This window comes from Dasypus novemcinctus, chromosome 1, assembly GCF_030445035.2.
Source record: "Dasypus novemcinctus isolate mDasNov1 chromosome 1, mDasNov1.1.hap2, whole genome shotgun sequence".
NCBI classification, from domain to species: domain Eukaryota; kingdom Metazoa; phylum Chordata; class Mammalia; order Cingulata; family Dasypodidae; genus Dasypus; species Dasypus novemcinctus.
Window position 1 is genome coordinate 79,048,400 of NC_080673.1, and position 226,472 is coordinate 79,274,871.

Genomic DNA, 226,472 nt, shown 5'->3' on the forward strand with positions numbered 1-226,472 from the left:
TCTGTCTGTCATGAGGAGTAATCAAGAATCAGTGAGATTTTGACAGGGGTAAAGTCTGTAGAGATAATAGGATCTTCCATTTAATCTAATCTAAATGACCCCTCCCTATTTGTATTACCCTCCCAAGTCTGACAGGCCTTCCTGCTTCATGAGATCAGACTAGAGTATCAACATCCCCTCATGAACGGACATGTGACTCTAAGCCAAGGACAAGGTTAAGACCATTTTAGAACGTTTTCAGTTTATGTCAGGCTATTTCTACCTTACTAATTTGAATAGTTTTATTACCAATCCTCTTTTAGTAATTAGTAATAATTGATCTGATCGAGTGGATGGCAGCTCTGCATGCCCCACTGGAGATGAGGGACACCTGCAGTGACTGAGTGATGTGCTTGTATATGCTCAAGGGGGAAGGCGGCTCTGCCGTGAGCAACCGTTGCTCCTGTCAAGCAGATGGGATTAATTAAGATTTAATGTCTCCTTCCTGTTTATAGTCTTTTGGGATGGAGATACATGCCAAACACATGCATGCAAAAAGCACAAAAGGAAACATAAACACCTATATGCAAACAAACGAAAGTGGAAATATAAACACCTACCCACAAGCAAGAGGAGGAAAAGGAGTGTAGGTGAGGGATGAGAGATGGCCGGTGAAGGTGTCCTTGACTTCTACAACGGTGGCAATGATTTTCTTGCCTTCCCTGATTTTTGTAAAACCTCAATGTCACTTAAGTCCAGGATTTCTTCCAGTCTACTACATGTATCTGGGCTACATCACATAATGTAGTTAAATTCTCAGGTAGTACACTATCTTTGTTTCTTGTTATTTGGCAACTGATTTAGAGGCAAATTCAAGCAACGGAAGCAGCTGTCAGGCAGCGTTAAGAATACTGGATTTGGAGTCAGTTTTAGGTTATTTTTAAATAACCTTAGGCAATTCACTCCTTTTGTGTTTTATTTTCTGATTCTGTAAAATGAAGTAATTCTGGCTTCAAAGAGGTCTCATAAAGATTTAAAGATCGTTCCTCGAGGAAGGGTATAAGCTGACACCTACATGGGTGAAATCTATGATAAGCTGGAGGTAAGTATTTGTACAAGGAAGGGATAAAATGGGGGCATAGGGTTACCTTTGGGTGGGGCTTTGCAGGCTTGAGGGGGGCTAGGGATGGGAGGATGGGTAATATTGCCCAAGAAATTGGGGGGAGGGTGGGGCAACATACGAACATAGGAGATTGTCAGGTACTTGGTTGAGCATATAATGCTGAGTAAACCTTTTCAAAGACATAATAAGGAAAGTTACCTGTTTAAGGTGTTTAAAGGGGATAATCTGACACAGGACAGGCTCCTAGGGAATATGTGAATGCTCATTTTGCCATAGTGGCTTATATCATTGGATAGAGACCCATATAATGAGAGTGAAGGTATACCCACATCCTGGGGAGGACTGATGCCATCAAATAGAGGGAACTGTATCTCTCAAGAGAAATGGTGGCTCCCAGTGCATTAGGGCAGTTGAGCATGTCAAACCCTCACCACTGTTGCAAGTATCTCTGAACATGGCCCTTCAAGCAATGAAGATTGATTGTCACTGTGGGCCCTAAGGGGAGGGGGAAAGAGGTATTGAATAGATGGAACCAATGTAACTGTGTGGGCAATAGAAGTGTTTCACAAGAGTACGCAAGGATGGATATAAGACATGTAAAATTACACCAAAAATATATAGGGGCTGATAGGCTAAAATATAAATCATAATGTAAAACATAAGATAACTAAAAATTTAGAAAATTATATAGTCTAAAATATAAACCACAATGTAAACACAAATGTTACCTTGTTTGAAAGCTATTGTCTCAATATCTGTACATCAGTTTCAGTAAATATAGTATGAATATGTAAAAAGATTATTGCTGTGGAAGGGAAAAGGTTTTATGTTGGATATGTGGGAGTACTATATATTGTATATATGAATTACTGTGATCTAAAACTCTTGTGAAGATAAGCTTAATAATTAGAAAAAAGAAAAGAAAAGGATAAGACGTAGACAATTTTTTGATACCCCAATTTATTTTTACCGTAATTTTTCCAAAGTAATATGTATTCTATATCTAACCTTTAAACTCATCGCTATATTCCATTTTACTATTAAGGGAAACTGGCAATATATTGGGCTTCACTTTTCAGGAGGTTTTGGATCACAGAGAGGCTCAACAATGGCAGTGGAGGAATACTGGTGTGGGATGTTAATGACAGGGGACACATGGTTGGCAGGGAGTTCTCCAAGGGCATATATCCAGGGTACATAAAAATATTTGGATATTTTCATAGTGGATACAATTAAAAACAACAACTGAGGGAGTGCCGAGTTCCTAGCCAGGGAAGCTCTATCACAGTCCCTAAAGGAACAGCAACAATCCCCCAAGAGCAACGGCAAAGACCAAAAAAGAATGAAGGCCCAACAATGAGTCCTTGATACTAATGACTATGCTTGTGAGCCTGTGCACCTGAAATAAGAACAAGGCCTAGAGCTGCAGGGGCCTAAGAGTTACCTCCTGAGAGCCTCCGTGTTGCTCAAATGTGGCCAGTCTCAAAGCAAAACTCAGCATGTAAATGTGTTGCCTTCCCCCCAGCGTGGGGTTGACGTCCGGGGATAAGCCTCCCTGGCGCCGAGGGATTACTACCAAGTACCAGCTGATGATGTAACTAGAAAATGACCTTGAATAAAAGGGTCAACTTGGACCAGCAGAATATCTCAGTCTACATATAATACCAGGAGTTAAAAATACTTTTTGACCTGAATCAAGGGGGTAATGGAAAAGACAAATGAGTTTATATGGCTATGAGTCTCCAAAAAAGAGCTGGGAGGTTATCAGAGGGGTTGCCCTTATGCACACCTCAGCAGAGTCCCAGAGACAGATAAAGTAGATATAACCCCGGGTTTTGGTTCTTCTTAGGGCTACAGAGACCCACAGGTTCTATGGTCATGGCAGATGGAGTTCAGTGCCTTGTCATTTGGCCCTTCTTTGGAGTTTGCGTTTCTGTGTGATGGAGCTGGACTCAGATGTGATCTTTTTTCACAAGCCTCTCCTATTACTTTTACCAGTTGGTGCTGGGGTTTAATCTATACACAGGGGATCTGAACCTCTGGACTGACCATATGATAGCCAGGACCTGAGCCTCAACAGACTTCAGCTCCTACACTCTGGTTTATTGGACTTACCCCACTCAGCTAACATGGAGCTGAAGAAGGTCAACCACCACACCAGGGAGCCAAGTGTGCCTACAACTGAAAGCAGAAGGATTGCATCCAGCATCCATGTGGAATCTAAGCCCCCTCTTGATGTAGATGTAGATGTGGAGTGGACACAACCATTCCAAGGTCCATAGGATGGAGGAATAGAGTATGGATTAGAGTGGATTTACTGATAGTCTATTCATGAACTATTGTGATTAGTAATAGAAGAATATGTGGCATTGGTGTGGAAAAAGTGGCCATGGTAGCTGCTGGGTGTGGGGAATGGGAGGAAGAGATGAGATGTGGAGGTGTTTTCGGGACTTGGAGTTGTCCTGGGTGGTGCTGCAGGGACAGTTACCAGACATTGTATGTCCTCCCATGGCCCACTGGATGGAACGTGGGAGAGTGTGGGCTATGATGTGAACCATTGACCATGAGGTGCAGCGGTGCTCAGAGATGTATTCACCAAATACAATGAATGTCTCATGATGATGGAGGAGATTGTTGCTATGGGGGGAGAAGTGGGGTGAGGGGGTGGACGGTATATGAGGACCTCATATTTTTTTAATGTAATATTAAAAAAATAAAGACGAAAAAAGATTTAATGATCGTTTATGTGAAAACGCAACACAATCACGTCATCAATCACTCTCTCATTAATAGGACCTCTTTTACCACCAATTAATTCAGGATTTATTATCTGAGAAGGGAGAGAATATTTGAAATTTGAGCTGCCATTGAGAATCCTGAAACATGGTTAGTCGTCTTTTTCCTGATACCATTCTAACCTTGCTGGGGATCACACTCCCAAATAGTTGGATGGTTTCTAAATTCACACATGAGGTACCTGCAAAATTCTCTTTGCCCTTGGACCCCCGTAGAAACGCAGGCTCGTAAATATGAAGTCCACTTTAACAGGGCTGTTTCAATGGGTTAAATCAAGTTAAGTGTAAAATGCTAGGACAGTACAAAACCCACCCAAGAGCGCTTCCTAAAACCATGGTATAGGAATCCAGGGAGAAGAGGGACGTGGACAGGAGATGGCAGGCAACGCACAGATCCCGCCTAACCGGAAAAGTCGGCTTCAGGCAGGGGACCGGCCAGTTTCCTTCACCCCGCGGGGCCCGGGCGGCGCTGTGCGGGGCGGGGCGGGGCCCGGGCGGCGCTGTGCGGGGCGGGGCCCGGGCGGCGCTGGGCGGGGCGGGGCGGGGCGGGGCCCGGGCGGCGCTGTGCGGGGCGGGGCGGGGCCCGGGCGGCGCTGTGCGGGGCGGCCCCGGGCGGCGCTGGGCGGGGCGGGCCCGGGCGGCGCTGGGCGGGGCGGGGCCCGGGCGGCGCTGGGCGGGGCGGGCCCGGGCGGCGCTGGGCGGGGCGGCCCCGGGCGGCGCTGGGCGGGGCGGGCCCGGGCGGCGCTGGGCGGGGCGGGGCCCGGGCGGCGCTGGGCGGGGCGGCCCCGGGCGGCGCTGGGCGGGGCGGGGCCCGGGCGGCGCTGGGCGGGGCGGCCCCGGGCGGCGCTGGGCGGGGCGGGGCCCGGGCGGCGCGGCGCTGGGCGGGGCGGGGCGGGGCCCGGGCGGCGCTGTGCGGGGCGGCCCCGGGCGGCGCTGGGCGGGGCGGGCCCGGGCGGCGCTGGGCGGGGCGGGGCCCGGGCGGCGCTGTGCGGGGCGGCCCCGGGCGGCGCTGGGCGGGGCGGGCCCGGGCGGCGCTGGGCGGGGCGGGGCCCGGGCGGCGCTGGGCGGGGCGGCCCCGGGCGGCGCTGGGCGGGGCGGGGCCCGGGCGGCGCTGGGCGGGGCGGCCCCGGGCGGCGCTGGGCGGGGCGGGGCCCGGGCGGCGCGGCGCTGGGCGGGGCGGGGCGGGGCCCGGGCGGCGCTGTGCGGGGCGGCCCCGGGCGGCGCTGGGCGGGGCGGGCCCGGGCGGCGCTGGGCGGGGCGGGGCCCGGGCGGCGCTGGGCGGGGCGGCCCCGGGCGGCGCTGGGCGGGGCGGGGCCCGGGCGGCGCGGCGCTGGGCGGGGCGGGGCGGGGCGGGGCGGGGCCCGGGCGGCGCTGGGCGGGGCGGGCCCGGGCGGCGCTGGGCGGGGCGGGGCCCGGGCGGCGCTGGGCGGGGCGGGGCCCGGGCGGCGCTGGGCGGGGCGGCCCCGGGCGGCGCTGGGCGGGGCGGGGCCCGGGCGGCGCGGCGCTGGGCGGGGCGGGCCCCGGGCGGCGCTGGGCGGGGCGGGGCGGCGCGGCGCTGGGCGGGGCGGGGCGGCGCTCGCGCGGCCACCACTTCCTGAGACGTGCGCTGCGCCGGGGCTCTGTGGGCGCTTCCGGCACCGTGACCGGGCAGGGCGGAGCGCAGGCTTTCCTGGCTGCTCGGGCTGCCGTGTGGGGAGGCGAGCGGGATGGAGGTGAACGCGGCGGCGGCTGACGGCGGGGACGGCCTCCGGGAGCGGCGCAGCGTGCATGAGCCTGGGAGGCCGCAGCAGAATCCGGTTGTGCTGCCTCAGTCCGGGGCCAACGGGCATCCGAAAGTCTCATACTGGTTAGACCTTTGGCTCTTCATCCTCTTCGACCTGGTGGTGTTTTTCTTCGTGTATTTTTGGCCCTGGTGAGTATTCTGGGTAGTTCTACAGCCGTAGCTTGGAGGTGGGAAGGCGTCTAGAGACCGCCTACTCGGTTGTGTTTTCTTTAAGGGGGGAGTGGGGGGAAAGGGGAACTGAATTCCGGAGAGTTGATCTAGGTCCGCAGGTCGCACTGCTGTGGAGTGGCGAAGTCGGGTGGCCTGGGGAGTTGGGAGGACTGAAGTGACAGTGCCCTTTCTTGGCACCCCAGTGGAGGTCCTGGTGGAGGGGTTTGGGGGAAAATTTGGCTTCATAATTTTTCTGTTACGAGATTAAACCAGCTGGGTTTGACTTTCTGCGCTACAACTAAGAAACCAGAGAGGTAATTTATCTTCTTGGGGCCTTATTTTCTCATCTATGATTTGAGACTAATGGTAACCAGATCATAAAGGATGTGTTGAAGATGAAATGAGAAAACGCGACTTGCCGTTTGCCTGGCAGTAGTAAGTGCTCAACTAAGCTGTTGTCACTATACAACTCTCTGACGGTGAGCTCCCCGCAGTTATCTTCTCCATCATTATGTCCAGCACTGCACTCTTAATATTCTTATCCAAATGTCCTTTTCCTCCAGCGTTCTCATCTCATTAAATGACAGTTTTATCCATCCCTTTATTCCTGCCTGAAATCTGGGATTCTTTTTGACTTCTCCCTTTTCACACACTCCATACATCCCCAAATACCAACTAATTAGTCACAAAATTTTCACTGCCCCTCATTCTGAAAAGGCACTCCTGGCAGTGAAATAAAGGAAGGGAATTCACAGAATGGCGGGGAAGCGGAACAAGAAGAGGGACACAGGACTCAGATAATTAATGATCAGGGGAAACGCTACAAATTTAGGAGAGAAGCAGTGAGATGAGGGGGCTATGGAAGAAAAGCGTTGCAGCCCGTTTAGATGTTAAGCAGCTGTCCTGGACTTTGATTGTTGAGCCTCAGATTTGGGCATAAGCACATCGTATTTCAGGCCCGCTTGTCTCTGATATCTTGGATGGTGGCACGTTAGAAGGCAGAGGGCTGAGTGGGGAGAATGGAAGGGATGAACATTTCTATAAAGTCCCATCAAGCCATTTGTAAAGAGTGTCATCACCACCACCACCCACTCACCCCTCCACCATCACCTCCTTTTGAGCCTGTTATCTTCAAGTAAGGTCATCCCACCCACCCCACCCCCCGCAATGACCTGGATTTTCAGCTCTGGATAGAAAATGGAAGCCTTACTAGAAATAGTTCAAGCATTTTTTTTTCTCTTATTAAAATGTAAATAAGCATAGGCAAAGACAAAATTTTTGGAAATTGGCATAAACTGTTAAAATTCAAAAAAAAAAGGAAACATTGCTGACAAATACTTGGTTTTTGCAGAATGGTTTGCCTGATATCCACATTAAAATGTTGTCTTCCGAGGTGGATTCTGAAAATGACTACAAACATTTTGAATGAAGAAGGCAGGATTGCGAAGCAGAAGAATTTCAAATCAAGGGACCTTTTTATTTCACACATTCCATTACTCGTTTTGGGGACTATATGAAATGGGTAGTGCTCTCATCCATTTATAGCTAAGTTCTTAAAACTAGACTCTGGATTGTGTTTAAATTCTTTTCAAACATTTGATGGCTTTACAGAAGCTGAATATGTTAATTTGTACTTAAAGGTTTAATGTATTCATTAATAAATATAGTAATGTCTTTAGCATTACAGAAAATGCAGACCCATAAGTATTGGCTGTAAATATCCAGTTTAATTTTTAGACTGAGAATGCTATGAAAAGTTAGGTTATGGTTGATGGAATAATAAAAATATTAAAGTTGATAATATCTGTGGCATATATGATTTTGTACTTTTCCACCAATGCTTCCAGTTCTTTCCCCTTTCCAGTTGCAGCAGTATTCACTTCCTAAATAGTAAAGATGTTTGCAAATTTGTGGTTAATTAGCAAACCTTGTATCAAAAATGCTTGACCTTTTCTTTTAAAACACTATTGGAACATATGTTCCTTTGACTGGGCAGTTACCCTCATATAACTAAGTCTTTGCATAGTTACTGCATATTGTAACTTCTGCCCTAATAAACATTGTGAACGTTGTTCCCACACAGATAAATGTTATGAATATCTCTTTGTTACATGTCCAAAGCATTGCATTCTTTAGAATCACACTTCCCTTCAAGTGCTTTCCCCATCTGCATGTAGATACGTACTATAAAAGACCCTTCTCTTGTGGCCAGCGCAGATGGTCGAACTTGGAACTGTTGTCTCCTCCTGCCATCGAGGATGAGGACCCCATGTAAGGCCCCCCCCCCGCCCCCCCCGAAAACGCTCACTTACTTTGGTAAGCTGGATTTGTCCAGGTCATACTTTGATCTGACATATCCCTCTCGGTCTGATGGAAAGCTGAGGTTTTACACAGTCCCTCACTACACTCAGGACAACATTCAATATGGAAAAGCTAGCACATACATCCTTTAAAACTATTCCTAAAATAGGATTCTGTGTTTGAAACTTGTTTGTTTTTGGTTATTGTGGTTGCATTAGGATACTTGTGGTCAAACTTGTTTTATAATGCCTATAATTTACTTCAAAACCTCAGCAGCATCAGTGTGATATTTACTTAATTTACAGATAAATTTGAGTGTTTAGTATGGGCCAGGCACTGTTTTTAGACAGAGGCAAAAGTCCTTACCTTCTTAGAGCTCACATTTTAGGTTTTATTTATTTATTTTTTTAAATCTAAGTGTGTATACTAGTTACCGAGACTTTACATTCTAGGGGTGATCAACTAGCATTTAATGAGAAAGATACACTTCCAAAGCAGCTACTAAAAGCACTTCAGAAGCTACTCCTATTTGCCCTGAACCTTTATATAAAATGGATATTAGAAATGGTCTCTCACTAATAAAATTAGTGGCATTTAATATATGTGAATTGGTTAAAATATTTTAGAGATATCCTGCTATAAGCAGGGCATAAGATCTGGTAAGTTCTACATCCTCTCTTTTAGAAAGGCATTTAGGGCTAGAGTCAAGTCCAGGATTTGAGTTTGGAGGATTTTAATTGCCTAATGCAGACAAAGGTAAACAATTATGCCTTCAGGTTGTTGCTGCATTTGCCTAAAGAGATCCTTTATGCAAGGTGTAGTTAAAGCATTTAGAGATATACAGAACTGGTATTTCATTGAGTTTACCAAGTAAGTATTATGAACTTTTTGTGTTGCTTGCTCATAATTTTGTCTAATATTTATTAGTATAACTGAATTTGATCTGATGTGCTTTTTTTTTTTTTCAAATGTGCTGTGCCCTGGCTTCTTTATGATTTTTTTTTTTTTTAATTTTTTTATTTTTTATTGACTTTGTAATAATATTACATTAAAAATATATATGTGAGGTCCCATTCAACCCCACCCCCCCACCCCCCCTCTCCCCCCCCCCAACAACACTCGTTCCCATCATCATGACACATCCATTGGATTTGGTAAGTACATCTTTGGGCACCTCTGCACCTCATATACATTGGTTCACATCATGGCCCATACTCTCCTCTATTCCATCATGTAGGCCCTGTGAGGATTTACAATGTCCGGTGATTACCTCTGAAGCACCATCTAGGGCAGCTCCATGTCCCGAAGACACCTCCACCTCTCATCTCTTCCTGCCTTTCCCCATACCCTTTGTCCATTATGTCCACTTTTCCCAATCCAATGCCACCTCTTCTATGTGGACACTGGATTGGTTGTGTCCATTGCACCTTTATGTCAAGAGGAGGCTCAGATTCCACCTGGATGCTGGCTGCAATCCTCCCATTTTCAGTTGTAATCACTCTAGGCTCCATGGTGTGGTGGTTGTCCTTCTTCACCTCCATCTTAGCTGAGTGTGGTAAGTCCAATAAATCAGATTGTAGGTGCTGGAGTCTGTTGAGGCTCAGGATCTGGCTATCACATTGTCAGTCCAGAGATTCAAATCCCCTAAATATATCTTAAACCCCAACATTAACTGCACCTCCAGCACATTAGCATGAAAGTCTTATGAAGGGAGATCCCATCTGAGTCCAGATTCATCACACATAAACACCATTTCCAAAGAGGGGCCATCTGCCCTGGTAGTTAACCCCATCGGCCATGACCATAACTCCCATGGGTCTCTTTAGCCCTCAAAGGAACCAATATCTGGGGGTTGTATCTGCTTTATCTGTCTCTCTGACTCTGCTCAGTTGTGCATGAGGGCAAACCTTCTGCCAGCCTCCAGACTCTTTTTTAGAAACTCGTAGCCATATAAACTCATTTCTCCTTTCCATTTCCCCCTTACTTTAGGTCAAACAGCATTTTAAAGTCATGGTATTTTATGTAGACATGGATATTCTGCTGATCCGCATTGAACCTTCCGTATAAGGTCATTTTCCAGTTGCATCATCAGTTGGTAGTTGATAGTGGTCCCTCGTTGCCAGGGAGGCTCATCCCCGGGTGTCATGTCCCACGCTGGGGGGAAGGCATTGCATTTACATGCTGAGTTTGGCTTCGAGACTGGCCACATTTGAGTAACATGAAGGCTGACAGAAGGAAATTCCCAGGCACAAAGTTGCTCTAGGCCTTGTTATTATTTTGGGTTTATCAGCTCACAAGCATAGTCATTAGTATCAGGGGCTCACTGTTGAACCCTCACTCCCTCCCGGTCCCCACCACTGTACCTGGGAGACTGTCGCTGCTCCCCTAGGGACCACGACAGAGCACCACTGGCCAGGAACCCAGTACCCCCCCTACTGTGGTTTTTAATTGTTGCCACTATGAGTATATCCAAACATTACCATGCACCCTGGACATATGTTCTGTACAGCTCCCTGTCAGTCATATATCATCTGTCATTGGTATCCCATACCAGTATCCCTCCATTGCCATTGTTGAAACACTCTGTGATCCAGAACTCCCCGAAATTTGAAGCCCAATATAATGTCATGGTCCCTTACTAGGGAATGGCATATAGCGATGAGTTTAAAGGATAGATAAAGAACTTGGATAAAGTTAGATAAAGAACTTAGATAAAGAATGTTGACTTGAAAAAATTCCACATCCTATTTTTTTTTTTTTTCCCCCCCCCCCCCCAATTATTCAGCTTTTCTTCACAGGAGTCCTAGACCACAGCAATGTATATATATAATATACAGCACTCCCACACATCCACCAGAAAACCTTTTCCCTTCCACAGTGATACTCTTACGCCCTATTCATATCATATTTACTTAAAGTGATGTACAGAGTCTGAGACATTAGCTTTCTAACAAGGTGACATCTGTATTTACATTATGGTGCATACTTTAGGATACACAGTTCTTTACATTTTTAGTTATCCTATGTTTTACATTATGGTTTACATTATCAGTCTGTCATCTCCTATATGTTATGGTGTAATATTACATGTTTTATATCCATCCTTGTGTACTCTCAAGAAACTCCTCTCTTACCCCCCATTTACTTTGGTTCCACACATTTAACGTCCATTTTCCCTTCCACCTTGGTGCCCTCAGTGATAGCCAACCTCCGTTTCCTGAGGAGCCACTTCCAGAGATAGATGGAATAGTGTTCAGGGCCTAACTTGCTCAACTGCCCCAATGCCCTGGGAGCCACCCTTTCTCTCGAGGGATACAGTTCCCTCTATTGGATGGCATTAGTCCTCCCCAGGATGTGGGTCCACCCCCACTCTCACTACTTGGGTTTCTACCCCATGGTGTCACCCACTCTGGCAGAATGAGCATTTAGACATTCCCCAGGAGCCCGTCCTGCATCAGACCCTCCCCTCCGAGCATTCTAAACAGGTAACCCTCTTTATTATATTTTGATATGATTTTCTCAGCATTTTACTCTCCACCAACACCTGACCCTCTCCTGGTTCGTATGCTACCCCTCCCTCCCCCCACTTTTGGGCAACGTTACCCACCCGTCCCTCCCCAGCCACCCTCAAACCCGCAAAGCCCCAAGCAAAGGCAACCCCTTGCCCCCCTTTTATCTCTTCTTTGTGTTCATACTTACCATTCTTTATGATTTTTTAAGACAAGTTGTGGGTTTACAGAAAAATCATGCAGAAAATATAGCATTCCCATATACCTCCCCAGTTTTAACACCTTGCACTTGTATGGTATATTTGTTACAGTTGATAAAGAGTATTGTAATTGTAATATTAACTACAGTCCCTGGTTTACGTTAGGGTTCATCATTTGTGTTGTAACATATATATACCTCTTTTTTTTTTTTTTTGTAAGATTTATTTCTCTCCCCAGCCCCGTTGTTTGCTCTCTCTGTCCATTCGCTGTGTGTTCTTCTGTGTTCGCTTACATTCTTGTCAGGTGGCACTGGGAATCTGTGTCTCTTTTTTGTTGAGTCACTTTGCTGCGTCAGCTCTCCGTGTGTGCGGTGCCACTCTTGGGCAGGCTGTGCTTTTTTCGTGCAGGGTGGCTCTCCTTATGGGGCACACTCCTTGTGCGTGGGGCACCCCTACGTGGGAGGCACCCCTGTGAAGGCACTGCACTCCTTGCATGGCAGCACTGTGTGTGGGCCAGCTTACCACAGGGGCCAGAAGGCCCTGGGTACCGAACCCTGGACCTCCTATATGAGTAGGCAGATGTTCTATCAGTTGAGCCACACCCGCTTCCCTATATACAACCTAAAATTTCCCTTTTGACCCACATTCAAATACATGATTCAGTGCTCTTTTATTTTTTTGACTTGTTTTTTTTATTTTATCTGGCAGTAAGGTTGTGAGAGGCCCATATCACTCATTTACCTTTAAATTTTAGAAATGACTACTCTCTTAAAGGACCTAACAGTTGTGCATATATAAGTGACTTCAACTCATAACAGTTCATATAACTCAAGTTGGGTCATAAAGCCTAAAATATTTACTGTCCGGCCCTTTATAGAAAGTTTCCCATCTTCCTTAGGAACCATGCTTTGGACTTTGCAAGAGTTCAAATTGTAGGAGCTTCCTGTACTGACATTTTACGATCAGTAAAATTCCAAGTTCTCCTGAACTTTAAACTGACTTAACATTTCCCATAAAATACATGGGAGGGGGAGGAGGGGGAGGGGCCACAGTGCATAAATGCAATGAAAAGTCCAACAATATTAACTTAAAAATCAGTTTATCTTAAAATTTTTTGAACCATAAGAAACTGATTTCACATAAAAATATAACATTCTGAAGATAAATATTTTGAACATTACAATTATTGGTTCATTATTACAAAAATTCTTATAAGCTTATAACGAGATGAAAACATTTATAAAAATAGGTACCCCACAAGGAAAATTTTTTCATGTCAATGATTAATTAGTAACTATGTATTCAGTCTATATTTGGAGTGTCAACATAAAACGTTAGTTTATAATTTGTTCAGTACTATTACATGATTCAGGAAGTTTCAGCATGGACAGTACTTTAAAAGTCAGAATGAGACATTTTGATCTGATGTTTGCCCTCAGTTGTGATTGGCAAAGATAAATCTAGGAGATTTCTGTAAATGTCAGAAATCAGTTTATATATTTCAAATAACATTTTCAATGAGACATCTTAACCAATTAGAGAAACAAAACACAAAAATCTTACACAAAGTTTCTGAAAGACGTTAAAAATACTTGAAGCCTATTTTTTTAGACCTATAAAAATGTTATAAAAGTACACTGATTTCAAATATAATTTTACAAACTTTATGTAAAATTGTAAAAATAAACTTTAAGGATAAAATTTAAGTTGATATTCAAATATATCTGAATTAATAAGATAAAGTAATAATTATTCATTGTTATGGTTAGAAAAGGCTTAAAAATGAAAATTTTCTACTGGTGGAAGCCATAGTTTGGCCAAGGTTTGGTAAATAGGTGAGGTCAGTCTTTTATAAGCAATTATTTGCTATTTACCTAAAGCTACTCTAATATTATAATTTACAATTTGGAATATTTTAACACAATATGAAATTGGTCAAGATATTGAATTTACTAATTTACTTCATAGAATTATTTAGTTATATCTATAAAGTATGCACTTACAAAAGTAATAAAAATTTAAATTATATAGTTCTCTGGAGTGGACACTATAAAATTCTTTTCTAAACAACAATTAGTTTACCAGTTTAGTATAAAATAAAAACTAATGAAATAAGGCAATTAAAATAATTTATTTTCACCCATAAGGTCGCCATAATATTGGAAAATTCTTTTACTTTTTTAATCTTTTTTTTTTAAAGATACATAGATCCTTTACTTTTTAAAACAAAATCCTCTCCTGTGAAAGTAGGAAAAAGGGGAGAGATACTCACTGATAACATTTCATGAAAATTAAACCCTGTATATGAAAGGCAGAAATTTAATCTTGAAACCCAGATTCTTGAATCTGAAAATCAATAAATTGGGTTTACAGCCTATAATCAGGTAAGATTACAGCAGGGGAAATTTAGGCAGTCACAGTGACATTCACAATAAGAGGGCCCTAGGTTAACTCCTAACACTAGTTATTAGCAGCCCCAAATAAAACCAAACCAAAATAAAAACCTTTCACATTTAATATAAAATTAGAAACAAATGTAACAAGATAAATATACTAAAGTAATTTCCATTATTTTTAGCTTACATGGCTGAGGTAACGTTTATACACACAATAGACAAAAGCCCAATTTATGGAATTAGGCATTCTGAAAATAAAAATTCTAGGAGTGAAATCTTCTGTTCTGACCTTGAGAATTTAATTTAAAAATTGCTAATCATTAAGGCATTTCTTTTCAAAAACTATCAATTTCATGGGTCATTTTTAAGACAAAGGGATCATCTGTAGCAGACTATCATAGAAGTCAAAAACAAATGGGTGAAGCCCTCTTTCGGTTACCCACTAGAAAGTGCTTCATAAAGCTAATACTGTTTAGACAAAATATGTATCACCTGATATTTTTCAACTAGCATAATTTACCTATCTACATACATGATTATGGTTAGTTTAATACTTACGTGTCTACTAGTCACATAAAAGAAGGACAAATATTTATTCAACTGTAGCATATGGCAAATAATTTATTGCATACTCCCTGGTTTATTATTATCTGAGGCATGCAAGACTATTCAACAGGAACTTCCAAAATGTACATTGTTGATCATCACAAAATAATATCTATAGATGTTTGTGTGTATACATATAAAACATAAAGCGATTGATGGCTTTTAAAATGCCACAATTTATTTTTCTTTATCTTACTAGGTTTGGTCAGTAGGTTCCTATTTCTCATATTTTAATGGCCTCTTCTAAGAAGTATGAGCTTGCCAATTTCACACTCATCTATTACAGTGTATATTAGGTTTATATCTTTGCTCAGAAAGGCAGTTTGAACCAAGACTATTATGTAACACAGGTACTAGCCCTCTTTCAGTCTGAGATAATGAGTTATCATGACAAAAACCACTGCTCTCTGGAAAACAGAGCTTAGGCCTCTGATGGTATTTTAATCTGTATGTATCAGTCATGCAGCTATCAACCGAAAAATAGGTAGTTAATGTAACTGTCTTGCTTGGAAATGTAGAACTAGAATCTGATTGGCAAAATGTATCAACAACTGCATCAGACCTTGCCTGAAAATCATTAGTTGAAGAGCTGGATGGATGGTTTGGGGTACTGCCAACTCGTTCTTTCACTTGAAATGTTTCCTTAAGTTTTTCATCATTCATATATATATTCCCTTCTAAACCTGGTTCTGAAGATACACTGGGCTTCAGAACACTAGAAGAATTAACTTTAAACATCTCTGTAAATTTGACCTCAGTTGTAGATTCATTTTTCTCTGACTGTGACACTCTGGCTGTAACATATCTCTTTGGTGGCAAAGGAGGCGGTGGATTATGGCAAACAAGTTTTGGCGTTTGATGACCATCAGATCTGTGGACTGACTGACTTACATATTCCCTGGATACAGAGTTCTCAGAGCAACATTGTTCCATCAGATTTTGATGTTGCATCAGCGGAGCAGTTTCTGGCTTTAACCCAATAATTGTCACGTTTGACGACTGCAGTGGATATGGTGAGACTATTTCGTTATTGTTCACTCTCTTTCCAGAAGCAGAGTTTTCATCAACATGAAAAGGCAAACCTGTTCTCTCAGCATTTTCTACATTAAACCACTCAGAAAATTTGCATTCACTTAATTTCTCAAGTTTCTGTTCAGCTGACTGGTGGGTACGCTCCCTTGCAGTATGGTCCCTAAATCTTTGTGGACTGGATGAAGGGCATAACTTTCCATTGTTTTCATGTGTATGTGATCTGGAATATGAAAAGAAAAACAAACCTAAAGCACCATATGCAAATAAAACAGAGGAAAAAACAATCATTTGTCTTAAAGTTTGACTTCCCAATACAGTTTTTATTGTTTTTGTAACATATCAACAGAAGAGGGAAGATATTTGTAACCATTACATTTTATATTCTCTTCAAACCCAAAATATTTATGCCAAAATACTCAAATGCATACCAGAAACATCTGTCATTAATGCCATATTTCTAATAATTAGAAATAATGTAATTTCAAAAACTCATGTCAACTTACAAACACTGAAGTTACATTTGTGAAAAAATGAAGCACAGCTACTATGGGACATATGTTACAAACAACTCAAAATCTTAAAATACTTCCCCACTAATACAAGGAAGTTTAAAGAAATCAAGGTACTTTTATTTTGATATACAATGCTATAATGATAGCATACCAATTTAAAAAATTTATTAATCAAGATTAACTTTATTGAGGTAATAATTTCTAGAGCAAAGATAAATTATATCACATTGTAAACATATTTTATGACTAAAGTATTTTTCTCACAAATTACCTGAACCAGTGGTTCTTGAGTTACAGCAGAATCGCAATGAGTTGAGGCTTTGCTATATAGAGCGAGCCAGGTTCAAATCTCAGCTCTGTAGCTCTAGGCAAATGACTTAATCTAATCCCCCAATTTTCTCTTTAAACTATCACCTGATCCATAGAATGCTATGGGGATTAAAAGAAACAAGTATTGCACATGACACCTTTAATGGTTTCCTATAAAGAAAGCATTATACTGTTGACCATTGCTGTCAGAGTACTAATATGTATTTATGCCCTTTCAATAAATAAAAGTTCTTATATATACACATTTAGGATAAAAGGTTTTACTCTTTCTAAATTTCTATGATTACCTTTTTATCAAAGGATTTTTTATTTGTAGATGTGATTCTGGGTGGAACTCATGAGTATTATAGCTTACTTCCAAGTTCTTGAGTTCTTTCCTAAAGCCTGGGGGTAGGAGGAAACAAAATTATTTAAATCTTTCAGAATTCTTTCAATTTATACTTTTTGATATTTAGATCATTCTCTATAAACAGTTAAAAAACAAAAACCTAATTCTTCAAGACTCGACTCAAATGTACCTCTTATCTGAAACTGTAATGCAAAATTAAATTTTTTCCTAGTTTATTATCACTTCAGGGTGTTGGCAATGCCAGGATAGTGCTATTCCTGATGGGCTATGTGGAGCTGTGGATGTGTTCCTGGGTTAAATGAGACATGATCTTTATTAACAAAGTAGTGTGGAAAAATCCTCAAGTGAAGATAGATGGTTGGGCTGAAGTTAGGATTCAGTACTTTTTGGTAACTTCAGGCAACCCTCTTAATCCTGTTTAATTTCAGTTTCCTCATTTAATATAATGATATCTATTTTGCCTACCTCATGGGAATGTTAGGAATTGAAGTAGGCAACAAGGTATTATGAAATGTTTTACCACTACTAATTAGGTACTACTTATTGTCTGCTTATTCAAGTTATAAGAAATTGATATTAAATTATATACTTTAATCTTTACAATCTTATGGGGGGAAAAAAAACTATCATTTCCATTTTACAGATGAGGAAACATGCTTAGCAAGGTTAAGTGACTTACCCAAGGTTGCACAGCTACCAAATCAGAACCAGGTCAGTATGAAGCAAAAACCCATACTCTTAACCATTATGCCATATTACCGCCCAATAATTGATAGTTATCTTCCAGTTGGGGCATATAATAGACACCAATAAATAGTTTCTGAATATAATTTTCATAAGGTCCTATGAAAAGAATTATACTAACTTATAATGTGATTCTTACTACTTCCAGGCCTGGTACATAATAAAGATTTCAGATTCCAAATTAATCATTTTTCCCCCTTTTTGACTGTAGCGATCAGGATTAGAGCCCAACAGCCAATATGGTGCCACATAAACAATAACAAATATGGTTCTATTTCCTTCTTAATGATTCTGTGAGAGGGTTCACTGAAGGGACTTTAACAGAATGTCCAGAGTAAATCAATATCTACATTTGTGTCTCTACCTACAAAATATTAAACTAAAAGTTGACTCCTTCTAATCTTCAATAAATGAAAAGAGCTTCCTTACTATAGATAATGAGACACAAACAAAATCCCTGAAAGCTAAAACTCATTTTGTAGGGGAAAGATGGAGAAAAGAGATCCGAGTCATTTGGCTGTATAGAGGAGCTTTTCTGAGACCATCCCAGTTTTTGACACCCTTCTGGGAGGGCAGGTGGGTTATGAAAATCTGAAGGACTAGAGGAGTATTTTCTGTTGCCAAGCATGAAGGACCAGTATACTGATAGAAAAATCACAAGCACCAAGGTATAAGCCAAGTACTTAAGTATCTTCAGAGTTCTGTAAATTACTCTTGTGAACAACATATCACCAGCTTTTCATAGATATGAAAATTTAAAAATTATATTGTTTTAGTCATTTATCCTCATGGAAATAATAGTACAATTTAAGGAATACCCAGTATGTACCAGGTCTTCTGTTATTCATAAAATGTGATACATGGAGTCCCTGAGATCTTTTTAGGGGCTCCATGAGGTCAAAACTTTTCATAATATGGTATTTTTCTAGGGACTGAATAACATAGTGAACCCAGAGGTGGATGAGAATTGTGGTTAATAGTAGAAATACAAGAATGTCTTTCTATGAACTAGAACAAATGTATATTACTATTGCAAGGTTGTAAGAATGTAGAGAAGCATGGGAAAAATTAATGTATTTTAGGTTTATGGACTATAGTTAACAGCAATACTGTAATATTCTTGCATCAAAACCAAAAAGATGTATTAATCATAGGGGGATATGGAAAAAATATACCAAAATGTATGCTATAGACCATAGTACTAACATAGTCTGATGATATTACCTCATAATCCGTAACAAATGTTCCACAACAGTATAGTATGTTGTATGGGAATTCCACAAATGTTCATGATTGTTTTGTAAGTATACTACTTCTCTAATAAAAATATATTTTAAAAAAGATGGTAGTTGTTTTTTTCACTGTGTTTACTTTTGCATTGATCACGTAAAAACATTGATGGGTAAAAGTGCTAACATAAATTAAGGCAAAGAAACCAAGCTGTAGTAGTAGTAATTGTACCCTTCACCACCATACTTGTGACGGGGGGAAAAAATCAGTTTCACTTAAGAATGGTTGATGAGGCAGTAAAAATTATTTTATTAGTTTACTTAATTTACATATCTTTACACATCTTTTTAATACTCTGTGAGGTAATGGTTAGTATGCATAAAGCACTTTTGCTGCATACCAAAGTACAAGGGTTCTTTCAAGAAAAAGCATTTGTGGGATTGAGTTGTAGGCTAAATTTAGGTGGTTTTATCATGGAACATCATGTTTCCTTGAAAACCTGAATGACACACTTTGCTTATTCAGATGTGATTACAATGGCAGATATTTTCTTGAATTTTGGAAAACTTTGCAATCTCCTAATACTTACAAAGACTTTCTGCTAATATTGGTGATGATATTAACAAGCATGGGTTTTTTTAGATATTGCATAATGAAGTTTATCAACGTTTGGAAGACTTGAATAACTCCCATGACACCAATATTTTCCAAGTGACAATACACGATGTTACAAAATTATGCATGATAAAAGATCCAATGTGGTGGTAGTGTACATATAATAGTACAATTATAATAATGTGCTTTCATCTATTATTTGCAACACACATTCATATACCACATGAACAAATTGATGGGGAAAAAAACCACATGATTCATCTCAAATGATGCAGAAAAGGCATTCAACAAAATCCAGTATCCTTTCCTGATCAAAGCACTTTAAAAGATAGGAATAGAAGGAAAATTCCTCAATATGATAAAAGGCATATATGAAAAAACCACAGCCAGCATTGTACTCAATGACGGAAAAGGTGAAAGCTTTTCCTCTAAGATCAGGAACAAGAAAAGGATGCCCAATGTCACCATTGTTAGTCAACACTGTATGAGAAGTTCTAGTTAAAGCAATTACACAAGAAAAAAAAGAAAAAGGGATCCAAATAGGAAAATACGAAGTAAAACTCTATTTGCAGATGACATGATCCTATATTTAGAAAATTCTGCAAGGCCTACAGCAAAGCTACTTGAGCTAATAAATGAGTTCATACAAGTGGCAGGATACAAGATAAACACTAATGTTTTTGAACTTTAGTAATGAACAATCTGAGGAGGAAATCGGAAAAAATTCCCTTTACAATAGAAACAAAAAGATTCAATACCTAGGAATCAATTTATCTAAAGTATAGGACCTATATGCAGAAAACTACAAAACAATGCTAGAAGAAATCAGTGAAGACCTAAATAAATGGAAAGACATTCTGTGTTCATGGATTAGAAGGCTAAATATAATGAAGATGTCAATCCTACCCAAACTGATTTATAGATTCAATGCAATACCAATCAAAATTCCAACTGTCTACTTTACAGAAATAGAAAAGGCAATTACCAAATTCATTTGGAAGGGAAAGTGTACCCGGCCAAAAGTATTCTGAAAAAGAAGACCAACATGGGAGGAATTTCACTGTCTGACCTTGAAACATATTGCAAAGCTACAGTGTCAAAACAGTTTGTGGTACTGGCATAAAGAAAGACACATTGATCAATGGAATAGAATTGAGGGTCTAGAAATAAACCCTCACCTCTATGGTCAACTGATTTTTGACAAACCTACCAAGTTCATGTTAAAAGGACAAAACATCTCTTCAACAAATGGTGCTGGGAGAACTGGATATCTATAAACATAAGAATGAAAAAGGACCCCTATGTCACTCCCTATACAAGAATCAACTCAAAATGAATCAATAAAATGGCTTAATAAATAAATAATTGCACAAGAATAGCTAGAAATAGCAGCTATATACAGCAGGGGAAACAGATTGAGAGGTAAAGAATTTTCTTGCTTGTTCGTTATTATTATCATCATTGAAATAATGAAAATATTCTAATAATGATTGAAGTGATAAATGCACAACTATGTGAGTATACCAAATACCAATGATTGTACACCTTGGATGAATAGTATGCCTTATTAATATGTATCCAAAAAATTGATTTGTTAAAAAAAGAATTCTATAAACTAAAAAAAAAATAAAGTTCACTGATTTATCCCAGAGAGTCTCTCTATAACAGGGGTTCTTAACCAGGGGTCCAGGAGCTTGAACTGAATTTCAAGAAAACATTATTCTTGTGGGGACATGTTGGTGTGGGTGTGATATATTTCTTAAATAATACACAGTATAGTGTGGATTTAATAAGGGGTCTGTGGTTTTTACAAGACTGGCAAAGAGATCCATAGAACAAAAAAGGTTAAGAACCCTGCTCTAGAAGGACTTTATTATTTTTCTGCTTAAAAACATAGTTGTTTGTAAGCCTGAGGCTCAAAAACTGTATCAATCTCTTATACAGCTAATTTATTATAAAAAAGTAAAGATATTAAAACTAATCTTGATAATTTCTTTGTGTGTTTAAAGCTTAAAAAATTTAGGTTGAAGTTACATTATAATTTTCCAACCACTGTGATTTTTAAACTTTAGAATATTTTACTTCTTAGTATATTCATAATTTCAAGGTTAATATTCACAGGTACAAGCAAAAATACTTAATTCTTAAAAAATAATTCTTTACTTTTATTAAAGTTTCTACACAATGGGCAGCAGGAGGCAGCAGAGCCTTTATAAACATATTTGAAAATTTAATATTACTATGGCAGGCATTCAACCAATTCAGAATTCCAACTAACTTAAAAATAGATGTGTTATTTTTCCCTTCTGCTGACATTGACATCTACATGTCTTTACTGGGAATTTTGGCTCCAAGTCCTTTGCAAATCTGAGATAGTCTGATTTTAACACTTGGCACAGAAGAAACCCCAATGCCACGGCAAGAAGTTTTAACAAATAATGTGGATTTTGATATTGTATACAAAAAAGCAAGTTCAATATTTAAGAAATCAAAATATATATTTCATCTGAAAGGATGACCTAGTCTTAAAACAGACATCTAGAGCAGTAAAAACCAAACTGAAGGTTTAGATAATGTAATCTGCATCCTTATTATATAAAGAGCTCAGAATATAATGGTAATAATGCAATTACAAAGCCTAAACATTCAAGGAGCAATAATCCAACCAATCACTTGACATTACAATAAAAAGATGTTTAAGTAAAATATGAATACTTTAGAAAATAACCAAAATTTAACTGGATAAATATCTTTGGCTAAATTTACCATATATCAAAAGGAATTGAGAGATACTTAATTATGTAATATTCTACACTATAAGATAGCTAACCTTCAGAGGATACCAGGAAAAATAAGGCAGGAGGTTAGTAACTTCTTTTCTCACTGGGATTACAATTTGAAGAAAAAGAAAAATTGCTATTTTGCTTCAAATTAAGTTTCAATACCAGAGATTTATAGTTTGAGTATATAAGAGACAGTCATTTGGTAGTGCTGGGTCATAGCAGGAAAGAACAAAATGTGTTCATACATTGCCTCTCACTAGTTTATGAAGCTCTTAGGGAAAATAAATTTAATATGCATGCATAGTAACAAAACCAACTGACAAAAGTAATTCTCTAGATACACCATCTAATGTATTTATTTTTATGCTCTTAAGTTTGCAAAAAAAAATCTTAGAAAATCAAACTTATGTATATGCACAAACTCTTCCAATAATTTTTTTTCATTTGCAAATTCTAGAATAGAACATTAAGGATTATACTTTTCAATTAAGAAATTGGAGATACAGACTTTTTTTTTGTAATAATCAAGAGAATTAATAGACCTTTTGATCACTGATAACATCTTTTACTTTTGTCATTTCTAAGATCAGGATTCTCAGTTTGAACTAATTCTGACTTTTAGAATTACCCAAGATTAAGCTAAGTATTGCAGATTCTAAAAGCCAAATGGCAAAAGTTCTTGAAAGATCAAATAATTCCTTTGTGATCTATTTGTAAGTGAATACCCTAACCTATATATTAATCTCAGTGGCTAACCTTATTTATATACATTATCGAGAAGAGATTCATTAGGTATGAATTATTACCGCTGCCCCACCAGACACAAATACACATGCATCAGCTCATCTATCTTTCCCATCACAGAAAAACTGCCATTCTTTAATTCAAAACCTATCTTTCTACCCTTCTTTGTTTCCTTCTCATTCTGCCTTCAGGGATTTTTCTCCTCCAATTATTGCTCCATTCTTATTTTTACATCTTTCCCTCTGTACATTACTAGATCTTTATTTTCTTCAATATAAATGCACAATTCTCTCCATTAAGAAAAACACATCATATAATTCAACCAATCTGTGCTCATATATGAATCTTTCTGAACACTGGAGAAACAACTGAGTTTGTTTTTAGGATTCAATGAGATAAATGTGCCTGAACAGAATTTTTAGAAGTAATGCTTCCAATATTTGCTAAGCTGCCTTTTTTGTCTGTCATTTTATTTTTTGAAGTTGAAACAAAGTTTAATTAAAAAAAAAATCATGTCCACCAGAACATGGGATGTGACCTTATTTGGAAACAGGGTCACTGCATATGTAATGGATAATGGTAGGCCCTATATCCAATATAACTGGTCTCCTTACAAGAAGAGTGAAAACTGGACTCAGAGACACAGTGAAATGAGTATGATATAAAGGAAGCAGGGATTGGATTTATACTGTCATAAGCCATGGATTACCTGGAGCCACCAGAAGCTGGAAAAGGAAAGGAAGAATTCTACCCTAGAGCCATCAAAGGGAACATGAATGGACTGACACCTCAATTTTGGGCCTGAAGCCACAGAATTGTTAGAGTACACTGATGTTGTTTTAATCCACCCAGGTTGCGGTAATAAATGTATGGCATGTTTAGAAAGCTTAAAAACAACAAAAGCAGTGATAAGCTCTTGGTTTTATCTTATTCTCAAAATACAGCATTTTTTTCTATTCTTCACAATAAAGGTTTTGACAAACATGCTAAATCCATTTCCTCAGTTCTCAAATAATTTTTATTCTACTGTACTTTTAAAAATTTTATTCAGAAATAATTTTGAGGAGTCCTATGGATTTGCCTATTTGGACATGTCATATAAATAGAATTATATGTGTTCTTTTATGACTGGCTTTTCACTTAACACAATGTTTTCAAGGTTTCAAGGTTCATGTCGCAGCATATACTTTGTTCTTTTTTATGGCTGAATAATATTCCATTGCATGGATCTTACCACATTGCTCTTATCCATTCTCCAGTTAATGGACATTTGAGTTATTTCTGTTTTTGACTATTATGAATAATGCTGCTATAGACATTCATGTACAAGTTTTTGTGTGGATGTGTATTTTCATTTTTCTTGGGTATATATCTAGCAGTGGAACTGCTGGATCATATGGTAACTATGTTTAACATTTTGAGGAACTGTCAGACTGCTTTCCACCATGACTGCACCATTTTACAGCGTATGAGGGTTCCGATTTGTCCACATGCTCATCAACACATATTCCCTGCCCCTTCCCAAAAAAGTTGGCCCACCCTAACCAAGAAGGCTGACAGTAAGATACTTTAGCACTCAGTACCCCCACAGAAGCTTTAAACCCAGGAGAAACTGGCAGAAACATGTTTCTCAGGGTGCCAGAAAACAGCTAAAAGACTGCAGTAATGGAGAAAGTGTGAAATCAAGAAAAAGCCTTAAAAGTAGGTAGGATCTCGAGGCCCTGGCTTGCCTCTTCCACACTCCTCACCAGTCCAGCATAAAGCCAGCCCATGCTACCAGTATGGATCCCTGGTCCCGGTTCCAGAGGGAGCAGAGTGGACCTCGAGAACATGCTGGGAGCATGTATGTCTGGCCCAATCTATCTGGCGGGACTCAACATCCCAGAACTTCCCTGTGTGTACAAAGCATTTCTGAGAGTTTTGCTGAGGAGAGCTGTGGAGAAAAGTCAAATTGTGCTGTCTGGGGAAAGGAACTGCTGGCTGAAGACTACAGTGTTTAGGATCATGAGGAAATGGGTTCCTAGAAAAGAAGAGACATTTGTAACCACATACACAGGGAAATTCCTAGGGACACATCACAGTACATGCCCAAGGCAAGACTCAGCACAGAAAGGATCAGGGAGGCATTCTCTCCCAAATCTGTTCCTTTTCCCATATCCTTGCCTTTTTTCTTTTTTTTTTAAAGACTTATTTATTTCTCTTCCCTTCCCCCACCCCGGTTGTCTGTTCTCTGTGTCTGTTTGTTGCGTCTTCTTTGTCCGCTTCTGTTGTCAGCGGCACAGGAATCTGTGTTTCTTTTTTTGTTGAGTCATCTGGTTGTGTCAGCTCTCCGTGTGTGCAGCACCATTCCTGGGCAGGCTGCACTTTATTTTGCGCTGGGTGACTCTCCCTACCGGGCGCACTCCTTGCGCGTGGGGCTCCCCTACACAGGGGACACCCCTGCGTGGCAGGGCACTCCTTGCGCGCATCAGCACTGCGCATGGGCCAGCTCCACACGGGTTAAGGAGGCCCAGGGCTTGAACCGCGGACCTCCCATGTGGTAGACGGATGCCCTAACCACTGGGCCAAGTCCGCTGCCATGCTTGCCTTTTTGATAAATAATATATCTAGTTATATTAGTCCCAAACATAAGTATCTTCCCAGCTTCCTCGCTGTTCCTCATTCTATATATCTGTAACAAAAGCCAACTGAATCTACTGCCCAAATATTCTTGTACTCACTCTCCTCTTCTTTCTTGACACTGGCACTGCTTTAGTTCATGTTTTCATCTTTTCTCTCTTAGGATACTACTACAGACTGCTCTAAAACCACACTCTACATTACCACCAAAAAGACTTTTTTAAAATGCAAATTGGAGTATGCCTATCTTCTGGGTAAAGTTCTTTGGGCCTCTCCATTTCCTATAGGACTAAAAATAGCAAGAGGTTTATCATGATTTTGATTCTACCAATCCCTCTGTCCAAAATTTTGTAACTTCCATTTATGCACTACAGCTTCTACAAGATAAACTACTTATATTCTTGGGATGTGTCAAATAGTCTAAAGTACGTGATGTGGAGAAAGTATAATTTTTTTCTGCTTTGAATGTAATTTAAGGCATTTGAAATTCCTACCACTAGAGACCCATTTTAAAAAAAGAGCTAAAATAATCTAAATGACATTGTATAATTCCAAACTTGTTCCCAAATAAAAGCTTTTGCAATTGTAGGGGTGGTTTTTTGGCAGCAGAACCCATGATGACATAAGCAGACAAGTCTATATAATATCTCTATCAATGAAATAATTACAATAGCCTTATAAGTTTCCTATGACCATCTATACTTGTCTAGATTAACATTAAAAATTTACTTATATGGTAAACCAAATATGAAAATAAAAGAATTGCTGAGATTCCTTACCTTTGAAGTCTTTTAACTATTGATAAAAGTGATTCTTCAGGTCAGTAATAGAATTGTGCCACCATTTTATAAATGAGAAATAGAAGAAAGTCGAGAGAATTACACCAAATCAAAGTACTAAATAATTACGCTTTATTGGGGGGGGAAAAAAAACCACCGAAAAACCATGCAGGCCAAGTTTCTAGTTTGAGAAAGACATTTCTATACCACTTTTCTATATTTTTTCAGTTCTGGACTGGGGGAGGGGAATATACAGAGAGAAACCACAAGGTATGAACATTAACAAAGGTTCTCAAAGCAAAGACTGGCTGAGATTGTTATGGTAGGTTTCAAAATTTATTAAATAAAAATCACTTTAAAAATAGTGCTTGCGATGGGACCTCACATATATATTTTTAATGTAATATTATTACAAAGTCAATAAAAAATAAAAAAATAAAAAAAAAGAAAAAAGAAAAAAGAAAAAAAAAAAAAGAAAAAAAAAAACCAGGTTACGTACTCTTATATATTGGAAACCCATGCCTAACCTCTTAAAGCCATGCACTTTTGATCATCAAAATCTCTATGACCTTATGTTTTTATTACCACCAGGAAGCAAGCACCACTTTGTAAAGAGTACTGGATTTGCAGTTATTGTTCAATCTCACTGATTTCTACTGTGATTTCTGGCCAGCCCTTTACTGTTTCCTGTAATACTTGGTTACCAGACTTTTATCAGACTTTTAAAAACAGGCGAGACATTTTAATAAAAAGGGAAAGGAAGGTTATTTCCTTAATATAAGTGTTTCCTTCTGATATTATACCATTTAATGAAACAAAATAATTTAACATTTAAGCAAATTCACTGTCTGCAATCTCAATCTCCATAAGCCTTAAAGATGATAAAGAAAGCACATTTTAAAAGGTGTTTTTCATGACTATTTATTATGAAAAATTATATCCCTTCTACTCCACTTAAAGTTTGAAAATATAGTCTTTGATTGTGAATTCAATTATCACCTTGCTCACATTTTCCTTGACCCCTTCACCCCTACTCCTTCAGGTATATTAATCTTTTTAAAGTTAGTAAACTTTATTTCAACTTCAAAAAATAGTGATAATAGGCAGCTTAACAAATTATGGAAGCATTAATTTTTAAAAATCCTGTCCAGGCATATTTATCTTATTTAATCCTAAAGACAAACTCGACTTTTTTCTCCACTGTTCAGAAAGATGAATAAATGAACACAGATTTGTTAAGTGATATGACCAAGATCTTCTTTTTAATGAAGAAAATGGAAAAATAAAAAGCTTGATCATATTCACATCTCATAAAACTAAATCCCATGTTATTTTTTCTTTGACCTTTAGCACTTCTCTAGTACCTTCTTTCCCTTTGCTTCAAAAAGTATTACAATATTACTGTTAACTAAAGCCTATAAGTTATGTTAGTGGTATTTTCCCCCAGTATCAACATATTCTTAATGCCTTGTAATAAACAAACATTCTTGTATTTGTAGTATTAACCACAATCCTCATCTACCACAGAAATTATTGTTATAGTCCCTAGTTATCCTCTAGCTGTCTTTCAGTTTTCAGCCACAATCATATTTATAAATCATCAGTGCTAGTTATACTCATTATAATGTGCTGCCATCAACTCGATCCATTTCCACATATTTATATTCAACCTTTTAAAATTCTATATTCAGCATCCGCTCCCACTTCTCAATCCACATTCTGTCTCCCACTAACCTATACTCTATGGTTTAACTCCACAAATTTTATTCATCATATTTAGTTCCTATCAGCAAGACCATATATTTGTCCTTTTGTTAATATTAATCTTGTATCCTACATATGTTCAAGCATTTAAATTTCTTTGCTCTTTGGGGTGCTATGCAGTGCTAATCAATCACCCAGAATAATGTAATAATGTCATACCATTACATATTTGTTGTTTCTAAACTGAACTTTTTTCCAGCAGGCTGTTTATCAATCTTTTTCCTATCTTTAACTACGATGGTAGTCATTAAGGCAGTTCACATATTTTAGGCATTTTCCAGGTACTTGTAAAATTGCACTTTTCTGTTCTCTTGAAAATGAGGTGAGGTTATAATGCTTCCCTTTACAAATGAGATGTGGTGGAAATGCATTTGTGACTTTGGATGAAGATGTAAGGTTTTTTATATGATTTTCCATGTTTCTGACCCCTACTTTCACCCTGCTGCAATGATAAGAGAAGCATTTGTGGAAAGGGAGTTCCATTAGCCTGAAGCCTTGAGTGATTACTAGGGAGATTCCATGGAGGCCTCTACTAGACAGGAAGTGTGAGAAAGAAGCAAACTTGGAGAAAGACACTGAGATTTTGAAGTTATTACTGCATAACCTAAAACCTACCTATATTCACATCCTCCTTTTCTCATTCCCTGCAGTAGCTATTTCCACTCTTTAAAAATCTTTAAGTATAACTCTCCCAACTTTCCTCCTCATTACCCACAGACTTATCAATAAGTAACAGGACCATTCTTATCTTCTTCATTCTTATCTTAGAGAAAAACTAGTATTTTCTTTCTGTGGTCACCCCACACACCTCTGTTTATTAAAAACAAACAAGCAAAAAAGGGTGTGTGTGTGTGTGTGTGTGTGATAAAGTCAAAAAGACTAACAGACTATAAAGTTCCTAATCTATGAGATCATGGCCTTTGTAAATATAAAAATGTGCCTTTTAAGTAAAAGTAAAATGCTAACAAGTTGCCACAGACAGAGAGATAACCCTGCCTCCAACTGAATCCCAAAACATTAGTAATGGCTAACCAAAAGTAATGTGTTCAAGGGTCCCTAGTATAGAAAGGCAAATTCAAGCTCATTGGGAAAAAAAATGATTCAAAGATTAATTTATTATCTAAAAAGAAAAAGTCCAAGCAGAATAATGTGAGCAATCTAATGCTATTAGTGTTATATCAAAGACCTGTCTAAAAAGCATGTCCCAAAGGCTACAGACTTCAAAAAGCAATATTTAGCTAATCAAATAAAGACAAAAAACATATTAACTTTGTGAAGCAAATGTGAAAAATATAGCATGGACAGTGTAAACATACCAAAAATGAAAGTTACTTTCTTTCTTCTTATACATGCTTTATTAAATCATGATATACATATTAAGTTAATAAAAAATATTTTATTGATACTCTAAAGTTATCTTAAAATAATTTTTATAGTAATATCAAATGTTTTATAGTAATATCAAATGCAATATACTACTGCAATTGATTCTTTATTGAGACTATTACATTATATGTAAACGAAATTTCTACCTTCCAAGTAGTTTTTACTTTGAGAGGTACAATCCACACCTTCTATATTTAGGTTGCTTGACTTAATCTGGTCACTAGAAAAGAAAGCAAAACATGAACCAAAAATATCCACAATTATTTTTGATTATTATCTTAGTTTATCCTAAGAAAAAGGTAGGTACATTTGTTAATTATTTAATGCCATGTGCTGTTCTAGAGGCTTAATGTAAATTAGTTAATTTACACCTCACAACAACACTTTACACATTGGTTGCCATAGATCTTTGCTAACTTTCAGTTTGTTCCTGATATTATCTTAGGCTATACTGCCATTTCTCATACACTACAAATTACCCTTCCAAATAAAAGTTCCCTCATGTCTTTATTGCAATTATTTTTTAAAAAATATAAGCAGTTGATTTTTTGCTTATCTAGCTTTTTAATAGCAAATGTGATTAAATACCAGCTAACATCAAATTAAGATATTTTAGAAAGATTAAAAGCAGAAATAGTGACTAGATTGACTTAAGAAATCAGTCACTTAAACTGTGATTATATTTCAGAGGTCATATAAAGAAGTTAAAATGTACTGCTCATAGTAATATATGTGCTAATTAATTATTTGAACACAGTTATTTGGCAGCACTCTTTTACATTCAGCAAAGGGAAAATATCTACTCCATGGAATTAGGCTGTGATAGTAGAAATAGCTCCAGTTGGTTCTGAGTTATAGATGTTAGAGATGAGATAAAGAGCATTAAATAGAATGGAGAATTAAACTATTAACATCATGGCTAAGATGACATCATCTGCTTTAAAACCTGTAGTATATACCGAAAGTTGGCAATGAAGGCAACAATGATTTCCTATTTCAGTAACATTCCAAATTTCCTAAAAATAAACAGCTATTATTTTTGGAATCAAGAAATAATTTTTTAAAAATAGAAACATGAAATATCAAATGTCCTGCAATATCTCAGGTTGCTATGTGCTCATGCTCCTTCTATGATATTTCATTATGTCCTATTATGTTTCAATGACCCCCAACCTTTAAAAACTACTTTGAATAATTAGCAAGCGGGGTATCATTCAGATGATTTGTATATTACCTGAAGGATGCTGTTTCTTTAACACCATTGATATCCATTACAGTACCATTTCCATAGTTAACAGGTGAGTCCAAATTAGTTGATCCATTACTGATATGGTTTTCATATCCAGATTCAATCCTTTGCATCTGCCGATTGTCATCATGAACTTTAGTCTCTATGAGGCCTTTATCTTTCTCTGTTCCTTTTCCATTAGATTCAGGTGAATTCCTGCTTCCTATTTCTTGCTTCATTTCATCTTCATATATAGTCATTAAACCTTTTTGCTTTGGATTTTCTTTTGGCCAATTGTTAAAACTATGATCTTTGCTGCATTTAGTTTTGATACTTATATTTGATTTATGCCTTGGACTGTGCTGCCTTTTTTCACTTTCACTAAAAATGCTATCAACATTTAATGTTTCTCTCATAGGTTTCCAACCTCGGTTCCGGCCTTTACTGCTACTATTACTGTTGCTTCCTTTATCCCTAGACTCCTGGCTGCTGTCTGTATCATATCCAGTGCCACTGTCACTCTTAACTTTGCTAGATATTTTCTCTCCTGGAGCAAGAATCTGGGATTTACTTGAACTTAACATTGGTGCAGAAGTTTGACTCTGATGGGCAACTCGGTCATGTTTACATGTTCCTTTTCCTTGACTATGATACAGATGAGGATTCCCATATTGTCTAAAGCCATTTGGAGCAGGAGGTGATCCAGACTTGAAATATGAATGGTCTTCATCAACCAAATCTTTAAAAATAAATAAATAATTTAAGATACAAATTAACTTCTCCTGGGAGTCACTTTTTCAGTCACAAGTCGAATCACCTTGTTAGTTTAAGAAGAAACATTAAATAGTAATAGGTAAACGAGAATTAGAAGGAATTAAATTATATCACATGGTACTTTTTCAGTCCCTATTATGTTAAATGAGGGGAGGCATTTATAAAAGAAATGATTATATATTGACTTGAAACACTGATCTATAAGGTAGATAAAGCAGTTTTTAAAAGAAAACAAATATTCACTCACTCCTAATTAAAAAAATGAAAATTATGAAAATGAAATATTTTCCACCACTTATATTGGTAAAGATTTAACAGTTTGTTAAACTAATTATTGCTGTGAGTGTGAAGAAAGAGACATTCAATCACTATTTGCAATATGGGGTTACAAACTGGTTTGGTTTTTCAGAGAGCAATGACATATCTATCAAAACTAAAAATAAACATACACTGATCCAGTGATATCTGAAATAATTTTATGCTATGGATATGCTCAAAGTGTGCAAAAGTATATGTAAAATGATATAACTGCAGCAAAAAATCTGAAATCAGTCTTTAAATAAATCAGTTAAATGATAGTATGTCCATAATGAAAAGTACATAAAACCATAAAAATCTGACATACTCATAATTAACTGCAAACTATGAACAGTGGAAGGGAGGAAGGATCAGGTGTTGGTGCAGAGAAGAAGCCTTTTTCATTTAATTTTGTAAGCTTCCTTATTAATTGAATATGCCATATGGTGAATTGCATTTATAATGAAAGGTAAAGGTAAAATATCACAACATAAACACAAGTATCCTAGACTAGAATTAAATAAGAACCAGAGAGATTCTGCATTTAAAATTTTAGTATAGCTATATTAAGAAATGGATTGTTCAGTATTTATAAAATTCTGTTTTAAAATAAGATTTTTAGCAGTCCCCACCCCCACCCCCACCCTTAAAATGAATCTGCTATAAGTTTTTAAATTACCTCTGTGATGGCCCAAATCCTTTCTTTGTCCCCTCTCCAAATCTTTCCTTTGTGAAGAAAGTAAGTTTTTCTGTTCAATGGCTTTCAAAGCACATTCTCTGGAAATGTCTTTCATCTTTTCCCTTTGGTCATTGTGACTTAACTTAACTGTGAAAAAAGCCACTCTTTCAATGACGCAGCTCATTTTTCAAAATGCTCAATAAAAGTACAAATTGAAGCATATAAAATTTTAAGACTTTATACATTAAAAATAAAACATAAAGTATAGCAAAGCTGATTTTATGCTTAACTAAAAACTAAATGTGATTTACCCTGACATTGTATATGCATGTTATCTCTTACAACTTCATGTATAGTCTCTAAAGAAAGTGTATAGGAAAAAAGTGACCCACAATTAAAGTAATAAGAGCTAATGGTAACTCAGTGGTCACTATGTGTTAACTCATTTATCCTCTGAGGTAGGTACAATTATTGTCTTCATTTCAGATAAAGAAACTAAAGCACAAAGAAGTTAAAAACTTGTCCAAGTTTATAAGTTATGGAATCACTGTTATAAGTGATGTCCAAGTTTATAAGTGATGGAATCAAGTGATGGATTATTAACACAAGCTGTCTGGTTCCAATGCTTGTGGTTCTTAAACACATCCACTATTGCTGGGCTTTTATTAAAAGTAGGTGTCTTTTGAAAAACATACAATCTGATAATTTAAAGCTATAAACAATCAGGGAAAAAAGGTATAGTTTATGAGGTTCTCCCCCTCACCCCCATTAAGAGTTTTAAAATCTCTTTGTTGATGATAATCATTAATTCTAGACCTTACTACCCTTTATTAAATGGGTTAATTTTATGGTCAAACTCACTCCACTAATATAGTTAAAAGTTGTTTATAAATCATCCTGAACATTCACTCAATTAGAGTTTTATGTTCTAAACCATAGCTATATACAGTACTATAATGTCTAATTTTGGATCCGAGACATAAGACTTGGCTTGTGAAAATTAATGTCATGGGATGACAATAACAAGAAAGTTTCATAAAAATGAGGTGAAGAACAAACCATGGCTATCGCAACTTTGAGGTAATGCTACATCCACTAACTGTAAATTTAATTTTGGCACACAGGCCAAATTATTAGCTCATGTGTTTCTTCTCCAAGTTGATTATTAAATCCTTGAAGGAAGGCCATTATAGATCATTTTGGTAACTGTCCAGATTGCCTTGGGCTACCATGGTTCTAAGTAAATGAAAACACTCAAATACCAGATGAATCAAATTTTTCAAATGAAACTAAACCTTTCAGAGAATGAATATAACGAAAGACAAAATTTTGTATTATCTACTTGATATTTTTACTTCATGGCTGTAGCAGTTTGATATGTTGATGAATACCAAACAGAAATATTGGATTATATTTGTAAACTGATCTTTTCCTCTGGGTCTATTAGATTATATTGGATTCATAGGTTTACTTCATTAAATAATTATATAAACCTCTTGTGCCAATAGGCATGCCAAAAGGCATGGATGGCAAAGGACAGAGTTGAGGGTTCTTACTGTTGGAGTTTTGATGCTGGAGTTTGATGCTGAAGGTGGAGTCCTAGCAAGTGAGGAACTCTGGACCCAGAGAGAAGCAAGACCCTGGAAGGGAGGAACCCAGGAAGCCTGAACCTTCACAGATGTTGGCAGCTATCTTGCTCCAACACGTGAAAAGAGACTTTGGTGAGGAAAGTAACTTATGGTTTCTGACCTGGTATCTGTAAGCTCTTGCCCCAAATAAATACCCTTTATAAAAACCAAACAATTTCTGATATTTTGCATCAGCACCCCTTTGGCTGACTAATACAATGCCTAAGGCAAACTAGTTAAACACCCTCCTTTTGTTTGGTTCTCAACAGGAATTATAGACTCATTAAATAAAGAAAGTGGGAAACTTAACCAACCAGGGACAATTTAAACACACATACCTGGTCCTCTACCTCCACTTGTCTGAACATGGTTCCGATTAAATGATGAAATATTATCTGTTTGAAATTTCTGACTTTCTCTCTGCTTTGCTTGATCACCAAATCCATTTTCTTTTAAATTATCTGATTTGTAAATTGAGGGCTTTTCACATCCTTAAAAAGACAAAGAGGAATGTATTATCCCCTTTTTCTATCTACCAGGAGAAGAGATGTTTGAATCATCTATTTTCAGACACTTTTAATACTATAGTCAAAATTACTTAAAAACTTAGAGGACTGATATTACTTAAGGATTTCTATATAATTTATAAGGTATTGAAAAAAGGCCAAGCTGCTTTAGACCTTTCCATTTTCCTAAATTACTTTAAATCTCAATATTTATTGCTAGAAATACTTACCGTCCCCTTCTATGCTTGTGAGTTCATTATATTGGTTGATTCTTGAAGGTATCGGCCTTTCTAAAGATTAACTCAGAGGACTAGAATTTCACTGTACTCTACTTTACCGAAATTAAAATTTGAAATTATCCTTGACATTTATTTTCTATTCAGTATATTAACCCTAGGTGATTGTGATAATAGAAAAATACTAAAAATATAAAAAATAAAAGAAGAATTACCCATATTTTCTGCAACAGATTTATAATGTGACCAGTGGATGACCTGTCTGAGTGCATCTTCGGTAGAAATTGCTGTGCCATCTGGGTTTGCATAAAACAAAAGCAATGGCTGGAAGTGGCATCGGATGCACTTGGAGACTACATCTTTCCATCTAGTTCCAACCTAAAAGATGGCACATTTTCAAAACCACTATGAATAAAAATAAAACCCTTTATTTTATTCAAAATAAAACACATTATAATCAATGTGTAAAATGAAAAGGCTGAGACTCTGAATAAATTCGTATACTAAAAAATTTTAAAGACATTCTTGCAGTTCAACTGTCCATCATTTTATATAGCTAATCTCATTTTATTTAATAACTTGTCTAAATAAAAATCCATGAAAAACTGATGGGAAATACATAGACTCTCTATGTCAATAGGTCAAATTTAAAAAAGGTTTTCATATACATGGTTGATTGACCTTTGACAAAGATTTCAAGACAATTCAATGGGGAAAGATAAAGTCTGTTTAATAAATGGTACATTAATTTGGTACACATATTAAGAAAAAAAGAAGTTTGGCCCCATTATACACAAAACATAAAAATTAACTTACTGGATCATGTAAAACTATCAAGCTTATAAGAAAACAAAAGATTTATTATTTTACTATTATTCTTTTATAGACACTATTATTCTAGCAATGGAAGAACTTGTATCATTGATATAAAGTCAGTGGCCACCAAGGATCTGAGGGAAGGGAGAGGGAAGGATAGGTGTAACATGGGGACATTTTTGGGATATTGGAATTGTTCTGCATGACACTGTAATGATGGATACAGGAGATTATATATTTTTTCAAAACCTATAGAATTGGGTGGGGCAAAGTGTAAACTATAATGTAAACTATAGTTCAATGTTAGTAGCAAAACTTCAATATGTGTTCATCAGTTGTAACAAATATACCATACTAATAAAAGATGTTGTTAAAGGGGGAAAATGTGTGAGGGGAAGGGGGTGGGGTATATGGGAATTCCCTATATTGTTGATGTAACATTTATGTAATCTAAAGCTTATTTAAAAATAAAAAAGATATTAAAGATAAATAAATAAAAGTATGCTATTTAATTTCCAAATAGTTGGGCATTTTCTGGATATGGTTATTTCTGAGTTAATTTTGTATTGTCAGAGAACATACTCACTATGATTTGAATCCTTTTAAATTTTTTGTGACTTCTCTAAGGCTTATAATATATGGTCAATATTTCATGAAGTATTCTGATGTTGTTGGGTGTAGTGTTCAGTAATTGCTGATCAGCTCAAGTTGATAATGCAGTTCAAGTTTTTCCTATCTACTTGTTCTATCATTTCCTGAGAAGGGAGTATTGAAATATCTTGCTGTAATTGTGAATTTGCCTATTTCTCCCTTGCATATCACTTTTTGATTCATTTTGAAATTGTTATTAGATACATAGTTAGGATTTTTCTATCTTCTTGATGAATTGACCCTCTCATCATTATGTAAAGTCCCTCTTTATCCCTAGTGATAGTCCTTATTCTGAAATCTACTTTGATATTAATATAGTCACTTCAGCCCTACTTTCATTAGTGTTGGTATGGTATATTTTCTTCCACTTTTAATCTTTGCCTTTATATTAAACATAGGTTTCTTTTATGCACATAGTTAGGCTTTGCTTTTGATGCAATGAGATACTCTCTGGCTTTAGAATATTAAATATTTATATTTAATATTATGGATAGTCTGGATTTAATCCTATCATTCTGCCAATTTTTTTCTATTTATTACATATTATTTTATCCTTTTTTTCTTTTTCCCTACTCTCTCTTGAATTGTGTATTTTTTAGTATTATTTTATTCTCACTATTGGCTTATTAGTTACACCTGTTTTATACATATTATTTACATTAATATTCATATCAATTATATCTTATAAATAAGATGTACGTATATATATTACATACATCTTACAGTCTATTTTCAAATAATTTACCGTTTCATGTATAATTTAAGAACCTAATAATAGTAAACTTCTATATACCCTTCCCAGTGTTTGTTCTGTTGGCATACATTTTCCTTTTACATTACAAAGCCCCGCAAGATCTTACATTAGACAATTATTTTTAAAAGACTTTAAAATGAGAAAAAAAGTCTTTTACATTAAGGCACATGTTTACCACTTCCTGCACTCTTCCTTTCTAATGGAGACGCGGTTTTCACATGGTATAATTTCTTTCTGTCAGTAGAACTTCCTGTTTAACAGTACAAGTCTGATGACTGAATTCTGTCAACATTTTTGTATTCTTTTTTAAAGATATTTTTGCTGAATATAGAATTCTAGGCTGACACTTTTTCTTTAATACCTTGAAGTCGTTATCTGTTGTTCTCTGGTTTAAATAATTTCTGATGAGATGCCTGTTATCTTTTTATTACTGGTTTTCAGCATTTTTATTATGATGAGCACTGGTATGGTTTTCTTTAGGTTTATTTGGATTGCAGTTTATTGAAATTCTCACATCTTTGGTTTAACTTTTCATCAAATCTGAAAAATTTTGGGTCTTTATTTCTTCACATATTTTGTCCCCCTCATTTTCTAGGACTTCAGTTACATGTGTGCTGGACTACCTATATACAGGTAGTATATTCTACCTGTAGGATACTATTATGTTTATTAGTATCCTACAGGGTACTAATCTTCTGTTCACTTCTAAATAATGTTTTCCTAGCTATGCTTCATTTTAGATAGTTTCTACTACTATGCCTTCAAGTTCACTGACCTTTACTTTTTTTTTTAAAGATTTATTTTTTATTATTTATTTATTCCCCCCCCCCCCAGTTGTCTGCTCTCTGTGTCCATTCGCTTTGTGTTCTTCTGTGACTGCATCTATCCTTATCAACGGCACTGGGAATCTGTGTTTCTTTTTGTTGCATCATCTTGCTGTGTCAACTCTCCATGTGTGCAGCACCATTCTTGGGCAGGCTGCACTTTCTTTCATGCTGGGTGGCTCTTCTTACGGGGTGCACTCCTTGCGCATGGGGCACTCTTTGCGCGTGGGGCTCCCCTATGCAGGGGATACCCCTGTGTGGCATGGCACTCCTTGCGCACATCAGCACTGTGCATGGGCCAGCTCTACATAGGTCATGGAGGCCTGGGGTTTGAACCGCGGATCTCCCATGTGGTAGGTGGACACCCTATCCATTGGGCCAAGTCCACTTCCCTACTTTTTCTTTTGAAGGAGGTACCAGAGATTTAACCTGGGACCTTGTACATGCAAAGCAGGCACTCAACCACTTAGCGACACCCACTCCTCTGACTTTTACTTTTGCAAGCCTAAGCTGTAGTTAGTACAGCAGATTTTTCGGTTTGGATATTGTATTTTTCATATCTAGAAAATGTTTATATTTTCAATTTTAATTTATTTTTTATCTTCTTTTTCTTCCTCATCATTCTGTTTTGCTCTACATTCTTGAACATAAGGAGTACATGTTCCATCTTTGTCTATTTTTATTAATTCTTCTCCTGGTCATAGGTCATATTTTCCTACTTCTTTGCATACCTGGTAATTTTTTATTAAATGCCATTTTGAAATGGTATATTGAAATTTTACTGAAATTTATGTTGTTGGGCACTGAATTTTGTTGTCTTCCTTTAAAAAGTGTTAGACTTTGTTCTGGCATGTAGTCAAGTTATGTGTGGTCTGCGGTCAGTTTGATCCTTCCAACACTTGGCCTTAAGCTTTGTTATAGTAGGTCCACAACAATCTTTGGTCTAGGGATGATTTAGCTCCACTATTAAGGTGGTAGTTTTCTGAGGGATCTACCTGATGCCCTGCGTATTATGTTTCTCTAATCTTGCCGGTGAGAATGCAAACTATTCCTAGCCCTGTATGAGCTTCAGGAACTGTCTGACCTTCTGTCTTCTGGTGGTTCTTTTCCCTGCCTTGTGCAGGTTTGCCTCACATTTATGTGCAGATCAATATTCAGACAAAGATACTATGGAACCCTCAGCTAATCTTCAGAATGTTCTCTCTGTGCAGCCTCTTTTCTATATTCTGTCCTCAAATTTTAGTCATTTTAGCCTTGCTGAACTTTAATTTTTGTACCCAGAACTCGGACCACCTAGGCTTTGTTTGGGCTCCCCTCCCTGTGTTATAACCTAGAAACTACCTCTAGGTTTAGGTAAGTGTAGGGTTCATCATCTTTGCTTCTTCTTTCTCTGTTCAACTGCCTGCTGTCTAATATCTTTTAAAAAGTTATTTCATTTTTTTGTTTGTTTGGCTTTCTAGTTTTTGTTCATTTTTATTATTTTTTTGGTGGGAGGGGGGAGGTTTAGTTTTTAACAGTGGGAAGGCAATTCCATAGCAGTTAATCCTTCAAGGGACTGAATGAGAAGTCCACTAAATAACACATATTTAAGATTTTATTGACTTAGTAAATGATAGTGCTGATACATGTCCCCTTGTTATGTATTAAAATGAAAGTCAACTGAACGCTGCATCATTTGCTCTTAAGTTGTATTTTTCAATTTATTGTTTAATAATAGAATCCTCACTACCAGTAAACCTGAGGATAATATCATCAAAATCAACTGTTTTCAAGTCTTTCATGTCTGAATCATCTGTGGAACTTTAAAAATATTCAGATATCCTGTCCCTACAACCACTATATCAAGAATATGCTTTCTGAATCAATATATGCTTTTAAAGATGCTCCACATTTGATTCGGACATACATTATTATTCACTTGTTTTTAAGGTAATATTTATATATACCCAAAATAAAATAGATATATCTAATTTCAAATACCATACTCAAAGTTTAAAATGACTATCATAATAATTTTTAAAAAGCAAGTAGGTTTTAGTCACTAGTTATACAATGCTACTGTGGATAATGCAAAAAGAAGTACATATGGCAGCTATGTATTAGACTAAAAGACAATCATATGTATCACTGACAACTACATATTTGTATATTAACATTTATTAGCCACCTTTTTATTATTGCGGAAGGGGCCGACTTTAAGATAAGCCAAGTTTCAAGAATAATAAAAGGAAGTTTTACCTTTATGGTACTATTATATCATTTATTCCTAAAAGTAAAAATTTCAATAATTATTTCAGTTAGTAAAAGTGACACTTACTTCCTTCACATTTGCATCATCAAAAAATACCCATTTAGAACTCTTGGTATGAAAAGCAAAGGCACAATAATGTCGGCTGGTGTAGCAGATCATACCAACAAGGTGAAGTTCACTATTTTTGGCATTTTCATCAGTAACCCTATAAAAAAGCTGTTTAGAAAATTAATGGTGTATATTTAATATTGTATCTTTAAAAATACAAGAAACTATAATTTGAAAAATCATGTATTTGATTTGTTATGAAAATATTTTCCATGCCTACTGCCCCAACATAATATTAGTACTGAAAATACCATAGGTATTGCAGTTAATAGAATTAATACTTTAGTCTGTAAGAAACATTAAGTCCAAGGAAATGAATTCACTACACAATTTAGTTCAAATATCCAGTAACTCAGAATTGACTCTTGACATATATAAACTTAAAATGTGGGATAAATCACACACTTTCTGAAAATTCTTAACTGAATCACATATCTGAACACACATGAAACAAAGTATCTGAAATATTAATGAGTTTAATTTTAACAGAATCCAATTAAAAATATATTGAGAGTAATAATCAAGCATATCAAGAGATAAGTGTTGTAGATAAATTTTAAGTCTAAACTTTTCCCAGATTAATGCTATTTATAGTTATAATCATGATCATATATATGTGTGCATGTATATATACTTATTCTGGGGTGAAAGAAAAGTAATTGAAAACCATTTCTATTCTATGCAAGAAAGGCATTCTGGTTAGTCTGATTTGATTAAATGTACTTTTATCACTGTTACACCTGACTATCATTTTCTTTAGAAAGAAAATTTAGTTTGGAAAAATGAAACTAGGTATATCATAATAAATGAGTATGTTTTAGAATAATTTAAAAAAGAAAGGGAAGAGAATAAAAACAGATGAAATACCCCGGGAAGATAAAGATGTGTTGCTAGATTCCGAACAACATCTTCGGTCAAGTCAGAATGTTCAGAATCCCAGACTAAACCAATTGTAACAATCTCTGGGCAATTCATTAAAACACGGCGAATTTTTATTTTTTGGCCACAATTACTCTAAAGAAAAACACAAAGGAAAGTTTTGAAATTACCAAAAAAGATATACCACAGGCAAAGCCTTCAACAGTTTGCATTATGCAATGACAAATTTTAACACACACCTGCATTTATTCCTTCAGTATGCTAGAAATGGGCTTGTAACAAATTACTTGTATTAACTCTTGACTAAACAAGAAGTTTATTTTAAATCAAAGTACTTAAATCAATAGATTTTGCATACCTATTAAAACCAGAATTCAACCTATGAAAAGTACAAATAACATTAGATATCACTAATAACATGAGAAAATAATACCACCTATTATGTTTATTTAATGAAAAAAAAAGTCAACACTTCCTTTTAGTAACATGGTAACTTTCAGAACATTAGAAAAATTTAATCAACATATGCTACCTCAAACCATTTACAAAGTTAAGATAAAAAAAAAATAGTGCTGAGATAAATGGATTACATGGTATAGTTACCTAAAATAATGTTGAAAAAATATAACCATAAAATTAAGTCCATAAACTATACATAGAATTAGTATTTATATGATAATTTTTGAATGTCTATTTCTGGATTGACAAACATCTACTTATATTTGATGATGTAGACTCACAGGGCATTTTCTATAGTCATCAGTTGTATTTGCTGCTTGCAGCAATTCAGCAAACATTTCAGGCTTAAAACGTTCATGCCTTTCCAGCAGTCTTTCAACTTCATTGCTAGGAAGGAAAAAACAGTCCTAAATAGGGCCTAAGAACTCAAGTCAGATCTAATAAATCACACATTAAAAAATTAAATTCTCATGACATGACAGGTTGATATCACTTTTTTCTGTCTCAATTCATGATGATGTCTGAAATATTAGCCATAAAATAAGTTTCCATAAGTGAAATACGAAAAAAAAATCTAGACAAAGAATGTAAAAAATAGCAAGAAATTATGCTTTTGTTTAGAACTTCATGACAAGGGCAAGATGCTTTGAAGGTAGTTCTAAGTTAAATGCTTCTTTTAAAATATTACTTAGCTAATAAGGACTTGAGCTTAAACTGGCCTAAAAAAAAAACACAAAACAATAAAATATAAGAAAGGTTCCCTCTCTGGCCCAAAGTTCCCAGAAATAAAGTGATTACCACCTAGGTCAAAAAGCTGTACTGATTAAGTGCAGAAGGCACAACCAAAGTTTTCTACTCAAGCTTGTTCCTGTTATGAATGCTAATCATTTCATTAGGGCCTAGGTGGGTTTTCAGTATACTACAGGATGGCTATGACTCTCTTCATTCAGTCTTCTAAGTACTTCTGAAAAAGAAATTTAATGTAAGCTGAAACATGTTTACTATTTTCTATTCTATATTCTGTGATTCTATTTAATTGTAATCTAACTGTTCTAGGGCTGGATATATTTTATAATCAACAGCTTAAATATTCTACAAATATTCAATAATAACTAAAGGCACACATTCTTCTAAAGCACTTCCCTAGTATGCTAGAAAGCACTAAAACTAATAAGCTCATTCCACATTGCACATGATGGTTTTGCAAAACTGACAGCATCAGAGTAGTGATTAAGAAGTTGAACAGATCTGGATTTTAATCTAATTCATCCATTTTTCCAGATTAATGTCATAAAAACTATTCATCAACAAAATTAGTATTTTTGGTAAGATTAAAAGAAGCAATTTATGCAAAACCTGGAAGATGGTAAGCACTCTTTAACTGGTATTCAACACATATGACCAATAAAAAGAGATATTAAAATTAAAATGCAGTCTGCTAAAGTCCAGGTCAGCTAACAGGGAGGTGAGGATGGTCAATCACCACACCAGGGAACCAAGAGAGTCTACAAATGCAAGCAGGAGAATCCCATCCATCACCCATGATCTAAGCCCCCTCTCGATTTAGAGGTGGAGTGGACTTCACCATCCGAGTCCTTAGGATGAAGGAATAAAATATGGATTACAGTGGATTTACTGGTATTCTACTATAGAATTATTGTGACTCTAGCAATGGAAGAAATTGTATCGTTGATGTGGAGACAGTAGCCATGGGAGTTGCTGAGGGCAGGGAGAGGGAAGAAGTGATATGGGGGCATTTTCGGGACTTGGAGTTGTCCTGAATGATAACGCAGGGACAGATGCAGGACATTATATATCCTGCCATAACCCACTGAACGGATTAGGGGAGAGTGTAAACTACAATGTAAACTATAATCCATGTGGTGCAGCAGTGCTCCAAAATGTATTCACCAAATGCAATGAATGTGCCACACTGACAAAAGAGGTTGTTGATGTGGGAGGGGTGGGGATGGGGAGTGGGGTATATGGGAACCTCTTATATTTTTTAATGTAACATTTTGTGTGATCTATGTATCCTTTTTAAAAAAAGACAATAAAAAAATGCAGTCTGGGATCCTGTAATCTGCAGTGTGAAACACACAGAGACCAATGGGATTCCAATTCTTATTGTCTACAACACAGCCTCAGATGACTGTGATTTTATATAAGAGTTTCAAAGTAGAATTGAAATTTTACAGTTTTTAATTTGTGGCCTATCCTTCAAAGACCCTTCTAGTTGAAAATAAAATCAAACCTGCGAACTGAATGACATTTAGAGAATGATTATCTAAACCATTGTTTCCTAAACTGTTTTATATATGTAAGAAAGATACTAAAGCCACCCAAATAGTTATTATTCAATAGTCTTTAAGAAATTATATGATCTATTCAAGAAAGCCAGGAAGTTTAATAAAATAATGAAATGGACAAATATATAATATTCACTCTGTACAATGATAATATTGGTAGTATTTATCAACTGTTGTACTTACATATTCTATTGCTAAGGGAGAAGGGAAGGGGATGGAAAAGAAGCAGGCAGGCAGACGTATAGCAAACTTTTATCTAAGGGGAATTTTAAGGCTTCAAATGCAACAATCTAACTAAAATTTATTTTTACTTTTGCTTTTTACCTCTTCTGCTTACCCCAGTTCCATCACTGTGACAGGACATGGTGGAACTGACAAGGAACACAGCTACTACAAAGAAACACCTTAGCAAAAGAGAAGAAACCATGTGCAGTTCCATCTACCACTAAGTTTGCCATTTTAAGCTTTTTCTTCACAGTTTCAAACAGTTGCTATAAATAGATAATAAAAGCATCATTTTAACTATTTTTTTTGTACATTTCATTAGGTGGTATATATATATTAGACTAAATTAGAGAAATTCAAATGAGATAGACATCATGTAGTACCTCTGATGGTATAGGCTGTGACGGGGTGGAGATTTACATATACTATGACTTTATAGGATAAATGTGCTTACATGTGCTACTAATATCTTTGGCAAGTAAGCTTTAATAGGTTCTTACCATAGGGCTGTTGTAGAAATGTACCGTACAAATTCTGTAAAAGGCAGAGGATCTGATGATGCTCCACAGCTACGACACACACACTATGGGAAAAACATATGCTTAATTTATCAGTCACAAAACATAAATATGATCTCTAATAAAATCGTTATGCTATCATCCCACCTGTTCATATAGAGTCATAGCAAACTTCTGGTGAGTGATACAAGACTTAGAGGTACACATGTCTGCATCTTTGCTTGGCACTATGTGAAAATGAATCCTCTCCAATATATTTTCCTAATTAAAAAAATTAAAAAGAGGTTAATGAGTTGTGAGATCAAAGAGGTAAATGATCTTATAGGGGCCACTTCAAAATATAATTCTCTCACTCTCTCTATATATTACAGACGTTGTAGATTTACAGAACAATCATGCATAAAATACAGGATTCCGACATCCCTCCTTATTGTTAACACCTTGCATTTGTGTGTATATTTGTTGCAATGGATGAAAGCACATTTTAAAATGGTACTGTTAACTATAGCTCATGGTTTACAAAAGGGTTTGCTGTTTGTGTTGTGCAGTTCCATGGATTTAAAAGAAATTAAAAAAAAAATTCTAATACCATATATACAATCTAACATTTCCCCATTTTAATCACATTCAAATATACATTTCAGGAGGATTATGGGAAGATGGTGATGGACTGACAGGCAGAGCTGAATGATCTCACAAAAACAATTGAGAAAGAGCCAAAAGCTGTCCACGGGACCTGCTGTGAGGGTCAGCAGACCAGGACAGTGCTACACAACTCCCAAGCAAGTGAGGGACAGAGAGACAAAGAAGCCAAAATGATAAACATGAGTTACCATGACCCGTGGCAGCAGGAAGGGCTCCCTTCCCCCATCCCCAAGATTTTAAGCTGAGATAAAACCCCTGGCTCACTGCAGCACACTGAGAAGGGAGTAGACAACTATCTCCCTGTCAGCTGTTTAAAGTGAAAAGGAAGGGGAGGTTGGAATGCTTTTTTTCAGTGAATTCAGCCAGCAGAGCCTGCTCTGAAGCTCTGATCTGAAGATTCAACATGGAAACACAGGAAGTCAAGACTGAAACACTTCCATGGAAAGGTGCGCTTTCTAGCACCATCTTCTTACTGGTCTGGAAATTGCACAGACAAAAACGGTTCCCGCTCTCTGTATCCAACCTCTGGTAGATAATCTGCACCCCACTAATGAGTCCCTGGCCTGATTTTGAAAACTTAAGCTGGGCAATTTTAAAGACTGAGAATAAGTTGAACCAAATATCAAAGAAGTACTGTGAAAAAAAAAATTGCCTAGGTAGAGAAACTGATCATCAGAGTAAATTCACGAACATATTCAGATGCCTACACATCAGCAAAAAATTACAAGCCATACTTGGAAACAAGAAGAGATGGCCCAGCCAAAAGAACAAACCAAATATCCTGAAGAGATATAAGATTTAAGACAATTAAGCAGTGATATTATACAACTTTCCTAAATCACTTCAAAGAATTTAAAGAAAATATAACTAAAGAAATAAAGGATGTTAAGAACAGTTTGAAAGCCTGCAAAGAAAAGTAACAGACCTTAAGGGAACGTAAGACATGATGGATGAGATTAGAAATATATGAGATACAAAAATGTGTGGGAGTTAAAAACTATAATGTAAACTATAATCCACACTTTGCGGCAATCCTGCAATATGTTCATCAATTGTAAAAAACAAACAAAAAATACATTATAGGCACAGAAAAGCACATTTGGATTGCTTGAAGATAGAATTAGGATTTCAAAGACAGAATACCTGAACTGTAAAAGACAGGAAAACAGAAAGAGAAGAGAATGGAGAAAATGGAACAGAGTCTTAGGGAACTGAATGACAACGTGAAATGCACAAACACATTCACATTATTGGTGTCCCAGAAGAAGAGAATGAAAAAGGGTCAGAAAGAATATGTGAGGAAAAAATGACTGAAAACTTCACAACCCTTATGAAAGGCAAAAATATCAATATCCAAGGACAACACACCACAAACAGAATAAATCTGAATACACCTACTCCAAGATACCTACTATTCAGAATGACAAATATCAGAGATAAAGAGAAGATTTTGAAAGCAGCAAGAGAAAAAAGCAGAGTATTATACACAAGGGAAACTCAATAAGATTAAGTACCAACCTCTCATCAGAAACCATGGAAAAGAGAAGAAAGTGGTATGATGTATTTAAGATGCTGAAAGAGAAAACCTGCCAGCCAGTTTTTGTATCTGGCAAAGCTGTCCTTCAAAAATGAGGATGAGTTCAAAGTCTTCGCAAACAAAAACTGAGAGAATATGTTACCAAAACACCAGATATGCAAGAGATATTAAAAAGGGTGCTGCAGCCTGAAAGGAAAAAACAAGGGTGAGAGATTGGGAGAAGAGTTCAGAAATAAAGATCATTAAGAAGGGTAAACTAAGGAATGAGCAGACAGACAATAGAACGATAGGACAACAGAGAGCCGAAGGACAAAATGGATGACTTAAATAATGTCTTTACAGTAATAACACTGAAAGTTAATAGACTGAACTCCCCAATCAAAAGACATAGACTGATAGAATGGATAAAAATATGAGCTGTTTGTATGTTGTCTATAAGAGACCCACATCAGACATAAGGACACAACCAGAAACCATTATCCATGTGATGCAACAGTGCTCTAAACTGTATTCACCAAATGCAATGAATGTGCCATGATGATCAAAGAGGTTGTTGATGTGGGAGGAGTGGGGTGAGGGGGTGGGGGTATATGGGGACCTCTTATATTTTTTGAATGTAACATTAAAAAAAAATAGAAAATAAAAAAATAAAAAAGTGAAAGGTTGGAAAAGGGTATTTCATCTAGATAGTAACCAAAAAAGAGCTGGAGTAGACAAGATAAGTGTAAAATAGTATTATAGTATATGAAAAATAATTACTTGGTGCAACTGGCAAATTGTTCCTGTGATCAGTGTTCTGTAATTTTTTTCATACAAAATAAACACTTGTTTTTAATTGAATAGGGCTGGAGAAGAGATATATTTTTGGATATTTCATTTTTCTTTAACCCTTTCTTATTTATATTCTTTAATTAAAATAATCTGTCTGGATTAGTAATGATTTAGCAAAACTACTGTTGAACAAGATTTTGAGTTTTTCTGCCTCATAAAATTATGAGTTGGCAAATAGATATCTGTTGTAATTCATTCTAGTAAGATATGAAGAATCCCACAAAGGAATTTGATTACCTAGAAAGAATTATGGCCTAAATGGAAATTAAATAACTAAACCAAGAATTTATTTTCTTCTTAGAGATTATTATGTCCAATAGAGCTGTAACATAAAAATTAGAATTATGTTATAATTGATATCTATTATGTTTGAATTATTATTTACATTTATAAATGTTTGTAGCTAGATGATTTTTTATAATTGCTTATATTAAATCTAACCTGGCTTACACTATCATTTAAAATTTGTAATTTCTTTCAATCTATTTTCTATTTATTTTACAATTTTACAATAAAGATCTTTTTAACAGCTTAAAAAAAAGCCATTGATTATGCATTTTGGATAGATAATATGGTATGTGAATATGTCAATAAAACTGCTTAATAAACAAATAATTGTGCAAAAATAGCCAGAAATAGCAGCTATATACAGCAGGAGAAACAGAGAGATTGAGAGGTGAAGCATTTTCTTGTTTATTTCTCTATTTCTTGTTTATTATTATTGAAATAATTAAAATGCTTTAATAATTATTGAAGTGATAAACTCACAACTATGTGATTATACCAAATATCACTGATTGTACACTTTGGATAGATTGTATGCTTTAATATATATCAATAAAATTGATTTGTTTAAAAAAATATGCATTTCAGTGCTTTTAATTATTCACAATGTTGTGCTAACATCACCACCAAACATTGCCATCGTTTCAAATAGGAACCCTGTACATTTTAGCCTTACCTGCCTATTCCCTATCCCCACTCAGTTGGGGTAACCTATATTTTCTGACTCTATGAGTTTGCTTATTCTAATTATTTCCTATCAGTGAGATCATACAATATTTGTCCTTTAGTGTCTAGTTTATTTTAGTCAACATATCTTCAAGCAAAATATAACTCTTTTTAAGTGAAGAATTTCCTGGTGCCTCCTAAAGGGAAAGACAAGAAGAAAAGCAGACAAGCAGACACAGAAGAACACACAGTGAATGGACAGAGTAGATAGAGAGCACAAAAGGAACAACAGGTGGGGGAGGAGGGAGTAAAATAAAAAAAATAAAAAAAAAATATATATAAATGACAAATGAATTCTAGATAAATTCTACAGATTGGTGTGATATGGTCATGCATTATTTTGCAGGAATGACGTAGGTTGAACATTGACAAAAAGAGAGACTAAGAAAAGAAAGTTCTGATTATTTCAGGAGCTTGAACAAAGGCTGTAAAATAGGATAACAGAAGACATGTTTGAGGAACAGAAGGAAACCATTTCATTAGGAGGGAAAATTCATGGAGGAAATAGGTAAATTGGAGTTTAATTGTAAAGGGCCTTAAATGTCAGAGGAAAGAGTTTGGATTTGAATCACAAAAATATTTGAGAAACAGGCATTAACTAGAAGAAAATTATATTAATTTGATGGCTGTTAAAAATTGATTGTAAAGAAATAGAAAGGACATTAGTAAGGAGACTTAATGCTCAGAGGTCATAATTAATAATTTAGGAGGCCTAAACTAGGAAGAAGTGGTTGCAGGGAAATAATGTGGAAAGAAAAACCTTAAAAAGGTCTGTGATAGAAGAATCTATATAACTTGCTGAGTAAGACAGAAGTGGTCACGTTTTAAACATAGGTAACATCTACATTAATGAAATATTTCATTATCAACATACATATTTTAGAAGGTATATAAAGTATGTTCCTAATAAAGGGAATTCTCTACTTATTAATATATTAATATAGTAGTAACATAGAGCTTCAGAACATCAACTTAGGCAGTGATTCTCAACCTGGATTATGGTATTTTAGAATTGCAGCTTCTGATGGTTGCCCACCAAGATCCTCTTCTCACCCAGTGAAAATCACTGCATGTATTGAGACACGTTATTGCTGGCGGTGTGTTGCACATGTAAATCCTATGCAGACAGAATACCGATTTAAGTTATGTCTTGTTTTAAAAATATTTTTATTAGCTTAACACTCAGTAAAACTTGGGCAGCACAAATACTCAAATTTAAAATACAACATGAAGCAGAAAGACTTAAACTGAGCCAAGCTTGAAGGATGGGTAAGATATGGATCCACTAACCAGTTCTGGTACTTTTCCATTATTATAAAACTTATGTTTCATTTTGTCTCAAAATTTGCATAATTTAAGGAATGTACATTACTATTCCAACTTCTTAAGGACTATCAGAAATACTTACAAAGCATTCTGCAGCATCATCCATAAGGCCAAGCTGAAATCGCTGTTCATCCTTGAAGCTTTCTGCAAGAGCATGCCTTATGTTATCTGAAGGAAGGGCTTTTTCCCGACTGTGCTGAAACTGTGCAAACATTGTCTGGGAATCAACAAGTACATGAGTAAGTTTAGTGCCAACAATTTTAAAAAATAAATTTTTTGTATCAGTTAAGTTTGGAAATGGTTACACCAGCCTCTAAATTGGTGGAAATCAAAGTTTGTTTGCATAGAATTTAAACAAGTCCCATTCTCAGAGATTCTGATTCATTAAGCCCAATTTAAAATGATTCCACAGATAATTCTAATGCAGGTGGCATAAGGAATAGAGTTTTGAGAAAAGCTGCTTTAGATCTAAAAATATACTATGAGAATTAAGGTTACAGTAAACAAAAAACATACATATAATCACATAATAAAAATCAGAATGAATTCACTTACTAGTCTAAAACACTGACACATGTAGCCTAAATGAACTTTTAAAATACTATTATACTATATTACTGTTTTTTTTTTAAAAAGAAAAATATACATTTTAAAATAAGAGTCAGAGAAGAGATAATAAATACTTTTAGTTTTTTAAAAAAGAGGGTTAATTATTTTCAATTGAGTTATCTGTTATCCTCAGAGAATTATTTCTAATCTAAGTCTAAGAAACTCTGGCAACATCCTTCAAAAGATGAAATTATAAATGTTAATCTAGTTTTCTATTTTCTTTAGTGAATCTAAGCAAGAAAAAAACTTTTTAATAAATGTTCCAGTTTTATGAAGATCATCATGGGACTGGGAGTAGGGAAAAAAGAAAGCTTTTCAGTGACAATCCATCATATAGGGGTTAGTTGCATTAAGTTCTACATTAATTAGCTCAAGGGGATACGTTATTTCAAAAAAAAATTTTTTTTAGATCAACATATGTCAGGATAGGAAAATAGTTCAAGAATCTGTTCCACTACTGTAAAAAATTATAAGTACATAAATAAAAGGAGATTAAAAAATAAAGATACCATGTGATATATATCCATAACTATACTTTTTATTATAATTACAAATACTAAAAGAGGAAAAATAATTTTCAGATTTCACCTTTTATTTAGGTAATTAACTTTTCCAGGTAATAGTAAGGTATTAATCCTACACAAGATTATTATTCATTCTTTTGGTTGCCTAGTATATGACAGGCATTGTTCTATACTAAAAAACAAAACTGCCAAACACGGTTCTCATGCAGCTTACATTCAAGTTACTATCATGAGGGGGAAAATAAGTAATCATGTGATAAGTACAGAATGTGATTAATGCAATAGAGAAAATTAAAGCAGTGTAATAGGGACAGGGATGCTGGGGATAGAACAGAGAGGAAGGTTGCTTTTACCTAGGGTAGTCAGGGAATTCCTCACTAATGGGAAAAAAATTGAGGAAAGGCTTAAAAGAAATAAGGGTGTTAGCCATGAGGACATCTGGAGGAAAAGGACTCCAGACAGAAATAATAATGAAAAGGTCTGGAGATGGGAGTCAGCTCTTGAGAAACTGCTGAAACAAGGAAGTTGGTCTAGCTTAAGTACAATTGTGTGTGTGTGGCCAGACAGGTGATTATGTAGGCCTATAAAAGATTTGGGCTAGTCAACTGAACTATTCTTGTTTTCACACGTGGTTAAAACATTCAGAATTTACTGGGGAGTAAACTGAATATGATACTGTAATTTTATCTAAGTTCATTCTTCACCCCCTTACAATAACCTGTTTTTCCATGTTCTAAAAAGAGAATATAAAATTGCCTCCATTGGTAATTTATTCAAACAGCCTCCTAAGAAACAAAGAAACTAAGGCATGCAAATAGCTCCCCCTCCCCCACTGCATGTCTATGTTCATTAAGAATACTCATTAATCTCTAAAATGCATTAATAAAACATTAAATTATTAATCTTATGAACCTCTTAAAAGTTTAAAATTCTTGGGCACATTTAAATGACATAAATTGCTAATATATACTGGACTCTATTTCTGTCTTTCTCTCCCAATTCGCAGGTAGAGGGATAAGATATACTTAAAATATAAGACAGATTATATCACTCTTCCAGTCAAAACAATTCCACAATTTACTAAATCACTCAGAGAAAAAGAAAAAGCCAATGTCCTCATACTGCCCTAGAATGCTCTTAACAATGTGGATGCCTGTTATTTATCTTTTTGTAACAAACCACTTTAAAACTTAGTCATGAAAAATAACATATATTTTTATCACAAATCTACAATTTGTACAAGGTTCCACTCTATTTGTGCTCCACCTGACATCATCTGGTACATTTGAAGGCTGGGACCTGGAATCGTCTGTAGGTCGATTCCATATCTGGTGGTTGATTCTGGCTGTCGGCGGGGACCTCTATTGTCGCTGTGGCCAGAACACCCACATGCATGGCCTTTGCACTTGGCTGCTTGGCTTCTCAGCCTGGTGACTCACATCCAGGAGCGAGTACTCCAAAAGAGAGAGCTAGGAAGAAGCTGAATCACCCAACCTAAGCTCAGATTGTCCCACAGCATCATTTCTGCTACATTTTGTTAGAAGGGAGTCATTAAAGGTGGCCCACATTCAAGGGGAAATTAAGACTCCACCTTTTGATAGAAAGAGTGTAAAATAATTTGCAAACATGTCCCTTTACTTGTCTGAGTTCATCTCCTACCATTCTTCCCCTTGCTCACCAAGCTTCTGCCATCCACACTTCCTGATGTTCCATGAATGTCATGCACATTCCCATATCAGGGCCTTTGCAGCTGTGTTTCTGTTGCCCAGAACACTCCTGTATGTGGAGCCTTTTACTTCACTCAGTTACCTTTTAAGATCTTGACACAAATGTCACTTTCTCAGTTAGGTTTTCCCGGTCACTGAACACTCTTTTTTTTTTTTTTTTTTTTTTTTTAAGATTTATTTATTTATTTATTTAATTCCCCTCCCCTCCCCCCGGTTGTCTGTTCTCTGTGTCTTTTTGCTGCGTCTTGTTTCTTTGTCCGCTTCTGTTGTCATCAGCGGCACGGGAAGTGTGGGCGGCGCCATTCCTGGGCAGGCTGCACTTTCTCTCGCGCTGGGCGGCTCTCCTTTAGAGGTGCACTCCTTGCGCGTGGGGCTCCCCTACGCGGGGGACACCCCTGCGTGGCAGGGCACTCCTTGCGCGCATCAGCACTGCGCATGGGCCAGCTCCACACGGGTCAAGGAGGCCCGGGGTTTGAACCGCGGACCTCCCATGTGGTAGACGGACGCCCTAACCACTGGGCCAAAGTCCGTTTCCCACTGAACACTCTTTATCCTTATTCCGTGATTTATTTTTCCTCCTTGGCACTTACTACCACAAAGCACACTATGTATTTTGCTCACTTATCATCTCCTCCACATACAAGAATGTAAACTCCATGAGAGCAGGGATTTTTATCAGTTTTGCTCACTGCTGTTTTCCTCAGTAACTACAGCAGTGCCAGGAGTTCAGTAGGGGGTCAAAAAACATTTGTTGAATGAATAAAGAATTATTTAAAGTTAATAAGAAATGTAGCATTCCTAACAGTGTTATACCATTTAGAATATTAATCCCCAAAATAGCCATACTGTTAAGAATTAACCTTCAAAACTATAAACCACTTGGCAGTGAACTTTAATTAAAAATAAACTGAACAAATATGTCAATTATCAAATAAAATTAAATTTTGGAGAACTATTTCCTAGTACTTTTTCAGAATTATTAAAAAGTTACCTTCAAAGCACAAAATATGCAGGCATCTCCCTGACAAACATGTCCAGTCAGAACCCGCAAGCTTCGTCGGAATATGTCCAACTGCCATAAAACCTAAAAAATAGTGAGATGTGAAGAAAAGAAACAGCAAGATTTTTCTCAAGGTGATGAGACTTAGATTTGGATGTTGCTTTTAAAATGTCAGAGAGTTAAAACTGAACTCCTTTTAATCACTTGTACATAATCAGACATATAAAACCACTAAAAATAACAGCGAGTATAAAACTGCTAAATAAATATAGTGTGTATATAAACTACTTATTCAGAAGATATTCATATTGATTCACAGCTAAAAATCATGACAGAAATAGAATAATAAAACCCTAACTACTCAGTTAAGTATTTGATACGAACAGGAACCATGGGGTACTAAATGGAGGACCTGGCAGACAAGAAATACATAGTGATTACAAATATTTGAAATAAACTAAAATTAAGGAAAGAAATATAATTGATATTTAAATTCAGAGCTATTAAATAGAAGTCAGGAAAAGGTTGAGCAGAGGCCTATACTGAATGAAAAAAGGGCATCTGTTTGGTAATAGGGATTCAGAAAGGTAAAAAGCAGTAATTTTTATTTGCTATAATTACCCATTTATCATCTACTAATAATAGACTAAAACAAAATAAACGATAGGGATCATAGAAATAAATCAGTCCAGTACTGAAAATCATTCTGAAAAACTTGAAGTCTGTACAATGGAGACAATAATAATTTCTGCTTTATAAGAGTCTTACAAGGTCTAAATATATGTAAATTGTTTAGACCAGTGCCTGGTATATGGTAGACATGCAATGAATGCCAGCTACTATTTGTTGTCATTATTAGTGCTAAGACAAACAATTAGGATCTTCAAATTTCCATTTATCTTTTAGTCATTTCTTCAAATAATATAATGTAACAAATCCATTCCAATCTCTCAATTTTCCCAACTAAACACAAAGGTTAATAAAGATAAATTGACTTTAATTCATTTCTTGTACTTCCAACTTGTCAATAACTAAAGGCCATTTCAGAATTTCCCTTTGAAAGTTGCTTTCTCATAAAGCAAAAATAGGATCCACTTATCTAACAAGTGTTTTGCAAAGCACTTGAAAATGTTTAATAACTTTCTTGCATATCATATCATTTCCACTCATATAAAATCGTATTATAAAAAATATGTTGAAATCCATTTTACCAATAAGGACGATGAAGATCAATGACAGCACAACATTGGGAAGTAACACATCACTGTGGTTAATAATACAACTTTAGGAGGCAGGGGGCCTGGTTTTAATTCTGGCTCTCTTGTTACCAGGTCTTAGGCTGATCTGGGCAAAATACTTTCTGTGACTTGGCTTTCTCATCAGTAAAATGGGGATAATAGTAGTACCTACTTTTTAGAGTTGATTTAAGGGTTAATTTAGATAAAACATGTAATGGGGGAAGCGGACTTGGCCCAATGGATAGGGTGTCTGCCTACCACATGGGAGGTCCACGATTCAAACCCCAGGCCTCCTTGACCCGTGTGGAGCTGGCCCATGCACAGTGCTGATGGTGCAAGGAGTGCCTTGCCACACAGGGGTGTCCCCCGCGTAGGGGAGCCCCACAGCGCAAGGAGTGCGCCCTGCAAGGAGAGCTGCCCAGAGCAAAAGAAAGTGCAGTCTACCCAAGAGTGGTACCACACAGATGGAGAGCTGACACAGCAAGATGATGCAACAAAAAGAGACACAGATTCCCGGTGCCACTGATAAGGATAGAAGCGGTCACAGAGGAACACACAGCGATTTGACACAGAGAGCAGACAACTGGGGCGGGGGAGGGGAAGGGGACAGAAATAAATAAAAAATACATCTTTAAAAACAAAACAAAACATAATGGTAAGACAAGCACACAAAAGGAACACAATAAATGTTAGCTATTAAATATAACTTTATTTTTAACTTAGAGAATTTAAAACTGTATTAGTATGCCATATCTACTTAATTGTACTGCTTTCTCATCAGATAAAAGTTCAAAATATCCAGCTGAAATAGAAAACTCTCTTTAGTCTGTTTAATAAGTTAGTGAAGTAAGTCTTTCAAACATAACTATGTTTTCGGGACTAGCTCAATTTTTAAGTTACACTGGATCAAACTCACTAAAAAATATTTTGTTATCTTTTAAATTGTACATTATTCAATACAATAATTAAAAACCTATTTTAACAAATCTATACCACAAAACATTCTAATTAAAATTAATCTTTATGCTATATCATTTAAAAATGTTGGCTAGGGAGTGGATGTAGCTCAGTGGTTGAGAGCCTGCCTCTCAGTTCAATTCCCGGTACCTCCTTAAAGAAAAAAAAAAGTTGGCTATATTCTACCATCTGTCTAAAAAAATTAAAGTCTAAAATAATGGATGTATTTAAGTTTTTAGCAATATACTAAATTTTCTTTTTCATTATTTGCATGTAGCATTTTAACATGGTACCTAATGAAATTAATGGAATTATTTTTAATATTTATACATGTTTCTTATTGAAATATTCCCCCTATTCATTTATATGCATACACATCTACTACAGGAACATATACATTTTATCACCCTCCTCTTCAAAATAATTTAAAAATAACTTAGAATTAAGTAATAAGAAACTGTATAGATTCATTTTTCTGACTTACATTGGACCCATAGGATTTTTTTTCCCCACTCTAATCTATATTTTATTCCTCCATCCTGAGGACCCTGGGATGGCGATATCTACTCCACCTCTATATCAAGAGGGGGCTTAGATCCCACATGGCTGATGGATGGGATTCTCCTGCTTGCAGTTGTAGACTCTCTCCATTCCTTGGTGTGGTGGTTGACCATTACCTCCTTGTTAGCTGACCTGGGTAAGTCCAACGAACTGAAGAACAGGTGTTGCAACTCTGCTGAGGCTAACGGCCCAGCTGGCACATGGATAGTACAGAGATTCAAGTCTCCTGAGCATACATCAACCCCAGTGCCAACCATAGGTTCAGTAAAAGTGACAGAAGAGACACGTGATTTTAGTAATGTCTGCTTTTAGTAATTTCTTAAAGATGTGTTCTGTAATAAACTTTTTTCAGTTTTTAAAATTATTCATCAAATTACATATTAACAGTTTATCTTGAATTTTAAAAAAATGAAATCAGGCTTTTTCTGACAGAAAATCTATTTGAATAGGTGTTCTGTCAATGAGTACTGGCTTTGCAAATTAGTATTCATGGCAGATATCTGTCAAATATTAATAGGCTACGTTGGCTGCTCTAAGAGTTTTTAAAAAAATACTTTAAAGCACATGATAGAATATAAGCATTATTTAAAAACAAAATAAACTATTGGTAAAGATATATCAAAGTAAATAAGATTTAGATTTTTGAGCATATGGCTGATTAAACAAAGTGCCTTTAGCTGACAAAATAACATAGAGCAAACATTTAATAAATCTTTTTGATAAACTCCCCCCAAATTTAAGTTAATGATCCTAAATCTTTCTCTTCACATCAGGTTGTTTCTAATTCACTGTTTAATTAAGGAAGAGTGCCATTAAATTGTCAGCTGATCATCAAAAATAATTTTGATAATGCAGCTTTTTGTATGTAACTCAAAATTAATTCTAACTCATTCTAATTTCATATTACTTCTTTATGTGAACAAGCTTTTCAGCATTTACATGTATAGAAGTGAAAAACAGGAACAGAGCTGATGCTGGACCATTCTTACATTAGTAATTAATTAGTAATATCTGTTCACAAATATATGGACTTTTTAAAAACCTTGTTCATTCCATTAAGGAATCCATTTACAATAAAATTTAAATTATTTAGCAAAATTTGTAACACTGGGTTTTTTAATCAATATTATCTACTACTAATAATAATGAAACCTAGAAGAAAAGAATTTTAAGACTTAGAGCCTTATGATCATAGACAATTTTACAAATTTAACTTTACATACATTTTTGCAGATTAGTATGAAGAGTGACAAGCATAAAAACATGGAAGACACAGCTATAAAAAGCCTAGGATAAATGTTTTTGGAGAAAATGGAATGGAAACATGAACTGAAGGAGAAAAAGAAATGATGCAAAAATATCCAATTAAGTGCTTTTTCATGTATTCATTCTTAAATGGATGATGGCAGGTATAAAATCACTGTGGTATTTAGATTACATATGATTTTATTTTTAAATGTCAATATTTACAATGTACTGGGATAAAGTCTTTGGAAGCTATTTAAATGAATTTATGATGGGGAAACATACACATATCCAAAACATACGTGGGGCTGTACAGTTTTCAAAAATTATTTTAAGGACTAGGTGAACAAAGAAGTTTGAAAACTACTACCCAAGTGACCTGTTAAAAAAAAAAAAAAACTACTACCCAAGTGACCTGTTTAAAAAAAGGAGCAGATGTGGCTCAAGCAGGTGAGCACCCACCTTCCACATGTGAGGCCCCAGGTTCAGTTCCTAGAGCCTCCTGAAAAAAACAAAAACAAACAACAAATAAAATTTGGTAAAACCAATTCAGGGAAGCCAATGTGGCTCAGTGGTTGAGCACTGGTTTCCCACACATGAGATCCAGGGTTCAATCCCTGCCCCCAGTACCTTAAAAAAAAAAAAATGCAAAGAGAGATGAGTAGAAAAAGAAAACAACTAAAAGAATAAGAGAATAAAGCACATAAAGGTAATATTATATGTTCAGAACAATGATCTACCATTTTGCCTCTGGCTAGATTAAGAGAGATCACTTTTGGAGGCAAAAATTTCCTTCCTTGATTTCAATTTCTATTACAAGTAAACTCAAACTCTTGCCTTTTCATCTGTATATCTGTTTAATCTTTAGATCAGTTTAAATTTACTATCTTTATAAATAATCTATGGTGAGTTTTATTTTCCAACTAAAATGGAGTAAGAGAGATCAGATTTATCCTCCTGCCTAAAACAACTGAAAAATCAGCCCAAAGATATGAAACAACAGCTCTAAAGACATTATACATTGGACAATGAAGGCTAGTAAGCCCTGAGATATGGGAAACAAATTAAATGAGCCTTATGAATGTCCAGTTTGCTGCCTGGAAAAAGTTTTCAGGCCATGGCACAGGAGACATTGTTGGAAATTTAGGGAAGCTAAAGAAGCTAGAATCACAGGATGAAGCCTTGAGTATTCAAGAGAGTATTGATGAGCATATGTCTATGAAATAACTACATGAGGTCAGGAAAGAAGTATCCAAAAGGATTAGAGGAAACAGTACTTAGAGCTCTCACAGGCCCAACAGAGTACCTATTCTCAAAGGCCAAAGTATAAAACTTCGTGTCTTGCCTTAGTAGTAGAGAAATTAATCCTAGAATAAATCCAGGTCTGGTCTTGCTTCACAAAGCGTAAAAGCAAAATACTCAAATTATTTCCAAGTAAATTAACTCTGCCCCAGAATAAAACTCAAGGATATTTTTAGGAATATAAAAATATTTATCATACAAGGTAAAACTTAAAATGCCTGACATTTAATTAAAAATTGCCAGGCAAGCAAAGAAACAAGAAAATATAACCCAAAGGAAGAGGAAAAAAAATCAATTGAAAGTCACCAGAATTTACACAAATAATAGAATTGGTAGACAAATACACTGAAACAATTTACTATATTTTTATTTCATATGCCCAGGCAATTGGAGGAAAGACTGACCATGTTAAGACATGAAAGAAAATTTTTAAAGATTCAAATCAAACTAAGAGACTTCAAAATGAGTCTGGAGGTTATCAGAGGGGTCGCACTTACGTACATCTCAGCAGAATCTGAGAGACAGCCAAAGTAGATAGAACCCAGGTAGTAGTGCTCCTGAGGGTTATAGAGACACCCAGGTCCTACGGTTGTGGCAGATGGCTCTGAAGTTCAGTGACTTGCCAGTGGGCTCTACATTGGAATTTGTGCTCCTGAGTATGATGGAGTTGGACTCAGATTGACTTCTCTACATGTCTCTTCTGTCACTTTTACTGAACCTGTGGTTGGCGCTGGGGTTGGTATATGCCCAGAGACTTGAATCTCTGGACTATCCATGTGCCAGCTGGGCCGTTAGCCTTAGCAGAGTTGCAACACCTGTTCTTCAGTTCGTTGGACTTACCCAGGTCAGCTAACAAGGAGGTAATGGTCAACCACCACACCAAGGAATGGAGAGAGTCTACAACTGCAAGCAGGAGAATCCCATCCATCAGCCATGTGGGATCTAAGCCCCCTCTCGATTTAGAGGTGGAATGGGCATCACCATCCCAGGGTCCTCAGGATGGAAGAATAAAATATGGATTAGAGTGGATTTACTGGTGTTCTACTATAGAATTATCGTGACTCTAGCAATGGAAGAAATTATATCACTGATGTAGAGACAGTGGCCATGGGAGTTGCTGAAGAGAGGGAGAGGGAAAAAGAGGTGTGATATGGGGGCTTCTTTGGGCCTTGGAGTTGTCTTGAATGATACTGTAGGGACAAATGCAGGACATTATAGATCTTGCCATAACCCACTGAATAGACTAGAAGAGAGTTCAAACTACAACATAAACTATAATCCATGCTGTGTAGCAGTGCTCCAAAAGGTAGTCATCAAATGCAATGAATGTACCACACTAATGAAAGAAGTTGTTGATGTGGAGGAATGGGGTGTGTGGGGAGTGGGGTATGTGGGAACCTCTTATATTTTTTAACGTACCATTTTGTGTGATTTACCTTTTTAAAAAAAAATTAAAAAAAGAAAAAAAAAAAAACTATGACTGCATGAAAAAGACACTGGATGGGATTAAAAGCTGATTAGACATTAAAGAAAAGATTAGGAAACCTGAACACAGAGCAATAAAAACTACACAAAATGAAAAACGGAGAGAAGAAAGTCTGAAAAAAAAAAAGGGACAATTTCAAGACACCAAATTATATCTAATTGGAGTCCCTAAAGGAAGGAAGATTCAGAAAAAGTATTTGAAGACATAATGGTAAAAAAAATGTCCATATTTGATTCATACAATAAACCCATAGATCCAAAAAGCTGAACAACTTTCAACACAGAAGAAAAGGATGTCAGGCACATTCTAATCAAATTACTTTAAACCAGTGATAGAAAGAAAATCTTAAAGGAGGCCCAAGAAAAAAAGATACATTATAGGTAGAGGAACAAAGATAAGAATGACAGCAGATTTCTCATCAAAAAGAATTCAAGTTAGAATATGTTAGAACAAAATCTTTAAAGTACTGAAAAAGAAAACTGTCAACCTAGAACTCTTTACCCACTAAAAATATCTTTTCAAAAAACAAAAGTAAACTAGAGATTTTTTTCAGGCATATAAAAAAGCTGAAACAATCATCAACAGACTCTTATTACAAAAATGTTAAAACAAGTTCTTTAAGCAGAAGGAAATTTGGTATCAGATGGAAACCTGTATCTACACAAAGGTATGATGGGCACCAGAAAATAAGTATGTAGATAAATATAAATAATATCCATGGCTCTGTGGAATGTTCATTTTTTAAAATACATCATCTTCATTACATAAGGTTCCTTAATCAGAAATTTCTCATTAAAATATGCTCTTCATCTCCCTATACTATACATGGTATTTTGGGTAATGGCAAACTGTACTTATACAAAGAGGAAGCATATATATGATTGGGAAGGATAAAAAGGAGCAAAAGGAAAGAACAAAAGAAAGTGAAAAATATAAAAGTGAAAAAGAGGTAGAAAAAGGGTAGCAGGAAAAAGATCAGAAATGATGGAAGGCCTTGTTTCATAGCATAATTCAATAAAAAACATTTAATTCTTGGGCCTTTTGATGTTCATTTTCCCATATCCAGTGCCATTTAAAAAATATTTTCCAGCATTTCTCACTGCACATGATGTGAATAAATCTTTGAGCAATTTAGGGTCCCAAAGAAAACTAGAATTAATGTTTCTCTAATATCAATTGCTTTTCTTTCCCTGGGTAAGTTAACTTTCAAGTATGACATCTGTCCCAGGTAGTGGGGACAGGTTTGAGTCAGATATCTGATATCTGAGTCAGATATCTGAGCCCATAATACATTCTACATGTGTTTATTTATCAAATGAGATAACTTAGAAAAGTCACAAGCTCAACTTCAATTAACCAATATTTCTCTCCCTTAGCTTTCAGGAAAAAAAAAAAGTGAGAAAAGTTATTTACCGGCATACCTTGTTTAACAGCACTTGCTTTATTATACTTTGCAGATATTGCCTTTTTCACAAATTGAAGGTTTGTGGCAACCCTGTGTTGAGCAAGTCTATTGGCGCTGTTGTTTCAACAGCACGTGCTCACTTCATGTCAGCGTCACGTTTTAGTAATTCTTGCAATATTTCAGACTTTTCCATTAGTATTTTATCTATTATGGCAATCTGTGATCAGTGATCTTTGATGTTTTTATTCTAATTGTCTGGGGGAACCACGAACTGCACCCATATAATTGATACATGTTGTGTGTGTTCTGACTTCTCTTCCCACTGACAATCCCCCATGTCTCTCCATTTCTTCAGGCCTCCCTATTCCTTGAGACACAACAATATTTAAATTAGGCCATTTAATAGCCTCACATTGGCCTCTAAGTGTTCAAGTGAAAGAAAGAGCTGCACATCTCTCACTTTAATTCAATAGTTAGAAATGATTAAACTTGGGAAGGAGCCACATCAAAAGCTAAGACAGGCCAAAAGCTAGACCTTGTGCGCCAAAGTTAGCCAAGTTGTAAATGCAAAGGAAAAGTTCTTGAAGGAAATTAAAAGTGCAACACAAATAAGAAAGCAAAATTAGCCTTATTGTTGATACGGAGAAAGTTTTAGTGGTCTGCATGGATGATCAAAGCAGTCACAACATTCCCTTGAGCCAAGCCTAATCCAGAGCAAGGTCTTACATCTCTTTAATTCTATGAAGGCTGAGAGAAGAAAGCTGCAGAAGAAAAGTCTGAAGTAGCAGAAGTTGGTTCTTGAGGTTTAAGGAAGGAAACTGTCTCCATAATAAGAGTGCAAGGTGAAACAGCAAATATTGATGTAGGAACTGCAACAAGTTATCCAAAAGATCTAGTTAAAATAATTGATGTAGATAAAAAAGCCTTATTTGGAAGAGGGTGCCATATAGGACTTTATAACTAGAGAAAGCAAAGCATTTTTTAGCAATAAAGTATTTTTTAATTAAGGTATGCACATTTTTTTAGACATGATACTATTGTACACTTAAGAGACCACAGTATAGTATAAACATAACTTTCATATGCACTGGGAAACCAATATATATGTATGATTCGCTTTATTGTGTTGGTCTGTAACCAAACCTGCAATATTTCTGAGGTATGCCTGTATTTTAAATACACCCTTTTTAAGTGTTCTATGGTCAATAGAAAAAATTTCAATACTCTAAATCTTCTTCCTATCTTTAGTACTGCGTAGTCAAGGGTCAGAAAGACATAAGATCTTACAAAATCTGGAACTGCTGAATTAAAACCTATAATACACATTAGAAAGAATAGTCATCTAAGGCAGAAAAGCAGGTTAATATATACTTGTTAAAAGAATCTCAACAAGGACGGAAACAAAATGCACTGAACTTCAACTTAACCAAAACAGTGGTGTCCAAATTATAATTTTCTCTTAGAGGGGATATTAAGTCTGAAAACTGAGAAGGTTAGAAAAAACTCTGTATTCTCATTTCAACCCAAGCAGCTTGTTTTTTTTTTATGTTATTTATTGATATTCTAAGATGGATTTCTTTTTTTTTTGGAAGGGAGTTGGGAGGTTTAACTGATTAAAACAATATTTTGAAGTCTGTGAGTTATAATATCTCAACCCTCTACCAGTCGTACAATTCCATATTCTATTATAATGAGATCTAATTTATTGTAATAAAGACATAAAATTAACTCAGGCTATTAATAAAATGAATCTATAATTTGGTACACTTAGATTTGGGGAAATATTGCGGTGGTGGTGTAATTACTAAATTTTTCTTTGAAATTTGCAAAAATTCCTTTATTTTTTATAATAAACATCAAAATAACACAATGTATATTAATGAACAGGATCCTGGCAAATCAGGTCTTAAGAAGCCCAGAAGGGAAGCGAACTTGGCCCAGTGGTTAGGGCATCATCTACCACATGGGAGATCCGCGGTTCAAACCCTGGGCCTCCTTCACCCGTGTGGAGCTGGTCCATGCACAGTGCTGATGCATGCAAGGAATGCCCTGCCACGCAGGGGTGTCCCCACGTAGGGGAGCCCCACGCGCAAGGAGTGCGCCCCGTAAGGAGAGCTGCCCAGCGCAAAAGAGAGAAAGCCTGCCCAGGAATGGCGCTGCATACACGGAGATCTCACACAGCTAGATGATGCAACAAAAAGAAACAGATTCCTGTGCCACTGACAACAACAGAAGTGGACAAAGAAGAACACTCACCAAATTGAGAGAGAGCAGACAACGGGGGGTTGGGGAGGGTAGGGGAGTGAAATAAATAAAAAATAAATCTTAAAAAAAAAAAAGTCCAGAAAATCTTTTTCCATATGAACACTCCACTACTGCTGATATTTTAAACTTTGGGCTTAAATATGTCATAATTAGGTGAAAATTATAAATTTGAACTTAGCACATCCTTCTTATGTTCTAGCAAGCTTTTGGCCTAACTAGGGCCATCCATCTTGCAAATGCACATAGGTACTCCCTCGAGAGTCAAGGATGGATACACAAAATTAATATTAACATCTCACACTACATGAAAAGACAATCCCAAATGTATGTTTTAGAGTTATCCATGTTAAAGGACAGAATTTTTTATTACATACAGTAGTATGATACACAATCACAAACCAATGTGAAAGATAAACAAGAGAATAAGAGATTTTGATGAGAGTGCTAAAAGAGTGAATAGCGTAAGATAGCGGTATTTATAATATATGCATATATTTTAACATTACTGATTACATTTTATGGGTAATAGCTTCCCTCATTGATTCACAAGTCTTCAAAATTAAATAAAAGTTCCCACAAATTGACTGGTTATTGTCTTGGCACAAAATAGTCTATGTATAATACTTTTTAGAATTAAGATATTATAATATATAATTTACTAAGTAAACATTTAAAGAAAAAAACTTTTATATTATGGTAATATATAATTCCACTAAATAAAACATATTCATTTAATATAGAAACCAAAATACCCAGGCAAAATACTTTTTACTACCATTAAAAGTGATATTAAAAGTCATTCCAATGAATAACATCTTTATTCTTAATTTATGAGTTAAAAAAGGCATTAAACAAGGGATTTTCTGAAAGCACATTTAAAAAAATTTAACAAGTAATTATGGTCTCACCTGTACAGCACTATTAAGAAAGCAGTTGTTTTGTCCTGGTTCATTTAACAAGCCTTTGGTAGGGGCTAGGGATAGCATACTCCCAGGTTGGTAAGCTTTTCCAAGATTGCCACCAGGTTTCCGTAGGAATTTTACCCATGCCATTTTCAAGCAAATTTGCTTGCATTAAAGCTAAGAATTGTATACAATGAAAAAATGGATGATGTCCTGAATTGTCCACTTAAATTCACTGCAGTCTATTATAAGAACATAAGTTTCCGAGTCCATATCTTTCCTGCTGCTGTAAATTTTTATGAAGACTTTGTAAAGTAAAAACAGGATACATAAATGTTGAAGTTGTAAAAGGTAAAATAGAAAGCTAATTTAAATAAGGCCTTCAAGATTTTTATGTGTATTAAATTTTATAGGAGAGTTGTATAGTTTAAGATGAAAGATTTTTTATTACTGCTAAAAATTTCGATGAACAAATCATCCTCCTTTAGGACAAGTCATTTGTCTTGATGCATTAAAAAAAAGATAATACAAAAAGATGTAGAGTTGCATTTGGCATGATTTCTTTGGTTATTTATTTTCCTCATATATTTTAATAAGAAAAAAGACTCTTTCTTTCCCAGGTGAAGATATCAAAGGTGACTCCATATTTCATATCAACATGACCTCAAAGCAAATCTACAAGAGAGGAAAGAAATATATAAATAAAAGTAAAAGCTAATCAAGAAAATTCCTACCTTATTATTGAAAACAAATATTGATTATAGAACTAAAACTATTCATAAAAAGGATTAGACTAAAGTATATAAATATGAAAATAGAAGCATATTTCATCATCCAATTAAAAAAAAATTTCACTCTAACATCAGTCACTGCCTACCTCAAGCTTTCAAAGTTCAATTGATGGTTTCATAAGGAAAACATTCTACAGAAAACTAGAATTAAATTAGACCTCAGGTGTCAACACTTAATTTCCTTTTTCATTAAAACAAATACAGTATACAGGGACTCTATATTATTATCTATCTTACATACAGAATCACAACATTTTGCCAAGAAAGTTGGGTGATTTTGTGTAAACAGATATGCATAACAACGCTTCAGCAATCTTTAATTGATAAAAGAGAAAAACCAATGTAAGGAAAAGGGACAAAAAGTGTATAGATGTGGACAGTTTGAAAATTGAAATAGGATAGTCAGGGAATGTCTCACTGAGCAGGTTACCTTTGCACGAAGATTGGAAAGAGATGAAGAAACCATCTGAGAGAAAGCCTTCCAAGAAGAGTGAACAGTAACTTTGAATCAAAGACACTGAGGTTGCAGCATGCCCAGTATGTCAGATGAATAGTTGGAAGCTCATTGTGGCAGAATTGTGAACAGAGCTGTGAACAGGGAGAGTGTGGATGGAAAGAAAAGATGGAAAACAGACAAATCATTTAGGGTCTCACAAGTCCTTTTTAAGAACTTTGGCTTTAAACTCTGGGTGAAATGGCAAGTTGTTGGGGTTTCATTTTCAACAGCACAAAAAAGATGAGAGGCAGCCTGGCACTAAGGAATAGAGAAGAATATGCCTTGGTCCCTAAAAATTAAAATCAGACGACTTGGCTTCCAGGCCCAGCCTTATCATTGAGGCTGGGCCTGGAACATCATCTTGTTATTAGATAAATTCTGATTTCTCATTCATAGTTTCTTCACCTATAAAATGGACTTATAACGATAACAGCCCTGCTTACCTCACATAGTTTAAATGTTTCAAGAATTATGAAACACTATATTGTGTTCCTTGTTTTCTTCTTTGTATTTTAACTCTACAGGCTGTAGCCACCTCTAAAGTGATCTAAATGACCCTAATAAAATTTTGAATAAATCTAGTCAAGTTTTACATCACTATAGGGACTAATGATATTCTTGTGCCAACAAACATTTATTAGGCACCAAGTCTGTACTGTGAACTATGCACAGAAACATCTCTCCTCTTAAAGCTTAGTTTTGCGAGGGAGTGCAGACATAAACAGATAATTATAAAATACTACACTTCATATTCCTGCATAAGATGTCAAACTAGTATGTGCTCCTGGTTACCTCCCTCCCTTCAACCCAACCCTGAAGATCACACAGAAGTAGAAGGTAATCTAATGAGAACAGGGAGAAACCTTGGGGTACCAGAAGCAAAAGCTAATCTGAGAAACAAGCCTGGGGAACACCAAAAGTACCTGGCTTCTAGAATAGGAAGAAAGCAGCAACCAAGAGATGGAGATGGCCAAGTGTTACAGACCAGAACCATCTCCCTAATTATGTCCTTTTCCCTTCCTCACATTACTCTTGACAGAAAACTGTCCTGTCCACATATAGCAATGAGACAGGAAAGCTCTGGTACCACCCCGGGGCCTTTGGAGGGCAAAGGAGACTATACCATGAGGAAAGCACTGGAGCAGGTTATCTGGAAGGCCTCTATGTGTTCTGTACTCACCCCAACTCCATAAATAAAACAGAGGATAGTGAAATCTGGAGAACATACCTCTGGGCAGGGCAACTGAAATTTCTTTTTTGAAACCAATGCTCAAATGGCATCATCCAAAATCAAGCACCTCCACCCTCATCTCTATTCCCTAAAATCATCTAAAGAAACACAAATTAAAGCCTACCCCTTCACCTTCTCCCCAGGTAAATATTACTAGCTTATAGCTTGGAACTCACGGAATAAAAACAATCAGACACCTGCAGAACACAAGCAAAGAAAAGAACCAACTGGACAATCTATACCCCGCCTCCCTCCCCCCCCACTGAACAGTCCAAAGGGAACACGAATGTTAAAGAAATATAACAAATATTCACTATTTGAAGATAATAAGTATATATATATTTAAAGATTTATTTACTTATTTCTCTCCCCCTTCCCCCCGACCCCGTTGTCTGCTCTCTTTGTCCATTCGCTGTGTGTTCTTCTGTGACTGCTTCTATCCTTATCAGCGGCACCGGGAATCTGTTTCATTTTGTTGTCATCTTGCTGTGTCAGCTCTCCGTGTATGTGGAGACATTCTTGGGCAGGCTGCACTGTCTTTCACGCTGGGCAGCTCTCCTTACGGGGTGCATTCCTTGTGCGTGGGGCTCCCCTACGCGGGGGACACCCCTGCGTGGGGGGCACCCCTGCGTGGCAGGGCACTCCTTGCGCGCATCAGCACTGCGCATGGGCCTGCTCCACATGGGTCAAGGAGGCCCGGGGTTTGAACCGTGGACCTCCCATGTGGTAGGTGGATGCCCTATCCATTGAGCCAAGTCCGCTTCCCTGAGTATTTTTAAAATGCTTAAATGAAAAAACTCATGGCTTAAAAACTAGCAAAATAGAGGGAAAGAACATGTTAGAAAGCAATAAGTTCTGTTCAAGAAATTCTTTTAGAAAGCTTTAAGGAAGAAATGAAATAGAAAATATAAAATTTTTTAAAAAGTTAAGAGAAATGGAAGGAATAAAAATTTCAATATCTATCTAACAGAATAAGAGAGGGGAAAAAAGTAAATTGAGTAAATACTTTTAGAAATGACTAAGAATTTCCTATAATTGAAGACTAAAAAAACCCAGAGAGACAAGTCAAAGATAACTCAAAAATCCAAACATGATATGGGAAAGGAGGGAAAGCAAGACGAAAATTGTGAAACCTTAAAACTAAAAGGAGAGACTGATTTTCATAACCTTTTATAGGCAAACAACAGTAAGAAAATATAAATCCTAAACTAAAATTTTGCAAACACCAATACAATATTAAAAATCTTCACAAGCCTGATAAGGAAAAAACAAAAGAGACATATGGACACCAATACAACTGATAAAGGAAAAATGACCACAAATAGATAAACAACCAAAAAAACTGTAAAAGAGTACTACTTAAATCTTATGACAATGAATTTGAAAATCTAAAGAACAATTATGTAGGGAAAAAAATTACCAAAATTAACCCAAGGGAAGCGGATGTGGCTCAAGCGATTGGGCTCCCGTCTACTGTATGGGAGGCCCAGGGTTCAATGCCCAGAGCCTCCTCGTGAAGGCAAGCTGACCCACACAGCGAGCTGGCCCAAGAGGAGAGCTGGACCACATGGAGTGCTAGACCATGCAGCAAGTGGGCCTGAGTGAAGTGCTGGCCTGTGCATGAGTACTGGTCTGGGCGGCAAGATGGCCCAGGTGGACAGCTGGTGCAGGAAGATGACAAAACAAAAAGAGACACAGAGGAGAGACAATAAGAGATGCAGCAGAACAAGGAGGTCCCAGATCAGTACCCAGTGCTGCCTAAAGAGAAGACAAGCAGACGCAGAAGAATGCACAGTGAATGGACACAGAAAGCAGACAATGAGGGGTGGGACGGAGAAATAAATAAATCTTTTAAAAAAAATTAACCCAGGAAAAAGTGGAAAACTTAAAAAGACTAACTGGTTTAGAAGAAAATGGAAGGATGCCTTAAGCTCTCCAGTGTCAATGGCATCTGGGTCAAATGGATTCAAATTATTTCCTAAGCTTTAAGAGAACTGTTAATTCCCATGTGAATGGCTCACTTCAAGTTCTTTTTTAAAGTATGGTGTTAGGAAAGGGTTGAGATTTACTTTTTCTCATATGAAAATCCAATTTTCCAGGTCACTTTGTAAAAAATACAATGGTTTCTTCACTTGAATAGCTTTGAAATGTTTGTCACAAGTCTTCCTGTATTGTTTCATTGCTATGTGTGTGTGTGTACCCTTACACCAATACCCATTGTTCAGAAAAAAAAACCCACAACAACATTGAGACTTCCAATCAATGAACATAGTATCTTTCTACATTTGTATCTCTTCCTTAATTTCTCTTAGAAATGTTTTGTCATTTTTGGTGTATAGATCTTATATATTTTTTGTTAAATTTATCCCTAGGTTTTTCAACTTTTCTCACGACTATAAAGGTATTTTCCAGTTCCATTTCCAATATTTCAATGCTTGTATACAGAAATATAATCAATTTTGTATTCTGCAACTTTAGTTGGATTTTCTATGCATGATCCTATTACCTGCAAATAAAGATACTTTTACTACTTCCTTTCCACACTGTATACATATATATTTTTTCATTTTATTTTCAAAGAAGCTTTAGGTTACAGAAAAGTCACATAGAAAATACAGGGGATTCCCAAATACCTAGCTCCCTTCCCCTCTCATATTTTGCCCTATTAATAACATCTTATATGAGTATGGTACATTTGTGTGGCCCAGGTGCGCACTATCCTACATTTCCCCCACCCCTGATGCCCTATACAAGTAACCTTCCCCTGCCATATTTGCCAAAAGAACATTCCCACCATTGTATTTTAACCACAAACATAGAAATCCCTAGTTCACTTGTTCCTTCCTTCAGCCCTATTCCCAGTTCCATGAATAGTCTGACCCACTTCCCCCTTCTACTTTCCCTCACATACCAGCACTGGGGACCCACTCACATCACTGAACCACCATCACCCCCATTCACTGTTCAACCAACCCCTTCCACCTTGTCATAGGTTTGCCCATATTGAACATCAGCTCACCATACTCTACTCCCTTTCTGTCTTCTGATAACCTATCTTCCAGACTCTAGCTCTGTGAGTCTGTTCAATTTTTTTAGGTCATATCATTGAGGTCATATTTATCTTTCAGTGACTGGGTTCCTTCACTCAACACAAAATCTTCAAGATTCACCCATGTTGTTTTGTGTGTCAATACTCCATTCCTTCTTACAATGAGTAATATTCCATTGTATGTATATACCACAATTTGCTTGTCCATTCTTCTATTGATGGACACTTGGGTTGCTTCCAACTTTTGGCAATAGTGAATAATGTTGCTATGAACATTACTGTTCATATATCAATTCATATCTCTGCTTTCAATTCTTCAGGGTATATACCCAGCAGTGGGATTGCTGGATCATATGGCTGGTTTGTAGTTAGCTTCCTGAGGAATCGTCAAACTGTCCTCCACAACGGCTACATCATTCCACATGCCCACCTATAGGGGAAGAGTGTTCCCTTTCCTCTACATCCTATCCAACATCTGGAATTTTCTGTTTTGCTAACAGTCACCAGTCTAATAGGGATAAGATGATATCTCATTGTAGTTTGATTTGCATTTCCTAATAGCTAGTTATGTTAAGAATCTTTTCATATGCTTGTTAGCCATTTATATTTCTTCTTTGGAAAAGTGTCTATTCAAATACCTTGCCCTTTTTTAAATGGGTTGTCTTTTTATTTTTGAGATAAAGGATTTCTTTATATATGCTGGATATTTGATCCTTATTGGATAAATGGTTACCAAATATTTTCTCCCATTGAGTAGGCTGCCTTTTCACTTTCTTGGCAAACTCCTATGAAGCACAAAATTTTTAATTTTGAGGAGGTCCCATTTATCTATTTTATCTTTCATTGCTTGAGCTTTGGGTGTAAAGTTTATGAAACCATTTCCTATTACAAGATCTCCCAGATGCTTCCCTACATTATCTTCCAGGAGCTTTATGGTCTTGGCTCTTATAGTTAGTCTCTGATTCATCTTGAGTTAATTTTTGTATAGGGCATGAGATGATGATCTTCTCTCATCTTTTAGATATGGATATCCAGTTCTCACAGAGCCACTGGCTGAAGAAGCCATTCTGTCCCAATTGAGTGGGCTTGGTGGCCTTGTCAAATATCAGTTGACCATACATGTGAAGATGTATATCAGAACTCTAAATTCAGCTCCAATGCTCAGTATTTCTATCCTTGTGCCAATACCATACAGTTTGACCATGTAGCTTTGTAGTATGCTTTAAAGTCAAGAAGCATAATTCCTCAAATTTCCTTTGTCTTTTTCAATATCTTTGTGGCTATTTGGGGCCCTTTGCCCTTCCAAATAAATTTCATAATTAGCTTTTCCCATTCAGTAAAAAACACAGTTGTAATTTTTACTGGGATGACATTAAATCTGTAAATCAATTTGGGTAGGTGTGCTAGTCAGCCAAAGAGGTGCTGATGAAAACACTAGAAATTGCCTTGTTTTTATAAAGGGTATTTATTTGGCATAGGAGCTTACAGTTACCAGGCCATAAAACATCAGTTACTTCCTTCACCAAAGTCTATTTTCACGTGTTGGAGCAAGATGGCTGCCAATGGCTGTGAGGGTTCTGGCTTCCTGGGTTCCTAACTTCCAAGGTCTTACTTCTCTTTGGGTTCAAGGTTTCTTTCTTCCCAGGGCTTGCTTCTTCCTGGGTTCCTCTCTTCTTGGGGCTGGCTTCTATTTACTCTGTGAGCTTACTTCCTGGGGCTCCACGTCCTATGACACAGCCCAATCAAAGCCCTATCATAACTTAATCACACCCAGCTACAAACCAGATTCAAAACATAATTGAATATCTATTTTTGGAATTCATAACCATATCAAATTGCTACAGTAGGATACACATTTTAATGATGCTTAGTCTTCCAATCCATGAACATGGAATATTCTTCCATTTATTTAGGTCTTCTTTGATTTCCTTTGACAAGGTTGTGTAGTTTTCTGTGTACAGGCCCTTTACATCTTTAGTTACATTTATTCCTAGATATTTGATTCTTTTAGTTGCTATTGTAAATGGAATTTTTTTCTTGATTTCCTACTCAGATTGCTCATTACTGGTGTACAAAAATGTTACGGATTTTTCCATGTTCCTTATATCTTGCCACTCTACTGAACTCATCTATCAGCTTTAGAAGATGTGTTGTAGAATTCTCAGGGCTTTCTACATATAGGATCATGTCATCTGCAAATAGTAAAAATTTTATAACACTTCTGCCTTCCAATTTATATGCCTTTTTTCTCTTTTTCTTGCCTAAATGGTCAAACAAGTACTTCTAACACAGTGGTAAAAAAGAGCAGTGACAGTGGGCATCCTTGTCTTTTTCCACATCTTTGAGTGAAAGCCTTTCACATTTCTCTATTGACTATGATGCTAACTGTCGGTTTTTCATGTAGATCCCTTTATCATGTTGAGGAAGATTCCCTTCTTATCCCTATCTTTTGAAGTGTTTTTATCAAGAAATGACGTCGCATTTTGTCAGATGCTTTTTCTGCATCAATAAAGATGATTATGTGATTTTTTTTCTTTTGATTTGTTAATGTTGTATATTACATTGATTTTCTTATTTTGAACCACTCTTGCATACCAGGGATGAAACCCACTTGAACATGGTGCATAATTTCCTTAATGTGTTGCTGAATATGATTAGCAAGTATTTTGTTGAGGATTTTAGCATCCAGGTTCATTAGAGAGATTAGTCTGTAGTTTTCTTTTCTTGTGGTGTCTTTTTGTGACTTTGGTATTAGGGTGATACTGGCATCATAAAATGAGTTGGACAATGTTCCCTCAACTTCTATTTCTTGAAAGAGTTTAAGCAGGATTGGTGTTAGTTCTTTCCAGAATAATTGGTAGAATTCACCTGTGAAGTCATCTGGTCCTGGACTTTTCTTAGTTGGGAGGTTTTTGATGACTAATTCAATCTCATTACTTGTGACAGGTCTGCTGAGTTCATCAATTTCTTTTTTCGTCAATGTAGGATTTTTGTGAGTTTCTAGAAATTTGTCCATTTCATCTAAGTTATCCATTTTCTTGGTATAAAATTTTTCAATGTATCTTCTTATGATACTTTATTTCTTTGGGACAAGTGGTGATATCCTTGCTCTTAATTATTTACTTTATGTACTTGCATCTTTTCTTCCTTGTTAGTCTAGCTAAGTGTTTGTCAATTTTTAAAATCTTATCAAAGAACCAGTTTTTGGTTTTGTTAATTTTTTCTAGTTTTTTTTTTTAATTCTCAATTTCATTTAGTTCTGCTCTAATCTTTATTATTTCCTTCTTCTGCTTACTTTGGAATTAGTTTGTTCTTTTTCTAGTTCCTTGAGGTGTGCAGCTGGGACTTCAATTTTAGCTCTGTCTTCTTAATATCAGCATTTATGGCTATAAATTTCCCTCTCAGCACTGCTTTTGCTGCACCCCACAGGTTTTGATATATTGTGTTCTCTTCTGCATTCATTTCAAGGTCATTACTGATTTCCTTTACAATTTCCTCCTGGACCCACCAAACCGTGGGCCTCCCATGTGGGAGGCAGGCATTTAACTGGTTGAGTCACATCTGCTCCTCTGTTTCTTAACTGACCCTCTGTTGAGATGTTCTAATGGTATAATGGTGCATTAAAGTTCCCCACTACAATTGTAAAGGCATCTATTTATCCACTTACTTTTTCCAAAGTTTGTCTTATGTATTTTGGGGAATACTGGCTAGACACATAAATGTTCATGATCATTCTTTCTTCCTGATAGATTACTTCTTTTATTAATACATAGTATCCTTCTTTGTCTCTCACAATAGTTTTGCACTTAGTCTATTTTGTCCAATGTTAGTATAATTACTCCTGCTGTATTTGGCTATTATTTGCATGTAAAATCATTCTCCAATCATTCATTTGCAACCACCTTGCGTCCCTGGGTTTAAGGTGAGTTTCTTGTAGACAGCATATAGATGGGTCATATTTTCTTATCCATTCTGCCAATCTGTCTTTTGATTGGAGAGTTTAATCCATTAACATTCAAAGTTATTACTGTCAAAGAAGTACTTAAATAAACCTAAAGAAAAAACGGCTCATCTATGTCATACTATGTTTTTATTTCTTTTTAGTTAATCTTCTTTTCTACAATCTCCTCCAACCCTGCCTCTCCTCTTTTTTCTATTCAGTCCTAAGAACTCTCTCTAGTATTATTTCTTGAAGGGCAGGTTTCTTGTTAATAAACCCTCTTAATTTCTGTTTATCTGTGAATATTTTGAGCTCTCCCTCATTTTCTGAATGCCAGCTTTGCTGGACACAGAATTCTTTGCTGGCAGTTTTTTCCTTTCAGCACCTTAACTATGTGATACCACTGCCTTCTCACCACCATGGTTTCAGATGAGAAATCAGTGCTTAATCAAGCTTTCCTTGTATGTAAGGGATGTCTTTTCACTTGTTGCTTTCAATATTCTCTTTTTGTCTTGAGCATTTGACAATTTGATAAGTATATGTCTCAGGTAAGCCTGTTAGGATTTATACTGTTTGGAGTGTGCTCTGCTTCCTAGACATGTACAACATGTCATTCAAAAGAGTTGGGAAATTTCTGGCCATTATTTCCTCCAACACTCCTTCAGCTCTCTTTCCCTTCTCTTCTTCCTCTGGGATGCCTATAATTTGTGTGTTTGTGTGTTCTATGTTGTCATTCAATTCCCTGAGTCCCTGATGAATTTTTTTCTTTTTAGCTATCTGTTCTACTATCAGCCAAGATTGAAAGTGGGCTCAGCTGGCCAAACTCACTAAAGGGAAATGACTCTTTACCCTCTTCCCAGGGAGGAGGACCTTCTTTCCCCTCTTAGTGTCTGCAGTGAGCAAGGGGCTTTACTGAGGCTATTCACCTTGAGGGTGGGGGAAATGTGCCATTCCCAGCCTCTGGGGTGAGTAACTCACATTTTTTTGTTTGGCCTCTTTGTCTCCCAGCCCCTGTCCCTCCTGGATGATATGCAGCCCTCCCCTGGTCTGTAAATTCCCAAAGTAGCTCCCTCAGATAGCTTTTTGCCCTTCCTCTGTTGTTTTTGTGAGAGAGTTGAGCCCTGCTTAGCTGCTCTGATGACATCTTCTTGGAAGTCTCTCTGTATGCCTTTTATTTCTTTTTCTTGCTGTATTACACTGGCTAGGAATCCCAGTACAATGCTGAATAGAAACAGTTAGAGTGGAAATATTTGTCCTGCTTCCAATCGGAGGGGAATCATTCATTCTGTCATTTTAAGTATAACATTAGCTGTAAGTTTTGTAGATCCTCATTATCAATTTGCTGAGTTTTATTGTAAATGGATATTGATTTTGTCAAATACTTTTTATATATCTATGGGCATGATCATACTGTTTTTCTTTTTAAGTTTTCATGTGATGAACTACAATGATTTTCAAATGTCAATCAATCTTGTCTTCCTAATGATGATCCCCACTTTGTCAAGATACATTTTCCTCTTTTTATGTATGTTGGATTTGATTTCTTAATAAATCTTAAAGAATTTTTGAATCTACATTCATGAGAGATATTGGTCTTCAGTTTTCTTTTCTTAAAATGTCTTTGCTTGGTATTGGTATTAGGGTAATACTCACAAAGTCAAGTTAGGATATATATATTCTTCCTCTTATTTTCTGGAAAAATTTTTATAGAATTATTATTTCTTCCTTAAAACATTGGTGGAAGTCATCAAGGCAGTCATCTAGGAGGATTTCAAACTATTAATTCAATTTGTTTGAAAGAAGCTGTTCAGGTTCTTATTTCTTCTTGATTGAGCTTTGATAGTGTGTGTTTTAAGTGTGTTTTAAGTTTTTTTTATCCATTTCATCAAAGTTGTTAAATTTATTGGCACAAAGAACTTCATAACATCCCTGTATTATCATTTTAATGTAGGAACTACAAACATCTTCTTTCATTCCTGACTTTGTATCTTCTCTCTTTTGTCTTGATCAGTCATGGCTTAGAACTCAATTTTATTGGGATTTTCAAAGAAGCAGTTTTTGCCTTCACTGATTTTCTCTATTGTTTTCCTGCTTTCAATTTCATTGGTTCACCTCTTTATTATTTTATTTCCTTCCTTCCAATTACTTTGGGTTTAATTAGATCTTCTTTTTTCTAGTTTCTTATGGTAGAAACTTAGATCATTATTTTAGAGCTTTATTTTTTCTAACACAAATATTTACTGCTATAAATTTCTCCCCACACTGCGTTAGCTGCATCTAAATTTGCTATGTTATATTTTCAATTTTATTCAGCCCAATATAGTATATAATTTCTCCTGTTCAGTCAACTGCTTTCAGGTAGTCCTTTTTCCAGCCTCCTGGATGTTCTCCCCATAAAAGCAAAAGATTGGAAGGAAATTTTCTGTAGTTTTCCAGAGTGCTCTATCTTGAAGGTTCCTCCTCTCTGTTATTCAGTCCTGTAAATTCTAGTGGCATTTGCCTCCCTGAACTCTGATCTCTGTCTTTTCTCCTCAATGAGACCACCAGGATCAGTTCCAGAACTCACGCCATGCTGCAGTTTGAGAAACTGCCACCAGACAGTAATAAGTTGGAGAAATCCCAGGGCACAGGGCTCATGCCATTTGTTCTGCTCTCAAAAGAGATCACAGTCCTGTCCAGTCCTAGAGTTTATGGTCAAGTATATGAAATGTTGCTTTACATATTTTTGCCCAGTTTTCTAGTTCTCTGTGGAGGGACAGAAAGCTCTAGAGAGTTAAGCCTTCATGGGTAGAAGGTGAAACATCTAGGATTTAAAAAATTTTAAATACACAGAAAAATTTTCAGATGTAGGTTCATCTGGACTCAGATGACTGGTATCCACTTTCTTGCAAATTACTGCCAATATTCAATCATAGCATAATACTAGAGTAAAATTAACAAAGTAGTCAATATTGAGGACAGTTAAATTAAGAATAATGACAAGAAGGTAGTACCAACAGTTTTCAATCCAGATCCATTAACAAATTTATCATATTATAAACAGAAATCCTCTCTCCCCAGCCACCCAAGGGACCACAGCTTTCAATCAGATCCATAAAGATCTATAGAGCCATCCCCTCTTTCCAATTCAGTAACACTTAAAATTCCCAGATGGAATAGTTTGGAGGAGGAGTTCTAGGAAGATGGCATCAGAGTAGGTAGGCAGGGCTCAACTCTCTCACAAAACCAATGGAGAAAGGGCCAAAAGCTGTCTGAAGGACTTGCAGGACTTGCTTTAGGGATCAGCAGCACAGTGCTGTGCAACTCCCAGGAGGGCAAGGGACAGAGAGATCAAGAATCAAAATCAACAAATGTCGAGTTACTAAGCCCCTACAGTGGCAGGAAGAACTCCCATCCCCCATCCTCAAGACATTAAGCCTGGATAAAATCTCTGGCACACTGCAGCCAACTGAAAGGGGAACAGACATCTTTCTTGCCATCACCTGTTACAAGGGAAGAGGGAGGGTGCATCAAAGGGTTTCTCTTCAGTGAATTCAGCCAGCAGAGCCTGCTTTGAATCTTGGCTCTGGCCAAACAAAAGATACAGGAAAGAGGACGTTTAAAGAAACACCTCTGTGAAAAGGTTCATCAATGTGTGCCATCTGCTGGCCAGCCAGGAAATTGCATGAAGAAAAACTGCTCTTAGTTCTCTCTTTAGCCCTACCCTTAGAAGAAATTCTGTGCCCCATTAGTAAGTCCCTGGCCCAATTTTGTTAACTTATGCTGGGCAATTTTAAAGACTTAGAATAAGTTGAGCCAAAAATCAAAAAAGTGCTACTATAAAAACACACACACACTAGGCAAGAGAGAGAATGTGACCATCAGAGTAAACTCACCAAATATTCAGATGCCTAGACATCAGCAAAAAATTACAAGCCATACTAGGAAACAAGAAGGCATGGCTCAGACAAAGAAACAAACTAGAAATCCTGACAAATCACAGGATTTGAACCAACTAATCAAAGATAACCACACAAATCTCCTAAATCAATTCAAAGAATGGAAGGAAAATATGATGAAAGAAATAAAGGCTATTAGGAAGACACTGGATAAGCATGAAGAACAACCTGAAAGTATGCAAAGAGAAGTAAAAAAGCTGACAGGAATGAACTTCCCAACCCTTATGAAAGACATAAATATCAATATCCAAGAAGGAAAATTCACCCCAAAGAGAATAAATCCAAATAGACCTAATCCAAGACACCTACTATTCAGAGTGACAAATATCAGCGATAATGAGAGGATTCTGAAAGCAACAAGATAAAAACAAAGCATCACGTATCACATATAAGCAAACTTCAATAAGATTAAGTGCTGCCCTCTCATCAGAAACCATGGAGGCAAGAAGAAAGTGGTATGATGTATGTAAACTACTGCAAGAGAAAAACTGCCAGCCAAGAATTCTGTATTTGGCAAAAGAGTCCTTCAAAAATGAGGTGAGTTCAAAGTCCTCATAGAGAAAAAAACTGATAGAATGTTACCAAAAGGCCAGAAGGACAAGAGATACTAAAGGGAGTGCTGTAATCTGAAAAGAAAAAACAAGAGTGAGAGACTTGAAGGACAATGTAGAAATGAAGATTATTAAGGAAAGCAAATTAAAGAGTAAAAAGGCATAAAATAGTAAAATATGACAATACACGACCAAATGGACAAAGTAAGTAATGCCTTTGCAGTAATAACATTGACTGGTAATGCCTGGAATGCCTCAATCAAAATACACAGATGGATAGAATGGATAAAAAAATATGAGCCATCTATATGCTTTCTACAAGAGACTCACCTCAGACATAAGAATACAATTAGGTTAAAAGTGAAAAATTGGAAAAAAATATGCCATGCAAATAGAGCCAAAAAAAAAAGAGCTGGAGTAGTGATACTAATATTGGACAAAATAGATATTAAATGCAAAACTGCTATACAGGATGAAGAAGTTTATTATATATTAATAAAAGGGGCAATTTACCAAGAAGAAATAATTATACAAAATATTTATGAACCTAACCTGGGTCCCCTAAGACACATGAGGTATACACTGGCAAAACTGAAGGGAGATATAGATGCCACTACATTCATAGCTGGAGACTTCAAAACACCACTCTCAGCATTGGATGGAACATCTGGACAGGTGAAAAATAAAGAAACAGAGAGCTTGAATAAAATGCTAAATGAACTAGACCTAACAAATATCTATAAAGCACTGTACCCAAAACAGCAGGATATAAATTCTTTTCAAGTAATCATGGATCCTTCTCCAGGATAGACCATATGTTGGGTCACGAGACAGGTCTTAATAAATTTAAAAAGATTAAAATTATACAAAACTTTCAATGTTCATAATGGAATGAAGCTGGAAATAAAGAATGGATGGAAAAAGGGAAAATTCTTAAACATATGGAAATAATCAGTGGGTCAAAGAAAGAATTGCAAGGGATTTCAGTAAATATCTTGAGACAAATGAAAATGAGAATACAACACATCAGAACTTATGGGACACTGCAAAGGTAGTGCTGAGAGGGAAATTTATAGCCCTCAATGCTTACATTAAAAAAGAAGAAGGTGGCGGACTTGGCCCAGTGGTTAGGGCGTCCATCTACCACATGGGAGGTCCATGGTTCAAACCCCAGGCCCCCTTGACCCGTGTGGAGCTGGCCCACACGCAGTGCTGATGCGCACAAGGAGTGCCGTGCCACACAGGGGTGTCCCCTGCAGAGGGGAGCCCCACGCCCCATAAGGAAAGCCGTCCAGTGCAAAAGAAAGTGCAGCCTGCCCAGGAATGGTGCTGCATACATGGAGAGCTGATACAACAAGATGACGCAATAAAAAGAAACACAGATTCCAGTGCCACTGACAACAACAAAAGCGAACAAAGAAGATGCAGCAAATGGACACAGAGAATAGACAACCAGAGTGGGGGGGGGGGGAAGGGGAGAGAAATAAACAAATAAATCTTAAAAAAAAAGAAGAGCTAAAATTGCATATCTAACTGCACACCTGGAAGAACTAGAAACAGATGAGCAAACTAATCCCAAACCAAGCTACAGGAAAGAAACAGTAAAGAGGAGAAATCAAATCAACAACAAAAACAATAGAGAATCAACAAAATAAAAAGTTTGTTCGAGAAGATCACCAAAATCGACAAACCCTTATCTAGACTGACAAAGAAAACAAAAAGAAAGAAGATGCAAATAAATAAAATCAGAAATGAAACATACAAACAACCTGCCATGACCATAAAAAAAAAAAAAAAAAAAAAAGACCTCTACAAACCCATCACAAGTAAAGAGATTGAAACAGTCATCAAAAAACTCCCAAAGAGGAAAAGTCCAGGCCTCACAGGTGAATTCTACCAATAATTCTAAAATGATCTAATACCAATGTTGCTCAAGCTCTTCCAAAAACTTGAACAGGAAAGAATACTACCAAACTCACTCTACAAAGTCAATATTACCCTAATACCAAAACCAGATAAAGATACTACAGAAAAAAAAGTTATAGACCATTATCTCTAATGAGATGCAAAAAGCCTGAACAAGATACTTGCAAACCCAATCTAAAAGCACATTAAAAGAATTATACCCTACATTCAAGTGGCTTTTATCCCAGGTATGGAAGGGTGGTTCAACACAAAAAATTCAATTAGTGTAATAAACCATATTAAAAAATTGAAGAAAAATCACAAACCTCTTGATTGATACAGGAAACACATTTAACAAATATAGCATCCTTTCTTGATAAAAACACTCCACAGATAGGAATAGAAGGAAACTTTCTCAATACAGTAAAGTGCATATAAGAAAAACCTACAGCTAGCTTTGTACTCAAAGGTGAAAGACAAAGCTTTCCCGCTGAGAGTACTGGATATACATAGCTAAAAGAAAGAAAGAGGATCCCTATCTCACACCTTATACAAACATTAACTCAAAATAATCAAGGACCTAAATATAAAAGCAACAACCATTAAAACACCTATAAGAAAATGCAGGAAAACATCTTTAATATCTTGTGGTAGGCAGTAGTTTCTTAAACCTTACATCCAAAGCATGAGCAACGAAAGAAAAAAAATAGATAAATGGGACCTCTTCAAAATTAAACACTCTTGCAACTCAAAGGACTTTGTCAAAAGGGTGAAAAGGCAGCTGACTCAATGAGAAAATATTTGGAAATCACACATCCAATAAGGGTTTAATATCTATAATATGAATATCCATAATATGTAAAGAGATACTACAACTCAACAATAAAAAGACAAACTACCCAATTAAAAAAAAATTGGGCAAAGGAGTTGAACAGACAATGTCCAAAGAAGAAATACAAATGGCAAAAAAAAAAAAAAAAAAAGAAAAAAGAAAATGCTCAACATCAGTAGTGATTAGGGAAATGCAAATCAAAACTACAATGAAACATCTTTTCATACTATTAGACTGGCTGGTATTAAAAAGTCAGAAAACTAAATGTTGCAGAGGATGTGGAGAGACAGGAATGCTTATTCACTGTTGGTGGGAGTGTAGAATGGTATGGCCACTGGGGAGGACTGTCTGGCAGTTTCTAAAGAAGTGGAATATAGGCTTGTCATGTGACCTGGCACTACCACTACTAGGTGTATACCCAGAAGAACTGAGAACAGTGACAAGAACAGACATCTGCACAATGATATTCATAGCAGTGTGAGTTAAAATTGCCAAAAGATGGTAACAACACAGGTATCCACCAAGTGAAGAATGGACAAATTGTGGTGTATACACATGATGGAATATTATGTAAGAAGAAATTAAGCTGTGAAATATATAACATGGATTAACCTGGAAAACATTATGCTAAATGAAGCAAACCAGACACAAAAGGACAAATACTATATGACTGCACTATTATGGAACTAAATATATTGTGTAAATTCATGGAGTTAATAATTAGAATATAAGTCACCAGATAACAGAAAAAAGGTAAAGAATGGAAAGCTGAGGGTCAATCAATGCAGAATTAGTAAAAAAAAAAGTTGTTTGTAAATCTTTGGAAATGAACAGAAATGGTGAAAGCAGAACATGAAGTTTGTAACTAGCAGAGCTATTATATCGGAATGACAATGGTTGAAAGAGAAAGTCTAATGATATGTATATTACTAGAAGGAAAGCTAAAAAATGTAACATGGGACTGTTTAACATAGTGAAACCTCACATGAAATACAAATATGGGTAATATTGCATATATAAGACTGTTTTTACAAACTATAAATACAAATAAACTACAGAGACAGAAATAGAGCAGGTCCACTGTACTATCTATTCAGTACTCATCTTATAATTCTTACTTCTTATAGTTTATGTGTCTTTTTCCTCAGATTTCCTTGGTTATTCTGTCTTTCCTCTATAGGAGTATATTATATATCTTTAACAAAGGAATATACAAAGTACAGTGGTAACACAAAGGTGATATAACGTGCTGTCCTTGGCTGGATCAGAAGATAACTACCAGGTGTCCTTTGGGTGAGATTGGGAATGTTCTCCAGGAGGCTGTGTGCTCTAACTCAACATCCAATCTACAGTGCTGGTTTCACCCACAGGCAGGATTTATAGGTCCAAGAATCAAGGAGTAGGTATGGCAGTGGCATCTCTATTATTCCCCTAGTGAGCCACTAGAAAAAAAAAATTGCCTCCTGTTCCTGCAACCTTATGCTTTTCTGGTCTAGAGGTCTTAGTTCCAAAAAGAGGAGTGCTTCTACCAGGAGACACATAAATGTTTAAGCGAAGTTAAGACTGCCACTCGGCCACTTTGGGCTCCTTGTGCCTCTAAATCAAAAGGCAAAGAAGAATTACTGTACTGGCTAGAGGGACTGATCGTGACTACGAAAGGGGAAGTCCATTGTTACTACACAATGGAGGTATTGAAGAGTATACCTGGGATATAGAAGATCTCTTAAGATATGTCACACTATTACCATGTCCTATGATTAAAGTCAGTGGAAAACTGAGAACAACCCAATACAGGCAGGACTACTAATGGTCTAGACCTTTCAAGAATGAAGGTTTGGATCACTCCATCATGCAAAGAATCACCACCAGCTGAGGTGCTTGCTGAGGGTAAAGGGTATATGAAATAGTGGAAGAAGGTATTTATAAATATCAGTTACAACCATGTGGTCAATTGCAAAAACTAGAACTGTAGTGGTTATGAGCATTTCTTGCTTATTTTGTTATGTTTGTATATAAATAAAGCAAACATCTTTGTTTTTTTCCCTATCTAATCCCCTTATCATATAACATAAGTTGCAAACTTTGTCATAGTATTTAAATTACAGGAGATCCAGGATAAAAGTGATTATCACCTAAAAGTTAGTGCATTTTTACTTGTATGCAGGATGGTTGTATTATGTTAGGTAAAGTATGACTATATTATTGTCTTTACTTGGAGATTAAGTATAATTTAAGGAGATGTATACTAGTGCCAAGTTGGCAAAGGGTGGACTGTGATAGTTAATTTTACATGTCAACTTGGCTAGGCTTTGGTGTCTGGTTGATTTATCAAGCAAGTACTGGATGGATTGTTACTGTGAGGGGGTTTCATAGATGGATTTACATCATTAGTTAATTAACTGCAACTAGGGATTATTGCACCTACCTTCAACAAACGAGAATGCCCTTAGCAATGTGGGGACTCTCTTCATCCAATCCACTGGAGGTCTTAAAGCAAGAACAGACGAATTCAGAAATCAGAAAGAAGAAATTCTGCCTCTTCTTCAGCAAGCCAGTTTACTTCACCTTCATTGGAGTTTACAGCTTTTGGTCTGTCCTACAGAATTCAGGTATGCCACATTTCAGAATCACATTTTTCCAAGTTTCCAGCATATGGCCTACTCTACAGATTTCAGACTTGCCAATCACCAAGACTGCATGAACGAATACCTTTCCCCTGACCCCTTTCTCTATATATCCCTTATCAGTTCTACTTCTCTGGAGCACTCTGACTAAAAGGTAAGACTGGGAAGATGATAGGGTAATAGAAAGAGAAAAGCAGCACCACCTTGCAAACACAAGGATATAAGAGAAATTACTGTACCTTTGGAAATTCAGTGTAGTTGGGGGAGGATTGGGAATAGTCAGAGATGACTTAGAAAGTAAAAATTCATACTTACAAGTACTTTATCTTTGTCGTATTACTTTTTTTCTCTACTGCTTAGCATACAAGAGTAGGTCAATAAATAGTGAATAAATAAATTTGCCCTCTAATTCAGAAAAAAATCACAAAAGGGAAATAAAAAATTCCACAGAAACAGTATTTCTTAGAGCTGTTTTTTGTAGGTCAATACTTGTAAAATGGATGACTAATGTAAACGTTTTCAAATTAATTCAAAATGACCATGCACGCTCAAACAGCAGATTTATTTCATTAAAACAGCTAAGATAGAAATATGGTTCATGTTTGCATAAAATTTTATTATCTGACAAATTACAAAAAAAACATGGGAAGCAAGTTTCTGAAAATCTTCAACCATATGCAATAGTTTTAAACTTTTTTTGTGTATCATGGACACCTTGTGGTGGCCTGGTTAAGCCTACAGACTCCTTCTCAGAATAATCTTTGTAAATACATAAAATAAAATTCATAAGATTAAAAAAAAGAAGAACAAAAAGGGAAAACAAATCCAGGATCACAGAGTAAACCAATTTTATTAAAATTCATTTCTAGCCACAGACCACAGTTCTAACTCTGGACCCCGAGTTTAAGAACACCTGATAGAGGGGTTAAGCTGGGAAATTACAGAGCAGGTATTTTTTGCCTAAATTTCTATATCTGCAGTAGCTATGTATTTCTATTACTAAACAAAACAAAACAAAACACATAATGACTTGTCAAGATTAGGAGATTATGTAAAATTATTTAGTTTAAATAACATTTTAGGATTTTATCTTTAGTACAACATGTTGCATCTATTTCTTGTTCCTATTATGTGCATATACTATAACGCAAATGTTTCTGAAATTTTTCATCACTATGAAATTAATAATATACTAATGCTACATTTGTATCACCACTAATTTCTGGATAGCTCCTTAAAATTTACATAAATTAGTACAATTCCTCCCTTATTCCAAAACTCAAGAGTAGGCTAGATGGACTATCTTTCTAGCTCTATTACACCAAAACCATGTTTTTTTCAAAATACTTCCAGATGTAGCATAACCTACCTAAACTCCTACAGGTTGTCCTTGGGCTTTATGATTAAGAAACACTTTACAGTTAAAAGTACCAAATAACAAGGTCTACTGAGTATTTTAGTAACTAAACATTTTTGTGGTATAGTTTATTTACCACTTCATAGAGATCAAACATATTTTTGGAAAGTTGCAGATTCCCTCCCACCCATAGGTGAGTGAGTTGCAAACAGCTCCTCAGGGAAAATAACTCCCATTTTGACTTCTAAACATGTATTTTACCTAAAATAGATCAAAATTTTCATTTCTAACTTTGGGCTGCAAAACAAACTTGTAAACCATATGGTTTCAAATTGTATTCCCTGATACTGAATTTTAATAAACTTTATTAAAATAAACTTTGACACTGTACAATATAAAAGATTTTGAATCATAGTACATATTGAAATCACAAGAGTATTGAGATTTTTTTTTTGTGAGGAAAATAATAAACTTGGTGAAGTGTAGCCTCGTATTAAAATACCTATCATTTTAAAAACTATTTTTGTATCTTTTGAAGACAATAATAATATTTACAAATTGATTATTACTGTCAGGTTCAATGCACTGTATTCAACTGACATAAAGCTATAGAAATTTTTAAAAAGAAAACTCATAGGAAAAAGGAAAAGTTTGCTCATCTCCCATTTTTTTTTGACTACAGGAAAAAAAATACATATAACTACCAATGAGTTTGATTTATGAACAAATTTAAATAAATCACTTCTTGATTTATCAGCAGTGATCATGAACCTAGCCAAACTGTCCAAAGAGTTCATTTTTAAAGTCTCTAAAATGTAAAACAAAATTTCAGATACTAACTCCTACCCAAGTGAGTTTGTCTATTCGGAATTGTCTTATGACAAGGGCAGATAAATAATATACTTCTTAAGCAGAATTAGTTTTTTTGTTTGTTTTTAATTTCTTTTTAAGAGGATAAAGGATCTTTGCTTAGACCATCATCATGGAACTGAAAAGGATGGAAAATCAAGAGACTGACAAGTAAAAAAAGTTGATTTCGATTAGAATTTTGTGTTGCCACTTTCTACTCCTTTTAAATAGCGAGAAAATTAGCATTTTTTAAAAGCACAGACCTTAAAACCAATAAGACCCTAATCACAAAGAATTCCCTAAGTTCACTGTTAAATATAACAAAAAGAGCCTTGTAAATACCTTGCTATATATATATATATATATATATATATATATATATATATATATAATTTTTTCCAGATAATCAAACATTTGGAAAACTTCGCCGTCTTACTGACAAAGCCTTGTAGTGCATGTCCGAAGCATTAATCAGATGTTGCACTGATAACAAAAACCTTGTAGCGGGAGAAACCTCAGTCATGCTCAGATTGCAGGATTTAAAAACCCTCCCTACTACACCTGAGCAAGTACTTCCTGTTCCCCAACGATGTTTAAAGCAGTTTGGTAAATGTCCCATAAATCGCCGTTTAGAAGCTAAACATTAACTTTATACATCACTACAATCACCCAGAAACCACCAACCTAAATTTCTCATGAAACAAGCCAGCCCTCTCTTCTAGGCACGGAACAAAACCAAAAGCTGTGTGCTTCAGGAAAAGGCAGGGACTTGGGCTCAAAAAGTCAGCAGCAGGCGCCGACAAAACCTACGATCCAGACCTGGGCTCGAAGCGATCCAGCAGGGCTCCGGAGTCTGCCCCACCTCCGCCCTCAAGCAGAGCAGCAATAACAGCCACCACCCAGCGAGAACAGCACCTCCACTCGCCGCGAGCGCCTCCAGCCTAGCCACAGGCATCTTCCCCAGGGCCGGGACGCGGCGAGAAAGCTGTGCGATTTAGGTCTTCCCTAAAGATTTGAGGTCGCGGGGCTGTGAGGGGAGAGACAAGGTCTGGGGCTGGAATGAGTCTCCTAGGAAGGCCCGTGGGGTCGCGGATCTTTGGCTCTGCATCCAGGTACTAGTTTAGGAGACTTACCTTGAGCTCTGCACTCCTAGTGCGAAGAGCTGGGGTGCAGGTAAAGGAATACGGGCCTTCCGCTCCCACAGGACTACCTCCCGCCTGCCCAGCTCCGCCTCACGCCGACACAGGCAGACACCAACAGATGCCACCGTACCCGAGGTTCCCCGGGAACTGGAGCAGAGGCGGCAGATACTCGCCGCCCAGAGCCCAAGCCGGAGCATGGAGCATGCGCACAAGCCCCAACTCCCGGGGGCCGGACATGGCAGTGACACCTGCGATCAACAGGTCTCCGCAGACCCTCCCCTTTCTCTGCAGACTCGCCCCTTTTCTCCGCCTCGCGCCCGCTCCGCCTCCTCAGGGCTAGTCCTGCCTTCATGTTCACCGAGCTAACCCCGCCCCGCACGCGATTTCCCGGCTTTCCGGGCTCTCCCAACTCTATTCCCGCGGGGATTCGATGGGGCGCGCGATCCAGATGGCTTACTCGGAGGTACGAGATCCCGCGAGAGTAGGAGCTTCACTATTCACCCAAATGCGGGCGCGGGTGGCCGGCTCTGGGAAGCTGGAGCGGAGGTGGTTGCATTTGGGGCACTTGGCGAGAAGGATGGCGCGGTTTCTAAAGTGGAGGTGTTTTTTTCCGGTGCAATTGGATTTTTTTATTTGATGTTTTCATAGCTCGGAAACCTGGAGCCACAAACTCCGATAGAGCGGGTTAAGGACTGGGCTAAGATTAGGTGTTGTTACTTAAGGATACAGAACTACCTGTACTGGCTGTCATCAAAACCTCGTGCGGATACGCAGTCCCCTTTAGCTTTCTGTGAGTCATATGATTTGTTTGCAGTTAAATGGCTTCAATTGGTGTGAAAGTTTAATTCCTAACTAGATGTTTCGTGACCGTTAATAAAATAGAAATTTTAATAAGCGCGTTGACCCTGTTAATCGTTAATTGTGGCCAGAAGAATTTGGCAGCCCACCTCACCGTGTATTCAAAAAGGCCTAAAGTTACACGCTACTGCTTGCTGAGAACTGGGCTAACCTTCGTTTAAAAACAGAATCTCTTCTTAGGCAGAAGAAAAAGTTTCGGAACTCATTCCAAAGCTAATAGAAGCAAAATATATAGATGATAAATGGATTAAGTGATTTCATAAGTAACATCTCTAAAAGTTTATTTGAGTAAATGGACATTAGGGGTAAACCACTAATGCTTGGGACTGATAGGGACGATAAATATAACCAGTTGATAAGGTTTAAGCCTGAATCAAAGAGGTTATTGAGCATTTATTATGTACCCTTACCTGAGCACTGAAGAGGATAGGAAGAAATTTAAGACCTGGTTCTTGGTCTCTTAAAAAACTTTGGAGAAGAGGGAAAACGGAAAACAAACCCTACCCTACATATGTTTTTTTTCTTTTTTTTTCTTTTAAAGACAAGAGCCACTAATTCTCCCCTTGGTTTCCCTAGTGCCACTCTCATGCCATTTATTTATTTATGTATGTATGTATGTATGTCCCCGCCCCAGCTGTCTGTTCTCTGTGTCTATTTGCTGCTTGTTCTTTGTCCACTTCTGTTGTTGTCAGTGGCAGGGGAATCTTTGTTTCTTTCTGTTGCGTCATCTTGCTGTGTCAGCTCTCTGTGTGTGCAGCGCCATTCCTGGGCAGGCTAAACTTTCTTTTGCACTGAGTGGCTCTCCTTCGGGGTGCACTCATTGCGCATGTGCACTCATTGCGCATGGGGTTCCTCTATGCAGGGACACCCCTGCATGGCAGGACACTCCTTGTGCGCATCAGCACTGCGCGTGGGGCAGCTCCAATCGGGTCAAGGAGGCCTGGGGTTTGAACGGTGGACCTCCCATGTGGAGACCGACGCCCTAACCACTGGGCCAAGTCCGCTTCCCTCGTCTCATGCCTTTTTTAGTAACCTCTTCCTCTAGAGAGTGTCCTGTTCACCAAGTACTTCCAGATACGTATTTTCAGGTCAGACCCTTTTAAGCAGCAGCATCTTTATTTGGATTTCTCACAGGCAACTTAAATATTCACAAGTTGACATGTGCATCTTTACCATCCCTTGCTCTTGACACCATGTCTCTCCCTACTCCGTCTAGAAGCTAGCCCTTTTCCATACTCTCTTTCAGATAATGGCACCCAGTTGCCCAAGTTAGAAATCCATGAGTCCCCTATATTACTTTTCCTTCATTCCCTCAATCTTATTATCTAATTTTCTTGACTTTTATTTTAAGTATCTCTCAAATCCTCCCCTTTTTAATTTCCACTCCACTGTCAATGTCCTTTAAGTAATCTTTCTGACCCTCTCATTTAGGCTACTGCCATATCCACCTAATAGCCTCTAGTTATATCCCACTCCAGTCTAAACTCCCTGCTATTATTAATACTTTTTCTAACATGAAAATATAGTACTCTGCTAAGAATTTTTCAGGGGCTCCCCATCCCTGGCAGGACACTTCATGATCTGGATATAGACTGCTGACCTTGTCTGACATTCTTCCTCATTGACCCTACACTAATCATATTGAACACCTTACTATTCTGTGACCTGCTAGGCTCTCTCAAGATCCTTCTGGTCTCAGTTGAATACTTATCTCTACATGGAACTTCTCTTAACTTTCTCTTTTTTTTTTTTTCTTTATTTTCTTTAATGTTACATTCAAATCTAAACTTTCTCTTAACTTTCTCAGACTTGGACTTCCTTCACCCTCCACATACTGTGGACTTCTAGTTTGACAGTTACATTGTGTTATAATTATTTTATTTGCAAATGTAACTGACATATCAACCCTTACCACCACTCCTGAGAAATGACTTGAACTGTGGATAATAAAGGCCCACACTATCTCTTTTCATTATTTAGGGAGTACAAAAGAATGCCTTCCAGTTCACACCGTTCAAGAATTTGACTAAACCCTGACTGTGCACTCTTTTTAATCATATTATTTCAAACTTTCCACCAGCCTTTGCATATCTGAGTACTGACCTTTAAATGTTAGATTTCTAATAGGTCCCACCTTAAGCATCAAAAGGGCAGAATCTGAAACAAACATGAAAAAAGAGACTTGACTCTGCACCGCACAACAGGACAGGAAGGGATTGCTGTGAGAAAACCTGCAATTAGGAATGTTGCAACGTGGAGTTAAAATGTATTGCCTCTGAGAATTACTAGTTCTCCTTGAGTCATATGTGTATGCATTTGATTTAATACCTATATGTTAGGTTAGTCTATGTTTATGCAGAAGGATCTCTGCAGTTCAGAATGACGCAGAGACCAAGAGAAGGAGAGAGAACTTGGAGTGACAAACAGCCTGCATTGTTCAGCTGAGGCCTAGCCAAAGTTTACACATCTAGCAGCACCTTTTAGTGTTATTCTGAATTGACTATAACTTAGACTTTGGTAAATGTACTAAAAGATAGGATTTGTTTAAACCATAGCTTCTCAAAACTGTAATTTCATACAAAATTCATGATGATCCCATTAAAAATGTAGTTCTCATTCAGTAGGTCTGGTGTTAGAACTGAGATTCCACATTTCCGACAAGCTGAAACTGCTCCCCCAGGGACCATACTGAGTAGCAAGGCTCTAAAGGGTCAGCATTTCTTACTTTTGAGCTTTGAAGATGAAAAAAGCAAAGCTAGAAACTTAGATATGCTGGGATCCTTACAAAGGCTTTCAATTTTTTATTCTTTTCCTTTGGACTATCAGCATTGTCATAGTATGCCTACAGCTTTAAAAGTATTCCCTCCTTGTCTTTTTACAAATGGTCTTAGAACTATAGAATGTGTATATGGGGGAAAAAGTGAACCATGACCCTTACTTTTCACTATACCCATAAAAATTAACTTAAAATAGACCTGTTACCAAGCAAAAGCAGGGTATTCTCTGTCTGAGGCACGCAAATGACCAATTTTTGAGACGAGGGTCTCAAAGGAAAAAAGAGTTTATTGCAAAGCAGGAAGCAGGAGATCAGATGGCCTATGGGCCTAAAAATGTGTCCCAGAACTTTTGGCTATTCTATAATATACTAGAGAGTAAGAAAAAGCATCTGTATAATGATTCAGTAATCATAATCATTTATTAATTCTGAACTCTCTGTTATAGACCTAAACGTAAGGATAAAACCATAAAACTTCTGAAAGACAACATAAAAAATACTTTAGACCAAAAAAAAAAAGCATAAATCATAAAATAGAAAACTGATAAACTGGACTTCATCAAAACGTAAAACTTTTGCTCTTAGAAAGATACTCTTAAGAGAACGAAAAGGCAAGGCCATAGCCTGTGGGAAATTATTTGCAAAATGTATCTAACAAAGGACTTTTATCCAGAACACTAAAAAACTTTTAAAACTCAATAATAATTAAAAAAAATTTAATGAACAAAAGGTTTGAGCAAACACTTTATAAAAGAACATGTGGATAACAATTCAGCATATGAGAAGATGCTCAATATTATTTGTCATTAGGGAAATGCAAAGTAAAGCCACATCACACTCACAGAATGGCTAAAATTAGAGAGACTGAAACCACATGTGAAAAGATGTGGTGCAACTGGAACTCATATTGCTGGTGGAAATGCAAATAACTTACACTTTCTCTGGAATACAGTTCGGCAGTTTCTAATAAATTTAAAAATGCACCTGCCGTATGACACAGCAATTCCACACCCATGAGAAATGGAAACATCCACACAAAAATTCATATATGCATATGAATAGCATCAGTATTCATTATAGTAAAAAAAAACTGGAAACACCCTTGGACTACTGGCACCATCTTTGCTGTGCTAAACTTTGGGTCAGAAAGAGAAATATTAATGAGATGTCAACCCATGCCAATTGTCGGGGTTGCCAGCAAAAGCATGACTCACAGGTTCTGATGGAAAGATGCTTATTCACATAGAGAAGGGACAGAGCAAGGTCAACTTCACTAGTGGACGTAGGACCCGCATGGCCAGCAGTTCCCAATCCCCTGACTGACTAGGGAGCTGTTCTAATTTTATGCACACACTTCTTGTGTGTGTGTACTGTAGTGGAGGTACACTGTAGTGGAGGGACTCTGGCTCCCTCCCCACCAGGGACAGTATACTACGGGGTGTGAGTCAGATGCCATGGAACATGCCTATGCTCTGAGTAATAGGGGAAAGAAAATACCAGCAGTCCCCTTAGTTACTAATGGATTGTTTGCTCTCGCCAAGCTGACACCTGAGCACAGGATGTATTTGTGGATCCCAGGCAAAGGCGGCAGGCTGCACTACACCAACTCTAAATGTGTATTAATTGGCAGATGAATAGACAAAGTTGTGGTATATCAGCAACAAAAAGGAATGAACTACTGAAGAACACAACAGGGATGTATCTCAATGCAAGGACTACATAGATGTGATTCCATTTATGTAAAATCACGAGGGAAATTTTTGTGCTGATGGAAACGTTCTGGGTTTGCAAACTATGGACCCAATCCAGCCTGCTCCCTGTTTTTGTAAATAAACTTTTGTTGGAACACAGCCACACCCATTTATTTATATTGTATTGCTCACTGTTTTCACACTACAATGGCAGAGTGAAGTAGTTGCAACAAACACTGTATGACCCAGAAACTATTTACTTTCTGGTCCTTTATAGAAAAGGTTTATAGACCCCTTGTTGGGGAATCATATCCCCTACAAAGGCATCCTCAGGTCCCAACCACTGGTCCTGTGGGTGTGAACCTATTGTAAATAGGACATTTTGATGAGGTTACTTCAGTTAAGGTGTGGTCCAACTGAATCAAGATGGGTCTTAATCCTATTATTAGAGGCCTTATAAAGAAGGCCACAGAGGGAGAAACCACAAGAAGCTAGAAACCAGAAGCCAATGGAACTTGGAAGAAAGGAGAGAACATTGCCATGGGACAGAAAAGCTTAAGACCCCAAAGATGGCCTGCAGCCAGCCCCAGAACACCACAGTCTTTGGGAGGAAGCACCGCCTTGCTGATGTCTCAGTTTTGGACTTCTGTCCTCAAAACTGTGAGCCAATAAATCCTCTTTTTAAGCCAACCTATTGCATATTGTTTTTCAATGGGGAAACCAAAACACCTCTCTTTTATATTTTGTTTGTCATGGAAGTTCTACTACAGTATAATGTTGCTTTGCTAAAATTCATCTCAATGTTTATGTGAATTTTGTTGTATATAACTTAAACCTCAACAAAGGCTGTTAAAAAGAAACAAATATTTAATATATTGGACAACTATAGGAAAGCAAAACAAATATTCCTGCCTACATGATAATTCCCTTTTCTTAACTCCAATTTTTTGATACAGTTAGCTATACTTTGTGTGAACATATTTTCCAGTTTTCCCAGAATGGTCCAGGTTTAAACTTCCTAACCATTTATAATCAAGACTGCATTATGACTTTCTTTGGCCCTAATCACTTTTGCCTTGGTGGGACCCTATAAAAAATAATAAAAATTTTATTTTATGAAGATTAACATACCAATATTACATGTTAAAACTTTCTCTTTGACCTAAAACTGTACTTACTGTGTCTAGTGGGTAAACCTGGGTATAATGGTTAGTATTCCCTTTCACTATCAAAGTGTCCCAGGTTGGGTGATGAACTATGTGATTACCATACATACAACACTGCACCTCAGGTGCTGATAATATGGGGAACTAAAAGGTAACAGGGCTGCCCCACATTCACCGTATCTCTGATGGCTGGCAGAGTGTGGTAGGTTGAATTATTTACTCCAACAAACACATGCTGTTAACCTGTGCCCCTGTGGGATGGACCCGTTGTAAATAGGACCTTTTGAAGATACCATTTCTAGTTATGGTGTGACCATCTGAACCAGGATGCACCTTAATCTGCAGGCCTTATAAAGAGAACACAGAAGTCACAGAAGCAGAAAAAAAGACATTGCCATGTGACAGGAAGCAGAATATAAGCCAAGGAATCCTAAGAATTGCCAGCAGCCAGTTCCAGATTGTACAGAGTCTAGGGGAAAACAAGTCTTGCAGATATCTTGACTTTGGACTTTCCCAGCCTCAAAACAGGGAGCCAATAAATTCCTGTTGTTTAAGCCAACCAATGTGTGGAATTTGTGATAGCAGCTCTGGCAAACTAAGCATAGGAGTAGCAACTTTCTCCTTTAAGCGCTGTAATCCAATTGTCCAGGAGGTTATCAACAGCTAAAAGTGTGGTAAACAGTGACTGAGCTGGGTGCAGTAGAGTGGAATATAACATAGAGAAGTAATAGCTAAATGGCTGACTCATGATTAGACACTAGACAAACTCCTTTTCCCCTATATGCATTTAGGAAATGGGGCTCAAAAGTGTATTTCCTTACTAACTAAGCTTCTAGATAGCAGGGACCCTATATTTTCACTGTTGTGTTTCTAAGGCACAATATAGTGCCTGGCACAATTCATAACAAATATGTGCTCAGAGAATGTATTGAAAAGTTGTAAGGTTTGTTGATTTCTTAGAGAAAAGAGACATCTTGTTGGAAAGGGCTTCCATAGGATCTTTTCTTTTTTTTTTTAGCAGAATTTTTTTTTTTTTAAGATTTATTTTTATTTAGTTCTCTCCCCTTCCCCACACCCCATCAGTTGTCTGTTCTCTGTGTCCATTTGCTACGTGTTCTTTTTTGTCCGCTTCTGTTGTTGTCAGTGGCATGGGAATCTGTGTCACTTTTAGTTGCATCATCTTGTGTCAGCTCTCCGTGTGTGCGGTGCCATTCCTGGGCAGGCTGCACTTTCTTTTGCACTGGGTGGCTCTCCTTACGGGGCGCACTCCTTGCAGGTGGGGCTCCCCTATGTGGGGGACACCCCTGCATGGCACGGCACTACTTGCGCACATCAGCACTGCGCATGGGCCAGCTCCACATGGGCCAAGGAGGCCCAGGGTTAGAACCATGGACCTCCCATGAGGTAGACGGACGCCCTAAGCACTGGGCCAAGTCCGCGTCCCTCTATAGGATCTTAAAATCAAGCTTTAACTTGGAAGATCCACAGGCAGGCATATTTGAAGGCATTGAAGAAGAGGCATGGCTGTTATGAGAGTAAAATTTTAGAAACAGAAATTAACAAAGCCCGTTCAAGGCTGTAATAGGATCCCTTTGTAAGTTCTTAAATGGGGTGATTAGTCTGGAGTAAGATTCAGAAGCTTCTCAGGGGAAACTATAACTGGGCAAGATGAGCTAAATCATTAGCGTTCCAAAGAAATCTTTGGCTGTGACTTGAGGATGAGGCAGACCAGAAGAATCTAGTCACAATCTGCCACTTCCAACTTGACATACTCATTTCTCACTTTCTGTGATACTATTCTCTTTCTATATCATTGGCTGCTCCTTCTCAATCTACTTTTCTCTTGCACTTCAGTCTAATTTTCTCTTCTATATGAGGAAGTCTTTGGTGCATCGTCTTAAGATCGTATTTAATCTCATGGTTTTAAATCCATTTCCCAAAAACATGTTAACTTTCCAGCTTAAAATTTTTCAGTGACTGCCATTTACATAGAATAAAATCCAAAATCTTATCAGGCCTATAGACCCCTGAATAATCTGTCCTTTCTTCCTCACCTTGATCCAAGGTCTTGCATTCTTTATTTTCTATGCCTAGAATAGTGTTTCTCAAGGGGGATGAATTTGCCCCCCCCTCCAGAAACATTTGACAATATCCAAGGGTATCTTTGGTCATCACAACAAAGGATAGAGAATGTGTTACTGGTAACTGGAAGGTAGGGCTAGGGATGCTGCTGAACAGCCTAAAATGCACAGGAGTCCCTCACAACAAAGAACTATCCAGCCCCAGTATGTCAACAGTGCTGTTATTGAGAAGCTGTCACCTAGCCCACTTTTCCCCTTAGTTTTCAAGTGGCTGACTCCTTGTCTTTTTTAGGTCCAGCTTTAATTCCACCTTCTTAGAAAAGCCATCCTTGACCCATAAGTCCCTACTGCCATTACAGTATCCTGTTTGTTCACCTCATATCATGTATCACAACCTATGATTATTCAGTTTATTGTTTTGCTTACTGGTTTATTGTCTTTCTCACTATCTAGGAGGAAATTTCCATTAAAGCTATGTCTCTCTTGATCATCATTCTATCCACAAAATCTGGGACAGTAGCAGAGTAGGCATCAAAGAGTTATTCAAACTCCTAAATGTGTGTTTGCAATATGTCTCTGGCTGGAAATTTGACAGTAAGACTTAGCTTTTATTCTCTTTCTTTTTTTTCTGTGAAATTAAATACACAGTCACAAAGTGAGCAGAGTGAAGACATCTGGAAAGACGTTGTGACTAACAGCATCCTCTAGAATGCTGCTGTCTTCCATCAGTCCTCAAATGCACTTCAAGAACACCCTTTCATCCTGAGTGCCCAGCTTCTCACTGTAGAAACCAGAAGCAAAAGAACATTATGGCCCAATTACTTATATTATCTGTGAGGTGATGAAAATTGCTTAAGAAGGAAAGAAGAAAGATAAGGAAGAATATTACAAAAAATTAGATAAAATTATACTTTTGACCAAGAGGACTAGAAAAACTAATTTTAAATTATGCACGTATTTGAAAAAAAAAGCTGTTTCAAAAATATATTTGAAAGTGTCTGATTCATATACATTTCAATTCTTTAAACTGAGAAAATGTCAGTTATAGATATGCATTGTATTTATCTTTTCCTGCTTTTAGTAATAGATCCATACCACTTAACCCCATAAGTGGTATAACTCAAAGCATAGTATTTCACCATATTCTAGCTATAGTGATTGGTGTGGGGGTGGTTCAGGCCAATCACAGTCCTTTCCCAGGAATTTTTAAATTGGAGCTTGCAGGAAAGTTTTATTTTTTCTCTGATTGCAAAGCTGTAAAGATATGAGTCCAGAGCTACTTGTAGCAATTAGAATAGCTGGTTTGAGAAATGAGAGAGGAAGAAATATACAGAGAGAGAGAAAGAAATGGTTTTAGAAAATATGGAAATTCAGGAGTTGAGTGTTCATCAGTCTCCTCAAAGTTCTGTATCATGACATTTTGTTAAACATCAAAAGATCAAATTCAAAACCTTTAACACTTTAGCTGACTCTTTCATGGCTGAAATGACTCCCAGTCCTTCTTAAGCCTCTGCTATTCCAGGGTCAACATTTGCTGGTTAACCACAACTAGTGATTTAAATAATGACTTCCCTAATTTTTGCTGATATTGTCAGCTTAGGCAATTTCATTATCCTTATTTGTTATTTCTCTTTGAAGCAACCTAATTTTCTTATCTGTAAAATTGGGGCAAGTAATAGTACTTACATATGATTTCTTTTAATAACATACTAGATGAAAGCAACTGTAAGGTCAACTACTATGTTACTATGGCCATTAGTAGTTATTATGATCACTGGCCATGATAATGTGATGCTATAAGACCCTATGTATTGCTTTTTTTGCTGTAATATGCATTTTATTATAATATTGAAGATGCAGGAGGTTTTGATTTCATCTAGTCCAGCCTCCCACTCACTGGAGGATCGATCATCCCTGTCCATGGTCTTCCAGCCTCTGTTCAGATTCGGTGATAGTGTTTTCAGAAATGTTTTTTAAGAAAAATGTTGTATAAATCTTGGTTCCTAAATTCAGTTCCAGCCATTTGCAGCCTAACCTCCCTACACATGCCTCTTCTGTCACTTTTACTGAACCTGTGGTTGGCGCTGGCATTGGTATATGCTCAAAAGACTTAAATCTCTGGACTGTCCATGTGCCAGCTGGGCCCTGAGCCTCAGCAGAGTTGCAACATCTACTACTCTCCGATTCGTTGGACTTACCTAGGTCAGCTAACAGGGAGGCAAGGATGGTCAACCACCACACCAGGGAACTGAGAGGGTCTACAACTGCAAGCAGGAGAATCCCATCCATCAGCCATGTGGAATCTAAGCCCTCTCTCCATTTAGAGGTGGAGTGGACATTGCCGTCCCAGGGTCCACAGGATGGAGGAATAAAATATGGATTAGAGTGGACTTACTGGTATTCTAATAAAGAGCTGTTGTGATGCTAGCAATGGAAGAAATTGTGTCATTGATGTGGAGATAGTGGCCACAGGAGTTGCTGAAGGCAGGGAGAGGGAAGAAGAGGTATGATATGGAGGCATTTTGGGGACTTTGAGTTATCTTGAATGATATTGCAGGGACAGATGCAGGCATTATATATCCTACCATAACCCACTGCATGTACTGGGGGAGAGTGTAAACTACAATGTAAATTATAATCCATGTAGTGTAGCAGTACTCCAAAATGTGTTCATCAAATGCAACGAATGTGCCACACTGATGAAAGAGGTTGTTGATATGAGAGGAGTGTGTGTGGGGGGCGGGGAGTGGGTTATATTTAAACCTCATATTTTTTAATGTAACATTTTGTGTGATCTATATATCTTTATTAAAAAAAGACAATAAAAATTTTCATTAAAAAAAACAACAACAGCAGTGTATAAGCCAGAAAGAGACAATGTTAAAGGGCAATATGGCGTAAAAGAGCATGGTTTATGGACCTGAAAGATCTAGGTTCAAATACAGTAAAGTAAATAGTAATGAACAAAGGCAATATGTACTATGCTAATAGTTCCAGGAGCAAAAGACAAAGAGAGAGAGAGTTTTAAATCATCGTGAAGCCTTTTGCTAAGAGTTGGTACAGTGAATATCAAATTATTTTTAACTTTTTATTTAAAAAGTGGTTTTTATTTTAGAATTTTAGAGATGAAAAGAACCTCAGAGATTAGTTTGTTAAAATTCTCCATGCCACAGATGAGAAATCTTAACCATGGTGCAATTTGTTATGGTGTGAAAATTTTCCTCTGAAATGTTCTGAGGCTTCCTAGGGGATGGTACAATTTTATTTTTTAAAATATAGTAAAATTTCTTCTATATTCAAGTTCTTATGCATGCTATCACAGGGACGAAAGTTGAAGACGTCATGTTTAGTGAAATTAAGTCAGACACAAAAAGAAAAATATTGTATGAGCTCACTTATATGAATAATTAGAATACGCAAGTACATAGGTTCGGAAAGTAAAATACAGGTTACCAGGAGCCCAGTGATGGTGGGAATGGGGAGTTAATTGGTATGGAATTTCTGTTTGGTGTGATTGAAAAGTTTTGGTAATGGAAGGTAGTGATGGTGGCACATTTAAAAACGGATAATATTTTCTTTACTCAAATTTGGGTTATAATATAATTGGCCCTTTGAACCTATTTGAAAGACAAAGGAAGGGGCACATGAAGAGGAGGTCAAGAGTATTTCACAAGTGTATATTTTCTTTTCTCAGTTATAATATTGATGGTAGTACTCTGCCTTTATGAAACAACCTATAGTGTTTGGAAATTTACTAAGTTTATTTTCTCATGCCTGGGAAACCTAGCAAATCTAAGTCTCTGTGACATATCCACAGAGAAACATCTGCATCTTGGACTGACTTGTTTTTAAAGTAATTCTTCAAGGAATACAGTAGTAAAATCACATGGGGTCTTTTATTCATAGTATATTGGCTGAAACTCTGAACCCAACAGAAGTTGCCTCGGAGAGCACATGTCTTTGTAAAGAGACAAAAATATTCAGGGCACCAGTGTATTCAAGTTGAACTTTCTTTTTTTTTTTTTTTTTTTTTTAATTGACTTTGTAATAATATTACATTAAAAATATATATGTGAGGTCCCATTCAACCCCACCCCCCCACCCCCCCCTCTCCCCCCCCAACAACACTCGTTCCCATCATCATGACACATCCATTGGATTTGGTAAGTACATCTTTGGGCACCTCTGCACCTCATAGACAATGGTCCACATCATGGCCCATACTCTCCTCCATTCCATCCAGTGGGCCCTGTGAGGATCCACGATGTCTGGTGATCACCCCCGAGGTGCCATCCAGGGCAGCTCCACGTCCCAAATACGCCCCCACCTCTCATCTCTTCCTGCCCTTCCCCATACCCATCGTCCACCATGTCCACTTTTCCCAATCCAATGCCACCTCTTCTATGTGGACATTGGATTGGTTGTGTCCATTGCACCTCTATGTCAAGAGGAGGCTCAGATTCCACATGGATGCTGGCTGCCCAAGTTGAACTTTCTTGTTGAAATTTACCTCACAGTCAAATGAGAAGGGAGAAATACAGGTTTATTTTTAAAAAATAGAATAATAAAATTGTTGGAAAATACTCAATGGTAGAAGTAGTGACTGTTTTTGAAGAATTATAGGTATATGTTAATGTATAAATACTAGAGTACTGAATTTATTTCTATTTTTTGCCTTAAATGCTCTTGAGAATTCTCATCTGTAAAGCAATCCTTAAAATTGAAATTGTGCTAGGGGAAAAAACAGACTAACTCTTGGCAAGTAATAGCCACAGTAAGTGTATTAAAGCCTTTTTGTACATTTTAAAATCAAAGTTTTCTGATTGAATTATTTTCTACAATTTTGTTCTGTTAATGTTTCAACTTCATTTAAGTCTGAAAACTCCATCATATTAGTTATAGTATATCATATTAATGTGATAGAAGCAGTTTTATTTGCTAAAATCAAAGCTGGCATTTAAATTTCAAGCAGCAAATAACAGTAGGTAGAAGAAGTCATATATTTTACATTGCGACCTATATGCACATACAGAAAACAAAATCAAAAATTTCATAACAATGCTATTACTATGAAAGATGTACACTGATATTTGATTCAGTTCTGTTTCCTTTTTAAAGCTATGGATCATGACCAAATTAGTTTCTAGACCCTCTAATAGAATACAACTACAGTTTGAAACACATGGAGCAGCAATTTTTAATTGAAAAAAATATTTACTCTTTTCTTTAATACAGAATGGAAATTTATCCCTTTTGATTAGAAAAAAATATATATATTCATTTTGGTTTGCTATTGGCATGTTTAGTCACATGGAAAGCCTTTATTCCCTTGACCCCACATTATTCCTGATTCACAGATTTGTCTATGGTTAGTGTATGTGGTATACAAATTATATGACTACTAGATACAGATATTAAATCATTTATAGCAACTCACCAAAAGATATGTTGTTCTTTAAAAAATAATAAATTTTTTAAAAGTAAAAAAAAAAAAATGTTTGTACTTGTGTGGATGATTATATACTCAAAAAGGCAGGAGAGAGAATAATATAGTAAAAGCTGTATTGGATCAGAAGTCCAGAGACTTGTGTCCTAATTTCAGGCCTGCATTGTGAGATTGGTCTAGGTTTTTATTGTCTCTGGGTTTTATTTTCACTTCTGTAAATGAGGGGCTGGATCTACAATATTTCAAGATAGCATCTAAATTCTTAAGTTCTTTGATCCAAATAAATGGTTGTTTATTTAAACCAATTATGCTATTAACTATATTACTAGAGTGCTGAACATGGCAAAATAGTAAGTTACACTTTGTTTATTCTTATTACTATATCTAAAATGTTAATGTTCTTTTGCTATGCTAACAAGAGTTATGGAAATATCAGGGTATGAAATTGTACAAAGAATATAGTCTAATATATTCAGATAATCAGTGATCATTGACCATAATCAATATATTTTAAAAGGCATACATCTGAAAACATGATACTGTTTGTGAGTAATTGTGACAAGCTTAATATGTAGTGCTCCAATGTAGAGGTAAAGGTTTTTTTAAAAAATGTTTTTAATAGATTTTGACAGTTATGAGGGAACACTGTAATTTATCATATACCATGCTCACATCTCTTCGTATGCATCAGAAGTAAAGAATAGGGTTCCTTTGTGTAAACTGTGTTCTGTGTCCACAGTCAAAAATAGGTGCTGACCCTGGAGTGTGATAAGGTTCAAAAGGAAGCCTTGTCCAGGAGGCCTAGGACTTGGGCAAAACAGCTGTGCGGTAGAATCCTCATTAGTCCCAATTTTTTACATAGTTTGAATTAAGGTGAGATGAATATTAGGAACTGAGTTTCAAAATTAAGCTTAAGAGTGGGAGTCTATGTGGAAATTTTAAAGTATTCCTATCTGCTTTTCCAAGGAAAGGTGAGAAAGGTGAAGTCATTGTTTCAAGTTAAATATGTTTAGGTAACTTTACTGTCATTTTAGCTTCAGCTCATCAAGGAATTGCCTTCTTTCCCTGGTTATGACTTCCAGATGTTTTGGCGGCAAAACCCCAAAGCAGGGGACTTGGGTGTTGTCCTAATTTGCTTTGATGCTGAAAGCAGATACCCTAAAATGTGTTGGTTTTATCTATGGGAATTCATTAGCTTACAAGCTTACAGTTGTGAAGCCATGAATATGTCCATTCTCGGCATCATCACAACATGCTTTCCTCCTGAAGACCCGCTGCTGGCGATCCTGGACTCCTCTGTCCCATGATGATGCCTGCTGGTCTCTCCCTTTTATCCTGGGTTTTGTTGCTTTCACCTTCTTGCTTCTGGGCAGCAATCCATGGGAACTCCATTTTGATTGTAGTAATATATTTCCTATAGTAAATATTTCCTGAAATGGCAGGTTATACTGATGGAAGAAAGTATCTACAACACTCATTTTTTTGTTCTCAAGTGATATATAAAATATGTGAATGCTTACGAGATAAGATATTAACCAACCTCTAAAAAGACTCTCTTAGTGTCAGTTTTAAATCTAGAGAATGGTGCTAACACTTATCCTGAAAAATGATTAGGCCTCTTTAGTGTTTCTGATTATGTATACTCTTTGTTTCAACATATACTAGCTCCAAATCAAGGCCAAGTATATTCATTCCAGAGCAGTTCCAGTGTCATGTCTAATCATAGTTCTAAGTGCCTTTGCTTTCTTACTGTGTGATCTTGGTAAATTTTTATTTTACTAATGACAGTAGCTAACATTTATTAAGCAATTACCATGTCGGGTATTGTGCTTTATAATACGTTACTCTAAAGTTATATACTAATATTATTCAGATACATTTATTCATATAACGAATATTTATTTTTGTTTAGTATGTAAGGAGCAAAGGATACAGCAGTTAGTAAAAAAAAAGGCAAAATCTCTGCCTCAAAAAGCATTCATTTTGATGGAAGAAATAAAAAATAAAGGAATAACTACATGTGTTACGTGCAGTAGCCGTAAGATTTCTCTTTGCAGACCTCTGACTCTACACAGTGCATGCTCCACATTTGTGCTGAGGCTGCCTTCCACTGGCTGCTCCTTAGCCAAGGCCTAAATGTGGCAGGGACACGAAGGCAGATGTGCTCCTGGAAAACTCAGGACCCCTGTGATACGTGACTTGGCTCAAAGACACGCAGGTGGCTTTGCTGACTGCGGGCAGTCTAGAACACCCCCACTCACTCCTCCTTCCTGTCCTTCATTTGGTGTGTGCGGGCTCTCCCAGCCTTTCTCAGCTACCTCCTTATTTTCTCTCACACAGACATTTCTCCCAATAAATTTTTTTTGCCATATTGTTGGGCAGTGATGAGTGCTATAAAGAAAAATAAAAGCACATAAGTGTTAGAAGTGTGCTATCTTAAATAAAGGTGGTCAGGGAAGGTCTCATCTCACAAGGAGCTGACATTTGAGCAGACACCTGAATAAATGGAAAGGGGAGGATCATATAAATAGTTGGAGAAAACTGGGGCTCAGATTGTCAAGTAATTTGCTTGAGATTATATCATTGATTTGTGGTAGATTTCTTACTCCAAAACTGGAACCTTTAAATACAACTGCTTGTGCCACCTAAGGAGAGCCGCCCAGCGTGACAAAAGTGCAGCCTGCCCAGGAGTGGTGCCGCACACACGAAGAGATGACACAACAAGATGACACAACAAAATAAAAAAACAGATTCCGGGTGCCGTTGACAAGAATATAAGTGGACACAGTGAACGGACACAGAGAGCGGACAACATAAATAAAAAATAAACCTCTAAAATAAATAAATACAACTGCATTTTGAAAATATTACTTGTGAGAGATAATGAAAAAATAATGAGACTATCTATTTGAGTGACAATTCACATTAGACAATTGTGTATATGTAGATTAAAACTACTTCAAATAAAGTAAGAGGAAGGCAATTGTCAGTTTTTGTACATGCTAGCTTGTATTTATTTCCTTTCAGTCTACTTCATTATGGCATACCTTTTCCCCCCTCTGCTTTCATATGTATTTTGCAAGAGCTGCAGCTTCTATACTAATTCTTCAGTCAGCAGCTTTAAAATATGGTATGGCATTACATTTATCTTAAATTCCTGTTTTCCTTTTGACTTTTTCCCAGTCCTATTTCCTGAAACCTTTCCATCTCATACCTGACTATGCTGCCATTGAAATGTATTTTAAAATATTATACAATACTGGAAAATAAGCACATCCTTATTTGGGTATTAGAAATAGTTTTCTTTTCCCTTGCTCATATGTACTGAATGTTCCTTTTGAAATCATATTACATTGAGAAGTCAGGGTAAGTTTATATCCTTTGTTGATCTTGAACTTCTCTGTTTAAGGAATTCAAATAGGAACACCAACTTTTATTTATCTAGTAAAACTTACACTTAAGTTTTTGAAATTCTTATACAATTTTAGTTAATTTTTTATTAGTTCTTAAAAGTTTAACTTTTTAAAACATTGTAATTTTCTAAAAATTTCTATGTTTGTAATTTTTTTGGAACAGTTAGCTTGGGATGGATTTCTCTTGCATGTTCTTTTGGCCTGGTATTCTTCCACCCTTTGCAGAAAGCAAATTGCCCTTCTTTCTACAGAAAAGGTCATGTGGAAGTCAAAAGTATTTTTTAAAAGAAAAGATATCTTGAGGTGACAATGTATGATAAAAAGTAGGGCTAGTGAATTAATGAATTTATAAATATCTTTTTGTTACATTAATAGAAAAGAAGCATTTCTTATGTGGAATTGTTAAACCACCTCTGAGCAGTATGCACCAGGACTTGTTCATTAAATGGGCTGCAGAGGGGAGGGGGAGAGGTATATCCAGATGTGTTCATATTTCCATTTGATGCTAACATCAGTGTGTGAGCATCTCTTGGCTATACCATTGGAAAACATAGTTAATTCAATAGAAACACACATTCTTGGTAATAATTCAATATAGATCTGATAATGAATTTTCTTAGAAGCATTATACTTATTTTACTCTATTGCTTTATGTCTCATTTTAAATTGAGCATCATTAAGGGAGCATAGTATTTGTAATTCTTCCAATATCTATAGATGCCTGTTGCCATTTTTGTCTTAGGAAATTTTTGTCCCCAAGAAAGGAATACATTTTTTTCCCCTGAGATGATGTCATGTATTTTTGGTTGTCACAATACCTCATGGCTTTTGGGCTTTGAATTGGTAAATATGTGATATGTGAAAAAGCATGATACATTCTTTGAGATCTTGACCAGATAAAAATGTATGCTCAGTTGTGTGTATACACACACAGGACCTAGAAGATTATGTCAAACTAAACTGCTTGTGATTCTGGATGACTTTTGTGTTCTTTGCTTCTTGTGTTTTTCAGTTTTCTATATTCCACAATTAAAAGTTTGGGAAAAAAAATAAATGTTACTTTAAAAACCTTAAAAAAAAAAAAAGGAAAGGGGCATTAAAGCAACACTTTGCTAAGCTTAATTAAAAGCAGTTATAGCTGAAAAACTGCAATGATGTCATGTAAATTTTACCTTGCATAAGCAGCAGAGTGAGGAAATTCCAGAATTAATAAGTCTGCTGGTACAGCTGTGCCCTCAGTTGGAAAGTTCAGAATGTTCTTTTCATACTCACAGCTGGACATTTTGCTCCACATTAACTTTTGCAAGAATAATTGGCTACCTCCATTTCCAAGTTGCTAAAACATTTATAAATGGGCCTATTTTAAAAATGTAAATTTTAAATGGGTGCAATAAATGGTAACTTTGACTAAGAATTATTCTTTATATTAATATTTGCCTTGATTTTGTAATAACCAATAATTAGTTTTTTAAATTATTAAGTCCTTTTAAATACTAAGAGATGGAAAATAGGAACTTAGGGAAATGATTAAAAGAAGCGAAAAATTTAAAGTCAAGAATAATAGCCTTTTTAAGCATAACTCTAGTTATTAAAGTAGCTTTAGTTAATATCCAGGCAACAGTTGGCCAGTTGATTATCTGTCCTGCCAATGATATAAAAGGAAGTTGGCTTGAATAAAATAAAAGACACAATTTTATGACCCAGAAGTCCTTTGGACAGTAATATGAAATTGGAAATTTTTCTCTAAAGGTTTGAAAAGTAGAAAATATTTTCATTTGAAGGAATAATTTTGATGTGTTATTACACTGGACAATTTCTTTCAGCCTTATGACTTATTAGTGCCATGCATCCTTACAGGGGAAAGAGAAGAAAGATTGCATATTTCAAAAGAGTGCACAATGCTGAACAAAAATGAGCAGGTTTAATCAGAATATGCTTTTGTGCTTCTCTAATTTCAAAATTAAATGCTTGTAGCTTGTTTTCTTTAGTTCATTTTTGTCACAGTCTGATGGTTACATTTTTTTGAGTGCCTATATGACTTTGAGTAGTGACTCTAAGATTACTTAATTTCTAGCTTTATTTGTCCAAAATTAAGAGAATGGGAATTTTTATTATTTGTCCAGACATAATAAAATAGCTTAAAGTTGAATTTTGCTCTGAAAGAGAAGTTGTGAGTCATGAGTTCTGAGAGCATATATCTTTGGAACCAGACTTACCAAATTCTTCCCCTATAAGCCAGGCTTATTTCATCATCTCAGTTCTCTGAGGCTTAGTTTTCTTATATAAAATGTAGATTGTTTATAATAACTTTGCATAGGATAATTATGAGAATAAAATGATATTAAATATGATAGCCTTTATAAACCAGTAAGTATAGTGCCTGGCATTGAGCAGTCCCTCAACAAATATTATTTTCATTCCTTTACTCTTTCTTTTAATTTACCCCCCCCCCCCCCATATTTCTTGTATATTAATGCAAGTGATTGGGACACATGCCACAGTCTCTGCCATTCTAAAGAGGCTACCATAATTCTTCTGATTTGGGGAAGATTTAGCTGTTTTTTCAGCCAATGGAAAACCCATTCAAAATTCTTTCTGAATTCTTAATTGTGTTAAAACTAGAGTGTGAAAATTTGGCACTCCTAAAAACAGCTAAGCTAAAATTAATAGACACTTTCAGGAAAGACAGAAACATGATAGTGAACAGAAGTTTATTCTGTCATTATCTACCCAATCTTAAAACAAAACAAAACAAAACCACTCAGCTCTCTTCCTTTATAAATACTCCTTTATGATGCTGGAGAGTACTGTTCTATAGCTAACATATTTCATTGTTTATTGGCCCATCCTCTGGGGTTGACAGAATGGTGACACTAAACATATAACTTAATTATTTGAAGAAGGTTGAAATAATGCCATGAAATTTCAATTTAATGAAAAAATGTAACTTATTTTGTGATGCTCAAAAAACTAAACACTTTCACCAAAATTTATAGTAGTGGGGTGCAAATGTAGCTAAATGGTTGAGTGCCTGCCTCCCATGTATGAGGTCCTGGATTCAATCGCCAGTACCACCTTAAAATTTAAATATATATATAGTAGAATATGCCTAATTTTTATTTTTTAGAAATCTAAAATAATTAAAAACTGGCATGATAGAACTTCATATGTAGGTTTATCACAGGTGCCAACATCATCATTTAAAAATAGACAAACACCAAAACTTATTGTGTACAATGATTTTATGTATAAACACAATGCTTTGACATTGTTACTTTTTAGGAATTGTATTTTTCATATGCAAAGTTTTTAAATTTCTTTACTTACAAGTCTATAGTATGATTAAAATAACCATCAATTCCAACACTACATACACAGATTCTTTTGTAAAAACGTATCGTTGCTTCCTGGCACTTTCATTTTTCTTCTATACACTCTCCTTCCTCCTATCTGCTGAACTTAATCTGGTAGAGAGTTTTCTATGGATCAGACATTTCTTCTCTGAAATAAGCATCTATCACAGAACTCTAAAATGAATTAAGTGGAATTGTTATCAATTCCTCACTGGTACAGTGATGTATATTTTAGGACAATATTTTTAACTTTATATTAGTTTAGTCTGAGCCTTTTATTCTGATATGTTCATATCTACCTTGACTAGATGTGTATTTTATTACTTTCAGATGCTTTTATACTCTTATATAATATTTGCTTTTGTCTATATTTTATAACACAGACTTTCTATCCTTAAGGATTTGATTAAGGATTCAACAAAGAAAGGTGCCAATTCAAATTACACCCCCACTGTCTCCCTTTCTCATATATTTATTTATTTATATGTATATTAGTATGTACTTTATTTGTGCTTACACTCTTCTAAAAATGCATATGTAAAGTTGAACCTAATCAGAAGACAGCTTTGAGATTTGTGGAACTTGAACTCCACAAGTACTGGTAACTAAAATTCTAGCAGTATGATACTTCTTGAATCATTGTCTCTCAGTCTCCTTGACTTAATGCCAAATGAATATAGTAACCCAACTGAACTGTGGAGAACAACATCCAAAATAATTACCTAATAATTTAAAGCACATCAAAAAATACATATATAAATAAACACTTTAGAACTCCTAAGAATGACTAATGAAAAGATTTCACCCAGACATGCTACTTATTTCATGGACACCAGAATCGAAAAACTGAACCCTCGTCTCTGTAGTAACATTTGTATATCATCTTCCATAGCTAGGGAGTAAATTCTGAATGCCTCTGTATATCTGACACTGTATTTTGATTCTAGATTCCATTTGAAGAAATTATTCAGGAATGAATCATGTTCAATAAAACAAAGATGAAACCCTTTCTGGTCAATTATTCTTCTGAATTTCCTCAGTGAAAAGGCTGGAATATTTGCTCTTGTCCAGACTGGGTAAAAACAAAATTATGAATGCAGACAAATTAGTTAAATGTTTTTAAAAACAAGATTCTGAATTGTTTATTAATACTTGATCTAACATTGAAACTAAAAGCCATTAAAGGAAAATTGTGAAATTGTTATTAAATTATTGCTGCTAGTGAAGAGTATGAGTGAGTGACTTTGCTAGTAAGTAGAATAATAAAATAGCAATTCTTATGTTCAGAAGTTTTTGTGGCATATGCAATCACAACTTTTTTTTCATAGGTCTTCTGATTCTGGTACAGTGGTATCCTCTGTAGTTTCAGTGGTTATCACTATAGGAATATTCTCAGATATCCATCCTTTGGGAGTCCTATTAAAGGACCGCCTGCCAGAAAGAGGATTGGCAAAGACCATGAACCTGGGATCTGTTAAAAGTAGTAGCTCAAAATCTGGAACTTTGAATTTAACCATTTTTGATGCTTTTTCAAAACCTCCAAATGGGGTGGCAACTCTGTGGCAAATGAAAAGAAAAAGAAATATTAATTAATTTTAAAATTTATTTGCTGACAAAGAGAAAACAATTTAATACTCAATTTTATGGTCATGTTGTTATATTCTTGGTATATTTTTCAGTTTTGACCTCTGAGGTAAGCATTTCCATTTAAGGATCTTGCTTTTATGATAAACAAATATTTGATAATGAATTAGTGTAAAGCTCCTTTGTATGTACTCTTAGTTTTGAATTAAACTTATTTATTCATTTTACCCTGACCTCATCACAAACATTTCTTACCTCTGTGTCTTTGCTAACAATGTGTCCACTCCTTAAGATATGCTCTCCCTTCTTTCTCCACTTTTATGTCTGGGCCTTTAAGTTCTAACTTTTTACCTACAATCCCAGCCCACACACCCTTAGCCAACTTCCTGTAAATCAGTTTTTTATGTCAATCATTCAGTGTTTATGTGGTGCTTTGTATTGTCAGCTTCTCTTTTAGGAATATAGTTAGGTTTGGGACATTTGTGAATTATAATTTTTAAGGGAAAGTAGTATGTCTTTCACACCTTTGTGTCTATACCTCAAAACCTCAAAACCTTTCCATTCATCTTCTAAATAAAGTTCAAGCTCCTTGTCTTTTCATTTAAGGCTTAGTTTGATTTATGCACTAATTTAGTCATAAATTCAGTGCCAGGAATGGTCATAGGTGATGGAGATACAGGAGTGAAAAATAGTCAAAATCCAGCTTTTATATTCTAGTGGAGGACACAAACAATAAACAAATGTAAAAAGACTAGAAAAATATCCAATTGTCAAAGGAGTTATGTAGAAAATTGAAATAGGGCGACATGAATAACTGAATAACTATATAGCTACTTTAGATTGACTAGTCAGGGAAGACATTTAGATTACTATCTGAAGGTGAGAAAGTTAACCATGTAAAAGTAAAGCTGAAGCAATCACCATTTCTGGTAGAGGGAAGAACTAGTACAAAGACCCTAAAATAGAAATAATTTTGTAACGTTCAGGAAAAGAAAGAAGGCCTATGTTGCTAGACTATAGGTAAGGGAGAGGAGTAGGGGGGAAAAAGGACAGAAAGGTAGATAGTATGGGGCTTTGTCCAAATGGGAATATGGATTTCATACAGATTGTGAAGGGAAACCATTGCAAAGTTATAAGCAGGGGAATGACTTTATCTGATTACATCACTTGTTTTTGTTTGAGGTACTAGGTTTGGGGATTAAACCTGGGACCTTTTATGTGGGAAGCTGGTGGTCAATCACTGAGCCACACTGGCTTCTCTGAGTTGTTTTTTTTTTTTGCTTTTTTGCTGATGGTTTTTTGGTTTTGTTTTGTTTTTTTTCAGGAGGCACAGGGAACCCAACCTGGGACCTTCTATTTGGGAGGGAGGTATGCAACTGCTTGAGCCACATTCCCTCCCCTGATTACATTTTTATAAAGATCACTCTGACTACTCTTGTTGTGTTAAATTGTGGGAAGAGTGGAAAAAGGGAAGATATTGTAGCAATTCAAGCAAGAAATGATGATGACTTGGATTTTGGTTGTTTTCAGTGGAAATGGAGAAAAGTGGGTGATTTCAAGATATGTTTTAAAGGGAGAGTCAACAAGATTTACTGATGAATTGAATAAATTGTGAGGGAAAAAGAGAAAACCATGGACAACTCCTTGATTTAACAATTGGATGGGGAAGACTGAGAGAGGAACAGTTTTGGGTGTGAGTAGAGAAAACAATTAAGACACCCCAGTGGAGATGGCAATTATGCAGGTGTTACACTATTCTCTTTCATTCTTTGTTACAACCAAGTTGAATGAACTCTTGTTCTTCCCTTTTATACTTTCATACCTCATTGCCTCTACTCAGACCAATTTTTTTCCTCCACGTGGAAAACTCTGACCCCTATTACTACATTTCTGAATCCTTTTTAAGATGGAACTCATATTTACCTTTCCCCTTGAAGTTTTCCCCGATCTTCCACAGCCAGAACTTTCCTAAGTTTTCATGGCACTCTATTTTCACCTCCCCCTAACCCTGTTTTCCATCTTTCATTATTTCCGTTGGCAATGTCTGCCTTATTTCTTACAAGACTGTACTCCATGAGGATTGGAATTGTCTCTGATATATCCTTGTACTCCTCTTTACAATATACCTGTATAGTACAGAAGATCTTCAGGGATCTTTGGACAATAGGAATAGAAGACTATATAAATTCTCTTATATTGTGGAGAAGATTTTTTAAAATCCTGGAAGAGATATGATTTTCTTTGTGACTCAGTAGTTTTCCAGTCTTTCTTAATCTTTATCTTAATCTTAATCTTTTGTGTGCCTTGTATTATATATATATATATGTATATTTTACTCCAAATTTGATTTCATTATTTTCAAGTAGTTTCGATTTTAATTTTTTCTCCCCAAATAGATTTTGTTTTGTATAAAAAGGAAAGGTCCTGTATTCTATTTCTTTTGTACCTCCTCATTGCATCTGATACAGGGTCATGCAATTTCTTGATCAGAAGTTGCCTTTTTGTGACTACTAACTACTGTGTCTAAACTAAGATCTCATGATCCACCAGGTTGGGGATGTGGGAGAGTAATTCACTAGAAATCTCTGTGTGAGACATACCCAAACTCCTGGAAATGGAGCATAACTGGCAGCATTTCAAGCTTCAGACTTTGCATCCTTCACTTGACTAATTTGTGAGAAACTAAATATGTGTGTTGCTGGCAATGATGAGTGTTAGTACAGCCTGTGAGAACGGCCGTTAAAAGTGTTTAATTGTCACATTTTGTTTCAAATTGTCCTCAGTGGCATGAGAAATCATGACAAATGTTTTACATTGTTTTAAACTTATTATGTAATTTGATAGCCACTGACTTCTTTTTACCATGCAAGCAGCAAAGAAAATAATTCCAGAAAGCTTCTGAAGACTGAAATGTCTTCAGAGACATTTGAAAATGTACATATTGATTTGAAAATTCAACATGAAACTTCTAAAACAATAAAATCTTGCTTTAAAATATTCATTGTCTATTTTGTTCTTTTGTGAACTTTTTGAATATTTTTGAATAATTTTAATTTTATAATAAAAATACATTCATAAAATTGGCTTTAAAAATTCAGTATGTATAAATTAAATCTGTTTCCAATTTTGCTAAATCTACAGTCCTTTTTTCAGATATGTAACATTGTAGACTTTGATTATTTTCCGTATGTATTGAATTCTGGTCTCTCTTTTGCAGAAGCCTTAATACATAACATTTTTCCTTCTTTTTCAGTACTATGCCATATTTTTCTAAGTTTAGTATGCCACCACTACTAGATAATATCTTAACCATTACCAGATAATATCTTAGTCAATCTAAGGAAACCAAATGGCAATTATGAATATCAACAATATTCCCAGCATGTGTTAGAAGGAAATAAATGGAAATGGAAGACAAGGTCTTTATTCTCAAGGAACTTGCAATCCCTTGAGAAGATACTGAAGTTTTAGTTTTTTCCCATAGTAATTGCATACTAAATTATGTAGAGGAACTCTCCTAGAAAGCACAAGAGGCAAAAAGTAAAATGAAAATAAAATAAAGGAGGGTCAACATGAAGGATATTCAGCCCTCCAGAGGAAGAAAACAGAACATTAGGGACACAATCGTGAGCCACAGATAAGACAGAAGACAACTTGAGTTGAAGTAAGATGAGCTTGTAGAGCTAAAGGAGTTACCAATGCTAGGCATAATTAATGAGAAAAAAAATACTACTTAGAAATTTCTTTTCAGAATTTTATTTTAATTCTTTTAATATAATGATCAAGGTAGGAAAAACAAAAGGAATGTTTAAGAAGAACAAAAATCAGGGTGGCCTTGATCATTTCCCAAATATTAAATACCAAAGGTAGTAGAACAATTTCTAATGATTGAAGAGAAAAGGCAGTGACCCTTTATAGCTAGCCAAAGAAAAAGAAAAAAATGCCAAGGTGGAAAAAAGTCAGATTGGCGTTCTCCTAAGAAAACTGCTTGAAGACACATTCCAACTAAATAATGGATGGGTAATGACCTCAAGTCCTAATATTAAAAGACTGGCATCAACAGCGAAAACTGCTCTAAAAATATGGACATAAAAATTAACTGCAAAAGGAAGAGACTGTTCTTGGAAAAATAAGATTTATTTAGTTCAAAACATTTATATAAGAGTATGGTAAATATTGGTATCCAAATTAAACTAACAAAACTGGCTGGTAGGTAGGAGATGGCCTTCCCTTCACAGATGGAAGTCAGAAGTTACTGCTTCTTAGAAGCAATTAGAACGATTAGTTACATATGCATCTGGTTAATTTAAAAAGAATAATTGATAGAAGTTAAAGAAGAATCTCCCTTTCAGAACACCACATATTACAAGAGTAAACAAGTCAGAGTTTATAAAGCAGCACATAAAAAATAAAATAGATCAACCTAAGAAATGGAATTTTTGAGTCAGGCTTGCTAACCTGAGATCCCATCTTCATCTGAGGTAAGTTACTTGACCTACAGAGCACCCTAGTCCCCAATCATTAAATAAAATCCATTCATTTTCAATATAGATACTTTTAGGTACCTACTATATGACAGGTATAGTCTTAGACTATACCGGTGAGCAGATATAGTTTCAGTTCATAATGGTTACTTTCTAGTATGGGAAATAGACTCTTAAGAAAGGAATAAACAAATTAATAATTTAATCAGCTAATGAAAATGCTATAAAGGATAAAAGTGAGGAGATAATAAGTACCCATATCTCTGTTGAATTTTTAGGCAAGAAGGAAGAGTGTTATTTAAATATACTGGTGGGGAAATCCTCTGTGTGAAGAAATTTTAGCAGAGCCCTGAAAGATATGAAGGAGTGATCTGCTAAAAATACCTGAGGTCAGAGCATTTCAGGCAAAAAGGACAACCAAAGTTAAGGCCCCAGGTGGAAAGGGGTCTACTACATTGAAGAGCAGTTAGAAGGCTGGTGTGGCAAGAGATGAGTGAGTTTGGGGGAGAGCAGTAAAAATGAGGTTGAAGATATAGATGAGGCCAGAACTGTAAGATTTTGTTGCTCATAAATTCGGGTTTTTTCTATGTGTTTTCTATGTTTTTTCTATGTGTTTTCAAATGGAGGTTTTTTAGCAGGGAGGAGAGGAGAGGCAATCTGATTTTCTTTTGAGTTTTGTTCTGTTTTGCAGTCTTTTCTTTGTAGCTCTGTGGAGAAGAGCCTAAAGGAGGGCAACTGTGACAGCACAAAGTCAAAGTTCAAGTCCTTTGTAGTAATCAAGGTAAAAGAAGATGGTGGTGTGGACCAGTGAAGGAACACTGGAAACACTGAGAAGTGGTCAACCATGTATTGAAGAAAGAGTTAAGGGCTTTGCTGATGGTAGGAAGTATGAGATAGAGTAGAATCCAGTATAAGTCCTAGGTTGTTTACTTGAACAACTATATGTATAAAGATGCCATTAACTGAGATAAGGCAGTTGGGGAAGAAGCTGATTTGGAAGCTGGGTACCAAGAGTTTGATTGTAACATGTTAATTATTATATGTTTGTTAGACATCTCAAGGGAGATGTATGATGGACAGATTGACACTCATGGAAAAAGTCTGTGCTGGGAATATAACTGGAATCATCAATAAGCAGATGCTATTTAAACCTTGCAGTTGCATACAATCACAGCTTAGAATAGGTATAAATAGAGAAGGCAGCACCCCAACATTTAGAGCTTGGAAAAGGGGGAGATGCCAGCAATGAAGGCTGAGAAAGATGAATATCTAGAGAATTTGGTGATCTAAATGCCAAGAAACAAAAGAGGTTCTTGAAAGAGGGAATGATCAACCATGTCATATGAGAGGTTGAGTAAATTGATAACTGAGAATTCAACATTGGATATGATAACATGGGTATTATTTCTTGAAGTGGGGTAATGGGTAAATTTGTGATTGAAATGAATTCAAGAAAGAATGAGACATTAGGAAGTAGAGACAATGAATATAGGACATCCTAGAGGATTATTTTTCTATCAAGAAAAATCATTGAAATTAGAGGTAATTGCAAGGAGATCTTGAGAAAAGAGAGGATTTAAGATGGGAGACATTTTAATATGTTTGTATACTGATAGGAATAATTCATTAAAGAAACAAAAAATCAAATGCAGGGAAGCAGATGTGGCTTAAGTGATAAGACCTCTGCCTACTGTATGGGAGGACCTGGGTTCAATCCCTGTGGCCTCCTGGTAAAAAACAAGAAGAGAAAGCATGCCTATGTGGAGAGCCAGTGCCCACGTGGTGAGCTGAGTGTCCATGTGGGTGACTGTGTGGCAAGCCAAGTGCCCACATGGTGAGCCAAGTGCCCACATGAGTGCCTGCATGGTGAGCCAGTGCCCATGCAAGTGCCCATGTGGTGAGCGGGTGCTGCATGGTGAGCCAAGTGCTTATGCAAGTGTGTCATGCAGCAAAATGATGACGCGACAAAAGAGAGATGAGGGGGAGAGTCAAAGTGAAGTGCAGCAGAGACCAGGAACTGAGGTGGCACAATTGACAGGGAAACTCTCTCCACATCAGAGGTCCCCAGGATCAAATCCCTCTGAATCCTAGAGGAGAGAGACAAGAAGAGAAGACAAAAAGACAAATAGATACAGAAGATCACACAGCAAATGGACACAGACAGCAATAACAGCAGGGCGGGGGAGGGGGAAGGGGAAAATAAATAAATCTTAAAACAAAAATTGAATGCGGACAAGAGAGAGAATACTTTCAGGAGAAGTCCTAGAATGAGTGAGAGAGTGTGAGGACAAGTACACAATTGGAGGGGCTGATCTTAGGAAAAGAACAGGCAATTCATCAGCTGTTAAAAGGGAAAAGGCAGAGCCGTATGTACATCACTTGGTAGATTCAGTGGTGGAAAGATGATGTGGGTCTTACCAATTGCTTCTACTTTCTCAGAAAAATAACGTGAGATCATCATCTGAGAGCAAGGAGTGAGGTGGATATTGGATGTTTTGGGTAGATAGAAGAAGGTTTGAAATTGTCTCTAGGGTATTGGCAGAATGAATTGGCTAGAGAATATTATTAAATTGCCTTGCTGATATTAGTGATTATCTGTTTAAAGTGAGACCATTAGCAAAATTTGAGTGTTTTTCTTCAGCCACATTCAACTGTTCTAGGTGCAAGTGTGGAGTAAATAGAGAGATGGATTTAACCAGAATTGGAGCTTTACCAGTTGAGTACAACAGTTGAAGAGCAAAGCGAGTTCAATGAGGGTATGTACTACGAAGTGGTAATAGTGATTGACTAAAGAATCTAGTTAGGGGAAGAGAAATTGGGGTCAAAAGGGATTGATGGACTTTGAAAAATGAATTAATGTAAATGTAAAGAATGAGCAAAGTGAAGAAAAAAGGAAAAGCAAAGCAATGATAATAAGGTGGTAGAGTGGGACGTTTGAAATTGAGGTTTTTGAAAGTGGCGTGGGTATTGGCCATGACAAACTTTAAGGAAACCCAAGGGTGACTGAGGTGAGGTTAAGAAAAAGACCCTTAAAATTGAGACAGGCAAGGACTTGAGAGAACAGAGAGTTCAATGGGTCACTCACAAGGATGTGGAAGTCACCAAAAAGTGTGACAGGAATAGTGCTGGAAAGGACGACAATGAGCCAGCTATTAAAATCTTCCCTGAACATGGGAATGGCCACAGAGTGGGTAGATGACCTCAAAAGTGGTAGAGCAGCTGTAACTGTATATATTAATATAGAATTTCATGTATCCTAGACTCATAAATTTCTTGTCTTCCAGTATTTTGCTTTCCTCTGAAAAGGAGTATATTTCATTTTCCATTGCATCTCTTCTCAGGATGATTGACCTTATAGGTTTTTCCTCCAAATTTCTATGGGTGATAAGAGGTCACTGACGGACTCAGTAGCCTCAGTATGATGTAGTATCTCAGCAATCAAAATAGTACAGACTTTCACATCCAGGGCCTAAAACCTTTTCACAAGGAACTTTAAGAACTTAGATCATCATTCAGGTACATTATGATTATTAAACATCATAAGGCATAGTAATGAAGAAAGCTAATGTTTATTGAGTGGGTACAACTGTGCCAGGCACTGTTTAAGTACTTCTCAAATTCTATAGGTGTTCAGGTCACCTGGAGCTCTTGTTAAAATTCAGGTGCTGATTGTGGGGTGAGCCCTGAAATTCTGCATTTCTAATCAGCTCCCAGATTATGCTGGTGCAGCTGGTCCATGGGCCACATTTTGAAAACAAGAGCTTTACAACTGTCATTACATCTTCACAACAAACCTATGAGTTAGTTCCATTTATAGCCCCATTTAACGGATATAACTCAGAACAGGTAAGTTAAATGACTTGCTCAAAGTCACCTACCTATTTAGTTGTGGAACCAGAATTTAAACCTAGGTAGCCAGACTTACCTGAGGTCTGCTCACCTAGTCAATTTATCCAGTAGTGAACAGGATAGATAGGAAATTAATAGACAGATCTAGAAACTGGCAAGAAGTCAACGCACCATTCGGTACCCCCAAGATGGCTGCTGGAAGACTCTCGAGATTCTGCCATTCAGAATGAGTTTTCTGCTGGAAGCCAGGAGAAGCCCTGGATATTCCCCAAGGACTTTATCATTGGGCCCTCCTGGGGGATTGATTGGTGGGGATTGATTTGATCAATCAAAACAGCAAACAGCTGGGACTCCTCCTGTACTATTAGCAAATGGACAGAATAATTAATGGTTTAAAAAGCAAGTGTGAAGACTTCTTGCTCTCTCTTGCCTTCGCCCTGTCCTGGTACCTGTCCTGGTACCAGTCTGTGTGCCTGTTCCTGACCTCTGCACCCTGCTTTCACCATTTATCTCCTGCCATGTGGCCACACGAGTAAAACCTGGGTATTTACCATCTATAATGGGGAATTGCAGTCTGTAAATCAGCCCACTTTATCACTTTTCAGCTCCTTCCTCCCTTCCTGGGACCCATGATCTGTTATTTTCTCTCATTTCTCTTTCCTCCCTACCTTAATAAATTACTGGCCTAACTCACCCCTCCTCCCCACCATACTCTTGAAATCCATTTCTCCAGCATAGACAAGAACCTAGACAAAATCCAGTTACACTAGAGAATTCCGAATCACTCTTTTAGAGAAGAGTGTTTAGGAATCTGAGCCTACTAGGGCTGTGTCTGAATGATGTCGAACCTGTATGCTGTCACATTCATGACACAACTAGCTGATTGAATGCCCCACCTTTTTTTGTCATCTGATTTTGTGAAATGAAGAGTCTTTATTACTCTAAACTGATTCAGTACATAATAAAGAGTTCAAAACAAGCACGGAACCCTGTGCAACTGCACAGATTGGATGTCCATCCTGGATTTTAAGAATGAATATTGAGCCATTAGATACAAGAGGCTGGACTTGAGCATTGCTCAGTTTTAAGCTGACTTTGGATTTTAGGCTGAATTTGATCAGTTAATATTGTACTTATCAATCCCAGAAATGAATTTGAGTCATTTATTTATTTATTTTTCTGAATTAAATCAAAGAAGAAATTTTCCTCTGCCACTGAAATCCAATATTTGGGCTTGGCATTGAATGGGTCACTCTTTTCCTTTTTATTCACTTCTGTTTTATTGTTTCCTCCCACTTTATGGGTCATTTTCTTCTCTGGAAAACAAAAGTATTCCCTTCCGTTCCATCACCCATCTCCTACCTCCTCCCGCGGATCCAGTGCAAGGTTACTGTTTGGAAAGCAGAGTTTTCTTTTCTTTTCTTTGGCACTATTGAGACTATATCCTGTTTGCTTGAATTTTTATTGCCCTCAGCACAAAAACTAAACTGAGGCCATTAACAGAGATGTTAAACATTCAAAGTGAGGGACTACTTGTGAGAATTTTAAGACTCCTGAAAACAGTTTCAAATTTTAGTCAAAGTTAGTGAAGCAGAAATTCCCACTGAAAGATTTGGAATAGTCTGCTAAAAGAATGCATCTTATAATTTACATAACATATATTTGTAAAACATAGATCTTGACTTAATATGATTTTTATACTCTGTCATCTATTTAATGACTAATACATCTCAGGTTCACAGTTGATAGAACATCTTTGCTTATTTTAATTGACGAGTAATGCATTTGTAAAAATTAATAGTGCAGGACATATAATATACCTGTGAAAATTACTGATTATTCTAAAAGGTAAAAGAGTAGGTAAGATGGTTACATAGAAATTAAGTAATTTATTCTCCTAAATAGCTAGTACACATAATATATTTTAAAGTATTTAATCATAGAATCAGAATATACTGCAAATTTTATTTTACCTATGAGGAAATGAGGGTAAGAAGAGGTTAAGAGGGAAACAAATGTGGCTCAACCAACTGGGCTCCCGTCTACTATACAGGAGGCCCAGGGTTCGATGCCCAGGGCCTCCTGTGAGGGCAAGCTGGCCCATGCAGCAAGGTGGTCCACATGGAGTGCCAGCCCACTTGAGAAGGTGGCCCCATGCAGGAAAGCCGCCATGTGGGAATGCCATTTCATGCAGGAAAAGCCACCCCATGCAGAAGTGCTGACTGACACAGAGAGCTGGTGCTGCAAGATGCTGCAACAAGAGACACAGAAGAGAGAAAATAAGGAAATGTAGCAGAACAGGGGAGCTGAGGTGGTACAAAAGAGTAATCACCTGTCTCCCATTCCTGGAGGTCCCAGGATTGAGTCCCAGAGCCACCAAATGAGAATACAAGCAGACACAGAAGAACACACAGTGAGTGGACACAGAGAGCAGACAATGGGGGCATTAGGGGAAAATAGGGAGAAATAAATAAAATAAATATTTTTTAAAAAAGAAGAGGTTAAGTGACTTGCTCAAAGTCAAAGCTTTCTTTTTCTAAAGATGAATTTTTTCCCCTTCCCCTGCCCCACCCTGCTGTGTTTTGCTGTCTGTGTCCATTTGCTGTGTGATCTTCTGTATCTATCTCTCTTTATTGTCTTCTCTTCTCATCTTTCTTCTCTAGGAATCACAGGGTTTCCATCCTGGGGACCTCTCATGTGGAGAGAGGTTCCCTGTCAATTGCACCACCTCAGTTCCTGGTCTCTGCTGCACTTCACCTTGACTCTCCCCTTTGTCTCTCTTTTGTTGCATCATTGTCTTGCTGCATGACCCACTTGCGCCGGCACTGGCTCACTGCATGGGCACTGGCTCACCGCACAGGCACTCAGTTTACCATGTGGGCACTGGCTCACCGCGCAAACATGCTTTCTTTTCTTCTTTTCACCAGGAGGTCCCAGGATCAAACCTGGGTCCTCCTATATGGTAGGCAGAGGCCTTATCACCTGAGCCACATCTGCTTCCCTGTCAAAGCTTTTTGAAGTGGAGCAGAGAACAGAATTCCAACCACCTTGCTTCCAGTTTATACAGTTCATACAATATATTGTTAAGGAGTTAAATAGGGAAGCAGACTTGGCCCAGTGGTTAGGGCATCCATCTACTGCATGGGAGGTCCACGGTTCACCACCGGGGCCTCCTTGACCCATGTACAGCTGGCCCATGCGCAGTGCTGATGCGCGCAAAGAGTGCTGTGCCACACAGGGGTGTTGCCTGCGTAGGGGAGCCCCACACACAAGGAGTGCACCCCATAAGGAGAGCCGCCCAGCGTGAAAGAAAGTGCAGCCTGCCCAGGAATGGTGTCACACACACAGAGAGCTGACACAGCAAGATGACACAACAAAAAAAAGAAATGCCGATTCCCATGCCGCTGACAACAGCAGAAGTGGACAAATAACACACAGTGAATGGACACAGAGAACAGACAATTGGAGGGGGGAATAAATAAAATAAATCTTTAAAAAAAGAAAAAAGAAGTTAAATATATATTACTAAATGTATAATACTTTCCTTCATAGATTATGATTTTGTTTGTGATATGGAAATATTTCTTCCCTTTGGATTTTCTTTAAATTCTTTAAAGTCATTTTTATTTTGCATTTCTAAAATGAAATATATGTTGGTACATGTAATGCAGTAGAATTCTGACATTACATTTTATGATTAAAGTCGTGTCCACTTGGCTAATTTATGGTGTCCAATTATTTGGCCAATCAAGCATTGGCCTTATTGTGAGAGTATTTTGTAGATGGATTTAAATATTTAGTCACTTGATTGCATCAAAAATCAACAAAGGAGATTATCTACAGTAGTGAGTGGATTTTCACAGAGTTGAATTAATACAGATCAATGATTGAATTTCCTTTCCTCTTCCTTTTATCATATATTTACATATTTTTCTCTTTTCTTAATTTGACTTGCCAATAGTTTTTTCACTTTTAAAATTATTTTCTAAGGAAAAATTCTGTATTCTTTAGAGATACTAATTATATATCCTGTAAAAACTTGAAATATGTCTTAACCATTTATTTTTATTACTTTCATGCATCAATAAAAGCAAAAAATAGAAACAAACAAACAAACCCCAAAACGACCAATTCCTGAGACATGAGGGTTTCAAAGAGAGAAGGAGTTTATTGCTAGCATGTCGCAAGGAGATCAAATGGCCTAAAAGCCTAAAATCTGTCTCCCAGAATTTGAGAGTTTAGGAGTTTAGGGGTTTTATGGATTCAAACAGGGGAGGGTAGGGAGGTTACCATCACAATAGCAAGTACACTCAAGTGTGAGCCTTGTTTGGAATACCCATAAGCAAGGTTGTGGTCAGTCTAGAATAAAACTCACAATACCAAGTATATAAAGGGTTAGCTTATGAGCCTAGTTTGTAATTACCATAAATAAGGGTGGGACCTTATTTCAGGTATTAATATTAATATTTCAGGTATTAACTTTTGGCTATTCTATAATATACTGGAAAAGTAAGAAAAAAGCATCCATATAATGATTCAGAAAGCATACTCAATTGTTAATTCTTAACTCTTGGGTACAACCTTGCTAAATTTGCGTTTAATTTTAATGATTTATTTGCAGATTCTTTTGATTCTCTGTGGACATAATTATGTCATTTGTGAATAAAGGCAGTTTATTTTTTCCTTTCCTCTATTCGGACTGTTTATTACTCTTGTTTTATTGTCTAGTAGGGGTCAATAAACAACTTCTTAGGTGTGTATGTTTATTTTTATTTTAATTTTTACTTATGAAGGATATTTTCACTAGTTATAGAGTTATAGATTGGCAGTTATTTTAAAGACATTACTCAGGTGGCATTTATCCTTTCAGGTAGGAAATCAGCTGTACTATTGTTCTTTTAAGATATTTTGTCTTTTATTCCCTAGTTTTAAGATTTTCTTATTGTCTTGATTTTCAGCAGATTTACCATAATGTGCTTTTGTGTGATTTTCTTTGCATCAACTCTTCTTGTGTTCTGTAGCACTCTTAAATCTGTAACTTAACACCTTTTGTCAATTTTTAAAAATTCTTGGTCATTATATCTTCAAAGATAGATTTTTCTCCATTCTTTCTGTTATTCCTTTCCAAGATTCAAATTGCAACATATATTGGCATTTTTATTACTGTTTCAAAATGTCTCCTCTGCTCTTTCTGTATTTTTGCATATTTTTTTCTCTCTATGCTTTACTTTGAATATTTTCTGCATCTGTCTTCTAATTTACCAGCCCTCTTTTTAGCTATGTCTAATCTGCTGTTAAATCTATTTATTGAACTTTTAAAAAGCATTTCTACTATTAAATATTATTAAAAATAACACAAGTACAGAAAACTTCATAAAAATGTACAACTTATAATTAAGTGAACAACCTTGTAACCACCACTTGTGTTAAAAGCTACTCCAGAAGCCTCAAAACAATTTGCTGCCCTATCACAACCCACACTTGCTACTAACAGTAGTCAATATCTTGACTTTCATGGCAATATAAACTTACAACAAGTAAAGGAACTTTATATGTTAATGACCGAAGTACACCTCTCGAAATACTATTAGTTTCATTTTGCCTTTTTTCATGTTTTTAACATCTCTTTAAATTATATATTTCTCCTCCATCTATTTTCCTTGCATTTCAATTATTGAAGAAATGGAGTAATTTGTCCTCTAGAGTCTTCCACAGCCTGGAAGTTGCTGATTATATTCCTTTGGTATAGTTTATCATGTTCCTGTTTTTTGTATTTCCTATAAATTCTTATTTGGATCTAGAGGCTTAATTTTTTTTCTTTTTTAAATTTTAGAGGCTTAAATTTTGACTTCTTAATTTCAGTTACCATATTTTTAACTTTTTAGAATTTCCATTTCATTAATTTATTATTACTTTTTTTTTAAATTTAAGAAGTGCATTTACAAAAAATCAGGCATACGATACAGGTTTTCCATATACTACCCTATTATTGGCACATTGCAATGGTGTAGTATATTTGTTGCAATTGATGAAAGCACATTTTTATAATGTTACTATTAACTATAGTCCATGGTTTATCTTAGGATTCACTGTGTTGTGTGTTTCCATGAATTTTCCATTTGTTTAATTTTTACATATTTTCAATCTGCTGGAATTCTTCAGGTCACCTATTTTCTTGAACACATTTCTTACAATTATTTTAAAGTCAGTGTCAAGAAATCCCATTATTCGGTTTCTTATGGGTCTGTTTCTATTATTTATTATTTTCTTTTCATTTTCAGGCATTTGGACTTGTCTCATACAATGTCTGGTAATTTCTAATTGACTGATATATATTGTGAATAAAAATTTGTGGAGATGATTTGAGTCTCTGGATGATATTGCCCATATCAGGCAGTTTGGCTTAGGGCAGGTGACTTTTTTTCCAATCTGGAACTGTGTTGATTGGTATCTTGGCTTAATTTGTGAAGGTTGCTCTATTCCTGGTTCACCTTTACTCTTCTGGTATAGACTTTAAGATTCCCAATTGAAAGCCTGGAAGATTTACTAGAACCCCTCCTCGGCAAACTCTATATTCCTATTTCTGGTCTTCCCAGATTCTTGAGATGGCTGAAAGGTTTGCTCAGCTTCTCAGTCTCTTAGTAGTTGGCAATAATTCAGCTAATGACTAAGGGGAAAAGTGGCACCAAATATCACATTTACCTCTGTAAATTTCTTTAATCTTCAGGATCTTGGCCCCCAAAGTCCTCACTTCCTTGGTAGCTTGTCAGTGCCTTCAACTGTTTGTTTAAAATTTCCTAGTTATTTTTATGAAGTTATTCAGGTATAAACTTGTATACCATAGCTGGGAATGGCAATCCTACTTACATAATTTTTGGAGTCTCATTTATTTACCAAGTATTTAAACCAATAGTATGTTTGTACTGTTTAGTTGTTGTTAACTAGACTTTTAAAGCAATGCATGTATTAGACAAGATGGTAAATTTTTTCCACACAGATGCATAATTTACATATTTATGGGCAGAAAGAATCTTAAGGCTACCTGATTGAGATTATCTATGTATCACATCATGTTTTGTTTTATCTCTTGATGTGATTTAAAGAAATTAAAGAGTCTATGAGGAGACTGGCATGTTCATTAACATATAGCTTTTATGTGTTTATTTAAAAAGGGACAAATTTTCACAAGTATAGGAGAGGTTAAGACAAAAACCACCCCCTCTCTTTCTTTCTCTATCTCTCTCTGACACACACACACATATACACACACAAATAAACCTACGTTACATTTGTGAAAGCTTTGATTTTACAGGGGACTACATTTCCTACATTTCCTAACCAGACAATATTGTGTTCATTGCTATAGAACTCAGTTGGTATTTATACAATTAATGGACATCTCTTTGTAACCAGCTCCAATAAACCAATACATTTGTAGAACTGGAAGCAAGTACTCAGCAAGTATGAGCAATGAAGTCACAAGATACACAAAAAAGTCATAGGGCAGCTCTAAAGCACTACTCTCAAAAACCAGCCTCAAACATTCTATTATTTTCCATATTTTCTCTAGTGTTTTATACTTAATAATTTCAAAATCTTCATTTTGGAAAAAACAAACATATCATTGATTGGAATGGCCCTCCCACCTCCTTTTTCCGTCATGCCTCAAGCCCTCTTTAAATTCTATGGCATACTTAATTTATGCACTCTAATAGTGTGTGAAAGCTAAATTTGTAATTGCCCAATAATTGAAAAAAATACTAAAGAAGATCACTATTTAAATGAATCTATGTGACATTTTTCTATAAATTAAAGATTTATTAATTCATTCACTTTTAAATGAATAATCATTAAGGGGCCTACTGATTTGCTCTACTATTCTGTGGGTGTGCAGCAGGGTACTGGAGTTACTTTATTCCAAAATGAAAGTACAGTGATCAAAGAACAGATTATGAGGTCATTAAATATATTTTAAAAATCCCCATGGAAATTATAAAATGGGTAACAGGGAAAAAATGCCTGCTGAGTGAACTATGGTACAGATATTATTTGGCAATGTTTTTGGTAGCATAATTTTTGGCATGTACATATGCAGGAATCTTGGGCCATAAATCCCTAAATTATCTTTAAACCTACCTGAGGTTTGTAAATATACAAATTGGAATCTTGAATAATGCTGTAATTCTAATGCGCCTGTATGTGAATTTGTTCTGAAATTCTTGAACAGCATTGTCAGTTGAAACAACACATACACTATTATCAACACTTGCCTTAGAAGGTAATATAAAAATAACATTTTTAAAGTGTAGGTGATGATCGTGATGTTATAACAGTAATTAGTTTCTGAATTTTCTTCATTTTTACATTAAAAAGTACCAAGATTTGGTATATTATTAATATTGCAAAAATGAGACTTTGCCCAGGTTTAGAAATAATCCGTATTGCCATTTGGAGTCTTTTAATCCATCAGAAGATTCTGTTCTCTATACCATGATGGATGAAACTTGATATTATGTGCCAATAGTCACCCAAGATAAAGGAATTACCTGTTAAAGCTCCTGTAGTCGGGTAGTTCTACCTTTTCTTCAGGCTTGAAAAATTTAGGATATAAAGCTTCTAAAAGCTCGGGATCACTGCTAATGGCCTGTTCCCAAGGAGACTGATAGTACTTAGGGATAGCTGTGGTGTTGAATCTTTCAGGAGGAATTTCTTTCAGTGGTCCAGAATATCCTTTGAAAAAACATAGTAAGAATAAACAAACACAGAGTGGCTAAACTCCACCTAACATTTTACCCCATGTTTAATTTTTCATGCTGGGGTAAACTTAGGAAGATTGTATCAATAAAGGGGTCTGAAATGTTAGATTTTAAAAACAAAAAACCTTTAAGCTCATGGAATTCTAAAAAGAAACCCCTTTGCTTAATGTTAATTTTTCTAAATTATACATTTACTTCTTGACTATCTTAGTACATTTTTGTAGAACTAAAATTTTTGTAGAACTAAAAATTCTGTTCATTTAATTTTTAAAAATTTGTGTTCCATACATTAATTTATGCTAGGCTTTAGATATTACAATTAATTAATTACTTTTAAAATGTGTACTGAATGCCTACTGTAGTCTAGGCTCTGGGGAAATAGCAATGAAAACAAAACCTCTGTCTTCTCTGAGGTGATTGTTTAGAGGTAATGTTAAGGTCTTGCAGTCTTTTTTTTTTTTTAAAGATTTATTTTTATTTATTCCCCCCCCCCCCCTTGTCTGCTGTGTCCATTCGCTGTGTGTTGTTCTGTGACCGCTTCTTAAATCGCTAAGTGGTCTATAAAACCTTTAAGTTTCAAAAGGGAAACTTGTTTTCTCTGCCTTATTCAGCCTCTGGTCTTATTCCCTTTTGTATCCATTGCTTGTTTACTGTGTCCCTGATGAATTTCTTGCCTAGCTTTTGTGTTTCTGCTTCTTAATTCATCTTTCTCATAAGAGGTAGACATTTTCTGTAAGTTCCATTTTTAAAACCACACAAATTCCTCGCACAGAACTCTGAACCATTTTCTGATGAATCAAGTGAAAACGGCTGAAGCCTTTTAAGGGTCAGCTATTTACTTCCCATTTGCACTACTATTCTACCTAATTTTGTCCTTACAATTCTCTCTTGCACCTTGCCAAGCCCTTTCTTATTTGATTTGCCCTACTTTTAGGTTTCCCTGATCCTCTTTCCCTTCTCTAAAATGTTTTGTATTTTCCTCTGTCAAATCATGTCTATCATCTCTTTACACTAAAAAGATTGTCTCCTTCACAAACATTTCTTGATAATTCCACTTTTAGACAGTTATTTGTGATTAATTCATTTTCTTCTGGTTCCCTTCAGTATCTAATGGTTGTCTCTTCTGGCAGGCTTCTTTTCTCTGGGGGCCTATTAAATGCTGGTGTTCTCCAACCTTTCTCCTTACAGTGACAGTCTACCTAGAAAATTCCACTTATATTCATAGTTTTAATTATGACCCACATATTGATGATTCCAAGTTTTGTTTTATTTTTTAATTTCTGGGCTCTTCTATTCAACTGCATATTAGATTTATTCAAATGAATGTTCCACTGGCACCATTTATAACCTGTCTAGACCTAAATGAAACCATTTTCTAATCCATCCTGCTTCTTTTTTCTGTATTTATCATCTCAGCTAATTATATCATTTTACTCTCTTATGTACAGGACAGAAACATCAATATATACTTCCTCTCATCCCCAAATCACTAAGTATTCCCAATTATACTTGTAAGGATTTCTAAAATTTTGTATATCTGAATCATAAGGGGTATCTATTTAAAATGTAGATAATGGGCTCCTCCTCCAGAGATTTGGTTTCAGCAAGTTTCAGGTATGGCTCACAAATTCAAATTTTTAACAAAACTGTTGTACAAATCCTAGCTGGTGCAAACAGGATGTTGAGAAACCTTGCTCAAGGATTTGTTCTCTTCTTTGCATTTCCATTGACGCTGCCCTGGTTCACACCCTACCCCTCTTGCCTGGGCTTTCACCATACCTCATTCTAATCTCCTTTAGCTCTCAAACTCTCTCCTAGCCACCCTCTGCTCTGCTGCCCAAGTGACCTTTCTAACTAGCAAACTTGAGCGTGTCACTCACTTCCCCTATTCGGATTGCTCTAATGGCTCCTTGCGATAAAATCTAAACAACAAGCAGTCACAGGTCACCCGACCCACCTGTCCAGTCTCCTGCCAGTCTCCCCACATATTTTATGCTCCAGGATTAGGGATCTATTTATGACTTTATGTGTTGTATCCCGTTTCGCCTCCCTGCTCAGTCCATGTTGTTCCCTTTGACTGGAATCGTCTCCAGAATTTTTGTCACCTGCAAATTCCTAGTTTAAGTCTTAGCTTGGGGTTACCTGTTATATGTAGCCTTTCCTGTCTTCCCCAAGAAAGCAGAATAATCCTTCCTGTGTCTTCCCTTTTGTGCACTATACATACCTCATTATAACAGTTAACACATTTTCTTTTCTTTTCCTTTCCTAGAGTTGATCTGAGGTCAGCCATATGGAAACCAGATTTTAAAATTTCTTTAAATCTCACTACCCTAATACAATTGCTTTAATTTTTGTGTATTTTCTGTAAACTTTACCCATTTTTTAATTAGAGAAGCTGTTGATTACAGAAAAACAATGCATAAAATACAGAGTTCCTACATGCCCCCTACTATTAACACCTTGCACAGTGTGGTACATTTGTTAGAATTCATCAACATTTTCCATTTTTGAACATTCAATTTCCAATTTCTTTTTTATGCATAGCATTAATAATAACTGTTTTTTTTCTTTTGTGAGGTGCTGAATTCTTTACCAGAAAGAATGTTTGTGCATATGTTTAAGGTATCAGAAACATCACAATTCAGCAATCTATGTCAGTATTTCTTGTTTGATTTTTTTTTTTAAGGAACCTTGTATGTGGGAAGCTGGTGCTCAAACACTGAGGCACATTGTCTTCCCTGAGCTGGTTTTTTCATTTGCTTTGCTTGTTGCTCTTTTTGCTTTTTGCAGGAGGCACAGGGAGGCAAACCCAGGACCTCCTATGTGGGAGGTAAGAGCTCAATGACTTGAGCAACATCTGCTTCCCTGTTTGATTTTTAAGTATATTTCAATTGCTTTGTTTTTCTGAGTTTACATTTTATATATATTTTAACTTATTGCAATTCAAAGGAACTTCATTCCTACAGGATTATAACAGCCTAAACTCTTATTTATATATGTCCAAAAAAAGTTGGATTTTTGGATACATATTGACTAATCAACCAAGAAGACAGAACCCATTATTCTTGTTTTGTGACAAATTACCTGATAACCCCAAACTCTCCCTTTTCTTAATGCTATATTATACACACATATTCTAATATTTTATTATTGGATATTTAGCTTTCAGTAGCTATGTGAATTTGTACGTTAAAAATTTCCCTAAAAATGTATACATATATAACATATATATATGCACACACATATGTTCCTGATAGTAAAACACATATATGATAAACTATGTGTGCAGAAAGTGAGACTGAATATAATTTGGACATTTGTCCTGTCTCCCTCTATCTCTTCTTCATTTCTGAATCCCTTAGGGGTAGAGATTAATTTTTCTATTCCTCTTGGAATTCTATAGTATATAATGATCATATAATAAAAGTTCTAAGAGGTAAGATTACTAGGTCATATTAATATAAACTTTCTATATGTTCTCTTTCTTTCCTGTTAAAAAAATACCTCCCTAAATTAGACAACAAGGAATGCTTTACACTAGTTGGAGCTAAAAGAATATATAATATATATTTAATTGTCCAGGCTATAAAGGTAGATGGGAAAGTTTAATTTTAACTAAATACTTACATGTTAAGGACTATATTTGTATTATCACACTTAATTCTCACAACGATCATATGCAGTGAGTTTTGTTTCCCTTATTTTACAGATTTAGGAAATAGACTCAAAGAGATTTATTTTCTTTCTCAACCCAGTAGTAAATGGGGTGAGGAGTGGAAGGAGTCAGAAACTTGAATCTAGATTTGTTTATATTTAATTCTAAAATATGTGTCTCCCTCTGTGTATTTAATGCTGTATGTATAGAACCTGTTACCTGTATTTATGTCATAACCTTTCGTTGAAAGCTAATTGGGAACTTTATTACAATATTTTATTTCCAAATTCTAATTGTGTTCTTAGTGGCCTTCAATGTTTTTAATTTTCTTGGCATAGGTTTTCTACCTTGTGCAAAAAATTTTATTCAGCCTCTCAAGTTTGCCTCATTGTGTTCAATAAGAATGTCTTGATAAATCTAGCTCAGCAATGACTTTGACTCATTTTAAAATAATATTTAATATAGAGTTGCTTTGTCTATTTTCAAAAACAGTATTGCTACGTGAGAACTCTAGTAGGACTTTTGATAAATATATTATAAAATATAACAGAAATTGATATTGAAAAAATATAGTTTTAAAGTCTTTAAAATCTAGTTTATGCATTACTGTTGAGGAAATACTTGAATTTTCAAATATACTGGCTGTAAGTTATTTTGAAAAGTTACTCTCTAAATAGATCAGATAATTTTTTCTGAAAGATTTCATAGTTCAAAATCTAACAATATTTCTAACTAATCTATACCTACTAGATAAGGATTTATTTCTCTTTGTAAGATAATAAACAAGCATACACTCTTAAGGGACCGCATTTAAAGTCCTCTGAGGAAGCAGAGAATAACTAAAACAATCTACACAGGGTCACTACATGTGTGGCATCTGCAAATTTGGTACCAGAAGACCTGGTTTAATTCTTAACTGCATAACCTCACAGACATTCATAACCTCAGTTATAAAATGAGGGTTGGGTGTTACAGAGTTATTGTGAGATTAAAGAAGACAATATGTATCAAGGGACTTCATAAATTATACAGCCCTATACAAATATAATTTCAACATAATTACTAGTGACTTAATTTTAAATATAATATGAGATTACCAACAATATAAAGGAACATTTATAAAAACATATAGCTACAATAAATGTCTTATGTGACTCCATTAGGTCTGAATCTTTACCTTTATCTTGAACTTATCCACAAAACAGATATTTGAGAAAACTTGTAACATTTGAATACAATTTAATAAAGGTTTCAAATGATCTTTACTTGCAAATAAGGCAATTTTATTGTTTTATCTGTAAGGGTATTAGTTACCTGGTGCAATGATGTCTGGATTTGGGGGGCTTCGTGGATCTGGGGTGTTGGGAGGAGTCAACGGGGCTTGCTGTGAACCACTTTCCAAGTTGCTTCCATCCAGTTTCTCATTCTGCGTAGCAATATTGTGCTGTATTTAATCAAAAGTAAACTCTGCTGAAAACTCAAAATGCTAGGCTATAACATACGCAACAATCCATTTATATATTTAAAAATTAAGTACAATGCCATGTCATTGTTTCATGGGGCCTCAATAATTTTATATGTAATATGGTCTGGTAATTGAATGAGAAATCATATTGACATCAATCTGAGGTCTGTTTTGTAATGACAATCCACTAATAATTAATGCTTTTTTAATTGAGCCTTACTGTGTGCCAGGCACTGTGTCTAATGTTTATATCAATTATATACTTTACTATTCATAACATGCCTATGAGGTAAATCTATTTAATTATTTTTATTATTATTATTTTAGGAGGTACTGGGGAATGAACCAGGACCTCAAACATGGAGGCATATACTCAAAACACTGAACTATACCCATTCCCCCTTTATTTAAAATGTTTACCAATCTAATAATATCGAGCACATTGGCCAAATATTTGACTTAGTCATTCTTATATTACCATATTATTTTATAGCTGGATTTTAATTAAATACTTTAATATGTCTAAACTCTTAAAATGTAATCTGAAAACTGCTTCTGAGCAACAGTCATACATATTAAAATAAAATTTATACTGTAAGTTGCTTGGACTTGTGTAAGGAAGAATACGCGTTTTCTAGAAAATAAAATGCTTAAATAAGGCATTGTCTTTTAAGTTTTAGGTGAATTTGTTTTACTATTATAATTTAGGATTTATTCTATGGCAATAATATAATACTTTAAAAATCATATAAAACAAACAATTTGCATGTGAAGAGAAAAATATAGTCATTGTAATAGGTTATATCCTGAGAAATATGACTAGGCCCTATCCCTATAATAAAAAAACTCTTGTTTTAGTTATAATGAGAAGTGTATTTATTTTAAATAGAAGGTAAAGAAGTATATTAGTTCAAATTATCTTTTAGCATTCAGGAGGTGAAATTTAGGGAAGAACATAGTAAATAAAGACCAGTTTTAATTTTTTTCTGTGGCATATGCAAAATATACTTATTAATGTTTTTTCATTTCTGTTTATAAGATATTATGGTGAAGCATGACAGTCACTTTAAAATTTAACTTCATAGAAATTTGAGGATAAAAGATAATTTTGCCCTAAAATTTAAATACTTACCATTCCATAAATTAAGGGAGGGCCTCACCTGATAAAATTATGAAGGAAATAAAACTAATCCCCATTTTCAGGCCTCACCACCCATGCCACTGCCACTGCCCAGGTGCCTTGTGCATCTGCAGCATCTCAAACAAATCTACTTTTAAATCCGCAGATCATGGTCCAAATTTATTCCTTTGTGGTTTTTTTTCCCTCCTTTATCAAAATTCTTTTTTTTGTCAGAGCAGATAATGTTAACTGATAAGATGAAATCTTCATGACTAAATTGTATTTATAAAATATTGATAATCTGACATGATATGCTAAACGTCTGGGAATATATGTATTTTCAAATAACAGTTTTTAAATTATAAGACATGGTCCCTAATAGAATTGTTTTAAAACATATTTTGGGAGGACTTTCCCAATATCTGTCTTTGTCTGAGGTTAAAATTTTTACAACAAAAATATTAAAACATTTTAAAAGAGTTTGAGAGTTAAGAACCCACCTTCCTCCCCTCAGCACTCCAAAGTTTTCTCTACTTGGCATTTCTATATAATTTATTTGCCATAGTTTCTCTTGTTTATCAACTTTTGTGTGCTGTCTTAGTTATTACCTTGTTACCTACCTGAGGGCAGGAACTTTTATTTTACTCATTTTCTCTTTACAAAGCCTGGTATGTTGCCTTAACATAGCACAAATTTTCTGTGAAATCTTTGGTGAATAAATCATCAAATTCAGCTGATGTTTTTTACAATAGCCTTTTTAAAAATTTCATCTTTCTTTTTCAGTTTACACTTTATGTGCGTGTCCTCATTGCTTACACTTTTATCGTAAGCATAGCCTACTCTGCTCATTTTCTACCAAGCATTCTTCCAGTCAACCTGAAAACTGATGCTCCTGGGTCTTTAGAAATTATTTCTTATTATCTATTAGAAAAATTTCAAACTTTTATGCTGGGTAATCAAGACCCTTCAATCACCCAATAAATGGCACCTCCCATGCTTTCTTGTATAATACCTTTCTACAATCCAGCTTGCCATTGCTAACATATGCCCTACTTACTGATCAAACTGTCTCATCTGCTTAGAATGCCCTCCCTTCTATTCTTTTTTAAAAAAATTTCTTTGTCTTTATTTTTTTTAAATGTTACATTCAAATATTATGAGGTCCCCATATATCCCCCACCCCCCTCACCCCACTCCTCCCATAACAACGACCTCCCCCATCATCATGGGACATTGATTGCACTTGGTGAATACATCTCTGAGCACTGCTGCACCGCATGGTCAATGGTCCACATTATATTTTAGACCCTTCTATTCTTTATTAAACCAAATTCTAGGTTTCCTCCAAGACCCATCTTAAAGCTGTCCTCTTCCTTCTGATTAACCTCCCAGAAATATCTGCCATATTTGGTTTTATCTCAACACTTCAATAAAATTTATACCACTCCCCCATGATCTTTCTTATTTGTTCTTTTAACTTTGTTATTCCATTTTATGCCATTTTGGGTCCCCAACTAGTTTATTATCTAGTTTAAATCTAGCTGGGCTTCCCCATTCTTTTGCAACCCTTTTCCTTAATTCTAAGAAAATGTTATACCTAAAGATTGTTCTCAATAATTGATTGCTGAAGAGAAATCGCTAAGTACATATGAAATTTAATGTTTTGCATTTTGAATTTAGCTACTAACTTGAGAGTTTGAAATAATAATTGACTAGATTAGTACTTTTAAATTTTACTCTTGAACCTATGCCACCTCTTAAAAAAGAGGTAAGTTCATGCCAATGTTAATTATAAATGAAAAGGCAGTTGAGATAGAGATAGGAAGTTACAAGTAAAATATGTAGAGAATTAATTTTCCTAACATCCTGAAATGTGTCCATTCAATGAATTTCACATAAATTTACATTCCACCTACATTATTTTTTTTAAAAAAGATTTATTCAACATTAATTGAGTATCTCTACATGCTAAGCATTGTGCTAATTGCTTTACATATATTATCTCTAACAGGATTTAGTAGCAAACAGTACTGGTGCATTGCATAATACATTAAATGAAAACAAATTCCCAACAGCCTAAATATATGTAAGAAAGCCTTAGGTAGAATTTCCTTTTTTCCTACTTTCTCAAAGACCTTTTATATTAAAATTAAAAAGACAGCATAGACCAAGAATTTGGGAAATGTGTTTTATACATTTATCAAGAAAACTCTCTGATCTAATATATCCTGCACCAATATTGGCAGCAAAAAATAATTTTCAAAGTTATTTTGAGCATTAAAATTTGTTTTATATGCATCAGTTTTCTATGGATGTGACTTCTATTCCATTGAAAACTCTTTTAATACAGATAGTAACATTTTAACTTACATTAACTTCTAAAAATCATAATACTGACCTTCTTTATAGACCTTTTCCTGGGGGATTATTGATGAGCAGGGCAATCAACTCGCTTTGGTTAGTCATTAATTTTTGAGAGACAACCAATACCTCTATTGTCATTTTTCATTATAGAAACCAAGTCTTATAATGGTTCCCTTCAGGAAAAGTTTGAGATAATGGATTTCTTTTTATTTCAGCTAATGTTTAGCCCTAAAAAAAAACAAAACTAGAGCAGTATTTTATAAGCATATAAATGACAAATTCTTGTATGATTTCTGTTGAAATATGAGTCAATAGAAATAGAGGATTTTTGTCTGTTCTAAAATTCATGACAAATACACGCAAGAAGAGTATATATTCAGGAGCCCAGTACATTTAGTTTAGTCTTATTTCAGAATTTCTTTTTACCCAGTTTACGACTTAGGGATTTCAAAAAGCCCATAGTTACTAAGTAGATATGTAGTCTTTACTGTGTAAAGGCTATAGTTTTGCTTACTATTCTTTTGTAGTGATTTGTATTTTAATTTATGTATTTATGTTTTTAATTTATGTATTTATTTATGTATTTTAATTATCATGAATTCCATTTTATTTTCCCATAAATTTTTTCTTTTTTCCTTTTGCCTTTTTATGTAAGTTGATCAGTTTAAGAACTACAGCTTCAACATTGGTTTTGTGTAGTAAGCATGTTTCTTTATCTTTTTAAGAATACACATTTGTTCCCCCCTCCCCTGCCTCCCTCCTCTGTTTGCTTGTTGTTTTTGCTTATTGTGTATGGCTTGACTTTGCCAGTGACCCTTAGTGGTAGGATAGATGTGCATCAGGCTTGTTTGCCAGCCAAATCTGTACTTATTTCTTCCGTTTTAAAAATGATACTTAATAGTTGAACAAATGGCATTGATAATCAAAGAATTTATTTATGTATTAATTTTTATGATGTCTGAAATATTGTAATAAAATAAATATATTTTAAAAGACTAAATAATTATGTTAACACTATCTATGACTCAAGGAAAGCTGTAAAACTAAATGCTCATTCCAGAAAATGTTGTCAGTAGATTAGGTTAAGGTGATTTAAATCATATAAAGAAGACTCAAGAACTAGATTATAAGTAAATAATTGCTCTCTATCTTTCTATGTTATTTTATCTCTCCATCGCAAAACAGAGGTTAAATTTATTTACTTTTGAGCTCCCAGAATAGTATTAGAAACATAGTTGACACTCAATAAATATTTGCCAAGAATATAAATCAATGACTGGGAAAAGACCTAAACTGAACATTATTTTAAAAAATTCCTATCATATTAGGTATGCTTCAAATTGCAATGTAGTGCCTAGACAAAAAATGACTGCATCATCATATAATGCGGCTTACCCTCTTTCTCAATGGTTCATTGCTCAGGTATCTTTAGAATTAAGATCAGAGAATACACAGATCATTAGGGCTGGAAATCACCTTGGGGAGCATATGTGTCCATAACCTTATTTTATAAATGAGAAAACAGATCTAGAAAAACAAAGAATCTGGTTCCCAATCCACTCTGGACACCTTGTTTCCAGGCTAGGGTTTCCTTCAATTACACCATGGTGGGTGTCAGTGCCAAGAACTCTAGAATTCTGAGAGCTGGGTTTCAGTCTTCTTTATTATGGTGTTGCTTAAGTCAAATCAACAGACTTCCTTGAATACCACTTTCCTCATTTCTAAAGAAGAGAGAGTAAATTTTGTCAGATTTCAGAGTGAGTTATATAAGCCACTGAAATGTGACTTCACTGCATATATTATACATGTTTATTTCTCTGAGTAATTTATGATAAACTGCCTGTTTAGGATTATATTATTTACTTAGTGCTCAATCTCCTAGGAACACTGAAAAATTGTCAAGACTTACGCATTTTATTTGTATACAGAACATTCAGCCATAGGTATATAAGATTATTGTTAATAATTTAAAATAGGGGCTATGAGAGGATATGTTGTGTCCGTAAGGGCAATTTTAATCTCTTTGTACCTTCTTCCAGAACTATAATTAAAATATTTTCCTTACAGTATATCAGATGTAAATGAAAGTTATGAAAACTGACAGTATTCATTTGTTTCAGATGCCTAAACTTGTAGGTGACTTTTCAAAGAATTTCCTTGAGCCACTTTATTTTATATTACTTCATAGACTTCCTTCTCTGTTGTTGCTTTTGAAATAATATAATTATATAATCAGACTCCATCAGCTGGGGTTGGGATTATTTTAGGCTCTTTCTGTATTAGCTTCAGATATTTTCTGAATAAGAGGATGCAGAACAAAATTATAGGGTAACATAACATTACATTTTCCATTAAATTTTCAAGTGAAAAAAAATCCCTCACAAATGTAAATTCTGTAGGTGACTAAGATTCAATGTCTAACTGAATTCATAACGATAGCCATGGATGTTGAAGGAAGCTCATTAATGTGAAAAAAATATTGAATTAAAAATGTTCTCTCAACATTTACTGTTAACCAGAATCATAACAACAATAACAGAAATAAAATTTCAGGAATGAGTAAAATGTTGTTGTTTGTGGGTGTGGATATTAGTTTCCACAATGTGTTTTAGTATTATGGTAAAAATCTCAGTGAAACCATCTGTTTGCTATGAAGAAGAGAGCTGTTCATCCAAAACAGCTTATTAGTGATGGCAGCTGGTAAGTTTTAAATTTGCAAGTAAACTTACAGACTTTTTATAACTTGAGATGGTTAGGCTCCTGTGTCAACTTGGCCAGGTAATGGGGCCCACTTGTTCGGTGAAGCAAGCAGTGGCCTGATTGCTACAAGACATATCTTGGACTTAAATCATCAGCAAGTTGACTGCTTCTCTGGCTGATTACATCCACAATCAACTAAAGAGATTGCCTTCAACAATGAGAGAGTTCTCATCCAATCAAATCTCCCTTGAAGGCTTTAAAAGAAGTGATAATTTCAGCAGTCAGAAGAGAGAAAGCCATGGAAGCCAGAAACTAAAAGAAATGAAACCCAGATGAGAAGGGAGAGACCAGCAGATGCCACCATATGCCTTATCACATGACAGAGGAGTCCAGGATGACCTGCAGCTGGTCTTCTGGGAGAAACCATTGCCTGATGATGCCTTGATTTTGACATTTTCGTAGTCTCAGAACTGTAAGCTTGTAAGTTAATAAATCCCCATTGTAAAGTCAACCTATTTCTGGTATATTGCCTTTGGCACCTTTAGAAACTAAAACATAATTATAGAAAGAAACCCTCAGTAAATAAAACCTTTGTTTGTGGTAGTCTCTACCATCCTTTCAGGTTAAAGACCAATGCAATGTTCGTTTTAAATTCTTCTTATCTTGTATTTGATTTTTAAAGCCGTTGTCCCAAGGCTGGTTGCTTTCCTATTATGAACTTCTTCCTCTAAGATCTCTCTAAATGACTGTTTAAGTGAATGTAATATGAATACAATATGTAAATTAAAATTTATTTGTTTGTTTGTTTATTGTATTTCATTTGAGGAAAACCTTTGTCCAAAGAGTTAAGTCCACAGTGGTTATGTAGTTAATGGATTCCAGACGTCTCTCCATGACATGTAATAAATTGTTTGGGAGGAGATCAAATGGTGTCTGTAGTTCCCAGGCAGATTTCAGTACCAGCGTGTATTCAGCCTATGAAATGCTTATAATTACTTTGTGGAGCTGTGTGTGCTTTGGAAGTGTTTCCACCCCAAACATTTATCTATTGGCGATAAGACCATGGAAACATTTTGTACGACCTCTCTCCAATCCCTCTTTCACTTCTTAGCAGAACAGACCAGTTCTTCAGTGCCAAATCTGTGAGATTACAACATTCTTATTGAACTAAAAGAATACTCATATCATACATAATACTTCTTTTGTTTATCTACCCAAACTATTTGTTATGTTAAAAAAAAATAGTCGGGCAGAACCAAGCGAAAGAAAGTAGAATACGTTTTTGGCAATCTAACACCACAAACAAATTTAGAAATGCTGCACATTAATTTGGATACTTCATGGTCAAATAATACCTACGTTCATTTGTGCTTTGGATTCATACTGGAAATTTTCAAATGTGTATTTGTCAGATCTTCTTTGACGCATCTTAAATAGTCTGGCACCACGGTTACTGAGGTGGGATAATTCTTCCAACATGATGTCTCTGGGGATGCTGACCTTTTTGCCCAGATCCATGCCATCTACATCTGTAAAATAATATTCATGTGCATGAAAACCCCCAAATAAGGTATATGTCAGTGCTTTTCTAAATTTCATAATTTATATGCTACAGTGGAGATTATGATATGGGCTCTTTTGTCAGACTACCTTGGTTAGAAACCCAGCTCCATCACTTTCTAGCTGTGTGATCATAGACATACTACTTATTTTCTCAAAACCTCAATTTCTTCATTGCTAAAGTGGGGTCAATAATAATACTAACCATATATGGTTGATATGAAGACTAAATAAAGTGCTTCATATAAAGTACCTGCCACATAATGAATTAAAGTTAGCTATCACTATCATTATTAGAATTTCATCATTCCATGTTTAAAAAATTTAAAACAACACTGCTTCTTAGTTATATTAATAAGCTATATTCCTGGAATGCCAACCCTCCAATTCTACCCCACCTCAATTCCCTGTTTCTCTCTCAAAATACAATTCATTGTAGTTTTCTTAGGTTTTAGTCTTTCTGTCTTCCTTAAATACAGTAGATGTTCAGGAAATAAGCATTGTTATTATTTTTTAAATTTCCAGCACAGAAGGGCTTTTCTAGAGTCAAAAAGTGAAGAAACTACTCTTCTTACTCCTTTAATATAGATGAGAATCAGGAATCTGTTTTTGTGAAACCCATTGAGTCCTTTTGCAACCACATACTGCTAAGTGCACAGGAAGAAAACATTGTGCCATTAGGAAAATAATAATTATTTTGATTGATTAGGGCAACTTTCTTTGATGATGTGACAATCTGACCATAATAACTAAGGTTTTGTGGGTGTTTAGGGGTAAACCAACAGAATTCCTTGCTAAATTTTCTCCCCATTTCATTTTGAAAAAATCAGTTTATTTATATGTTTTGGTGTTACATGGAGAAGGTCTCCACCAATTGTAAAAATTATAATATTAAGACTTCTGCTTCTGGGAAGATAGACATATTTTCCCCATTACTCCACTAAATTATACAATTTTAAAATTCTGACAATTATGTATAAAGCAAACATAAGAAGACCCTGAAAGGGGGAGAGAAGAAGTCAGAGCAGCTGGAGATCTCAGAACCCACAGAACACCATGGTGGTGATTTCTCAGGGTTTTCTTTTAGCCTCGTATACCTCAGACTTGGAGCTGCAGAAGCTGACAACCCAGAAACACCATTGGATGCAGGCAAAAAAAAAAAAGCCCCAACAAAAGACTGCTCTCTCATAGCCAAAGGACCAGGAAAGGGGAAGTTCAGCAAGACAAAAAAAAAAGAACACAAAAAACAACTTTTGAACAGTAGCCACTCAGCTTCAGCAGGCACTACAGAAACCATTAGCTGGAGCTCCACCCATACCAGCAAAGGCCAGTCAGGGAGCTCAGAACTTTAACTCTTGAAAGGCTATAATGAAGTGTCCCAAGACTCCCACTTTAGTTTCATAGAGACCAAGTAGGAAGCCAAGATGTTTAACCCTGGTAACAGGCACCCCTTCCCTGTTGTGTTAGTTGAGACTGTGTGGGGAGCTCCAAACCCCTTCTCCTCCTGGCAGTAATGAAGACCCCCTCCCCCCACCCCAGGATCAAGTTTAAACTGAGGCCAACTGGGGAATCTGGACTTCTACTTCCACCTGGCAGGAATGAGATGGCGTCACCCTCCTCCTTACTGGTCCAGTGTTAGATAAGATCAGATAAAATAGAAGGCTTAAATAAGATCCAAAGTCTCAGACTATGATATGAAAATGTCCTGGCTTAAGTAGAAAATAATTTATCATGCCAAGAAAAAGGAAGATCTCAAACTGAATGAAAAAAGCCAATCAATACATGCCAACACTGAGACAACAGAGATGTTAAAATTGTCTGATGAAGATTTTAAAGCAGGCATACTAAAAATGCTTCAATGAACAATTACAAATGTGATTGAAATAAGAAGTAAAATGTTTTAGCAAAGAAATAAAGGCTATAAGGAAGAACCAAGTAGAAATTTTAGAACTGAAAATACAGTAACCAAATAAAAAACACAGTGGATGGATAATGGATGGCTGATCAGTGAATTCTGCTCAGTGGATAACAGAATGGAGGGGATAAATGAAAGGAGCAGTGAACTGGGAGATAGAACAATAGAATTTACCCAATGAGAACAGAGAGAAAATAGATTGAAAAAAATGAACAAAAGTTACAACATTTTTTATCAAAGTCCTTGAAGGAAAAGAAAAAGAGGGTGGGGTTGAAAAAGTACTCAAAGAAATAATTACTGAAAAGTCCCCAAATTTGGAAGTGACATAAATCTACAAGGTCAAGAAACTGAGCACATCCCAAACAGTATAAACTTAAAGAATTCCATGACATGACACATCATCACTAAACTTCAGAAAATGAAAGACAAAGAAAATTCTTGAAAAAAGCCAGAGAAAAATGATACTGTACCTAAAGGGAAAAACAAACATAATGATATGCTGATTTTTACGAGGAAACATTGAAGGAAGGCCAGAAAAAAATGGCACGATATTTTCATGTGCTGAAAGAAAATAACTGTTGACTAAGCATTATATATGCAGAGAAAATATTCTTCAGGAATGTAGGGGAAATGAAAATATTCTCAGATGAATATTTTCCAAGAACCTTGGAACATGAGGAAGGAAAAAAGAATATAATAAGTAAAACTATGGGTAACTATGGGTAAATACAATAGGTTTTCCTTCTATTTCCTTATGTTTGATGGTTGAAGCATAAATTATAACTATGTCTGATGAAGACAATTATATTATAAACAGAGGAGGATGAAGGAATGTAAATGGAAGTATGGTTTCTGTACTTCCCTTGAAATGGGAGAATGACAACACCAGAAGACTGCTAAGTTATGCATAAATAATATAATACTTAGAGCAACCACTAAAAAGTTATACAAATAGATATATATTTTAAAAACCCTTATAGATATGTAAAATAGCATTCTAAATTTTTTTCATGTAAGCCAGAAGAAGGTGGGAAACAGAAAACAGAGAAACCAAAAACAGAGAGAACAAACAGGAAACAAAAAGTAAAATGATGAAGTCCTAACACATCAATAATTATATTAGATGTAAATGGTCTAACACACCAGTTAAAGGTTAGAAATTGGCAGATTATATTTAATAACATGATCCAACTATATGCTGTCTACAAAAAACTCATTTCAAATATGATATAGGCTGGCTTAAAGTAACATTATGGAAAAGATTATATCAAGCAACTTAATCAAAGGAAAGCAAGAGTGGCTATACTAATATCAGATAAAGTAGACTTCAGAGCAAAGAAAATTACCAAGCTAGAGAGGGACATGAATTAATGAAGGGTCAATTTACCAAGAATACACAGCAATCCTAAGTGTGTTTGCACCAAGCAACAGAGCTTCAAAATATGTGGAACAAAAGCTGATAGAATTTAAAGAAGAAATAGACTAATCAACAATTAAAACTGGAGACCTCAGCATCCCTCTCTCAGCAAGTAATAGAGCAACTATGCAGAAAATCAGTAAGTTTATAAAAAGTAATCAGCAACACTATCAACCAACAGAATCTGACATTGATAGAATACTCTACCCAACAACAGCAGAATACCCATTATTTTCAAGCACCCATGAGGTACTTACCAAGACCATAAAAAAAACCCTCAACAAATTTAAAAGAACTGAAATCATACAAGGTCTGATCTCTGGCCTCAATGGAATCAAACTAGAAATAAGTATACAGAAAGAGAACAGGAAAATCTCCATACATTTGGAAATTAAACAATATACAACATACAATAGACAAGCCTCTAGTAAGAATGACCAAAGAAAAAGAAGAGGCACAAGTTAGGAATGAACAGAGGATAATCTCTATAGACATTACAGACATAAAATGGAATAGACAGTACTAGGAACCATGGTACATACATACATTTGCAACTTAAACAAAATGGATCAATTCCTTGAAAACACAGTACTACAGTTTACTCAATATAAAATAGATAATTTGAATATGCTTGTAGCTATTACATAATTGAATTTATAATTTAAAAAGCTTCCAAAAAAAGAATTCCCCAGGTCAAATGACTTCAGTGGAGAATTCTACCAAATGTTTAAAGAAGAATTAACACCAATTCTACAAATTTCTTCCCCAAAATAGGAGAGGATAGAACACTTCCCAAATCACTTTCTAAAGCTAGTATTACCCTAATACAAAAACCAGATAAATAACAGTACAAAAAGAAAAGAAAAGAAAAGAAAGCTACAGACCAATATTCTTCATAATACAGATGCAGAAATCCTTAACAAAATATTAGGAAAGAGAATTCAGCAACATATAAGAGAATTACACACTATGAGCAAGTGAGATTTATTCCAGAGATGCAAGGCTGGTTCAATATTTTAAAAATCAGTGCAATCCACCATAATAACAAGCTAAAGAAGATATGCCACATGATAATATCTTTGGGCTCTAGGGCCAGAAAAAATTTGCTAGACTTGACCCCAAAAGCAGAATCCATAATGATAAAAATTGATAACTTGGACTTCATCAAAATTAAAATCTTTTTCTCTGAGAAGTACCCAGTTAAGAGTATGAAAAGATAAGGTACAAAGTGGGAGACAATATTTGCAAGTGACGTATTCAACAAAAGCTAGAATATATTAAAAATACTCTCAGCTCAACAGTGAAAAAACAATCAATCCAATTATAACATGAGAAAAGTCATGAGAAGACATTTCACCAAAGAAGGTATATAGGTGACAAATATGAAAATATGTTCATTGTCATTAGGCATTAGGGAAATGAAAATTAAAACTACAAAGAGATATCACTATACACCTATTATAATGGCTTAAATAGAAAACAGTAACAACACCGAATGCAGGTGAGGATGTGGAGAAACTAAATTATCATACATTGCTGGTGAGAATATAAAATGTTGCAGTCATTCTTGAAACCATTCATAGATTATTTAAAAATGAAACATGGAACTACCAGCAGTTGTACTACTGGACACATATCCCAGTGAAATAAAACTGTATGTTCACTCAAAAACTTGTAAACTAATGTTCATTGCAGCTTTGTTATTAATAATCAAGAACTGGAAAGAACCCAATTGTTCTTCAGTGGGTAAATGGTTATACACATTAAATAGTATATCCATACCATGAAATACTGCTAGGTAGCACGGCATTGTGAATGTAATAACAGCACTGAATTACATATTTGCATGTAGTTAAAAGGGCAAAATTTTAGGTTGTATATATGATACTAGAATAAAAATTTAAAAACAAGCAAGCATAGGTCTGTACAACACAAATGATGAACCCTATTGTAAACAATGGACTGTAGTTACTAGTACAATTCTAAAAACACCCTTTCATGAATTGTAACAACTGTACCACACTAATGTAAAGTGTAAATAATAGGGTGGTATATGGGAACTCTGTATTTTATGCATGATTTTTCTGTAAACCTACCATTTCTCTAATAAAAAAAGAAGGAAAATAAAAAAAGGAACGAACTGTTGAGGCACACAATACCTGGATGAATCTCCAGAGGATTAAATGAATGAAAAAAGCCAACCCCAAAAGGTTATGGACTGTATGGTTTCATTTATACAACATCTTTGAAATGAAAAATTATAGAAATGGAGAACAGAGTAATGGTTGGCAAGGGTTAAGGAGAGGGCGGGAGCAAGAAAGAAGGAGGTGTGGCAATAAAATGGTAACATGAGGGCTCCTTGCTGGATGGAAATGCTCTGTATCTTGACTTTATCAACGTCAATATCCAGGCTGTGATACCGTACTAGAGTTTTGCCAGAAGTTACCATTGGGAAAGCTAGGGAAAGTCTACATGGCATAACTGCATTATTTCTTATAACTGCATGCAAAACCAACTATCTCAAAATAAACAATTTAATTTTAAAATGACATAGCTCTTTCTTACAATGCAGACAGTTTGTATGACTCCCTAGTATGCCAAAAAAAAAAAAAAATTCCTTGATTTACAGTGTACAAGGATGGAAGAAATAGCCAATGGTAGAGAAATAGAAGGAACAGAATAGTGTAGATGAAGGAATTTTACAGCCGTTTCCTGGGAAGTTCTTGCCAGCATTGCTGAGTTCCACAGGGAATAGTCAACCTTTGTTTATTTGCAAATGTTTGGAATTTCAGTCACTGTGTGATTGGAATATGGAAGGAGGAGATGGGTTATTTTGCAATGTGTTTATAAATATCACTCAACATAAATACCTCTCAATATATTAGCATGTGACAGGGTTGTACCATTTCACCTTTTTTATTCTAGACTCAAAATAGCAAGTGCCCCTTAGATCATAAAATACAGCAGAGACAATACTATCACTGTATTGGATACAATAAGCTGGTATAATGGTTGGCTGGGTACAGGGAAATCTCCATTTTAAAATGAACCTTAAGAGGATTCAGTTAGCAATGCAAAAGAGAGAGAGAGAGAGCAGGATACTAACACAGAAAATTGAAATCCACAAATCTTTCTCAATCATGCCTTTGTAGAATTACACACATGTAATGTTTTTAAACAAATGTAGGTCTTTCCTGAATCATCTTTCTAATGGGCATTTTCAGGAAATAAATATAATCCCAAAGCAGGCAACCACTAGAAAAAGCAGAAATAAGAGTCTTCATAGTAATCGAATCTTTATTGTTACAATTAAGGGCTACGAAGAATTTCAATAAGGAAACCAAAACAGGAAAGCAATTTTTCTCCTCCTCTTCCTTCTTTCTGTCACCAGTTTGAGCAATTTGAGTCATTATAAACAACTAAATGAGAATAGAAGGGCTAGAAACAGAATAACATATTTTGTTAATGTCTATTCATTCTAAATTTCAAGCTCTGGCATAAATTTAATTTTGGGATCCCAAGATAAAAATTTGAGGTAATGTCTTTTTTATCCCTTTCCTCTTCCAAATGGACCCCTGTATCAGATGACTCTATCAGCATTTCTAAAATAACCACAGGACCTAAGTGAATTCAGTCACCCTGGCTCCTGAGATCAAAGACAATGCTTTATGATTGGTTCAGGAAACAAGTATGGTTTAGGCCATTGAGAGTGAATTATCAGGATTTTTCTTTTTTTTTTTTTTTTAAAGATTTTTTATTTATTTATTTAATTCCCCTCCCCTCCCCCAGTTGTCTGTTTTCTGTGTCTTTTTGCTGCGTCTTGTTTCTTTGTCCGCTTCTGTTGTCGTCAGCGGCACGGGAAGTGTGGGCAGCGCCATTCCTCGGCAGGCTGCTCCCTCCTTTGCGCTGGGCGGCTCTCCTTATGGGTGCACTCCTTGCGCGTGGGGCTCCCCTACGTGGGGGACACCCCTGCGTGGCAGGGCACTCCTTGCGCGCATCAGCACTGCGCATGGGCCAGCTCCACACCGGTCAAGGAGGCCTGGGGCTTGAACCGCGGGCCTCCCATGTGGTAGACGGACGCCCTAACCACTGGGCCAAAGTCTGTTTCCCCTATCAGGATTTTTCTATGGGAATATGCCAAAGATCATCTTTGCTGTGGGATGTAAGTATAGAAGTCTATTGCCCATGGAACCCTTGGGAAGTTCTTGGGAGAATGATAGAGCCAAACTTGAGAAGCTTACTCGCTAAAAATCAAAGTACAGACAGAAAAAAAACCCAGGTCCTTGACGGCATATTTAAATGCTACAGGAACCCTTTACCAGAGCACCTCTGAACTTTTCAGTTACATGAGCCAGTAAATTCCCTTTATTGTTTAAGCTAGTTGGATTTCTGGTTTTCAGTTATTTCAAATAGAAGCCTACTTGCTGATTTAGTTATTCTTTTCAGATCTTTTCACTGCTGTAGGTCCAAAAATACATACTGAGATTGGAGTCACAGGACATGGTGAGGAAGGCAGGTCTAAAAGCCCAGAAGTGTGGTCCTCTGAGAAGAAAGGGAGAAGATAGAGGAATAAAAAGATGGATATACTCTTGGCCACGATCTCATTTGTGTTCATAAGAAACCTTTACTCCTCTTTAGAAAATGACTGCTCTGGCTTCTATAAGGAATAGATTTGCAACAGAGCCTCGGAGAACCTACCTGCCTTAGTGGTAGGGCTTACCAAGAAATATCAGCTGGTATAATCCGTTGTTACTTGTAAATTTATACCACAAGAGAGGAGAAAAAAGGTGCAGAAAAAGGAGAAGGCATGCAAAATAATTGACTAACTCTCAAATTCTTCATTATGCTATAGATGCCATTCTATATCCTTTAAGCCCCAATTCCCCACCCCCCCTCCTTCTTGGGTAATAGATAGTGGTTCATTGACTATGAGTGACTGTATTATGAGTCTCTGAGCCAAAAGTACGAAGTCATGAATCCAGTGGTGTGCTAAAGTTGGCTTGCACTGGCTCACAAGAATTGACTGATAAATTTCTAGGAATTTGAAGAGTCAGTAATTAAACACAGCCTACATAAATTATATAAATTTAATAATTAAATAAGTTATATTAAAACAAAGCAATGGATACTCAAAATGGATCTCTCTCTAACTACTTTACTACTTTTTATCATCTATATTCTTGAGGTTATTTATATCTACTATATCTGTATATTGGAAATACAATAAAATGGTACACATCTCTTCCCAATTCTGCATTCAGTGACTCTATGTTGATAGCTTGAAATTGGCTGTGGTAGGAATATTTGCACCACAAAAATTAAATGCTACAAATCAAAGCATTTTCCCTCCCGGAGAGCTGGTTGTTAAATATTTATTGGCTATTTCTAGACAAATCTAAACTGCTTTCATCAGTGCCAGTTGTATGTTAAATCAACATCCATTTAAAAAAAAAATGACCAAAGACATAAACTAAATTTTCCAAAGTTTCCTTCTCTTCCCTTCCAATAGTTAAATCTATGATGTAACTGGAGCAGGAGTTCCAGGACTATTTGTGAGTAGGAGAATTTAATGTATGAACACTCTCTTTACTTAAACTTGCAGAGTGAAGAATACTGCCAACTGAGCACATAGAATCCAAGTTCAGCTGTTCCCTGCCCTTTATAACAACCCCCTGCAAAGGGTCTTAACAGTGTGTTTAATCTTAATGCATGATAAATGATATGTCTTATTCAGGATACATACCCTTGACCTCATGATTTAAAAGGTTGTCTTTGTGGTATTAGATCATCTATTGAAAATAATATTGCTAGGCATACTTTCCTTTTGATGTAATTCATGATGATCCAGAACTTTTAATTTATTCATTTAAAAATTTATAAGAATCCATCTATTAAATTTTGCTATTTCAAGAAAGTCGATTATTGTTTTGTAAAAAATTAAATATCTAATTATAAAGAGAATAGACATATAACTTTAGGGTCTTGATCAAAATCAAGTTAATTTCCACCAAAACACCCAAGTCTGAATCCACTAGAAATATTAAGTATTGTTAACAGCATTCTTTCTCAGTAGTTTTGTTACTGGTGTTCTGAGAAAGAATTCAGATGTAAAATCCTACATTAAAAATGCAAATATTTCCATTTTTTGGGTATGTTTTCCTTCCACCTTTCATACTGCAGAGACACATCATGATTTCCAGAAACCTGATGGAAATTTGCATTTTCTTTGGAGAATATCAGAGGTCTTTGAAAATGTGATCAGTTCCTCCTTCAAACCTTACTTCTGTGAATCATTTTATGAGAAGATGCTGGATTTAAAATAATCCAAAAGGAAACATAATTTTTCACAATTATTTCAAAGGTTAACACTCTGAACTCAGTTAACTAAAATTTGCTCATTCTTTTTATTATTATCTATCTATCTATGTAATAATTGTAGATTTCAGCTTTGGAATTTGTGATAATTGATAGAGCAAAAAGTCTTCTCCATGAAATAAATACAAATATTTATGGAGTGAGATATAAGCCCTTTTGTCTACCTGCTAGATGGATGAAAGAGACTTGCAGGGTTACTTTATACCTATGGAGTCTTTCAATTGGGATAACTGGAACTAAAATATATTGGCGATCCAGCCCATGAACATAAGCTTAACCTCACATTGTGCTCCCACTTGGAGTTTTGGTATATTCGTTCTAGAATTGCTTGTTGGAGCCCCCTTTGTTAGTTAGTTGTTTAGTTAAGGAGAGCAGAAAAGGTCGAACATGAAAAGAGACTAAGAAATGAGATTACCGATGTATTGAATTACACAAATTGGAAGAATCATCTATTTTATTGTATGGACATTTAGAACCTACTAGAATGAAAAAGGTAACCGAGAAAATGAAGGTGATGAACTTCTGGAGAGCCTTATTAAACATTTAGAAATCTATGGCAGGCTTTAAAAATCTGCAAACTCACAAGATATGGGAGTACTCCAATTTTCAAAAACAAAACTAAACAGGCAAACGTTTTCTAGCAACTAATTTTTGTGGTTAATCTATTAATTTTCTCGAAATAAAACTTATTTACACACATTTTGGTTTTTTCCCCCCTATCTGGTGGTATTGTTTTGTGTGTGTGTGTATCACATCACTGCGCAGGGCCCTGCACCTCTCTTTGCTGACGCGGGGGCCTGAGCCTCTCCACCGCAAGTCTGGGATGCCAGGAGGTCCCAGGGATCAAACCGGGGTGCTCTATATGGTAAATGGGAACTCCTCATTTGCTTAAGCCACAGCCGCTTCCCTACACACATTCTTTAAACAAAGTTCCTTCTAATTTTAAGTAAGACCAAGGGAATGATTATAAACCTGATCGATTTCTACTTAGTATAAGCTTAAATCATTAGTATTTTTCCACAAAATTCCAAGAAATATAACCAATAAAACCCTCTACTACTTTTCCAAAGATTCCATGAAAACTCTCTTTGCCCTTAGCATCACTCTTTTCCCTTTCCATCTCCATCTTAGACACTCACTCTGTGATGAATTAGTACTCCCTGGAGTGACTCAATATTCCCCACAGTTCACAGAGAGGAGGCACACAATAAGAAAATCATCTTTCATTAAAAAAATATATATATACACACACACACATAAATTTAAGGTAATACTGAACATTAAAAGAATGTCATTTCAATAATAAAGAATCACATCTGGGCTTAGAAACATGCGATTAGGAAAGTAAATACATATTGTTATGAGTATTATATAAGAGGTAATACTGTACAAGCACCCCATCCTCTCCTACACTCCAGTTCTTCTGGAGTAAAGCAAGACTTAATCATTTTCTTAAATTTGTGTCTTTTTTTTTCGTTCAGATCTTAACTACTTAGAACAAAATATAATATGGTAAATAAGCAATTTAGTTTAATACAACCTGAAGAGAAAATCAAACTTTTTTTTTTCAGATCAGAGATGCTAATGCAAACAAAAAGGCCATAATCTAAATTGGTGACTAGAGGTTCATTTGAGTCTATTAAAATACCATAAACACTACAGCAGTAATTCTTTCAAAGATTCCAGAGAACTTACTTGCAAAGCTGTTTTGAAGAATAATTAACATTTGTGAATCATTGGTCCCATGCATAAATGACCTTACATCAGGGCATTCTGTTCGTAAAGATAACCCATATATTAAAAACAAGTAATTTGAGGATTAAAATGATTGTTCCAGGAGAACATATAAGAGTTTTTAGTGCAATCAAAGAAAGGGAAAATAAAATTATTTAAAGAGCAGCCCCCCAAATAAATATTAATGCAGGTAATTCAAGTCCCTCCTCTCCCCATTCATTTTATTTAACCTTCGTGAACAATTTCGTGAATGGGAATTGTGAAGAATCACCTTTACAGTTGGTCGCAACTACTGCTTAATGAATGTAAACATTTGAGGGGCCATACCCCCAGTAATTATAATTCCAATTATTGTAACACACCTATTTTGCCTGGCCTTATTTCTCCTATTTACTCTTATCCTCTGCTTTTTCTTAAGGCAATGAGAATGTTAATGTGAAAATTTAAACTAAACAAAAGAAAAGTAATCCCAAAACCCTGTGCACTTAACCATTAGGTTATGTTCTTTCTGTCTGCCAAACTTTTTTGCTTCCCTGGATTCCTCACTTTGAGGTTGATAATTTGATCTATTATAGTTTAAGTTATGCTTGTACAAGAAAAGTAAAGGGGTCTTTATGGACTGTTTCATCTAAAGGTGTAGAATTCATACTCTGTACTTTTTAAGCACCCTTGTAATTTATGTCAATATTATAAATTTCTTTGTTACTGGTGGAGAATCTCAAACACTCTGATGTTTGACTTCAGCATATAGCAGAGTAAATTAGAATGATGGAATTTTAGAGTTGGATATGCCAGCAAATCCAGCGTTCCTCAGTTTCAGATGAGGAATCTGATGTCTATCCTGGAAACCGAGCCTCCTGGTACCCTATCAGTAGCAGCACTCCATTTAGAGCCTGTGCTTCCTGTTTTCAGACCACAGAGCAAAACTTTCTTCCTGAAATTACAAAAACAATCTGCCCAGTTTCTTCAGTGTGCAGGGGAGAGCTGCTCACCAGTCATGAGGAGAAAAAACAAGCAAAAAATATTTTTAAAACAACACCAAAAAAAGCCTAGGTGTGGTTGTTGTTTTTGCTTTTGTTTTGTATTTTGAGGACATTTTTGGGTAAATGAAGCAGCCTTATGAGGCACTGTGGTCTTTCTTTTTCTGAAGTTCTTACATTAAACTGTCAGCAATACATGTGCTCAAGGTCAGGGGACCTACTCCTTTTCCCCCAACCATTTTTGGACAGATGCCAATTGCTCTAGAATGCCTCTTCTTACTCTTTTCTTATTCCCCCCTTTCTTTTTCTCTGTCAGCTTATTACTTCCTATCTTTTTAGCCTCCCCATTTCTCTCTCTCCTTTTAGTCTTCAAGTTTCAAATGAGAGACTGAGTAAGATTAGGACTGGAGAATAAGTGCAGGCTTCGGGTAAACTGAGCAGCTCTGCTGGGCAAGGGACTGTTATAAACCATCTTCTTACCCTCATACCTACTTCATGCACAGATAATGGCAAATATATTTGTGTTTTGTTTTTTAGACTAGCACTTGTTAGATGAGAACAACAAAGGCTCAGATACTTCCGTATAATAAGCATAGAGGTTTTGTATCACAATTATAATACAAGACAGCAACTACCAACACCTGTGCTATTGATATGATGATGGTGATCGTGATATGATGATAAGGATGGTCTGTATGAGCTTATATAGCTTTAGTACTAGGAGGATGCTTTTTATCATTTTCTTGGAGTGTATTATATTTGCTCCTGGTCCATAACTTGACACCACAAAATAATGATTGGCTCTGTAATGAACAGCAATTTGGGTGTAGCTTGTAGCAACTAGAAGTTACCCACCTTTTTACTCCTTCTATCCAGTTAGCACTGTAACCTGCTTAGATAGGATTTCTCAGTAATTCTTTCACATTAATTCTCCTTTGGATGGAATGAGTGCTGTTATATGAAACTATCCTTTTTTGGTTATTATATTTTCCTACTGAATCATCTCAAAGACTTAACAACCTTTTGTAGATTCTCAACTCCAAGAGCTGAAATGAATTTAGCTTAAGCTTAGAAGACAGCTCCTTTAGCCGTTTTATTGCCATATTTCATTCTTTTCCAGGCTAAAAGCTTTTTGGAAAGTGATATTAATTAAGATAATAATAATAACAATAAGTATTTATATTAAATAACAGGTGAGTTACAATACTGAAAGAAAATCCTGATATATAAAGGGAGAAGGAGAGAGAAAAGATGTTTAAAAACATTCTTCTAAATTCATTTCCATGAAGGACAATCCAGTCCAAAATTGACTTATTTAGTCTTATAATTAAGATCAAAGCAACTGCAGACTTTAGCCTAAATTATCTAAGATTTAACTGCTGGGAAGTGTGAGAGTTTGGAGGATTATTCCCAAGCAGATTTCTCTGAAACCAACATCTCGTTTTTGCATCCTTAAAACAGTAATGCCCCAGTTCTATACCTCTAAACACCATGCCTTTAAACAGCTCCATGTTATCCCTGTGTTATCTGGAATAGTTGACATCCAAACAAAGGCAGAACATGTGATTGCACTTAAGGTGGCTGGAAGTCTTCCAGTGCCCTGAGAAGGAGGGCAGGCTCCAACAGACTTTACTTGGCCAGACTTTACTTGGTGGTTAGAGAAGCTTTTTTTTTAGGAATATAGTCATAGTTTTTATTTATATTTTATTTTTTAAAAATTATGATTAAAGGAGAAAGAAAAGAAAAATGGTATTCTGACCATTAAAGTTCTGCCTTAGGAACAACACAGAGTAGGATCTAATACTGGATTTAGAATGGGAATTAATATATTAATTGATTTTGATTGTGATGCTTATGCTCCTGGCAATTAGAAAATAACTTATCAAAAGCCCAGTCTTAAGGTAAATGATTTGGTCTGAAATCCACCTGATTGGTTTTTGCCTTACATAAAAACAATTTTATGTAAACTACTGAAACAGGAAAGACCAAAAAAAGCAAAATAAATTTAAAGGAAACATAAATTTTGGAATTTTTGGATTGGTTTAATTCAGTTCTGGAATCTGGTTCAGAATTATTCTCATTTTATTTCAAGCTAATTTGACAACATGGTAAAACATAGGAAACAAGTTGAATCCAGGATGGTAATTTTGTATTCCAGAAAATAGGAAATAAATTTTAGCAACAGGACCCTTTAGAAATGCCTATTCAGAGGGTGGGATTGGGGGATGATCTAAACCCATTTTGATTTGTTGCGTTCAGCTTGCTATATGAAAGGTGAATGGAACAAGATATTCATCCTGCTGCCTGCTGCTCTTACCAGATCTCATGCTTCTAGGTCCAATTTTGATAAGGTAAAATGTTGAATACCTTGCCAATGAGGCAAAATTGAAAATTTCCTGAAACCTGAAAATCCCCACAAATATATCTGAAATAGCTCAAATCTCCCCTTAAAAGGATCTGGTCTGGATATTCTACTTAACTTTTAAAATTGATGATGGCTCTTTGCTCATGAATAGAGTTGAATTTCCTTTAGAGCAATCAAAATGTCACATATAAAGTTTTCTAGAGTTATTTAGTAGAATTTAGAGAAAAAAAGACAGTGGGTTATCAATTTGCATCTAATTAGAAAAGCAATGGGTACGAATTCCAACTTAATTAGCAGCTTCTGTAGAAGGAAGTGTAGAACATGTTTTGAATGATTTATGAAATATAAAATAAAATAAACCAAGATGGACCATATGGGCAATCAATGAAGATGAGATTATATGAAGTCTGTCCAAACAAATATATAGAATTGAGAGTGATATTAACTTTTAATATGAAAGGCAAACCATGCAGAATGTACATCAGCTGTCAGATTGCTTCATTCCTGTAGAGCAGTTGTTCATCTGAAAATAGCTTCCAAATGAAAAAGGATGACTACAAAAGGATTAGTTACCATAGGCTTTTCTACACACCCTAGAGCTCTAGCTTTGTTATGACAGAACAGCAAGAGTTTAAAGGATGTAAACTCTAGAATATTACATAATGTTAGGAAGGATCTGAGCTACATTAATGCTAAGAACGATTTTTAATGAACTGATACCATTTCCATGGATTTCCTTCATGATGGCTGATGCTTGCTCTTTCCTCTGCTTCACCATGGTATTATATGATAGCATGGTTTTTTTGTTCCCTGTTAAAAATAAAGGGACATTATTGAGGCAATGTGAGGAATTCATTTGGAGTATTTTCTAATCATCCTTTTGAGAGAGTGTCTTTGTTCTCTATTAAGAATTTATCGTTGCCTTCTACTGAAAGTCTTTAACATGTACCCCTTGCCTGGTGACAGAGTTTGTTATTCAGACAGGCAATGTCACAGTGAACAGAGGGTGATAATCTCAGTTTCAGACCCAGTCTTATCTGTACATTAGTACAATGATCATCAGGCAGTGAGAAGCAATGCAAGAGCCGGCCTCCTTTCCCCTCCCTCTCTTTTCCACAGTTTATTTTAATGGCATTGTTTCCTAGATCTTACTGGCCTTCATTTGCAGCAGTATCACAGTACACCAATTCTAGTAAACCATATGAAGGAAGAAAAGACATCAGCTTAAACCAGAACTCTTTGGGGGTGGCATTATAGTATTGGCATCAATAGCTGTCCTTTATAGAAAAGAATGCCAATTTTCTGAATCACAACTCTGAACCTCATTGGACAACTGACAAGTAAAATATTTTAGGAAGCAATATACTCACCTTACTGTTCAACTGTATTTTTCAGCAGGGAAGAATCCCGATTTGTGTAAGAAAGACTCCGGAGATGGACTATGGATGGCACTTGGGCCCGATGGTTTTTATCCTTGAGCCTGGGTCGGCATGGTCCCTAGCTCTGACTCAAACTGGGAAAGAGCCTTTCTGGAGAGACTGGCATCCAGCTGACATCAACTGACTATATATAGCAGCAAATACTTTAGCTACTCAAATCTTCCTGGCGAAAGAGAGGAATAGCGAAAGATTAGAGTCTCTCCATTGTGTTTCTAGTTTGTGAGATGATTGAATGAAATGTTCATTCAGTGGACATTTAGCAAGTTCTTATTGTGCACCTTTTGTTTGAAGAGATAGTAGCTAAAAGTGATTTTTAAAATGTAGCTCTCATGCTCTTGACAATTGAATTAAGAAGCAAGAGAGATACACGAGTTAGGCAGAATGCTAGGTTATTCCATGGAGTTTCAAGTACAAAGAAGGAAAAGTGGAGTGGATCACTACATCCTTAAGCAAGAGTGAGAATTTGTGCTATGTTCATAAAAATGTGTAATATTTAAGTGAAAGGGAGAGCATTTTGAAATGAGACATTAGAGATTAAGCCATGAATCTATCTGAATAAAACCTTAGACTCATAAACAGATTCCACTTCTTGAGGAGACCCTGTAAAGACTAATCTCTACAGAGCCAACCAGTCTCTTCAATGTCTGAAGTCAAGGATTCCTGAATTGGGGGATGATGGGATAAGAGGTTTGAATGGTGGGCAATGCTAGCCTTCTTACTGGTCTGTGAACACAGAAATGTGTTCCCATTTCTGAGTTTTTGATTTTACTATTTCCCACCGCCTGGAACATGATTTCCACTACTGACATGGCTTACTGCCACACACATTCTAGGCTCCACTCAAGGATCAATTTCTCATAAATTCCTTCCTTGATCATCCTGTCTAAAATATCACCCTGTGCCATTCTCTGTTCTTTTACTAAAATTAAGGTTACCTACAACTCAACAATAAAAAGACAACCCAATTTAAAAATGGGTAAAGGATTTGAATAGATATATCTCCAAAGAAGATAATCAACTGGTCAACGAAAACGTAAAATGATGCTCAATATCTTCATTAAGGAAGGCAAACCAAACCCATATTGAGATAATACTTCACATCCAATAAGATTGCTATTATTTTTTAAAAATGGAAAATAAGTGTTGGTACAGATGTGGAAAAATTGGAACCTACGTGCATTGCTAGTTGAAATGTAAAATGGTGTCATTGCTGTGGAAAAGTGTGGTAGTTCCTCACTAAGGTAAATGTAGATTTACCATATGACTCAGCAATTCCATTTCTAAGCAAATATCCAAAAGGACTGATAACAGGGACTTGAACAGGTAATTGTATGGTTATTCATAGTAGCATTATTTACAGTAACTAAAAGGTAGGAACAACCTACCTGTTCACCAACAGATGAACAGATAAACAAAATGTGGTATATACACACAATGGAATATAATTCAGGCATTAAAATAAAGAATGAAGTTCTGATACCTTCTACACTAGGGATGAACCCAGTAAACATTATGCTAAGTGAAATGAGCCAGGCACAAAAAATATTGTATGATTCCATGTATATGAAATACCTAAAATAAGCAAATTCATAGAGAAAGTATAGATTCAAGGTTAACAGTGGGTGTGAGGAGGAGGGAATGGGAGTATTTTAAACGAATTCGTGCTAAAGACAAAAGATGAGATCTTTTCTTCTTGACACGATAATGGGATCCTATTGGCAGAACTTTGCACTTGGGAAGGCTAGTGAGGAAGAAGTTTTAGGCAGAGCTTTCCTATACCCTGTAACCAAACTATTTGCACTGCCAGGGTTAACCACAGTTGCATTTCCAACTCCTTCAGCATTTGCTAAGAGAAAAAAAAGAGGATTAAATAAGGTGAATTTTACTGCCACATTACTGCCAAACAAAAATCCACATCGTGAGGACTCATGAGAGGCAACTGTATTTAGACAGTGGTAAACATGAGCACTTAAGCCAAGTGCTAAACAAGGTCCACATTGATTTTCCTCTAACTGGGCACTCTTTAAAAAAATTCTGTGTTTCTCCTCTTCTAATTTATGGTCTATATTAGGGGGCTGTGGGCAGTAAGAGATTAGGGCAGGATCCGGGGAGGCCCAGGATGTGGGAGCTGACTGCTAGGTGGGCAGACACACAGTACTGTTATTCAAGCTTGGTTCTGGATTAGTGCATACACAACTCAAACAGGCAGCTGCCAGACCAGGGTGGAGTGGCAGATCTGCGAGGGCAATCAGTTCTTTACCTATAGGGCCTCAGATATGGTGCTGCCTCTGGGAGGAAAGAATCTGCCTGAAAGAATGATAAATGTAGTGTAATCAACACACAGCTGTCAAGGGTGGTTCTGTATGCATGAGTCTTGCCTCATGCATAAAGCCCTATGCTTTCTCTTTGAGAGCTAATTGGCTTGCAATGTCACCCAAGATTTCTATGATCCTACACTGAGGAGGGTCCAGCCTACATTTGACATCCTTACTAGCCATAGCAAAGGTATAATAGTTATTAATATAAGCAGGATGCAGCGATCATCTTACCAGGTGAGAAAGAAGAGAACAAGACAGAATAGATGAGTTGCAACTGGTTTTATTATAGTAAAGGCCTGAAGGCAACAACAGTGGTAAGAGGAACAATTACAGCCCCATTTAGTTAATGCTTATAAGACATGCCACTTTGCAGATGAGGAAACAGGTTCTGAGAGACTAAGTAAAATCCCCAAATACTTGTGAGATACAGAGATGGAATTAAAAATTAGTTCTGCCTGATCTTTTGTATTTTCACAATGTTGAGCAAAAATCTCAGTCTTCCCATTCTTCTGAATATCTCTGTATTGATACCTATGTAGCAAAAATAGAGGCACGGAATTGAGAATTGTGCTCCTTATTGAGGTCCTCTGAAATTTAGGTCCCAACACAAAGTTTATTTGGCCAAGTGCTTTTTACTTATAACATTTGCGGCTCTTTTCCAACTCATGTTTTTCTGGTTTGTAAACTTCTAGAGTTCCTCACGGTGTCTATTCTCAGGGTGTTTTCCTTTCCTTCAGCTGTACAAACACTAAAGTTATTAAAATGCTGAACATAAACAAATGGAAACATGTGCCATTTGCTGTGCAGACCGCTCCTTCCTTTCCTGGCCCAAGTACCACACCATCACAAACACCCTTACCACCTTCATTGCCAAAAATAAGTGACAAATCCAACTCTATCAAAACAATCAATTCATATCCAAACCCAGAGTTTTACCTATCTTCCTCTGTAAAGTTGTTTCTTTTACTTAAGCATTTCCTTCTTGAGTCTTAAATTAAACTGTAAGGTAAGTTGGGGAGAAAAGAAGAGGTAAGCAGACCCCAATGGCCAGCTTGTCAAGGACAGAAGATAACATAATAGGGTTAGGAACTTGGAAAGAAATAAAGTTTTGTATACTGTAATACTAAGAAACAAGTTGCCAAAGCAAACCCACAAATCATACTTTTCCTTTGCTTGCATAATCTGAACATTTACCCAGAAGTGTGTCACATTTCCTTTCACAAATCTAGCCAGACTGTATTTTTCCTATAGTCTATTAAAGCATTTTCTTTGACAGTTATTTCACCTGTAAGAAAATTGACTCCTTCTCTTACATATAAATATAGCATTACTAATTAAATAAAAGTTCATTAAATAAAACATAAGGATTTTAAAGGAATGTATAGTCAAGAAATTTAGTGACAGAACCTGGACCACATAGCCATGTATCATATGACGAGTATCTGAGTGGGACTATAAAGCAAGGATAATCATAGTATTGACAGTAAGGCTGTAGCATGACTTGTATGAGTGAGTTTGATAGAGCACTTAACATAGTACCAGGGACATAGTAAGGGTGTAATAAATGTTAGCCATAGTGGCAGTTTGAGATTATTTTATGTATTCCCAAAAGAGAAAGATTGTGTTTGTAAACTCATCTGTTCCTCTGGGTGTGATATCCCTTGACTGCATTAAATTCAGCAGAGATATCTTTGATTAGATTGCCTTGTAAGATGAGGGTTTTCAGATTTGACTATCTCGGAGGGCCTGACTCAGGTTGAGTCCCTGCCCCCTTGCCGGAGCTGATATAAATGAACACTCACTCAAGAAGACACACTCAGAAGTTAGAACATTGTCATTTTTGATCTTGCCATGTAACAGAAAGGAGAAGGCTCACATAGCTTAAGCCCCACGGAGAGGTGGGCCACTTGCCTGATAGCTTACAGTGGACTTGGGAAGAGAGAGCCAAGACCCATAGAGGAAGCCCTAGAGATAAGTCCTATGTCAGCCTGCAGCTAAGGTTGGTAAGAAGCTGGGTTCACAGAGCCTCAAGAAGAAGAGTAAACCCAGAGGGGAAGGCTGAAACCTGCAGAGATCACCTGCCATCTTGCTTCAACATGTGTCAGCGAACTTAGGTGAGAAAGCACCTCTTTGATACCTTGAGTTAGACTTTCCATGACCTTGGAACTATAAGCTTTTACCCCAAATAAATGCCCTTTAAAAAAGCCAACAGATTTCTGGTACTTTGGTGGACTGACACAACCATTATCATCATCATCATCATCATCTTCCTCCTCCTCCTCAAAAAGTTTACTTTTGCATAAATATGTGAAAGATAATATCAAAATATGTGAAGTCATATTAAATAATAATGACTTAGTCCCCATTTATGGATGTGGCACAGAGAAGTTAAGTGACATGTCAAAGGTCACATAGATTGAAGAAGTAGAGTAGTTCCTTAACTGAGAAAGATTTGGATATAACTTGAAAGTGGTATTAATACCTATAAACAAAACATGTATAGATAAGAAGAGAGATTGCTAAGAAATAAAGCATCCAATAAACATATATCTTTTGTGAGGGTTATTTACCAGTGCATGTTTGTTATTAATAAAATCTGAGGTGAATAAATAATTCTTATTCTGATTCTATGTATACCATACAAACTTCTAACCTACTCATTTCCCATTTAGTTTACCTATGTGAAAACCCAATACTTTTTCTCATTAAACTGCTACATCTTAAGAGTAAAAAATTTAGTGCTTAGTAAATGTTTGATTAATAAATGAATGAATTAGTAAGAACAAATTAAAGACATTCAACAAAGATCCTGGAGAGCAAAGCACAAGGGAAAATAGAGTTTTAAGGCACTCTCAAGTTCTGCATAGAGGTCACGAAGAATGACATATGAGAAAATGTCATTGGATTTTGCAAGAAGTAGGTCAGTGGCAGAATTCAGAGACAATTTAGCAATGTGGTAGTGATAGAACCCAGAGAGAAGTGTTTGAGGCAAGTATGAGTACTTAGGAAGTGCAGGCAGCAAATGGAAAATACGCATTTGAAAGGAAGGGCTGTGAACTAAAAGAGAGTTCAGTTGCTAGAAAGGAAAGCAAATCACATACATAAAAGTGGATTTTTGGAAGAGAAAACTTGAACTTGTTTGGAGATTTGAAAAAACAAACCAATATTGATGCATGAAACAATAAAAATTATCATAATTTGAGATGTAGGATGGTTTGCCTCCTGATCGATGGTTGACCACTGGAGAGAACTCCTGGTTGTAGGGAAGTATGAAGTTTGCAAAGTTCTAAAAGGAAGTGTTTGGTAAGGTTTGGCATCAGGGCCAAGTGGTGGCCCACCAGGAGGCCTGCCAGCATGCCATCACCAGAGTAACTTTACCAGGGACTGTGACCTGGGCAGATCCTGAAATGCCAACTTCCTGATTCATTAGTCTTGGAGAGGCAGTGTGTTAGCTCATTGAAACTAGTTTCGAAGCAGTCATAAGTGACCTTCTAGATACCAGACTCCCACATCTCTCCTGGGCTTCCCATCTGCATTTCCTAATTGCTACAGAATCTCCATTTTGGTGTCTTACAAATAGTGTGACACTAACATGTCCCAAATTGCCCTCATGATCTCTTGTATCAAATGTGCACCTCATCCTGAATTCCTCGTCTCAGAAAATATAGGCATCACTAACCCATACAGTCACCCCAATGTAACTGAATCTCCCCTGCAAGGTATCCTAGAATCCTCATTTCTTCCTTTTCTCTCTTACAATCCAATCAAGTCATTTTTAAGTTGGAAATCTCTCTCAACCTCACCCCTCTTCTACATAGGAAGAGGGAATAAAAACTTGATTTGTTATATCTCAAGACACAAGTCTGACCAGGTTTTATGTTGGCCATAGTCAAAGTGTTTTGAGAGGACATACAACTAGATGTTGCTTCCAACCTTTCCTCTCTGTCCCTACCATGCAGCAAAAGTGGAAAGGCAGCTAGAGTCCCAGCCTCTTTGCTGTTCTTTCCTGTTGCCTCTTTTACGTGACTGACTCAATTATATTAAAGCCACATTTGAGCTTGAGGTTGGCAGGCTCTTAGGCAGAGCGCTACCCACATTAATTGTTTCATAGAGCTAAAATTTTACTAACAATAGTTTTTCCCCAATGGGTGAGTTCCTTCTCTTGGTGAGTCTCTACTGACTTGCATGCAGCTTCTTTTCTATAAAGATTTCCACCTTCCTGAAACCTTCTCTGACATTTCCAAGCAGAGCTGGCACTTGGTTGGGCTGCTTTCTTTTCTGGGCATACATTATATTAGGTTTATATGTACAATACATCTTTTATTGCACTCAATCTCTCTGTGCTGCAATGTTTTATCTCCTAGTAGACTGTCACATAACCCCAATGCTTAGAAAATTTCTGAGATATGGTCGGCACATGGCAGATATTGTTGAATAACCTAACATTCTGGTTGGCACATAGAAGGGGTATAATATATATTAGTTCCTTTTAGCACTTTTAGGTTAACCTTCCATTCTCCATTCTTATTGCCAGTTTCTATAATATGCAGTATTGGGGCAAGGAGTGATGGTGGTTAGGGGGACTTTAGCTCCCTTATTTTCTATCAGCCCACTTGCAGCCAAAATGCTGTGCATGCTCTGCAAACACAGCTTCAACATATCTCAAATAAACACATACTTCTTAAGTTAAAGAAAATAAGTATCTTCAATAGTCCCTGTTTCTTAAAACGTTTCCAGGAAACCCTATACTCCTGGATACCTTCCTGTGCTCCTTCTCATTTCCTTCATTCAACAAGTATTTATTGAGCAACTGTCATATAGTTAGCATTATTCTAGATAATGAGCAGTAAATAAAATTTTTAAAACTTCCCATCATGGTAAACTTTGCATATTAGTGGGAGAGACAAGAAATAAATAAGAAAAACAAGTAAAATATACTCTATGTTAGATAATGTTAAGTACTAGGAAAATAATAAAGCAGGAAGCAGTTGGGCGGAGGAATTGTGATTTTTAGGTAGGGTGGCCAAAGAAGGCCTCACTGAAAAGCTGAAATTTGAATAAAGATCTGAAAAAATGTAGGAGCAAAGCATGAGGATATAGTAGGAAAAGTACATCCCAGGAGGAAGGTACAAGTGCAGTGGCTCTGAGGTGGAAGCACGCCTGGCATGTTTTTTAAAGTGAAGAACAAGGAACCCCAAAGATTGTCAGCCTTCCTTCTAGCCTCTGAAACCATGAGCCAATAAATTCCTGTTGGTGAACAAACAAACAAACAAACAAAAAAGTGAAGAGGCTAGTGTGACTAAAGCAGTGAAGTATGGGAGAGAGACTTTAAGAGATTCAACAGGGAAGTAATATAGGCCTCAACAGCCACTGTAAGGACTTTGGTTTTATACTAAGATAAGAAGCTGTTAGAGAGTTTTGTCCAGAGAAATGTCACATGACTTCAGTTATAATAGGATTACTCTGGTTGTTCTATGGAGAATAGATATGTGTGGCAAAAGTGGAAGCAGGGAGAACATGTAGAAGGCTGTTGCATAATCTGGGCAAGAGGTGGTGATGGCTTGATAGGGTGGTTAGCAGTGAAGGTGTTAAGAGGTGGTGAGATTCTGGATAAATTTTGAAGGTAGAGCCAAAGGATTTGTTGATGGATTGGATATAGTGAACAACATAGAAATGACTTCAAGTTTGGGACCTTACAAAACTGGAAGAATAGAATAGTCATCCTTTGAGATCCCAAAGACTGTAAGAGAATTGGCTTTTGGGGGGGAATGCCTTATGCTCAAATTTGAATGTGTTAATTTTGAACTGTCTTTTAGACATCCAAGTGGAGAGAAGAGAAACAGCCAATTGGGTATGTTTAAATTTCAGGCAAGAAATCTGGGATAGAGATATAAAATTGAGATTAGTCAGCTATATGATACTTCAAGACTTGAGACTGGATGAGAGTGTCTTTCTGGTTCCTACTTAGCAACACAAGCTCTTAACATTGAAATACCACGGGGCTCAGTCTTTGGATCTCTTCTCTTTTATGTCCACATTCATTTTTCTCTCATTCTTTCCTCTTTCTTTCATATTCCTTATCAATTCTGATTAGGAAATCCATCAGCAAATCCTGGATGTGATTTTGATGGCTTCAAAGACTCTTACCACTCTGATCCATTTCTCTTGTAGAGATTGTTGGAATTGCTTCCAAACTGATCTTCTATTTCCACATGTATCAGGTTACTTCCAAGAGATAGTCACGACCTTTAAGAAAATTTAAATCAGGCAGTTTAACTCCTCTGCTCAAAATGCTCCAGTGACTCCTAGCATGTCCAGCGTAAAAGCCAGTCCCCGTAATGGTCTTTTATGTCTTACACAATCTTACCACCTGATAATTCTCTGGCCACATTTTCTGTACTGTTTTTTCTCTTTAGTCTTTTATTTTTTAAAAATTTATTGTGGTAACATATAAACAACATTAAATTTCCCATTTTAGTCATGTTCAAGCATACAATTCGGTGGTGTTCATTGCATTCACAGTTTACCACACCTTCTAATCTCTCTTGCTCAAGCCACTCTAGCCCCCTTGGCATCTTTGCTTTTTTCAAACATTCCAGGCTATTCCCTGTGCCTGAAACACTTTCCTCCAGATATCTACACAGCTGTTTCCCAAACCACCTTCAGTTCTTTATTCAAGTACCACCTTCTCTATGATGTGTTCCTTGACTACCCTGTTAAAAAATTCAGCACCTCTTTCTCTGATTTATTTTTCTCCATAATGGTTATCACTATCTCACATACCACATACCAACAGGCATGGTTTATTGTCTGTTTTGTTTTCTGCTGTGTCACCAGTATCAAGAATAGTGTCTCACATGTAATTGGCAATCAATCAATGTTTTTTAAATAAATGTATGAGTGAACGAAATAAATACAATCTAAGCAAAAACTGTCTGCTTGCTATCAGAATGTTGCTTCAAGATAAGTGTTCAGGACACTGTTCCCTCAAATTTCCCTCCAGTTCCCTCCTAAGTAGAAGTGTGGAAACATCCCTAGATAGCACAGTAGAATGTACATGCTATTGGGGTCCCTTCAGGTCATGCAAATGATAGGCATATATGGAAATGAGTAACATGTGGTTCCTGTGTTTGAGGAATTCATAGTACAATTGGGGCGAAGGATGTGTAAGAAGATGTGATTTACAGCTTTCCCTTTAGACCCTCAATGCCTCGTTTAAAAAGCTGTTATTCCATATTTTTGACAGGAGAAGTAAAGAAGAAAAGAGTTTTGAGCATTTATTCCATGGTGAACAAAGCATACTGATTCAGGAAGAGAATCATTTTTTTAAAAAATCTTATTAAACATTAGACAAAATATCACGTGAATTATTGAGTAACGTGTATTCAGTAACATAATGGGCAATGTTCTCCAGAGAATTTCTGAAGAAGGTGCAGAAGTGTTCTGACTCTCTATCAAAGCCAAAGACATAATAAATTCAATGAAAGCCAGCAATGAGATACCACTTAGCAATTGGAGGAAAACAATTGGACATTACTAATTGCTAGTGAGGATGGGAGTAAATGGAAATCCTCATGCATAAATGGTAGAATTGTAGTGGTGGAGAGTATTTTTGGAAAGTAGCCTGACAACTATGTGGCAGAGGGGCTAGAGATATAAGAAATATATAAAATAAGAAGAGGATTTGCATGGACCAAGAGTAAAAATATTCTATGAACAGAGTGTGATTAACTCAGTTCTGTGTAGCTGAGTTTAAAACAAAAATTACTGAAGGCATTTCTCTAGGAAATTAAGTCAATGCTATCCAAATATACCACTTTATATAGAACCTAATATGATACTGGCATTGAAATACAGAATCTAAAAGGATGAATGCTTATCAAGTGTCTTAGATTTCTTCTTCATTTTCAGCTGTCTCAATGCTTCTTTTGGTAGGATGTGAATGACAATCAGTTCAAGATTGAGTTCTCTGGTAGGAGCCAAATTAAAGACATTGTCTTTTGTAATTGAAAGGAAATAACATTTTCTTTTCCATGGGGTTCAAACATTCATTAGTTATTCAACCTTGAGCAAGTCATTTAATCTTTTTTTTTTAAAGATTTATTTTATTTATTAACAACCCTCCCCCCCCGCCCCCCCCCCCCCCCCCCCCCCGTTGTCTGCTGTGTCCATTCGCTGTGTGTCCACTTGCATTGTCAGGCAGCACTGGGAAACTGCATCTCTTTTTTGTTGTGTCATCTTGCTGTGTCAGCGCTCTGTGTGTGCAGTGCCACTCCTGGGTGGGCTGTGCTTTTTTCATGAGGAGTGGCTCTCCTTGTAGGGCTCACTTCTTGCACATGGGGCTCCCCCATGCAGGGGACACCTCTGTGTGGCACGGCACTCCTTGCGTGCAGCAGCCCTGCCCGTGGGCCAGCTCATCACACAGGTCAGGAGGCCCTGGTTACCGAACCCTGGACCCTCCATATGGTAGGTGGATGCTCTATCAGTTGAGCCACTTCCGCTTCCCAAGTCACTTAATCTTTCAGATTCTCAGCTTACTGGCCTGAAACATGGGGAAGTTTTTTTACCTCTTTTTCCCTGGTTGCTGTGCCTGGCACATTGCCAGCACTCAGCAGGTGATACTTTTCTGTTATTTTATTTGAAGGTAAAATAAAAAGGCAAGAAGCTGAATACCTATTCTCATCAAAAGGAGTACTAGTCCATCTGTGCAGGGATACCTTCAGAAAAGGCAAAAGTCATTAATCAGCTTCAAATATGCTTATAAATTGAAAATGCACCCAGCTGAGAAGTCTGTACAACAGGACATGCAAAATTTTAAGCTGCGATAATGGTAGAAATACTCACTATAATAAATATTTCTGAATCATTTTCTAGGTCTTCTTTATGGCTTTTACAATGAATATGTATGTATTATTAAGCTATGTAGCTTAATTTTGGTTATTTTGAACTTTATCAAATATTAACTAATTGTATATATTCTTCTGCACCATGGTTTTTTTCAGTGAAAAATGTTTCTAAGATTCATCCATGGAATGTATAGCTGATGTTTATTCATTTTACTACTGCATGCTACTCCACTGTATGAATATACCACACTTGACTAAGCCATTCTATTATTAATAGATATTTGTTTTGTTTTCTCCACTGAGGCAGTGCTGTGATCAACACTCTTGTACATGTCTCCTGGGCTTCTCTGAGGCATAATCCTAGGAGTTACGTTGATGGGTTGTAGTGACTGTCCCAACTTATTTTCCTATTAGCAGTGCATAAGAGTTCTACTATGTTCTGCATCCTCAATAAAAATTGGTATGTTAGATTTTAACATTTTTACCTATCAAGTGGGTCTAAAATAGTATCTTGTGGTTTCACTTTCATTTTCTTGTTTATTAAAATGATATCAAACCTCTTTTCCAATGTTGACTGGACAATTAGATAGCCTTTTGTGAGAAATCTCTCATAGGTCATGATTTTTCTATTTGGCTATTTGTTTTCTTTATCTTGATTTTCAGGAGACATTGCATATATTCTGATTGTTCATCTTTGGTAGTTATTTTTGAGGCTAATTTCTTTCATTTTCTGTTTTTTTTTTTTAATTAGGGAGTTGTGGGTGTACCGGGCAGTCATGTATAAAATACAGGATTCTCATATTCTACTCTATTATTAACACTTCGGTGTGGCCCATTTGTTACAACTGATGAAAGCACATTAACTATTAACTATTGTAAGTGGTTTAATTTAGGGTTCACTGTTTATGTTGTACAATTCCATGGATTTTTAAAAATTTTATTCTTGTGACATATAGACAACTTAACATTCCTCCTTTAACCACACTCAAATATAATTCAGTGCTCTTAATTATGTTCATAATGTGTATTACCATTACCACCATTCATTAACAAATTTTCTACCATCCCAAACAGAAACTATAGATTTTAAGCCTTAACTCTCTATTCTTTACCACCCTATCCCCTGGTAAAATGTATTACTGTGGCTATTTAATAAATTTTAAGTTTGAAAAGTGTGAGTCTTCCAACTTCATTCTTCTTTTTCAAAATGGCCTTGGCTTCTTGGGGCCCCTTACCCTTCATTTAAATTTCATTATTGGCTGTTCCATATCTGGAAAGGAGGTCATTGGAATTTTGTTTGGGACTGCGTGGAATCTGTACACTGCTGCTTTGGATAGAATTAATATCTTAATAATATTTAGTCTTCCAATCCATGAACACAGAATGTCCTCCCATTTATTTAGGTCTTTGATTTCCTTTAGTAATGTGCTGTAGTTTTCTGTGTACAAGCCCTTTGCGGCCTTGGTTAGATTTATTCCTAGATATTTGATTTTTTTTAGCTACTATTGTAAATGGAATTTTTTTCTTCATTTCTTCTTTTAATTGTTCATTACTAGTATATAGAAACACTGCTGATTTCTGGGTATTGATCTTGTTCCCTGCCAATTTGATTAATTCATTTACTAGCTTTTGGAGTTTTGTATGTATTTTTTTGGATATCTGTTTATAAGAACATGTCATCTGCAAGTAAGGAAAGATTTATTTCTTCCTTTCCAATTTGGAAGTATTTTATTTCTTTTATTTGCCTAATTGCTCTGTCCAAAACTTCTGGTACAATGTTGAATAACAGTGGTGACAGTGGGCAACCTTGCCTTGTTCCAGGTATTCGAGGGAAAGGTTTCAGGCTCTCACCACAAAGTATGATTTTTGCTGTGGGGTTTTCTTGTATGCCTTTTATCATGTTAAGGAAGTTTCTTCCTATTTCTAGTTTCCTAAGTGTTTTTATAAAAAATGGTTGCTGGATTTTTGGAAAACTTTTTCTGTGTCAATCGAGATGATTATGTGCTTTTTCCCCCTTTCAGTATTTAATGTGGTGTATTTACATTAATTGATTTTCTTATGTTGAATTGCCCTACATACCCGAGATAAAAATAAGCAGTGAACCCTAAATTAAACCACAGACTCTAGTTAATAGTTAATGTGCTTTATATAGTATACTTCTTTAATGTTCTGTTGGATTTGGTTTGCTAGTATTTTGTTGAGGATTTTACATTTATACTCATAAGTAATATTAGTCTGCAATTTTCTACTCTTGTGGTATATTTATCTGGCTTTGGTATGAGGATAGTGTTGGCCTCATAGCATGAATTAGGGAGAATTCCCTTCTCTTCAATTTTTTGGAAGACTTTGAGAAGGACTGGTGTTAATTTCTCTTGGAATGCTTAGTAAAATTCCCCAGTGAAGCCATCTGGTGCTGGGCTTCCTTTTTTTTTTTAAGATTTATTTTTATTTATTTCTCTACCCTTCCCCTCCATTGTCTGCTCTTTGTGTCCATTCGCTGTGTGTTCTTCTGTGTCTGCTTGTATTATTTGGCAGCACTGTGAAACTGTGTCTCATTTTTGTTGTGTCATCTTGCTGTGTCAGCTCTCCATGTGTGTGGTGCCACTCCTGGGCAGGCTGCACCTTTTTCACACGGGGTGGCTCTCCTTATGGGGCGCAGTCCTTCCTCATGGGGACCCCTACACAGGGGTGCCCCTGTGTGGCACAGCACTCCTTGTGTGCAGCAGCACTGCACATGGGCCAGCTCACCACACGGGTCAGGAGGCCCTGGGGATCGAACCCTGGACCCTCCGTATGGTAGACAGATGCTCTATCAGTTGAGCCACCTCTGCTTCCCTGGCTTTCCTTTTTTGGAATGATTTTGATGACTGATTCAGCCTCTTTCCTAGTTATTGGTTTATTAAGATTTTTTGTTTCTTTTTGAGTCACTGCCTTTATATCAATGTCACAAGTTTATCCATTGCTATAATAATAATAAGTTTACTTTAGTGCATAGTTGCATTCCCTCCTTATGATTGTTCATTCTTCAATCTTGAGGATTTGGGGATGGTGATGCCCACTCTGAGTCTGACTAAGAAGGGACCTAGATCCCATGGGGCAGATGGATGGATCTGTCTTGCTTGCAGTTGTAGATACTCTCTGTTTTTTGGGATGGGTGTTGTCCATCATCATCCTTTTGTTAGTTTGTCCTGAGTGAATCCAATAAGCTGGAGAGTAGGGTTGGCTGAAACTCTGCTGAGATTCAGGGCTCAACCGGCATATGAACAATCTAAAGGTTTGAGTCTCTGAAGGATATATTGGGAATTACAGGTTCAAATAAAAGGAGTAGAAGAATCATGAGTAGGGGAATTATAAATGAGTATAACTATGTCATACTGAAGAAATAGATTATCATATATTCCTAAATAGGGTCTGCTGAAGGAGTGTTGATTTCATGAGTCTGTGTGCCTTGCCTCCGGTATCTGGATGTCCCTAGAGTCCTCAGGAGCGTTCTTGTTTGTGGCTTTGTTTGCTGTGACAGTTAGTGAAATCTGTCTGAGACCTGCATAAGAGTAACCTCCAGAATGACCTCCTGACTCACGTTGAAATCTCTTAACCATAAAAACTCTCTGGGTTAGTGTTTGGTAATAATCCCTCAGGGCGAGGAGGTTTATCCCTGGGAGTCATGTCCCATGTCACAAGAAAGGTAATGTGTTTTTTTCCTGAGTTTGGCTTAGAGAGAAACCACATTTGAGTAGCAAGAAGGTTTTCAGGAGGTAACTCTGAGGCATTATTTATAATTAGACTAAGTTTCATTTTCCACAGGAATAAGGTTTATAAGTCCAAGCATTAAGATTAGGGACTTGGCATATAGGCCTGTTTTCTTTTCTTAGGCACTGTTTATATAGTCCAGAAATTTTTGCCATTTTATTTGAGAGACTAGCAGGGCTTACCCAGGAAAGAAGTTTAATATTTTGTTAGATAATATGTAGACCTCTATCTATCAAGAAAACATATCTATGACTACACAAACACATTCATATCCCATGGAAGTATATTTTAGGTGCATTTTCCCCCATATATCACCCCACTAGTAACACTCTGTACTAGTAACATAACTATTATGGATCCTGTAAGAACATTCTTTTTTTTATTTTTAAAAGATATTTAGATTACATAAATGTTACACAAAAAATATAGGGAATTCCCATATGCCTGGCTCCCCCCACTGCCCACATTTACCCACAAGAACCACATTCTTCATTAGTGTGGCACATTCATTGCCATTGATGAACCCATTTTAGAGCATTGCCACTAAGAATGAATTATAGTTCACACTGTAATTTACACTCTCTCCCACACAACTCTGTAGGTTATGGCAAGATATATAATGGCCTGTATCTGTTATTAGAATATCATTCAGAACAATTCCCAAGTCCTAAAAATGCCCCCATATTACACCTGTTTTCCCTCTCCCTGACCTCAGAACCTCCAGTGGCCACTGCTTCCACATCAATTATATTTGTTCTTTCATTGCTAGAATCTATTCAGAGAGTTAAACAGTCACCCAATTTATTTTCTAGCTTTCCTTCTAGCCTCATGGGTGTGCCAAACCTCCCCTTTCAACCACCTACACAATCACACTTCAGCACTATTAATTAAATTCATATCGCTGTGCCACTATCACCTCCATTTCCAAACAGTTACAATCAATCAATTGTAAATTCTGCAGAGTTTAAGCGTTGGTTCACCCATCTCTACTCCCCTCCTATTTTCAAGCAACCTGTCTTCCAGACTGTACCTTCATGAATCTGCTCACTATCCTTAGTTCATATCAGTGAGTGCTGCAATCAACTCAGCGATAGGTTTGCTCGAAGGGAAGGCAATGCACAACTTTACAAAATAAAGGGAAAGAGAGAGAGACACGAGAGAGGAAATAAAGGTGGGACAGGGGACTCACAGCTTCTGGAACTGAGAGCCTTACCCTACCACCTTGTATTTATTGGAAACTACCAAGCAGCTGTTTGCTATTAGAACTGCAACATCATCTATAATAGGGGAAAACTGCAACATCTACAATTGAACAGGTGTAACATTTATAATAAGGAACAGGTAAGCCAGTTTCCCACAACAAGTGAGATCACACAATATTTGTCCTTTTGTGTTTGGCTTATTTCACTCAACCTAAGGGCCTTGAAGTTCATCCATGTTGTCAAACTTCATTCCTTCTTACAGGTGAATAATATTCCATTGTTTATGTGTATTTTTGTATGTATGTGTGTGTGTGTATATATATATATCCCATTTTGCTTATCTATTCATCTATTGATGGACACTTGGGTTGCCTTGATCTTTTGGCAATTGTAAATAGTGCCACTATGAACATTGGTATGCATGTCCCTGCCTTCAGTTCTTCTGGGTATATACCTAGTAGTGGATTGTCTGATCATATGGTAGTTCTATACTTAGCTTCCTGAGGAGCCACTAAACTTTAATCCACAGTGACTGCACTATTCTACATTGCCACCAGCAGTGAGTGTGTGTTCCTGTTTCTCCTCATCTGCCCCAAAACTTGTAGTTTTGTTTTTTTAATAGCAGCCAGTTCTAGTAGCTCATTGCAGCTTTGATTTTCATTTCCCTACCAGCTAGTGGTGTTAAACAGCTTTTTATATGCTTTTTAGCCATACATATTGCCTCTTTAGAAAAGTGTCTGTTCAAGTCTCTTGCCCATTTTTTAAATGGGTTGTTTGTTTTTAAAATATTATTGAGTTGTAGGATTTCTTTTATATATGCTCAATATTAGACCCTTATCGAATATCTGGTTTCCAAATATTTTCTCCCATTGAGTAGGCTGCCTTTCACTTTCTTGAAAAACTCCTTTGAAGTGCAAAAGTTTTTAATTTTGAGGAAGTCCCATTTATCTATTTTTTATTTCATTGCTTGTACTTTGAGTGTGAAGTCTAAGAAACCATGGTCTACCACAATGTCTTAAAGATACTTCCCTACATTATTATCTAGGAGCTTTATGGTCCTGGCTTTTATAGCTAGGTCTTTGATCCATCTTGAGTTCATTTTTGTGCAGGAGAAGAGATAGGGATCCTCTATTTCTTTGGATATAGATATCCAGTTCTCCCAGCATCATTTGTTAAAGAGAATATTCTGTTCCAGTTGAATGAATTTGGCAGCTTTGTCAAGTAACAGTTGACCATAGATATGCGGATCTATTTCTGAACTCTCAATTCAGTTCCATTGGTCAATATGTCTATCTTTGTGTCAATACTGTGAAGTTTTGACCACTGTAGTTTTATAGTATGTTTTAAAGTCAAGTAGTGTGAGTCCTCCAACTTTGTTTTTCTTTTTTCAAGATGGTTTTGGCTATTCTGGGCCACTTACCCTTTCAAATAAATTTGATAATTGGTTTTACCATTTCTGTAAAAATTGCTGTTGAAATATTTATTAGGATTGTATTGAATCTGTAAATTTATTGAGATAGAATTGACATCTTAATGTTGTTTAATCTTCTAATCCATGAACATGGAATATCCTCCATTTATTTAGGCGTTCTTTGATTTCTTTTAGCAATATTGTATACTTTTCTGTGTAGAAGTCCTTTACATCTTTTGTTAAATTTATTCCTAGGTATTTGATTTTTTTAGTTGCTATTATAAATGCAATTATTTTCTTGATTTCCTCCTCAGATTGCTCATTATTAGTGTAACAAAATACTATTGATTTTGGTGTGTTGATCTTATATGCCACGATTTTCCTGAACTCATTTATCAGCTGTAGTAGCTTTGTTGTAGATTTTTCAGGACTGTCTATGTAGCAGTTTGATATGGTTATGAATTCCGAAAATAGATATTGGATTATATTTTCCATCTGATCTGTACCTAGGCATGATTGAGTTATGATTAGGGTGTTGAGTCCCCACCCCTTGGTGGATGGGGACTCACAGATAAAAGGCATGGGAAAGAATAGAGTTGAGGGTTTTTGATGATTGGAGTTTTGCTGTTGGAGTTTGATGCTGAAGCCTTAAGGTGGAGCCCTGGGAAGTAAGCTCACAGAGGAAAGAGAAGCCAGCTCCAGGAAGAAGCAAGCCCTGGAAAGAAAGGAAACAGAGAGAAGCAAGACCCTGGAAAGGGAGAAACCAGGAGCCTGAACCCTCACAGCTGTCGGCAGCCATCTCGCTCCAACACATGGAAATAGACTTTGGTGAGGGAAGTAATTTATGCTTTATGGCCTGTTATCTGTAAATTCCTACCCCAAATAAACACCCTTTATAAAAACCAACCCATTTCTGGTATTTTGCATCAGCACTCCTTTGGCTGACTAATACAGTCTATATAGAAGATCATGTCATCTGCAAATAGTGAAAGTTTTACTTCTTCCTTCCTAAATTGGATGCTTTTATTTCTTTTTCTTACCTAAGTGCTCTAGTAATAACTTCTAGCATAATGTTGAGTAAGAGTGGTGCTAGTGGGCATCCTTGTCATGTTCCACATATTAGAGAGTGAAAGCCTTTAGCCTTTCACCATTAAGTATGGTATAATCTATGTGTTCTTCATATAAGCCTTTCATTATATTGAAGAAATTTCCTTCTATTCCTATTTTTCAGTGTTTTTATCAAAAAAAGGAGGCTGAATTTGTTGAATTCCTTTTCTGTGTCGATAGAGATGATCATGTAATTTCTTTTTCTTCAGTCTGTTAATGTGGTGTATTACATTAATTGATTTTCTTATGTTGAACCATCCTTGCCTACCTGGGATAAAACCCATTTGATCATTGTATATAATTCATTTGATGTGTTGTTGGATTCTATTTACAAGTACTTTGTTGAGGATTTTTGCATTTAAATTTATTAGCGAGATTGATCAGTAATTTTCTTTTTTTTAAAAGTATCTTTATGTGGCTTTGGTATTAGGGCAATGAGTTAGATAATGTTCCCTTCTCTTTGATTTTTTGGAAGACTTGGGCAGGATTGGTGTTAGTTCTTTTTGGAATGATTGATAGAATTCACCTGTGAAGCCACGTGGTCATGGGCTTTCCTTGTTTGTGAGGTTTTTGATGACTGATTCAATCTCATTACGTGTGACTGGTCTATTGAGGTCTTCTATTTCTTCTTTTGTCAGTGTAGGTTGCATGTGTGCTTCTAGAAAGTCATCCATTTCATCTAACTTGTTGGCATACAGTTTTTCATAACTTCCTTTTTATGATATTCTTTATTTTTATGAGGTCAGTGGTGATATTCCCTCTCTTCTTACTAATTTTATTTATTTGCATCTTCTCTTTTTTTTCATTGTTAGTCTGGTTAAGGGTTTGTCAATTTTATTAATCTCCTAAAAAACAGCTTTTGGGTTTGTTAATTCTATCTACGTTTTTTTTTTTCTGTGTTTTTCATCTTTTTTTAAGAAATTTTATCAAAGTGTATCATTCATACATGAACATACATAAACCATAAATGTACAGTAAAAGTTGTAAACTTACAAAACAAACAAGCATATTGTCATACAGGGCTCCCACTCATCACCTCACCACCACCTTGCATTGTTGTGAAACATTTCTTACAAACTATGAAATAGCATTGCTAAAATATCACTACTAAATATAACCCATATCTTATATTTGGTGTACTGTGTTTTTTTTTTAATTCTCAATTTCATTTAATTCTGCTCTAATATTTTTATTTCTTTCCTTCTGTTTGCTTTGGCTGTTCTCTTTCTAGTTCCTCCAGATGTGCAGTTAGGTCTTTGATTTTAGTTCTTTCTTCTTTTTTAATGTAGTTATTTAGGGGTATAAATTTCCCTCTCAGCACTACCTTCACAGCATCTCATAAGTTGCTTTTTTTTTTTGACAATTCAATAGCACCTTTATTTATAGTAGGCATACATCCATCCAACATCCAAGGTCATTAGCTTTTATATGTTGTGTTCTCACTTTTACTCTCTTCTTTTTTTTTTTTTTTTAAAGATTTATTTATTTATTTAATTTCCCCCCCTCCCCTGGTTGTCTGTTCTTGGTGTCTATTTGCTGCGTCTTCTGTTGTCGTTAGCGGCATGAGAAGTATGGGCGGCGCCATTCCTGGGCAGGCTGCACTTTCTTTTCACGCTGGGCGGCTCTCCTTACGGGCGCACTCCTTGTGCGTGGGGCTCCCCCACGCAGGGGACACCCTTGCGTGGCACGGCACTCCTTGCGCGCATCAGCACTGCACATGGCCAGCTCCACACGGGTCAAGGAGGCCCGGGGTTTGAACCGCGGACCTCCCATATGGTAGACGGACGCCCTAACCACTGGGCCAAAGTCCGTTTCCCTCTCTTCTTGATATTTACAGAATTTCTCCTGCAATTTCCTTCTTACACACTGGCTGTTTAAGAGTGTGTTGTTTACCTTTCATATATTCATGAATTTTCCAGTCCTCAATCTGTCATTGATTTCCAACTTCATTTCATTGTGGTCAAAGATAGTGCTTTGTATAATTTCAATTTTTCTATGCTCATTGAAACTTGTTCTGTGGCATAATATGTGATGTATCCTGGAGAATGATCCATGAGCACTCAAGAAGAATATACATATTGCTGTTTTGGGATGCAATATTCTGTATATGTCCATTAGGTTTAGTTCCTTTAATGTATTATTCAAGATTTCTCTTTCTTTATTGATCTTCTGTCGAGTTGTTTTGAATATTGCTAAGAGCTATGTATTGGAGGCCCCCATTATGGTTGCAGAGGTATCTATTTCTCCCCTTAATTTTCCCAGTGTTGGCCTCATGTATTTTTGGAGTACTCTGGTTTGGTGCACAAATAGTTATGGTTTTTTTTTTCTTTTTGGTAGTTTTTTGCCCCTTTTATTAATATACAGTGTCCTTCTTTGTCTCTTATAATGGTGTTGCATTTAAAGTTATTTTGTCCAATATTAGTACAGCTACTCCATCCCTTTTTTGACTACTGTTTTCATCTTTTTCCACCCTTTCATTTACAGCCTATTTGGGTCCTTGGGTCTAAGGTGAATCTCTTGTAGATAACCTATAGATGGGTCATTTTTTAAAATCCATTCTGCCAATCTGTGTCTATCTATTAGGGAGTTTAATCCATTAGCATCCAATGTTATTACATAAAGGCACTACTTACTTCAGACATTTTTTCTTTAGGCTTATATATGTCGTATTTTTTTGGTCTCTCTTTTTACCCTTTTTGTTACCTTTACTAATAGTCTTCTTTTCTATACTCTACTCCAAATATTTCTCTCCCATTTTTTCCTTTAAACCTGCAGAAATTGCTTTAAGTTCTCGAAGGTTAATTTCTCTTTAAGTGACTATTATGATATTCACAGATAAATAAAGATTTATTTTATTTATTTAACCCACCCCCTCATTGTTTTGCTTGCTGTGTCCATTCACTGTGTACTCTGTGTCTGCTCATCTTCTCTTTAGGAGGCTCTGGGAACTGAGCCTGGGACCTCCCATGTGGGAGAGAGGCACTTAATCATTTGAGCCACCTCTTCTCTCTGCTTTGTTGTGTCTCTCATTGTCTTCTTCCTTGTGTCTCCTTGTTGTACCAGCTCACTGAGCCTGCCCATTGCACCAGCTCGCTGTCTTGCCTGTTTGTCCAGGAGGCACCAGGAACGGAACCTGGGACCTCCCATTTGGTAGATGGGAGCTCAGTTGCTTGAGCCAAATCATTTCTTTCTCTTTCATTTTTGAAGAACAATTTTGCTGGATACAGAATTCTTGGCTGGTAGTGTTTACTTTCACCAGCTTAACTGTGTCATATCACTGCTTTCTCACCTCCATGGTTTCAGATAAGAAATTGGCCCTTAATCTTATTAAGTAACCCTTATATGTGATGGATCTCTTTTCTCTTGCTGCTTTCACAATTCTCTCTTTATCACTGACTTTTCACAATCTGATTAATGTGTGTCTCAGGATAGGTCTACTGGGATTTATTCTGTTTGGAATACGCTGTGCCTCAGAAAAGTTGGGAAATTTTCAGCCAGTGTTTCCTAAGACACTCTTTTTGCTCCTTTTCCTTTCTCTTCTTGCTCAGGACACCCATAATATGTTTGTGTGCTTTGCGCTGTCATTCAATTCTCTGAGTCCTTATTGAATTTTTTCCATTATTTTGTCTATCTGTTCTACTATCTGTGCAAATTCAGATGTCTTATCTTCTACTTAGTTAATTCATTCCTCTTCCTGTTCAAATCTGCTGTTATGTGATTCTAGTGTATTTTTTAATTTCTTGTAATGTGCCTATCATTACCATAAGATCTGTCATTTTTTAATGCATGTTTGAAATTTCTTCTCTGTATTCACCCAGTGCCTTCTTAGTATCTTTTATTTCTTCCTTCATCTCATTGAATTGATTTAGGCTATTTTTTTGACATCTTTTCTTTTCCAACTTTGAGTTATTTATTATTAAGTTCCAGTATGTAAACTTTTTTTATTATGTTCTTTTCCTTAACTCTTGAGTTTTCTGAATTGTAATTTAAAATTTGCAAACATAGAGGATTGCTTTTAGCTATCACTTAACTTTTTCTTTTTAATTTCTGTGTTCTCTTGTTAAGCTTCTAATGTAACAAGGAATTCCATATCTCAGAGGGAGATACATAAGACACATTTACTCATTTCTCATTGACATTTAATGGGAATACTGCTGGTTGGGCTGGTATAACAAAAAGAGTATGATTCTTCCCTTTTAGATTACCAACATTCTCAACATGCAGATCCTTATGTTCCAGTGAAGAAGAAGCAAAAGCATGGAACATTGCTCAGATATTATGTGTTAAGGCCTGACCATTTCATGTATCATTTCTGCCACATTCTGTAGGACAGAACTATGTCTTCTAAATATAAGAGGAACCGAAAATGTGGTTTAATTGTGTGTATGGGCTGAAGAGGAGAATTAGAATTTCAACCACAATTTCTAATGTAATTGATTATGGTCAGAAAATGTGTTCTGTATGATATTAGTTCTTTTTAAAAATTGACACACAGTCAATTTTTGTAAATGTTTTGTATGTGCCTGAAAATAATGTATGTTTTCCAACTATTAGATTAATAGATATATACATATCTATTAATCAAGGTTGCTAATTTAATTCAAATTATTTATATTCTTATTGATTTTTCTTATCTACTTTATGTATTAATGATGAAGAGACAGGTATTTATTTGGAGGCTATGATATTAAATATATAGTTACAAATATGATATCATTTTGATTATATCCCTTTATCTTTATAAATTTCCCTATTTCAGTAGTACTGATTTTTTCCTTTATCTGACATTAGTTATGGCAATACCACTTTTCTTTGGTTAAATTTGCTGGTTTTCCTTCTGAAACTTTGCTTAGACATATTTTGGGTTTCTCACTTTTGTTCTTGTGTCTTCAACTCTTTTTTGTATTTCCTATCTTTTTTCTCTGCTTTTTTTTTTTTTTGGTTTCTTCTTTTGAGTAAGAATCCTCCATTTTTTTTTTCTTTTTTTAAAAAGATTTACTTTATTTCTCTCCCTTTTCCCCTCCCCCCACCCTGGTCTTCTCCTTGTGTCCATTCCCTGTGTGTTCTTTTGTGCCTGCTTGCATTATCAGGAGGCACCAGGAAACTTGGTCTCTTTTTTTTTTCTTCATCATCTTGCTGCATCAGACCTCCATGTGTGCGACACCACTCCTGGGCAGGCTGTGCTTTTTTCACGCAGGGTGGCTCTCCTTGTGGGGCTCACACCTTGTGCATGGGGTACCCCTATCGGGGGCACCCTTGCATGGTATGGCAGCACTACACAAGGGCCAGCTCACCACACAGGTCAGGAGGCCGTAGATATCGAACCCTGAACCCTCCATATGGTAGGCAGACGCTCTATCAGTTGAGTCACATCTGCTTGCTCCATTTTCTTAATTCTCTTCTTTACTGAATCTTTTGTTTACCTCTTACATTGAATATTTATTTTTAATTATTTTACTTCTTATTTCTAGGTGAATTTTCCTTCTAATTCTGCCTTGCCATATTTCAGTCTCTTGCTGAATAGTCATGTTTTTCATCCCATGTCCCAGGATTTTTTTTTACTTCTTCAAACCTACACACAAACTTATTTTAATTTCTCTATATATCTAATACAGTCCCAAATCTGTATATGTTCAGTATCTAAATTGCTGTTGTTTACTATTTCTGTAACAGTTGTTTTTGGTGACCTTGCTTTTTGCGATTTTTTCTTTTATTGTGAACTTTCATTTACAATAAAATACCATCTGCTGGGATTCCCTGATGCCTGATTTGTGAGTATATTCCTTCAGGGAGGATTTGTGTTTCTTTCTGACAAGTTTAAACTGGACTGCTTGGCTTCAGTTTAAATTAAAATTGTTACTTTGTGATTTTTCCTTCTATGTGAACAGTGTATATTATGACCCTAAATCTATATCTGGACCTCCCAGGGGTTATGAATCCTCAAGGAAGGATATCCCCCATAGTCAAGTCTCTACCAGACAGATTTCCTTGCTGCTTCTCTCTGTGTGGATTTATTTATTTTCTTATTTTTCAAGTTAATTGTTTCTCTGAGTGCTTGGGCCTTCCTGAGCATGGTCACTAATAGTGCTCTCTGCTTTGTGAGTATGCGAAGTTGAAGGCAAGTTGGATCCAAAGACACCACCAGGCTACATGGCTGCTTCAGTTCTCACCTAACTCCCTAGACTCATGCTCTTACTTAATTCCTGGCAACCTCTTCCATTCATTTAAAAAAGTGTTTAAGCATTTTATCTAGCATTTTTTTTTCAATGAATTTCTATGTTATTCTTTTAACTAGCATTTAATTACAATTTAACTATGGTACAGATATTTGTGGGAGAGAGTCTCATTTTTCCAGTCTACTGCTAGTGCCCGGGGCAGACGTAAATTTGTGGATCCCTTGGAATAACTCCGTCAATTGTCTGAAGTGAACAGCATACAGATTGGAATCATTATTCTTGGTCTATAAAAATCAATGTCTGGTCTTCCATGAAGTGACCTCGATAACCTCTATCTCAAGCTAGTGTTTGGGTTTTGATTTTTCTCATCTCCAAGCTTCTCAATCCATGTCTGGACTTTGTAGTAACTATAAATTTTTCAGAGAGATTTTTTTGGGGTAGCTTTTTTTCTCTCTCTCTTGTTTTGTCTAGTAAATATCTTCCCAGTTATTATGGGTTACAGATGTTCTGACAGATATTGATCTCTTTGACTCCCCATGTGTTACCTGGATCAGCTTGAGCCCTTGCTAGTTACCTTTAGCCCCCAGAAATTTCATCTGTTTATCCCAGTGTGCCACAGAAATGCCATTTTCCATGTGCATGGTGTTGTGGAAAAGGTTAAAAAGATCTTCTAACAGTATTTCTGTTTCTAAGGCTCTTGATTTTAAGATGAATTATTAAAGCACTTTCCTTCTCTGGACATTTTTTCACTGAATGTGCACATTGTATCCAACAGAATTGAGGGTGGGTTTTACATAGGGTTGCTTTGAACTGAAATCGTCTAAAGAAGTTTTGTATCTTTGAGAATGAGGAAAACATCTCAAGAATTTGGTTCAAAGTGACTAGTTTTGAGCAAGTAATACCATTCCAGGAGAATGATTCTGATTATTTAAACTTGCCAGGGACCTTGATGGCTTTTCAGATACAAATCTTATTTGCTGATAGAATAGTTTCATTGTGCTTTTTCACGTCCTCACTTCTTTTCCAGGAATAAAATATTATAAGGCAATTTAGAAGTCAACTTACTTGCTCTCATGTCTTTTCCCTTCTTTTTTGGTTTATATTTATAGTTGAGTGTCTTTATTTTACTTTATATTTTCAATCCTCATTTCTTAACATTTTGAACAGCTTGTAAAAACAGAGACTGATTTCACTTCCCAAAGAATCATACCCATAAAACCTTTCAAAAACAATAATTGGTTTTGTTAATACCTGAAGGCATGGACCCAGTATTCTGTACTCCCAGTTGTTTCTAGCTTGATTTTGAATTATGCCTGAGAGAAAGACTAAGCACTCCACAACCCAGAATTAAATTAGTAGTGGCACTGTTTAGGTTGTGATGTACTGTTTTTTTAAGAAAAACCTAACATTGTACTCAACCCTAGAACTATTGAATCTGAACCTTTGTGATTGGGAGTTCAAGGAACCCTCAGTTTTACAAAACTGCAGCTTTAGCTTTGGGGACCACTTCTCTGGAAACAAGGACAGCAGATCATTTGGATAGAAAATGAGGGAAGAGTTGAAGACGACTTCGAAGAATAGTTATCTTTATTTAAGTTGTCCTTAAAGGAAGAATTGAATGTTTGCCTGATGGAGAATACTGAGGCAGGATATTTCAGTCATAAGGAATGGCATTAGTAAAGTCACCTGAGTGAGAGTCCATGGCATATTTTGTAGAGCAGTAAATGGTTTAGCGGCACAGATCATAAATTGCATGATGAAAAGTGGGGATAGACATAGAAATAGAAGAAGATGGGTCTAGAAAGTAGATTAGGACTAAACTGTGAAGATCTTGAATGATAAGGAATTTTATTTTATTTCATAGACAATAAAAGCCAATAAAGGATTCATCAATATGACAATAAGGTGGAGATATTTTAATTTTATAATGTAATAGTGACAGCAATGTGGAGGGTAAATTCAAGAGAGAAGAAATGTGAGGCAATGAGATCTATTAGAAGATTAGTATACTAGTTCAGATGATTATAAAGGAGTAGCTAACAGAAGGAAAAAAGGAGGATGGATTTGGGATTATTTATTTACTCAGCAAATATTTGTTAGCTGCTTCATATGTGCCTGTGCTATTTGCTAGAAATAAAGAAAACATGACTGTTCCAAGTCAAACAAAAATGTTATATATTTAAATATGTGTGTGTCTGTGCACACATGTGTATGGATAAAATATGCAGATATAAAAGAATAGAAGAAAATATCTTTTAAAATAGTGGTATCTTCTTTTTGAAAGGAATACAATTTTACTTTTTTTCTTTAGACATTTCTGAATTTTCTAACATAGCTACAAAATGGGTGTGCTGCATTTTTAAATGTAATTTTAAAAAATATATATATATATATTTTTTCCCTTTCAGGACACTAGTAAGAAGAAAAATGCATGAATAAACAACTTATAGCAATAAAACATTTGTTACAATAGAGATATGTCTAAAAATTACTGAAAACATGTGAGAAGTAGCATCTAAGCATGTTGGGGAGAAAGGGAAGTCTCCATGAAGGAGGCAGTATTTCAGATGAAGCTTATAGGATATAGGGTAGTTCTAGAGAAGAAATATTCTGGGCAAAAGGCACAGCATCAGAACATTCATCTGAGGAAGGAGGCAGATGTCAGTTTCTGTAAAGGCTTGTATTCTTTGCAGAAGTGTTTAGAATTTATCATATAGTCTATTAAAAGATTTTAGGCAGGAGGAAGACAATCAAACATTTACACTCTGAAGGCCATTCCTAGAGTCACAGAGAAGTTAGATTGAGGTGGCATAGGGGACTACATAGCAAGATGAGAAGCAGGGAAATCAGTAAGGAGACTCCTGGAATAGTCTAGGATTTGATTGGATGGGTGATGTGTGTATATGATGTTCGCATGTGTGTTTGCAACTGGTGAGCAGATGGTCAAAGGAGAGGAAAACTGTATTATGTCTATCAGATTACTTTCTTTTTTGTCTCACAAGAGGAGATAGTGATGTTATTCATCAAAATGGGGAAAAATGGCTAAGACTTGTGGGAAATTATGATGTTTAGGGTACTTGTGGGATACCAAAGAGGAAACTTTAATAGGCAGGTGAATACATGAATATGAACCTCATGAGAGAGATAAATAGATAAACTTTAAAAATATCATTGACTGCTTAGAAGTACTCTGAGAGGATGGTTGTGAGCTATCATCAATGTAAATATAAGATGAAGGATGATGAAAAGGCTTGGGAAGAGTGAAACCAAAACTTGTCTTTGAGCATGCTATAAAATTATTGACATCCATATAGCAGAGTGATTAAAACATGAACTTTCAGTTTTGACTACCTGAATTCAAATCCCAACTTCAGCACTTGTTGAGTGAGTCTCCATGAGCAAATCATTTAACTTTTATGAAGATCAGTTTCCTTATCTATAAAATAGGGTTGTTATTAGTCACATAGAATTTATGTGAGGATTAAATGAGATTGTATGGAGGGCACTAAAATCAATTCCTGGAACATAATTAGTGTTAGTTTTCTTAGTTTGCCAGGTTGCTATGACAAATACTACACAAAGGATTGACTTAACATAAATTTTTTGGCTCATGGTTTTGAAACCAGAAGAAGTCTAAAATCAAGGTATTGGAAAGGCTTATTTTCCTCCTGAGTCTGTAATATTCTGTTGCCACTTGCTGAAATCCTGGGGCTCCTTGAGTCTCTACCTCCTGTCACATGCGGATCACTCTTTTTGTGTCTGCTCTCCTCGTTTTCCCTGATTTATGGCTTCTGGCTCTTCCCTGTGACTTTCCCCCAATAAGACGTCCAATAATATGGGGTAAGGTCATACTTAAATACTTAAATAGAATCTTAGAAGATCCCATTCACAAATGAGTTCACACCCTGACTCACCTTAGCATGTTCCAAGATACTATTTATAGATGATTTTGCACTCACAGGAAAATGGATTAAGAATAAGAACATATCCTTGCTAGGAAACATAATTCAATCTACATGATTATTCTTTGTATTTCTTAGGAAAAATGAAAAAAAAATTGAACTTAATGGAAAATGTAGTTGTGTATAACTCTTCTTTTATGAAGAAAAAGATTCTGTTGCTTAGTTACCATAGAGAAAGTACCTGTTTATCTGTATTTTGGTCTGTGGATAAAAATGATGCAAAAGAACACAGTATTCAATAGAAAGTAAAACTGACATCCTAGCCAGGGTTTGAAATTTAATTTGCAGTTGTTCAGAAGCACAAAACAAGACAAAGAGCAAAGTTATGGTTGTTTCTCACGATAGGAATCCCTTGTGTCCTTTTTTTCATTCCTTTCCCTGGCAAGATGGATTATTTTGGATTTCCATGCTAAATAGTTTGAAAGCACTTTTTCCATTTAGTGTCCTTAACCATAGCTTCCTTTTTCTTATGATTAAGAAAAAGGTCATTGTTAGACGGAGAAGTTCACCACCACAGGGAAGTGGTAGTCTGGACCATGATATTGTTTAGCTATGTTCTCTCACTTGTTCATGAGTCATATTGATTATATCCTTTTTCTTTCTTAAGAACAGCAGCAAAGAAATAGACAGTTAAGTTTTCAAAGTTTTAGTGATCTTTTCCTCTTAGATGCAAGACATAATTAGATTTTAAGAAACATAGGTGGATTAATTTATTTTTTTCCCCTGAGAAAATAAGTGAATCACATGGTCTGATAATATAACTATTTACCTCTTCTAGAGATAAAGCTGCCAACTGATTCACATATCTTTTTAGGTTCTTAATATCCTTATTAATGATAACTAATATGTTTCAGTGTTTACTATGTAACAATCACTGTTTTAGGCACTTTGCATATTTTAATGTATTTAATATGTACAACGATCTTATAAGGTAGCTGCTATTATTATATCTCATTTTATAGATTAAGAAAGTGTGAAACAGAGATTAAACAGTTTGCCCTAGTAAGCAGCCATTCAACTCAAGAATCCATGATTATAACCCTTGTCCCAGATTCCCAGGGTTGCTGTGACAAAGTACCACAAAAAGACTGGCTTCAAACAGCAGAAATCTTTTCTCTGTGTTCTGGAGGCTAGAATTCTGAAATTAAGGTGTCAGCAAGGTCTGCTCCCTCTGAAACCTGAAGGGAAGAATCCTTTCTTGCTTCTTCTTGCTTCTGGTGTTTGCGGGCAGTCCTTGGTGCTCCTTGATTTGTAGGTACAATTCTCTGCCTCTGTCTCCACATGACCTTCTTTCTTGTCTCCATCTTCATGAGGCATTCTCCTCTGCGTCTGTCTGTGTCTGTATCCAAATGTTCTCTTCCTACAAGGAAAGCTGTGATACTCTCAACACATCTTCAAAGACCCTATTTCAAACAAGGTTGTATCCAGAGGCCTGGGGTTTAGAACTCGAGCATGTCTTTTTGGGGGACCCAATTCAATCTGTAACAAGCCAGAAGCTCTACTGTATATATTGGTTACTGTAAAAGAATTGATAAAAGAAAATAATATGTCATGAGGATTAGCCTTGTAGATGTATATTAAAATAATCTGAAATATATGTACTTACATAAACAAATATAGCAGGTTCTTCACTGCATATCTTATTTAGGAATATATGAAAGCATTATATTTTTCAAAAGCACTTTATATATGTTATCTCATTTGATTTTCACTACAACTCTGTGAGTAAAGCAGGGAAGAATACTTTCGTCTCATTTTCAAATGAGACAATGAGGTTCAACAAAATTAAATTACTCAAGATCTTGTGGCTGATAATAAAATTGGGGCTGGAATCTAGATTTGCCATGGTAGCGTTTTTTCTACCATGCTCTCTTCCTACTTACATAGACAGTAACCCAATAAAAGTAACTTTGAGAGTAGAGGGGTCTGGGAGAAGTGTGACATTTTTAATTGTTGTTTTACTGAATCACAGAAAGGTGAGAACTGAAGTGAACAATTACTTTTGGTATTAGATTCAATAGCCAGCCTGAATTTCAAATGGAGAGTTATCATGTCCGTTTCCTTTGAGACACCATCTGTAGCAGTTTGATATAGTTATGAATTTCAAAAATAGATACTGAATTATATTTGTAAATTGGTCTGTACCTGAGCATGATTAAATTATGGTTAGGACTTTGATTAGGCCACATCAGTGGGGTGTTGAGTCCCCACCCCTTGGTGAGGGGGACTCACAGATGAAAGACATGGCAAAGGACAAGACAGGATTGGAGGTTTTTGATGTTGGAGTTTTGACGTTGGAGTAAGGAACTAAGCACATGAAGGAAAAAGAAGCAAGCCCCAGGAAAAGAGGAACCCAGGAAGCCTGAACCCTCACAGACATTGGCAGTCATCTTGCTCCAACATGTGAATATAGACTTTGGTGAGGGAAGTAACTTATGCTTTATGGCCTGGTAACTGTAAGCTCCTGCCCCAAATAAATACCCTTTATAAAAACCAACTGATTTCCGGTATTTTGCATCAGCACACATTTGGATGACTAATATAGAATTTGGGACAGAGGAGTGGGGAAGTGCTTTTTCAATTACCAAAATGCTGAAATGGTTTTATAAATGGGTAGGGAGTATTTTTTGGAGGAATTGTGAAATGCTTGATGGAAAAGGCCTAGACAGCTTTGAAGAGACTGCTGATAATGATATGGATGCTAAAGAGACTTTGTATGATGCTTTAGAAGTAAATGATGGGAAGCGGACTTGGCTCAATGAAGAGAGCATCTGCCTACCACATGGGAGGTCCATGGTCCAAACCTAGGACCTCCTTGACCTGTGTGATGAGCTGGCCCACAGGCAGTGCTGATGTGTACAAGTAGTGCCATGCCACGCAGGGGTGTCCCCCATGTAGGGGAGCCCTATGTGTAAGGAGTGTGTCCCATAAGGGGAGCCACCCAGCGCAAAAGAAAGTCCAGCCTGCCCAGGAGTGGCGTCACACACACGGAGAGCTCATGCAGCAAGATGACACAATAAAAAAGAGACACAGATTCCGGTGCTGCTGACAAGAATAGAAGTGGTCACAGAAGAACACAGTGAATGGACACAGAGAACAGACAATTGAGAGGGTAGAAGGGGAGAGAAATAAATAAATAAATAAATCTTTAAAAAAAAGGAAGTAAATGATGAAACTATTATTGAAATGGAGGAAAGGCAATTCATGTTTTCAAGTTGCAGGGAACTTAGCAAGATTAACTCTTGGTGTTTTATGGAAGGCAGAATTTGAAAATAGTGAGCCTGGTCATTTAGCTAAAGAAATTTCCAAAGCCAACCCAGAGAATGCAGTTGGCTTCTGCTTGCAGTTTATAGCAAAATTCTAGATCAGAGAGATATACTGAGGACTGAACCGTAAGGCACAAAGAAAACAAACTGATTCTGGAAATTCCACACCTCTGGAAATCAAGCTCCCAGATGAAAGTGCTCCATTTGAGGACTTAACTAAATTTGGAACTTGTAAATCAGGATTGAAGATGCAGTTATCTCAGAAAGACTTGTGGAAAGTCTCACTATCTGATGGCTTGGATCCCTGCTTCTTACATGCTAAACCAACAAGGTTTTTGAGAGAGCTATATGAACAAAACCACTGTAAGCTTGAACTAAAAGGGACATGGAAAGGAGAGATTGAAGGAGAAACAGCTTTAAGAGGAAAACCATGGAAGCTGAGCTCTGGAATTAAAACATCACCTTGGGCCAAGAGAAGAACCCCACCCATGTGTACTGAGAGGGTGAGTTTGCCCCAGCAGTTGAAGAAGGTGGATGTTTCTACCCAATGTTCTGGGAGAATTTTGCCACCCCAGGGTACAGAGAGGGTGGAGCACATTCCTCAAGGATTTGGGTGGTTAAGGTCAGCACCCCATAGGTCTGAGAGGTGTGAGCCTGTCCCCCATGGATTAGGGAAAGCCAGGTGGTCAACTTGTTGTTTTGAAAGAGTTGAGCCTATATGCCAAAGGTTAGGGAGGATATGGTGTACTAGGGGGTTAAGTCTCTAACCCAAAGATTGGGTAAGGTGTGGCAATCACCCCCAATGCTCTTGGAGGGTGAGGTCTGGAGCTTGGTTGACACCCAGATGCTTGATGAGGGTGGAACCAAGAAAATGGCCTTTGGACAAGCCAGAGGAAAGGGTGTGTCCTCATAAGGCCCCAAGGAGAAAAACCATCATCTTAAGAATGACTTCCAGGGTGGCGGACTTGGCCCAGTGGTTAGGGCGTTCGTCTACCACATGGGAGGTCTGTGGTTCAAACCCCGGGCCTTCTTGACCTGTGTGCAGCTGGCCCATGTGCAGTGCTGATCCACGCAAGGAGTGCCATGCCACGCAGGGGTGTCCCCCGCATAGGGGAGCCCCACGCGCAAGGAGTGCGCCCCGTAAGGAGAGCCGCCCAGCATGAAACAAAGTGCAGCCTGCCCAGGAATGGTGCTGCACACACCGAGAGCTGACACAAGATGACGCAACAAAAAGAAACACAGATTCCCGTGCCACTGACAACAGAAGCAGACAGAGACAACGCAGCAAATAGACACAGAGAACAGACAACCAGGCTGGGGGGTGGGGTGAGGGGAGAGAAATAAATAAATAAAAAAATCTTAAAAAAATGACTTCCAGACTTTGAAATGGAATAGAGGATGCCCTGCAGGTCTACTGAACTATAGGAAAACTGTGACTCATGTTTCCCTCCCAATTTCTCCTTATTGTAATGAAAATGTTTATCCTTTGTCTATTTGTGTATCTGAAGTAGATGAATTGTTTTCTAAGTTTCAGAGTTCTATAGCAGACAGGACTTTGCCCCAAGACAACTGTATTTTTTTAATTGATTGTGATGTGATTTAGTACTTGCATTGTTACTGATTTAAGGTTTTTTAAAAATATTGTACTGTCTTTTGGGAATTCAGAGGGTGGAGTGTAGTAGTTTGATATAGGTATGACTTCCAACAATAGATAATGGATTATGTTTGTAATCTGGTCTGTATCTGGGCATGATTAAATTATGATTAGGGCTTTGATTGGGCCCCATCAGTAGGGTGTTTAGTCCCCACCCCTTGGTGGGGGGGGGCCTCACAGATAAAAGACATGGCAAAGGACACAGTTGGAGGTTTTTGATGTTCGAGTTTGATGCTGAAGTCTTAAGCTGGAGTCCCAAAAGTAAGCACATGAAGGAAAGAGAAGCAAGCCCCAGGAAGGAGAAACCCAGGAAGCCTGAACTCTCACAGACATTGGCCGCCATCTTGCTCCAACACGTGAAAATTGACCTTGGTGAGGGAAGTAACTTATGCTTTATGGCCTGGTATCTGTAAGCTCCTATCCCAAACAAATACCTTTTATAAAAACCAACTGATTTCCGGTATTTTGTATCAGCACTCACTTGGCTAATATACCATCTTACCAGACCAGTTTCAGAACTACAGTTCTTCAGAATGAACATTTAGAAATTAGACTATGCTTTTTCATCTGTCTGTTGACCGAAAAAATCTTCTTGAAGAAATTAAAATGTTTTCTGAGAAGAATTGAAAATCGTATTGTATTAGATTTTATTAAGGCCATGCTAAAAACTGATCCCTTATTGATTGTGATAGGATTTTATTTATTTATTTATTCTTTAAGTTTTTTTTTAAGTTTCTCTCCCCTTACCCCTCTCCCCAGTTGTCTATGTCCATTCACTGCATTTTCTTCTGTGTCCGCTTGTATTCTTGTCAGCGGCACCAGGAATCTGTGTCTCTTTTTGCTGTGACGCCATTCCTGGGCAGGCTGCACTGTCTTTAGCGCTGGGCAGCTCTCCTTATGGGGTGCACTCCTTGCATGTGGGGCTCTCCTACGTGGGGGACACCCCTGCGTGGCACAGCACTCCTTGTGTGTATCAGCACTGCGCATGGGCCAGTTCATCACATGGGTCAGGAGGCCCTGGGTTTGAACCCTGGACCTCCAAAGTGGTAGGTGAATGCTCTATCCATTGAGCCAAATACACTTCCCTGTCATAGGATTTTAAAAATGAATTATTATTTGCTGAGATTAGTTTTTATTTTTTCATAGTAATTTGTTATGAAAGTGTAATAGCCTAGGATAGCTTATCCATTATGCTCTTCCTTTAAAAAAAAAATTCACACCCTTTGGAAGTGAAGCAGTTTGTTCTGATACACACAGTGCATTGATAAACCGAGTGTTTAGAACATGCTAGAGCAGCCTTTCCAAACTGCTATTTAGGTTCAGTGAACCACATTTCTTACAGGCAAAGTGCTTTTCTTAGCACTTTACTCAGTGTGTGAGAACAAGACATGTCCTAAGTTTGTATAAATTTATTAAATAACTATGGGAGAAATTTTATAAATGAGATACAGAAAGGCAAATAAATCAAGGGACTGGGGGTGGGGTCGTAACTTAAAAATCCAGGACAGCTCCTTTCTTGCTGGTTTTCTCTTTCTGAAGAAAGAGCCTAATTATTATGCTCTTACTGGCTTTAAAAGCCTCGATGCCTGGCTGGCAGCCAGGAGTGGACACACTGTGAAAGCGTTTGCTGCTCCTCATCCTCCAGTTGAATTTTGCCTAGAGTTAAGCAAACTAGGAAATGAAGGAAAGTCTGATTAATGAAGTCACACAAAAATGGCCTATTTATCTTTGCTTTATTTATTTATTTATTTATTTTTTTAAAAAAAGATTTATTTATTTATTTATTTAATTTCCCCCCCTCCCCTGGTTGTCTGTTCTTGGTGTCTATTTGCTGCGTCTTGTTTCTTTGTCCGCTTCTGTTGTCGTCAGCGGCACGGGAAGTGTGGGCGGCGCCATTCATGGGCGGCTTTCCTCATGGGCGCACTCCTTGCGCACCCTTGCGTGGCGCGGCACTCCTTGCGCGCATCAGCGCTGCGCATGGCCAGCTCCACACGGGTCAAGGAGGCCCGGGGTTTGAACCGCGGACCTCCCACATGGTAGACGGACGCCCTAACCACTGGGCCAAAGTCCGTTTCCCTCTTTGCTTTATTTATTCCAGAGTTGTTCCCAGGGAGCTGAGACTCAGAATGGTTTCAAAGGGAATAGGTTCTTGGCTCTGAGTTTGGGGTTTCATGCATTCACGTGAATGGAGTGGGTGGCATTGAAGTAGAGGGAAATAGGGGGTGATAGGGTGAAAGTAGCTCTTCAAATTGTTGCCCAAGTAAACAATCATCCCATAAATTCCTTTACTTTGTAAAGGAATGGGACAATCCTCCCCAACCCAGGCCCTGACCCAAAGCTTCTCTAACTGCTCATACAGCCTTTTGTGATTCTTTGTGCTCATGGCTGCCGTTGATACTTTCTATATCTCTACAAAAATTGTGGCTGTTAGTGAGGAGAGAAGGGCGGAAGAATAGGCCCAGGATAATGGGAAACTCAGTCTTCTTTTCCCCTATTGCCCAGTAGATAGTCCTATTTATGTTTTCCTGGAAACCAAGGAAATTCCCTATTTTGCTATATTTTGTTTAATTTTCTCTTTCCCCTCCATGTTTTCATAACATTTGATTTACATTTCTGATGTGGAATTTGCCATCTATTATAAATACATAGCAGGTATTCAGTAAATGTTTGTGAAATGAATCAATGAGACCAATATTTTCATATGCTTTCTCTATCTCTTTAATTTTTTATTTTTATAATGCACATTTTCTCAAGTATTACCTTTTTAAGTAAAAAATTGGATCATATTTAAAGAAGAATGTGCTAATTCCTAGATAATTCCTTTCTTGTTGTTAATAGTAGGTATACTAGTCAGCTAACAGTAAGCTCCTGAGAGACTTTTAGAACCACACCAGAAGTAGATCCTAATGAGACCCAGATGCACATCTAGGAAAGAGTTTGTTATTGGTCAATTATCACTTTCAGTGATATACTCTGGCTAGGTCCAGACGCCTTATTCTTTTCTGGCATGTTGATCAGTGTCTATGCAGTGACTTGTGGCAAGTTCAGTTAATGATGCTTATGATGATAGCTAAGGGCATCTGTTTTAGTCTGCATGCTGCCAAAATGCAATATACAGAAATGGGTTGGCTTTTTCAATGGGGATATATTAGGTTGTAAGCTTATAATTTTGAGGCTGAGAAAAATGTGCAAATCAAGACACCATCAGGTGATGCTTTCTCACTGAAGACTGGCGACTGGTGATCCTGGACTCCTCTGTCATGTGGCAAGGCATATGATGGCATCTGCTGGTCTCTCCATTCTCTTCCAGGCTCATTGCTTTCAGCTCTGGCTTCCTCTGGCTTTCTCTGTGCTTCTTTGTGGGTTTCTCTCTGTCTCTCTCTCCACATTCATTCCATTTATAAAGGACTCCAGTAAGAGGATTAAAACCCACCCTGGGTCACATCCTACAGAAGTAATCTAGCCCAAGTTCTTACCAACAATAGATTTATACCCACAGGAATGTATGAGCTCTAAGGACATGATTTTCTGGGATCCATAAAAGCCTCAAGCTACCACAGCTTCCTAGGCACAGTGTGCTCCATGTATATTATTTTATCTAATCCTGTGGTGTAGGTAAATGACTTTTCCAAGATCACACAGCTAGCAAGTGAGGTAGCCAGGCATTTAAACCCCTGCAGTTTGACCCAGCCCTTGCTATTAACTATGCTATATTGTATTTTTATCAAATAGTTTCCTAAAAAAGAGAAATGCATTGAAATGATGAACATAAAATTGAATTTTCTCATGGAAAGAAAAATATTATAGGAGTTTATTTATATGTACATTTAATTACCCTTGCCTAAATTTTAACAGAAGTGGCCACTAATGTATTTAACCTATTGGTTAGTATGCAAAGCATGTAATATACCAGGATGTGCAAATAAATTAAACAGGGAAACACTGTAATTATAATAAATACATACTATTTTGTTTTACTCTTTAAAAGAGTTATTATATTCTGTGGCAGGCTGAATCATGTACCCCAAAATATCATGTCCTTAATAGTAATCCATTCCTGTGGATTTGTATATGGAACCCTTTAAAGATGTTATTTTTATTTAAGGTGTGGTCAACTGAATTGGGATGGGCCTTAATCTGGGTTACTGAAGTCCTTATAAGCAAAAGAAATTGGATATGGAAGAGAAAAACCATGGGTAGGAAACAAAAGTTGGAAGTCAACAGAACCCATAAGAGAAAGGACAGATGTCGCCAAGTGACAAGAAGGCCAAAGAACCCAAGGATTGCTGGCCAACCATAAAGCTACCAACCCTGGGAGGGAGCAAGTCTTCCAGCCTTTGAAACCATGAGCCAGTAAATTCTTGCTAAGGCAACTCATTGTGTGGTATTTGTCATAGCATTTGGGAAACTAATACACCTTCTTAATCTGTGTCTCAACGTTTTACAAATCAGAAGAGGAAACATTACTTTTTATCAGAAACATTTCTTTGGAGGGATATTTACAGGCATTCTTAAGTGAGTTTTATGAAAACTTGGGTTGCTTTATAACTTTTTTCCATCCTCTATTTCTTACAATAAAGCTTCCTACAGAAAGAAAAAATAGAGAATATCAAATTCTTATTCATTATATTATCTTTCAAAATAAAGGTCTTTCTATTTTTATCTATTACATTAGTATCCAAAACTTTATCTTGTAGCCTTAGCTGAATTTTTTATTCATTTTGAATCTTCATCACGATTTCACTGTAAAGTAATATATTTTTTTATCCTTAAAGTTTTATCCTTTTAATCCTTAGAATTTTTGGTGTTCAAACTAAAAAACAACTGAGGTTGATCCTAAACCCTGAAACCTAAAGCTTCTAATCTCTCTCTGAAGTTCTACATTTTACTTTCCACTTGTTTATACCAGTGGTTCTAAATAAATCACGGATGAGGTTGGGGGGAGGGGTGACAATTTTGTCTCCCAGGGGACATTTGGCAGTCTCTGGAGGCAATTTTTGTTTGTCACAGTCTGAAGGGGGGGATGTTATTGGCCCCTAGTGAGTAGACGCTAAGGATGTTGCTAACAGGACAAACCCTGCCTCCACTGTTATCCAATCCAAATTCTTAGCAGTGCTGAGGTCGAGAAATCCTGTTTTACAAAATCCCTTACTGAGAACACTGCTTTGTTATCTTTTCAGCTATTACAGGGGACTTTTTGGTACTGCATGAGAAAGATAATGGAGTGGATTTATTAGAAAACATACATACATTCAAATGAAGTTGGTTTTCAAAGTCAGAGTGACAGAGGGAAAGAATGGGATCCAGAGCCTACACTGGGGAATTGTCTCTTCCATAGTCAAAAGAGGAAATAAGAAAAAGATGGGCATAGGTGCAGATAAGTTGAAGATGTAAAGATAGAAATTTGAGGGTGTTTATATCCAATGAGGTGGTTGGGAAAAAGATTGATTGCAATTTGGTGAGCACTAGACAACCCAGTGTTATGGCAGCAGGGCTGAAGCCTGATCCCACCTGCATGTGGGAATGAAGTCTCATTCATTCCTTCATGTCTTAAGCATTAACTCTTAAAAAAAAACTAGAATAAAGTCTGGCACATTGTAGATGTTTGATAAATATTTGTTGAATGAGTGAATGCTACACCCTAGATTGGGCACTGGAAATACATACATTGTTGGAAAAAGGTACTTTCTAACATAGCCAGTTTGACTTGGATTTTCTGGCATTTTGAAACTGAGAGAGACATAGTTGATATAGGCGACAAGCACCATGCACTCTGGGACCCAAAGGAGTGTCATCTGATCCAGCCTTGTGAGTTCAGGGAGGACTTCCCACAGGAGATAAGAGTTGACTTCACACACAGAACGCCAAGAATGAAGTAGGATCATTTTATTTTCATAAGGATGGAGTCAGGTGAGATAAGGTAGGCAGGAATGACACTGAGAAATTTACCCTTTACCCCAAACCTCTTTCTCTCTCCTTCCTAGCTTTGCTCCCTTCTCTGCTCCCTACGCCAAGAAAAGTTCAAGGCAAAAAGTCAAACAAAAGTTCAGGGAGGCTTGACCCATGTTAATTCTGAGCTACCTGCCTGCTTTACATGGAAAATATAGCCATAATTTATTAAGAGCCATATATATCAATTCTAAGTTGCACTAAATTCAGGACAGTCAATTCAAGAGATATTAAGAAGTCCTGAATTTGGGAATCAAAGACAAGGAATTTTTGCTTGGTGTCATCACTTAAGTGATGTCACTACCTATAGCAGATGAGCTGCTAAATATTTCCAGCTTAGTGGATTTCAGGAGTATGAAGTGTGTAATGCGTTCATAATATATGAATTATTATCAAAGAAAGAACTCAGAATACTTAGAGAGAGTAGTACTAAGTAAAATGTATTTTCCTGTTGAAGATAAATATTTAGCTACATTCCCCCAGAAAACGCATTTGTTTGTACAAATGCATAAATTAGATATTTGGCTATAAAGCAGAAACAGGTTATTTTTCTGATGAAATAAAATAAATATTTGGTCCTTTAGATTTGATATTTTAAATTGCTGGATCTAATTCTTGCTATTGTGTCCTTTTACATTTTGTCTATGTACATGCTACAGATAGACTGCTAGTTAATGGAACATTTCCTAAGGAATTGACTCACGAGTCACTAGCTGAAATCTGATGCTTAAAATGATGCTAAAGGAAATAGTCTTTTGCTGGCTTACACTGATTATAGGACTCTGATATCATCTTAGAAATGCCAGATCCCAGAAATCTAATAGTCTGAGGGAAAAAAAGGCCACTGAAAATTTACTTATTAAAAATTTTATAATAATTGAAGTGATGAATGCACAAGTATGTGATTATACAAAATACCATTGATTGTACAATTTGGATGAATTGTATGCTTTACAATAAAACTGATTTGTTTAAAAAAAACCAAACATTTTTTCAATGTACTTTCACATAATTTAATAACTCCTCACAATAACTCTGTCAATTAAGTATTATCATTTTCCCATTTTATAGTTTAGAAAACTAAGGACATTACTTGGTTTAAGGCTGAAGAACTATTGTAGCAGAATCAAGTCATGGGGACTGCCTTGCTTGTGGAGGATCATGGCTATGCTAACGTCCCTCTTGTGGGAAACTAGCTTCTCTTCCACCTTCAACCTCTGTCCCTAGTATGTGGTATCACTGGGAGCTATCTCCAACATCTCATCCACGGGACCCCAATCTCCTGGGCTACCGTGATTGACCTCAGACTGACCACCTGTCCTAAGCTAGACTAACCATAACAACCATTCTAATCCAAGATCTGACCGTGGAGTCAGAATCTTCCCACAAATTTTTTTTCCTTGGAGAAGAGAGGGTTGGAGGAAGGTGAGGTGACAATATGGGAGAGCTCCCTCTTCTCTGACTAGGATGTTGTTCAGATGGCAGCCATTAGAAGCCACTGAAAGTTGTAGTGGTAGGTATGCTGAGAGAACCATCATAGAGAAGGAAGCAGACATACAGACAAAAACAAAGATGGAAGAGAGGAATCTGGCAGCATACATGTCTCTGGTTCAGTTGCCCCCAATAACAATTGTGTTCTTTTTCTACCCATTTGATTTCCTGAGCTTTCCTTTTCTTTGTCTAAACTAGTTTTAGTCAGGCTTCTGCAATTTCCAACCAAAAGTCCTAACACAACCCTAAAGAGGCAGAACCAGAATTCAAATGGATTCTCTTACCCAACTTCTATGCTCTTTCCACCATACTATAATGTCTGTCATGCTTCTACTCAGGAGTCCTCCTGTCCTTCTGGAATGAGCATATCATGGACAGTTTTACTGACAATACTAGACGAATTCTGCCAGGTGCAAGCTTCTGGCTTTCTCTCTGATTTATGCTTCCTTTTCATCCCAGTCTGGTATTTATGGTCAAACATGCAGATAGACTTAGGAAAATATAAATTCTGGGCTGAAGTAAATTGTTCAGATCTTACAGATTTTGAACTGGCTACAACTCTTTGCTGTTGGATCTCAGATCCCAGTATTTTCCTTTTGAGTAATCAAAGCAAAAGAAGTGGAAACATTAAGGATTTTTCTTTCAAAGATCAATTTTAATGGTCTCCCAGACAAAATATTTTTAGAATTGCAGCCAGATCATTTGGTTTAACTACATTCTTTATTCACTTTATTCACTAGAATAAGATAGCACATTCATCCTTAATTCCAGGAAGTGGTTCTTTGCTCTTTTGAATAAACAACTATGTTACCATTGCATATTCTCACGTATTTAAAAACACTTTTTCTAAATCATTCCATTTGTCTTAAGAAACTATTGGTTAATTTGGATATCATAGAATTCTTTACTTAAACTCTACTCTTTATTCCCAAATAACATTACTTAACAGTTTTTCACCAAAAAAGACTTGCATATATATACATATATATATTTTATGTACAAATCTACAGACTTTCTCTTTAATAAGAGTTTTTGTTTTGCATAGAAGTAGGACACTGAATTAAATTCTGTCTTCAAGCTCTGTAATTATAATATTCTTCATAATAACTGTTCACACTTCAACAAGATGTGAAGAAATTCATTAAAAGAGGCTATGTAATGCACTTTACAATCAGAAATTAGCATATGTATGAATATATAATTTATGACAAAAAGTTTCTCTGCTTACTTGTTCTTGGCCAGTTGGATATGGTTGTTTTCACTGATTGAAATAACAAAGCAGCAATAACGACAACAATAAATGCCTATTTGATATAAAAACTCAGTGAAGAACATTAAAGACCAATCCATCCCGTGATTCACAAGTTCAATTAGATGAGTGACCCAGGTTATAGTAAAGATTTTTAAAAGAATAAATCAAATTCTGTTTGTGTTTTCATTGACCTGCAATACTGTGTGGCGGGATTCAGTGCCAAGTCAATTTGAGAAGGCTTTTTTCCTTATCATGTTCACAACTTCTATTGCCTTCAATCAAGTACAAACAATTAAAGGGCAGTAGACCCTTGCCTGAGTTTTCAAGCTACTCATTGGTCCTGGTTTATGGGTTTTCCATGAGTATATATACATTTAATTTTGTTTAAGTCACCTGATTTCTCAAGACCTAGCTTAGGAAATGTGACTGGCAGGGAAGTATGTCATTGACTCACAAAAAACTGTGTTTGTTCTTCATGCCCTTTGCTTTATTTTTATTGCATAAAGCATAAAGTGCCATGTAATTACACTTTTAGATTATTTATACTGTGGGGCTAAAGGAGGTAAGGACTGATCCCTCTAATTTTTTATACCTATTTCTCTATAGCATGTCTGCTTTACAAAACTCTTAGATTCCAAAATATTATTTGCCAGAACAGTGATTCACTGTTGATGACTTATGTATAAATAATCTCTCTGGAGAAAATGGAATTTCAAAGTAATATTTTTTTTGGATCTGAAATAATACACAAAATTAAGTTATAGGATTTGATATAGAATTTACATGTTTGTAGAATTTCAGAGAGAAGCAAAGCATTGCATGTGATAACTACCCTAAACATACTGGATAACTGTGAAGAACTTGAGAAATCATACCTCCCTAAAAAAGAATTTGTTAAAGTTCCTGAATAGCTGAAAAATAAATAAATGAGATTAATCTAAACTACTATATTACGTGTCAAGATTTTGCTCACTTATAAGCACCAAATATTAAGTATACAGCATCACTAGTAACTAATTGCTTTTCATGTATTTTTCTTTTTAAAATTCCACAGCAATATACAGGGATTAGGCATCATTATCCTTATTTTGCAAATGAGAAAACTGAGACTTAAAGGGGTTAAACCACTTTCCCTCAATTTGCCGCTAGTAAACAGAACCAAGATTTGAAGTTAGATCTTTTGGATTCTAAAACCTACATATATAACCCTTATGTTATACTATTTCCTTTAAAGGGCTTATTAAAAAGTAATAAAACAAAATAAGTAGCAAATCTATAACTTATATTGTGAAAAACAGATCTATCTGAAATCCTCATTCTTTCTAGTCACTAATCTGAATCTTAGTAAATTAGGTCACACTTCCTGAACCTAAGCCATAAATTTTTGTTATATTTGGTGAGAATTTTTTAATTAAACAGAGTAGGATACGAGTTCATTAATAATCACACAGCATAACACAATTCCAAAAAAAGAGAATGGCACACTTGTTGTCACCTAGTCAAAGGGCCGTAGTTTGAAAATCTGTGTGGAAAATTTTGAATCTTGCCTCTTGCATTATTTTTTTCAGTGCTCATGTTGAAATAGTTCAAAAAGAACATTTCTGGGGAAGATATTAGTAACTTAGTGGTGGGAATAAAGAATGAATTATTTTTGTTTTATGGATCTGTTTTGGTTTTCTGGGCTGCTGAAAGCAGATACCAAGAAATGGGTCAGGCTTAAGCAATGGGAATTTATTAGCCTACAGATGAGGCCAAGAAAATGTCCAAATCAAGACATCAGCAAGGCAATACTTTCTTCCTGAAGACTGTCTGCCACTGATCCTCGGCTCGTCTGCCACATGAAAAGGCACAGGGTGGCATCTGCTGGCTTCTCCCTTCAGTTCCAGGTTTTGTTGCCTTCAGCTTCTTGTTTTGATGGCTCTCTTTGTGTGTGTCTCTCTCTGTCTGTCTCTCTTTCCCTCTCCTCTCTCCCCAATCCATTTATGAAGGATTCCAATAAGAGGTTAATGTTCCATCCTGAATGAGGCTGGTCACACCTTAATGGAAATAGCCTCACAAGATCATACTTACAATGGGCTTACACCCACAGGAATGCATTAGATTAGCTTTAAGAATATATTTTTTGGGCATACATGCAGCTTCAAACCTTCATACTCTACCCTCTGGACCCCTAAAAGACAGGTTCTTTCCACATATAAAATATATTCCTTCTATCAAAACATCCCAGAAGCCTTAAGTTATTTCAGTAACAATCCCTAAGTACAAAGTCTTATCAAAATCAGTTATAGGTGTGGTCTGTCCTGGGACACAATTACACTCCTGTGGACTTGTGAAACCTAGAGAACAGGTTAGAAGCTTCTGATATACAAAGGAGGGACAGACACAGGACAAACATTTCCATTGCCATAGGGATAAATTAGGAGGAAAGCCGTGGTCATGGGTCCCACACAATTCAGAAACCCTGCAGGGCAAACGCCATTAGATTTCATCATCTGAGAGTCATCTGTGGAAAGATGTTTTGTCCTCTAGGCCTGATGGAACAACAGTCCCACCAGTTCCTAGTGCTTGGCAGTGGCCATGATTTCCCCAAACACTGGGGTGAAGCTTTTACCCTCCTCAAGCATTGGAGTGGTGACCAGACTCTCCACAAGCCCCCAGGCATCTGAGAAAACTGGGTGGTAACGCTCTTCCTGCACAACAGGTTGGAAGGCACCCCTTCTCCAAGTGCCAGGACATACTCAGCTTTTCCACATATATGGAAAGGTCTTTTCTCTTGGTCAGAGAAGACACCTTTGGCCCAGATAACAGCTTCCATGGTCCTGCCTTTGAGGTAATTTTTTATTCAATCTGTTTTTTGTTTTGTTTTGGTTTTTTTTCCTGTTCCTTTTAGTCCAGATTGTCAGTGGTCCCATTCATACAGATCTTGGGGTAAAAAATTGCCTATTTTGCGTATAATATACAGGGGTCTAAACCATCAGACAGTAGGATTTACCACAGATCCTCCTGGATAATTGCATCTCCAATCCTGATTGCACTTAAATGGTTGCTTAGATCCATGTTCATTTAAACTCTCACATGGAGCACTCTTCCCTAGAGACTCAATTTCTGGAAGCTCAGAATTTTTTAAACCCTCAATTTCCAATTTCTTTGTGCCCAGAAGTTCAGCTGTCAGTTTATTCCCTTCCTCTTGCATTTTATTATAAGCTACAAGGAGATATCAGCCTGAACTTTCCACATTTACCTTGGAAATCTCCTCAGCTAAATATCTAAGTTCATTGGTTTCAAATTCTGCCTTCCATTCAACATCAGAACTCAATTTTTCCAAGTTCTCTGCCACTTTAAAACAAAAGTCACCTTTCTTCCAGTTTCCAGTAACACAATCATCATTTCTGTCTAAGACCTCATTGGAAATAATTTTAGCATCAATATTTCTACCAACAGTCTCTTTAAAGCAATCTAGACCTTTTCTATCAAGTGCCTCACAATTCTTTCAGTCTCTACCCTTTACCCAATTCCAAAGCCATTTCCACATATTTAGTATTTATAATAGCAGCATCCTACCCTTCTGGTACCAAAATCTGTTGAATTTCCTGGGCTGCTGAATGCAGATACCATGAAGTGCACCATGCTTAAGCAATGGGAATTATTAGCTTATGGTTGAGGCTGAGAAAATGTCCATATCAAGCCATCACCAAGGCTATGCTTTCTGCTCAAAGACTGGCTACTGATGTTCCTTGACTCCTCTGCCACATGGCAAGGCACATGGCGGTGTCTGCTGCTCTCTCCCTTCTCTTCCAGGTTTTATTGCCTTAAGGCTTCTTGCTTCTGTGTCTTTCTCTTTTTTCTCTCTGTATTCATTCTGTTTATAAAGGAATCCAGTAAGAGGACTAAGACCCATCCTAAATGAGGTGAGTCATACCTTAACTGAAGTAGTTTCATCAAAAGACCCTACTTATAATGGATTTACACTCACAGGAATGGATTAGATTTAAGAGCATGTGTTTCCAGGGTACATACAGCTTCAAACCACCACAACATCTTGACATTTTTTTTTTCCTTAGTCATCCTTGGCATCTAATTCTATTACCTTCCCATCTATATCTCTTGCCTAGTTAGTCATTTTTTTTCTTAGCTGCTGGTAGTCATAGAAAAGAAATTGTCTTGTCTCATAGTATTAGGTCATTGTTACTAGATGGAAAGAAGTTGAATTCTTGGAATTCAAGTGATGTAGCCAAAATTACAACAATGAGTTATTTACTTAGCCAAAAAGAGCACAAGGAACTTCCTGGTTGTGAGTACTATACACTGTTGACTCAATCTGCCTTTTCTCCATTGTTCCCCTTTCAAAACTACAGGCTCTTAGTGAAGAGAATGTGTGCTGCTGCTTCTTTTTCATTTTTTAAAATTATGGTAGCATATATACATTACATTTCCCATTTTACCATTTTCAAATATATAATTCAGTGGTATTAATTACATTCACAATGTTATACTACCATCATTACCATCCATTACCAAAACTTTTCCAACACCCTGAACAGAAACTCTGTACCTTTTAAGCATACACTCTCTATTCCTTACTTTAATGCCCCCAACCTCACCCTCCCCCAGGCCCTGGTAGCCTGAAATCTTCTTTCTGTCTCTATGAATCTGCATAATCTAGTTATTTTTTTATAAGTGAAGTCATATAACATCTGTCCTTTTGTGTCTGGCTTATTTCACTAACATGATGTCTTCAAGTTTTTTCCATATGGTTACATGTATTGGAGCTTCATTCCTTTTTAAAGTTGAATAATATTCCATTGTATGTGTATGCCATATTTTGTTTATACAGGTATACTTTTCTTGAAAAAGACCCCTGCTGCAGGTCTCTGAGAAGGCATCAGCTTGAATTCAGATGTTTCTATGGTTTTATTTTGAGACGTTAAATCCCAAAGTGAAAATTACTTGTTGGTTTGCTAATTTCTTTGACAGACTTTGTCCTAAGAGTTCGTTTTTCCTGAAGAGCAAAGTCCTTAAACTTCAGGCAGTGAGTCAGTCTGGAGGTGTAAGAAATAGAGACTATGTGACATTTTGCCCTCTTGTTTTGTAACAGTTTACACCTACTAATTATCTACTTGGTATTACATAATAATTCAGAAGAGGCACTGTTAGCTCTGACTCAGACAGGTATCACTGTTGTCTAGATGTGAGTGATTTCTGTAATTCATTTTTCATGAAATAAGGTCTTATAATTTTTGTGCTTTAGCGTTTTGAAATTAATTCTATGTATGTATGTATGATCATTCTTTTTTTTTTTTTTTGAGGTACTGGCAGAGCTGGGGATTGAACCCAAGACCTCACCTGTGGAAGCAGAAGCTGGCTCTCAACCACTGAGCCATATTGGCTTACCTGAGTTGGTTTTCGTTTGTTTGCTTGTTTTTTTTGTTTTTGTTATTTTCAGGAGGCACCAGGGGCTGAGCCCTGGACCTCCCAAGTGTGAAGCAGGTGCTCAGCCACTTGAGTCACATCTGATCTAGATCATTCTTAATTATCAAATTTGTTTTTCCTATGTCAATTCCCAATTCAATACTATCTACTATGTTATTTCATCTGTAATTTTCCCCATGAGTTTTGATTATCTAACAGTGGCCTCATGATTCATATTTATCTTTTGGGAGATAAGCCAGAGCTGACTCCATTTGGACTGGAGCAATAAGTCTCTGCATTGATGTCTCTTAACAAAACAGGTATTAATAGAATATTTTACCTTCTTTATGTATCACCTTTTACTTTCCCTACACAGAACACTGTAGGGTTCACATGGATTGACAATAGGGCTGATTAAATAAAATGCAAGCTTTTAATAACATCTTTAAATTCTTTTGGTTGTTCCCTACCTCCCTTACATAATGATGGTTATTGCTCAATATCAGAACTCATATTCTCTACTGAGCAATATGATTTTGGTTCCTATGTCCAGATCATATGATATTCCTCAAAGTTGCTGCATCATCCTCTAGTCATCCTTGGAATGTATTTCCATCTCCTCCCCATCTACATCTCTTGCCTACTTTAAAAATGGCATAAAATTTCTTTTCTTGATGTTCACTAACTGCTCACAGTATTTATTGAATTTATTGTCTTAAAACAGGGAAGAACAGAAATAAGACTAAGAACAGGGTAGCTGTTATCAGTTTAAGCCTACTCATCACCTTTCCATCAACAATCACAATAGAACATACACATTCTCCCAACACGTGTACCAACTTTCCTGTATCTGTAACTTTATATTTTGCCTTCCTTCCAATGATAAAAGATGAATTGTTCACAATCTGATTTAAAGTCAATCTTTCCACTTGTGCACTGGATTCCATCCTCACTTTCCTACTCAAAGTTCAAGGACTTTCTTCCTAAAGTTGTCCTATCTTTTTTTCTATTATGGTGTTTTTTCTTCCTACCAGATTTTCCCCACTAGCATACAAACATGTTATATTATACTTCTCATCAAACAAAAAACAAAAAATCTCACAAACAGAAACAAAACACAAAACAAAATACCTTCTGTGACATTTTGAATTTTATGAATCCCAGAAAAGATTCTGTTCTTGAACTAATCCATTCCTGTGGGTATGGTGGTGCCCTTTGATTGTATTAAATTCAGTTAAAGTACCTTTGATAGATCACTTTCAATTAGATAGTTTTAGGCCTTTTTATTGGGCATCAGTGAGGTGTGACCGAGGTAGGGTCTCCACCCTCTTCCTGGGTCTTACATAAACTGAGAACACACAGAGAAAAAGAAGAGACACAGAAAAAGAGAGCTACCATTTTACCCTGCCATGTGAGAGAGGACTCCAGGTTTGCCGACAGTTGCAGAAAGACAGAGAAGCTCTGAGAGGCCCAAGCAAGGAGATGAGGCCCAGGGAGAGTGCCTGATGCCCGCAGCTGAGCTCTGGGAGATGTGCGCCCGGAGGGGAAGACAGGGACCTCTTGCCTTGCCACATCGCTGGATGCCACCATCACCAGTAACTGACTTTGGTGAGAAAGCATCTCTCATGATGGCTTGATTTGGACATTTTATGGCCTTGAAAATGCAAGCTTTTATTCCTAATAAATTCTCTTTATAAAAACCATCCCATTTCTGGTAATTTCACATCGGCAGTTGTCAAGTTTCATCAAAGTTCTATTTGGAGGACAAGCACTCAAAGTAACTAAACACCATGTAGAATTTATGACTGTTATGTTGGTATTAAAATTTGTTCATTTTTCTTTGCTAGCTTCTATATCATTATGTTCATCTTGGAGTAAAAACTCTGCCATGGGGAAAATGGTATTTCTTTCTAATAGACATTCTTCATAAAAAATCACCTAGCATAATGCTTGATGCTCTCGGTAATTTTTACTGATATTATTGGCACTTCTTTTACCACATGGAGCTTGATTTATATTTTGTTGACTGAGCAGTTTTTATTATTAATGTGTCATATGCTAATCCCATCTTCAATTTTTGTTCATAAAACTTTATCCAAAAACTAAATTTTACTGGCTCATGCATTTTTAAAAAAATTTCACACCTCATCCATGCCAGAGATACTTTCCATTGTAACTGTGATCCCTTGCAGATGTGGAATAAAACCTGTATTAGATAAGTGAACTTTCTATGGCCATACCTAAAACAAAAGAAAACAAATGAAAAACTCTGCTGGATCTGATTATTCCTAAGTGACTAAAACTTCTGTGAACCTGTGAAGTCTGGAATGTGCTGGCAGCAAAGAGCCTGGGTTATCTACTGGAATCTTGGATAATGTTTTTAAAATAGAAGGTTAAAGCTCTAATGTTTCCAAAAATAACCTCAAGTGTGAGTTATCATAGCAAACTTAGAGGAAATTCACAATTGCCTAATATCTGATAAAAGTAAAAATATGTGACCGTGAATATACAGCTACCAATGTGTTATGAATAGATGCATCAAATCTGATTTGTCAGAGCTGTCCTAACATAGTCATTTTTATGATTTGGTTCTAATACTAAGGAGATTGTCATTTCTCAGGCAATATGATTTCCTGCTGCTTTATCCTGGGTAGTGATGAAGAGAGCTGACCTATCCCTCTGTCTCTAGCGCTGACCTCATTTATTTCATTGTGTTTTGAGGTTCTCTCTTGACAGTCTCCAACTCACATTCAGTTCACCAATAGCTCTACAGTCCTGTTGTTAAAATTTATTTAGATCTTAAAAGTATTGATAATGGCAGAGAAACCTGATGAAGGTATTTATTTATAAATATCTAAAGATATTTCTAAATATTTTTCAAAATACAAAACATATAAAGAATGAAAGTATTATCCTTATAATAAAGGCATGCCAAAATAACTTTAATATATCCTGCTTTTCTAGGTACTGAGCTGTAAAGGCAACCAAGATACGTAAAAGTTGAAAAATTATCCAAAACTGTTTAGTGGAAAGTTTCTTTTAAATTGTTGTTTGTTTTTTGTTTTGCTTTTGAGCTCCAATATATTGTTTCTGCTTATTGTTCATAAATCTATTGTTATCAGGTGCTCAAAATAAACTAGATTTATTAAAACTATCAAATTTTCTCAATGTGGTTATAATTTTTTGGTCAAATGGAACTTTAATATTTACATGACAGCATGATATAGTTGAAAGAATCCATTCCTGGAATCAGGAGACCCAGTTGTGTAATTGGTTCTATTATGTGATATTAAACAGGTCACATAACTTTTCTGAAGTTTCTTCATCAGTAACAGGAGAACTCTCTTCCTTTCCAGTATTAGTAGTCTCACACTCTATTTTAGGACCTCTGAGATCTATGTTGTGGAAACAAATTCACAAGATGGAATTCAGGTATATACTTCTACTTTAATTTTTTATCAATTCCTTTCAATCTTTCTTTCAAAAGAAGAATCAAAGTAAATTTATTTTGCTTATTCGTCTTTTGTTATTCCAAAGGCACACCCAGCCATGGGGTCAGTGAGAAAATGTTCAAACATAGGTAAACAATCAACTTTTCAAAAGTGAAGGCCAACTCAACAGAATTCAAAACAGGGCAAGGCAAAGAAAACAGATAGCCCTTGAAGGGGTTCAAAATTGGGATTATCTGTTAACTATATCTTCCTTCTCTCTCTTTCTTCTACTGTATTTTCTTATTGCTTAAGTTAAAAAGAATGGAGAAATGTCAGGCAACTGCTCATCAAAATATAGACCTCAGCATCATGATTTAGATACTATGACTCTGTATTGGGCTAATACTAAGGTTGGTGGTTAGGCAACTTGACCCAGTATCAAGCTTCATGAACTGTGAAGGATAATCTGATGCGTTAAGTGTACAGACAAAGCCTACTTCTCAAAATAACTAAAAAACGCCGGTTTCAAAAAATCTTGATTATATCCAGGAGCTGAAATACTCAGGCCATGAATTGAATGAAGGTGGAAACTTAGAGAGATAAGAAGAAGACACTCTTTGAGGATATTTCCTGAGCTAGATGAACTTGAGCATCAGTTTTGTATCTTTGTAGTTTTATGGGGACAAAGAAAGTCCAGGACTTTCTTTGCACAGAAAACCTAATAAGAGACACATCCTCCATTAAGTCAGGACACCAAAGGACTAGTATAAGGGTGAGCCAGAAAAAAACCTACATGCACTGTACACATTGCCCATCCCTAGATGATGCAAGGAAAACTGTTATATTAAATCTTGAGGATAAGCAGGGTGAAACAAATATCCCTGAGGATTTCTAACCATGAACTAGGTTCCATATATGCTAAAAGATAGAATTCCCATTACCTATGGTAGCCAAGAGTTAGTTACAAGTTGCCTTAGACTGGGAGTGTCTAGGCACTTGGCAGAAACAAATGGAAATCCTTTCTATAGGAACCCACCTTTTTCCCCAGGCCTCAGAATCTGCAAAAAGAAATTTATTTAAAAAATCACAACACATACATATGAAAATAAGCTACCAAAGTCAGGGCTAACAGACAAGAGAGAAGAATCTGCAAACATTTCAAATATTAAAATGAATAGACACATACAATGAAAGCAGTATGAATTATATATTTTAAGAAATAAAAAAGAGGCTTAAAATTATAAGTAAAGAGCAAGCACATTTAAAACAGAATCAAATCAGTCAGAAGATGTGATTGAAATTAAGAATCAATGCATGGATTATATCGTAGATTAGACCCAGCTCAAGAGAGAGCATTAACATTCTAGAACTAAAGATGTTATCAAGTTTAGTAAGTTAAAAAGATGGAAGATTTAAGGCAAGTTTAAGAGATACAGAGAATAGTATGAGAAGATCTCAAATCTTTCTCATCAGTGTCCCAGGAGAAGACAGAGAGAATAGTACAGAGGCAGTTTCTAAAATGATAATGACTGAGCTAATAAGTAATATCAATCTACAAATGAGGAAGCCTAATTAAACCTAAGGAGACTAAATAAAAAAATACCTATTCCTAAATACATCATAGTGAAACTGCATAATATTAAAGATAAAAAGAGTCTTTAAAAAAATTCTAGGAAGAAAAAATGAAACAAACCAAATTATGAAGTGCCCAGAATTTTGAAGCTGTTGAACTTCCAGGGTACTGTAACAATATGAGTTAGGGAAAAATGGTGAAAAGAAAGAGATTTTTAATGTTTCATATTTACTAAGGCTTTATTGTGTACCAAAAAACCTTACTATGTACCAATCGATTCTCTGACAAGTCTATGATATGGATATAAATATCCTCATTTTAGGGTAAGAAAATGAAACTAAGAGATATTAATTTTTCAAAATCATAAGGGAATAATAGTATGTGGTTAATCTGGGTTTCAAACTCATATCTGTTTGCCTTCAAAGCTTGTTTTTTTTTTCTTTATTGTTAGAAGGAACAGGATAAAGAAAAGAGCAAATGAAAAAAGAAATAAATTCATAGTAGTAGCTTTATGAGTCTTAGCAAAGTCACTTGAAGGAAGAGAATTCTGAAGCTAAGCTAACCTGAATAAACTTAATAAAAGTACAGTGGATCCTTAGTACTGACAAAGTCAGTATTCTAGGTTTTTGACATTTGAGAATAAACTTAATAAAAGTACAGTGGATTCTTAGTACTGACAAAGTCAGTATTCTAGGTTTTTGACATTTGAGAGTGGACACCAAGACCATAGCATGTGTTACTTTATAATGAGGACAGTCAACAGTAAAGCCTATTTTGTTCATTCATCACTTAATTCAACAAAAATATACTAAGCTCCTAATTGGGATCAGGAACTGTACCAGGTACTGGGAATATAGTAGTCATGATCCCTACTTTCATATAGTTTACAATCTACTATGGCCATGGATAAACATGAAAACATAATATGATAAATGTGAGGTAGAAGCAAATGGGGGTGCTAAGAAAACATATGGAAAGCAGATAGTGTTGTTGGGGGTGGGTGAGTAGGAAAGCTTGATCAGGGAAGGCTTGAAACCTAAAGGACAGTGATAAAAATTTAAGTGCATTTAGCAAAACTTTGAGTTGCAAATGGTAAGGCTGTTTGGAGGCATGAAATGGGAAGCAAACATAACCTATTACCAGCATCTATATCTCAACAAGGTTTTTAACTTGGTCCAAGGCCACTGGTCTCCCCTATTGTACAGTTCTTGTCTAGAGGAAAGGGGTTGGCCTTCCCAGAGGCTACTGGCATGAAAGGCTGAAGAGCCCCTTAGTAAAAGACTGATTCTAAAGGAAGCGGCAGACTGATAAGGGTTGAGTTGTGTACCTTCAAAAGATATGTTGAAGTCCTAACCTCTAGTACCTCAGAATGTGACCTTATTTGAAAACAGGGTCATGCACATGTAACTAGTTAAATGGTACTGGCGTAAGGCAGGCACTGTCCAGTATGACCAGTGATCCTATAAGAAAAGGAGAAGAGACACAGAAACAGAGATACCCGGTAGGAGGCCATGTGGAGACAGAGGCAGAGATGAGAGGGATGCTGCTACAAGCCAAGGGACACCAACCATTGCCAGCCACCACCAGAAGCTGAAAGGGGCAAAGAAGGATTTCCCCCTAGGGCCTCCAGAGAGAACACAACCCGCAGACACCTTGATTTTGGACTTCTGGCCCCCAGAACTGTGAGAAAATACATTTCTGTTGTATTAAACCACCAAGTTGGTGGCACACCTTTCTGGCAGCTGTAGGAAACCATCACACAGAGACAGTTCACCCCATGAGAAAGTTTTGTGGTGCTGGGCAGGTGACTTTTCTGAATATGGGGTGGTATCTGTTACTTGGGTAACAGAACTTTTTGTTGCTATTTATAACTCCCACTCTCTTCTAAGGAGAGTGAGCATGGTAATGGGGGGAGAGCAGTAATGAGGCTAGGCACTGCCAGGAGAGAGAGTGGGGCCACTGTCAATAACGTGGCGGGGAAAGAGAAAGTGGAGAAAAGAAATGAAGAAATGCCTAAGAGGGATTTTCAGGTGGTCAGCTGTGAAGTGTGTCAAACTTTTGCTTCCTTTATTTCCATAAAATCTTGTGTAAATTCCACATTTCTCAGTAATAATTTTTTGTGAGTGGATTCATTACATGAGGGGGATAAAGGAGGTTGGAGAGTTCAAAGGGAAGGATCGAGGACAGATCTGATCTGGATTATACTCACACATGATCTTCTTATTTAAGCCTCCAAAGGTAAATATTTTAAACATGGAGGAGAGGGTAGTAGATCTAGGAGGATGGACCTTGAGTAAAACCTGAAAAAGTGATTTTCTCTAAAAACTCAGTGTGGCTTTAGAATAGCACTGCTTGACCCAGACTGCAGAGAGAATCATTCTTCTCTCTTTTGCCAAAAGCTAGTGTGCACAGTAGAGCAAGTTCTCAGCAGTTTCTGAGCCCACAGGCTCTGCTTTTGGGCCGTGCCACAAATCCAGGTAGAAGAGTCCTGCTAATAATGTAGGCATTCCAGAGGTACACCCAGGGCATGTGGACTTGCTATTGTTAGCCTGGTTTTAAAGACCAGGAAATGACAGTCCAGAAAAGTTAAGAAACTTGCTCAAGGTCATGAGGCAAGGAAGAGACAGAACCGTGATTTGAACCCACATCACCTGACTCCAGAGTCAGGCTCTTAACCACCTACATTACATTGTAATTAAGAGGGTAGGTCTGGAATCAGACACCTCAACTGTGTCCTGGCTCCACCACTGTATGCACAGACTGTAAGCTCCATGAGAATTATTCTAATGGACAAGGCCAGGAATATGTCTGCTTTCACTATACACATGAAGCTGTTATGTATTATAGTAGGTATTCAGCAAATATTTGTGGAATGAGTAAAATCAGATGTATCACTGCAAAGGAAGCCCTCTCTAACCCGACCAGGAATTCTCTACTCTGTACAAATCAGTGGGATATACAAACAGAGCAGAAGTATTTTAAGTCCTTTTGTTTTGAGGGATGAGAGAGAATGATCTTTAATTGACTCATAGGGATTAAAAGAGTATGATATACCCATTTTATAGATGGGGAAACTGAGACTCAGAGTGGTGAGGGATTCTCCCAAGGTCATATCATGGGTAATAGTTAGGATGGATGTTAGAAAAGGCACGCACACACACACAAGAGAGAGAAAGAGAGAGAGAGAGTTTGTACAGTTTAGCTTCAGCTTCAACCATTTGAAGAGCTTGGCCAAAATGTGAAAATCACAAAAATCTAGATAAGCAGTTATCCTAATTTCAGTATAGATGTATGTTATGTGTCCTTTTAAAAATTAAAGTCATATTTGAGTTAAATAATGGGAGTCATGATGGTCCTATAATCTTTACAATGCTGGTAGCTGGAAAAACTAATCCGGCCCCTGCCAGAACCAGGCCAGGGCCCAGACACCCTGACATCCAGTCCATGTGTCATACTTCTCCCCTTTGCTACACAGAGCTATTATGCCGAGGACCGACTTGATTCTGAAAGAGATGCCGAAGGAGGCATGGAGTAGGGAGAAGGAATGTGGACAATCAGGCCACAGCCCATTATTCGTTCCTGGAGGCTTGGGGAGCCCACAGGAGACACCAAGTATGAACTGGACTCTCTAGTCATGTTCATTGCGTGTGCCACGTGTCCTTCCTCCATTTTTCTCTTGCTTCCAACTTCCTTCTTCTCCTCCTTTCCCAAACAGAACGAACATGTTTTAGCCTGGAATGTCAATTGTGTTCCAGGATCCTTGCGAAACTGATGACACCGAGTGAACTGGTGTCATGCATTTTCTGTGGGTGGCTTGGAACCATGGTGTTCTGCTGTGCTTGAAGTCTCTGTAGTCGTCTTTCCTTCCTTGTTTTCTAATCCACAACTTTTCCACAGTCAGAAATGGCAGCCTCTCTTTTTAGGGGATGTGGGTGGGAGGAGATAAAAAGACTGTAGGAATGACCACCCTCAGAGGCGGGTGGGCCCTCCTGCCTCCCACAAAGGAGGACTGAGAGGGTGGTGTTGACCACCCCCCGCCCCGCCCCCCCTCCCCGGTCTGGTCAGCCCAGGAGGAAGTCCCAGCCACTGCCCAGCTCCCTTCCTTCATCACTGTGGACTTTTCCTTTGTTTTGTTTACAAAAATTCATGATCCCAGATAAATGATCCAAGTCCTGGAACCAGGGTGGGTGCAGGTTTTTGGGGGCCTTAAATGTATACAATCTTTGGAGCTCCTTTAAGAACAAGAGATAAGGTTAAAATCTAAATTAGCACAGGGCTTTCGGAAGACCTTCCTACGTTCGGCCCCTGAGGTTTAAATTATATTAGCTTTTTGATAAATCTATTTTTATCTGTAACATAGAATGAGCATGGTAGGGCTTTGGTTTTTGGACTGAAAGATTTTATTTTGTCACCTATGAAGGCAAGGGTTGTTTCATTTGCCTTTGACACTTTCCAGTGCTTACTTAGTCGTCAAACACTTATGGAAGATAATGAGTACTGATCAAGAATTGTGTTTGTGTTGTTAAACCATCATCCAGGCAGGCTCTATATCAGGCAATATGGGGTTCTGTGTCATAAGTGCTAGAGTAGTCTCTTGGTCTGGATGCAGTGGCAACATAAAGGAGGAAAACTCAGTTCTACCTGGGGCAGAAGCAGGATGATCAGAAAAAAACTCAGAGACAAGTTGACCTGAGAATTGAGACAGATGAATAAAGGTGTGGGGAGGGTAATAAAAGGCATTTCAAGCAGAGAGAACCATGTGAGCTGACGCAAGGAGGTGAGAACGCACGCAAGGAGTTGACAGAACTGCAAGTAGTTTGGTATGGGTGGAGTATGGAGCAGAAGAGGAAGAAGAGGGTAAGAAGTGGTAAGGCCAAAAAGACTGGCCAAGATGAAATAATAGAGGGCATTAAAGTCCACGCTAAGGCATTGGGCTTGGGCCTGTGATCCGTGGGGAGCCACCGAAGGTTTTAAAGCAAGGCAGTAACATGATTTACATTTTTTGAAATAGTATTCTGGCACCTGTATGAAGAAGTGGTGGGAGTTGCAGGCAGCAAGAAGCACAGGACCCTATTGCAACTGTTTAAGTGAAAGGTGATGACGGACCAATCACAAACTGTACAGGAGGGTGGGTAGGACACAGGCCGATGACAAGAGAGGTGGAGTTCCCAGGGTTTGGTAGTTGGTGTGTTGAGTCAGGGTTTGTATGATGGAGAAAACCAGGGTAATGCGTACCATCCTGGCTTGGTCAGTTGGGTGTTTGGCACCAGGCATGGAGCTGAGAAATATAAGAGAAGGAGCAAACTATGGGTAGAAAGGGAGTGAGTTCTCTTCTGTATGTGTTAATCTAAAGTGTTTGAGGATCATTCAAGTGGTGAAGCCTAGTGAGTGGTTAGATTCAGGGCTGTTGCTGCAGAGACATTTGGAATCAGCTTTGGATATGGATTATTTGTTTTACCATGTTAAGTTGTAATGATTTCAGGGATTGCAAACTGGATTACCCAGGGAGAGCATACAGAAAGAAAAGAGCCAGGGACTGAGGATGGAGCACTGACATTAAGAACAGGCAAAAGCAATTTAGCTATTTGTTCTTTTTTTTTTTTTTTTAAGATTTACGTATTTTTATTTATTTCTTTCCCCTTCCCCCTCACCCTGCCCCCCCCCCCGCCTACCCCGCCCCCCGCCCCAGTTGTCTGCTCTCTGTGTCCATTCACTGTGTGCTCTTCTGTGTCCGCTTGTATTTTTGTCAGTGGCACCGGGAATTTGTGTCTCTTTTTGTTGCATCATCTTGCTGCATCAGCTCTCCATGTGTGCCACACCACTCCTGGGCAGGCTGAACTTTCTTTCATGTTGGACGGCTCTCCTTATGGGGTGCTTTCCTTGCGTGTGGGGCTCCCCTATGTGGGGGACACCCCTGCGTAGCACAACACTCCTTGCGGGCATCAGCACTGTGCGTGGGCCAGCTCCACACGGGTCAAGGAGGCCCTGGTGTTGAACCATGGACCTCTCATGTGGTAGGTGGACACTCTGTCCATTGAGCCAAGTCTGCTTCCCAGCTATTTATTGTTTTAGACATTTTGGAAAACCTGCTATCTGTTTCAAATCAGAACTAATTATTCCTTTCATTTCTAAACTGCCATGTAAGTTTCTTCAGTTCTCCAATTAATTAATCTTGGGCTGCCTCCTGGTTAATCATACCTCCCTTTTCAAGTTTCAGCTCCAATGTAACTTCCCCCATAGAGAGTTGGGTGTCCCTGCCCTGCATACTACATTCAGTGCATATAACAGTTTGTTTGTCTTGTTGGATTTATTTTTCTGTCAGAAGCTCTATAAAAGTAGGAGTTGTAGTCCCATGCTTACCACAGTGCCTGGCTCATTATAGAGAGTCAATAAATAGTTTCTGAAGAGATAACTGCGCATGTAAGGTAGATGTGTGTGGGTGTTTGCTTCTAGGCAAGACAGCTAAATATGTATGGTGAATTCCCTGGGAGAAAGCATTGCTGAGCAATAAGTCACCAAGTAAAAGCAAACCTTAATAGAGTATTTGCTCTCTATTTGGTGCCCAGAACCTAATGTGCCTTCCCTAATAATGTCCACAATAAGAAAAGTGATCTCATTTCAGCAACGGAATTGTCATTTATTAAATTCAGTGTTTAATAAATCCTACCATGTAATGTGTGAAGAGCCAAGCTTGCTTCCTGTTGGCCTTGTTTAGAAATTAGTAGGATTTAATGCTTTCCTGATTCCAGGTCAATTTTTATGATACAGAGATTAAAAGCCCACACTCTGGAGTCTGACTGCCTGGATTTGAATTTGGAATATACTCTTTACAAATGTGAGATTTGGGGGTCATAACTTAACCACTCTGACCTTCCTTTGCTCATCTTTAAAATGGAGATATCAACAGTAACTTCCTCAGAGGGTGATTGTGGAGATTGGATAAGTTAATTTGTAAACAAAGCCTGGCACATAGTAGACAAGCCCAATAATTCTCAGCTATTCTTATTGTTATCTGGTAGTTCCTTTATTTTAGGAGCAGCTTTCCACAGTCAAAGCTTAAAATGTCCATTCCTAATATCAGTTTCATTTGTCTTTCTGAGTTTTCTAGTGTTGCCATAACAAAGTACCACAGCCTGAGTGGCTTAAAACAACAGAAATTTATTATTTCACAGTTCTGGAAGCTAGAAGTCCAAAATAAAGATGTCAGCAAGTTCATGGTCCCTCTGAAACCCCAAAGGGAGAATCCTTTCTCGCCTTTCCTGGCATTTGGTGATTTGCCATCAATCATTCACATTACTTGGCTTGCAGCACTTCAATCTCTGCCGATGTTTTCACATGGCATTCTCCCCTGTGTCTGTCTCTTCTCTTCTCTTTTTATAAAAGTGCACCCGTCATATTGTCTTGAGGCCTGCCCTACTCTAGTATGAGCTCATCTAAATTTAACTAATTCCATCTGTAATGACCCTATTTCCATAGACGGTCCCATTCGGAGGTACCAGGGGTTAGGTCTTCAACATCCTTTTTTGGGGTGATGCAATTCAACCCGTAACAATGTTCAACATAGAACTCTTAATTTTCTGTCCTAAATTTCCTCTTCTCTTCAGTCTTCCTCATCTTGGTAAAAAAAACGACAACAAAAAACACCAAACTATATGTATACACACATATACATATACATATACATATACATATACATATACATATACATATATGTGTGTGTGTGTATGTATATATATAGTTTTAGTTTCCTAGGCTGCTTAAAGCAGATACCATGAAATAGGTTGGGTTAAACAATGGAGATTTATTAGCTTACAGTTTTGAGGATAAACAAGTGTCCAAATAAAAGCATCCTCAAGGCTGTGATTTCTTCCCAAAGACAGGCTGCCTTTGATCCTGCTTTGCTGCGTGGCAAGGCACATGATGACATCTGCTGGCCTCTCCCTTCTCTTCCAGGCTCATTGCTTTCAGCTTCTTGCTTCGGTGGCACACTTTCTCTTTCTCTCTTTTTCTGTATTCATTCCATTTGTAAAAGACTCCAGTAAGACCCTGAATGAGGCAGGTCACACCTTAACTGAAGTAACCTCAACAAAAGGTCCTACTCATAATGATTCCACTCCCTTAGGAATGGATTAAATTTTAGAACATGTCTTTCTGGGGTACACACAGCTTCAAACCACTGTACGTAAATGTACTCAATGACTTAAACTATAAAATCTAAACATCAACTGTAATTCTTCTCTTTCCTTCACTGCCTACATCTAATACATTTCCTAGACCTTGTGAATCTATCTCTCAAATATAATTAATTTTTTCACTTTCAATTCTTCTACTTATCCATTGTTTGCATTGACTCCTATAAGAGCTTCCTAACTGGTCTTTCTGCAAAATTTTGCCCTTCTTCAATCTATTTCTCTCATTTTTAAATGCATAGGTCAGATCAGTTTACTCTCTTGCTAGCAACACTCTCATGACTTTTCACAACTTTTAGTTGAAAATTCAAATTCCTTGTCATAGCCTACCAAGTGAGGCAATGCCATTCATGAACTATGGTTTGCCTACCTTTTTCCTTTTCTTCAACATTTTCCATCAAAACTTTTACCCTCAATAACTATGTCTATAGCTCCTTTGGCCTCCTTCTGTTCCTTCATCAGAGCAAGTCTTTTCTTGTTTGCAGGGCTCGCTACTCTCTCTGCCTAAAATGCTCTTCTCCTGCTCTTTTCATGGCCAATCAACTTATCCTGAAATTTTAAATCAAGTATCGAGTGCTAGGAGAAGGTTTTCCTGACCCTCTTCTAAAGTGGCCTTCCTCAGTTGCGATGGTTAAGTTCATAAGTCACCTTGGTTAGGTTATGACATCCAGTTGATTTTAGTCAAGCAAGCACTGGCCTAATTGTTCCTGTAAGGATATTTTGTGCATTCAAATAATCAGTAAGTCAGTTGCATCTATGGCTAGTTACATCTATAATTAACCAAGGAGATTGTCTTCAGCAGTGAGAGAAGTCTCATCCAATCAGTTGAAGGCTTAAAGGGAGAACTGATGATTTCCCCAGTGAGAAGCTGAAAGACAATGGAACCCAGAAGAGAAAGAAGATGCCACCATGTGCATTGCCATGAGATGGAAAAGCCAAGGACCAAGGGTCCCCTACAGCCAGCCACAGAATGCACAGTACTTTGGGAGAAAGCATCACCTTTATGACATCTTGCTGTTGCACTTCTACTAGTCTCAAAACCATAGGCCAGTAAATTTCTTTGCTTAAACCAATGCATTGAATAGCAATTGCCTTAGCAGCCAGGAAATTAAAGCATCAGTTATTCTCTCTTTTTCTTATCTCCTATTTGTTTATTTCCTTGTACTTATCACCATATGAAAATATCTTGTTTTTGTTGTTCCTGTTGTTATCTGTATTTCTTTCTACAAAGAATTACATGAGGGCAGGAATCTTATCTACTTTTTCTCACCACTATGACTCTTGTGCCTAGCAGAGTAACTGGCAAAAAGTAGAAATACAATAAATATTTATTGGAAGAACTGAAAGACTGAATGAAAGCTACTGTGGCAAAAGTTGAATTGGGTATCAAGAAATATACTCTCTGTTTGATCATTAACACATTTCATATTATGTATTCTACATTATAATTATGTATTATTGTTGGATATTAAACATCCTTAAGTAGTATGTATAATATGAATAATAATGTATTCATTAGGATTTAGAAAATAAAAGGTGAGCAAGGCTTTGTCCCTAATTTTGAGTATAAATGAAGAATTATGGGGACATAAAGGAGGGAGTGATTAACTATTTGGAGAACCAAATGCTTTAATGAGTAATATTTGAGTTACTTCTTGAAGGTTGACAGATCCATGAGGCAGAAAATAAAGAAGGGTATTTTAGACAGAGGGAAGAACATGCCCAAACACAAAAAGAACAAACCATGAACAGCAGGATTGGGGAAATAGAACATAGACCAGTGTGGAAAACAGTGATGGTAATGGACTGGAAAGACTACAGCTTGATAAGGCAGAGCTGGACCTTCAGAAGGGAGGGGAAAACAACAAACATTTTGTAGAGTTTATGTAGTTCAACATTAATAGATCTAACTTTTAGAAATTTAGAATCATGGTATGAAAAAAAAAATGGAACCAGAGGAAGAGAGATGTAGTAGTATGCTATTTTAAGAGTTCAGGTGACAAATGAGAAAACCTGAACTTGGGCAGTAGCATAAGGAGTAAAGTGATTCTGCTCTTCTTTGGATGACCCTGGGCAATTTGTTTTAGCTAGGTCTCAATTTCTTTTAAGTAAAATGACTTTTGACAGCTTCTAAACCCCTTCCAGCATTGTGATCTTATACATGCCTTAGAATAGTTTTCTTGTGATAAATTTATCTGTCTAGTTCCCAAACATGGAGAAGGCATATCATCTACATTAATAGAATGGACTGTGAAACAAAAAGGCCCAAATTCAAATCCCAGATTGACCACTTTCTAGTGCTGTGACCCTGTCAGTTATTTATACATTCTGTGTCTCAGTTTTTTATCTGTAAAATGGAGATAGTAACAGTACCTACCTTTAAAGTTCATAGGAAGATCAAATGAGACAGTAGAGCTAAAAGTATATAGTACTGAGTTGTGTATATTGTAAATGCCTGTAAAAATTGACTTTCATCATGTTCATCACTATCATCACTGCCATTGCCATCATCGTCAATGTCATCTCTTTTCCTACAAAGTAGAGTGCTTAACACTTAGAAAATACTTAATATATTCTTGAAGAGTAATTGGGTATGAGAGCAGTTTTAAAGAGAGTAACAATTCAGATAATTTATGTCAAATAATCTCTACTTGCATTACTTAAGATAATGCAAGTTATTATTGCATTGATTACTTAAGATTTTTGTTAGTTCTATAAATATATATAAGCAATAGGCAAGTCTCCAGTGTGCATCTCTATCTTACCATATTTAGAAAACTCTATTTGTATTAATATATGTAATGAAATCAGAGCAGATCCAAAAAGAATGTGGCAGCATTGCATGGTTTTTGTGACACCCTTCCAATTATTTGTTTGTTTTTTAAAATCCAGAGTAATTAAACTCCTGTGAATTTCTGTCATAAATTTCCACACACCATTCAGATGTAAGATTTTCACATCATTCTTGAGCTCGAACTATTTGTGTGGATATAATAGACTAGCAATTTCAGGATTAGAGAGCTGCTTTAGTTAGAATGAGTTACAAGTGTAGTCAACGGACGTTTTCTGCTTTCCTCTTTTACAAATACACATTATTATACATCTTCCATTACTCTGTTCTTCATTTTATGCTTCTCCATTTTGGGAGAATTTCAGAATGGAGATAATGATATACTGTCACAAAGACTGTCCCTTCAATTGGCGATGACATCACCTCTGTCTGTGAAACAGGAAGGCCGCAGGGATGTTGCAGACAGGATGGGTCTGGAAGCATGCTGGCTCAGCGCTACACATCAAGCACTTTAGAGACTTAAAAGGGAATTCGTTGTTCAGCAAAATTAACATTTGAAAACAGCATTGTACCAAAGGTAGGCTACTACTCCCATCTTAAATCAATCAGATGTCAGAATTAAAAGCTCTTTAATTAATTCTTTGCAGAAAAAACACATTGAAGAGAAAGAGAAACTGGTGCTCATTCCAGCTCTATCCCTTCTATATTCAATTACATAGTCTCTAGATTGCCTTCCAGTTTTAATAGTCCATATGTTTGAGAACCTACCAAAGATAGTCCTATTTTAGTGTCTAACCTTTTAAAAATCTGTTTTTTTCATATCAAAGCATTTTTGTGGCATATTTCATTTTAAATAATTTGGAATCAAGATCATTTAGCAACAGATAAAGTCTGAGATTATGCTGCAGAAAAAGAAACTGTTTCCCTTTAATGAAACTGCATAACTTCATCTGTCAAATGCAAATAAAAAAAAATAAAAAAGATTGTTATCTCTGTTGACCTGAAAATGAGTGTTCCAAAGATTGCAACCACATCTGTTACATGTACTGATGGCTTGGAGGAAGGTCGGGTCATCCTAGTGCTCACTCAGCCATGACTGTCTTCCCAGAAAACCCAGAGGCAGGGCAGCTGTGAGCCACTCTTTCAGCACAATTCCCTGTTCTCTGTTTTGTTTAAAGAGTTTTTAAAGGGTGGCCAGCTGGCAAGAATGACTTGTTTGGGGGATCGGGGTTTGAGGTTGAGGGAAATGTGGGAGGAGGAAGCACAGTGGCAGAGACAGAGATGGACAGTAATGGGGAGGGAAGGACTCGGGATATTCTGGTGTTGACTGATTTATTACAAAGTGTTCTAGGAGGCAAAATGTGCCTGCCTTTCTAATGGGAAGGATTTAATAGATGTTTATGTCCTCCCCTCCTCTTGTTCTGTCCTTTCAAATCCATCTTCCACCATGCTGCCAGAGTGAACTTCCTGTAACTCAGGCTTGGTCATGGCAATTCCCTGTTTAAAATCCTTTAATGACTCCCCATTGTCCTACAGCAGGGAAGAGCAAACTATGGCTAATGGGCCAAATTTGGTCCAATGCCTATTTTGTATGAAGGCGAGTTACAAGTGGTTTTTACATTTTTAAGTTGTTGAAAAAAAAAAATCAAAAGAATAATATTTTATGACCCATGAAAATCATGAAATTCACATTTTAATGTCCATAAATAAAGTTTTACTGGGACACAGTCATGCTCAGTCAGTTTCGTCTTGTCCATAGCTGCTTTTGCACTGCTATGGCGGAGTTGAGACCTTTTGGATCCCTAAGGTTAAAGTATTTGCTATCTGATTTAGTTTGCTAAAGGCTGCCAATGCAATATACCAGAAATAGGTTGGCTTTTATAATGGGAATTTATTAGGCTAAAAGCTTTCTGAGGCTATGAAAAGGTCCAAATCAAGGCATCATCAGAGATGCTGTCTCTCCGAAGGTTGACTGCTGGCAATCCTGGACTCCTGTCACATGGCGAGGCAAGATGGCAGCTGATTTCCATCTTCTCCTCCAGGCTCACTTTTTCTCAGAGCTCAGCTGTGGGTGATCAGGCACAGTATTCATCCCTCCTTCTCCTCTTGCCCTCATCTCTTTCAACTTCAGGCTAAAGTAGCTTCTTCTTTGTGTTCTGTTGATCCCAACTTCTGGGTTCTTTGTCTACTGCTTCTTACTGTGTGTCTCTGTTTTTAGTCCTTCCTTTATCAAGGACAGCAGTAAGAGGACCCACCCTAAGTCCTTCAATCTAATCAAAGGCCCTCCACTGAAGCGATCTAATAAAAATGATCTAATCAGAAGGTCTCTTAATAGAATCTAACTTAAAGGTCCCACATACAATAGATTTACATGCACAGAAATGGGTTTGCTTAAGAACATAATTTTCTGATGTCCATCAAAGACTCAAACCAGCAAATCATATGACCCTTTACAGAAAAAGTTTACCCACCCATGCCTTATAGGATAAAATCCACTGCTTTTTAATATCCTGAATATAGAGCTTCTCACTGTCTCTTTCCCACTATTTTCTGATTCTCCATAAGAACACAGAGTTACCTGGAGTTCATCAGTATGTGCTGTGCCTTCTGGCTGGAATAAACTCCTTGGCAGTCCCTACCTCTACCACCTCTACCAGTGACTCCTGCTTAGTCTTTAAGACTCATCCCTGCCATAAATTCTTCCAGAAAGCCTTCTGTGATGACCCTTCAGCCCATCCCCACCCCACCCCAACCCTGCGCACCAGTCCTCCCACCTTAAGGTTGGGTGTGTTCTCATAATACTATGGCCATAATCTTATCATTGTTCTTGCCTCCTGGTATTGTACCCTCTCTTAGAAATGTGAGCTCCCTAGGGAGAGGTCACATTTTATTCATTAATTTATCACTGGCCTCAAACATTGTGTCTGGCATGGAGCAGGAAAATGATAAAACAATTGCTGACTGACCTACTGAGTGAATGAATCAGTCTCAACCTGACGGAGGTCCCTGAATCTGTCAGCAGCAGGGCTTTACTGTGCCCTTGTCAAAAGTGATAGTTCTAAGAGGAAATATGAGGTATCCACAGACTGTGGCATTCCATTCCCCTTCCTATAGCTTTATTCTTAAACTCTGCATAGAGTCTATAGCCATGGACTCTGTTGAGCACATTTTTATTTTACTTTCCTTCAGGGAGAGGATTTAAGTTTGCCGTACCTTTAAATACAAGCCCAGGTGTATCCATTGTGCCAAGAAAAAAAGTCTATGGCAGCGAAGAAATATTATTCAATGTTATTTAAACTTCCAACCACTGTGCTGACAAAACTTCATGTTTCCTTTTTCCAGAGAAAGTAAAAATCAAGGTGTGCATTACGTGATGAACTCTGATTTTGATGTCTCTGTAAAAGTTCTGATTTTCTTGCCATTGATAACTTCAGATGACAATAATTCAGGGAAAATGCTAAACTGAAGTAATTTATGCCTGAAAGGAAATTTCTTAAAGTGAATGCAATGCATATGTTTTGTGGAAATATTTGTGGTATAGATAGTAAAGTCTTCATATTAATCAAAATATTTGTTTTACACTTATGGCTAAAATTCACTCTTCCTCAGCCCTCTTCCCTCTTTTTTTTTTTTTTTTTTTTTAATAATCTTCATTTCTATACTCTTCTCCAAGTCTCTCACCCTTCATTTTACCTTTCAGTTTGTAGCACTACCTTTATTATCTCTTGCAGTTCTGGTTTTTTGGTAACATATTCTATCAGGTTTTGCCTGTGAAGACTTTGAACTCCCTTTCTTTTTTTTTTTATCCCCTCTCCCCTTGCAGTTTTTTGCATGCTGTCTGCTCTCTGTGTCCATTCACTGTGCGTTCTGTCTGTATTTATTTATTTTTAAAATTTATTCCCCCCCCCTTGCAGCTTGCATGCTGTCTGCTCTCTGTGTCTATTCACTGTGCACTCTTTTGCGTTTTTGTTGTTGTTTTTTTTGCTTGTCTCCCTTTTTGTTGTGTCACCTTGCTGAGTAGGCTCTCTGCAGAGCTTGTAGGGGGGCGGCTCGTGTGGGTGAGCCTGCTTTCACAAGGAGGCCCCAGGACACAAACCCAGGGCCTCCCATGTGATAGACAGAGTCCAACTGATAGCCACAGCCACTTTCCCCTCCTCCCTCTTTTTTTCCCCAAGCTTAGTTAATTCACTTCTTGTTTTTTCTTGTGTAAATCCCTACTGTGGTGCCCTCTGCAGAGACTCCAGAATGAGTCTTTGTAAAGTAGTTAGTGAATTTTCGATAGGGTGACTTGGTAAACACAATCTCTTTCCGGAGGTCTGGGGTAAGACATTGTAAGTCTTGGAGATGACATGGAAGGTGGCCTTGGCCAAGTTGTTCGGGGTGTCCATGCAGGTCCTGCCAAGGTGTAGCAGTCATGCAGCTTCTTGGGCAAAGGGGCCAAGATGATGCCAGTGCCCCTGGAAGTGGGAGTGGGGTACACCAATACAGAGCTGCAGAGTACCATCACCCTGCAGGGAAGGGTGTGGGACTTGCCTAATCTTGTTCCCCCAGTAGCCCCACCAGACAGGAGACTTGGAAAGCTTGGCTGGAATGATGGCCCTGTGGGTGGTGGTAGCTACCTCCTTGGAGTACCTAACACCCAGACCTTCATGGCCTGGTAGTCCCTGACAGTGATAAAGGCTTTGAACCTGGTCCACTGGCCTGTGCTAGTCTACTTTTGCAATAGACATAATTTTCAAAACTTCATCCTTGAGGGACATCCCCAGGAAAAAGGCAATGATCTCAGACTCCTTGGGGGCCAGAGAGGAGACATATAACCTCCTCCAGGGCCTTGATCTTCACATCCTTGACCAGGCTGCCCAGCTGGGTGACAGGAAGCCCCTCCACACTCCATGAGCTCCGCGGCTTCGGTGCCAGCTCAGACCTCTGCTGCGACCATGTTCCACTCTGTGGAAGCCTCGCGGGCGCCACAGCATCCTCCTATTCCAGGCCTCTAGGGCCTCCAGAGGCACCTACCACATCCACCATTTGGTGTTTTCTAGAAGAAGTCCTTCTTTTCTTTTCTTTTCTTTTCTTTTCTTTTCTTTTCTTTTCTTTTCTTTTCTTTTCTTTTCTTTTCTTTTCTTTTCTTTTCTTTAACTCTCAAATATTGTTCTAATGGGCTTTGTTTTTATAGTAATTTCATAGTGGGGTAATGGTGAAGTAAAAACATGTTACAAATTTATGTGAGACATTTTTGAGGAAAAAATGTATATTCATACTGTAAAGAGTGAAAGTTAAATGTATTCTTCTACAACTTCCTCAGGCAAAATACCTGTAGAATTTGTTCTTACCTCTGATTTTGTCCTGTGTAATAGACTTTCAGACCCTGAGCAATTAATTCTTATCTTTAATGTCTTCCTTTTTAAGCAATATGAGAAATCCAGACACATGCTTATTCAAGCATGTTGTTGAGAACCAGTCGTGTCCTGAAGTGAGGTCAGGGATTAGCCCTGGGTGCCACAAAGCTGCAGCAGACACCTGTGCCTTGGGTGTCCATGCTGCTTAAAAATGTCTGCTCCGTCCAAGGGGAAGGTAGAAACAGTATACCTTCCCTCGTTTAAGGATGGAGCTCTACTTTCTAACACATGTGTTCCAACACATCTGTGTTTTAAAGAAATATCCTGCAATAATACACCTTTAGCTTAAATGTCTAAATGAATAATTTTTAGTAGAAAAGGTGATACTGAAGAAAGGCTAATAGGATATCCTGTCTCTACCTCTGTGTGTTCATACTCTCGTAGACTGGACTTCACGGGGAATTTGGGCTGAGAAGACTGTGCCCTTGCCCACATATTTATTTGGTAATTTAGAGTAAACTTTGCACTTATCCAAATCATCATGGTAAGGCAATTCTGATGTATAAAGCCTTTTCAAACCCTCACCTAAAACCTGTAAATATCAAAGTGCTGAAGAGGTGCCTGAAGATTTTCCTCCTAGGGGATGATGAGAGTGGAGGAAAT

At 36.8% G+C, this 226,472-nt stretch overlaps 2 protein-coding genes and 1 long non-coding RNA gene across 15 annotated transcripts; 1 reads left to right on the plus strand and 2 right to left on the minus strand.

Annotated features, from left to right (window-relative positions):
- Window positions 1–12,922: 12,922 nt before the first annotated feature.
- USP53 (ubiquitin specific peptidase 53) lies at window positions 12,923–88,579 on the minus strand. Of its 12 annotated transcripts, none has more exons than XM_058293392.1 (18): window positions 88,139–88,579; window positions 84,601–84,771; window positions 66,664–66,821; window positions 65,449–66,117; window positions 54,073–54,165; window positions 50,304–50,438; window positions 45,019–45,132; window positions 44,854–44,936; window positions 42,101–42,206; window positions 41,349–41,495; window positions 40,440–40,589; window positions 35,293–35,455; window positions 34,674–34,826; window positions 32,708–32,854; window positions 30,964–31,696; window positions 29,876–29,949; window positions 17,004–17,100; window positions 12,923–16,094 (listed from the first exon to the last, which is right to left on the minus strand). In XM_058293392.1, exons 4-18 carry the CDS (start codon window positions 65,590–65,592, stop codon window positions 15,116–15,118), a joined length of 3,318 nt encoding a protein of 1,105 aa, XP_058149375.1. In that variant the 5' UTR covers window positions 65,593–66,117; window positions 66,664–66,821; window positions 84,601–84,771; window positions 88,139–88,579; the 3' UTR covers window positions 12,923–15,115. The 12 variants fall into 12 exon arrangements, with proteins under 12 accessions (XP_058149375.1, XP_058149366.1, XP_058149351.1 ...); XM_058293383.2 differs by having other exon boundaries at window positions 84,601–84,662; window positions 88,139–88,428; XM_058293368.1 differs by lacking the exon at window positions 66,664–66,821 and having other exon boundaries at window positions 88,139–88,536.
- On the plus strand, window positions 88,486–207,640 carry LOC131277934 (uncharacterized). The gene is made up of 3 exons (XR_009185001.1): window positions 88,486–88,610; window positions 111,840–111,883; window positions 204,384–207,640. It is a non-coding gene; the product is annotated as an uncharacterized lncRNA (long non-coding RNA).
- On the minus strand, window positions 110,153–156,714 carry MYOZ2 (myozenin 2). 2 transcript variants are annotated; one of them, XM_004479034.4, is made up of 7 exons: window positions 156,625–156,714; window positions 155,975–156,064; window positions 151,871–151,948; window positions 140,268–140,437; window positions 132,574–132,703; window positions 127,395–127,578; window positions 110,153–110,488 (listed from the first exon to the last, which is right to left on the minus strand). In XM_004479034.4, the coding sequence occupies exons 2-7, from the start codon at window positions 156,048–156,050 to the stop codon at window positions 110,254–110,256; spliced, it is 873 nt and encodes a 290-aa protein (XP_004479091.2). In that variant the 5' UTR covers window positions 156,051–156,064; window positions 156,625–156,714; the 3' UTR covers window positions 110,153–110,253. The 2 variants fall into 2 exon arrangements, with proteins under 2 accessions (XP_004479091.2, XP_004479092.2); XM_004479035.4 differs by lacking the exon at window positions 151,871–151,948.
- Window positions 207,641–226,472: the final 18,832 nt, after the last annotated feature.

Bases quoted from the DNA above. Each gene is read 5' to 3' on its own strand.
- MYOZ2 (XM_004479034.4), bottom strand. From the start codon at position 156,050: ATGCTATCATATAATACCATGGTGAAGCAGAGGAAAGAGCAAGCATCA. The intron at 151,949-155,974 runs GTATCAGTTCAT...CTTTACGAACAG, and splicing joins GAAGGAAATCCATGGAAATG to AATGCCCTGATGTAAGGTCA. The intron at 110,489-127,394 runs GTAATTCCTTTA...CATTTGCCACAG, and splicing joins GACTACAGGAGCTTTAACAG to AGTTGCCACCCCATTTGGAG.
- USP53 (XM_058293392.1), bottom strand. From the start codon at position 65,592: ATGGCATGGGTAAAATTCCTACGGAAACCTGGTGGCAATCTTGGAAAA. The intron at 54,166-65,448 runs GTGAGACCATAA...ACTATTTTTTAG, and splicing joins TTCTTAATAGTGCTGTACAG to GTTTTATGGCAGTTGGACAT. The intron at 16,095-17,003 runs GTAATCATAGAA...TTCATATTCCAG, and splicing joins AAAAATCCTTTGATAAAAAG to ATCACATACACATGAAAACA.